Source organism: Apostichopus japonicus, chromosome 21 (genome assembly GCF_037975245.1).
Source record: "Apostichopus japonicus isolate 1M-3 chromosome 21, ASM3797524v1, whole genome shotgun sequence".
In the NCBI taxonomy this organism is placed as follows: domain Eukaryota; kingdom Metazoa; phylum Echinodermata; class Holothuroidea; order Aspidochirotida; family Stichopodidae; genus Apostichopus; species Apostichopus japonicus.
The window spans coordinates 20,082,609-20,326,397 of record NC_092581.1 but is presented as its reverse complement, the minus strand read 5'-3'; the positions used below and the strand labels follow the sequence as shown (position 1 = coordinate 20,326,397).

Below are 243,789 nucleotides of genomic sequence, written 5' to 3'. Positions count from 1 at the left end.
ATTCCCTAGTTTCGATCCATGAAACTGAAATAAACCATTAACTGCTCAATAAAATATGATTGCCAAACAATTTATTCCTAACCTCCATGTTACTCATGTATTGATCCATTAAAGTATTTAAGGGGAAGTGCTTATGATAATCTGCAAAGTATGAGGTGAAACAGTTAATGTAATTTAACAATTGAAACTGCACATTTTCTTCTTTCCTTCTTTTTAACTTTAGCTTTAATTTCATTTTCTTTCTTATTTTATTTCTATGAATCACATTTTTACCAACTATTCCCACTCTTGCCATATAATAGAACTAAGTATGAGGAGGGACTTCCATTTTATATTTAACTCTCTCCAATTGTTATATGTTTTACTTCTGATGACCTTCCACATTTTTTTTCTTTTTTTAATTGTATGAAAACTTTAGCTTTGTATTCATCAAAGCCTGATAAGTAAATACCTGATAGAGATTAGCTGTAATGACTTCAGAATTCTTTTTAATTTATGCAGTTCTATAAATCACTTTTCTTGCCTATTCCTAATTTTGACAAATATTTCATTAGAAAACAATGTGTGCTCTTCAATTTTTACCTTCAATTTCCCATTAGTCTTGAGATATGCTAACATAGTACAGGAATAGTATATGAGTCAGCACCATAAATACAGCAACTAGTGGTAACCTTTGTAGTATAGTACTCGCATGTAAGAATAAACACATTAGCAGTAATAACAGTCAAGTGGAACTTTTAATGAATTTTGAGATATGCTAACATAGTATAGGAATAGTATATGAGTCAGCACCATAAATACAGCAACTATTGGTAACCTTTGTAATATAGTACATACTCGCATGTAAGAATAAACACATTAGCAGTAATAACAGTCAAGTGGAACTTTTAATGAATTTTGAGATATGCTAACATAGTATAGGAATAGTATATGAGTCAGCACCATAAATACAGCAACTATTGGTAACCTTTGTAATATAGTACATACTCGCATGTAAGATTAAACACATTAGCAGTAATAACAGTCAAGTGGAACTGTTCATGAATTTTGAGATATGCTAACATAATAGAGCAATAGTATCTGAGTCAGCACCATAAATACAGCAACTAGTGGTAACCTTTGTAATATAGTACATACTCACATGTAAGAATAAACACATTAGCAGTAATAACAGTCAAGTGGAACTGTTCATGAATTTTGAGATATGCTAACATAATAGAGGAATAGTATATGAGTCAGCACCATAAATACAGCAACTATTGGTAACCTTTGTAATATAGTACATACTCGCATGTAAGAATAAACACATTAGCAGTAATAACAGTCAAGTGGAACTTTTAATGAATTTTGAGATATGCTAACATAGTACAGGAATAGTATATGAGTCAGCACCATAAATACAGCAACTAGTGGTAACCTTTGTAGTATAGTACTCGCATGTAAGAATAAACACATTAGCAGTAATAACAGTCAAGTGGAACTTTTAATGAATTTTGAGATATGCTAACATAGTATAGGAATAGTATATGAGTCAGCACCATAAATACAGCAACTATTGGTAACCTTTGTAATATAGTACATACTCGCATGTAAGAATAAACACATTAGCAGTAATAACAGTCAAGTGGAACTTATAATGAATTTTGAGATATGCTAACATAGTACAGGAATAGTATATGAGTCAGCACCATAAATACAGCAACTATTGGTAACCTTTGTAATATAGTACATACTCGCAAATAAGAATAAACACATTAGCAGTAATATCAGTCAAGTGGAATTGTTAATGAATTTTGTATATTTACCTTATATAAACAATAACTTTCATTAAAAACTCTTCAAAAGTAGCATTTTTCAGTAGGATTAAATCATCTTAATTGTTCTTTCAGCATTGCAACCAAAGTACATTACAGGGACATTTTGCACCTGTTTTATAGTTACATCTGCTGTACTAACAAAAGCAGTTAATACTTTATTTGAAGTAACATTTTAAAATTAAACCTATTCTTTTATTTGATTTTTTCCCCCAACATTTCAGCTGTAAAGTAAGTTTTATCCCTTGTTTCTTTCAATTTTTGCCTGTTATTTATCTATTCTTTCTATGCAATTTATTGTTCCTTTAAACGTTGAAACAAAATTTTGTGAAAATCGATTCTTGTGCTAAAATCATGCAGTGTGGTATTTGTTTTCCCGTGTAATTGTATTTGATATAATAGAGATTGAGTATAAAAATAATCTATGGCAGCCATGCTGAGGAAACTCCATAGCTTTGGGGCAAGACAAACAATTTGCATTGTCAGCTTTTGTCCTGGAAGGAAAAGAAAAAAATCAGGAATCGAGAAAAGACATGAAAACGGCTGTTGAAAGTTTACCTCTCAAAGTCCTGATTAGCAGATGCAGTACACATCAACCTACATTACCTAAGAGATTGGTAGTCAAGCAGAGCTGATAGAACCAGCTGGATCTATAATTGTTTTGACCAGGATTTAATATATATAACCAAATAAACCGTGACTATACAGGGAGCGGATTAAGGAGCAAATAACGGATTGCATATGTTTGTAGAACTGATAGTTGTTAAGGGGTCCCAAATCTTTGTTGAGGCCGGTGATGTTTGATGATACGAAAGCCGGTGATACGAAAGATCCAATCGATTTTTCTTTACGTTTACGTTAAGTAGCAGATTTGAAGTTCGAGTCAATTAAAATACATTTTAGGTTTTTTAAAGAATGACTGAAGATTGAAATGTTCGGAAACTGGGAATCCTGCAAAATACACCAAGAATAGATCTTTTTTGTGATTATGAAAACGTATACAAAACCGGGAGTCTGTTTCATTTACACAATTGCCGTCTTTGCAAACTGCACAATATAAAATGTAAATAACATTAATATAATCACAAGAGAGGGAAGGGGGTCTTAGACTATAGTCAACATTGGGAATTCTTAACTCGGTGCCTGGGGTAATATGGGGGCATATTTGACATGGAGGTTTGTCGCAACAGAAATTGCCTGCGGAGGTGGAAACTGAGTAAGGAAGTCTTGAGGAAGTAAATAGAAATATAAGGTTGGGGGTTGACGAAATGCTAGCATGGGGGTACCTTTAACGATTTTTCTAAAGGCTGATCGTCTTGGAATGCAGCAAATTCCTGTTTCGTAGAGCTCATAAAGGATTTGGTGAGGGGATTGTAACTGGTAACAAACGGAATGCGTGTGTTAGGACTTTTAGACTTGTATTTTAATAAGTCCTCACGGCTCAACTTGTCGGCTTTGGAAATACCCTTATTAAGTGAAGGGGGGTATCCGACGTTCAAGAAATAACCAGTTAAAGTGGATACCTGATGTTGAAAATCACGTGGGTGGGAGCAAATGCGTTTAAGTCTAAGGCATTGGCTGAAAACAGTAGAACTCTTCAGATTATGTGGGTGAAAACTATTAAAGTGTTATAACATATGAATATCAGTGGGCTTATAATAGACCGAAGTGGTTAAGGAATTGCCATCCAACTTGACCAGAACATCTAGAAATGATATTTGGTGTTGAGAATCTTTAATGCTGTCATGAAAAGAATTAACAATTCAAAGAAAGACTTAAGAGATCCTTCACCATGTGGCCAGACAAAAAATATATCGTCAATGTATCAATAATAATGTGATGGCTTTAGAGGAGAAGTGGATAGCATTTCGCGTGCATGCGTCTCGGCTCTTGAAAAAAACTAATATGATTGTAGTACTGAATGGAGTATAATTACGTACATTCTATTGTGTGCTATTGCAACAACAAAAAGGAAACCTTTTCTAAAAGTACTTTAACTTAAAACTGTTGCAATATTCACCAAAAACTAAACAAAGTGTTCATCGGTAACTGAAATCTTAAACTGTAAGTTTACAAACAGAAAAGTGGACAATGATTTCATACTTTGATAATAGCAGCATTAACGAGTTTATTGAACAGTACAAAAATCTGTTTGCATCAACAACAAAAAATTAATCTTGATTGAACCAGACTTTTGCATCACTGCAGATATCATTTCACAGCAGTGGTAAAAGAAAAATAATAGAAATGATGATAATTATGAACATTGATAAAACTTACATCTTCTCTTCAATATTTCATTTGTAATGGAAAATACTGTACCCTGCATAGACATCTTTATTGAAGGTCAAGATATGACATTTGTGTAGGAAGGTAGATTGTGGTCTCCTGGGTTCTGGTCATACATATTCAATGAAGTCAGTTGATGTCGCTCTGCGACAGTTGCTGCTGTTTCTTGCTGGAGTGCTGCACCCTTATTCACATCCTTACATAGTAGCTGTAACTAATGATCAAGGTGACACCGATTGATGCAACCAAACCTTCAATTGGGATCATCTAGAAAAACGTAACAAAATGTAGAGACATAAATCATTGAGCAGTACCAACTAAATTTGATTAGGTACAAAACTTCAAGCTTATTTATTGATTTTGGTTGCTTCTTTTTTTTTTACTTTTTTTTTCCAACATAGCACTGTTTTTATCATAACCATCCCTTTTAATGCAAAATACATTATTTGTCTCTCTGAACTTAATATTGGAGCATCCTGTTGAACCTGTAGAAGCAGTCTTAATGAATGTATTACCAGTGTTTACATTTTGGCATCCATGTTATACATGAGGTGTCAGATCACTAAAAGATGCACCACTTATTAAGATGCCATACAAACACCAGACCAGCAAAGGGTCAAACACCAGTATATATGCACCAAACAAATATCAATTTCAATGCACCTCAACTTCATTTTGTAATTAATCACACACTACATGAATGTTGAGTTCACCAATATTGTAGGCGTCACATTTAGGGTTGTAAGTATAGTAGTTATTTGTTTCATTAATAATCTGATTACTTCTTTCATGACTTGCGCGATAAATTGGGGTCCTTGATCTGTCAGAATTTCATTGGGAAACCCTAATCTCGAATATATGTTGAGTATTTGTTCCGCCACACTTTCTGACTCTATTGTTTTCATTGGGACTGCTTCTGGATAACGTGTTGCATAGTCCACGACAACTAGAATGTATCTGTGGCCACGTTCTGAAGCAGGGTAAATCGAACCTTCATGGGACTCTAGTAACTCTTCCTTTCGGCATTTTACGCTGACAGATATCTCAAGACTGACAAAATCGGATTGTAAACCAGGCAAAAAGAAACTTGACATGAAACGGTCTGCAATTCTAAGCGACACTAAATGTCCAGCTAAAATTGACTCGTGAGCAAAGCTGATCACATCATGTCTAAATTAAGTGTGTACAACAACTTGGGAAGTTACTCCCATTTACTCACTGGAAAGGCTCTACTTATACTTATAAGTAAGGCTTACTTATAGTACCCTTCATCTAGTAGAAGCAAATTGACTATGGAAAGTTAAATTAGCATTACTCAAACGCTTCAATCTTAACCCCACAGGCTATAAAAATCGGTTTAAAACTGCCAGGCCTGGCAGTAGTGAAACTAGTGCCTAATATGGTTTAATGCTGACGAATTATTTTGATAGATGGATAGATACCTCTGTGGTCAAACATGATTTCAATGCGCTTAGGGATCATTTAATATTAGACCAATTTTTACAACATGTGCTGAAGAAATTAGCCATTTTTGTGAAAGAAAGGAAACCTAAAGATCTCCAGGCTGCAATGGAAATATCAGATGAGACTTCAAGGCACATGGTTGGGTAGAATGTCAAATGTCGATAACTCTAAGAATAGTATATTTACGCCGAGATTGGATGCAGTAAAACGAGATAATCCCAACAGAAAAGATAATCCTGTTCAAACGAAGAATGTTTGTTATTACTGTAGGAAACCAGCTCATTTTTGGAAGCAGTATAGGTTAGCCCCGGAGTCTTTTGTTCCAACTATGGCAAAGTTAGTTGATATATTTAGAGAAAGTTGTAGCATAGACGAAGACTGGAGTTCCCAAAATGACCGTTCCAATATGGACGTAAACTATAATTCTGACCAGGTCCCGCAAGAGCACAATGAATCCATGACTTACCTGTCGACAAATCAAGACTCCCCAACAGTTCACTAAAGTCTCTAACCCAGTACGTGGTGTTATCTAAAACGATAAATTTGAATTCAAGTGTGGTCACCGTATTCCCATTATAAGTGCAATTAGTAAAGAGATCAAATCAAATATGCCGATTGCTGAAGGGTTTGTGTGTAAAAGAAAATTATGGTTCTGCGCGATACTGGCTATAATGGCGTCGTTGACAAGAGAAACCTTGTTCCAACAGAAGAATTCACGGGAGAGTATATTCCATGCGTATTAGCTGACCAAACCATTCGTTATGTTCCAGTGTCTACGATATATATTGACTCCTCTTTTTTTTTGGCACTACATATGTAGCTTGTGTAGAAAACCTCACATGTGACGTACTTATAGGTAATATTTCAGGAGCCAAACTATCAAGGCAACCTGATCCAAAATGGAAACCTCAAAATGTGACAACCGCTCCAAATGGAATTCTTGAAACCGTAGCAACCCCTCCAAATGAAATGGTTGAAATTGTAGAGAACCTGCCAAATCGAGTGATTGAGAACGCAATAGCCATGTCCAGTCAACATATTGAAAAAGAAAAAACCGCAATTGCTATAATGCAGTTGATAGGCGTAGTCATTTAAAGAAAGATAAAGCATTTAAGCCTCTAAGAATTAAGGATCCTCTACCTGGTATCGTAACTCCAGAAGTTCTAAAAGAACAACAGCAAACCGATCCAACATTGGCGAAATCCGTACAAAATTAGGTATGACAGTACACTATAAAATGGTAGCTCTTCCAGATACAAAGTAAAGAATGACATTATTTTTTAGAGAATTCCGAAAGGCAGGAGCTTCCCAAGTTGTTGTACCCACTAAATTTAGACATGATGTGATCAGCATTGCTCACGAGTCAATTTTAGCTGGACATTTAGGGTCGCAAAAACATTGCAGACCGGGTTTCGTTTGGCCTGTATTATAATCCGATGTGAAAATATTTTGTCAGTCTTGAGATATCTGTCAGAGTACAATGCCGAAAGGAAGAATTACTAGAGTCCCATGAGGTGTAACTTCTATTATTGAAGTACCTTTTTAAAGAATCGCAGCTGATATTGTAGGTTCAATTTATCCCGCTTCAGAGCGTGGCCAAAGATACATTCTAGTTGTCGTGGACTATGCGACACGTTACAATACAGTCAGAAAGCGTGGCGGAACAACTACTGAACATATTTTCGAGATTAGGGCTTCCCAACAAAATTCTGACAGATCAAGGACCCCAATTTATCGCGCAAGTCATGAAAGAAGTAAGCAGATTATTATCAATGAAACAAATAACTACTATACTTACAACCCTAAAGTGACACCTACAATATTGGTGAATTCAACATTCATGTAGTGTGTGATTAATTACAAAATGAAGTTGAGGTGCATTGAAATTGATATTTGTTTGGTGCATATATACTGGTGTTTGACCCTTTGCTGGTCTGGTGTTTGTATGGCATCTTAATAAGTGGTGCAGCTTTTACCGATCTGACACATCATGTATACAATATGGATGACAAAATGTAAACACTGGTATTACATTCATTAAGACTCCTCCTACAGGTTCAACAGGATGCTCCAATATTTAGTTCAGAGCGACAATTAATGTATATTGCATTAAAAAGGAATGGTTATGGTAAAAACAGTGCAATGTTGAAAAACAAAATGTAAAAAAAAGAAGCAACCAAAATCAATAAATAAGCTTGAATTTGTGTACCTAACCAATTTTATTGATACTGTTCAATGATTTATATCTCTACTTTTTGTGTAGTTTTTCTAGATCATCCTCACTTAATATATTTTGCATTAAAAAGGGATAGTTATGGTAAAACCAGTGCAATGTTGAAAAATCAATAAATAAGCTTGAAGTTTTGTACCCTAACCAAATTTCGTTGCTACTGCTCAATCATTTATGTCTTTACGTTTTGTTTAGTTTTTCTAGATAATCCCCATTGAAGATCGGTTGCATCAATCGTTGTCACCTTGATCATTAGTTACATCTTCTCAATATGGATGTGAATAAGGGTGCAGCACCCCAGCAAGAAACACCAGCAACTGTTGCAGAGCGACATCAACTGACTTCATTATAATTGTCTGACCAGATCCCAGGAGAACACGATCTACCTTCCTACACAAATGTCATATCTTGACCTTCAATGTATCCTCCACCAATGCTTCAAAATACCATATCATAGCAAACCCCCCACAAACCTACCCTACTCATCAAGTGCTCTGTACCCACAGCAACCAGCTGTCACTCTATATCCGCAACAGGGATTTGTTCCTCCATACATTCAAGCAGTTGTAGCTCCATGTCTACCATTCAATTCATGCTCCCACCCATTGTAGTCCAACTTCTCAACCAACTGCTACCCTCCATATCCACCATTCAGTTTATGCTCCCACCCAGTGTAGTAAAGCTGTTCCACCTGATTGGAACCCTCCTCAGAGTAACCACCAGAGCTGTAACCACCACAAATTAATCCGACGGTGCCACAGAATGAAAGAACAGTGAACATTGTAACACCCTCAGAAAGATCAATGGAGACTCATAGAGACAGTACATCAATTGAATCGACTGGTACCGCTTAACAAGTTCCCAATGATGGTGGTCCGTCCCTCTGATGAATTTCTACTATCCCTGTTGTCAAATTCCAGGCCCTTACCAGAGCCTCCATTTTCCTAAAACCAACCTAATTATCAAAGGGTAGAAGTTCATTGCAAGTATAACATCTCTGTATGAACATGTATTTAAGTAACTATATTTGAAACATTTGTGAAGTTATGAGGGAGGCGAGAAATGTGAACAACATTACACCCACAGCACCAGTGATGTGACCCCAATTGGTAAACCTTGGTGTGTGACTTTCATTACAATGGTAACAAGTACTAAACACTATTTGCTGTTTACCAATTGCTGATATGATTTTTACTCATTCATTTTGGTAATATCCATATGCGTGATAAAAATGTTGCTAGTTCTTTTCTTTCTCTTCCTATTCTTTTTTTCACTATCATGCAAGGATTATAATGTTCTTTTTGTGTAAAATATTTTAATCATTTATGTATTATCATTATATATTTTGGTTCAGTCATCATAAGGAGACTAGCAACCGGAACAGCTTTTCAGAGTATAAATCTGTGTAGGTGCTTTTACAACCATTTTAAAGTATTTTCTGGTGGCTAAAATTGATTGCTGAACAACATTGATGAATTTTTTCTGAATCTAATTGTAACCACATCCTCGTAGCATTCTGCATTGCAAAGATATGACTTTATATAATTTAATGATATTTGGTAATGCATCTGCAGAATGGATGATATCATCAGGGCACTTCAGTTGAAAATGTTTTTTTCTTAATCATACATACTCAAGCAATAGAATATTTCTACAATAAAGATACATTTTGATGATTTCTAAGCACAGAACATTGACAGCTATGCAAACATTCCAAATGTATCAGGTTACAAAGATAAATCAACAAAAAGATTATCATAGCAGAAGTAAAAGCTTCCAAAGAGCATTTTCCCATATGACGTCACAGACCCCCGACGGTGATTTAACTTCCTGGAATAGTTGAAGGTGCAGCAACTCAAAATAGGTTACATTCATTCAACCATATCTCCAGGTTGTAGCAGTGTTCATAGTTAATGTTGGAACATTATACATTAACAGGGTTCTTGAATTTCATGGTCTTGTTACTCAAACTTTAATGTGAATGGGGTCCCTTCTTGATGTCTTGATGTTTTGTTTCAGTATATTTTTGAAAATGATTATACTATATAGCATTATACTTCATGTAATACATATATAGCTGGGCTCCCATAAGATCACAATATTAAAGTACTTTTAGAAAAGGTTTCTTTTTTGCAATAACACACAAGTATGTACAAGTATGTAGTATGTACGTAATTATACTCCATTCAGTATTACAATCATATTTTTTCAAGATCAGGGACGCCTGCGAGCGAAAATGCTATCCACTTCTCCTCTAAAGCCATCACATTATTATAGATACATTGAAGATATATTTTTTTGTCTGGCCACATGGTGAAGAATCTCTTAAGTCTTTCTTTGAACATGTTAATTCTTTTCATGACAGCATTAAAAATTATAAACACCAAATATCATTTCTAGGTGTTCTGGTCAAGTTGGATGGCAATTCCTTAACCACTTCGGTCTATTATAAGCCCACTGATATTCATATGTTATAACCCTTTACTAGTTTTCAGCCCAAGGGCGGCGGAAGCACTTTTAATCTGGGGGGGCACCGACATCAAAGGGCACTTTGCAGAAATTCGATTGGACTGATGCAGCCTTATATTTAGGACCCTTTGTAACTCTTATTGTATTATCTTATTTGTGTATACACATCACTCCATCAACGCCCCCCCCCCTCCCCCCCCCCTAAAGGAAAATATGCATACTAGCACTGCAATATCCAATGTGCAAATTGGGAAACAAGGAACAAGTTTTCTTTTGAGACAAAATGAGGTGAAATCATGCTAGTTGCTAATGTAGGAATCTTCCGAATTAGAGTTTATTTCTTGTTAATATCTTAACAAATTTTTACCATTCGAAATAGCTTTGAGTTTGATCCACAGAAATTCATTAAAAGTCACGGGCGTAGCCAACATTGGCAAAGTTGTATGCACGACTATCTGAGCGGAGCGCCATCATCGGTTGGCGCGGAGCGTACTAGAAAATTTTTGGTTCTACAAACCCCTCAGATGGCCAGAAACGGCCCTTCCCGAGTGTTCATTCTGGTTCCCTGGCGTCTTGCTAACTTGAGACACCTCAATTTTTATGTAGAAAAAGGGCACATTTTTAACCTGAGGAAAAGTGGGGGGGCACGTGCCCCCTGTGCCCCCCCCCGGTTCCGCCGCCCTTGTTTCAGCCACATAATCTCAAGATTTCTATTGTTTACAGCCAATGCCTTGGACTTAAACGCATTTGCTCCAATCCACGTGATTTTAAACACCAGGTATCCATTTTAACTGGTTATTTCTTGAACGTCGGATACCCCCTTCACTTAATAAGGGTATTTCCAGAGCCGAAAAGTTGAGCCGTGAGGACTTATTAAAGTCTAATGTCCTAACTCACGCATTCCGGTTGTTACCAGTTACAATCCCCTCACCAAATCCTTTATGAGCTCTATCAAACAGGAATTTGCTGTATTCCAAGACGATCAGCCTGTAGAAGAATCTTTTAATTTACCCCCCCCCCCCCCATGCTAGCATTTCGTCAACCCCCAACCTTATATTTCTACTTACTTCCTCAAGACTTCCTTACTCAGTTTCCACCTCCGCAGGCAATTTCTGTTGCGACAAACCTCCATGTCAAATATGCCCCCATATTACCCCAGGCACCGAGTTAAGAATTCCCAATGTTGACTATAGTCGAAGACCCCCTTCCCTGTCTTTTGATTTTATTAATGTTATTTACATTTCCTACTGTGTACAGTACTTGCAAAGAGGGCAATTGTGTAGGTGAAACAGGCTCCCGGTTCCGCTTACGTTTTAATAATCACAGAAAAGATCTATTCTTGGTGTATTTTGCAGCATTCCCAGTTTCCGAATATTTCAATCTTCAGTCATTCTTTAATAAACCTTAAATGTATTTTAATTGACTCGAACTTCAAATCCGCTACTGAACGTAAACGTAAAGAAATTGATCGGATCTTTCGTTTTAAGTCAAACATCACCGACGTCAACAAAGACTTGGGACCCCTTAACAACTATCAGTTCTCCAAACATATATAATCCGTTATTTGCTCCTTAATCCGCTCCCTGTATAGTCATGGTTTATTTGGTTATATATATTAAATCCTGGTCAAAACAATTATAGATCCAGCTGGTTCTATCTGCTCTGCTTGACTACCAATGTGTTAGGTAATGTAGGTTGATGTACACTTCATCTGTTAATCAGGACTTAGAGAGGTAAACTTTCAACAGTCGTTTTCTTGTCTTTTCTCGATTCCTGATTTTTTTTCTTTTCACTCCAGGGCACAAGCTGACAATGCAAATTGTTTGTCTTGCTACAAATCTATGGAGTTGCCACAACATGGCTGCCAAAGATTATTTTTATACTCAATCTCTATTATATCAAATGCAATTACACAGGAAAACAAATACCACACTGTATGATTTCTGGATTATAGCACAAGAATCTATTTTCAAAACAACAAATCTTAGTTTCTACGTTTTAAGGAACAATAAATTGCATAGAAAACATTGATAAATAACAGGCAAAGCTTGAAGGATACAAAGGATAAAACTTACTTTACAGCTGAAATGTTGGGGGAAAAATCCAATAAAAGAATAGGTTTAATTTGAAATGTTACTTCAAATAAAGTATTAACTGCTTTTGTTAGTACGGCAGATGTAACTATAAAAAAGATGCAAAATGTCCCTGTAATGTACTTTGGTTGCAATGCTGAAAGAACAATTAATATGATTTAATCCTACTGAAAAATGTTACTTTTGAAGAGCTTTTAATTAAAGTTATTGTTTATATAAGGTAAATATACAAAATTCATTAACAGTTCCACTTGACTGTTATTACTGCTAATGTGTTTATTCTTACATGCGAGTATGTAACATATTACAAAGGTTACCACTAGTTGCTGTATTTATGGTGCTAACTCATATACTATTCCTGTGCTATGTTAGCATATCTCAAAATTCATTAACAGTTCCACTTGACTGTTATTACTGCTAATGTGTTTATTCTTACATGCGAGTACTATACTACAAATGTTACCAATAGTTGCTGTATTTATGGTGCTGACTCATATACTATTCCTGTACTATGTTAGCATATTTCAAAATTCATTAATAGTTCCACTTGACTGTTATTACTGCTAATGTGTTTATTCTTACATGCGAGTACTATATTACAAATGTTACCAATAGTTGCTGTATTTATGGTGCTGACTCATCTACTATTCCTCTATTATGTTAGCATATCTCAAAATTCATTAACAGTTCCACTTGACTGTTATTGCTGCTAATGTGTTTATTCTTACATGCGAGTACTATATTACAAATGTTACCAATAGTTGCTGTATTTATGGTGCTGACTCATATACTATTCCTGTACTATGTTAGCATATCTCAAAATTCATTAACAGTTCCACTTGACTGTTATTACTGCTAATGTGTTTATTCTTACATGCGAGTACTATATTACAAAGGTTACCAATAGTTGCTGTATTTATGGTGCTGACACATATACTATTCCTGTACTATGTCAAAATTAGGAATCATAGGCAACAAAAGTGATTTATAGAACTGCATAAACTAAAATGAATTCTGAAGTCATTACAGCTAATCCCTATCAGCTATTTACTTTTATCAGGCTTTGATGAATACAAAGCTAAAGTTTTCATACAATTAAATCAACAACAAAAAACTGTGGAAGGTCATCAGAAGTAGTCTAAAATTTAGGTAACATGAGGCGGCTTTAAGTTTTCTAAAATAATCTCATCAAGGTCTCTGACCATCTAAACGTCTTCCCCAGGCATTGATAAGAGTCCAATGAGACAATTAACTGTGTCAATAAGATAAGACTGTGTCAATAAGAACATTTTGAGGGTGACGATTATACTACTGTCTAAACAGAAAAAAATTGCAGGGATTGGAAGTCCTTCATTGTACTTAGTCAAATTATATGGCAAGAGTGAAAACAGTTGGAAAAACTGTGATCCATAGAAATAAAATAAGAACGAAAGTGAAATTAAAGCTAAAGTTAAAAAGAAGGAAAGAAGAAAATGTGCAGTTTCAATTGTTAAAATTACATCAACTGTTTCACCTCATACTTTGCAGATTATCATAAGCACTTCACCAAAATGCAGAATAGATATGAGGGTAAATTCCTTCATAACAAACATTAAACATAGCATTAAGGTTAAGGAATTCTTAGGAACAAAGTATAGTGACTCAGCCCGTGGATCTATATTCTTGCCATAAAATACCCAGTTAATAGAAATCGAAAATAGCATTATGATGAAGGAATTCTTAGGAATAAGGTAATATACTGTAAATGACTCAGCCTGTTGATAAATAATCTTGCAGTATTATAAATTACCCAGTAAATACCCAGTTAATAGGCATCAAACATAGCATTAACATGAAGGTATTCTTAGGAATAAGGTTATATAACTGACTCAGGCTGTTAATAAATATTCTTCCCAAAACATGAGAGGTCTAAATTTACACGCTCAAATATAGCATTGCATGTAAACACCAATATTTAATTACCAAAAGCACTTCTTTTAAAAACTCAAATGAAAATAAGCCTATTTCTACATTCCTATAAAGCTGCATTTAGTACAAAATGTATAGTCAAAACACAGGTATCTCAATGAAACTCAATATTAAGAAATTTCCTGTAGAAATATGCCCACTGTTTTAACTAAGCGTGGTGCAAGAAAAGTTCTGTCACACATAAACAGAAACTTTGTCATATGTTACTTACAACATGTTATTGATTTAAAAGTTGTTATCGAAATATTCTTTGTCTCCAGATTATGAAGCAGCATCCATTAAATATAAAGCGGAAACGAAAGGGAGTAATTTTAAAAGGAAATCACATATTGCCAGACTTTAGTTGGTTCAGAAAATTAATACAGAACATTTCCCTATCAATCTCCTTGACACTCACAACATTCTGCATAACAAATGTTCATATCAGCCTCCAAAATATCTAACGAAAACATGCAAATAGCACCAAAAAGACCTGTCCATTTCTTGAACAGGTATAGCATTTCTGTAATCTAATAGATTTAAAGAAATCCATACTACAAAACTGAAAAAATTAATAATGTGAAATAATTAAAGACACCAACATCACCAAGATGACACTTAACCAAAAGAGTCAACATCACAAACTTGATTCAAATATTTAGTACAGCCATACCCTGCAAAGATTAAAAACATTAATTATATTGTAAGGAAAGGAACACACTAATATTTCCCAGCACTTCCCCCCCCCCCCCCCTCTCTGGAGCAAGAAGTTAATTTGTGACTGGTTCTAAAAATTGTATTACTGATACCAGGGTATTAGAGGCTTCTAAACATCTGTAAACTTCAAAAGGTCAGACTAAAACTCGGTTTACGTGTAGATATTGTACCTAAAAGAGGTAAGGGCTACACTTAATTGCATCTATATGTGACACAGTGTTCATAAAATAGTATTAAGTTTTTAATGGATTGATTGAACTACTTTTCCAATTAGTTCATCTGCTAATGATAGCAGGCCACCATTTACATGTTACTTATTCACACTGAGCAGAGAGGGGATAATCTTTAACTAGACACATCGGATCTTTGATGATCAACATGTACATATGAATCTGTTATCATCGTGGGTCAGGGGACTTAATACAACAAAAAGAAGATAACACATTTTTTGATATTTTTAATCAGAAAGGATTGTTTGTAAAACAATATCGTTAATATTAAGCAAGATGATGAGTTGCAAAAACAGAAGGCAGGCACACTAAACATTGGAAACAAATTAAAACTCTTTTGTAGTACAATATGTAATAACCGCAATGATAACTTGACTCGAGAAAACTGACAAATCTATTCAACTTCAATTGTTTTGATGTTTCCAGTGTTGCAAAGATGAATACTGGCGTTGCAAATTATGTATGATCAGCTATTGAAAGTGCACAGGAAATTCAAATCAGGATTATTAAGCCGAGAAATGATTTAAGGGTATAAGCAAGATGTAACTTCAAATCAGTCTTCTAGCGGTCACAAACTTAAGGCCAGTGACCCAGGATCCACATGACCCCCCCCCCCCCACCCACACACACAGAACAACTAAACAACACTACACAACTAAAAAAAAGTGAAAATACCTCCGTCTGTAAGCTCCAAGACTCTCATTCAATTTGTCAATGTCTGAAAAATGAAATGAAATCAACCCACTTAAATATTCTTGTTAACCCAACTTTGGGTCATGCCCATAGTTTGTGGAATGTTTGAATGACAACATTTATGAAGAGACTGGTACTAAGAACAGATGTTATATACAATTAGGTTGTACATGAACCTAGATGTTACCAGAAGTAACTTAATGGTAAATGTTATGTATAATTAGGTTGTACAATAACCTAGACGTCACCAGAAGTAACTTCATGGGGTTTTGATTAGTTACTTGTTATACCAGGTCTTCTACCTGCTTGATAAAGATGTCTGGTTTACAAATATTTTTACAAAGCATAGAATGTTACAGAGAGTATGGTATCCTAAAATAACTTGTTGGCAAGAATCAGTGTAACCAAGGGAACATTAACATATATCTAGATAGAGGAGCTTGGTTTATTTTAGCTTTAGATATTAGGCCTGCTGGGGCAAACTAAATGTCAGGCTTGCCATCATCAGGTGGCGGTTACTGGACTACTCGACACTCTGTGAGTTCACAAAACTCTAATGCTGGTACTGTGGGTATCGTGTTGCTTAAACCTGCTCATTCTCTGACCCCTGTGGATGATAACCCTGTTGTGGATATAAGTCTTTGCCAGTAAGCTGATGGGGGTGGACGTCAGGTTTAGGACCAGGATGATGTGGCTGGTGTGGGGCGATGGCGGGCTGTGGTGTGTATGAAGAAGCAGAACTCGATTGTGTTGGGTATGGAACATTTGCAGAAGTAGAAAGATCTGGTTGAAGTGGGTACGTAAAGACGACTGGTTGTGTAGCATAAGGTTGCTGAGGGTAGTTCTGTTGGGGGTATACTGGGGTAATTTGAGCACTTGAACGTGCATACATCATAGAAGGGCTAGACATGACCAGGCTGGATGCTGGTGGGTTGGGATCTCCAATAATCTGACTTGTCACACCAGATGGTATGGCTGCTGGCACTCTGTTCATTTGATAAAGTCTTATAGCAACAGCTCCTGATCTTTGCCTGGTGCCTGATCTCGTACATGCACAGAAACAGCAAATGAAGCAGCTAACAATGCCAATTCTCACGATGACGATCACGATCACGATGATCACAGGAAAGAACACGATAACACCTACGATAGATATAATCAAGGAATTTTAAAGTTTGAGAAATTCAAAAGATACTAGCCAAGTGGCTCGATACTATTTCTCAAGTTTCATAATTTCCCCCCATCTGCAAATGCTTTGAACACGACCAACAATTTAAAGAGAGTTAAGAGGCAGGCGTGATATTGTTGCAACCATTCCTGCTTCCACACTGGTGACAATGATGTTAACTTATATTGAAGAAAAATGTATTTCACACTGTTAGTTGAAAACCTCATCTCAATATCTTGTACCTAACTCGATATATAGTTGATTGAATGTAAAATATTTTGACTGGCTAAAGTTTCCACTACTCCAGGAAGTTGGATCACAGAAGGGGGCCGGGATGTCATCTGGGCATATGCTCTTCAACAGCTTTACTTAGGCTATGATAATCTCCTTGTTGATATATACTTGATCCTGATAAATTTGGAATATTTGTTAAGGTAGCTGTCAAAGTTCTCTGTACTAAAAAATTCCTAAAAATGTATCTTTCTTGTAGAAATATTTTCTTCTCTGGATTAATGACTGACAAATTAAAAGGAACTGTGGGAAACCGCTTCCATGGGTTACCTGTATCTAAATGCATAACAGTTATGCATCAAAAGAGAAGTTTGCCCTAATATTCCTCCAAATCCTGCACCAAATAAACTACAATTATGATGATCCATATCTCTACTGTAGCCAACCTGGTCGCAGATCGCCTGACTCTCCTAAATAACTATCATCACAGATAATTAAAAAATCAAACCAATCATTACTTATGGCAGTATCTGCCTCCTTAGCTGTAATAAATCCCAAATTTCTCAATTAAACATAATTAATATTAAACCCCTTAGAATTTGCCTTAATATCCCTAGCTATATCGCCACTAGAAAGCTCCTTGAAGCAGCAAACTCTTTACCAATTTTTGAACAGCTAATTATTTGCAAACAACAAAATCCTTGAGAAACACCCTTCTTCTTGATCCTCTAATCCACCACCTCTTATATAAATAAATAGTGCATAAAATTAACGTTAACAATAATCTTAAAAGTTCCTAGATACTTAAGATTTTTTAAACTAGGAGGAGGCTTCAGCCCTAGCAGAGGGAGGGGGCCCCTTGTTTAGGAACCCGGTGGCTAGAGGACTTGTGAGTAAAACCCCATTGGAATTGTCCTCCTCTGTGGAATAGTCCAGTCACCGGGAACTAATGTTTTATTTTTACAATTTTTTTCTTAGCTTAAGGGTACATCTCGGCAGGGTGGGGGCAACCACCCAAAATTTTGTACTGCTTGTCTTCAACTTTATTTGTTACTTTACATTGCTCAATTGTCTGTTTTTCATCATCTATAAAAGTTCCAAATTACCTGCAAGAGCCGTGCCTTGCACGGCTCGAACAGGTCTGTCACTCTGACCATGCACAAATGAGGCGTCATATCACATAATAAGGATTCAAGTGTTTCTGTATGTAGATTCCCTACAGAATCAAGCAAAATCAAATCAAACTTACTTCTGTTTGTTGTGAATCCATCAACTACACCAGCAGACCCTGAAATGAATACATGGAATAGAGAGAGGAGTAAACCATATAGAATAGCTGTTACGAAATGGATCAATTAAAGGGTCTCCATGTCCCTATGACAATGTGCTAACACTCATATTGAGGAAAGAAATATTTCACAGCTATGACAGTCAAGGATCCCCTTCTCAATACCTTCTCCCTAACTACAGATATGGTGGACTGAATGTAACATAATAATTTGCAAAGCTAAACTTGCACTTCATACAGGAGATGCATGACAGTAGTTGGTAGTAGATGCATCACAGTAAGTGGCAGGAGATACATGACAGTTGGTGGTAGTAGATGCATGACAGGCGGTAGGAGATACATGACAGTAGGTGATAGGAGGTGCATGACAGTAATGGTAGGAGGTGCATTACAGCAGGTTGTAGTAGATGCATAACAGTAGGTGGAAGTGGATGCATGGTAGAAGGTGCTAGTAGATGCAAAACAGTAGGTGGTTGTAGAAGCATGTCAGTAGGTGGTAGTAGATGCTTGTCATGTGATAGGAGATGCATGAAAGTAGGTGGTAGAAGATGCATGACAGTAGGTGGTAGTAGATGCACGACATGTGGTAGGAGATGCATGACAGGAGATGGTAGGAGATACATGACAGTAGGTGGTAGTAGATGCATCACAGTTAGTGGTAGGAGATCCATGACAGTATGTGGTAGTAGATGCATGACAGGTGGTAGGGGATGCATCACAGTAAGTGGTAGGAGGTGCATGACAGTAGTTGGTAGTAGATGTATGACAGTAGGTGGTAGGAGATACATGACAGTAGGTGGTAGTAGATGCATCACAGTAAGTGGTAGGAGGTGCATGACACTAGGTGGTAGTAGATGTATGACAGGTGGTAGGAGAAACATGACAGTAGGTGGTAGTAGTTGCATGACAGTAGGTGGTAGGAGATGCATGTCAGTAGGTGGAAGGAGATACATGACAGTAGGTGGTAGTAGGTGCATGACAGTAAGTGGTAGTAGATGTTTGACAGGTGTTAGGAGATGCATGACAGTAGGTGATAGGAGATGCATGACAGTAGGTGGTAGTAGATGCATGACAGTAGGTGGTAGTAGATGCATCACAGTAGGTGGTAGGAGATCCATGACAGTAGGTGGTAGTAGATGTATGACAGGTGTTAGGAGATGCATGACAGTAGGTGATAGGAGATGCATGACAGTAGGTGGTAGTAGATGCATGACAGTAGGTGGTAGTAGATGCATCACAGTAGGTGGTAGGAGATCCATGACAGTAGGTGGTAGTAGATGCATCACAGGTGTTAGGAGATACATAACAGTAGGTGGTAGTAGTTGCATGTCAGTAGGTGGTAGGAGATGCATCACAGTAGGTGGTAGGAGATGCATGTCAGGTGGTAGGAGATACATGGCAGTATGTGGTAGTAGTTGCATGGCAGTAGGTGGTAGGAGATGCATCACAGTAGGTGGTAGGAGATGCATGGCAGTAGGTGGTAGGAGATACATGACAGTAGGTGGTAGTAGATGCATCACAGGTGTTAGGAGATACATAACAGTAGGTGGTAGTAGTTGCATGTCAGTAGGTGGTAGGAGATGCATCACAGTAGGTGGTAGGAGATGCATGTCAGGTGGTAGGAGATACATGGCAGTATGTGGTAGTAGTTGCATGGCAGTAGGTGGTAGGAGATGCATCACAGTAGGTGGTAGGAGATGCATGGCAGTAGGTGGTAGGAGATACATGACATTAGGTGGTAGTAGATGCATCACAGTAATTGGTAGGAGGTGCATGACAGCAGGTGGTAGTAGATGTGTGACAGGTGGTAGGAGATGCATGACAGTAGGTGGTAGTAGTTGCATGACAGTAGGTGGTAGGAGATGCATGGCAGTAGGTGGTAGGAGATACATGACAGTAGGTGGTAGTAGATGCATCACAGTAAGTGGTAGGAGGTGCATGACAGTACGTGGTAGTAGATGTATGACAGGTGGTAGGAGATGCATGACAGTAGGTGATAGGAGATGCATGACAGTAGGTGATAGGAGATGCATGACAGTAGGTGGTTTGTCATATCATCCTGGTAGAATTGTTCTGCAAAGGCGTCCTTTCCACATGATAATTTTATTTTGATTTATTCGTGGGATGTGTTACATTTTGGATGTTTGTTTACCATTTCTTTGCGTTTAGCATTTTTTTATGTTCCTCCTTGGATAAATGATTTAGATATGACAAAGGAAACCAAAATCCTCTACAGCTCAAGTGCCCAGATAAAATTCTTCTCTCTACTGTTGGCAGATGCATTCACGAAAAAAACACACAGTATAAAAACCTTACAATATGCGATGTGGTTTTGACATGAAGACGCAGAAAGTTTCCAGCAAGTTTGCTAAACAGTCAAACTTACAGAATGGAACATACCTTTAAAGAGGTATAATATGAAGCAAATAGATCGAATGATCCTTCGTGGTTCCCTATGGTGACAACATGGTGACTGAGATACCCAATTTGCTTAGCTTATATACATATGGTAACATTGGAACAACAGGTTCCTTCAAAGTTTAACGAATATCACAGAAATACCTGCATATTTCACAAACTTCTGTCAGAGACATGCTTCAAGGCATGTTGTCACTTTTCATGAATTGATTGTGGCTCTTTCAAAATGATGTGTAAGACTATATCATACGACATTAGCATATGGTCATCTTCACAAACAGTGTTGTAACTTTCAGTATTGGCACTTATTGCTTTCTTCATTTCAAATTTAAAGTTAACTTTTCCGTTAGCTTTTACATTGATTAAGAATGCAAGAGCGATTGAATGAAACCCCAGAAAAGAGGATTATTCTTAACACTGCACGCGTACTAGAAGTATGAGTACGGGAGTTTTAACACCAAGGGAATTAATCGCCCTTGCGGACTTGAAGTACGGGTGCATTCTTAAGTGTGAACAAGGTCATCGTGGCCAAGTTGCTGTTAAATGTTTTTAGACAGGAATGTGAACCCATCATTTTATGCAGTTTTTGACAAGTGTTAACCTAACGTTGCAATAAAACTTTGATAAACTGTGGTTAGGTCATGTTAATGATGTGTTTTGTTTCAAAATATTAGACTGAATGTGCTCTACAAGTTTGTAAAAGGTTACAGGAATGTGCCAGTTAGTTTCACTGCCAAAAGTGTTACCAACATAAATGATAATGTAACTTGCCGTCAGAATGGCTAATGGTTACACAATGTTAATCATTTCTTTGTGGTATAATATTTCATATGTAATTGGCCGAAGCAGTGTGAATTTAACCAAATGATAGTCATAGTTCCAGTATCATGAATGCCATTAAAATATTATCAACATCTCCTACTAATGTTTTTCATACTTTCCAAGGTAAATTCTATGTGTTTTACTATAAATCAAGCCTTCTGGGTTTTTTGAACGTTAAGCGACACCTCCGAAAAAAAGAGACTGAAGGTATATACAATATGTTTTATGTGAAATAATCATATGCAATGAGAGTGATATAGTAAGAGACTTCAACCCAATGTTTATAATTTCTTTTTTAATGCCCACATTTGCTTTACCGGACTTTTATAACATATAACTATTGTATTCTTTGTTCTGTATTCATTCACTTGTTTCACTAGTTGTGCGGGTCGTTGAGGTACATTCTCTGCTACTTGGCATAAATGTTTTTATTTAAATCAGTGTTTGATTAAAGATGTTATGTATATACATTGAGAGTAAGTGTTTACTTCTTTGTTATTAGCAAAAAAAGCCTTTTCAACAACTTGTGAACATTTTTGTCGCCTCCGAAACACACGTAAAATGTTAACGTCACCTCCAAAACGCCTAAGTGGGAATTTTCCAACTTTTGGAAAAATGCATGGAAATTTGGGCAACTCACATTGGATATTAGCCCTCCGTGAGAAGACTTTATTTAGAGTGTTTGACGTGACCTAATATTTTTCTAAAATAGATTATATTTAAAATTAAGAAAAAATGCTTTTCTAACAAATTGTTTAATGAACATGGAAATATCTAAAATCAATTTCATTTTTAAGTTACATATATTCATAGTTAACTTAAAATTGACTACAACCAGAGTACTGTTTTAAATTGTGTAAATATGGTTGCTTAAAAAAAAACATCTAGAATGCTACAGTCACCGAAAAATTACATCCATAAACGTATATATATGTTTAAGCTTCGAAAAGTTGAAATTCCAAAAATTGTTAGTAAAATTTCAATATATATTGTGTTTGAAATTTTGAGCCTTAGTGTACAAAAGTAACACCACTGATTCTGAAAATGACCATATATATGCAATGTTACACACAGAAGCCCACTGAACCTTTTGAATTAAGAAAAAGGTACAAATTGAGAGCTCAAAACTATGGATAAAGAATATCATCTCATACAATACGATCAAATACTGACAGAGCTAGGATATACTATACAGCAGCCCAAAAGCTTAGATATTAATTATAAATTTCTTTTCTTTTCTTGTTTACATTATATTGGTTTTTAGTTTGCAAATATTATTGTTTACAATTGGCGACACCCACTAATTCTGCCTTATTTAATTAAACTGGCTTCAACTATAAACTGCCAAGCAAAGAGCAAAAAAAACAGTTACACTGAAAGATTTCTATGTTGTGTATTTTCTCCATCTTCACTTAATCCTGCCTTGACTTGATAGGAAGACATCAACATCCTAACTATATAGATAACTAGTTATTTCTCTTAAAACTCTCACCCACTGAAATTTGGACAAATCTCATCCATGCCTATAATGTTCCATCCCACCTCCCAAAAGTGCTACGGTGGGTGGTTAATGCATCCATATGAAATGTAAATTTTTTACCTGCACTGCAGCGTACACCAGCATCTTCATTATGGCCACAATTATGAACTCCCCATCCACTGTGAAAACAACTGTCTAAACGGCTTTCTGTACCAAAGCAACGGACATCATCCAGCCAGATTTCTCCAGTGCCTTCACCAAATGGAGGAGTGTCTTTAGCATCTCCTAGTCCAAGCTGACGACAGACAACGTTTGCATCATCTATACTCCAACTGTCATCACAAACAGATCCCCAGCTACCATTGTAGTATATTTCAACTCTACCCTCGTTTTTTGTAGAGCCACCTGCCAGTCTTACATCACCACGACCTTAAAGAAGTAGAATGATGAGTTTATGTACAGTAAGTCCGATTGTATTACCGTTTCAATTTCATATATATTACTTAATCTTTTTACTTTATCCTTAGAAACAAACTTCCTGTAAAATGGATGATACACGCTAATGAAATATTTCAGTGCACTTAAAATTACATGGTAGAAGTACAGAATGTATCCTTGTTTGCACATTTTTAAGGGAGGGGGGGGGTGGAAGAGGAGAGCATCTCACTTCTAGAATCCACTCTACACTCTACTTAAGCCAATAATGCAGAAATCATGTAACAATTACTTCTTTATAAAATATGCGCTGTTGATAGTGTGAAACAGTTATTGGAAGAAGTATACATCATTCATATATATATATATAAATATATATATATATATATTTATATATACATATATATATATATATTCATATATCAACAAAAATTTGACCCACAATCATATCTTACAAATGTGACAGTCCGACCAAACTATAAGAATAATCTGGATGAGCCACCAGCTGCAGTCGGTTCAAATTGCAGCACCAACATTAAGGTTGTAATTATGACATAGGGCAGCTTCAACTGTGATCAATGGCTTACAGAACATTAACTGTACCTTTTTTTCTTTGTACAATCTGCGAAACTGAAATAAAGAGACTCACCTCAGCTGCTGGTTCCACAGTCCTGTAATCTTTAACGTTATAGTAATTACAGTAGCTTCAATGAGCAAACACCGTTAATTTATATTTTACAGACTATCAAGTCATCTCACTCACCCTGACCAGACGAAGAGCCCAACATACAGATGAGGAGTATAAACTTCACATACTCATCTTTCTTGCTTATTATTCCGAATTCCATTTGCTACTCCTGCACTGTAAATAATAAACAAAGAATTGTAGAAAAAATAGCTGCTTTGATATCTTCAACAAAATATAGTTTTGTGTACAGCAATATTGTGCGTTCTTATATTGAGATCATATTGCTTTATAAGCTTATGTAGCTGCGTGCACTGATAGACACTGAGGTAAACACTTTTATTAGTATTTACATTTACAGTTTTACTTCATATACCTTACGGTAAACAGCTAGACAGGAACGTTTCACCGTTTTGATTCTTCACGGGCTCCAAGAAAGGAAATTCCTTTTTAAGCCCTCCCAACTTCAGCACAAAACAAATAGAAAAGTTCACAAACAACAAAAATATACAAACAGCACTGCACACTAATGATACATTGTACAACTCCAATTGCGTTAAAAATACTATATACAGTTCCTTATCATTTAGATTCCAGTGGTTGTCCAATTTTGCCTTGGAAGTCATTCAATGAAATTTCAGAGACCAAAACCTCAGAAAGAGTGTTCCAAGTATTAACAACTCGATAGCAAAAAGAGTTGTGACGTGTATTAATTTGCAATGCATTTTGGAAATCTTGTAGCTATGCCCTCTGTTTTGGGCACTGTTCCAATATAAACAATTTGCTACACTCAACATCCCCAAACCAGGAACAATTTTATAAGTTTGAATTAGATCACTTTTCTTTCTGCGGCATACTAATGTAGGTAACTTGAGTGCACGTAATCTGTCACAATACTCATAGTTATCCAGACCAGGCACAAGATGTGTATTTCTGCGTTGAACGCTCTCAATACTGTTTATGTCCTTTCTTAGATGTGGGAACCAATAACATTACAATATTCCAGATATTCAAGTGCTTTGTATAAGGTGATAACTAAAGTAGCATCTAAAGCTTGAAAAGACCTATTAATGAAATCCAACATGCTGTTTGCTTTGTTCATCTTGTTAGAAATGTGCTTGCTAAAATTTAAGGAATTCTGGAATAACACCCCAGGATTTCTCTTCACTTCCGCTATCTAATATATGGTTTTAAGTGTCATTATCACCCTGATAAAAGTATTGATGTTTAAGATTGTTCAGTCCAAAACTATGCATAACATTGAATTGCTCACCATGTATACTGGTGCCTATGTGATTAATGATGTCATAGGTTCTGCCTATCAACATGTACGAAAAAGTCATTAAACCACACGATATGTTGAGAATAATCAGACGAGTTTCGAAATTGGAAAGATTTAGGTGTTCATGGTCAAAGGTCAAACATCAAAATGGTTTATATTGTGCGAAAAGTGTGTCGCTATCTCCATTTAGACCGTACGTCTGATCAAATACAAACCTGGAAGGTGCCTGACCATGTTAATTCGTACCTGCGTAATTTATGTCATAGGTAAAAGGTCAAGAAATGTAACATGTTCCTGCATGTTGGAAAAGGGCAATAAATTTCATGCTATGTAGAGAATGATAAGACATATTTAAGTGCTTAGGTTTGGGTCAAAGGTCAATTGCGCTAAAATTTGTCTAAATTGTACGAAAAGTGTGTTGTGAACTCCTAGACTGTAAGTCGAATCAAATTCAAACTTGGTAGGTGCCTGACAATGTAACTCATGATTGGGTGATTGATAACGTCATTCGTCAAAGGTCAAGCTATCTAAGAATTGGTTTTTAGCCATTTCTGCATGCCACGTGATATATAGAGAATGATGAATAAACTTTAAAAAACACAGACTTAGGGTCAGGGTCAACTGATTTAAAAGGTATAAACTGGTTTAAATTGTGTGAAAAGTGTTTCGCGAACTCCTCGTAGAGCGTAAGTCCAATCACGTTTAAACTTGGTGGGTAGGTTCCGACCATGCACTGTAAATTCGTGCCTGGGTGATTGGTGATGTCATAGGTCAAGGAACCTAAAAATTGCATTTTAGCCATATTGTGCTTGTCAACATATATAGAAAAAAAAATCATTAAAAGTAATGATATGTAGAGAATGGTGTGAAAGTTTATATTATAGGACAGATTTAACTGTTTATGGTCTGGTTCACATGGAGAAAACACAGTTTAATTTAACCCTTTTTGTACGATGGTGGTGAGTTCAGCACAACACAAATCATTTCTAAAAGTTGGACAAAAGTGTGACAATTAATATATTTTGCATTAAAAAGGGATAGTTATGGTAAAACCAGTGCAATGTTGAAAAATCAATAAATAAGCTTGAAGTTTTGTACCCTAACCAAATTTCGTTGCTACTGCTCAATCATTTATGTCTTTACGTTTTGTTTAGTTTTTCTAGATAATCCCCATTGAAGATCGGTTGCATCAATCGTTGTCACCTTGATCGTTAGTTACATCTTCTCAATATGGATGTGAATAAGGGTGCAGCACCCCAGCAAGAAACACCAGCAACTGTTGCAGAGCGACATCAACTGACTTCATTATAATTGTCTGACCAGATCCCAGGAGAACACGATCTACCTTCCTACATAAATGTCATATCTTGACCTTTAATGTTTCCTTCACCAGTGTTTCAAAATACCATATCCTCCTAGCATACCCCCCACAAAACTACCCCACTCATCAAGCCAATGTTCCCTATCCACAAGGGTCAACCAGTAGTCCATACCCACAGCAAACAGCTGTCACTCCATATCAACAACAGGAAACTGTTCCTCCATACATACATACAAGCAGCTGTAGGTCCATATCTACCATTCAATCCATTCTCCCACCCAGTGTAGTCCAACTGCTCAACCAACTGCTACCCTCCATATCCACTATTCAAGTCATGCTCCCACCAGTGTAGTTCAGCAGCTCCACCAGAGACAGTACATTAAGTGAATCGACTGATACCATTTAACAAGTTCCCAAATGATGGTGGTCCGTCCCTCTTATGAATTTCTACTAACCCTGTTGTCAAATTCCAGGCCCTTACCAGAGTCTCCATTTTTTTATAACCAACCTCATTAGCAAAGATAGAAATTAATGGCAAGTATAACATTTCTGTATAAACATGTATTAAAGTAACTATATTTGAAACATCTGTGAACTTGTGAACTAATAGGGATGGGAAATGTGAACAGCATTACACTCACAGCACCAGTGATGTGACCCAAATTGGTCAACCTTGGTGTGTGACTTTCATTTCAATGGTAACAAGTACTACACACTATTTGCTGTATACCAATTGCTACTGTGATATTTACTCATTCATTTTGGTAATATCCATGTGTGTGTGATAAAATGTTGCTTGTTCTTTCTTTCTCTTCCTTATTCTTCTTTTCACTATCATGCAACGATTATCATGTTCTTTCTTCGGGAAGGAAAGTAACGTAACCTCTGGTTATACGATTTCCAGGTAAATATTCAGTAAAGTACTAGTGTCATTAACTACATTGTTTGACTCTGTTTGTTACATCCTGCAATTATAATATAACAATGAAGATGTCTAATGCAGGGTACAGTATTTTCCATTACAAATGAAATATTGGAGAAGAACATGTAAGTTTAATCAATGGTGATAATAAGTTTTTGTTTATATAAAAAATATATATATTTTTTAGGATATCTGCAGTGATGCAAAAGTCTGCCCCAATCAAGGTTAAATATTTATGAAGTTTTAAAATTTAATGATATTTGGTAATGCATCTGCAGAATGGATGATGTCATCAGGGCACTTCAGTTGGAAATGTCTTTTTCTTAATCTTTCATACACAAGCAAAAGAATATTTCTACAAAAAAGATACATTTGATGATATTCTAAGTACAGGGAACTTTGACACCTATGCAAGCATTCCAAATGTATCAGGTTTTAAGGATACATCAACAAAAAAATTTATAATAGCAGAAGTAAAAGCTTCCAAAGAGCATTTGCCCATATGACGACACAGACTCCCGACGGAGATTTAACTTCCTGGAATAGTTGAAGGTGCAGTAACTCAAAATAGGTTACATTCAATCAACCATATCTCCAGGTTGTAGCAGTGGTCAGAGTTTAAGTTGGAACATTACACATTAGCAGGGTTCTTGTATTCCATGGCCTTGTTACTCAAACTTTAATGTGAATGGGGTCCCTATTTGATGTCTTGATGTTTTGTTTCAATATATTTTTGAAAATGATTATACTATATAGCATTATACTTCATCTAATATATATCTGGGCTCCCATAATATCACAAAAATCAATGTTCTTTTAGAAAAGGTTACTTATTTGATAGTTTTTCAAGAGCAAAGTATTCAGTATTATGAGGACATTATATTCCAACAGGCTTGCCATTTCATAATTGTGTCCATATTTACTACATTTTACAATCATTGTTAATACTTCCAAAGAAGGCTTTTCACACATTTTAAACCAGTAGTATGAATGATGTAAGTTATATCATGTTAATAAGATCTATATATGTTAATATTTGCCTTTTGAACTAGTAATTATTTAAAGTTGGTAATATATATATATATATATATATATATATATATATATATATATATAAATAAATGAAAATCGTAATGAGTTGGAAAATAAAGAACAGTGAAAAAACTTCCAGCCTCCACCGGGATTCGAACCCGGGCCTCCCGCTTTGTACACGGGCACCCTAACCAACTAGGCTATGGACACTGATGGTATGTCCAGAGGTTCTAAACCGGTAAGGAAGGTCGTAATGCCACTGTAGGCATTTGTCACCTGTATCGAACAATACTAGTTATGTTCTGGTGACATTTTTTCCTTACTTTAGAGATCAAACATGATGCTAACCAACTCGAAAATCATTTGTGATTCCTAAAGCCGGATCTCGAAAGAGATATTTTGAACAGACTTTATGTTAATGAAATGGAGGTAAACGGCAAAGTCAACTGAGTATACATAAATGAAAATCGTAATGAGTTGGAAAATCAAGAACAGTGAAAAACCATCCAGCCTCCACAGGGATTCGAACCCGGGCCTCCCGCTTTGTACGCGGACACCCTAACCAACTAGGCCATGGCCGCTGATTGTATGTCCAGAGGTTCTAAACCGGTACGGAAGGTCGTAATTACACTGTAGGCGTTCCAAGTCTGCCAGTGCCTGTTCATATCCACGTACCTCAGAAAACTTAATAAAATGTATACAGAAATGTATAACATGTAGAAAAGCATGTACCATGGTCATTTCTTAAATCGCTTCGTTTTCATTACTTCCTTAATATTCCCAGCTCAATTGATTAAACAGGCATTTCCATATTTAACGACAAAAAAAAATTATATTTTTGTAATATTATTTTAGGAGACGCCTTTACCTCTGTCATAATCGATAAAACATAACACTTGTTGAATAAAAAGTAATAATTAGATTCTCATATGAGGAAATGGACGGAAATGGAAAGCAGAAACTTTGAAATGAAGGGAAAACCACAAATCATCGACAAACACTTCATATTTTTTAAGCATTTTAACACACCAATTTAGCAAACAAGTCCCCTTAAATTATTTGCTTTGCTTTGGATGACAAGATAAGATGACATTGTAACCACTTTAGATGCGATAAATATAGAGAGTAAATTTAAATTAGTCAACAATGGATGTCGTGAGTCTTATTGCAATCACTTAATAAACAATAGCAACTTTAAAATGTGGTCAGACTACCTAAAACATATCAGGATAACGGCTTTATTGTATTCACCTTAACTTCATGCATGGGTAAATATATTCAAGGAACTTCTTTCAATTGAAAATACATTCGGTGAAAAGTATTGGCAGTGATCGAATGGATTAAACGTAGAAATCGCATGGGCGTTTTTGATTTGATCAATATTTGTAGTTATGTTTTGACAATCCGCCCTGGCATGTGTTGATTTAGCTTTGACAACTTTAAGTGATTCTATACGATTCCGAAATAGAAAAGATATAAATGTAGATGAAGCCCGGATTATGGATTACCACTTTAACAAATTAACTCATTACGGAATCTAACACTAAAACTTAGGTAACATAACATAACAGGTTAATGGCAAAGAAAGGAATATGCCTCATGGAAAGCCCGATCATTGAAAACCCCAGCACAGGAATACACAGACACAAAACATATAAATCAAATAATAAATAAAAATGCACCCCAGCACCGGACAGGAATACACACACACAAGAAACCCCTGCACATGAATAAAAAAATATATTTACATATATAAATAAAACACAAAGGAATGAAAAAGTCCACTCTTAACCCCATTAAATACGACCACTCTTAGTAGTAGGCCTTTGTATGTGTTACACTGGTGACACGTACGTTGCTGTTTAGTGTTGCATATTCATTACTTACCGCAGAACTAAGCGTGGTCTCGATCTTATAATGTGAGTCGTTTTTTCATAAATACTTTCAAAGTTGTACCGTTTTTAAATCCGTTTTCTTTTGGATTTTAACAGCTATCACTGTCATATTCAGTCATCAAATATATTACCTTCGCCAGACATTGCAACTTGGGGGAAAAGGGGGGCACAACACTTTTATTCACGTGCTATAACAGGTTTGGGTGATGAGCAGAAAAACTGGCTTTGACGTGGAGGTTAAATAGACGGTACTATAAATAATTTGTATTCTATTTCTTTTTAGTTATTTGAAGTGATTCACTGTGCCCCATCATCCACTGTGCCCCACCTCACACTATATGACTAAACGCACGGTCGTAACAGTAACTGCTTTGAATTATTGTGTGATATTGAAAGGGAAGAGTAGTGTACAACTCCGCACCCCATAGGATCCTATCGGGGTCACAGGAAACATTTAATATTTAGAAATAGCCGCAACTTTAATGGTCCATTTGTTTTCTTACATTTTGGTTAGTACTTTTTACAGGTATAATCTCTATTGGCACATTGCACTTAAAATAAAATTCCAAACTTCTAAACGTCACAAGTTATAATGAGTCAGCTAGTTAGTTATACAATAGGAATAAAATAAGTCCAACGTGGGTAATTGGTAATTGTTGGTACACCTGTGATGATAGGAATATAAGTAAATTGTGTAATAGCATTCGGGGTTGAGATCCAGAACTGGTATCAAAATTATACGTAGAACGTGTTATTAAGTACAGGCCAGTTTTCCCTGTTGGTGCGAAATATTGTTACTGTTAGTTTGACTACCTTCCAAAGCTTTAGATAGACACGTCTGTCATAGGGGAAGCAGTAGGATCTTTTAAAATTATACTGTAACTGTGATAAACCCGTATATGTGTAAATGACACGTGGATGACGCATCTTTCTTGGAAAGCAGTCCAACGCCTGTGTCCTGGACACCGTAAGCCATCTTGTATGGTAAGATTTCATTCTTTAATTTAAAACTTACATGTTAATGTGATAATATTCCAATATTGGAATACTACTAGAAGTGTAGTTACATGAACGTCTTCAGGCGCGTATCCAAGGGGGTGTGTTGGGGGCGCGCGTACCCAGGGTACGAAAAAGAGGAGAGAAAAAAAGGAGAATAAAAAAGAGAAAAGGTGGGAGAGAAGGATGGAGAGGAAGGAAGGGAAAAGAAAAAGAAGAAATAGAAATAGAGAAAAAGAAGATAAGGAGGGGGTAGAAGTAAACGTCAAGAAACCGAGAAGAGAAGTGGAACAGTCATAATTACAGTGCTGATCACTTTTATATACACAGGGTAGCTATCTTTCAAAATCGATCAAGATAGGCATCTGGATCGTCCTTTTCATTGAAACAAGGTAATATTGGGGGTTTTGCTCTATTTGAACTTTCTGTGGGATTTTGCTGGTTACCCTTATTAAAATTTTCCTTTCTTATGGTTTTTATTTCTGTTTCTCTTTCAATCTTCTCTATCTTCCGTTCTTTATCTTCCCTCCTAGTTTTACGTTCTTCCTCACGTTCCCGTTTATTCCGTTCTCTTTCCTTTTCAACATAATCATATAATTGATCAGCCTTATAGCCAAAAGCCTTTCCTATAGTCATAAGTGCGTCAATTTCTAAATCCCCTATATATGTGAGACATTGCGGAGGGCTGTATGTATGGGGGAAACAGTAAATAAAATAAGAATCAGACTTACAATACACCAAAGTTTTAGCTCTATAAAAGACTTAGGCAACAAACTCCTCGGAAAGCCAGTCTACACCCGTCTCCTGAACAATGTAAAATACGACACCATCAATACAGAATATTACAACACCAAAATAAAGTACATCCGTACGTATTTTCAATATGCATATGTAACTTTCACAATAATTTGATACTTTCTGAAAATCTTTTCACTTTCCCGGACAGGCCCCCATTATCACGGCTATATGCAGGGACATGTGTGTTCAGAGAATTTCTTACAAATACTGGTGTGTTTAAAATACCACAATCAACAAATGACAATAACACGCTGTTGAAGTTAATAAACAACTATTGGACGTCTTATTGAACTAATTTTATTATCGAACTACTTAACATCAACATGAATAATGAACTTATAATTAAATATTGAGTTTTATTTTGCACGCTACGTTATATTGCATCCTCTTTTAGACTGCCCCTCTTGTGTCAGTTTACTATACCTGGAATGTTCAACCATAATCTTCATACTATCGGTATGAATATAATATAATAATGTTCTATTAAAGTTCAAAAACTCAAAGTATTCAAATACGTCGCATATGGTAACTCAATGTCCTTCCGGGGTCCATCACTTACATGGGGCCACGTTCGGGTCTGTTCCCGGTAGGTATTCAGGCCAAGACAGGAATCCCTGATTAGATGCCTTGAAGTTTCAATATAATAAATTGGGTACTAGTTGCATTCAACTAACAAAATCATACGTTTCCTAATATTAATATAGCTAATAGCAAGATTATACTGTTACTTCCAATTAATAGCAATGCATCACTCCGATTGTAATTGCTTCAGTTGTAATATATTAATATCATGTTAATTTCTCTACTCAATGCATTCCACTACTCCATTTAATATGTTTTATTCACGACTGTAAGACGGTCATGTAACTACACTTCTAGTAGTATTTCAATATCGAAATATTATCACAGTAACATGTAAGGTTTAAATTAAAGAATGAAATTTTACCATACAAGATGACTAACGGTGTCCAGGACACAGGCGTTGGACTGCTTTCCAAGAAAGATGCGTCATCCACGTTTCATTTACACATATAAGGGTTTATCACAGTTACGGTATAATTTTAAAAGATCCTACTGCTTCCCCTATGATATACGCCACGTGTTTATCTATAGCTTTGGAAGGTAGTCAAACTAACAGTAACAACAGGGAAAACTGGCCTGTACTTAATAACACATTCTACGTATAATTTTGATACCAGTTCTGGATCTCAACCCCGAATGATATTACAAAATTCCCTTATATACCTATCATCACAGGTGTATCAACAATACCCAAACATGTTGGACTTATTTTATTCCTATTGTATAACTAACTAGCTGACTCATTATAACTTGTGACGTTAAGAAGTTTTGGAATTTTATTTCATTGGCAATGTGCCAGTAGGGACTAAACCTGTAAAATTTCCTAACCAAAATGACCTACTAACCTTCGGCTAGATATATGCTAATGTAGCCTATGAACTAACTAAATATAAGGAAAACAAAATGGACCATTAAGATTGCACCTATTTCTAAATATTAAATGTTTCCTGTGACCCCAATAGGACTCCAGGGGTGCGGAGAAGAACACTACTCTCCCCTTTCAACCCCACACAATAATTCAAAGCAGTTACTGTTACGACCGTGCGTTTAGTCATATAGTGGGAGGTCGGGCACAGTGGATCATGGGGCACAGTGAATCACTTCAAATAACTTTAAAAAATAGAATACAAATTATTTATAGTGCCATCTAATTTACTCTCACATCAAAGCCAATAACCCACAGACAAATTACCAGAGTAGCTGCAGTACCAGCAAAATTGGGAAGCATTATTGTTTTTCATTGTCTTATGTAAATTTTTGCTGCTCATAATCCAAGCCTGTTATACCACAAGTTGAAATGGGGGCCGTTAGTTATACCATAATTTAATAGAGTATTTGGTAACAAATTTGAAACCATGTGAAACCATGGTTAGCCTAGTTTTACAATTTGATGGCAATGAATGTGCAAAACCATGGTGAGGCACAGTGGACCGGGGCACAGTGGATCATCGCGACCACTCATGCACTGTTTCCCTGTTGATCTTTCGATTTATGCAAATCATTTGAGGTAGAAATTGAATAAAATGTAAGCATTAAACGTAGGCTATGGTCTTAATGTATTGATGCTAGGTATTTATTGTTGAGTTTAAGTGTGCTTACTACTGACAATTGCCATTTTATCCATGTAAAACTGTAATTATATATATCAAGTAGAGAAGGATAAGTGTCACCTCAAATATCCGATCACCTGTGCCTCGTCTCTCCCTACCCCTTATTTGAAGTTTAAATTGCGCCAGTCAGACTTTCTTGACGTATTCAAAAATGCTGCAGTGCAGAGATATGCTAAGGATAAATACTTCTACGGTCTGCAGCCAGTGCGCTGGGAATTAACATTTTTCTTTAACCGTGCTGCGAAACAGGGCAAAACTAGGAAGTGGAAAAGACTTTCTATGAGTAACGAAATTTATGCTGTGTTTTTAGAATTTAGTATTTTATATTTCAGTACTAAAGAAAAAGTATAATAAAAAACAATTTAACCTTACAGTGATTGCGTGCGTATCGAAAAAGGAATTAGGCCTACATAATGTTTGATCTCTTGCTTTTCCTTATTTTTCAATGGAGGGGCCTACCACCTGTATTGTTCATGACTGAAATATGTCATTTGATCAGTGCCGTCGCCAGGGGTTTTCCCGGGGGAGGCACGTGCCCACCTAAAAAAATCGTGCCCCACGTGCCTACCAGATGCGATTTGTAGTCTTACAAAAATACTCAAACAAGTTTTTTACATAGGACGAAACGTATTATGTTCATCAGTAAAACTTCTTCCACCGACCATCGCAATAACCGTTATTTTCTCACTAGCAGATCACATAGGACCCAGGGTGAACCGCTATGCTCAAAATTTACTACTACCCTGCATGATTTTAAATGTTCAACAATTTTCTTCACTTTGTAAACTTTTCCCAAACCCTCTTGAGATGAAGGGGCTGAAATATGCTTCCGCTCCAACTATTCAAGAGGAAAACATCTTTTTGATCTCCCATAATGGATAATCAACAGATATCACTGTAGTTATTTCACCGAATGTATTTTCAATTGAAAGAGGTTCCTTGAATATATTTACCCATGCATGAAGTTAAGGTGAATACAATAAAGCCGTTATCCTGATATGTTTTAGGTAGTCTGACCACATTTTAAAGTTGCTATTGTTTATTAAGTGATTGCAATAAGACTCACGACACCCACTGTTGACTAATTTAAATTTACTCTCTATATTTATCGCATCTAAAGTGGTTACATTGTCAGCTTATTATCTTGTCATCCAAAGCAAAGCAAATAATTTAAGGGGACTTGTTTGCTAAATGGGTGTATTAAAATGTTTAACAAATCAAGTATTTGTAAAGGATTTGGGGTTTTCCCTTCATTTCAAAGTCACTGCTTTCCATTTCCGTACATTTCCTCATATGAGAATCTAAATATTACTTTCTATTCAACAAGTGTTATGTTTTATCGTTTATGACAGAGGTACAAGCGTCTCCTAAAATAATATTACATATAATTGTTGGCTGTAATTAAATATGGAAATGCCTGTATAGACAAGTGAGCTGGGAATGTTAAGGAAGTAATGAAAACGGAGCGATTTAATAAATGACTATGGTACATGCTTTCTACATATTACAAATTTCTGTAGATACTTTATTGAGTTTTCTGTGTTGAGCCCCAGTTTCAGAGTCAATAAAGGGACCTGGGGAAATCTGGTGTGCCCTGTGATATATGCGATAAAGGATAGAATGTTCTCATTTTCATAAAGTTTCAACCTGGCTGTCTTCGCCATGGGCACAAGGAATGTTTAACAGGACGATTGACCAAAATGTTAGTATGTAAAGCGCATTATTTGTGGAGCACTGGTTCGATTCTTGTTCTAGCTATTCCAATTAGTTTATTTTAGCTTAATGTAGTGCATTATATACTGGTATCGTAAAACTTCAAGTGCTTTGTGTTCATTTGAGTACATTTTGATGTATTAGTGTCTCATAATTAAATTCCATAACAAACTGTTGTGCACTCTGGCGTCCGGGACACGAAATCTTTACAGAATCGGAAGAATTATAATTAACTATACTTGATATTAAGATTGATAACTAACACTCTACATTTAATAAATATCGATATGTATGAAAGATTAAGAAAAAGGCATTTCCAACTGAAGTGCCCTGATGACATCATCCATTCTACAGATGCATTTACAAAATATCACTAAATTATAAAACTTCATAAATATTTAACTTTGATTGAACCAGACTTTTTCATCACTGCAGATATCCTTTCACAGCAGTGGTAAAATAAATATATATAAACAAAAACTAATTATCAACATTGATTAAACTTACATCTTCTTCTTCAATATTTCAAATGTATCAAACAGAGTCAAACATTGTAATTAATGACACTAGTAATTTACTGAATATTTACCTGGATATCGTATAACCAGAGGTTACGTTACTTTCCTTCCAGAAAAAAAGAATATTATAATCCTTGCATGATAGTGAAAAGAAGAATGGGGAAGAGAAAGAAAGAACTAGCAACATTTTTATAACACACATGGATATTACCAAAATGAATGAATAAATATCACAGTAGCAATTGGTATACAACAAATAGTGTTTAGTACTTGTTACCGTTGGAATCTAAGTCACACACCAAGGTTGAAAAATTGGGGGTTACATCACTGGTGCTGTGGGTGTAATGCTGTTAATATTTCCCCTTCCCTATTAATAGTCATATATTGACTTTTTCTTATTATTCTTACTGTCTTATTGTACAATATACACATTGTGATCTCATTGTGATACACAGATTGTGATCTCCTGGGATCTGGTCAGACAATTATAATGAAGTCAGTTGATGTCGCTCTGAAACAGTTGCTGGTGTTTCTTGCTGGGGTGCTGCACCCTTATTCACATCCTTACATAGTAGCTGTAACTAATGATAAAGGTGACAACGATTGATGCAACTAAACCTTCAATGGGGATTATCTAGAAACAAAAATAAACAAAAGTAAAGACATGAAATATTGAGCAGTATCAACGAAATTTCGTTAGGTGCAAAACTTCAAGCTTATTTACTAATTTTTCAATATAGCACTGTTTTTACCATAACTATCCCTTTTCAATGCAAAATATATTAGTTGTCACATTTTCGTCCAACTTTTAGAAATGATTTGATATACTTGTTAAGATATACACTATATATGCACCCAAAAAAATCAATTTGAATGCACCTCAACTTCATTTTGTAATTAATCACACAAGACATGGATGTTGGAGTATGATAAATTCACCAACATTGTAAGAACAAGAATACCTGCTTAAATCCATCTAAAACAAGTTCCTGCCTGATACTAAAATAGTTGTGCTATGCTGAACTCACCACCATCGTACAAAAAGGTTAAATTAAACTGTGTTTTCTCCATGTGAACCAGACCATAAACAGTTAAATCTGTCCTATAATATAAACTTTCTCACCATTCTCTACATATCATGTGATTTAATGACTTTTTTCTATATATGTTGACAAGCAGGAAATGGCCAAAATGCAATTTTTAGGTTTCTTGACATATGACATCACCAATCACCCAGGCACGAACTTACAGTGCATGGTCGGCACCTACCCACCAAGTTTAAACGTGATTGGAACTTACGCTCTACGAGGAGTTCGCAAAACACGTTCACACAACTTAACCCAGTTTATACTTTTTAACTTAGTTGACCCTGACCCTAAATCTGTGTTTTTTAAAGTTTATTCATCATTCTCTATATATCACGTGGCATGTAGAAATGGCTAAAAACCATTTCTTAGATAGTTTAACCTTTGACGTATGACGTTATCAATCACCCAATCATGGTTTTACATTGTCAGGCACCTACCAATTGGACTTACAGTCTAGGAGTTCACAACACACTTTTGTCACATTTTAGACAAATTTTAGCGTTGAGCTCAATTGACCTTTTGACCGCAACCCTAAACACCTAATTTGTCTTATCATTCACTACATATCATGAGGTTTATTGCCTTTTCCAACTTGCAGGAATGGTTAAAAACCAATTTTTACATTTCTTGACCATTTGCCTATGACATAAATTACGCAGGTACGAATTAACATGGTCAAGCACCTAGGTTTGTATTTGATCAGACGTACGGTCTAAATGGAGATAGCGACACACTTTTTTTCGCACAATTTAAACCATTTTGATGTTTGACCTTTGACCCACAACATATCGTGTGCTTTAATGACTTTTTCGTACATGTTGATAGGCAGAACCTATGACATCATTAATCACATAGGCACCAGTATACATGGTGAGGCAATTCAATGTTATGCATAGTTTTGGACTGAACAATCCTAAACATCAATTCTTTTATCAGGGTGATAATGACAATAAATACCATCTATTGCATAGCGGAAGTGAATAGAAATTCTGGGGTGTTATTTCAGAATTCCTTAAATTTTAGCAAGCACATTTCTAACAAGATGAACAAAGCAAACAGCATGTTGGATTTCATTAATAGGTCTTTTCAAGCTTCACATGCTACTTTAGTTATCACCTTGTACAAAGCACTTGAATATCTGGAATATTGTAGTGTTATTGGTTGGTGTTATTGGTATAAACAGTATTGAGAGCGTTCAACGCAGAAATACACATTGTCTTGTGCCTGGTCTGTATAACTATGAGTATTGTGACTGATTACGTGCACTCAAGTTACCTACATTAGCATGCCGCAGAAGGAGTGGTGATCTAACTTATAAGATTGTTCCTGGTTTGAAGGATGTTGAGTGTGGCAAATTGTTTATATTGGAACAGTGCCCAAAACAGAGGGCATAGCTACAAGATTGCCAAAATGCATTGCAAATCAATACACGTCTCAACTATTTTTGTTTTCGAGTTGTTAATACTTGGAGCTCTCTTCTTGAGGTTGTGGTCTCTGTAATTTCATTGAATGACTCCCAAGACAAAATTGGACTTCCACTGGAATCTAAATGACAAGGAACTGTTTACAGTAGTTTAAAGGCAATTAGAGTTGTACAATGTATCATTAGTGTACAGTGCTGTTTGTATATTTTTGTTGTTTGTGAACTTTTCTATTTGTTTTGTGCTGAAGTTGGGAGGGTTTAAACAGGAATTTCCTTTCTTGGAGCCCGTCAAGAATCAAAACGGTGAAACGTTCCTGTCTATTGCATGTTTCATGTTTGCTGTCTTCCTTGAGGCCTTTGAAGTAAAACTGTAAATATAAATACTAATAAAAGTGGTTACCTCAGTGTCTATCAGTGCATTTCAGCTAATCAGTATAAAAAGCAATATGATCTTAGAACACACAAAACTGCTGTACACAAATCTATATTTTGTTCAAGATATCAAAGCAGCTAGATTTTTTTCTACCATTCTTTATTTATTATTTACAGTGAATTACACAAATGGAATTCGGACTTATAAGCAAGAAAGATGCGTATATGAAGTTTATACTCCTCACCTGTGTGTTGGGCTCTTCGTCTGGTCAGGGTGAGTGAGATGGCTAAATAGTCTGTAAAATACAAATTAATGCTACTGTAGTTACTATAACGTTAAAGATTACAGGACTGTGGAACCAACAGCTGAGGTGAGTCCCTTTTTTCAGTTTTGCAGAGTTTACAAAGAACAAAAGGTACAATTGAAGTTCTGCACGCCATTGATCACATTTGCAGCTGACCTGTGTCATAATTACAACCTTGATGTTGGTGCTACAATTTGAACCGACAGCTGGTGGCTCATCCAGATTATTCTGATAGTTTGGTCGGATTGTAAAATTTGTAAGATACGATTGTAGGTCTACTATAATAATGCAAAAATCATGTAACATATACGTATCATATATATATATATATATATATATATATATATATATATATATATATATATATATATATATATATATATATATATATATATATATATATATATATATATATAAATATATGCGTATATATATATGTATATATATATGCGTATATATATATGTATATATATATATATATATACGTGAATGATGTATACTTTTTCCAATACCTGTTTCACACTATCAACAGTGCATATTTTAAAAGAAGTAATTGTTACATGATTTCTGCATTATTGGCTAAAGTAGAGTGGACTCTAGAAGTGAGATGCTCTCCTCTCTCCCTCTCCCCGTCCCCCCCCCCCCTCTTTTAAAAATGTGAAAACAAGGATACATACTTTACTTCCACCGTGTAATTTTAAATACACTGAAATATTTCATTGGCGTGTATGTCATCCATTTTACATGAAGTTTGATTCTAAGGATAAAGTAAAAAGATTAAATAATATATATGAAATTGAAACGGTAATACAACCGAACTTACAGTTCATAAACTAATCTTTGTACTTCTTTCAGGTTATGGCGATGTAAGACTGGCAGGTGGGTCTACATTATACGAGGGTAGAGTTGAAATATACTACTATGGTAGCTGGGGAACTGTTTGTGATGACAGTTGGAGTATAGTTGATGCAGACGTTGTCTGTCGTCAGCTTGGACTAGGAGATGCTGAAGACACTCGTCAGTTTGGTCGAGGCACTGGACGAATCTGGCTGGATGATGTTCGTTGCCTTGGTACAGAAAGCCGCTTAGACAGTTGTTCTCACAGAGGATGGGGAGTTCATAATTGTGACCATTATGATGATGCTGGTGTACGCTGCAGTGCAGGTAAAGTATTTACATTTCATATGGATGCATCAACCACCCACCATAGCACTTTTGGGAGGTGGGATGGAACATTATAGGCATAGATGAGATTTGTCCAAATTTCAGTGGGTGACAGTTTTAAGAGAAATAAGTAGTTATCTATTTAGTTAGGATGTTGATGTCTTCATATCAAGTCAATGCAGGATTAAGTGAAGATGGAGAAAATACACAACAAAGAAACCTTTCAGTGTAACTGTTTTTTAGCTCTTTGGCTTGACAGTTTTTTCATTAAAACACCAGCTTAATTAGAAAAGGCAGAATTAGTGGGTGTCGCCAATTGTAAACAATAATTTTTGTGTTTCGGAGGTGACAAAAATGTTCAAAAAAGTGACAAAAAGTAACAAAAATGTGACAAAAAAAGTTGTTGTATAGGCTTTTTGTGCTAATAACAACTCAATGTATATACATAACATCTTTAATCAAACACTGATTTAAATTAAAAAAAATATTTATGCCAAGTAGCAGAGAATGTACGTCAACGACCCGCACAACTGGTGGAACAAGTGAATGAATACAGGACACAGAATACAATAGTGTTATGTTATAAAAGATAGGTAAATGTCAGGCAAAGCAAATATGATATATATATATATATATATATATATAAAATTTTAAAAGCAATTGTAAACATTGGGTTGAAGTCTGTAGCATTACTGATTGCAAATGATTATCTCATATAAAATATATTGTATATACTTTCAGTCTCTTTTGTTTCGGAGGTGACGCTTAACGTTCACAAAACCCAGAAGGCTTGATTTATAGTAAAACACATAGAACTTACCTTGGAAAGTAGGAAAAGCATTAGTAGGAGATGTTGATAATATTTTAATGGCATTCATGATACTGGAACTATAACTATCATTTATGTATATATATGTTGTATCCTCCTGCAAGCAGGAACTCGCGAAGAAGCCTCATTGGCTTATCAGAGCCGCAAGCTGACCGAAGTCAGTCTCTTAGATTCATATTTAACGTCCATGATTATGAATTGTTAATTGTCAACAACTCTGTCACTTGAAGACATACATTAATCTGGGAGTGAATCGAACCGGGACCTTATGATTGAAAGGCACCGGGGTTAACCACTGATCTAATACTCCACATCATTTGGTTATATTCACACTGTTTTGGCTAATTACATATGAAATATTATACCACAAAGAAATGATTAACATTGTGTAACCATTAGCCATTCTGACTGATAGTTACATTATCATTTATGTTGGTTACACTTTTGGCAGTAAAACTTACTGTCACCTGTTGTTCCAATGTTACCATGTGTATACCAGCAATGCAAATTGGGTATCTCAGTCACCATTTTGTCACCATAAGGAACTACGAAAGATCATTCTATCTATCTGCTTCATATTATACCTCTTTAAAGATATGATCCATTGTGTAAGTTTGACCTTTTTGCAAAATTGCTGGAAACTATCTGCGTCTTCATTTCAAAACCACATTGCATATTGTAAGGTTTTTATACTGTCTGATTTTTTTCGTGAATGCATCTGGCAACAGTAGAGAGAAGAATTTTATTTTGGCACTTGAGCTGTGGAGGATTTTGGTTTCCTTTGTCATATCTAAAACATTTATCCATTTACGCAAATAAATGGTAAACAAATATCCAAAATGTAACACATCTCACGAAAAAATCAAAGTAAAATTATCATGTGGAAGGGACGCCTTTGCAGAACAATTCTACCAACTACTGCCATGCAACTCTTACCACCTACTGTGATGTAACTCCAAACACCTTCTGTCATGAATCTCCTACCACCTACTGCCATGCATCTCCTATCAACTACTGCCATGCATCTACTACCACCTACTGTCATGCATCTGCTATCACCTACTGTCATGTATCTCCTACCACCTGTCATTCTTCTCCTAACACCTACTGTCATGGATCTACTATCGCCTACTGTCATGTATCTACTACCACCTGTCACACATCTACACCACCTACTATAATGCATCTACTACCACCTACTGTCATGCATCTCCTATCACCTACTGCCATGCATCAACTACCACCTACTGCAATGCATCTCCTATCACCTACTGTGATGCAACTCCTAACACTTTCTGTCATGCATCTACTAACACCTACTGTCATGCATCTACTACCACCTACTGTCATGCACCTCCTATCACCTACTGTCATGCATCTACTACCACCTACTGTCATGCATCTGCTACCACCTACTGTCATGCAACTCTTAACAACTTCTGTCATGCATCACCTACCACCTACTGTGATGCATCTACTACCACCTACTGTCATGCATCTCCTACCACCTACTGTCATGCAACTCTTAACACCTCCTGTCATGCATCACCTACCACCTACTGTGATGCATCTACTACCACTTACTGTCATGCATCTACTACCACCTACTGCCATGCATCTCCTACCACCTACTGTCATGCACCTCCTGTCACCTACTGTCATGTATCTCCTACCAAGTGTCATTCATCTTCTACCACCTACTGTCATGCATCTCCTGAATGAAGGGAAACCTTTGCCTTGCAAAGTATTATGTTACATTCAGTCCACCATATCTTTGAGAAGGGGATACTTGACTGTCATAGCTGTGAAATATTTCTTTCCTCAATATGAGTGTTAGTACATTGTCATAGGGACATGGAGCCCCTTTAATTGATCCATTTGGTAACAGTTATTCCATATGGTTTACTCCTCTCTCTTTTCCAAGTATTCATTCCAGGGTCTTCTGATGTATTTGATGGATACACAACAAACAGAAGTAAGTTTGATTTGATTTTGCTTGATTCTGTAGGGAATCTACATACAGAAACACTTTAATCCTTATTATGCAGAGGAGGACAATTCCAATGGGGTTTTACTCACAAGTCCTCTAGCCACCGGGTTCCTAAACAAGGGCCCCATCCCTCTGCCAGGGCTGAAGCCTCCTCCCAGTTTAAAAAATCTTAAGTATCTGGGGAACTTTTCAGGTTATTTTTATCGTTAATTTTATGGACTATTTATTTATTTAAGAGGTCGTGGATTAGGGGATCAAGAAGGAGGGTGTTGTTTAAGGATTTTTTGTTTGCAATAATTAGCTGTTCAAAAAGTGGTACAGAGTTTGCTGCTTCAAGGAGCTTTCTAGTGGCTATATAGCTAGGGATATTAAGGTAAATTCTAAGGGCTTTAATATTAATTATGTTTAATTGAGAAACTTGGGATTTATTACAGCTAAGGAGGCAAATACTGCCATAATTAATGATTGGTTTGATTTTTTAATTATCTGTGATGATAGTTTTAGCTATTGAGGAGAGTCAGGCGATCTGCGACCAGGTTGGCTACAGTGGAGATATGGATTCTCATAATTGTAGTTTATTTGGTGGAGAATTTGGAGGAATCTTGAGGCAAACTTCTCCTTTGCTGCATAACTGTTATGCATTTAGATACAAGTAACCGATGGAAGGGGTTTATCTTATAATTTTTCAGTCATTAATCCAGAGAGGAAAAAAATATTTCTACAAGAAAGATACATTTTTAGGATTTTTTTAGTACAGAGAACTTTTACAGCTACCTAAGCAAATATTTCTATCAGGATCAAGTATATATCAACAAGGAGATTGTCATAGCCTAAGTAAAACTGTTGAAGAGCATATGCCCAGATGACATCTCGGCTCCCTACTGTGATCCAACTTGGCTGGAGTAGTAGAAAGTTTAGCCAGTCAAAATATTTTACATTCAATCAACTATATATCGAGTTAGGTACAAGATATTGAGATGAGGTTTTCAACTAGCAGTGTAAAATACATTTCTCTTCGATATAAGTTCACATTATTGTCACCAGTGTGGAAGTAAGAATGTTTGCAACAATATCACGCCTGCCTCTTAACTCTCTATAGATTGTTGAGGGGAAAAATTATGAAACTTAAGAAATAGCATCGAGCTACCTGACTAGTATCTTTTGAATTTCTCAAACTTTAAAATTCCTTGATTATATCTATCGTAGGTGTTTTCGTATTCCCCCTTGTGATAAGGATAGTCATCGTGATCGTGATCGTCATCGTGATAATTGGCATTATTAGCTGTTTCATTTGCTGTATCTGTGCATGTACGAGATCAGGCACCAGGCAAAGATCAGGAGCCGCTGCTATGAGAACTCATCAAATGATCAGAGTACCAGCAGCGATACCATCTGGTGTGACAAGTCAGACTATTGAAGATCCCAACCCACCAGCATCCAGCCTTGTCATGTCTAGCCCTCCTACGATGTATGCACCTTCCAATGCTCAAATTAACCCAGCATACCCCCAACAGAACAACCCTCAGCAGCCTTAAGCTACACAATCAGCCGTCGTTTCATACCCACTTCAACCAGCTCTTTCTACTTCTGTAAATAATCGAGTTCTGCTCCTTCATAGATAGATGTTAAAGTTTCCTTGGTTACACTGATTCTTGCCAACAAGTTATTTTAAGATACCATGCTCTCTTTAACATGATATGCTTTGTAAAAATGCTTGCAAACCTGGTATTACAAGACTATATTCATAACCCCATTAAGTTAACTCTGGTGACATCTAGGTTCATGTACAACCTAATTATATATAACATTTGTTCTCAGTACCAGCCTCTTCATAAATGTTGTCATTCAAACATTCCACAAACTATGGGGCATGACCCAAAGGTGAGTTCAGAAGAATTTTTTAAGTGGGCTCATTGACACATTTTTCAGACTTTGACAAATTGAATGAGAGTCTTGGAGCTTACAGACGGAGGTATTTTCACTTATTGTTTTACAAACAATCCTTTCTGATTGAAAATATCAAAAAATGTGTTATCTTCTTTTTGTTGCATTAAGTCCCCTGACCCACGATGACTAACATATTTATATGTAAATGTTGATAATCAAAGATCCGATGTGTCTTGTTAAAGATTATCCCCTCTCTGCTCAGTGTGAATAAGTAACATGTGAATGGTGGCCTGCTATCATTAGCAGATGCATTAATTGGAAAAGTAGTTCAATCAATCGATTAAAACTTTATAGTATTATATAAACACTGTGTCACACATAGATGCAATGGAGTGTAGCCCTTCCCTCATTTAGGTACAATATTTACAAGTAAATCTGAGTGTTTGTCTGACCTTTTGAAATTTACAGATGTTTATAAGCTTCTAATACCCTGGTATCAGTAATGCAGTATTTCGGACCAGTCACAAATTGACCTCTTGCTCCAAAAAGGGGGAAATGTGCTGGGAATTTGTAGTGTGTTCCTTTCTGTACAATATAATTGATGTTTTTAATTTTTGGCGAGTATGGACGTATTAAATATTTGAATCAATTTTGTGATGTTGACCATTTTGGTTAAGTGGCATCTTGGTGATGTTGGTGTCTTTAATTATTTCACATTATTCATTTTTCAGTTTTGTAATTTGGAATTTGGAAGGTTTTTAAAACTGTTAGATTACAGAAATGCTATACCAGTTTAAGAAATGAACTGGACTTTTTGGTGCCATTTATATGTTTCCTTTAGATATTTTGGAGGCTGATATGAACATTTGTTATGCAGAATGTTTTGATTTTCAAGGAGAGTGATAAGCAAATGTTTCTGTATTAAATTTCTGAACCAACAAAAGTCTGGCAATATGTGATTTTCCTTTTAAATTACTCCCTTTCGTTTCCTCTTTATACTAAATGGATGCTGCTCCATAATCTGGAGACCAAGAATATTTCGATAACTATTTTTAAATCAATAACATGTTGCAAGTAAGTTATGACAAAGTTTCTGTTTATGTGGGACTACAATTGATTTGCACCACGCATAGTTAAAACAGTAAGCATATTTCTACAGGGAAATTCTTAATATTGAGTTTTATTGATATACCTGTGTTTTGACTATACATTTTGTACAGAATGCAGCTTTATAGGAATGTAAATTAGGCTGATTTTCATTTGATTTTCTAAAAAGAAGTGTTTTTGGTATTGAAATATTGGTGTTTACATGCAATGCTATATTTGAGCGTGTAAATTTAGACCTCTAATGTTTGGGTAGAATATTTATAAACAGGCTGAGTCATTTATATGACCTTATTCCTAAGAACAGCTTCATCATAATGCTATGTTCGATGCCTATTAACTGGGTATTTACTGAGTAATTTATAATACGGAAAGATTATTTATTAACAGGCTGAGACAGTTATATAACCTTATTCCTAAGAATACATTTATGTTAATTCTATGTTCGATGCCTATTAACTGGGTATTTACTGTGTAATTTATAATACTGCAAGATTATTTAACTGAGTTAGTTACAGTATATTACCTTAATCTTAAGAATGCCTACATCATAATGCTATTTTTGATGTCTATTAACTGGGTATTTTATTGCAAGAATATGGATCCACAGGCTGAGTCACTTTATACTTTGTTCCTAAGAATGCCTTCATCTTAATGCTATGTTTAATGTTTGTTATGAAGGAATTTACACTCACATCTATTCTGCATTTTGGTAAAGTGCTTATGATAATCTGCAAAGTATGAGGTGAAACAGTTAATGTAATTTAACAATTGAAACTGCACATTTTCTTCTTTCCTTCTTTTTAACTTTAGCTTTAATTTCATTTTCGTTCTTATTATATGGATCACAGTTTTACCAATTATTCCCAATCTTGCCATATAATTTGACTAAGTACAAAGAGGGACTTCCAATCCCTGCAAATGCTTTCCGTTTAGACAGTAGTATAATGGTCACTCATCAATTTTCAAGAAGGACACCCTCAAAATATTCTTATTGACACAGCCTTATCTTATTGACTCAGTTAATTGTCCCATTGGACTCTTATCAATGCCTGGGGAAGAAGTTTAGATGGTCAGAGACCTTGATGAGATTATTTTAGAAAACTTAAAGCCGCCTCATTTAACCTAAATTTTAGACTACTTCTGACGATCTTCCACATTTTTTTTCTCTTTTTAATTGTATGAAAACTTCAGCTTCGTATGCATCAAAGCCTGATAAAAGTAAATAGCTGATAGGGATTAGCTGTGTAATGACTTCAGATTTTTTTTTAGTTTATGCAGTTCTATAAATCACTTTTGTTGCCTATGATTCCTAATTTTGACAAATATTTCATTAGAAAACAATGTGTGCTCTTCGATTTTTACCTTCAATTTCCCATTAGTTTTGAGATATGCTAACATAGTATAGGAATAGAATATGAGTCAGCACCATAAATACAGCAACTATTGGTAACCTTTGTAATATAGTACATACTCGCATGTAAGAATAAACACCTTAGCAGTAAAAACAGACAAGTGGAACTGTTAATGAATTTTGAGATATGCTAACATAGTACAGGAATAGTATATGAGTCAGCACCATAACTATAGTAACTATTGGTAACCTTTGTAATATAGTGCATACTCGCATGTAAGAATAAACACATTAGCAGTTAGAACAGTCAGGTGGAATTTTTAATGAATTTTGTATATTTACCTTGACTAGCATTAAAAGCTCTTCAAAGGCAGCATTTTTTCAGTAGGATTAATTCACATTAATTGTTTCAGCATTGCAACCAAAGTACATTACAGGGTCATTTTGCATGTTTTATAGTTACATCTGCCGTACTAGCAAAACAGTAAATACTTTATTCGGAGTAACATTTTAAAATTAAACCTATTCTCATATTGGATTTTTTTCCCAACATTTCAGCTGTAAAGTAAGTTTTATTACTGTTCCTTTAAACGTTGAAACTAATTTTTTTTTTTTTTTTGGAAAATAGATTCTTGTGCTATAATCCAGAAATCATACAGTGTGGTATTTTTTTCGCTGTTTAATCGTTTTTGATATAATAGAGATTAAGTATAAAATGATCTTTGGCAGCCATGATGAGGCAACTTCAAAGCTTTGTAGCAAGACAAACAATTTGCTTTGTCAGCTTGTGCCCTGGAGTGAAAAGAAAAAAATCAGGAACCGAGAAAAGACATGAAAACGACTTGAAAGTTTACGTCTCTGATTAGCAGATGCAGTGTACATCAACCTACATTACCTAACTAAGACATTGGTAGCCAAGCAGAGCAGATAGGACCAGCTGGACCTATAACTGTTTTGAACAGAATTTTATATATATATATATATATATATATATATATATATATATATATATATATATAAAATTGAAATCTTAATGAGTTGGAAAATCAGAAACAGTGAAAAAACTTCTAGCCTACGCATTATATACAAGTATAAACTAGTGAAATTGACATACAAGCTTAAGCTATGACAATAATACACATAATCGGAGTATATGGAGATAAACAATATGATAAATTGCGGTGGGTCTTTGAGCAGAGGACATTCTATTCATGACATATTGTAAAATCAGTATTCTTCCTGAGTTGACAACTATGAAGTCAGTTTCTACGAAATCTACATCTTAATCTTTGTAAAGATACTTCACGAAAGTGAGGGTGATTTATTCCATAAATAAATGGATTTAGCATATTGTTCATTGAGACAACTACCCTAGTGCACGCTTGAAGAGGACAATTCGTGGGATGGCAAATAGCATGCGGAGTCAGACAAAGGAAGAAGGCTAGAAAAATGTAACACATATTCTTCGTGATTCTCATCTGTAAAAACAAACAGGAAATAATAAGCATCATCTTTACACACACAAAAAAGCAACCCGCTTAATGGGAATTACCGTCATTTCTTGGGCAGATTTCCTAGTTCAAATGATCTTAGTGCGGCAAATCTTTTGAAATAAAACCCATTTTAATCGGCTGTGTCGCAAGTTGCAAATGAGGGAAGTTGTGGCAGAAAGAGTCAATAAGGTACCGTAAGTTTAATAACACAAACAAGTTTTCAACTTAACTAGTAACAACTTTCAAATGAAAGAGGAAGTTATAAAGTTGTAAAATAAATGTAAATACATCCAAGTTGTGGTGCACGCACAACTTACCGCACCTTGTATTCCCGAGCACTCGAGAGACTAGTCGGTACCTGCAGGGACAATTATCTTCCAGGTACCCTTTTTTTGGAAAGGCCTAATTTATCATTAAGTCTATGATGTATCCATATCTTCCCTGCCCCCTAAATGACCCAGGCGCTATACTCCGTGACCCCTTCATATCTCGTTAGGCCTGCCTATATGACCCCATTAATTTACCGTTTTGCTTTTGGCATTTGCAAGAAATTGGACTCGTTCCGATAAGTCAGTATGTAAGCATATTCCACCAGGCGGTGGTAATCGATAACTTAACGTAGTTATCTGCGTCTATAACATGCATACCGAACATTTGAAGATAGTATATACCTACCCCGGAGAAGAGGGTTGAAAATTTGCCGCCGTTTCGTGATTGCGCATGCGTTGATTATGTCGCAAAACCTTAACGTAAATGGTTACAAATGAAGTCGTTATGATCACCAAGGGTATCGGATAAAATCCATAGATAAGTAATCGATCATATTGTTGAGAAGTATGATAGTCGGATTTTGGTCGACAAATATGAAAATCCACATCAAATGATAACTTGCCAACGTCAAAGACAACTGGAGGAAACACCGCGATGAGCAAAGCACATGTCCATATCGCGATTATCCAGAAGCAATAAATTTTTCTTTGAAAAATTCTTGGGTAATAGTTCATCGGACTAAGAATGAGTACAAGTCGATTTAGTGCGATTGATCCTAACGTGTAAATACTGGCACCTACCATGGTATGAACAACAGCTAATGCGAAAAAAACATAACCTGTCAAGATACGGGCGGTACATAGCAAACCGTGAAAACGATCCTAATTGATCCTAACGTGTAAATACTGGCACCTACCATGGTATGAACAACAGCTAATGCGAAAAAACATATCCTGTCAAGATACGGGCGGTACATAGCAAACCGTGAAAACGATCCTAATTGATCCTAACGTGTAAATACTGGCACCTACCATGGTATGAACAACAGCTAATGCGAAACAACATAACCTGTCAAGATACGGGCGGTACATAGCAAACCGTGAAAACGATCCTAATTGATCCTAACGTGTAAATACTGGCACCTACCATGGTATGAACAACAGCTAATGCGAAAAAAACATATCCTGTCAAGATACGGGCGGTACATAGCAAACCGTGAAAACGATCCTAATTGATCCTAACGTGTAAATACTGGCACCTACCATGGTATGAACAACAGGTAATGCGAAAAAAACATATCCTGTCAAGATACGGGCGGTACATAGCAAACCGTGAAAACGATCCTAATTGATCCTAACGTGTAAATACTGGCACCTACCATGGTATGAACAACAGCTAATGTGAAACAACATATCCTGTCAAGATACGGGCGGTACATAGCAAACCGTGAAAACGATCCTAATTGATCCTAACGTGTAAATACTGGCACCTACCATGGTATGAACAACAGCTAATGCGAAACAACATAACCTGTCAAGATACGGGCGGTACATAGCAAACCGTGAAAACGATCCTAATTGATCCTAACGTGTACATACTGGCACCTACCATGGTATGAACAACAGCTAATGCGAAAAAAACATATCCTGTCAAGATACGGGCGGTACATAGCAAACCGTGAAAACGATCCTAATTGATCCTAACGTGTACATACTGGCACCTACCATGGTATGAACAACAGCTAATGCGAAACAACATAACCTGTCAAGATACGGGCGGTACATAGCAAACCTTGAAAACGATCCTAATTGATCCTAACGTGTACATACTGGCACCTACCATGGTATGAACAACAGCTAATGCGAAAAAAACATATCCTGTCAAGATACGGGCGGTACATAGCAAACCGTGAAAACGATCCTAATTGATCCTAACGTGTACATACTGGCACCTACCATGGTATGAACAAAAGCTAATGCGAAAAAAACATATCCTGTCAAGATACGGGCGGTACATAGCAAACCGTGAAAACGATCCTAATTGATCCTAACGTGTAAATACTGGCACCTACCATGGTATGAACAACAGCTAATGCGAAAAAACATACCCTGTCAAGATACGGGCGGTACATAGCAAACCGTGAAAACGATCCTAATTGATCCTAACGTGTAAATACTGGCACCTACCATGGTATGAACAACAGCTAATGCGAAACAACATATCCTGTCAAGATACGGGCGGTACATAGCAAACCGTGAAAACGATCCTAATTGATCCTAACGTGTACATACTGGCACCTACCATGGTATGAACAACAGCTAATGCGAAAAAACATACCCTGTCAAGATACGGGCGGTACATAGCAAACCGTGAAAACGATCCTAATTGATCCTAACGTGTAAATACTGGCACCTACCATGGTATGAACAACAGCTAATGCGAAAAAACATATCCTGTCAAGATACGGGCGGTACATAGCAAACCGTGAAAACGCAACCAAAGAAAATGTTATGCAAGTAATTAAATCGGCAATTGCTAAATTGACATTGAAAACCGATGAAGAAGTTTGAAGCATCCGTGAAATAGCTACAGCAAAGAGAACAAGAGCGTTACCGATAGTACCGAATAAAACTATTACAATATAACCGATACCGACTAACACCGCACCGAAATAGAGACCTGGCGGTATATCGGTGTTATTGGAACTATTTCTCAGTGGCTCCATGACACAACCAGTCAATGCTTTTCCTTTGTGGTTTTTTTTTTTCAAAATCGTCAGCTCTTTCAGGTGCAATGTAAATAGTAGGTCATTCTTGTTGAGATAGAGATGGACCGATCTGTTTGTATGAAGGTCGCCATTCCAACAAAATAACATCAACTCAGTCTGTGGCAGAATTATATGATACAAGTTAAGTACATTTGTCGATGATTTACCCGGTGTTGTTTATGTATGTTTCTCAGTATAAGGGTATATATTTATATATACACCTGTATGAAACCGTAACTGGCAGTTTTATTATTTCTAAAGTGAATTTGTATGAAAGCACAACCTAGTAATTCTACGAAGTCATTTGTTAACATATTTTCACTTTCAACCCAATACCTTAAATGTGTAGTATTAGGTAGAAGAGGTGTGTATTGTTTAATATTTGTATTTGTAACGTCGTCGTATATGGATAACCGAAGTCCGAAGATATAAGATCAAAACGTGACCCAGGTTTTCTCGAGTAAACATGTTCTACTTGATACAAGATTTGGTCAAAATGTCCATATAACAGCTTATACCCAGTGGAAGGCCAGACAACTCTTTCACATCACCCGCTGAACTCATGATACATATATATAATAGAAAGTCAAGACCAATGTATTGGGAAGAAGATGACTTATAAAGTTTGTCATTTATTTCTCAAAATTTATTTTACCATAAATAAACGTCTAGACAGCATATGTAGTGTATCATGGTGATCCCTTTAACTTATCGCGCTTGTAAGGATCTGGTCAGGTACAATTTAGTCCTTGACTCATGATGACTGTTGTAATAATAAAATATTAATAAAAAAATTTAAAACGATTTAATTGTTTAATCACCGATCAATCAACGTCAAAACCAGGGATATGAAGTCTCATGTACTTAAATTTTTTTTAGTGTGGTTATTAATTAACCTCTATCTGCTTTTCAAAATGCTACTTCACTATATAGCTTTAAATTATTCCTTTGTGTAGTGTGTGTGTAGTGTGTGTAGTGTGTGTGTAGTGTGTGTAGTGTGTGTGTAGTGTGTGTGTGGGTGTTTGTTTGTTCTGTTTTGCTTTTGTTTTAGTACTTTTTATAGTAAACATCATTAAATGTCTTTTAAGTGCATACTTCGTACCAAAGAGAAAACGTTGGCAGCAATTGGGTGGGGAAGGGGTGCGGGGGGACGGGTTATAGAACTAGATATATATTATGTATTATATCTGCTGAGCCTCATTCCACTTTCAATGATCTCGCTTCACTCACATTGCAGCTGTATTCATTTGTAATTACTCCAATATATCTTCATATTGGCAAAATACCTCAGTATTTCCGCAGTGTAGTATGTCTGCCTTACAAGTTAAAATGTATAGGACTATATGGTTACATACAGCGGGGAGCTATTCCTTAATAGCGCCACTCTTTAAATCAGTTACGATTATTGTGTTTACTCATAGTGTTAACTTTCGCTTCACGCATTGATTAATAGTTAATATTTATCCAAGTTATAGTGAACCAGGTGAAGCCTACAACTCTGTTATGAAAGAAAACTTTTCTTGGTAATGGTTCGCTGTCAGTACTCAAGGATGTCTAATATATAATGACTGGAGAATAGCCCATCAGTGTTACGAGGAATGGTCCACACTATGAGGCAACGATATAATGACCGGAGAATATAGCACATCAGTTGTTACGAGGAATGGTCTACACTATGAAGCAACGATATAATGACCGGAGAATATAGCCCATCAGTGTTACGAGGAATGATCCACACTATGAAGCAACGATATAATAAAGGGGGGATATAGCACATCAGTTCCTTCTAGGAATGGTTTACACTATGAGACAATGATGGAGGCAATGATGGATCTGTTATTATAGATCTTTTTCGCGCTTCGCATAGGCAGTGCCATCCGTTCTGTTCCTATTCATTTGCAAAGAATGTTCCAGTTACCTACCTTCCACACTTCGCTACGAATGTTTAGGTGATGACAACAGAAAAAACCCCATTGCTAACGATTGATTTTCGGCAGGATTTAGTTTAGGCCGTATTTGTCTGTGTATTAAACTGAGTAGTCCAGTCCCTTCAATTGACACGCCTCACACGTTGAAATGTCCATTTCTCACAATTTTAAAAGTCGTGTATAAACTTGGACTAACCGTCAAGAACATATCAAACAATTTGGGCCAACGTCATCCTTTATTAGACGACATGCAAATATCGTCCCTTGGGGCTGTTTACAATCATTCTAAATAACCACATCTATAGTTTATGATGTGTATCGACCCAATCTTTCAGGTTTTATTTGGTACTGTGCAGTATATTTACATGCCACATACAATTCCATTTGAACTTGTTCGGAAAGCCTTTGTGAAAAACTTAGAATGTCAGACGTGTATATTATATTATATCAGTATCAAAAGAACAAAAAAAGGTTATTCCTAGTATAGAATGCTTTTCTTAAAATAAACGAGTAATGGCATGAAAAATATCAGCAAACAACTACAAAGTCTTTAGACCATATACAGATTGGTTTCCCTGGCTTCAGATATATTTACTCAGTTATTGCGCGTGGTTCGGAGATGAATCACAAAGCGGCATAGTGTATTAAATGGAAGAGAAATAAATATGCAAATTATCATGGATCAACATAGTTTTAAAGGCACCATACTTATATATATATCAAGGATACATACCGTTGTGTGTATGGTACCTACAAATGGTATGTACATGAATTTTAAAGCATAATGCAAGCTTTGTAATTCTAATTCTAATTCCTCTACTTCTAATTCCTCGTGTATACTGTAAAAACTATCGATTAAAATAAGCAATGAATGAATATGAAGGCAGAGTGGAAATCTTCCACAGATAATCTTGGGGAACCATTTTTCGGATACGCACAGGTGGTATGTTCACAGCTTGGATTCGGTGACGTCATTAACAGCGAGTCTACATTTCGTGCCGGTAAGGACCAATCATGGGCTCTGTTAACTGCCAAACAGGGGCGTATCCAGGGGGGCGCAACAGGCGCGCGCCCCCCTATTGGCCGTCACCAACAAAAAAAAAAGTTTAGCAAAAAAAAAAAAAATTGATGACGACCTTTATGTGAGATGTCGGTGATCGCTCAACCCACCCCCCCCCCTCCCGTATGCTTTATTTTTTGTTTGCCAAAAAAAGGTTTTGGCGAAGTTCGGCGGCATAATAGTTTTAGAAACATAGATGGTAATTGTGTTTGTATTATCACTATAAACACTAAGTGACATGCCAGCCATACTAAATTGTGCATTTTGTGTCCATATTTACTGGAAATGTTGCTTATTATTAAGGTCGAAAAATGGATCACATATGGCCATGGGCGGCGATCCTGGGTGGAGGGGGGATATATCCCCCCATGAAAATGGGTGGAGGGGATGTAATGCACCATATCCCCCCCCCCCCACCAAATGCCAGGGATAAGAATATTTTCATGCCTACATTTATGCATCTTCGTTAATGTACGGCTCTTTTTTAGCTCCATTTCTCGCCTACCATAAACGCAGTGCGATCTTTTCAAATAAAGCGTCTTTATAAAGCAAAAATAGTTGACTGTAGGCTTCATTGGCCCTATACCAACAAAATGTATTATTGCGCCCACGGTATTGATATAGTACATATATGCACCCTCATAGTATTCATATAGGCCCTATAGTAGGCCTACACACGTACATGTTCCCTCGAACAGCTGAGAATCTCATGTAACCAGGGTAATGCTTAATACACGTTTCACCTGGATGCCCTAGCAATCGGTACCTAGGAATGTAACTATGTGTAATTGTGTATTGCATGTGTATAGGCCTATAATAGCCTGCATGAGGCCATTTTCTTCATCGAATAATATAAAAGAGCTCTCGAACATTCTAACGTTGCGCCTGAAACAAGATTGACAGGGGCAATTTTCCCAAAATAACACCCGAAATTAAAAAAAAAGTATTTTGGATCCTGATTATGAGATATTTCGGACATGACATCCCTATTTTAAAGTTGGGTATATGCCGCTTGGAAACCTCGGGAAGTGCCGTTTCCGGCCATCTAGAGGGTTTGTTAATCCCAAAATTTTCTTATACGCTTCGCGCCAACTCATGGTGGCGCTACGCTTAGATAGTCAACAAGGTCATATCCCCCCCCCCCCGCCCCCACTCGGAAGTACGGATCGCCGCCCATGCATATGACACCATTTTGCATTTCAGCCCTTCTTCGAAAGCAAAAATTGTACACCCCTCCCCTTAGACCCATCCCCCAGGACGGCGATCATTCATGCCTAACGCCCCCCCCCCCCCCTATTGGAAAATCCTGGATACGCCCCTGCTGCCAAGGTACTGAACCAAAGCTGTCGTTCTGTTTTATGTCGTTGTGGAATACCGGCGATAAATGCCAACACGTTAACGATGTCGGTATTTGATGTTACCCTCCACCAGGATATGGTATTCTGTTTCTCAGCAGTTAAAGCAAATTATATATTACCATATGCGAATTCGAAGTGGGTTTTTCCTTTTCCCAATGATACAGGCGCCTTATCGCTTCCACCTGCAATAACTTGGCAACCACAAGTTGGAGTTTCTTCAAACTTGGTATGGATATTTTGGTTGACCACCTATACATGCTGATGTGTCTTGCAATTAATATCATGCATATTTATGAGGCGGGGCTGAGCGTTATTTTCGTAACAGAAGTTTGTATGCATTATAACTCAACAAGGGAATGATTGATCAATGCCATATACTTGGTGGGTGCGTGGTCCATAATGAATTGATGATCCTAAATATTTTGGAGCTCATATCATGAATATTAATGAGGCCACAGGGTCAAATACAATCTTTAAATTGCAATAACTTGGCAACCACAAGTTGGAGTTTCTTCAAACTTGGTATGGATATTTTGGTTGACCACCTATACATGCTGATGTGTCTTGCAATTAATATCATGCATATTTATGAGGCGGGGCTGAGCGTTATTTTCGTAACAGGAGTTTGCATGCACTATAACTCAACAAGGGAATGATTGAACAATACCAATACTTGGTGGGTAGGTGCTCAATAATGAGTTGATGAACCTATTGATTTTGGTGCTCATATCATGAATATTAAAGAGGTCACAGGGTCAAACGTCAACATCTTTAAATTGCAATTACTTGGCAACCACAATTTTGAGTTTCTACAAACAAGGTATAGTGATATTGGTATATGCTATGAGAGGCGGGGCTGAGCGTTATTTTTGTAAAAAGACTTTCTAAGCACAATAACTAGACAAGCTAGCTAAGGAATGGTTGATCAATAACATACTTGGTGGGTCGGGGGTCCCTATTGATTTCGGTGCTCATATCATGAATATTAATGAGGTCACATGGTCAAAAATCAAATTGTCAAATTGCAATAACTAGACAATCATAAGTCACAGTTTCATCAAACTTGAGTGTGTTATTGGTAGGTAGCTTACACAAGGAAAACTAGAATGAACACCGGGTGTATTCACCATTGGGAAAGCCTATACTCATCTTAGTCTAGCACATGGCTCCCGGATCTCCACAACGATTGTGATATTGTAATGTGTTTATCTAAACTTATCCTCTCTATGATTCTTTTTGTCTTATTCCCATATATTCGTAGAGAGGAGAGCTCTTGGTTGCGTTAGTTCTAATCTTCGTTTTCAGGTGAGCTATATTTCGCACAATAGCGGATCAGTCGTTTGATAGTTTGGTTTTCGTGCCCAGGTTCTTTCCTGGGTGACTATTTCTTAAAAAGTATATTTCGCAAAAAAACATTTAAAAGTATCGCAGTATTATGATTATGATTGTGATTATGATTGTGATTATGATTATGATTACGATTATGATAATGATTATTATTATGATTACGATTATGATAATGATTATTATTATGATTATGACGATGATGGTAATGATTAACATTTTTATTATCATTATTAATATCATTATAATTAAAATTTTCTTTATCATTACAGGTTTCAAATTGTAGGACGAAACCGAGCTACTGGCGTGAGTAGTGATGACAACCTAACAACTTATGTTAACGACGGTTTCAATCTTTTTATACCTACAGAACACGGGCACCAAGTCGCCATGGTGCATCTTTATGCATTTAGAACAACAACCTCCTGCGTACGACGCAGTCTTCAATAATCACGAAAATACAATGCCAGGCAACAGACCTGAGAATATCAATATAAAACGAGAGATTCCTCCCAGTACCCGAGCAGGAGGAGATGGAAACACCATAGCCACTAAGCAATATGGATTCACTAACCTTATAGTCGGTTATCGTGCTTGAGCAAACACTTCTTCACCTGTTTGCAGAGACCTTCTTTGTGCACCCTTCAATTTCCCTTTAAGGAATATTCAAAAAGTTTCTCAAATTAAGGATAGGTAGCCAATAACCCCCCCCCCCACACACACACACACACACACACACACATACACCCACGCACACCCCAAAAAAAACACTTTACCACAGCATACACATATCTGATTTTACAGCTTTACAGTGCTAGTGCTATTTTGAATCTGATCAGAAACTCTCAAAAGGAAATAATAATGCATTATTCATTGTCCAACAATGTTCGGAGGCAATCATTGACCGCCGTTCACGCCCTCAGTCCCTTCTCAGTATTTCTTCTGATCCAGCAAGATATATAGTGACATGATGAGCCTTTTCATTTAACGTGCACAATCATTAAATTTTAAGACAGTTTCCCTTATTTTAGGGGTTAAAAGTCTTACCTGCATTCAATTAATTTAAATAGTTTCATTTTGAATAAATCATTTGTTGCTGGTCCCAACAATCTCGTTATGGTAGGCTATATATATCCGTGTAGGGTTTATTCTTAATTAAAAATTACACGGTTGTCGTCTAATGTTAGGTATTTATTCGTTATATGTTAGTATTTATTCGCGGTGTTATTTCTATGGAGTACTAAAGTGGTATAGGAAATGTGATCTGTTCAAATTGGTATTTTAGTTTCCTTGACGCTCTCGGAAGACGACAGATATCTGCCAAAACCTGGATATAACCAAAGGTGAAACATACAAGTGAATAAACTTCAGAAATAGGTAAATGCATTCTCCTCCGCTTATATTGTCATTAATCACGGAAGACAGTTCTCTAACTGGTTTAAATTAAATTTGCTTATATCATGTTAACTGTTTGTGCTGTAGTTTAATTATTCCCAAAATGGTATTTGACAAAATGGCGATATTTTATGCACGGTATAAAATTAAAACTCGTAAGCTAATTCCAAGCAAAGAAATAACGTTGCATTGATGTACATGAGTATATAATCAAATTTTCTCGTATATATGTTCTTAAAACAAATTTTTGAATATGTTGGAAATTATTTCGTGGACATGCATGCGTTATTTCTATACAAGTAAATAACATGTTTTTTATCAGGTTCTTACCTGTAATATGTGATGTATACGACAAATGCAGTATGGTGTTTAGTGGAACAATCTTGTGAAAAGGGTAATTTAAAATAGTGCAATATTAAATCACTATGGGTGTTGAACTGATGTTAGATGGGTGAATGGCCCGTAATGGGTGAGGGGTTGAGGTGAAGTCGGGATTTAAGAGCGTAACCTAATAACATGGGATGAGATTACAACTTCTTACTACATTATATTAACATGTAAGTCAGATACTGCAGAGTGAAAGTTAATACTATAATTGGTGGAGTGATCCAGACGGCTTCAAAATATCCTTTTCCAAAAGATTAGTGAGATACACTGTTACATCATGTGCCATAACACTAATAACCATCGTTCACATAATATATCCATACCCGGTCTGAGAAGACCCTTCAAACACTCCATCGAGGCACTATTCCGAATCAAGTATGACCTGACACTAACATCACTGTCCTATTTTCGATGTGGACTTGTAGCTCATTGGATCATCATCTTATACGTTCACTTTATAGTGTGATATTGTAATTTATTTCACTAATGCATTTCTTTGAAATTGTACATATATTTTACTATTTTCATTAGTTAGTATTATAAATCATTATCATTTGGTTGTAGTCCCAACAATTATTATCTCGCCATGCTATCTTTGTCCATAATCTATTGAGTTTTGTTCTTAAATGAAAGTTAAGCTTAATTTTAATTGCCGTTTTCTCGAATTCAATTTGTGTGAACCATCATCACAGAAACAATCATAACATTTACAAAATAAATTGGACTTAGTATTTTTCAGAGCAAAAGCTAGTAAATTAATTGCAATAATATTATTTGCCATATTTTGTTTTCTGGTGATATAGAACACACTTACTGATATGGTTTACGCCCTATATTTGATGTATGATTTGACTGATTAGGGCCAGTGGTATTCTTCATGGAAAGATTTTGTCTCAGATATTTGCTGATAATTAAATGTTCACATATTAATAACGTAATTTGCATATTGTTTTCAATAGAACTGTTTTATTTGAGAGTCCTGTCATATTATGGACCAAAGTATAAGTGATTTTTACTTGAATATGTTATCTCCTTATTTAATAGCATAGAAGCACTTTAATTATATACGCCGTGAGCACTACTACAATTCCAAAATGGCCCCCAGTATGGCTATGAATACATAATAAAGATTATGACAACTAATCGAGTACGAACCCATTACAAGTAGTCTAATGTGATAACTTGCAGTGAACGTTTCAGATACGCCGGGTATAGTTTTTATTCATTCCAAACATTATTCTTGAAAAGCTGGTAGCATAATAATGCACGAAGACACACAAATGCATGCAGAAGATTGATTCATTTTCCTATTCACTTTACAGATATAAGTTCGGCAAAAAGAAACATGTCGCCAAATTATCACCAAGTTACAACCTTCATCGTCCGATCATGTTTGTCTTTTTTCGAGCTCGGTTCATTTAAGACCTACGGTGTTTTAATACAAGAGTTGACCAAGCGAGCGGATCTCTCCTTTACACAATTGGGTCTAATACTTGCTATGCAAAGAGTCTTGTCGTATTTATTAGGTAGGTATGTACATGGAGTCTCTTCTAACTCCATGGTATGTATATATGATATCCAAAAGGCAATTGGAAGCCTTTGTGAAAGTAAAACTTGTCTAGAATGTCCCTAGCTTTGCTTATTAGTGTTGTTTTCATATATTGGAATGTGAAAGATATTTGTAGGCAACCAAATTACACAATGTGTTGTAACGATAGTGATAAAATTCTGAAACCTTGCATAGATCTACAATGTTAGAGGCAGAAGAAAACGTTATTCTAGCTATGTAGGCTATTGCAGTACGGTAAACTGAAATTAACGAACTAGTTTAGTTGTCATCAAGCATAATTTGGCACATTAACTTCTTATTAACAATGGCTATATCTCACTGATTAAGCATAATTATATCATCTGACCCGTCTATCTTCGAATATATCTATCTTCGAATATATATATATATATATATGTATATGTATATATATATATATATAAATATATATATATACACGAGTCTTTGTTACTGTTCATGAATATGAACAACACCGTTGTAATTCCGTACTTTTAACATGTATTTTTCTGTGTTACTATTTAAGACATCACTTTTAATGATCGGAGTTGCTGATTTCTAATTTGACAGCTCCCTTAGGGTACCTCCTGTACAACATTATTGGACCGAGGGCAGCCATCGTCTTCGGCGGTTTACTAGTTGGCTTAGGGTATGTAGGTAATGGTATACTTCCATGGAACGCTCTATGGCTGACCTTGTGCTGTTCATTAATAGGTAAGTATCATTCAAAGTTCCCCGGTAAGAAAAGACTAATGGTTGTAATCTTCTACGACCCCGGTAGTTTCTGTCTCAGCTATTGAATTGCCAGATATATGGGATGGATGTGTGGATACTATTCTTTGATTGTTTGCCTTTCTTAGCTCTATTAAGGTTGCCATAACATGAAGGGACTCTGCTTGAAAATTATATATAGTTATATAGATATATATGAACAGTTACTACGTGTGGTCGTTATTTAGATATATTAAGAATTTATATTTCTTCTCTACTAAGCCATGGACGGTATTGCCTATTTGTGTATTTTGTGACAGAAAATCGATGTAAAGCTGTTAATGATGTTACGCAATTACGAGTTTTTATCAAGTCACTGCATTAACTGTCGTTAAATTAATGGCAAAACAATTAATATCATGTTTTTTTTTCACTTTCATGAAATATCAGGTATTGGGTTTGGATCAGCCTGGACGTCGTCTATTGTTATTCTTAGAAATGCTTTTAGCGATGATGCCACATTTGGGATTATCCAGACACTAACCGATCAATCATCTTTCATCGGAATGATGATCTTACCAGTCTTATTCGAGAGGTTACAAGAGCTATATGGCACCCGGGGAGCTTTACTTTTGTTTGGGGCTTTGAATCTCCATATCATTGTGGCCAGTATTACTTTAAGGCCAGAGAGAGGTCAGCAAGTCCTCCAAGAAGACCGCCATAACAGCGACGCCGCACTCTCTAAAGTTATGCCACTGATTTCTGTCCACTGGAAGGTCTTTGTTTCAAATTTATCTGTTCCATTTCTCATGATAATTGCATGTCTTTTCACATTTAACCTTGTCGGTTGGGCCCTTTTTGCCGTCACTCTCGGAATAGAGAAAGGTTTATCAAAATCCCAAGCGGTGTTTCTCTCAAGTTTTGCTGGAGTCGGAGCAATATTCGGTCGCCTTTGGTGCATATTGCTATATTATTTGAAAATAACTACTCCTTTCCACTTCATATGTATTCCAGCGCTATTAGAATGCATAACGTTTATCATTCTGATGTTACCGGACGACAATTACGTAATGCTTTTAACCGTCTCATTCGTTGTTGGAATAACGTTTGGACTGATAGGAGCGGCAATGGGCGGGTTATGTTCCATGAAGGTTCCAGTAGAAGATTTCAATCCAGCAGTGGTTTTATTTTTTATCTCAGTAGCCATGGGTAATGCAACAGGGGGAGGACTAAGCGGTAAGTATTGCTAATAAGTATTGACAGACTTTACGTATAAACACCAAGCCTTAAATTTCCTTCTTTTATTTTATTTTTTATTTTTGGGGGGTGGGGGCAAGGGTATTATAAAATAAGAACCTCTGTCTGTTGTTGTCAAACTCGGACGGACATGATGGGTCGGACGGACGGACGGACGGACGGACGGACGACTGGTGAAGTCTACGTATATTACACAGAGGAGACTTCTATCGATATCCTCGTCATAACTAGCAATTTGAGTATATTTCAAAGCTTTGAAAAGTTATTCCTATAAGTCGGTGATATACGTTGGATATTACTATTACATTTGTAATTACAGGTTAACAGAAAGTGTAGGGGCTAATGTGTGGAGACTATCTAAGCGGAGCGCCACCATCGGTTGGCGCGGAGCGTACAAGAAAATTTTCGGTTTTTCAAACCCCCAGATGGCCGGAAACGGCACTTCCCGAGTGTTTTATGCTGCGAATACCTAGCCCTGAAATATGGGTCTCAAGTCTGCATTTTCTCAGATTGCACGTAAAAATCTGTAAAAACATTGTAATCTGTATATTCGATGGTGTTTTAAGAGAGTAGCTATTACTCGTAGTGTACTCGCAAAGACGTTTTTGACTGTAGTAAATTACTACTTGCAATTAAATGAAATAATTAAATAAATGTCATAAGAAAAAACAGAAAGCATTTCTTAATGTCAACAAATGGGTAATTCCAAAACCATGTGCAGTTGCCAACAAATTTCTATGAACCAAGCACTGTCACGAATGCATCTTTATACAGTACAGGTGAAATGCTAATATTGTGTTTTTGTTCGTTTAATAATTGATTGCGTTTAAACATAGAGCCATGTTCCACGCCTTGCGTGTACTCGTAGTGTAAACGCAAATTTTGATGAGTGTAGCGTTTAGCTTATTACACTCTTATTTAAAACACTAAAATTCGATGAGGTATGATACAGACAATCAATTATCAGCAGTCCCCCCCCCCCCAGCATTTACTAAATTATTACACCTATATAGTATACGTGTGCATCGGAAAGATCGACAAGACATATGCATTAAAACATGGGCAGATGCACGTTTCGGAGCCTTGGTAAATATTGGGGGGCTTATCATGCATTTGCCCCCTCAACTTTTTCATTGAGGGGGCTGAGCCCCCCCCCCCCAGCCCCCCCCCCGGTTCCGCCGCCACTGGCGCAGCGCCAACCCGTGGTGGCGCTCCGCTTAGATAGTCATCACCTGCTTACGGGCCCCGAAAAAAATTATTTTCGCACGACGCCCCTGGTACTAAAACAACACGCACTCAGTGGAATGTAAAACCAAAATACACTCTCTCGGTATCCTCAACAAGTTAACTCGTTTGGAAAATTCTTCGACCAGTTAGGAGGATGGGCTACTTAACTGATTTCTTAAACATGGTTTCTCATCGCTGCGTGTACTCTTTCTGTGGTATCAAAACTATGACAATAAATTAAGTTTGTTGGCTTAATGTGCACTAAACAAATACAATGGTCGTAGGAACTGCGGGGCTGTGAAAAATATGGAGGGGCGGAAGTATCATTCCCCCCCCCCCCACGCTTTGCAAGTCAGAAAACCCCTTTTTCATTTCCAAATGAGAAAAAAAATCTCATTTAGAGCACCAAATTGCATCTATGGCCAGGTGAAAATGCAAATTTATTTACAAAATGGAGTGGGTGTTGAAGTGTGCTATATTGCACCAAATCGCATCTGAGACCACCTGGAAATGCAAAAAGATTCCAAAAGGGGAGGGGGACACCCCATTCCCTTAGACCCCTTCCCCAGGCCGGCCATCAGTCTTCAGCCCCCCCCCCCCACTCAAAAGTACCTTCCTACGCCACTGCAATGTTGCATTTAAGTGTTATTGGCGTATCAAGCAACCAAGGCTCATAAAGTAACTAATGTTTGTAGAAACTCTTTAGTTGCTTTCTAATAATTATGAATCTGAAGCTTTTATCAATAATCGTCTTTCATTTCTTTTCCTCAGGTGCTGCGTACGATATTTTTGGATCCACGCAAATCGTGTTTCTTGAAATGGCAATCGCAAGTTTTCTGGTATTTCTATTAGCATTCTGTTGGTCTATTATCGAGTACATCAAAAATGATTAATCATATGCAAAGGAATTCCAAGTCAGATAGCATGCGTATCATCATAGGGAACCAAAAAAAACACCCGTCAAATTTAAAACTTCAACGGTATGTAAATAAACTAATCAATAATAAATTTGTGGTAAAAGCTTCAACAGTTAATAGAAAAGGTCAGACACTGGTAATGCTGCATTTCTTTACAAAGCAGACACCGTTATTTTCCTAGGTTGCTTAATTATGACGCAAGCAATCTGGCACCTGGCTGTTTGTTCGCGGAAACGAGATCTCTAGTCCCCGGAATTCCATTTACCGCCCAACTCGGGCATGGTGCTATTTGATTTGTCAATTTTATCGTATTTTAGATGAATTTACCGACTGCAGGTGATATTGGAGATTTTCCTTCTTAATGTAAGTTGGTGATAGATCGAATTTAGTTTCAATTGATTTCATCAAAAATGTGATGACCCCTTTCCATTTTCAATGATAAGATTCGCCACCCGATATACACAGAGAACATAGTTACTACTGGAAATCTTAAATTTGTGTACCAAAGTAAAAACTGGATCGTGCTATAAATCAGTAGCATGTGCTATTAGTATTACAGTAAGAACTGAGAATATGTGTAATTCCAACAACTCCAGTTGTTGGGATATGTTGGGATTACACATATCCTCAGTTCTTACTGTAATCCTAATAGAACTTGCTACCGAATTATCAGATTTGTCAGCACAATCCAGCATTTACTGTGGTAACAAACCTTAAGATTTACAGTAATAACTGTAATCTCTGTGCAAATCGGCTGCATTCGCCTACTGTTTGCATGAATAAAACACTGTTAGAATATGTTAATGGTTGTAAGTATTACATAAATTAAGCATCTTTGAGTTTAGTGGCTGTATCATTAAATTATCTTCGATGATTTAAAAATACAATAGCTTACACCTTCTTTTATGCAAAAGGAGGCTTTTATATGTTATCGTGGCCTGGTTTCTTTTGATCCAAAAGAAAAATAAAAATGTAGAAGGCTATATTCTACTTCTATGTATATATTCTCTATAGCCCAAGATATTCTCTTGTGAAAATAATTTTCTTTGGAAATGCTATCTTCTACAAGGGGACTCCGAAGATAAACAGAGATCTGGGCTTTTTAAGTCTAATGAAATATGCCAAAAATACATTGTAAGTATCCAAGCTAATACTTATAATCTTATATCTAATATGATTAATATAGTTAATATTTGGCGCCTATTCATGCCAAGAGACAAGAACATATATTCAGAACAACTACTGTTCGTTATTGTCTGTAAACTTGTCTTGTACTTGTTAACACACCTTTTACCTGGTAAGAGTGGTGCGACAGTAAGTCTCTGCATGGCTTGCGAGTCACTTCGCCCAACAACCATTTCGCCCAACTGCCATTTCGCCCAACCAGCCTGGTCATTTCGCCCAACCGCGTTGGTCATTTCGCCCAACCAGCATGGTCAGTTCGCCCAACCGTGTTGGTCATTTCGCCCAACCGTGTTGGTCATTTCGCCCAACCGTGTTGGTCATTTCGCCCAACCTTATTTTTACTAATATTCAGTCAGAATAATATTACTTTTTCTATTCCACCAGTTCAATTTGATTTATTTTGGGTAAGGTTACTTCGTAATAGGTAAATAAAGTGAGGTCCGCTCGATATCGATCGGAGTCAGTTATTTCGGGTATAATGGGAGGATTACACTACTTTAGGCGTTTACGCATACAGTGGGAGTTATATTATTATACAAACACAGGGGAATCGGTCTTCATAAAAACCTATCAAACCTAACCCCTAAAATACTGGTTCATCCTACTGACTAACAATTCCGGAACGTTAAGTGAAAAACAATATATATATAAAACCCGTCCGTAATATTTATCAATGTAACCACATATGTAATCACATATGTAGGCCTAATCAATTTAACCACGACTTCAAGTTTCCTTAATACTCGGTTCGTATCCTGTTACTTTAACAATTCCCGAACGTTTATTTTTCAAGTATCATAGTTAATCAAGGTTGGGCGAAATGACCAGGCTGGTTGGGCGAAATGACCAGGCTGGTTGGGCGAAATGACCAGGCTGGTTGGGCGAAATGACCAGGCTGGTTGGGCGAAATGACCAGGCTGGTTGGGCGAAATGACCAGGCTGGTTGGGCGAAATGACCAGGCTGGTTGGGCGAAATGACCAGGCTGGTTGGGCGAAATGACCAGGCTGGTTGGGCGAAATGGTAAGGTTGGGCGAAATGGCAGTTGGGCGAAATGGTTGTTGGGCGAAGTGTCCTGCTTCCTCTGCATGTACGTATTATGCCAACACTACGTCTTTCCATGGTGATAAAGATGCTTAAGCCGATTTGACTTTATACTTCGGGCAGGATGAACATGCGCCCTCTGTATCCCTAGGGTAGCATACTTCATATTATTGCCTCATTGACTTACACACTATACCGTAAACGATATGGGATCTTTAAGTCATTATAGATGTTCTCACTGGTAAACCCTACCCATTACTGGATACAGCTGACACGTTGGCCATTCATGGCAACATCAGTTTTCCGTATAATAACCGCGAAGATCATTTTTCTATGAGAGCCTGGAGTTTTCGTCACTTATGTAAACACACCTCATACTCAGTGATTATTCACAAAATTTTCGTATGCTGACCTTGGAAGGCTTAAGTGGTCTAAAATCGCCTAAATTGACCCAAATTTCGCACAATGTTCATAATATGTTCATAATATACTGGTTATGTTCTTCTTTTACCTTCAAAATAACACTACAACACTACAAGCTACTTATCATATGTGTCCTGACCATTACTGGACAAACGTTATATGCAAGAAACGGTTTAGAGACCATAAACAGGTTGACACAATGCAACCAACTGTCGGAATACTTAATATGATGTGTGTAGTTTTGCAATAAAATGTCAAATTACAAACTTCTATTACAGGGAACCGATAGAATACTTCATTTTGCAGAAAATTGTTTGATTACAAGGTTTTTGCCAAGGGAGTAAAACAAAATTGCCATTAAATTGGATGAAACATGTGATCTGTTTTCTTTTCTATTTTTCTTTTTATTTCGTTGAGATAAAACTCAGCAATTATATATATTGCAGAAAATTGTTTACCAAACTAAATGCTCATGTTAACATTTCGATGGCATATCAACATTTCCATAATTAATGTATATTCTGGCGTAAACATATTCGTTACAATGATCTTGGAGCAGTATACTGGCAATTTAAGAACTGTACTATTATGGACCTTATCGACATGTGATTTGTGGTGTCTCGCGTTTTTAGTAAAACCAAATCAGCAAAATGGTGTTAACAATAACATGGTCAAGACAGACATAATTCTACCAGATGAATTATATATGTGTTCGTCAACAAACGAACACAACACGTTGCTAAAGTTGCACATACCATTTACTTTACCTAGAATACATCGAATCAATGTTATAATTATGTTATGTTCCGTGCTTTGACTGTCAATCACAATATTAATCGATCGGGGGCATTATAGATCAAAGATATTTGCATTAATTAATATACAAGACTAAGCGTTGCAAACAGCGTGAACAGTTATTGATTATGCAACTTACGCGCTATATACGATAACTGAAAAGGCAAATAATTACCAGATCTCAATCAAGTCGTGGCATATCTCTCACATACCAAGGTGGGCTGCTTGTTATTCTAACACCTGTTGTTATTTACACTTTTATCGTTAAAAAAATAGAATGATGTGAAATGAGAATATCGCAGTAGAAAGAAATAGTTTTTCAAAGACAGACGTTGTGCAACATCGCAGCATCATTCATCCACGGATGTGTTCGCTGAAACAGATTTATTGTATCTCAACTCTGCATCGCCGTATTTATATTTTTTTTAAAAACATCAAATTATGGTAAGTTAAATAACGGAAATATAAAGGCTGTAGCATGATAACGTATCTCGTGTTTCATTTGTACAATCCCTATAATATTTAGTATTTATATAATAGTGTACAATATTGTACACTGCGATATAGAATAACAAAATAATAATTTGTTCCAAGTAATTTCTGTTTATATTCAATGAAATGAATAAAATGTTAAATTTTCCAAAGAATTTCGTAGTTTGATCATTATAATTGCGAAATTATCCCACTCCTGACCATATTACCAATGCCACTTGTTGTAAAGTTGTGCGCTCGTTGGAAGTGGACTACCATACCATTTCACGAGGTGTTGCTGATAAAGATTCATAGTTACAAGAAACACATCATATAATTAATTACCTACTAAGCGACATTCATTCGTGGAAGACAATCAATAGGAAGGTCATTCCATTAGGTTGCATGTTCTTGTTTTTGTTCTTAGTATTCTGGTTCCTCCACCCCCCCCCCCCTCACCTTGATTTCAATAAAGTGTTCCTTCTGGTGTTCATTATTGCTCTCTGTGGCATTGTACTCGGTGTAATTTTTCCTTCTTGTTCCCAGCTTGCTGTTGTTCTCATTATTATAATTCCCAGTGTCCTAACACTTCAATCGTTTGTTCTCAGTGTTGTTGTTCTCAGGGAAGCAGGACACTTTGCCCAACAACCATTTCGCCCAACTGCCATTTCGCCCAACTGCCATTTCGCCCAACCTTACCATTTCGCCCAACCAGCCTGGTCATTTCGCCCAACCAGCCCGGTCATTTCGCCCAACCAGCCTGGTCATTTCGCCCAACAGCCTGGTCATTTCGCCCAACCAGTCTGGTCATTTCGCCCAACCTTGATTAAATATGATATTTCAAAAGGAAACGTTCGGGAATTGTTAACGTTACAGGATACGAACCGAATATTAAGGAAACTTGAGGATTGATCAGTGTGTTAGGGGTTAGGTTTGATAGTAAACGTTCGAATATTAAGGGATATTAAGGAAACTTGAAGTCCTTTACTTTGTATAACTTCAGTAAGGAAACGTTCGGGAATTGTTAACGTTACAGGATACGAACCGAATATTAAGGAAACTTGAGGATTGATCAGTGTGTTAGGGGTTAGGTTTGATAGTAAACGTTCGAATATTAAGGAATATTAAGGAAACTTGAAGTCCTTTACTTTGTATAACTTCAGTAAGGAAACGTTCGGGAATTGTTAACGTTACAGGATACGAACCGAATATTAAGGAAACTTGAGGATTGATCAGTGTGTTAGGTTTGATAGTAAACGTTCGAATATTAAGGAAACTTGAAGTCCTTTACTTTGCATAACTTTAGTAAGGTAACGTTCGGGAATTTTTTACGTTACAGGATACGAACCGAATATTAAGGAATCTTGACGATGGATCATGGTTTTAGGGGTTAGGTTTGATATAGTAAACGTTCGGGAATTGTTAACGTTACGGGATACGAACCGAGTATTAAGGAAACTTGAAGTCGTGGTTAAATTGATTACATACCGGTATGTGATTACATATGTGGTTACATTTATAAAGTGGTTACATTGATTAAATATAGTAATTCAATATAACGGACGGGTTTTATTTTTATTTTTTTCAATTTAATAAGGAAACGTTCGGGACTTGTTAGTCAGTAGGATGGATCAGTGTTTTAGGGGTTAGGTTTGATAGGTTTTTATGAAGACCGATTCCCCTGTGTTTGTATAATAATATAACTTCCATTGTATGCGTAAACGCCTAAAGTAGTGTAATCCTCCCATTATACCCGAAATAACTGCTCAGACTCCGATCGATATCGAGCGGACCTCACTTTTTCATTTACCTATGACGAAGTAACCTAACCCAAAATAAATCAAATTGAACTAGTGGAATAAAAAAGTAATATTTTTCTGACTGAATATTAGTAAAAATATATAGGTTGGGCGAAATGACTATGATGGTTGGGCGAAATGACCATGCTGGTTGGGTGAGATGACCAGGCTGGTTGGGCGAAATGACCAGGCTGGTTGGGCGAAATGGCAGTTGGGCGAAATGGTTGTTGGGCGAAGTGACTAGAAAGCGTTCTCATCATCATGATTCCCAGTGTCCTAACACTTCAGTTGTTTTGTTCTCATCGTGTTGTTGCTCTCAGCAGTATGATTCCCAGTGTCCTAACACTTCAGTCGTTTGTTCTCAGTGTTGTTGTTATTCTCAGCATCATTACTCCCAGTGTCCTAACACTTCAATCGTTTGTTCTCAGTGTTGTTGCTCTCAGCATCATTACTCCCAGTGTACTAACACTTCAGCCGTTTTGTTCTCAGCGTGTTGTTGTTCTCATCATTATTATAATTCCCAGTGTCCTAACACTTCAGTCGTTTGTTCTCAGTGTTGTTGTTATTCTCAGCATCATTACTTCCAGTGTCCTAACACTTCAGTTGTTTTGTTCTCATCGTGTTGTTGCTCTCAGCAGTATGATTCCCAGTGTCCTAACACTTCAGTCGTTTGTTCTCAGTGTTGTTGTTATTCTCAGCATCATTACTTCCAGTGTCCTAACACTTCAGTTGTTTTGTTCTCATCGTGTTGTTGCTCTCAACAGTATGATTCCCAGTGTCCTAACACTTCCGTCGTTTTTTCTCAGTGTTGTTGTTATTCTCAGCATCATTACTTCCAGTGTCCTAACACTTCAGTTGTTTTGTTCTCATCGTGTTGTTGCTCTCAGCAGTATGATTCCCAGTGTCCTAACACTTCAGTCGTTTGTTCTCAGTGTTGTTGTTATTCTCAACATCATTACTCCCAGTGTCCTATAACTTTAGTTGTTTTGTTCTCATCGTGTTGTTGCTCTCAGCCGTATGATTCCCAGTGTCCTAACACTTCAGTCGTTTGTTCTCAGTGTTGTTGTTCTCATCATTATTATAATTCCCAGTGTCCTAACACTTCAGTCGTTTGTTCTCAGTGTTGTTGTTATTCTCAGCATCATTACTCCCAGTGTCCTAACACTTCAGCCGTTTTGTTCTCAGCGTGTTGTTGTTCTCATCATTATTATAATTCCCAGTGTCCTAACACTTCAGTCGTTTGTTCTCAGTGTTGTTGTTATTCTCAGCATCATTACTTCCAGTGCCCTAACACTTAAGTTGTTTTGTTCTCATCGTGTTGTTGCTCTCAGCAGTATGATTCCCAGTGTCCTAACACTTCAGCCGTTTTGTTCTCAGCGTGTTGTTGTCCTCGCTGTTCTTTTCTTAGCGTCTTAGAGTTCTCAACGTCATTGTTTTTAACGACCTACCTCCTTTTTCGTTTATTTTTTGAGTTCATCGCTCCTATAGGGAGAATGTTGTAGTTCTTTTGCCAATAGGGCCATATACAGCTATGTCCATTGCCATATCAACAGTTGCCATAGTAATTCATTTTCCTGGGTAGTACACTCGGGGGGGGGGGGCAACCCATGACGGTGAACCCGAAGGTGACCGGAAGTCAATGATCGAGGGAGGGGTAAAAACGTGTGTGTGGGTGGGCGTGTGTTTGTCATTGTATGCGTGTGTCAATGCGTGTGTGCCCAATTTTGTGTCAAAAGCTCCTCCTAAACGACTGAGCCGAGTTTTTTTAAACTTGATGGGAAGGTACCCAAGGTGAAACCTTGTGACTCGCAAAACCCCCGAAACCTAAGGTCAGAGATCAAAGGTCAAAGTTAGTTAAATCGACGTTTTGCTATAAATCCAAGGCAAAACATTGAATCGACATGGAACATTCACCGGTAGAATGGAAAGTTCGAGTACTATGTAACCTACCTCATTTGTCGTTTATTTTGTTATCTTTTTTGGTATCAATAGCTCCTCTTTATCGATTTAATCGCGATGAGATATGCAACTCCGTGAATTGCCCTCTTGTTCAAATTGCTTTGTTTTCTCATCGTCATTGGTTTCATGTAACGTCCTTACCCTTATATCTTTCTGTTCCTAGTGTTTCCGCTGTTTTTATACTCAGCGTCATTGTTAACCCTGTCTTTACCCAACAGTCTCTTTGTACTCGTTGTTTGTTTCGTTTGTTTCAGTTTTCTCAACGTTCTTCCTTCAGTTGCTATTGTTCTCATCATGTGCCATTGGTCTCAATATTCTGTATTCTGATTGTTACTATTGTTCACAATGTTATCGTTTTACAGTACTTTTGTTCTTATTAGGCTAGTGTAGCCTACTCAGTATCCCTGTTTCTGTTGTTCTCAAAGTTCTTCTTTCAGTTGCTATTGTTCTCATCATGTGCTATTGGTCTCAATATTCTGTATTCTGATTGTTCCTGTTGTTTTTAATTTTATCATTTTACAGTACTTTTGTTCTCGTTAGGCTAGTGTGGCCTATGCGGTATCCCTGTTTTCAATCGTTCTTGTACTCATTGTTCATCTTCATTGTTCTCCATTTATATATTTACATTAACAGAAACTCATCGCAATCGCTGTCTATGAACCGTTTATCATTTACTTGCAGATCCTAACACATGATGGTTTTGAAAAGAAAATGGATGATTCTGCTTATATTTATCGGCGCTTTGATGGTAACTTCCTATTTTACCTTTCTTCGACATCTTTCGAGTAAAGTAGATCCTGTCGATCGCGGATCATCTCAATTCTACGTTACGAACGTGACCAATACCAGGGTAAACAACAGCAAAGGTTTACAAAAGGTTGAACAAACAATATATCCTTCTGGCAACGATGGAAATGAGAGCAGCCCGAAAATACCTTCCAAATTGAATCAAAGTATCCCTTATTTTCCATTTGCACCAGCAATGAAAGCCAACAACACACACAACTTTGGAATAATACACAGACCTGCTGATTTTCGTTTTGACAATCAAGATGGACTATATCTTCTGGTTTTAATGTTATCGAGAGCGTCTAATATAATGCAAAGAAAAGCACAACGAGAATCGTGTCTAAGTATGAAAGTAGTAAGAGGAAGAAATGTTCGCAGCGTTTTCCTTCTGGGAAAACCGCAAGAAGAGAAATTATTAGCAGATATCAAAGCAGAACAGGAACAATATCAAGATATTTTAATGGAGGATTTCGACGAAACTTACAATAACTTGACTTTAAAAGTTTTAATGGGAATGAAATGGGCTGATGAATATTACAGCAATGCATCATGGGTAATGAAGGTCGATGATGACGTATATGTGGATCTAAGTAATGCGGTTAGGCTTCTAGAAGGATTAAACACCACAGTGAAGTTAATGATCGGACTGCTATACCACAACGCAGTGCCATTCCGTAACACCAACAGCAAATGGTTCGTCTCGAAAGAGCAATATATCGCCCCCGTATACCCCGATTATATGTGTGGTTTAGGTTATATCATGTCAGGCGATCTACCGCGATTGTTTTATGAGGAATCCATGTCTTTGCCATATTTTTTCCTTGAGGACGTTTTCATTGGTATATTAGCTAAACGTATCGGTGTGACCATGCACCCCAGCTGGAAATTCATATTCAATGATGGAAAATATGATAGATCTTCAATATCGCAAGCGGTGGCCGTTCATCTTTCAAAGCCTGATCTAGTGACTTCATTTTACAAATTGCAAATGCAAGGAGACTAAAATTGTGACGCCACGGGGCATCAGAGATAATATAAGGCTGATATTGTTTATGGGAAGTAGCCTTCAATTTGCGTGGAAGTTTATACGCATGGTTATCCGCTTTCTTGATGACTTTAATTTACGTCTTAGGTACAATGGAAGACAATAATTTAAAGTTATGAAAAGGAAATTAATTTATTGTCGATGCTTCGATGAATCTGTCTAGAAAATGCTCACATCAAAAGATGAAACTTGATTCCCCTTATCAATTCAAGTAGAATATTTAGTTTGTTGTAAGGATGAATGTTCTTCATTAGTAGACATTGTGTTATCCGAATGCATTTTTAGAAGGCGACCATTTCGTTATGTTTTCACTTTCAGATCATTTTCAGAAAAATCAGTCGATCGAAAACGAACATGCAATTGCCTCGGCGGACACTGTGACACTGATTTGGAATAGAAACACATTGTACTAAATTCAATGCCATGCTTCTAACTCTATTGATACGGTTGTTTAATTTAATGGGGGTTAGGTATGTCATTACGGGAGATGCTCTTTTCTTATGCTTTTTGTTCACTATATAATTACTATGATGCCCTCACTATACTGACCCAGTTGTGGCCAGAAACACGTATCAACTGCTATATATAATTCCATGGACTAAGAGAAATACCAATTACGAGCTATTTTATTGTTGGCGTATCAACAAGGTGTGATTTCTTTGAAATGTCTTATGTTGACCTCATGTTTTAAGATACCATCTGTTGTAAAACAGGAGAAAGTGGCAACATAACATCGTATTAAGATCATCAATAAAACATAGGATTAAGGTTTCATTTGGAAGCATATAGGTTATAGAGAACACTATACCAGTTATCAATACTACCATGGTACTTCATTATCTTTTCTTATATAAACGAATTTATTTAGTTTCCACACACTACTGCGTGTTCAGCAGCACTCCCACATACTTGTTCTGGCTCATATGAGGTGATGGCTTAACTATTTAATAATATTTATACACTAAATCCACCTCTAAAGTCTTCATTTTGTATTTATACCATTTTCATTGACTTTATATATATATATATATATATATATATATATATATATATAGAGTAGGTTGGCGTCTATCTTGGCGCAGAGTGCTCTATGTCCATTGGACAGAGCGGAATATATGGAACCAGTTGTCTGAAGATCGCTATAAAGCGTGAAACTCCGAGTTACAACTACTAGTGTTCCACTAGTCTCATCTAGTATCAACACATATATATATATATATATATATATATATATATATATATATATATATATATGTATATGTATATATATATATATATCTATATATATACATATACATATACATATATATATATATACATATATATATATATACATATATATATATACATATACATATACATATACATATATATATATATATATATGTAAGGAAGAAGTGGAAATGGTGGCCGGTCAAACCTCATTGCCGTTGCCCGACATCGGCACTTAACGACCGGTTAACATATATATATATATATATATATATATATATAAACGAAGATGAGTAAGTAGAAGAAACTTCAATAAGCTACATTGAATATGACTCTAGTCCGCGCACTGCAGGATTTGCTATTGGTGCTTTTACAGAAGGTATGGGCCTTTTTCATTGAACACGTCCTATGCGGGGTGGGGGGTTGGTTGCATACATGCTAAGATACAAAATGATTGTATATTTTCACCTTTTGCTGGAAACAATGTTAACATTATCAGGCGGATCCATAAAATATAGGGGGAAGGGGATGCGTAAGCACGCGTCACAATACTTGTCTACGGGCCGACCCCTAACATCCCACGTAACGGGTAAAATAGTGTTGGACGTTGCGGTACATTAAAAATGGATCCTGATACTGTGACCTATTCACAAAAAGTCAATTTAAAAACAATTACCAACAAAGAACCGCGTTTCTAGGTACAAGCCTTTGCCCTGTATACATGCCTTAACTAGTCTTCTCAATTACGTTATCACATGTCAGAAAAGCAAACGTATTACAGACCATATCTTACAGTGTTGACAGCATTGCCAGAATAGGCCTACCCTAACCAACATGTTAGGCTTTTGGCATTTCAAATTGTTCAGTCTTAACGTTCTGATCAAATAAAGCTTGGTTCAATCATCTAAGCTGGCTGAGATCAATAAATAAATGTCTATCGGTGACTAATTTTCGATTAACGTCATATTTTATGACGAGCTTATTTTTTCCACCCATTTCTTCCAAATGGCATGCCATAAAACATGTTCACAAACGCTTCAATATCAAATATATAGGTAAACTGCTTTGGTTACGATCGGATTATACATCAACGAACCAAAATTGTAACAAAAACAATTTTGAAGACACAAAGGACAAACCTATGTAAGAAATCGGCCAACAGTATATCGTGCGATTTTCACTCCATATAGTGAAATCACAACTGGCACCACATATATGGAACGCCTAAAGTGCTAGAAGTCCTGAATTAACTGACATGCCAAATTCATTCGATATATATCGATCTGTTTTACACGTGAGAGTTATTTCCAATCAAATCGTGCTGGAATGAAATATGACAGCTAGAGTCCTCCAATTAGAGTACGAGAAGTTGACATATGACAATAAATTTCGACATATGTGGATTTTAAGACATATGGCATGTCAGCGCACCCTTCACCTAAATGGTCATAGAGAAACAAAGTCAACACATCTATTCCTCTCTCTCTCTATCTCTCTCTCTCACTTCGTATGTTTTAATTCTATCAATGGTAAGACACGTGGTTTCTTAATATCGACGCAATTTGATTAGATTCAGATAGATTTGTGTCTTAACAGTATAAATAGAGGAATTTTATTCCTTAAACGGTGACAACTGATAAGAACTTTAATGGTTTATTTATACATGTTCGCATAAAGGTTATTGCCATGTAACTTGCACTTGGCAAAGACATACCACCCTCTAGCGTGTTACCATACAAGGTCACAATACCGGAAGCAGGACACTTCGCCCAACAACCATTTCGCCCAACTGCCATTTCGCCCAACCTTACCATTTCGCCCAACCAGCCTGGTCATTTCGCCCAACCAGCCTGGTCATTTCGCCCAACCAGCCTGGTCATTTCGCCCAACCAGCCTGGTCATTTCGCCCAACCAGTCTGGTCATTTCGCCCAACCTTGATTAAATATGATATTTCAAAAGGAAACGTTCGGGAATATACGAACCGAATATTAAGGAAACTTGAGGATTGATCAGTGTGTTAGGGGTTAGGTTTGATAGTAAACGTTCGAATATTAAGGAATATTAAGGAAACTTGAAGTCCTTTACTTTGTATAACTTTAGTAAGGAAACGTTCGGGAATTTTTAACGTTACAGGATACGAACCGAATATTAAGGAATCTTGAGGATGGATCAGTGTTTTAGGGGTTAGGTTTGATATAGAAAACGTTCGGGAATTGTTAACGTTACGGGATACGAACCGAGTATTAAGGAAACTTGAAGTCGTGGTTAAACTGATTACATATGTGATTACATATGTGGTTACATTGATTAAATATAGTAATTCAATATTACGGACGGGTTTTATATATATTTTTTTCAATTTAATAAGGAAACGTTCGGGAATTGTTAGTCAGTAGGATGGATCAGTGTTTTAGGGGTTAGGTTGATAGGTTTTTATGAAGACCGATTCCCCTGTGTTTGTATAATAATATAACTTCCATTGTATGCGTAAACGCCTAAAGTAGTGTAATCCTCCCATTATACCCGAAATAACTGCTCAGACTCCGATTGATATCGAGCGGACCTCACCTTTTAATTTACCTATTACGAAGTAACCTAACCCAAAATAAATCAAATTGAACTAGTGGAATAGAAAAAGTAATATTATTCTGACTGAATATTAGAAAAAAATAAGGTTGGGCGAAATGACTATGATGGTTGGGCGAAAAGACCATGCTGGTTGGGCGAAATGACTGTGATGGTTGGGCGAAATGACCATGCTGGTTGGGCGAAATGACCAGGCTGGTTGGGCGAAATGACCAGGCTGGTTGGGCGAAATGGCAGTTGGGCGAAATGGTTGTTGGGCGAAGTGACTAGAAAAACCAATACCTTGCTATACCATCAACCATTTGTTACCATTGCTACCATGCAAGGTCACAGTACCTTGCTCTACCGTCAACCATTATGAACCATGCAAAGTCACAGTATCTTGTTACACCATCAACCATTTGCTACCATGCCAGGTCACAGCACCTTGCTATACCACCAACCATATGTTACCATGCAAGGTCACCGTACCTTGCTTTACCATCAACCATATGTTACCATGCAAGGTCACAGTACCTTACTATATCATCAACCAGTTGTTTCCATACAAGGCCATAGTACCTTGCTATGCCATCAACCATTTGTAACCATGTAAGGTCACAATATCTTGCTCTACCATCAACCATTTGTTACCATGCAAGGTCACAATATCTTGTTATACCATCAACCATTTGCTACAATGCCAGGTCACAGCACCTTGCTCTACCATCAACCATATGTTACCATGCAAGGTCACAGTACCTTGCTCCACCATCAACCATATGTTTCCATACAAGGCCATAGTACCTTGCTATACCATCAACCATTTGTAACCATGCAAGGTCACAATATCTTGCTCTACCATCAACCAATTGTTACCATGCAACGTCACAGTACCTTGCTCTACCATCAACCATATGTTACCATGCAAGGTCACAGTACCTTGCTCTACCATCAACCATATGTTACCATGCAAGGTCACAGTACCTTGCTCTACCATCAACCATATGTTACCATGCAAGGTCACAGTACCTTGCTCCACCATCAACCATATGTTTCCATACAAGGCCATAGTACCTTGCTATACCATCAACCATTTGTAACCATGCAAGGTCACAATATCTTGCTCTACCATCAACCAATTGTTACCATGCAACGTCACAGTACCTTGCTCTACCATCAACCATTTGTTACCATACAAGGTCACAGGGTATATTTGGTCTCCCTTAACGAGAGTTTCCATATCCACCCAATGGGGATGTTGCACTTCTGCTGGGAATATACTATAACCCTAAAACCAGTAACGCGTTATCTGAAAAAGTATTTCAGACACACAGTTTGAAAAGGTTTATTAACCGTTACTAGTATACCAATTGCGTACAATCTGGATTTCGAAAGCATTTACCACCAATTAGCTAGACATTAAGTAAACACACGTATGCGTATAAACACTCCAAATACACCCACCTTAAATAATTTAGTTGTAATTATAATAAAGTTATCAACTGTTATCTTCTAAAAACAGGAATAACAAAAAGGTTAAGCTGACAAAACTTCTCTGAGGTCTTTGATAACCTTTGATATAAGTTCTACTATTGACTTTTCTTTAATTATTTATTATAAATTGTTCAATGTAAATGAACGGTCCTTGTCCGTACCGTTTATATTTTTAAGACCTGATAAAACAGAACCGTTAACAACCATCAGGACAGAAGACTGACGAAGATAAGGCTGTTACTGCCGTTCTGTCTTCCCCCTTTCATGTAAGTTTTTCTTACTTTATTTTTATAATACATATAATAAAGTTTATTGTAAATTATGCGATATTTATTCGCTATATTTCTAATTCAATTCAGTGGCTGAGGTTCTAGACTACAGGTATGTGTGTTGCACTTTTACAACTGTAAATAGACTTTTCATTGGTATATGTGTTGTCATATTCGGCGGTGGAAGAGTGTTCAATCAATCTAGGTGACAGGGGAACAAACTTCGAGGGGTGGCGAGGCAAACGAGACTGATCTGAGAGCAAACAGGCTTACTTTAAAACTTCTCGACAGAATGATCCTCTTTGCATTCTATAACACAAATTCCAATGTTCTTCAACAGTAGTGCACTTTAAAATGACATTTTTATGTTTTCTTTCAATAAAAAAGGACCCTTTCTATTGTGTTTTAATTTCTCAACAACAGTAACTATACAAAATTGGACAATTGTACTTTTCATAAACAAATAGGATAACTTATAATTAATTATCGCACTGAAGATCATAAAACGCTCCAGTGTCGATGAAACAATCCATGAAACTTTATATATATATATTCAAATGAACAATACAACATATACTATGAAAACTTTCCAGTCCCTCCCCGCCCCCCCCCCCCCTCCCCTCCCCCTCCCCTTCCACTGCAGAAAAGGAAGCAGCAAGTTACCAGAAATGAGTCAGCATGTGCTGTTTAGAACTACTGTTTCCAAATCGCAATAAGAAGCTAATCCGCAGGCCACCTCCCCCCCCCCCACCCCACACCGATCTCTACATTGAAAGTTAACCAATGCCTGCTGAGGATTAATGATAGTTAACTTAAGATTAACTGCAGATTTTAATACTTACTTCAGCTTCATTGATTTAACCTAAAGTTCAATTTCCTTCGATTTGTAGATATAGGCTTAAACGCCTCTGAAGTGTGATATCCTTGAAAGATATGGAGCCTCTCATTGCGTCGTTATTGCTGGTAGCATTTTGCGGATTAGTCTGTGGTCAAGGTGAGTACAGTGTTGCGGGGGTCCAAGTAGAAGCTTCTTAGTACAAAGTACACGATATGTCGCAGGGACTCTCGATGGTTCATGCACAGAATATATATATATATATATATATATATATATATATATATATATATATATATATATATATATATATATATATATATGTTTTTCATATCTTCTAATGTATAATTCGGAGTGTCGTGAAAAATCTCCTTGCACCCAGTGTCTAGTTTTACAATCAATAGTCATAAGCCAAATTGGCCCCTTGAACTCCTTGAAGATTATACACATTATGAGGTTCAATTGGTTTAAGTTTTCAATCCAACGCATATGCGGACGGCCTGGTTTGCGTTTAAAGCGGTTCGGTAAGCCATACAGTACAGCCGCAGTTGGACCTTCACACCGCACAACGTATTCGCACCACTTTGCTATACCTTGAAGAACATTTTCAGAAGAGAACAGCCAATGTCATGAAATCTTTGTGTTCAACACATCATTTGACACGTTATCGTTCCAAGTTAGGCCTAGCAAACGGCGCCATATTTCAGCCACTTTCATGGTCCAAATGCTAGTGTCTACTCTTATCAAATTTAATCTTATTTTGAGCAATAATTGGTAGTAGTTTTAGTTTAAAGAATCCTAGCTGACGCAAGAACATCAGGTCGGAAAGCACAAATGGGAACCACGATTGCTGTTCACTCTCCCCTGATGTCACTTTATCATATTGAATAGCTTGTATTATTCCAGTAGACCTTTACAAGACAAAGAGCATAATATCCATATTGGACTTAACAAGTATTTATTTGAGATGTTGCATAAGCCTTGGGTGGAGCGCCAATTCGTGAGCATGACATATCTTCATTTCACCATATATTCCTTATATTCCTTTCCTTTGTTTTGTTTTTTCTTGGCAGACTATTGGATTCAAGAAGACCATGGAAGCATGCCTGATTATCCATTTAGAGGAGGTTCCGAACCTGGTAAATCGCTTTATATCTGCCAATCAAATTTCCATGGGGAAACTTGCGTTGGCAAGATAGGGTACGGTTATGGAAGCTGCAGGGTACCGTGGGGAGACAAAGAAAACAGCGATTACTATTACTCGGTCCTCGTTGCACCCCCATGGGCACTCTACACTTTCCAATGGAAAACTGGCTACGACAAAGGAAATGTTCCATCCGGAGCTGTACGCGTCGACAGCGGAATATACGTTGGACGCCACAAAAGGGATGGCTATTACATACCTGGTAAGGTTGTCTCGAAGCACAAAGCTTTATTTTATGGTTACAATGGGAAAGAGTATGACGTGAGAAAGAACTATGACGTATTAGTAAAAGTACCTCGTGGCGTGAAAAAATATGAACTATACGACGTTACATACGATTTAGCTAATGCCGTAGAAACCATGCCGGGAGACTACAAGGCGGTTGGGGCCAAACAGCGAGTGACCAATAACAGCCCATTCAGAGCCGAAACGGAGGTAACCCTACACTACGAGAGTACGGTTTCACGTTCGTGGTCTGAAGTAGAGGAGTTCGAGGTTGTCCGTGGCAGGAGCACGAAAGTTACTGCGGGTATACCGAGTGTAATAGGAGGGACGGCGGAATGGGGCGTGACCAAAACTCATACTTATACATATTCATACGGCGAGACTGCCACTCATACAGTGAACGGCTCACACACAGTCAGAGTGAAACTGCCTCCGAAATCTGAGGTTGTCGTCTATATGGTTGCAAAGCAAGCTGAAGTCGATGTACCATTTGAGGGAAACTTGAGGATCTTTTTCGATGACGGAGTGCAACGTGTTGTTCAAATCCATGGTGTATATGCTGACATGCACATGGCGTCATTTGAGTCACGCATTGACGAAGAAACCTCTTCTGAAGAGGAGTAATCTTAGATTCATATAGCCATAAGGAGAGGGGAAATGTCTGAAGGGGACACGAGGAGTCTCACCAATAGTAGGCTACAAAATACACAGAAACCTCTGAAGTATCAAGGTGGACACCAGTATCCTAGTTTTAGCAGTTTTCCTCTAATCTTAGGCATGGGTGGGGGGTCCTATCTTACAACTAACAAATTCAGATGTCACTTTACATAAGCAATCGTCATAACTATATATCCTTGCATACTCTCGTTATAAGAAAAAAATCTCAGTAATGGTAAGTTAATAGTGCCCAGTATTATGATCACGTGATAAGGATGACAACATCATCTACAAATTAGGTTGTAGGTAATTCTTATTTCAAAATAATTAAGATGTAGTTTAATTACCTCATACTTCGTTTTTTCTTTCAACGATCGCAATTCAATGTGAAGTCAACATTTTGTTCTCTCTCTGTCTCCACCTCTCCCGCAACCTCCCCCACCCCATCCCTAACCCCCATCCCCACCCACCCTCTCTCTCCACCTCGCTGTACCTCTCTCTTTCTCATCATTTGTGGGTAGTGCTGATGCAATAAATTAGGTATACATGACGTATGTATGCGTGATTATTTGTATGTATGTATGTCTTACGTTAAACAAAAGTCGCAAGAAAGATCCTGAGCACGAAACCAAACGAGTTCCCTGCACTGATTCATTCTCAGTCATAATCCCCTTACTGTACATTCCCCTTACTGTACACAGATCCTGAGCACGAAACCAAACGAGTTCCCTGTACTGATTCATTCTCAGTCATAATCCCCTTACTGTACATTCTTCTTATTGTACAAAGATCCTGCAGCATGCACGAAAACCAAACGAGTTCCCTGTACTGATTCATTCTCAGTCATAATCCCCTTACTGTACATTCCCCTTATTGTACAAAGATCCTCAGCACGAAACCAAACGACGAGTTCCCTGCACTGATTCATTCTAAGCCATAATCCCCTTACTGTACATTCCCCTTACTGTACAAAGATCCTCAGCACGAAACCAAACGACGAGTTCCCTGCACTGATTCATTCTCGGTCATATTCCCGTTACTGTGCATTCCCCTTACTGTACATAGATCCTCAGCACGAAACCAAACGAGTTCCCTGCACTGATTCATTCTCGGTCATATTCCCGTTACTGTACATTCCCCTTATGGTACAAAGGTCCTGAGCACGAAACCAAACGAGTTCCCTGCACTGGTTCATTCTCAGTCATAATCCCCTCACTGTACGGTGGAACTGTGCTCGTGTGATTATGACGCTGTTACGCCCACATACACAGCATAAACATTTCCATGAATAGGCAACAGATACCAGGATTGAAGCCTGTTGAGTACAACAGTATGAAAACGAGTACAAGTATGATTCACCTTGTTGTGAGAGCCAGTTAAAGGATCTAAGCGCAATTACTAGTACAAAGACTTGTACTAATATCTATATTATAGAAATCCAAAATATTCCTCGTACGAGTTAAACTCACGAGGGAGATGGCAAGTATACAGGAACTATGCTTGAATATGATTATGTACTAACTACATATCTGCATGACAGATATAAGATAGGAGATTAGAAAAAAAAGACATCTGAATATGTTGGTGATCAAGATGGAACTTACGGGATATAATGTTTATAAAGTACGAGCAGAGAGGTGTTACACACTGCAGTCACCAATATCATACATACTCCACGTGAGATATGATATGACTAAGTGTATTAGCAAAGTTAAATATTGAAGGGGTGCTAGTTTATTGTGGTAAACTCCTATTAGAGTCTACATCGATCCGCCCGATTGTCTTCCCATCTCAGACAAAAGCGCAAAAAGCAGCAGGAGAACATCTTTTTTGTTTATGTTATAGACCAGGGTCTGGTTTGTTGTTGCTTGCATGTTGAAGAGCACGACAGGGAGTAGCCTACATGTGATTTCAGGCAGTAACGAATTCCAAATAGCGACCTCTTCTAACTAGGCCCGATGTTTACGATGACGCACCCTTTGTGGTAGCATACGCCCATTAAAAGCCCCATTGACTTACACACTAAATCACAAAAGTAATGTGGTCTCTAAGTCTAGATAGAAGTTTTCACTAGCTAAACGCTACCCATCACCGGATAGCTGACAAGTTGGCCTTTCATGGCACCATCAATTTTCCGTATCATGACCGTGTAGATTTTTTGCTATCCGAGCCGGAAGTTTTCGTCACTTGTAAACAAGCCTCTTCACTCAGTGGTAAACAAATTTCCTACGCTGCTCCCGGGAGGCCTAAAGGGGTCTAAAATTGCCTCAATTGACCCACATGACTCACCATATGTACTTCCATTCATGCTCTTCAACATGCAAGCCACAAAAAACTAGATTATGATTGATAACAGGTCACAAAAGATGTTCTCCCGCTGCTTTTTGGCACTTTTCCTGAAGGAGGACAATCGAGCGGATTGATATAGACTCTAATAGGAGTATGCCACCTTGTATCTTGTTAAATTGAAGAATATATGTAAAGATCTCATACACAGCTTTTGTTTCAATTCTATAGAAACAAATGTATAAATTTCAAGGTTTAATATTCGCTTTCATTAGTGAGTTATTTATTGCAAGATTAAATATATCTTTCATTCTTACCGTACAATGGAATTCACATATTAAGTTCTAAATGTATCAGTCCGTTTCAAGTTACAACCGGAGCAATAATGAGTGATATAGTAAAACGATACCGTAAGGTTTGCTTGTATATGGGCACATCATTGGAAAGCAGCATTTCTTGTTATACTGTAAATCACTGATATTTAACTCACAAGTTATTCGATATGTTTGTTTATTAATTGTGACCCGATTTTCTTGGCCTTAAATGACCAATTTCTGGTCCACCGAACTTAGTTGCTATCCACCACCATATGTATGTTGTATGTCTGTTTGTTTGCTTGCTTTCGTGTGTATCCTTTTTCGCCTGTTACATTTGGTGAGTTCCATAATTATTTAGCTAATCCGTGACTGGTGTTAACATAAGATAACACAATTTAAAATGTGTAAATTTAGATGAAAGATCTTTACTAAGTCAGAATATTAGAAGCAGATTTTGGAATAAAGCTAAGTTAAAAACACAAAGCGAAGAACCTTGACAGATCACAACAAGATAAAATACTTTTCCTGCATACTGACTAAACAGAGATTTGAACACGAAGCGTCAGTAAGGTCATTTTGTTCTACTCATTAGGACAAACCCATTAGAGGCTAATCGCCTATAGTTCGCATATTTTGTATATGATTCGTGGCAATTAGCTCTTGAACAACAGAGCACATTATGTCCTCTTCTTTACAATATAATATACTAGGTTTATTAGTCATTTGTTAGTCACTTTCAATTTAAATTTCCAAATAGAGGATAAATGTGCGTAAAGTAATAAATGGCCCATTTATATTTGCATTAGTTTGTGGTTTTCTGACTAAAAGGATAGTGAACAAAAAAACGACAGAAACTGTGGATTGCAATTATATGACGAACGTCTTTATTAAAAATGAATTCTGAACCCTGTTTTAGTGAACTGATGAATTAATTATTGGTTTCAAAGAAATGAATAATCTTTATTATGTACACGGGCTCCTTTTTTATAGTTTCTATATCCGTTTTAGGGAAATATTATATGCAGCAAATTTCACAATGACTCTGTCATATATATATATATATATATATATATATATATATATATATATATATATATATATATATATATATATATATGTATATATATATATATATCCATACAGTTATACGCTAATATATATATACATATATATATATATATATTTATATATATATATATATATATATATATGTATATATACATACATACACATATATATATGCATATGCATACATCTGATAATTTGTAGATATAGTTGTAGAATATCTAGATATGTACTCACCGCTTAAGCCTCCTACAATATTTCCCATGGCTATAGATAAAAACACCACTAAGAAAAGAGCAATCCACGGAGTTGCATATCTCATTGCCAGCAAACACTGATTTCAAATGAACAAATTTGTTATTAGCTACGCAATCTGGCAATACCGTTTTTGAAGTTAACATGACTACATTCTTTTGCGAACCATACACTGAACAAAACTTGGTTTGGAGCCCTAACTCCAGAATCATACTTTTAACAGTAATAAACTTATTGTGAAATTTCCCCTTGTTTTTGTCCATATCATACTAACTTTTGACACTCGGAGGATTACGACTCATTGTCAATCAGTGAAACTCAAATGCCGCGCTGAATGTAATTATACATATAGACTAGGCCAACTTTGTCCTCTTACAGATATACTTGTCCGCTTACATATATATTAATCATTCGTTACCGTTGGTTTTTATTTACGTATATGGCTCTTTTCATAAACCATTAAAAAATAACCGAGCTTTCTTGTCATGACATTTAATGCCATCAGTGACGGCGAGTTTAGGCTCACCGCGAGAAAATTCAACTATGCTGTGATACAAGAACGAGGACAAAGCCACTACAATTCTACGGTTGGAATCTTAATTCCATACTGTAAATATATAGTCCGTTTCTTTATGGAAGTAGTTGGTATTTGCTATGAGCAACGTACGGCTACTTCCATATACTGCCATGCCAACTTCCGGCTTTCTGGCTACAATTAGTGTATATTCGTAGCCTGTATGACTAACACGAATAAGCATTATATTTGTGCAGGCAATTTTATGGTTACTCAAGGTCAAAAATCGTATCGTTTTCCTTCCCATTTCTATAAGCTATTGTTTACATTGTTGATTGCATAGCTTTCCATTGTAGAAATGTCGCACGTCACTGACATGTCACGGGGTATTGCACTCATCAAACTATTCGAAAAGAAATATAAGCTATTTCAAGAAGAAGTCACTTTTTTACGTTTAGTTGATTCAATTCATAAATCTGCTCTGTCACTACAGTTTTGCAAGGATATCCCCCAGTTGCCGAAGTTCATTACGTGAACAAATTAGTTTTATCTTTAGGTCAAAGCAACCTCCTCAAAGCATTTTATATCGAAGAGATACTATCATTTGTATAAGTTATATTAATACATCTGACAACAACATGGGTTAACGACGTTATCATAGCTAAAGTCATTTTCTTTCTTTATAATTTACACATAATTTATTTAGGCTACTGTGGTAAAAGTTGCATGTTGGTGAATGTCGAACAAAAGAGAATAAAAAACTGAGAAAGAAGCAATTATTCTATGAGGATTACAATTAGAATGTTTTAGTTATATATCGTTTATATAACTATTTTTTGAAAATACGCTTAAGTGGAAGTATTGAAAATGGAATCAAATTAATTTATTGATTCACTGAATGATCTTCATTTGGTGAAGAACATGGAATGGCATATCTTAATTTGATTAACTGCTATTTCACTGCCGATACATATGTTAAGATTGTCGACAAAACTGTAAAAGCTGTTTTGAAATGTAAACTTCGTGACTTGACAAAAGCCTAAATTACTCGTATTTTATAAGAGAAACAAACTATTCATTTTTTTCCGATAAATCCACACGTTTTCTTTTTGCTATTTGTCATAACTTACTCACGTTCGTTTCACAATCATCCATTATTTGTTCTTTGTAGAATCTTATACATCCGTTGATAATAATACGTGTTCTATCAAGTTAGGCACGCTGTCGCCTTGATCACGTGACACGGAATGCACTAATGGAGCCTTTAATGTATTCTTCAACTTTGAATTCTCAATTAAACGCTCTCGATATATTTCTGGGAATAATCTAGCAGATTACTTTTGTAAACTTTTTAGCAAGCTCAGGCATGCTTAATCTGGGAGCAGTAACGATGACGTTGTTCCCTTATCTCATTGTTGCGCCCTCCACTCTGAAATACGCTGCGGTATTCCCCGTTACCTCCACACTAAACCCTTCAACCCATCATAGATCCCCTCTTTTCGTTTCTCAGTGTTCCACCCTCTCCTCTCCAGTGGTGTGGATATCCTTATTTTGCTACCTCTTATCCTCGCTTTTACCCCTCTCCATAACACCCCCCCCCCCCACACTACCTCCCTCTCCAACACTGTTAAACACAATTCAAGTGATTTTAGCTGATACCACGTCTGTATGTCTTTACCCTAAGCTTTTACAATGTTTATATCATGCTTAAAAGTGAAAAAAAAAATGAAATGTTACCTATATTTGTGTTGGGATCGGCACGGTGGGCACGGTAGGTATAACATCACTGTTTGTTTGATTTGATTAAGATTGCCTTAAAATACAGTGGCATTGTAATATAGTCAAACATGAACTATGAAATTGCAATATTAAAACATATCGCTAAATAACTATAGTAAACTAAAAACAATTCATTATGATTTCAGTTTCAGTTCCATGTCAAAGGAGTTCGTATTACGAAAGATTTAATCAGCAACCGTATCCTGGGGTTCCAGCTTAACCAATCCTACCACTCTCCACCTCCGCCAATAGGTAATAACGTATTATACTATTGACAATTACAGTTCCCCATATTGGTTTGATGATCCCATCGAGCCTCCTCGTTCCCTTTCCACTCCCCTTCTATCACCATACGCCACTCGCCCCCCCCCCCACACCCAGTCCCTCGCCATATCCCCTTGAAAATGTAATCAAAAGTATGGTACCACTTTTGTCATAGTTTGGTATCAAAATAGTTACATATCCTTTTTGATTTTGTCTATTGTAACGGAGTCATCAATAGTGTTATTTTAATATCGGATTAGAGGACTAACTTCAGCTATAACTCTCTATTCAGAAGAGAACTTTTATAGGCTGCGGACTAGATCGTCACGCCGCGTTCTTAGTGACTGAATGTGTTTAGTCATCCGTAAGACCGTATACACTGCAGTTACAATGTATGGATATTTTCAGCCTCAGATTTAATACTGGCAATAGTAAAAGTAGTGTCCGTCCGACAGGTTGTTTAGAAGCACCTATACTTACTTACACACATTGAGGTTACAGAGGTACTAAGAGGTACTACTACTGCATATACTGTGGACAATTAACAGCGATTTCGATATTCTTGATAAAGTAAGAAATATCTTAATCTACCAGTTTCTTATTTATTCTAAACGGAAAGTGAAATCAATTTGTGACAAGAGAAAGTATCTGTTGTAGAGCAAATATCACCATGTGGGAGTATATACGGACTAGATCGATAGTGTGGACAATTTTAGTTTTGTTTACATGTTCAAAAGTGGTGACTCAGGATGAAGGCGTGAGTCGACCATCTCGTAAGTAGACATTACCCTGATTTTGTTTATTTATTCATTTATTGGTATTATTATTATTTTTAAGATCAATGGGTAACTGCAGTCACGCGTTTTCCAGGTTGCAAACAGAGGCCGTGCAACAGCTTCTGAACCTGGGGTCAAATAGGACCAAGGAGATCAGATGAAATGTGGAACACAGAAAAAATAAATAATCATTATATATTATATATATATATATATATATATATATATATATATATATATATGTGTGTGTGTGTGTGGGTGTGTGTGCGTGTGTATACCGGTCACTCATGATATATAGACTAAGACAAGGAAGGTCAATATTTCGACAAGAGGAAGTAATAATGGAATATATCAGCCTTCATTTTCTATTAGTTCATACTCTTGTGCAGAAGGATATGGTTGTGTAGGCCTACCAGTAGATCATTAAAATCATGGTCATGACAATCACTATATCATGGGTATAGTTCACGTACAAGACAAAGGCCAAGTACCCATTTAAATATCACTTAAAAACTATGTGTTTCCTTTGATTGTGACCACTTAAGTTTACAGTTGACCTGACAACGGCACTTACTATATCGCACGTAAACAAATCCGTTTGTCCATACAGCATGGATTAAAATGAAACCACTGGTCGCTTTATAAAGAGTTGCGTGCGCAGGGATGGGGGGGGGGGTGTGGCCTTCCACACTCATCGTCATTAAAGGGACTTTTTACCTTTAGGCATTTAACAATAATTAGTCCCTGCCATTCTCTTTCATTTCCTCATTTCTACCTTTTTCTATGTTATATGTAGCCTGTCATATTATTAGGCAATGCATCTTTTGGACATTAGGAGCAGGCTGTAATAAATTTTAACTTATCATTATATATGTGACTTTGCTTTAAAAGTTCAATTTCTCTGTATTCTTTAACAGTTGTGTTGCAAACGATTAGCCCTGAAAGTGAGAGTTTTAATGTCATTCCTCTCTGTTTGGAAACTTTTGAAGACATTACATTGTCCGTGAATCACTTCTTAACGGTGGATACTATCTACTTTGAGCGTCCCGTTGCCCCTTTGGCCTCAGAGGTCAATAGGACATTCCAATGCAACTGGACAGGTAAAGTGAACGATACTATAATGATTAATATATCACAATATATTGTTAAATCTTAAGGAAGGATTAAGCATACATTCATAAGTCTGATACCTTCAGGGCTTTTAAATGAAATAAAAAAACCAGTACATTACATTACGCTATACTACACATGACATCGTACAAAACATTACATTTTTTATTTCATTACGTAACATTAAATGATCTCACGTTTGGTTACATAACATTGTTCATCACATTATGCATTACATAATGCATAACATAACAGTCACGTTATGCATTACATTACATTTTGTATTTCATTACGTTACGCTAAATAACCTCATATTTAGTTCCATAATATTAAACATCGCATTATACATTACATAATGCATAACATTATAATCACATTATGCATTACATTCGCCAGTATGCATTACATAACAATTACGTTACCTTTCAGTTACGTAACATTGTAAGTTACGTTAAACTACTTTATACTTTGCATACATATTGAATAAAATTACATTAAACTACCTTGAAATACAATATATGACATTCAATTAATTTAAATTACCTTGTTTTTTGTTACATCATTACACATCCTATACATTATTACACTTGATTACGTTCCATTACGTTATATTATATCATATTTAATGAAATTATACATTACATTAACCATATGTCGTCCATATTACTAAAAGATTAATAACTCGCTGAATCAGGAAAAGCCATTTTTTTTGTAACTAGAAATCACAGTCTCTTAATAAGAATGAGCATTATTCTATAAAATATTTCATTAATTTTTCAAAACGACACAAGTTACAGCCAATCGTTTAATACAGTTTCAATTTAAGATTAGGTTGAATACATTGTTATTACGTTATCGATCTTTATCTTCACAATTACCTCCCATTCCTTACCTTTAGCGGAGCGATACTTTTATCACAGTTTGGTGGGTTTTGGCGAAAAGTTAGACCTAGTTATTCCTTGTCCTCCCGTCCGCCCCCAACCCCCCCCCCCCCTCTACCCTCCCCAACTACTCCATCCTTCAATCTCTGTCAGTATTACTCGATGACAAAAACCGGATTCATTATTTTATAATCTACAAAACGTAACATGAGGAAAGTATGTATGATTGTTAATTTAATGAAGTCACTTTCCTTCCAAACATTAATTAAGTTTCTTTAAAGTGTTGCTTTGTATGATTCAAATTTGTTTAGGTATATTAAGGGAAAGCCTGGACATCTTTGCCATGGGGAAATTGGTACGATACGGTTTTACTACTGGATATTCGACATCAAAGATTTGAACCATAAAGTCGCACATGAAAAAAAGGCAAACAAGGTTATTATGCAATGCATTTATATTCTTGAAATTAAAGTGATTTCTTCTGCTCCTCTTCTTTTTACCCTTTCTTCTAATTTATTAGGCATTTTTCACAACCCGTCTCCGGATCATTTAATAGAAGTCACAATTGAATATTTAGATGGTTTGGATCAAGGAATTAATTTTATAACTCTCGGAGATGGCGATGATTTCTCTAATAACTCGAGCATTGTCTTCAGGAGAACCGGTCATCATGAGGCTCGGGGGTACCAATTTTCGCTGAAAAAAGTATTTTTGCGCAATGCATTTTGGGTCAAGTTCGAAACCGCAACAAAAGATCTGAAGATTACTCTGGGGATAAATTTGGTTAGAAATGGTAAGTGGCATCTGGATTGTTTTTTTGTTTTTTTTTTAATTATATAGTTCTTCATTTGATTCATAAGTATATTCAAACACGAACATAATAAAATCATTTTTGAAATATTAGTTGAAGGACTAAAATTACCAAACTAGTAATGTATGTGCTGACTGGAGTTTCCTTAATTCAATATTACTTGCATGCACTGCTAGGGGTGCAAGGCAGGGCTCCAAGGGGTGCGAGGCAGGGCTCCAATGGGTACGAGGCAGGGCTCCAGGGAGTGCAAAGCTATAGGACGCATAGCACGATTAAGTTCTTGAACTCTTGGTTATGTAAGGTGTGATACTGATGCATGTGGGCCATATTTTCCAGTCTCCGATCTCTACCTAATTTGTGCTGGCTACCATGGGCATGGCCCCTGGATCCCACCCCAGACCCCAGAATTTGCAAGTCTTTCGTCCGCAGCTGGTAAATTGACTGCAAAGTTTACATGACTGCTAATGGGTGCGCGTTGTTGGAAAGGTTACACTGTTTTATTAACTTTTTTTTGAACAGTTCTGTTATTGTACTATAGAATAAATTGCTATGCACGTGGTTAAACGTTTAGGAACTTGCTAGCTCCATCCTATCAACGTGTATGCTAAATATAATATCTTCATATGAAAAGGAACTAAAAGTATTCCAGACTCCCTTTTCCTTTTATTATAAGTACAATTTGCACTTAGATGTTGAATGATATAAATATACAAAGAAAAATGGTACTACGAAAAACAGATAAATTACTTAATGAGTTTTACATATTATTCCTTCTATCTCTTCTATCAAATTTATGTTAAACCTGTTGTGTTATTGACAAAATGAACAGCGAAAAGTATACAGATCTCTAATAAATCTATAAAAAGAGTGGTGGGCACTATGCAATAACAAATATAAAAATATAATATGGCGAGGTCGTCAGGTTTCAAAATCACAACACCCGAGTACAAGGCCGTGAACTCAGGTATAAGTCAAGCCTCATGTGCGTCAATACTGGTTATGACATGACGTCAGTGTATAATACCAGGTTGGTTTCGGTTAACTGGAATTCGAGCAAAATTCGTTACGGTTCACGGCATTAGTTTATAGTTGGGAATTATTCACGGACAAAAAGATAATAACGATAACACAAAAATATTTTCAAAAACTCAACCTTATAATAATAATAATAATATTTTAGAATCATAAATTATAAATGCCCCTTTTAGTGGTAATAAAACGAACATGTTTTTCCATTTGCTTACGAATACTTTTGTTACTTAAAAAGTGCCCATTTATTGCAAAAAACAAAACAATACTAATTGAAATTCAAAAAGTAGCCTACCCTAGCTGTCTTTTAAAAAATTTAGAGTAGAAAAGCATGTATATGTGCTCCCCCTCCCCCCCCCCCCCAAAAAAAAGAGGGGAAAACATTCGAACATTGTAATTTATTGTACAGAATGCAGGTGTGGTTCCATTCCAAAATTATATGACCCACTGCCCCTCGGTGTGTGTGCCCCTCAAGAATGCACCCTATTCCGTCGCCCCTGCATGATGGACCCTACAGCCTATCCCACTCAGGTGAAGTAATTGAAGGGTGGCAGTCCCTCAACTGAAAAGGCATACCGAATGCAGGCCTTGAACTCACCAAGGAGCTTTTCAATGTACTGTAATGGTGAACAAATATCATTTATCTGAATGGACATCAATCTCTTGCATCAACGTGAAGTTATTCGTAGCGTCCACTAGACTGACCCAGTTTCTTTACAATGCTGATTTATGTCCTGGTTAGTTTAACCCATATATCTCCAATGTGAAGCCCATGTTTATTTTGGTGGCTAATAAAGCGTGGAAAAAACAAACAGACAGCCGCGGCACCAAATTCAATATCATGCAATATATATGCATCATACTAATAACGCACCATATACACGACAACGCGCATGAGCATGTAGGTCACCTGGCATACAGTCTAACATGTATAAATAGCCTCTGAAGAAGATCCTGCCTCTGAAGAAGATCCTGCCTCTGAATAAAGATCCTGCTAGGATCGAATGTCAGGCCAACTTACTTTTACACATTCTCTTACACATGCTCTCTAGTGGATAAGCAGTTTGCTAACAGTTTTATTTTATTTTTATGTAATTAAATGACTAGTATACCAATTAGAAGATGGTTGCTACACGTTTGGCTTAATTAGTTTAATACACCAGTACATGTTCTGGAGTGCAGAAATATTACGTACATATGGCATTAATGTTGTTATGGGTGATGTGTGATAAAATGCCGGCATACACAACTATTTATGACATAGTAGGACTACAATAGGCCACTGCAATTTTAGCATTCTCATGATTGAAGTTGAAGTTTTCACGACTTTAAGGAGGGTGTGGGTCCAATGAAGCTGAGTCGTGGTGCGTGGGCCCAAACTCCGAAGAACAGTGGAACATGTGTGACCTTCGAATTGAGGAAGCAAACCGCAAAATTACACCTCAAAATGGCCCCTCTGTGCATTTTGTGCTACAAATTCCACATAGTCGAATGTTCAACAACTTTTCTGTTTAAAAGGGGCCCTTTCCTTGCTCTAAATGTTCCATCAAACGGACGCTTAATTTTTCATATATCAGAATAGAAGAAGAAAAAACTTACTTCTCAACTACTTTCACAAAACTGGGGATGAGTGACCCCTCCTTTCTCCACAGCTCCGCCTGCCTGGGATTCACCAAATAGAACTCATATTATTGCTTTAACTAGATTTCTTTCATTTCTCAGCATTTTGTGACGAGATATATTTTCAGTGTGATGACGGAAGTTGCATTCATGCATCTGGTAAACTGAATGGTTATCCGGACTGCCCGGATGGCTCTGATGAAAGCCCTGCACGTAAGTATTATTCTTATCTCATAGGCCTATATATGGCATAAAGGATACTGAATCGTCGAGTTCATCGCGTTAATTGATGTATCATGACCGTCGATTCACTGTATATTTATTTTATTAAATCTTTAGTGAACATCTATAGATGACTCAGCTGTTAGGCCATGGCTATACTTTCTAATCGGTAATTATTTCAAAGCTGAACTCGGCAATTGACTATAGTTTATGAGGGAACATATGTGGTAAAATTGTGGTGAAAGTCGCATAAAATGGCTCAGTGGGTAAAGCCACGCAGTGGGAGCTGAAAGTGACCTAGCGCCCATATAAATACATGTCAGGCCCCACATAAATTGTCATTTAGATTAGAAAATAGGTCATGCATCCCCCCCCCCCCGGAAATGCGTACGTCCCCTTCCCCCTAAGAACCGAAGTCTCGCTTCGCCCCTGAATGGCCTATTGACATATTATCAAGAACCAGAGAACGTTTTAATTCATACTCCTTGGCAAAACGGATGTTTCAGTCTCTTGTTTTCTTTTTTCAACTCGCATTTCAAACGGCAGGCCAACGGCCGTAACAGTTTGTTACCTGTGTCCAAGCCATAGCCACTTGTAGGATTTCTATGGTCCAAGCATTATAAAGCATATTCATTCCATAGTCCGGTCAAACATTCCAGCAACGGGCCTGACTTTACAATCCGTACCCTATGAATGAGAAAGCTTACTTCGAATCGGCAGAATAACAACTGTACAACGTGTATAATCCGGCTGAACGTGTGTGCTCGCATCGGCTGTTTTCTGTCAACGTCCGCAAGTTGAAAGCTTGATGGACGATCGGCTAGGTGGTACTGGTAGTTAAAATCTCTGAATGCAATGCCGGTGATGTTCTCAAACCACTAAACGAGCAATCTTTTCTTGCAGTTGGTTACCGAGACTGTGTGTATGATTTTATTTACACCGGAAACCAAACCGACGACAGGTGTACCCCTTGGGAGGATGGACCATATAGTGATCGAGGTGCGTAATAATTGGAGCATTATGTATTTGTAAGGCATGTGCCTAAGCTAACCTTACTGTTCGAGGCCTAGGCAAACACATGTGAGCGTGTTTCATACAGCATAGATAGGCCTAGCCTATATGCACAATGTTAATATGGCTTTTTTTGCACAGGGGTATGTGGGTGGATCAAGTTGGTAACAAAATTGAGGTATCAAAGGCACAACTGAACTAACATTAATTAATTAGTGAAAGTCCAAATGTAATGGCATCCGAAGATGGCCTAGGCCCTATAGCCTAAACAGCCTGGCTACAACCATACAGTGGTTAACTATGTCAGTATATCGTCGATGCATGTTCAGTTTAATTTATAAGTCAAGTCACAGAGTCCCACACATACTGCACCATTTGCCAGATATGCTGGCCAAGAGTACTAGTAGTATTGGTAAAATCTATATCAGAACAAATGGGAGGGTTTACAGTACATGCAAGAACCTGCACCTTTGATGTGCATCACTGGAAAATCCTCCTAAAACAACTTGTATGTATGATGATTGTAAAGTTACTTTCAGTAAATAGGTCTGCAAACTCGGATATATGCTTTATGATATCAGTTGTACTTTTACCCTGAGTTGTAGCCATGGTGTCAGACCTGGCCATGATAAGTGTAAGATTTAAAGTAGCCTACTACAGTACTATATCAATGCAAATTCAAAGGGGTTTGCCTATATTGCTTGTTCCCCAAGAATGTACATGCCACAGATAAACAACACATTAACTGTTTGAGAAATGATCATGAACATTATATAACGTACCATTATAGCTAAATATAAATGTTTGATATGGTTTACAGGTCTATCAGGTAAACTCTGTAGAAGTCTACCAGATTATTTCATACAATGGCCGGGATGTTGGAGTGAGTCAAACCAGGAGTGGATCAGATGTCAGATACCTGTTTGTAACAGTAAGTGGCTAAATTCTGTTAACTGCTAATGGAGAACATTAAAAAATATATCTGTTGAGTATTTTTTATCTATTTCCTGCCCCTGTTTGATAATATAATCCATGCAACTATATGTAGCTGTTAGCTTGACTATAGTCCATTCCAATTCAAAAAGTTGTGCTACATAGTTGAAATATTTAGTATTCTAAAGTGTTTTCATCTGTGATGAAAAATCATCGGTATTGTTCCCAAGTTGCTAGAAAGTCAAATAATGGTCCGCAATTTTCAAATTTTACTTTTACTTCCAAAATTTGGGACAAATTGTGACTGCCTTTAATACTAGTATGGCAAGTGTCTTTGCTATAGAATTTTGAAAGGAGAAAAGAGTACTTGCTTATATTAACCTTCCTTTGGTCAAGAAATATTGTTTAAGGTAGCTTGCAGTGTATTTGGAAATTTTGTTGACCAAACTCCATTTTAAATGTACTTTTATAATGTACACAATTTAGCATACAGTAGTTCTACTGAGTGGACCAGACTGTACCAAGCTGTAAGCACTTTGTGTTGACTTGCAAAGATTATATGGAATTACAGGAAAAACTTGGTGAATAAATTTGTTTTCTTCTTTGATCTTCCTATTAAGCCCTGTGATGAAATTGGTAAATATTGCAGAGTTTTGCTTGCTTCAGTGTACTTGCATGGTATTTGGTATATATACTATTGCAGTGTCCGCACAGTAATTTTGAACATAAGGTATCATTTTTACATCCCTCAAACTAACAAAAAATTAGAATTGATAGTGTATAAATGTAATATTTTTCTTTATCTTTTTTCTTTTTATACAGTACGATCAGGTTGTTACAACGGATCAGGGGAGGACTACAGGGACATAGGACATCACACAGATAATGGCTATGTTTGTATTGACTGGAGTGATGTGCCCCCTGATGTGTTGGATGTGCAGATATATTCTGATGCAGGTAATACTGACTAAAGGACTGCTGCAATGTTCCTCGTCTTCCTGGCCCCATCCCCAACCCCACCCCACCCCAACCTATGCAACAACAACAACAAAAAGTTTATCTGAGTATAGGTAAGACCAGATGTTTACAGACAGTCAAATCAAATGCCTACCTTTGTGTGTCCAGCGTAGTATTTTGTTCCCTTTTCGATATTTGTTTGTTAAGGTTTCTATCCAGAATTCCTGTAACTCAGCTATTCTTTGTCTAAATGCATGAATCTCTCAGTACTATTAATTTGTGTTCAATGATTACAGCAGTAGAGTTTTTGAGTTACATTTCAGTGATTTACAAGTTTTATGTTTCAGTATATATACCAAAGTAGATCTAATAATTAAAAAAGGACCAATAATTGTGTAGACGTTAGATTTATCTCCAGATTTGTCAGTACAAAAATGTTGTTGTTTTTCTCAAAACCACTCTTTTGTTGTCTTCCTTGTCTCTCCAATTAGATCTCTCAAACAATTATTGTAGAAACCCCACTGGCAGTGAAAAACCTTGGTGTTTCTATCAAGATGGGAACAACGATATGCAGCAAGGATTCTGCCAAATTGATATTTGTGAGTAGAAGAACACATTCTTTAATAACTTCCTGTGAAATCATATCTTGTGTATTGTATTTATTTGTTTTATAGGGAATTTTAAATGGCACACAATAGTTAGAAACACTATCGAAGGTTGGATGTTTCTTGACAAAGTACCTATCAACTAGTATTCAAATATTTTTTTACTGCGTTCCTAGCAAACGACGGTATAGTTTTTTTTGGCAAAAAACAGTGCAGTTTACAAATTTAGGCTACAAGAAAGAAAACAGCACACACACACGATTACAAAAGGAACAAGAGTTGCATATCTCATCATGGTTTGTTACTTTGTTATTCTCAAGAACTAAGTTAAAACACAGTCAATCTGTGTGCACACAAACTGATATCTCTGAGTTTATGAAGATAGATATCTGCTGATTTCGTTAAAGAATCATGATAGTAAGAAGTAAGTCTGAAGTATTGGATATGTTTTTTTCCATTGAAGTAGTAAAAATATGAAACCAAAGCAAGCTACTGCAATTTACTTAGATAGTTAGCAACTTAGTCATATAAGTTTGGTTGGTCTTGATTTTTATTTGATAATGCTTGTGGACAAGAAAAGACGATATTTACATCACTCATTCAGTTAGATTATCCATTTATACCAAACACCAACTGTTTTTCATCAAATATTTGCGTGACAGCTGCACACCCAACTTTATCTAGGCGATTGGTAAGTGCACAGGTCATTAACATAGCAACAGTGGACAAACAAAACTCTTGTTGTTGACAAAATCCTGCCAAAGTTATTTTGACTCTTCATTCCACAAACACAATTATATTTGATTGAAATCTGCATATTAGGTTTGGAATCCAGTATATATATAACCACTGCATGCAATGCTTTGAAGCAAATCTCTTGTATTTAAATTCATTCTCTGCTAGCGTACAGTTGCATTTGTCACAAACATTCTACACATTGTACAAGTATCAAAGAATATTGATAAAACTATTAAAGACAATTTCAAAATTTCTACAGTACTCAAATATTGCCAAATAATTTGCTAAAACAAAAGGCAGTAACAATTTAATTTGATTCAAGGCCATTCATCATCTAGACACTTCTGTGACTGTTATTGATTATCATCCATCCAAGCAAACAGTGATTGAAAGTATCCAACAAAATTGTAAATTATTTTGACAAAATGATCTCCAAAAATTTGAGCTAATTTGGTACAGTACGTAATAAAGGTAGTGAATGTTGTACCAAAGTTCTTACGTCTTTAGAATGAAACAGTATGTTGCTTGAACCTGTGTGTGTTGACCATATTATGCAAAAGATAAACTTTTCTGCAGACGCAGTCGAATTCCAAAAACCAAGAAAGCTTTCGTGCAGACAAAGCCATATTGATAAAAAAACAAGAAACAATTTTCTGCGGACGTTACCAAACATGAAAACAACCTTTTCCGCAGACGCGGCGTACTTTCAGGCATCTCTTTGTGTTCATAGTCTCCAAGTATTACCCAGGGTGAAATTTCCATTACTAGTGAACTTTCTTCGACATAGTATTATTTAACAAGCTAAGCCATTCTGTAAGGGTGGGTTTTGTCAGACAACCAGTAATTGCAAAAGAAATTTATGAAAGATCTAGATTAGAATTGCAACATTCACTGATTTTAATTTAAGCTTGTCTTTGCAGTGCCGAGTTCATTGTGTGGTTTGTTCATACAAAGATGGTGCACTACCGTGCAGTTGAACCCATGACGTGTAAAAAAATAACTCTGCTGGTATATCCCCCAGGGTCTGAGGCCCTAGAGAGCAAAGAAAAATTATGGCTAGAAGAGGATTTCAACCTATAACCTCTGGGTTTCGAGTCCAGCGCTTTACCAACTAAGTTGTCCAGCCAGCCATTACTTGTTGGCCATACCTATAGAGCCATTTCTTTGCTGGGGTGGGGGGAAGGGTTGAACCTATCTACCTTTTTAGTTGTCTGGACATCAAAGTTGGTTGTCCAATAAGAATAATATGTAGCCGAAGGTATGTCTTACTTTTACTTTTACTGTCCAAAAACGGATCCAGTTCTTCTTCAGACAATAGCAAAAGTAGTTTTTTGTCCGACAACAATTTAGTTGTCTCTGACCAAAATCAAACAGTTGAAAAGAATCGGCTGTGGAACAGATGAGAGACAGAACAAAGACAAACTCAAATAGCAAATCAGTAGGACACAAGGACCCTGCATAGATCATTTATTGTAGTACCAGTGTATGTCTATCAGTGTATGTCTATATGTATCAGTGTATGTCTATATGCTGATGATACTATCTGTCACAACTTCCGTGGAATAATACAAAATGGCACCCTCTAGCGCCCCCTCTGTTGCGACCCCTGGTTTTTCCTTTGGCCTTCAAAGCCGATAAAAATAAAATTTTAGATAGATTCAGGGAAGTAAACTCAGAGGACCAAAAGACTACTGAGAGGTTTCTGAAAGTTAACAAAATCGATATATTTACAATGATACGATTTCTACTGATTTGTACAAGGATTATTGGTACTAGAAATTTGGAATATTACAGACAGATTTTACAATATAATACGGCCGTTAAATTTTTAAAAGATTACTTAACTTATCTTACGCGGCGCGTGCCGGCTCTCGGTTCCTTTCGTAGCTGTTCTGACCTCCTTGCGTCACCAACAACGATGTCGGGATTCTCCCTCGTAGGCTGGTATCTCGTGACTTGGTCAGGAGCAAAACCGTTCCCCGCTGGTCCAATTCGACTCAACGTTTGTATCCCAAGGATGGCTTCCTCCTGGGTGAACTCCGAAAAACTCTGCCGAAGTCACGCCTGTCCCGGTTAAACGACGCACCATTCTAATAAACAAACAGTCCACCGGTTCCTCCGTCCGTCCCCTCGATTAATCTTTTATCTCAGATGAATTTCTTTTCACAATAGATCGGAAAACTCTGAACTAAACTCCTCATCACCGAAAATATCTCTGCTTATATATAGCCGGGTTTAATCTCTCGAAAGTTCTTTTCCAGGAATCCTGACGGAAAAACATCGAGAATCATCCATGTCTCGAAGATACGACTGATAGTTCAACGTTCATTGGTCGACGATATCCGGTTACCTGCTAAAAATTACTTCCCGTATGTTCTGGAAATTTGTACTCGCTAATACCGAATAGCGCCATCATTTCTCGTAGCTTCCAGAAAAAACGCACAAGTTGTCAGTCACGACTAGTGACCTACTTATCACCCTGACCAGCATATACTGAATACACGTACAATGAATAAAGTCGTTCGTGACACTATCCTTCAGTACTTCACGTAAAATTTTTATAGTTCTTCTTCTTTCAAGCAATCCATACTCCCGTATAATAAAAGTTAACAATTTTTTTCTCACTTTCAGGTTTGTCGCAAGACTTGGGCAAGTTTCATCGCCTTCCTAAAGTCACCTTTGACATAAGCTCATTTGAGCATAGTGACCTGCAGAATCTTTACTTGGATAGATTCACTGAAGAAGACTGTGCGTCCTACTGTCTCTTTGACATGAGTTTTACTTGTCGTTCATTCATGTATGTATTCATTGTTGGTTAATTATCTTGAGAAGTTGTATGATTAAACAGCTGGCCTAAACTATTTACAAACAATGTAACAGCTCATCAGTTTAGCCATACCCTCTCATTCCTACTTTGTCAAGACCCATCCCTGCTAAGTTACATAATATTGTCAGATATTAATCCTAACTTCCAAAAACAAATATGCCAGCCAGCAATTGCCATAGTAGTAAGAAAATTACTATCGTGACTTAGCCAGCCGAACACTACCCGAACTGTCGGCTGTCAGGACCCAATTTTCAATAGTCACCCAGACCTATCGTCGTACAGCAGATCCCTTCAGACTGAACAAGTTTTTTCTGTTATTAACTACCAATACAAAATCACCACCACCTGAAGATGTATTTTTCCTTGAATTACTTACATTTCTTCAGACTGAGCAGTGGTAGTCGTGGCAAAATTGCAAACTGCCAGTCAGAACTTGTATCAGTTGAGTTATCCCAACTCAAATTGACACGACTCAGAACTAGCTAATTCGTAATCAGTCGGCAATTAGCCTGCATCCAAAATTGAATGAGTTAATAGCGCCATATCTGTTGGGTTCTTGACATACAATTGGTGCTACTTTCTTTAAGATTTCTCTTCAAAGTTAGATTGCAGTGATAGCCAAGAGTTTGTCTTGGATAATATAATTCATGGAATGTTTCAATTTTCTTTTCTATTCTTCTTTTTCTTTCTCAGTGCATTAAATATTCACTTTTCAACCCTTAATATATTAAGTGCTTCTTTTGATCGAAACCTCATCATGCCAACTTTTTTTTTCTTCTCAAAACATTGGAACTTCTCTCCTTAGACCCTCCCTCTGCCATTCCCCAGCTTATTACAGTCTGGTATCCACCAAAGATACCAATGGTCCTTGCTTGTGGGCACCGCAGCGTTTTTACTTTGATGCAATTTTCTAATGTTAGATATATACTGAAAGTTGAGCATGAGGACAGCAGCAGCTACCCTATAAATGATTCTTTAGGGAATGTATGTGTAATTAAGTCTCGTAATTTAATCGTACAGTCGTTGACACGGTTATCGTTGTAAGGCAGCTTTGTTCCAAGGTGAAATCACTTGTGACTGGAGATCAACAAAGTGCCAGAATACCAATGGTATGAAATTCATGGGCATTGGGCATCAAGTTCAAGATCTAAGCATGTATTTAGGTACCACTGATGGTAATATCAGTTCAGTGTGGGTTTTAATCTGATGTTATGAGTTGTCGATGTGAATAATATCGGTCAGCTACAATTTCATCATTAAATTTTTTTTTTGAAATTAATAATCAGCCCCATTGTTAGACTCATGAGGTATTCAGGCCCTTAAAAGCCCATGACTTGCTCACCCTTCCAGCCTAGTCAGCTCTTACATTGTGCATTTTCGGATAAATTGAGATTTTGGTTCTCTTTAGCCTTTTGCCTCCTACCAATTGTCTATCTGGCCCTCTTAGACACCTTATAGAAAACCCTTGTCATACACACTTGGTTTCTAAACAGACAACTGTTCTAACCGATAAGAATCAATTACTTTGTGGATGCATGTACTGTAACACCTCTGCTTTTTTGAAAGATGCATAAAATTATGATTTATTTATTATTTTCATTTCCAGCATCTCTCATTATGAATTTCATCTTCATGAAGCATTAAAAATTAATTTTGCTGTTTTAAGATATTTGTGTAAGGGGTTCTTGGGAGGGGGGGTGGCTGGGGGAGGGAGGAAAAAACAATTTCGCTATCTACATCTTGAAATAAATTCTTGTCTTCTTTCTTTGGTAATTCATAGTTACAGATATGAAGGTACAGAATATTTTTCTTCTTTGAGTTGCATGTGGTCCAGCGTGGCTCCTACCTCTGTCGAAGGAGACCTGCTGGAGTTTCACGAGGAAATAGATGTCTTTATTAGGACTGAAACGGGTAACTACTCTACTTTTCTTTAAGTATACAGATGCCAGTTCTTTTCTAAACAGAAGCGGTCAAATATATATCCATTGACAAGTGAAGAAAACAAACTTTGACTAAAAATGATAAGAGGTCACAATTTGAATTAAATTAATATTACTGTTTTTCATGTTGTTTTTGTTTTTGTTCCTTTTTTTGCTTTTTTCTAACTTTTTCTCCCGAGTTCAGTGGAGAATGCCGTAAAACGGAAACGCTCTGTCTTAGGTATGTGTGGAATAATTTGTTTGACATGCCGTAGAGAAAAGCACTTTATGTTACCAACTGTTTTGCATGTTGTGATGAAGTTAGCTTTAAAGACTGCACTACATATTATACCATTAGTTATACTTGCAACCGTTGTTTGACTTTTCTGATGGTGAAGGTAACGGTGGTGGTAGATTATAAATCTATTCAAACATATTTCACATCATCCTGCACATAACTTTCAATGCTACATTCTTGAAATGACATAGTCATGTACAGTAAATAATGACCAACAGTTCTTACGCATGAATTACTATAAAGTTAATTAAAACACACAGGGAGTAATTAGAATATATATATTAAGAGTATAAATCTATTTAAACATATTTCACATCATCCTGCACATAACTTTCAATGCTACATTCTGCAATGAAATATACTGTTTTGTACAGTCAATAATGAACAACAGTTCTTACGCATGAATTACTATAAAGTTAATTAAAACACACAGGGAGTAATTAGACAGGGCGTAATTAGCATATTCAAATTTTGTGTATCAGTTTTGAAGACTTTGAATTTTGTCTCTTGTAAATTACTATGATTCCTGCACAAAACTACTATTTGATTGATAGCAATTTACCCATATCATACAGCATTTCCAGATGTGCACATTACTGGATTAGTTATTCCCTGACATAGTATGAACATTTGAATATATAAGTATAAGAACATTTAGGTGGTCTGATAGATGCTACTGTATGGCTGTAGTACTGGGTGAAGGGAATGTTATATGATGAGAATGTACTCGGTGATTACAAATAGTAATCTACAACAACCGGCTGTGACTAATTTTGTATATGCGCTAGACTGTCCCGTCACACTTCAAAGCATGAAATGAGAAAACAGTAGTGAGTAGTGTTTGCATTATAAGAATTAGATAAAGGTTAGGAACTGTTCATACTGTCAGTACGAGTGCTTTGATGCATGATATGAGAGAACAGTATAGAGTGGTGTCAGCATTAGAAGCAGAAAAGGTTAGGAACTGTTCATACTGTCAGTATGAGTGCTTTGAAGCATGATATGAGAGGACAGTATAAAGTGGTGTTAGCATTGGAATCAGATAAAGGTTAGGAACTGTTCATACTGTCAGTACGAGTGCTTTTGAGCATGATATGAGGGGACAGTATGTAGTGGTGTTAGCATTGGAATATTGTCCCAACTGGCTGTCAACATGTGCATTAATAATAGGCATACTGTGATGTTACTAATTTCAGCATTCTTGAGCTATTGCTAGCATAATTTGGTTCTTAATTCTCAGTACTCCACAAAGATTTGTTGCAAATGAAAACTCAATCAGTACCAGTGTCGTTAATTTCTTGGGGCACAAAACTTTCTGTACGTTCAACTAAGCAGTTAACAGCTTACCAGTCAGGAGCTACAGTCAAAGTGTATCTATTAACTTATATAAATAGTAAATGACTTGATTGAAGTAATGCAATGTTATTTCCAAAAGGAAAATAAGGCTCTAATAGATCTGTGAAAGGAATATGTCTGTTTTTAAGAGAATAAATTTGGGGATAAAACTCACATTCGTATTCAAATGCAAAGAGAGTATCCAACTAAAATTTGACCAAATAATTTATTGAAGATACTGGTAAAGCATTGAAGTTAGTTCAACTTGAATCCACGTTGGAAGTGATTTGAAGAGCAAGTCACAACAAGACAAGGTGCGAAAAAAGCCAGTAGGGTTTAGACTTATCAGCTCAAGAAATTCAAGCAAATATTAAGAACAGAACTGTCCCAAGACAGCAAGACCTTAAATCTATCCATATGAACAATACTGTATTTTTTAAAAGAAATGGTCAAGCTTTTGGAAGGTAAAGCTTACCCAAATAGAATAAAAATTTAACCTAAAATGATATTACTTCTCTCCATGTCTTACTTTGTTCAAGCTTCCCAACCCTCATAACTACCCAATGAGAGGCACTTTAGAGATCATCACCCCCCCCCCCCCCTTTCCCATTGGTAGTAAATTTAAGTACACCATAGTCAAGGTCTTCCAGAGCTAATAGCTCCTTCAGACTCCACAAGTTTTGCTGTAATTGTATTGAAAGATTTTAAAGAACCTCACAGAGTGGGACCACTCCATATTCCAATAACATCAATGCACAGATATGTTAATTTATGCGACACACAAAATGCTACCTTCTAACTCTCTGTTCATTGAAATTGTCATTCCTAGATCTCATCAAGATATGAATATTCCTCTTTTTTTGGATGAGGAATGTTCATACCATACTCAACGACTCTTTAAGTTGTTTTATTAATTTTGTAAGCTCTCATATAAAGCCATTTCATGCTTTCAACTGTGCTGTTTGTTTTTATAAGAAACACACACACATGAATCACCATATAGTTCATAAAGTAGTCCAATCTAGAATCAAAATGGAAGCACTAAAAACCAAATAGTTGTGTAGTTTCTTTGATGATGAGTGGTGGGCTCATCTGAATAAACTGATATGTTTTATATATTATCAATTATATGAGAAAATGGCAATTTAGTATAAGTTTAATACCATATTACAAGAATAGGAATGAGTTAGTCAACCTTATAAACCCTAGAGAAGATATTTTTTAAAAGTAAATTCTTGGACAAAGCAGAAAGCTGACTGGGAAATGGGAAGTAAACTTTACAAGAGCAAAGACATTTCTGGCTGGAATGGGATTTGAACCAGTGACCTCAGAGTTATGTATGTGAATAATATTATAGGCAGACTTATTTTCTATAATAATATGTTTTGAATTTCATTAACTTTTTTAATACAGAATCATAAAAACTTACATTGATTTATTTGTTTTGTACAAAAACTACGGCAATACGTCTTTTATTTAACTGGTTGCCAGTTTTGCATGTAGCCATTTTTGTATGCTATACCAGTTCTTTAACTGTTGTAAGATTTCTGAAGGGTACCAGTACATTTGTGGTTAGTTTCATCTAGGTATATGGTTTCAATCGTTTATTAGCCTTATTAGAATTCATGAAACACCCAGGTTACTGTATCTGAGGTTTAGTATAGTCAGCTTTATTCACATCACTAATCACTCTATTGTACTTCTGTGTTATTGTATCATATAGGAAGCAAAATCAAGAATTATAACAACCTTATATATGGATTGTAACATATCTATAGACTTAACTGGTGTTGTGGTCAAGTGGATAAAGGCAATGGCATTTGAAGCAATGAGGCTTAGCAATCGGAAGGTTTGGGGTTTGATTCCCAGCGGGGTCATAGTAAGGTGGGTTTTTATCCAAGAGCAATCTACGCTTTCCCATCTGAAATGACTTTCTAAATTGAAAAGATTCCAAATTTGGTTGAAAATATTGAATTGAAAGCCACCCGATCCGTAAGTTGTAATCCATAAGCCCTTGCGGGTTTCTCACACATTTTTGGTCGCTTAAGCGTCGTAAAAATAGCTGCTGATTATTATTATTATTATTATATATATATCTATAGATAGTATTTATTGCATCAGTACGAAATCATAGGTGTTGATGTCTAATTAAACAGGGTCGGTAACATGCTACATAATTGTGGATCCAAGGGGTGTGGGGTGTACAGGTCCCCTTTCAACCTCACACAAAATACAAATTTAATTATTAGCACAATGTTGGGTTTAGCCCTAATTAAAGATCTAATTTATAGTCTTAAAATGACTTAGCATGCACCTGTTACATTTTATCTGGGACTCACAGTCCCCTCCTTTACCTGGGATTTGGCTTCAGCCACACCAGGGTCACACCCCATCCTCTTTAAAGTCCTGAATACGAGAGAATGTTGTGTGGGCTTGTGATCTAAGGATTGCAGGTTTGAGTCCTGGCCAGATCATTACATTGTGTCCTTGGGCGAGGCACTTTATCTCCATTGCCTGTCTTCACCCAGGTGTATAAATGGGGACCTGTAAGATAAAAGTGTCAGTTTGGCCCTCCATGTGGAGGGATTTTCTCTATGTTTGAAAGGTTATCGTAGACCAGGGTAATATTTTGATGCGCCATTAGCACTGTTATCGGTGGATATTCCTGCGCTTTATAAATCTCCAATAGTATTATGATTACGACGCCCCTGTTGGTGATACAGCAAGATTGGTTAGTTAGTGTAAATTATTTACAATTTTACTGTACATAGTTTCAAGGTCTAAAACATTGTTTATTTTTTTTTTTTTTTTTATATTCATACACTATTATTGTACATCATCAGGGTGTCTGTTGTAGTTAGTTTAGCGTAGGGGTTTAGTGTTCTGGACCTTTATACCAAATATAATAGTATAATTGTAGATGTCAGACAACAGAAAGCTACTATGTATGTAATCCTAAACATCCATTCTACAGGTGAGTGGTGCATACTGAAATATATCATAAACATCCATATTATTTAAGTACAATATTCTTTTTGTCTTAAACTTAACAACTTATTTATACTGATGAACTCTCACTGGACTAAACTTTTACCCATTTATCTACTCGTTTATACTACACACTCTGAAAGGAAACCGTAACACCACAGAGAAGATAAAATTGCTCCTTCCTAATTTTAAAGGGTGGCTTTAGGCATAATTTTACTCTCTATATTTTAAAGTCCATCACAAAAGAATCTTCTGCAAGTGATGATTTGTTAGCTTTTCCAACTATCCAGTTATTCTCCTGTAAACTATGTTAAAGGCATTGAAGACTCGCCCCAAACCATGTGTCGCCCTCTGAAATAGTTAACTTTCCTTGCTTGCAAGTGAAGTTTTCTGCTTGTCACTACAAAGTGCAGACAGTAAAACTTGATACCTTGTTATTATAAGCTGGACCTGAGATGTCCATCGTTTGTACACTGTGCTTGTATCATTTGTACACTGTGCTGTGGATATTGATCGCAGCTGTACAGTATGTACTGACTGTACACTAGTGTCTAATTACCAAAGGTAGCAAGCTGTGAGTGTGTATTTTCTGGGATCGATGGTGGTGGTCTAACACTTCTGTTACACCTCATTTGAAAATAGGTCAGATTACCGACATGAGACGTTTCTCTTTGCGCGAGTCTTCACACCCTTTAATCTCTGGAAGGATCCTTTAAGCCTAGACTAATCTGCCTCTTCAGTCTAAGCTTAAAAGTTAATGTTAATCCATTCTTTAATAATTCAAATAACTCGACCAATAGGAGTTCTTATAACTTCATATCAACAAGAGAGCACCCTTGGGTAATATTCAAAGCCATTTGTCCTCGACAAAACTTTGGAATACATTGTAAACATGTCATTTGAGGCCATTATAACAGCCATAGATGTTTTTCTCAATCGAAATTTGCTGCATTGCGTCCGAGGAACTGACTTAACAGTCTGTGTTCTGTACTAAGTACAGAAATCATTGATATTAATCATATTTGACTTTCCATACTTTGATACTTCATTCTGATTATTCCTCTTTGATTAGAATGCGACTTTTTTCTCGTGGATCATCTACCAGGTAAGCAATATGATATTTCTATAAAATAGAGAGCTCATTTACATAAGAAAAGGATATTAGAAATTCTACCTTTTTAGAACCATTCAAATATTTTCTCATTCAACTTTGTTTTGGTTTTTTGGGTTTTTTTTATGTTAGGATGGCAAATGAATAATCCAACAAAAGGAGGAATATGTAAATGAGTGAATGAATATGTATAGTTAATACAATGAGGAGGAACTGGGCCAAGTTAGCAAAGCTGTTGTTAGATCCCAGTTTCTCCAATATTAAACATTTTCATTTATTAAAATATTGATGAAATCTAAATATCTCATGATAATATTTGTTGTTTTTTGGTAAGTTTTTTTCCTCTGAATTACAACTCTGATATTGCTTGTACACTATTGTAAGCACACTATTGTGTACTATACAATGGATGAACAGAATGTGTGTTCAGCCTCAACCTCATCTTGCGATGTGAAAACCTCCACATTGTCACCTCTGCAGAATACTGTCCATTGCCTCTGGGTTTGAAAGAGGATTTCTACGATCGAGGGCGCAGGAGGAGAGGGCAACCTGGCATACAGGATAGAGCTATATCTGCCTCTAGTTACTCAGACGAGAGTTTTCACCCTCGGTTTGTCCGCTACGACAGCAGATCATGTTGGAAGAATAGCAGCGATGATAGCGAGCCCTGGATTCAGGTGGATTTTGAAGACCTCCACATCATCACTGGGATCGTTTTGCAAGCGTGTGTTGAGACTGGATGGGTCGAGGAGTTTACGATTCAATCGAAGAGAGCTGTAAATGCTTATATCACTCACAGAGACAGAACAACAGGGAGAAGGGTGAGCACAAAAACAAAAAATATATATATAATCAGCGTCCATAGCCTAGTGGTTAGGGTGTCCGCATATAAAGCGGGAGGCCCGGGTTTGAATCCCGGTGGAGGCTGGAAGTTTTTTCACTGTTCTGGATTTTACAACTCATTACGATTTCATTTATATATATCTGTCACCCAAATTGATTTAGACTGCTTACCATCTTTGAATAGTGCTGTCAACATACCAACAAATAATAAATAACTAGATGTAATAAACATAATTATTATGTTTTACTCATTTTTTCCATTTCCCTTTCAAGATAAATGGGAGCTTCTTATTTTTCAGACAAGTTGATGTTAAACATCTTTGCCCTTTTATTTTATGCAGGTCTTCTCTGGTAACGTCAACTCCCATTGTGCGAGGGTCATCGCATTTGATCCGTGGATCTACGCAGAATCTATTCGTGTTATACCTATCTCCTGGAATACAGAAGTTGGTTTGAGATTTGAACTACTTGGCTGTCAAGAAGGTGTGTTTCAATGTCAAGTTAATCTTTACAGATATTGGCAGATTTGAGCAGGAAGTGCTTGAAACTTATTATTGATTAAAAGTATCTTTGTAACAATATATTGTGTAATCTTTGGGCTGTAATAGAAGGAATTGGGTGGGGGGGAGGGGGGTGACTAGAGAAAATTCTAGGCAATACTATACGTCTGTGGCATGGCTATATAGTGCCATCTGAAGTGGATACAAGTTGGCTGAATATTTCACCCGAGAATGAAAAACATGGAAAGTCTTTTAATTTCATTTATAGAGAGAATTATTTGTGAGTTGTGTTAATGAGTTGTATCGATAATGTTGAAACTGGAAGAAACTTTAAGTACAGTGAGAAGCAAAATTACAGAGTGAGATTTTGGAAAAGAATGTCCCATACTGTACTCACCAAGTAAAAGGCCACATGGAGTTGTGCCATTGTTTTACAATTGTGAGAGAAACCTTGCTTGAATTACCAATTTGGAAAGCAACAACATAATATGACCGTAGCTTTAATTTGCTCATTTCCACAGACTGTGACTTCGCATTAGGGCTTACAGACCTTAGTATCTTCGATGCTGCCATTACCGCCTCCAGCTTATTGGATGACCTGCATCCTCCGAGAAGTGCACGCATCCAACCTCTGGGTCTTCAGTTTGAGAGCAGATTAGGCTGGAGTCCTGATCTTGAGGCTGATGGTGGAGTACCTTCATGGATACAGGTAAAGAAGATTTCATCGTTTTGATTGTTTGGTAGAAGACAACTACTTCCTCTCCTTAAAGTTAGATGGTAATACTGTAGAAGCATTCTTCATTTCAGAACATAATAAGAGCTATACAAAAAATAAAAAAATTGTTAACATCAGCTTTAACATCTACTGTAAATTCCTTTGTAGGCAAATAAATATAACTTTGAGGGCCTGTTTCATTTCCTTGTAGGATCTAATTCAAAGGCAAAGGTTTGTAGAATATCCTGCTAGGTTAAATGTCAGGCCAATCAACATTTATACAAACATGTTCACCCTAGTAGAAAACTTTCATGTAAGTACTCTGTTATTTCATCCGTCCTGAAAGGTGCCAGGAACTGACAATTAGCCGTAAAAGTTGGGCCTGTAGGTATATCAGCTGTTGAAGTGCTGTAGGTCTCCTGGTTGTGTAGATCACTGTGTGGAAAGTACAAAATGCAAGCAGGTACTGTTACTTCGTAGTCAAGACTTTTCTTTTCTTTGGTTATTCCTACAGGTCAACTTTCCTTATATTCAGGTCATGAAAGCTGTTATTACACAAGGATGTAAAGAATCAAATTCTTATTTGGAGACTTTCACCATGGATTATACCGTTGCAGCAGATGCAGACGACGCCGATGATATTCATCCTTACACACGACCAGGGTCTGATGAATATCTGGTAACTCTAGTCAATTTTAAAATAAAGGAATCTACTAACTCTTCTTAGTTTTGATAACAATATTCATCCTTACACACCACCAGGGTCTGATGAATATCTGGTAACTTTAGTCAATGTTAAAATAAAGGAATCTACTAACTCTTCTTAGTTTTGATAACAATATTCATCCTTACACACCACCAGGGTCTGATGAATATCTGGTAACTTTAGTCAATGTTAAAATAAAGGAATCTACTAACTCTTCTTAGTTTTGATAACAATATTCATCCTTACACAGGACCAGGGTCTGATGAATATCTGGTAACATACTGTATGTAACTTTAGTCAATATTAAAATAAAGGAATCTACTAATTCTCGTTATTAACTTGATCAATGTTGTCTACAAGGTTGTCTACATGTAACAAACATATATCTATTTATGTTTATCTATGATTCAATGTCAGCCTTACAGATTAATGACCTTGAGACTCTTGCAGTACTAACCATACCTCACATGGAAGCTGACCTTGTAAAATATCCCAAGGCAAAGCTAGTGAAAGAAGATGACAGAGTGAGGATGATCAAACGAAGTAGTTAATCATAACTGACCAAGGAATTACTCACTTGACTCGACAAATATGGAAGATTCTGTACTAATACGACAGGTACATCTAGGCTGCAACTAACTGACAGATTCCACCTTCGTGGACTAGACGGTTCAGAGTGCTGTATCCAGTCTTTTATGACTTGTATGAAATAATATCTTACATCCAGATGACACAATAGGCAAGAAACTGTACTAATAAGACAGAAGTAACGTACCTGTAAGCCTGCAAGTGACTGACAGATTCCTTCGTGGACTAGACGGTTCAGAGCGTTGTATCCAATCTTTTATGACTTGATTGGAATTATTTCTTACATCCAGATGACACAATAGGCTGATTTTCGTAATAGGAACTTCACATTTAAAGAAAGTAAAAGACAGCTTTCTACGGTTCTTAGATTATGATATTATTCATGAATGTAGTCACAGAATGTTGAGGACAGGGTTCATGCCCAGCACTATTTTCATCTAAAATCCTGACATTCCTAACAATATTTTCAACATAAATTGAAAAAAAAAAAATCAAAAATGTAAATTGTTAGCAAAACTAGTACTTGTGTATGTGCTTAAAAAGCTACACAAGTGCCAGCATTTGGCATCTGAGCACCTTCAAAAGTCGCAAAATTTCTTTAAGGGGGGACACCCCTTCCCCCTTAGACCCATCCCCCAGGACGGCGATCAGTATACCCGGCACTCAGGAAATCCTGGGCACATCCCTGCATGATGGTGTACAGTTGTGGGGCAATGCTAAAGAGGAATTTTGGTGAATTTTAAACAAAATGATTGTAATGATTCTCTATGATTTTGATCGGTGGTGCTGTTCAGTTTCCTTCTGCAACGTGATATTACAAATTTTTGCTAATTATTTCACCAAAATGATGTATCTATCGTTAGAATTCCTCAGTAACAATGCAGTATTTTAAAAAAAAACAGTAAACTTCCACTTCACAGAATCTGTTTAAAAATATGCCAGAAAAGTTCTATGGAAAAAAAATGTTGTAACAGATTCGATCGTAGAAAATACAAAAATACGAACTGATATGCGACCACGAGCCTCAAGTTACATAAGCCGTTTCACAAAGGTTATGGTCCGGTTAGCATAGCTATGCTAAAATATCATGGCTGATTGATTAAATTTATATCAACATGGTAGCTCTATTTCAATTCATATGATGTTTCTTGTTTATTTATTTTTAACATTTTAACCATCTTCTTTATCAATATAGATTTTTCATGCCAACACTGACTCGGAAACTTTAGTCCGGAATGATCTACCTTTTCAAGTCCGCGCACAGTTCGTTCGTGTCAACGCCATCAGTTGGGGAGGATCTGGGCCGCCATGCATGAAGTTTGAAATTATTGGATGTGCATATGAAAGTATGCATTCTTTCTACTCTTAATCTTTTGGAAAGATTTGGTTTGAATTTGAAAAAGTAGGACACTTTAAACGATCACAATTTATGCAAAAATCGTTCACATTTTATTAGTGTAATCATGTGTACACTATCCAATAAACAGAATGATTTTAATGATGACTTGATCACTTTTGAAATAGTTATGTTGTCTCAGGTTAGTATCGTTTCAATTCTTAGCATTATTACTCGTTTTGGTAGGGCTATGTAAGCTGGATAGACAGACAGACAGACAGGACTCTCGGCTTGTGTGTGAGTGAATCAGGAATTTTATTCTATTTTTTTTACTACTTTTTTCTTTGCAGTTTGTGGACAATCACTAGGCATTGGAAAAGGTACATTGGGGGAAACCATATCAACTTCTTCTAGTGGAGCATGCAGCCCTGAAACCTACAAGTTGCACGGAAACAACACATTTTCCTTTAGTAATGTGTTTTCTACCACGGAGAGAATAATAGAGGGGACCCTTGAAATCACTCTACCAGAAGAATATTCCATCACTGGTATTGTCACCCAAGGAGCCTTGCTGCTCGACAACAGTGAGGCTTCTACTTGGGCCACAAAATATAGACTCTTGTATTCCAGGGGTGTTGGTGATGGCAACGACTTTAGGGATCGGCCATACGTCTCTATTAGTGGAGCACAAAAGGTTAGAAGAACAATTAGGTATTGTGTCATTAGCGAAAGTTAAAATATTCATGCAATAGTCGCAGTTTAGTTCTACTAGCTTCCAGTAGACGTAGTTTTTAACCATTTTTTTTTTCAATTCATTTCAAGGTGTTTATCTGCAGTTATCATGACATTAAAAGATTTTGTTCCATGACAATAAATATTCTTACTTGAGCTTTAAAATAAAACTTGTTAGCATACTGCATTCCATTGGCATATACATCTGTAATGGTTATCACTTTGTAAAGTTCTATAAAATATGGCCGTTGCTTTTTTCATCCATGTTATTGGACATTACAGATAATGCAGTTATAAACTGTAGTTTTAAGCAGTAAAGTTTGTCCACATTTCGTGAAGTTATTAAGCCCATGCTAACATTAAATTTAAAATGGTACGTTGGGAAATAAGTATAACACAGTTTAGATATTTGGAAGCTGGTCTCTTCTCTGTATCTTCATTTCTCTTAAACTGTTCAATATTCTATAAAAATAATTATATATCCGTTTAGTCATAATCTCTTCAATAATATCACGAGGATAAATAAATTAAAGATTTGTTATTTTTGGAGATTTCAAAGATTATGTAGCGACATCTTCTGCTCAAATGCTTTATCTCCTTAACTTACAAGAGGCAAGGTCTACTAATCTCCCACGGATGTCTGTGGCATTTGAGAGCTTCAATACCCAAATCTACCTTTATTAATTTACTATTACTCTTGATAGCTTTACTGTTGACTAATTCTTGGGGATCAAAATTGTTATCACATATTTACTTTTTCTTTCAAAATTAGGAATTTGATGCCAATTATGACAGCATTACACCGGTTTTCAATGAACTGGATAGACCAATAGCTGCCACTTCACTGAAGCTTATAATTTACAACCATGAAGTTGTCTCACTGAATTATCCCTGTATTAGATTCGATCTCATCGGATGTAAAGTATCAGGTATGGTTCTTCCTGCTTTCTCATTCTCAATTCATGTTGAATAATTATTATTATTTTACCAGATTTATGTAGCACTTGGCCGATCTTCAATGTTCTGTTAGGCTTGTACACAGTAAGCATATATCAGTACGGTATAGAGGTGCTTGAAAATGAATGGATTTATATGCATGTACTAAATTTCTTTGCATTCTGCCCAACAATTTAGCATGCAACAATATCTAAACACCTTGAGCAGTAAATGTACAGTAAAAAATATTGGTCATTTGATTAGGAAAGGTCAAGACTGGAGGTTGCCTGGTTATGAACCCAGATTAGGATATCCCTTCTCTTAAACTTTTGTAGCGTGGTTTGATATTGTAGTGGACAGATAGAATAGGTCTGTGTGTTCTATTTATGTGTAACACAGTTTTGTGATGTGCTTCAGCAGATCTAACCCGTCTGTATGGGTGTACGTATGTGTGCATGTACGTTTGTGTGTCTACGTTTGTGTGTGTCTACGTTTGTGTTTGTACCATTTTCTTTCTGTCAAAGTATGTTCCTAAACCTAAAATGTGCTTATTGACCTTACATAATAGAGAACAATATCATAAGGAACTGTTGCTATATCAGATTTGGATAATCCTAATCCAGGCATCAGATAATCCAGATTCTACTTAACGATTCTTCATAGCGGATCTCTCCACCCAGACAGTCGCATCGGAGTGGTATGTAACGTATTGAAAGGCCCATTAGATATGACAATGTTCTGTAGGCTATTTCGATGTGCTAAACTGTTATGTTCCTGTTATTGGTTGTTCACTGATTATATATGTGACTCATGTTAACTATGCGTGATGCTGTTGGTCACAAATTAGAGTTGAAATTATAATTTAATGTAAATGTAAAATGTTGTGTAAAATTAAAATCAAGAGTTTTAAAATGAAGATTTTGCTGTTGTAAAAGTGTTCATTAATTGTATCAGCTTAAAGTGATAATTGACATCATACCAGTATACCTAATTCCAATGAAAGAAAAGAAAAAAGGTCCAATAATGACACCACTTACCTGCAAGACCCTCTGATGATGTGTGAACAATGGAAGTGGGGTAGGGGGGTGGGGGTGGGGGTGTGGTTAAGAATGAAATATTACTTGGTGTTGATAGATATGTCCTTCAACAGATTCAAGAGAGAATCTTCCTAGGTGGTCTGTGATGTCATCCCTTCAACTTCACAGCTGTTGTTTTGCCTGATAATTGTTTTGTTTAAATTTAACCTTGATAGGTGATAACATCTTGAATAGCTTACAGTTTCATCCTGCATTGAATTCACCCTGTGAAAATAGAACTATTTTGTCTTTGAAACATGACTAGTAATAGCTCTGTGTGAAGAAGGGAAAAAACAGTGCCTGCAGATTGACAAAACTCAATTTTCAAGGAGCTCTATTGGGGGTAGAACTGTGTAGTCATGATATCCTTGTATATGTGATCTATCTATTGATTCTGAGGATGTGAAACAGTCACGGGGCACTTAACTCAATAGTAAAGCGGTTAAGATATTCTCTTCAAAATAAAATAAAAGTGATAGCTAACTGCTTATCCACTAGAGAGCCTGTGTAAGAGAATGTGTAAAAGTAAGTTGGCCTGACGTTTCGATCCTAGCAGGATCTTCTTCAAAGGCTAAATGACAAGTAACAGATTCTCTTGGCAGTGCCAGCTGTAATACAAAATAACCCAAGAAAAGAAAATGAATGAATCTTTAACTATAACAACTGAAATACATTTGAAATTTTGAATGCTGGTTCCAGTTAAACAACTCTACACTTTAACTTAACTTCTGCAAATTTGCCACCCTGCCTCACCCCCCCCCCCCCTCCTCAAAAAAAAGAAACAATGAGAGGAATTACATTGTCTCAAGTGATCAGAGAAGTTGTCTCAAACTCAACTTCAGACAGGCATAGATTTGAATGACTTTTGTTCTGTTAGATTGGGCATGGCTAGAGTGTTATCACAGTGAAAAGCTTGTAAACACCATATCACTAGACCAACAAGTTGAGTCAATGTCATACTGCGTAGGTAGATGTCATACTGGGTAGGTAGATGCCCAATGATGTGTAGATGTGCCCTGTTGTTTGTGGTTCCCATATCATGGATATTAATGAGTGGGCCATGATTAACATAAATTCTTAAAATGGCAATATCTCTTCAACAGTATGTTTGAATAAGTTCATACTTGGTATGGTAATGTAACTATATAGTTAGTATATGCTCTTTGCAACAACAACTTTGACATCATTAATATTCATGAGTTAGTGGTGCTTAACGGGAAATAGTAAAAAAACAGCTTGTAAACATGATATCTCATCAACCAGAAGTTGAATCAATGTCATTCTTGGTAGATAGATGCCCCATGAGTGAAATTGTTGGAGGTCAAAAGAGGTTAACAGGTGTTAAAGTCTGAAAACGTTTCAAACATAACTGCAAAATTGAAGCTACAATAAATCTGTCAATTCGCCAATTACCTGATTTCCTTTGGTGAACATATTATGGTCAAATTCAGTACAGTAAAGTTTTGTGAACCGCCTCTATAAGTCTTTAACAGAACATACAGTCATACAGGAAAGTTTAAGGAAAGTAGATAATAGTATTGCTTCAAGCACACTCAAGTAGCCATCATCTAGTTTCACCCTCTGAGCTTTTCAGGGGCCAACAGATTATCTCAAATGGTGGAAAATTGGCTCATGGGATCAATAGGTACCTCAATTGGTCTCCAATTGATAATATGTTTGATGAGTTATACCAGACGAAAATATCAAAATTGAAAAAATCTTTCCCTGTGCATTTAAACAATCTCACCTAGCCCTCTTTGTCTACAATAACAAATCTTAAAAGTAACTTGCATTAGAAATTGGATTACAAAGACTATACTATAAAATCCTTACCAGTGAATTAAATGGTTGAAGCTTTGTCAACATGATAGCTGATTCCTGATACCTTTCTTTATATGTTGCAGCATTAGTCAATAGATAATCCTCTTTATTTTGGTGTGCATAAGTTCATATATATAAACATGTATAGCTTACCACACTATGAATATGTTTTGTCATCGTAACCACTAACTGTTTTGTTGTCTGTTTCTGGGTGTAATGTAATGTCTTTCTTATTGTTATATTTCAAGATGCAATTTTTATTTTCTATTTTTCATTTTCCATCCAGAGAGAGGTTTTCCTTGTGGCAGTTCTGCTCAAGAACTCGGTGGTTACTGCATGGGTTCAGTGGAGGGGGGTACAGCGGACCCTTGCGTAAACATATTTCACTCAAGCAGCCATGAAGCTATTTTAAGCCAACCTAACACTATGGCTGACGTTATCAGCAATTTCCTGCAACTCCTCCTACCCGGTTACACTCATTACCTCATAGGGCTGATTCATGTAACCAGCCGGCCCTTCAATTCATCCCTGGCACCATTTGTCTGGCTGGATGGAACCCCTCTTCTTGAAATTTCTGAATTTGACCCCGACATTGACTACCAGAATAGTACGGAGCAACTCTGTGTCACCATAGATCTCACAGACCAACTGAGCTGGAAAGCTCTCCCTTGTGATTCTGCAGCCATTGTACCGGCTTCCTTATGTCAGTTTGGTAAGTCCAAATGATGTATCTGGAATTATGAGTAAATCTATACATCTTAAAATTTAACATGTTTGACAGATGATATTTGGCAGTTGTCAATTTGGCTAGTTTCGCTAATGATAAAGTAACCCCTTCCAGGTATAACTCAAACCTAATCCATCTATTGTCTTTATCAAACTGATAACAATTCTCATATATCATCAAATGGTCTTATTGCTATGCAAAATGGTCATATTGCTATGCAAAATGGACATATTGCTATGCAAAATGGTCATATTGCTATGCAAAAAAATTTGAACACTAAATGTCATATTGCTATACAAAATGGTCATATTGCTATGCAAAATGGACATATTGCTATACAAAATGGACATATTGCTATGCAAAAAAAATTGAACACTAAATGTCATATTGCTATACAAAATGGTCATATTGCTATGCAAAATGGTCATATTGCTATGCAAAATGGACATATTGCTATGCAAAATGGACATATTGCTATGCAAAATGGACATATTGCTATGCAAAAAAAATTGAACACTAAATGTCATATTGCTATACAAAATGGTCATATTGCTATGCAAAATGGTCATATTGCTATGCAAAATGGACATATTGCTATGCAAAAAAATTTGAACACTAAATTATTCCCTTGATATAGGTCAAATCCCCATTGTAAAAGATTTACAGTAAAGCAGGAAAATATATGATCAAATTAAAACTGACAAGATTTATGTACAAATAAGTGTTAATCATTGACGTATACTACACCAGGTACAAAGTTTCTAATATTGTGAGTCACAAAACTGCAAACTTTTTTACGATGATTTCTCGCATTTCAGATATTGATGAATGTTTACAAGACACGTACGTCTGCAGTCATGGTTGCATCAATTATCCCGGTGGATATCAGTGTTCCTGTCCAGAAGGAATGTATTTAGAGCCTGGACCAGGCCAAGAGTCTTGTCGCTGTGAGTAAATATTCATGTGTATTATCCACTTTTAATTTTTCTTTAAAAAAACAGGCATAAATAAAAAAGGCAGTCAAATGTGAGCTAGTTGCATGATAAATTATCAAGAGTTCTTTTGTACTATAAACATGTTTAGTATTAACGGAGAATCTAACTTGCCCAATACTATGGAGTCTGTGTGATAGAGATATATAACTGTGAAGTTCCCCCAAACACTCGCATTTTAATGTTTGTCTTTATAGCTAATATGACCTTGCAATGGCATTGGGCTCAGTGTCTGCAGTTGTGTTTACATTCACCATGAAAGTATGAAAATGATGAAATAAGGAAAAGGTAAAAGACATCACCTCCAAGCGACATTTATATCACGTCATATCACACCGTTGACAAGTTGCATGGTAGCCTGGTGACACATTTTGATAATAACCCAAATATCTCCCAAACAGAGCAGGAGTTCTCTTCATATTGTGCTAGATATGAGTTCCACCACAAAGGCAGAGTAGCTAGAGTTCAACAAACTTGTTTTCCAAACCCTTGAAAGAACAGTACACGACTCCAGTCACCAATTCACAAAACTAGACGTACCAAATCTTAAGAAGAGCCTGCTAAGCAGACACTGCAAAGCAGCCATCTTGAATCTGTCAAATAAATATGGCTCCTGTTAGAGTCTTATCAGACAAATCTAAACTGCTATACTACGCCTTCGCAAAATCAAAATTAACGCATATTTTCATTACCATGATGAAGTGATTATTACATAGAAAGTCCCATAATTGCAGTTTTTATGTAATATGTCATCATTTCCTACATTTCAATACCTTTTTTTTATTCTTGAATATTTGTTCAGCTATCTGTGAAGTTCTTGGCTTATCATTGTCGTCAAGTCTGCCGGATTCATGCATAGAATTTCATTCTGGCAGTGACTTCGAGACGGCTAATCGTGATTGTCAACTCACCGGCAAACGGCTGATGACTGCTAACGAGTTATTATCTGTAACTAGTGAATGGATAGTAAGTAGAAATGCTACAGATATTACTTCAACTTCAAATATTTTTATCCAAAGGATTTAGATTATATTTACTTTGTGTCTTTTTTTGGGGGGAGGGGGTGGTGGGACATGGTGCAACTACATCAATTCAATATTAAATTTTAACACAAATTAATGTACATCTAAATGTTTATTTTACATTCTTATTTTCTTTGGCATTTTTATTTTTCATACGGTTGTATTCTCTCCAGACCATGAGATTGTTTAAACTTAAAAGTGTATTTACATGTCTTCTTTGGCCTTTGTTTATTAAATTAAGGTATATTTCCTTTGTCTAGTATTTTAATTGGCCCATCAGATCATTTAGACACGGATTAATATTTGGGGGAGGGGGAAAAGGAGAGGGGAGAGAATACAGATGAATTTAATCATTTAAACACAATTAAATATATACCTTTTTTACATACTTGCTATGGATGTTATTGTTCTTCTTTTTGCCAGGGTGTATTTCCTCTGTCTAGTATTTGGGTTAGCCCAACAGATCGTTTAGACACAGATTGTTATGTGGCAGATTTGGGTGTAAGTCTGGGAGAGGTGCAAGTACTAAACACACCATGCAGGTCAAATGTTACATTCATTTGTGTTCAAGGTTTGTGGTTTCTTATTATATACTTTTAACTATTCTTTGATTAGTAGCTTCCTCTGCCAGTTTTCCTGAAATATTTTGGATCTTTTATCATTTTCGGAAATCATAGCAGGATTCCCAGATCATAAAAAAGTCTAAGCCAACAGGACGTGCATGAGGTCACTGCTGAACAAGAAACAAATTAAATTTGTTATGATGCATCCAAAAAAATTCTTTTAAGCATGGTTGCATATTGATTGAAACAAGACTACCACTGGTCCCCTTCTCTGAATTTCTGCTGAAAAGTTACCTGTAACAAAAATTTGGCCAATGTTTCCTTTTCCACCTCTACAGTACTTCAGTAGTAAACATGGCATCTACTGATACTTGTCTCCTGTGTCCACTCTTCAATGACACCCTGGATCAGCCAATGCTTATGTTTTACTCTGCATTCTCTGCTATTGAGAGAGCTTAATTTTCTTTCTTCATTTTCTTTTTGTTTGTTTTTGTAACTTTTGTAGATGACCTTCCGCCGACCTTTGAACTGGTCACATCGTACAATACCACAAACTATACAGTTAGTGATAACTCACTTTACATCATATGGACAGGTTTTGCTCCTTGGTTTGGGACTCTGACATCAGCTAATTTAGACATCAGAGTGGAAGAACATTTGATCCTAAGGTAAGCATATAAGGTAAACAGATAGTTTCTCAGTCAGCTAATTTAGACATCAGATTGGAAGAATATTTGATCCTAAGATAGGCATATAAGGTAAATATAGTTTCTCGGTCAGTTAATTTAGACATCAGAGTGGAAGAACATTTAATCCTAAGGTAAGCATATACTGTAAGGTAAAAACATAGTTTCTTGGTCAGCTAATTTAGACATCAGTGTGGAAGAACATTTGATTCTAAGGTAAGCATATAAGGTAAAAACATAGTTTCTCTGTCAGCTAATTTAGACATCAGAGTGGAAGAACATTTGATCCTAAGGTAAGCATATAAGGTAAAAACATAGTTTGTCAGTGCATTTCTTTCGTTTGTAATTTTGATTTATTATATTTTGCAAAAACAAAGACTATTTCTTGGTAAGTTTGCTTTGACAACATTCCTACATTAAGTTTTCTAATTTATGCCTCATTGTGATAATTAAGAGACCACATGTAGGACAACAAAAATTTGCTGGATGAGCTTGAATGCTCACAATATGTCAGCAAACTTTTTAGAAAAACATAAAGGATCGTCTTTGGCAACTTTGGAACATTTATTGTGATAGAATGAGATTTAGATGATAGTCAAACATTCTAGCATTGCTATAGATACATAAACTGAGCCAAACAACCCATTTTCTGAACTGATCGTATAGTATTTCAGTTTTGTCCTTCTTTAGGTTTTCTCCTATTTTCTCTTCCTACCCACTGTTATATTATTACCTTCTATTCATATCCATCCGTAGGGTTTACTTTGTGTATTCCAATCTTCGGCGTCAACCGTTCCCTGGATCAGGTTGTCTAGATAGGTTGGTTCTCTGGGAAAACCTCCCAAACAGCAGAAGGAGAAGACAAGGCGAATACTGTAGTGAACTGTCAGATTTCAATCTGGAATCGACTACGAACCACATCACTCTGTCCTTGATGGTAGACTACTTTGTACCAAATATGCCAAATTATATCACACTCCAGCTGCTGTATGAATCCAGAGGTCAGACATTTCATCTGATTCTTATAATCTTCAGAACTCATTGGTGGTTTTTGACAGTCACTGAGTTTTAGATCCCAAAATTTTCTTTAAGCATAAATGCTAAAGTGTTGAATACTCTCTATTTCTGACAGTCATTGAAAAGCTTAGATGGAAGGAAGGAAGGGAAGAAGGGTCTAAAAATCCTTATTTTAATGTTTAATAATGAGTCTCCACTTAGCTGTCTTTTCTAGCAAAAGATAAGGACAGTTTAGGTTATCTTTAGACTGTATGAAATGGATAGTCCAGGAGAAAATTTATTTTGACTTATGGAAAAAGGACTAAATTCTAGTTATTTATTCTGGTCAATATGCATGTATTTTCCTACATAGTATATGTGAGATATTCACCGTTGAAATTGTCACAATTTTTTCCAGATATAAAACTTGAAATTGAGATATTTTGTTTTGAAGCAAACATTTTGTAATGTTATAGATATAGTAATACGATATTTAGTCGGTAAATATATGAATTGTTTGTGAATATTCAGGTTTATTCACTTTCTTTTGAGCTGAAATTAATTTCTAATCCAATTTTTTTTTTTTTCCTCATCAGATTGTAGCATACAGGAGTGTAACATATACTGCGCATCAGCTGACCAGAATTACACTGCTTCACAAGGCCAACTGCAGACGTTTAACTTTCCAGAAATCCTTCCACCTTACTATTCTTGCTCCTGGACAATTTGGCTGGAGCCTGGTTCATTCATTCGTCTCCAGTTTTTGGAGGTAAACATCGCCTGTTCCGAGAGACATCGTGTCAACATCTTTTCACGACGTATACCCGGTAAAAATCGTCTGGACATGAAGCACCCAGCAATTCTGTGCCAACAGACAGAGGCGATAACCATATCAGAGAGAAATTCGCTGGTGATCACCTACGACACAGGCCTGACTCAGAGATCTGGCGGATTTCAAGCTGTGTATGAAACATCAGGTATTAAAATCCAAAGATTTAAATTGTATGCAATAATGAAAAATATTATATATCAATATATATTGAATATTATGTAAATAAATCAAATAATATTAAAATCTTGTCTCATTATCACTCAAGTGACCTGCTGATGATTCCAAGCATTATTATTTCCTTCTGCTTTGACTCAACTGTGAGGGAATAAAAATCAAATTGTCTGTGGTATGTTTGTTTGCAGTTCATGTTCTGTTCACATTAGTCCATGTTTTCTTTGGGTTTTCTTCCTTCTGTTTTGTTCATTTCTTTGTCTGTCCTTTCTTCGTTTTGCAGTCCACATTCTGTTAATTTTAATCCATGTTTTGTTCATTTTTACACCAGATTTATTTCTCTTATTCCATTTATAGACATACCAGGCTGCAGATTAGATCCTAAAGAAGACATTGTCCAGGGCTGTTCAGAAACTAGGTGCAAGTTCCCCCGAGCTTACATAGCCAGTCCAAATTTTCCGTCGCCGTATGGAGAACCATTCATCTGCCATTGGATAATAACCACTGCGCCTGGAACCTTCATCTCTCTGAGGTTTCTAGAATTTGACATCCCGGACGATATCTCTTGTGTGAGAGAATACATCGCAGTTGAAGACAGTGAACAGGTCAAGAGATTCTGTAATGCCAACACCACCAATGAACCAATCCCTGCCTACCACTCCAGTCGCAACGAAGTTCTAATTCGTTTCTCCTCCGTAGGGAGATTTCTGGCATTATATGAACAAATGTACTTTACATCTTCCACTCCGCTGGTCTTGGCAAGTGACAATGGTAAGTTGATTTTGGTGGCTTCTTCTTTCTCTCCTCCATTTCCTCCTCCTCCTTCTCCCCCTCCTCCTCCCCTCCCCTCCTTCTTCTTCTTCTTCTTCTTCTTCTTCTTCTTCTTCTCCTTCTTCTCCTTCTTCTTCTTCTTCTCCTCCTTCTCCTCCTTCTCCTCCTTCTCCTCCTCCTTCTCCTTCTCCTTCTCCTTCTCCTTCTCCTTCTCCTTCTCCTTCTCCTTCTCCTTCTCCTTCTCCTTCTCCTTCTCCTTCTCCTTCTCCTTCTCCTTCTCCTTCTCCTTCTCATCCTCCTTCTCATCATCATCATCATCATCATCATCATCATCATCATCATCATCATCATCATCACCATCATCATCATCATCATCCTCATCTTGCTATTTATTTCTTTGACCTCTTTTTGCTTGTTTATCTTTATTCATAACTATAGGCTTTTAAAACAAATGATCAATCCATCAAGTATTTCTGTAACAATAAACTTAACGTTGTGAAATGAATGAATGCAGCTGCAACAAGATCACTTTTTAATTACCATGATATCAACATGCAAAAGTCTTGAAACTTAGAAGGTGCCATCATCAGATTTGGTTAATCCTTGGTAATGTTCACATGACAGATATGATTGAATACAGTACCAGTTCTGGTCTCTACAATGAAGCAGGCCTTGTTGTCAATTTACCTGTAATTGAAGGGGATGGTCCGATAATGTGTTGTACAGTATTACATGTAAAGCAACAACGCACTGAACATCTTTATTGCAGATGTATTTCATAGGATTATATCTATCGTGCATTCGGTCATCCAAGTTTGCCAGTATCTAAATTAATAATTACAACCATCATTAAAATTACTTTCAACCCAGCTGTTATTTGTTGCAGTTTTGAATGTTATATCTTTTGCCTAAATAATGCATAGATTTGACTTCTGTGTAAGTTATAGAACCCAACGTTGGCTGTCAGCAAATTACGTTAAGTTTATTACCAACAGTTTTTGATATGCTACCAGACTCGAGAAGTCTGGTTTTTCCAGGGTAGCTGTTAAAGATTCCTTTATCCTGCACCTGTATCTGCTGTATAGTATATCTCTGCTTCTCAAAGCATATTTCTGACAGTATGATATTAATTAGCAATGTTGAATACATTGGTTTGATAACAATTGATCATATTTTGTCATAAAATTATGCTATTCTTCTCCATATTTTGGGTCCGATCACTTAGATTACTACTGTCCCAATGGTTGGTATCTTTACAACAAACGATGTTTCTCAATTGAAAACTCCAACATTGAAATCCGCTGGACAGAAGCTGTCTCTCTTTGCTCCAGAAAGAACAACAGAACCCAAGCAGTCTCCATCAGAAATGTCGGAGAAGCAAACTTTATTCATGATCTCATTCTGAACAAAGTGTCAAAATCATTAATATTCTATATTGGTGAGTCATCAGTGATTAATTACTGACCTACAGTGGCGTAGGGAGGTACTTTTGAGTGGTGGAGCTGAAGACTGAATGCCGGCCTGGGGGAGGGGTCTAAGGGGAGGGGGTGCATTTCCAGGTGGCCTCAGGTGCAATTTGGTGCAATATAGCACACTTCAACACCCACTCCATTTTGTAAATAATTTTGCATTTTCACCTGGCCTAAGATGCAATTTGGTGCTCCAAATGAGATTTTTATCATTTAATGAGAAATGAATAAGGGGTTTGCTGACTTGCGAAGCGGGGGGGGGGGACGGGCGGAATGATACTTCCGCCCCATGTTTTTCACTGGGAATCATTAAGCCAATGAACTTTCTGGTCTTAAGTTTGCATCATTTGAATTTGTTAATGCAATAACAAGGATTTCCTCACCTTATGTACACTCCTAGAAACAAGTGATGAAAATTAATACATGTAGTCTAGAAGAGTACATCAGGGTCGTCTAGTCATGGAAAAATCTGCCTGTCTCACACCCCAATACTCTCCCCTTCTCCAAAAGAAGAGGGGGTAAAATCATCCATTGGGGGGGGGGGGCATATATGTGTAAAATAACTTACCATGTAACTTTCACTCAACATTGTAATTACTTTATCATATCATAATTTTGAAATCAAATTAATTTTGGTTTCTGATTTCATAGGACTATTTAAAAGTGAAGACAGGTTTCGATGGACAGATGACAGCCCATTGAGTTACACAGACTGGTACCAGAGAGAATAGTAAGTAGTTATTTTCCCTTAAAAGCAGCTTTTTTTTTTGACAGCTATTTTACTAACAGTATTAGTATTCAAGACTTCGAAGCCCACAGAAGCATAGGACAATAGTGAGGCTCATTAACTTTCACTTCCTTAGCAAAAAAAAGAATCAAAACTTTCCCATTTTTTGCCTACATGTGGTTACTAGTATTTTGGAAAAATTAGGAAATTTGAAGCTAATTGTACAAATATCCCTAACTTCTGCTGACTTAGTCTGAGAGCTCGGTTTAACTTTATTCATTGCAAGCTTGTTTTGAGTAATATGGTAGGTGTATTCAAATTTACCTAAAATAAATTATCAATTGTAAACAACTGCTTTAGAAAGAATATTAGGTGTGATGGTGTGAATGTTGATGTCTTGGTTTAATGTAGTACCTCTCAGGAAGTCTTCAAGCCTTGTGAGGGCGTTGTGGTTAAGGCAGTGGACTTGTGATCTAAGGATTACAGTTCGAGTCCTGGCCAGATCATTGCCTTGTGTCCTTGGGCAAGGCACTTTATCTCCATTGCCTCTCTTCACCCAGGTGTATAAATGGGGACTAGCGAGGTAACTTGTAAATATAGTTGCGTGCGCCGGTTTGTGGCTGCACCCTATGGGAAGTCCCCCGGAGGACACGCGGTTGTGGTGCACTGTGGTGTCCCAGGAGAGATTGATTGGTGTGACAAGGTGTAACAAGTTACCAATGACCAGGGTTAAGTTATAAAGTCGTGTGAGGGGGCCTTGGCCCTGAACAAGACTGTAAACCTAAATATAAATAAGTGTGCATGTATATCTTAGGTAGTGTTTTGTATTACTGGTGCAAGAGATGCATTGATGTCTTGAGGAGGAGGAGGAGGAGGAGGAGGCGGCTAGTGAAAATGGAAACAAGGTTTACCACGGACAGCAGATGTATCTCTCCTTTCCATACTTTGCATATAGGAGTCAGGGCTGAATCCTTCATTTTCACCAAGTGTTGGGGATTGATAGCTTTTGGTTGGAGATCACCAGAAATTTTTTTTGGATTACCTACTACCTCTTACCTAGAGTTCAGACACACTGCCAAATATTGATGATACCTATTCCTACCTGATTCATTATAGATTCATCAGTAACCATTGAGGATAACTTACTACCTTATTTATAGAGTTTTTATATACTCAACCAGTAAATATTAAGGATAACTTACTACCTTCAACAGCTCTTCCTTTAATACTCTTTTAATATCCACATAATTTTTATTTTCCAGTAATTACGATGAGATCCAGCCAGATGGGGGACAAATCGAGGCATGTTCAGCAATCTATCTTAGGAACTTTGGCAGGAGTGATAACTGGTTTGATGTTCCATGTGCAGCTAGAAGCACAAATTATTACATATGTGCCAGACCTGCCATTACTGACAGTGAGTACATACATGTATGGGGGTCTCAATACATTACATGGCTTTAAAAGGTGTGAAGACTCGCGCACAAAGAAACGTCTTATGCCGGTAATCTGACCTAGTTTCGAATGAGAAGTGTGAGACACCACCATCGATCCTAGAAAATACACACACAGCTTGCTACCATCGGTAATTAGACACTAGTGTACAGTAAGTACATACAGCTGTGGTCAATGCCCACAACACAGTGTACATAGCAGCGAAGGACATCTCAGGTCTAGATAAAATATAACAAGGTATCACGTTTCATTACTGTCTGCAGTTTCTAGCGAAGAGATAACGTCATTTGCAAGCAATGGAAAGGTAACTTTTACAGAGGGCGGCACGTGGTTTGTTGCACGTCTTCAATGCCTTTAAGCTGGGGCAGGTTTGACATGTGTAGTGTGTGTAAACATAATAATGGCACAGATGGGGTTGGGGTACAGTAGCCTGCAAGGTCAGAACACAGCCAATAATAATAACAAAGTCACACCTTAGCAGATGCTGATTCAATAAACACCAGTCACACAGGACTTGAACATTAAAAGCTTTCAAGCTGCAACGTAATGAGAATCTGTCATGAAAAATACCCTCCTTCAACAGAGAATACTAATTAATAGCCCATGCAAAATTGTATCTTTTAACTGTGATTTAGTCGTTTTCCATTCTTTTTTTACCACAGGTCCACAAGACCGGATGAAAAGAATCTCTTTTCACACAGAAGGTACAGTTTCATCATATCAAGTGTTAATGATGGTGTTGTCTTTTCTCATCTTTTTGCAATTTTTGAGGAGGGGTGTGGGAGGGGTTACAAACGTTAAATGCCTGTATGTGATATTTTCAGAATCAAAATGGCATGTATCATCAAACTGCAAGTCTTCATTACCACAGGTATGTGAAATTCCTGACAGCTGGCTGATAGCACATATCATTGTATCTTTGACCATGTCAGCGCTGAACTCTTGCATTGTGAATTTGTCCAATGGTGAGAGGGGGAGCGGGAAAGTGGAACTTTTTGTAAAGTTTCATAGTTGAAAAATATATATGTGAGTTCTGGGGAGAGCAATACAGTGTTTAAAAAGTGTTGTGAATAAATGTTGGTGGGGGTCCACAGGTTCCTCCTGTGGGGGTCCACAGGTTAATCCCCTTCACCTGCCCCATCCTATTTCACCTTCATCATCAATTGTGGGCAAAATCTTTATAGTTTTTGTTTGTTTGTTTCAATAAATTAGGGAAAAAATAAAACCACTCCTCCAATCCCAGAACTCCTCTTCTATTAAGGTTTTATGTTCCTCTCTGTATCAGTTTTGGAGAATTCATAATTCCTTCCTTCCTTACCCAGTAATCCTTCCCCACCCACCCACCCACCCACCACCTTTGAAGGCCTGTGAAAGTCTCTGACTTTGAAGCTGGTGTGCTGATAAGAGCCCTTACAGCCAACTCAACCGCTTGCTATTAATCCTCATGCATAAAGTTAGTCTAGGAAATTTAATATTACTTTCCATTAATAATCCACATGGGTTTTGTAACTTAATATTGAACAACTTTAACGTGTATTTACTCACACAAGTGAAGACAAGACTAAACTATTATAAAATATTCAAAACTTAATACAAGTAACTTGTGCTCTATCTCCTTTTTTCGTTTCAGATTGTAGAGGAGGTTACTTCCGCATATCACAGAGATGTTTGAGACTCATTTCTACAAATAATAGTTCCAGATCTTCTGATTCTGGCGACCTCTGCCCAGGAGCCTCCTCAGCTGTGCCCAAGCAGTTTGTCCTCTCCAACCTGATGAGCATCCAGTTTCATCTAAATTACATCTGGAGTATTCCTGACGGGGAGATAGAGATACAGACGATGAGGCCAAACAACTTTGAACTTACATGCTTCCAAAAAGGCCCAGTCAGAGGGTTTGAACTAAAAACTGGTAGCTGCAATGCTTCGCAAACTTTTGGCCTCTGCAGCCTGGCAACGACAGGTACGTTTTAGGCATCATTGGGTATGAAGGGTGAGGCAAAAAAAAACATCTCAACATATGACCTCTGATTGACCTGTGTAGATTTTAGAAACTTTGATAAAAGTCTGCATTGACCTGACACAAACATCTTTGTATAAAATATTGTAACATTTTGGGAAATGTCTGTAGGAACAACTAACTGAACCTCCTCAAAACAAATTAAAGCTTCTATTTCAACCAGCGTCTTGGTGTAACAGCTTTCCCGCAGTAATTCAGTATTTCCCTCTCATCAGGCCCCAGATTATCACCATTTATTTGTGTGTGTGTAGTTCAGTCTAGCTAGCAACTGAGGCATTCACACAGTTTTGCCAAATTAGCAATATTTCAGTACAACACCATACATGCTTCATAAATTGATTAGAAGGTCGGTATGATATCCTGTTGTCACTGGATAGAAAAGTAAACTGCACAAAGAGAAAGAATAACCCTCCTTGTTTGTGTCATATTCAGTAATATGAGGTGTAACTTTTCTACTTGCATGATCTCCTTAATTCTCTTCAGACATTGTGCAAGTCTGTGCGGACAATCAGTTCAGGTGCGATACAGGAGAATGCATCAACACTGTCTTCGTCTGCGATTTTATTTCCGATTGCTCAGATGGCAGTGATGAATCGTCTTGTGTTCAAGGTGACAGCCTAGGTAAATACAGAGGAGGCCTTATTTCATTTGTCATTGACAAGAGCCAAAGAAGATTATGGGAAGCTGTTTTAAGGTCACTTTAAGAGGGGACAAAATACAGTTTTGCAGATTTCAAAACAAGGAAAGGATGAAACTTTAAGATCAGATGTTCAGTTACTTTCAAATTAAATGATAAAAATCCTAAAGGCTTGCAGTGTTTTTCTCCTTTTCATTTTTATATTTTTATGCTTTTCAGGTGATTTGCCAAACCCTTTCCCTCAAATTCCTTCACAGATAAACTTTGCTGTTCATTAATCATCTTAATTTCATTTTGTGTCCTTCCAATGATTATACTGTTACTTTATGTGGTGGTCTTCTCTTCAATACTTGTTGTCAGGTCTGGAAGCGACATGTGGACCATCCCAATTTAAGTGTCGGGACAATATCTGTATCCAGACCTCTTTTCTGTGCGATTTTAAGAGTGACTGTCCTGACGGGAGTGATGAAGACAATTGTGGTAAGGTTTAAACATTTATACATTCTTCATGCTAGTACAGTTATCACCCAAACAAGAAGACTGTATCCACATGGAAATGTTTGTCACTGTCAGAACTGCAGGACCCAAGATGGTTTAAACTTGGTCCATGTTTCTTTATTCTCCTTCCTTCTTGATTGGTCTATTAGTTTATCATTCGACCAGTTTGGATCTCTCTAGTGTACAGGACGAGCTTCAAGGTTCACTGTGATGGATGTGGTGGTAAAATGGACCAATGGTAATACTGTATCTGTATCATTTGTCAGAAACAGATGTCAGAAACAGAATAAATTCATGGTGGTTCATGTAAACATTAAATAACATAGCCATGTTTCTTGGTATGAATGCATCATTACTGATTAATCTACATAACGCTGATGTTAATTTACATTTTGTTTTCTCTCCACATCACAGTCTATCCAGACTGCCTTGATGATGAGTTTCTGTGTGACAACAAACAATGTATTCCATTGAGTGGCTATTGTAACCTCATTGAGGATTGTGTCGATGGTTCTGATGAGGTATTCTGTGGTAAGTATTAGTTGTGAAAGCAACCTCAATGGGGATTGTTTCAATGGTTCTGATGAGGTATACTGTGGTCTTAGTTGTGAAAGCCACCTCACTGGGGATTGTGTCAGTGGTTCTGATGAGGTATTCTGTGGTAAGTATTAGTTGTGAAAGCAACCTCAATGGGGATTGTTTCAATGGTTCTGATGAGGTATACTGTGGTCTTAGTTGTGAAAGCCACCTCACTGGGGATTGTGTCAGTGGTTCTGATGAGGTATTTTGTGGTAAGTTTTAGTTGTGAAGTGATCAATTGATAAAATTTTTGAGCACACACACCCTTAAAGTATTATTTGTAAGAAGTGTCAGACCTCATTATACCTCATTCATGAGGTGTCTAATGCAGATGAGATATTCTGTTGTAATTACCATTTATCAAAGCAAATGATCAATTGATATAAGTTTTGAACACACCCATAAAGTATTATTTGTAAGAAGTGTCAGACCTCATTGTACCTCATTCATCAGGTGACTAATTCAGATGAGATATTCTTTTGTGAAAGCAAATGATCAATTGGAATTATTAGTGAGCACACCCTAAAGTATTGTTGGAAGAAATGTGAGACCTCATTCTACCTCATTCATGAGGGGAAATAGTTTGGATGAGATATTCTGTTGTAATTACCAGTTAAGAAAATGATCAATTGAAATAATTTGTGAAGACACCTCAGTGATAAGCCTCAGTGATAAGCCACTTAAACAAGATTCCTGGTTTATTTTGGCTATTTGGAAATTTCCATCCTGCAACATGATAACAAAATAATTTTAACAAAGTTGTGAGTTTCCTGCTTAAAACCTTACCTATTTTGTTCTTATGATCTGTACAATAGTGACAGCAGAGGGCAATTTCCAGTGTTACTCTAGTGTTTGGCTTCCTCGTATTGCATACTGTGATGGTCATCGGGACTGCGTAGGTCAGGGATATGAAGATGAGCCTCGAGACTGCGGTAGGTGTAACTTCACAAAGAGAATACTGTAAGATCAAAAATATGTTCATCATGTAAATGAAAGTTGTGTTTGAATGGAAAATTCCTTTCTTAATGTTGTGCCACTTCGGCACATAGTAACATGTATGTCATGTTAAAGTATGTTCAGATGTCTTATTTAAAGGGACATAGTAACATGTCTGTCATGTTCAAATATATCCAGATGTCTTATTTAAAGGGACATAGTAACATGTCTGTCATGTTCAAATATGTCCAGATGTCTTATTTAAAGGGACATAGTAACATGTCTGTCATGTTCAAATATGTCCAGATGTCTTATTTAAAGGGACATAGTAACATGTCTGTCATGTTCAAATATGTCCAGATGTTTTATTTAAAGGGACATAGTAACATGTCTGTCATGTTCAAATATGTCCAGATGTCTTATTTAAAGGGACATAGTAACATGTCTGTCATGGTAAATTATTTCCATTTGTCCTATTTAAAGGGACATAGTAACATGTCTGTCATGGTAAATTATGTCCAGATGTCTTATTTAAAGGGACATAGTAACATGTCTGTCATGTTAAATTATGTCCAGATGTCTTATTTATAGGGATATTCCAGTGGCAGACAATATAAAGCTTATCTTGAAAGAGAAAATATTCCACACTGTTAGGGGAAACCCCATCTCAATATCTTGTCCAGAACTGGAGATATGTTTGAGTGGTTACAACCTTGATACATCTGAAGTAAATTATGAAATGCATTATTTTTTTATTTCCTCTGACCAGCTAATTAACCCCCGGTCCCAGGGGTTTTACCCCCCCTTCCATCCCTCTACCCTCCTGCTATTCTGGATATATATATAGATATATGATATATGTGTGTCATAGTCATATCATTTCCTTTTAGACTACTTTGGGTCTGGCTTTAGCTGTAATTCCACAAACGATGTGACCTGCAAGAGCGGAGCTTGTACGAGAAAAAGAAATCTCTGTCTAATGGAGGAAAATGAATACGGTTTCATGAATGGATGCCGAGATCTGACCCACCTGCAGAATTGTGGTAAGTACCACTGGGGGGGGGGGGTAGTGTGCCTTAAAGAAACAGGTGACGACAGAAGCAAAAGAAATGAATCGGTCAGCAATGATGTTTCCAATGGTATCTGACGGTAATCTTCCTCCCTGCCATGCATTGGTTTGTTATCGATATTAGAGTGTTGATGATTACTAACTTTCAGCTAATTTTGCAATCAAATCAGGCAGTATACAGTTTAATCATCAAATACCAGTAAAAATATACATGTGGTGAGTTAAGGCCTCAGAAATTTATGGCTCCTGAAGAGCCTACTAGGGAAATCGCAACATCTGTTTACTGGCAAAACATAGTGGAGAGCATGAGAGGAACAGAAGACAACATACTCTGAGATCAATGACAGACAGTTTGGGTACAAATTTAGTTACATGCATTTTCTTCCATTCCAAAACGGATCTAGTGGTTAAGGCAGTGGACTGGTGATCTAAGGATTACAGGTTCGAGCCCTGGCCAGATCATTGCGTTGTGTCCTTGGGCAAGGCACTTTATCTCCATTGCCTCTCTTCACCCAGGTCTATAAATGGGGACCTGCGAGGTAACTTGTAAATATAGTTGCGTGCACCGGTTTGTGGCTGCACCCTATGGGAAGTCCCCGGGGTTGTGGTGCACTGTGGTGCCCAGGAGAGATTGATTGAATTGCGCACACTTTGGTGTGTAGGTGTGACAAGTTACCAATGACCAAGGCTAAGTTGTCAAAGCGCTACGATCTCGATGTAGCAGCGCTATATAAAAGTCTAATATCTATATATGTATGTAGAGCGTAAGTTAATTTTGGAGACTCTATTTTAATTTATTCTTCCTCTCTCAAGCTCCCTCCCTCCTCCCTTCATTTCTTTCGTTCCTTCTCTCTTGCACTTGTTTTATGTATTTTCTATGTTTTATCTTATTTGCAGAACGGTTTGAATGTACAGGGCTGACTTATAAGTGTCCAGATTCGTATTGCATTCCCCAACATTACAGATGCAACGATATACCAGACTGCCCTGGCAAGGAAGACGAGCTGAACTGTAGTGAGCTGAACATTCACATTTGTCAATCTATGAGATTAGAATTGAAAGGGAGGCTTGTGTATTAGGAGTTGGAGGAATGGCACCTATGATAATCACAAACAGTTCCTTTAGACCCCTGAGAAAATATACCTAGATCTGTTTTTAACTTTGAATTGCACCAAATTAACCACACTTAGGTCTACTATTTCTGAAAGAGCAAAAATAAAACAGCAAAAGTAAATTGTCCATGTCCAGGAGAATAAAATTTAGATAAGAAAATCCCAAATGGCCCCATTGGTACCCTGAAGTGGCCCATGGGCTTTTAATTAATTAAATGATTATTTTAATACATTTTATTTTAAATTATTATTTTAAGGAAGATTTTTTTGCATTATTCAAAACTAAACTGGAATGCTATATACAGTAATAAGACCCAGGTATGAAGGTAAGAATATCATTGTTCATACTCATGTATATTTTGTATATTAAAGTTGTGTTGAATTTCCAAGACGTTTGTTCATTTCTTTTGTATTTACTACAATAATCCTGCTCTCATTTAACATGTATTTCCCAATCAGAGATTAACACTGTCGTTACTAACATATAGTCCTCTTTTTAATTCAGTTTCATCTCATTCTACCATATCTTGTAACAGAGAATTACATATGCGAAGGAGCATACAGATGCCGAGATTCACCTTCCTGTCTTGCTCAGCAGTTTGTCTGTGATGGAATCAAACAGTGTCCTAATGGTGATGATGAGCTTTTTTGTGGTGAGAACCTTTCCCAAACATCCTGTATTCCTCTAGCCCAAACCCTACATTAGTCACTTTTCACCTCTTTTTTTTAATGTAGATTTTTGCAAAGTTCTTAGAGGAAGTGTTTCCAACTTTGAAATAATATTATTCATAAATTGGTAGTCAAACAGAGGAATTAGAAATAAATTCAAACTTACAACAAAATATTAATAAAACAATTTTATGTCATTTTGAATGAAACGATAATGTTTCTGTCATGTTTCGAATAAAACCTTCCGGTGAAATCTTTAATTGTTCTACATCAGTTTTAAGCAAAAATCCAAGAGTGTCATTATTGCAGATTTGTTCTTTAATTTTTTCTTTAATTTAGATTAGGTTTTCTTGAATTCATACTTTTTCTTCAATTTATCTAAGGGGGGAATATTAGTTACTTTTGTAACTTGAGCGTGTTACTTCTTGTCAGCAACTTTCATGAAAATGAGGGTAGAATTGTCGACCGTTATAAACCAAGATATTCATCATTTTTTTTGCATTTGATCAGTCAATAGTTTGGTACAAGAAGTGCTCTCAGTGTAAAGTTAAAGAGTGGTAAAATTGATGTTGAATTTGTTTTGTTTATAAAAGAAATCATTTTTAACCTTTTCTCTCCTTCTCACAGAAATTGATTGCCCAGATAATTGTACTTGCTCTGGACTGACTTATTTTTGCTTGAATGTGATCTGGAGTGCGGAACATGTTGCTGGGATACCTAGAAACATTAAACAGTTGTAAGTATTATCTCTGCGGTTCTTGTAGTAGAACGAAAAATACACCACTTGGCAGGAAAATATGTTCTCAACAATTGGGAAAATACATTTCTTTTGGGAGAAATATGGGGAGAGGGCTCTTACTGCTCCCCTTCCTACCCCCTGTCTAATAAACCTTACCCAGGTTTTTAATGTCCTCCCTCTCTGTAATGGGTAGCTGCTTGATAGATAGTTCCAATCAAATCTTGGAATTGTTAAGCAGAAACTAAAGTCACCTAGAAGGTCTATTTAATTTAATTATTTATGGTTCTCTTTTCATCCTCGTACATATTTACGCAAACAGTATAGTATTTTGAAGTAAACATTTCAGAGATGATATCCTGGGTAACTTCCAGGTTCGTAACACAGAGATGTGTACATCATTAACAAAATCCAGCTGTATATATATATATATATATATATACATTGTAAAATGGCTTGCCCGAAAGTACTTTTTTCCCATTCCCCATCCCACATATATTTACTTTTTTGAAACAATATGTTAAAATCTTTATGAGGTTATAACTGTATCTCAAAGTTATAGTAAACAGATCCTGTCGAAATATGAATGATGTGAAGATGTATGCAGGCATGAGCTTTTTCGCGAATTCGCGGAATATCCGTGATTTCTTTTCTACCTCGGTGACAAAAACTATTATCCTAACACACTGTAGCATATGCAAACTGGAGCCTATACCGCAACTTTGGCAAAGTTCCGTGATTTTTTTTTTTCCCAGGCTCATCCCTGTGTATGCCACAGTTTTCAAGACTCAATTTGAATCCATTACTTTTGTTCGTTCACAGATCGCTTACAAATCTCCAGCTATCTGGGAGAAGTAAGAGACAGGCCATAGATGGAGCGGTCACCATTCTTGATGCAACATTCTTGAATATTCCTGAGTTTTCTTTACTGTACTCTTTGTAAGTCTTAATTATGTCGTTATACATACACTCATGATTAAGTTGATGATCATCAATTTTTTTTTTTTTTTTGAATAGAGGGAGTCCTAACGTTGTATAAACACGCATTGATTTATTAATTTTTTTAATAATTTATCATTTATAATTGTAAAATATATAATTTATATTTTCCTAACATAGTGGGTTAACTTTACTTTCACATTTAAGGGATCTCTCATCAAACGGAATAACACATCTCGGCAACGGGACCTTCACATCCAGTCTTAACTTACAAATCCTGTAAGTGAACACTTTGTACTTGATGTAGAAATTTCATACATCCTTTCCTCAGTAATTTTCAGTTTCGTAGGACAGTCGAGTAAGAATCACTTAAAAAGAGGCCTGCAAAAACTTAAAGCCACAACCAGCAATACCATATCTGATATTGCAATGATTGAAATATTGGAAAAGATGTTAAAATATCAAAGAAAATCAATGCAGGATTTTACGATTGGAATCACAACCCTTAAATGTGCCATAATAAAATTGGAATCGCAACCCTTAAATGTGCAATTTATACAATTGTGTTGCTTCAGCAACCAAACTTTTACTAAGAATTTTAAGCTTGCACTGATAATTGTTTTGATTTTTTGTCGTGGCTGGTATTCCTCTCTGTTAGTATGTTAAGAATCAATTCCTAGCTAAATTCTTACTGAGCACTCTTCTAGTTTAACTAGATGTGCTCATTAGTGTTATCATCTATTACTTATGCTTGTAACAGCTGGCAGTGTATGTTTTTATCATCTTCCAATTAAAATTGTCCAAGCCCTTTGATCGTCTATTACAGTAACTACAACAACAACAACAACAAATAGCTACAGAATGTATGTACACTCTCTTTTTCCTTGTTTTATATTTTTCACAGAAATTTGTCATTTAATGCTATAACAGACCTCAACTCAATGACATTCCTTGGACTGGAAAATTTAAAAGAGCTGTAAGTTACTTCTCTGCTTTTTATTTCAGCCGTATGTCATGTGGCTATGACCTATAACCTGGCTATGACCTTTAACCTGGCTAGACCTATAACCTAGCTATGTGGCTATGACCTGTTATGAACCACAGTATACAGAGTTGTGTCTTTTACAACCCAGTCCAAGTCCTGAAAGATTTCTTGTAAATCTTACCTTTTGGTATCCGGGTCAAAGTCCTCGGTATCCGGGTCCAAGCCCTTGGTATCCGGGTCCAAGTCCTTGGTATCCATTGAAATATAAGTAATATGTCCTTAACATAGAGATGGTATTCTACAAGAACTTGGTTGTAAAATGTAGTTGGAATTTCAAGGGCACTGACAGCATGCCTTGTTCATCTTATGCCAATGAGAAATGAACTATTAATACTGCTATGCCTTCATCTTATCTTTACAGAGATTTACAAGGCAATCCATTGACTGACGTTACTGGCTCACCATTTCAGAATCTTGGAATATTGACTTTCTTGTATGTATTAATGGCTCAGCCTTACTAATCATTTATCAATTATACCATTTATCGATTATTTAATTGTTAATAATTGAAGCTGATTGTTCCAATTGGCAAGTTATGTATTAATGACTTGAAGAGATTATATTTGATAAGATAAATGGAATTTCATTTTATCTCGGTCACCAAAAGCTTAACTTCCCCAATAAATTTTTCTTTGGATACCAACAAAATTGACACAAGAATGACTCCACCATATTTACATTTATTACATTCCTTTTCTATAATTTAACATTTTCACACAGAAACAGAGACATTTTCTCATAAGCTGGAGATTGCATATAATGGTCTCTTCATCATCTGCTTCCTTACCATGCACCTGTATGTGGGAGTAGGGTCTTTCCCTTCCTTGTGTTTCCTTTTATTCAATGTCTGATCCATGTTGTTATTTGGGGGGGGGGGGGGGGGTTGGAGGGATGGAGGAGGATTTTTGTTTCTAGTTTGAAGAGACCTAATTGTTATATTTCTTTTTTCCAAATATAGATCCATCCAGAGTTCAGAGGTCATCGTCTCGTCCAGTAGCTTTGTAACAGGTCTTGACAGTATTGAAATCTTGTAAGTAGAGGGAATTTGGTAAGGCTATATCCCTCTCAATGTGCTCTGTATGGGCAAGAATCTCAATAAAGTAATATCAATCCACTTTTTATTTGTCACCCTGTTTGTAGCTGTTTTTTTTCTCAAGGATGTTCTGGGAATTTGGTGCCAGTTATTTGCCTTACTAAAATTCATTTAAGGAATTTTTGTCAGTGTTCAGTGGTTAACATTTATAAGGAAAGATATGATCATCGATAAAAATCCAAATAACGAAAAAAACTCTGCAACTGACAAATGGAGTTTTCTTTCCTCTAAAAAATGAATCCTTTTCCAGGAAGCATTCATAGGCTGTAATGAATATTGAGGTAAATATAATATAAAACAAAATTACTGGATATTTTATGTTAGTCAGGTATGACCTAAATCAAGTCATTTAGTAGTTCATGTCAAATATTGGAGGGAAAAATGCTGGATTATAGAAGGTTTTCTTTCTTTCCTTCTCTCGCCTCCAGCCGCTCGGAGAGATTCTACTACTGTTGTCTACTGGAGGATTCCACCACCTTACAAGAATGTCTCCCTCAGCCTGACGAGTTTTCCAGCTGCACGGACCTGATCCGTTCGACCTTACAACGAATCGTTATATGGCTCATGGCTCTCAGTTCGCTCTCCGGTAACATCATCGTCATCCTCCTCCGACTCTTTAAGAGGAAGAAACCCGCAACGAGACGAGGGAACACGGCCCAGCCTCTCTTCATCATGAATCTAGCTATTGCAGATCTCCTGATGGGGTGTTACCTGTTAATGATCACCGTCGCGGACATCAGCTACAGGGGCAGGTACGGACTCTTCTCCGACATATGGCAGAACAGTTTCTTCTGTCGACTGGCGGGATTTCTCTCCACGATCAGCAGTGTGACATCTGTCATATTCCTCACCGTGATAAGCATAGACAGATACCAGAGCGTGCTGTATCCTCTGTCCCCTCGTCGTCTCCGTGCCAAATCGGCCACGGTCGTCTGCCTCTCCGTGTGGTCGGTGATGGTATTCATGAGTGCTCTGCCTGCTGTCATCTTTGCCGGGGACTACTATGGTCGATCCAGCGTCTGCATCGCTCTACCCATCACCGCCGATCGGCCCAGCGGTTGGCTTTACTCCTTCCTTCTCTACATCGTCTTCAATCTCCTCCTCTTTCTCATCATGCTGGTCTGCTACATCGGTATCTTCATCATCGCCAAGCGCTCGGCCAAATTTTCAACGTCGCTCAGCAAAAGTGAACTGCAACTGAAAGAAGAACAGTTGCAAATCGCTGTCAAGGTTTTCATGCTGGTGGGATCGGACTTCCTGTGCTGGATGCCGATCATCATTATGGGGTTCGTAGCGCTCACCCCAGCTGCGGTATCCGGAGATGTCTATGCCTGGACTGCCATATTCATCCTTCCGATCAACTCTGCTGTTAACCCTCACTTGTACACTTTTATCATCGAAAAATCTCAAAGGAAGGAGACCAAAGCGGGGACGTCTCGTGACACCGACAATACCGGGCTGGTCACCCCCGACTCTTCTCCGGCCATTCAGAGATTAAGAATACCAAAGACAGGAACTGGAGGTGTGCTGGAACAAGGTTAGCACTCTGTCTCCTTCTCACTTCTGTCATATCGAAATTCCACAAAATTTACAAGAAGATACATTTTTGGGGAAATCAGTTTTTTTCAGCAAATTTTTGAAAAAAAAATTAGGAAAATTTTTGGGAATGTGAATTATTCAGAAATGATTCATTGCACCCTTTATAGTAAGAAACTTTAGTTCTATTTCCATCGCTTTACCTTTTTTTTCTGGGGAGGGGGGATGGGGTGGAGTTGGGAAGATGTGGGTGTTGGAAGCATTGAAGTTGCGGATAAGATGGAAATATTAGAGATGAATGTCAAGAAAAGGAATATACATGTGTGGTGCTAAGAAAAGCTCTCTAAATAGTTAATTCTGTGAGTAGTAGGAATATTTCAATTACACCATGTGGATCTGCCATTGATGTAGTAGCAATATGTCATCCATACATTATATCAACAGATGAAAGTGTTGTAATGAAGTTAGTCCTGTCTTCCATGCGGAGTAACAGAGTCCTAGCGCCATCCAGTAAGGAGCGTTATCAGAAACATCAGCTGTCAACTTTGAAGTCCTCCCCAAACTTCCAGTTGACAAAGGAAGAGAAGGAAGACATCATCGCAGACGTAGGCAAAGCATTAAAGCACTTACACACTGTTGGGGTCACCCACGGCAACGTCAACGAAGATTATGTCATCGTTGATGAGGTACGCCAGTTTGTCCTTTGATAATGCATACATTTATACACTGTATTTACTTTATTCTGTGTGCAAAGATGATTATCATAGGTATCACTTTGTGATCAACTTTTGGAAGCACTAATGATTAAAGAACAACTAACTAACTCATTAACAGGCCTCCACATTCTGGGTTTATTTTTAATTGCTTAATTCCAGAGTATTCTGTCGTTTACTGGTAATAAACATGGCCTTGGTACGTTTCTGCCAGTGAATATAGTAGATATAATATAGTAGGTATAAATATAGAAGATATATGAATATAGTAGATACAAATATAGTAGATATAAAAATAGTAGATATGAATAATGGTAGATATAAATATAGTAGATAGAATTATGTTAGATAGAAATACAGCAGATATAGATATGGTACATACAAATATAGAAGGTACAAATGTGGTAGATATAAATATAGTAGATATGAATATAGTAGATATAAATATAGTAGATAGAAATATGTTAGATCGATATACAGTAGGTATAAATATAGTACATAAATATACAGTTGGTACAAATATGGTAGATATAAATATAGTAGATACAAATATAGTAGATACAAATATAGTAGGTAAAAATGCGTTAGATAGAAATACAGTAGATATAAATATAGTACATACAAATATGGAAGGTACAAATATGGTAGATATAAGTATGGTAGATATAAATATAGTAGATATGAATATAGTAGATATAAATATAGTAGATACAAATATGGTAGATACAAATATAGTAGGTACAAATATAGTAGATAGAAATATGTTAGATCGATATACAGTAGATATAAATATAGTACATAAATATACAGTTGGTACAAATATGGTAGATATAAATATAGTAGATACAAATATAGTAGATACAAATATAGTAGATAGAAATGCGTTAAATAGAAATACAATAGATATAAATATAGTACATACAACTATGTTAGGTACAAATATGGTAGATATAAGTATGGTAGATATAAATATAGTAGATATAAATATAGTAGATACAAATATAGTAGATAGAAATATGTTAGATAGAAATACAGCAGATATAGATATTGTACATACAAATACAGTTGGTACAAATATGGTAGATATAAATATGATAGATATGAATACAGTAGATATAAATATAGTGCATACAAATAAAGTAGGTACAAATATGGTAGGTACAAATACAGTAGATATGAATATAGTAGATATAAATATAGTAGATATAAATAAAAAGAACATACACAGATGATAAGTCAGTTATCAATCGTCAGCCAAAGAATCAGAAACTTCTCCCTACCTTATAATATAAATCCCAAAGTTACTGCTTATTATCAGCAAAGAACTATTAGGCTGTTTGACAAAGCCTGTTCAGTAACTTATGTGTGTTCTAAAATAGGACAATGACAGTGACAACGTGATGTTAGCCTGCTAGAATTCTTCTAAGTAGTCACAGTTATTTAGCAAGTCGCTAATATTGTGAACTTGTAGGCCTGCTTAAATACATAAATGAATAATAAAACTTCAATAGAGCATCTAATTGTGTTTATAATGTTTACCAATCCAATAGGTATCCTGTAATACTTACTATTTAATTTTCTGTCTCCACAGTTACACCATGGAAATAAACGAGCCTACCTGCTAATGTTCAGCAGTCCTAAAGAGAAGTCAGACTCAAAACAGGAGGAAAATTCAGCAGATCATAATGAGTTAGAGCTGTTGGAGGTTAAACTCAGCAAAACAAAAGATGGATTTGCTGAAGACCTGAAGCAACTGGAGATGTTCAGCTTAAGACTAAAAGCTGAGGAATAGGGTTTCATGCAAGGGTACATGAGCCCCTACAAGGGGTAACATGAGCCCCCTGCAAGGGTATATTAGCACCCTAAAAGGGTATGGGACCACTGTAAGGCTATATGTGCCCCCTACAAGGGTACAAGGGATCCCTGTAAGGGTACATGAACCCCCTGCAAGGGTACATGAGCCCCTACAATGGTACATAGGACCCTTGTAAGGTTATGTGGATCCACTGCAAGGGTACATGAGCCCCCTTCAAGGGTACATGGCCCCCGTCAAGGGTACAAGTGTCCCTACAAGGGTACATAGGACCCCTGTAAGGCCACATGGATTCCCTGCAAGGGTACATGAACCCCCTGCAAGGGTACATGAGCCCCTGCAAGGGTACATTTGACCCCTGTAAGGCTACATGGATCCCCTGCAAGGGTACATGAGCCCCCTGCAAGGGTACATGAGCCCCTATAAGGGTACATGGGACCCCTGAAAGGCTATATGGATCCCCTGCAAGGGTACATGAGCCCCCTGCAAGGGTACATTAGCCCCTATAAGGGTACATGGGACCCCTGAAAGGCTATATGGATCCACTGCAAGGGTACATGATCCCCCTACAAGGACATGTGTAACCCTACAAGGGTACATTGGACCAATACAAGGGTAAATAAGATCCCTGCATGGCTACATGGGACCCGGCAAGGGTACATGGGAACACCCTTCAAGTTTGCACACAGACCCCTGCAAGAGTAGATGAGACTCCTGTAAAGGTCCCTGCCTCTTTGACAATATTTCAGTTTGAGGTAATTGTCACAAGCTGCTGTTTAAGTTAAGCCCAATCTTCTGAGAATTTCAGCTTTCTAAATGGAAAGCACAGCTAACCTCCCTAGTACCCTTCCCGCCCCCCCCCACCACCCCATGCAGACTAATACGCCCCATTCTGATATGCCAAAACTGACAATATAGTTGTGCTTCGCAATATTTTATCAACAATAATACAGGTACAATACCATGATGATGGTGCTGTCCATATACAAACAAGTGTACAAGCACACACTCTCTTATATTATGAACTATGATTCATAGCCTTTATAATGATAGATCTGGTAGCTTGCCAAACAGTGATACAACATATAGATTTGTTTCATTGCAAGTTACCGGACACACATATTGTGTGCCTTCCTAACATATTAGTTCTCTGTCCTGCCTTAACTTTTGGTGCTGCCTCCCTCAGCCCCCACCTGGAGCCCCCACCAATAAAAAAGAGAAGAAGAAGGCAATTAATTCTTCTACGCAGAGCTTGAACTTGTCTGATTCGCGTTTGTAAGTGTTCGATTCCTTTTACTATCTCCCAGCTTATAGTTTGGCTAATTCCCCTTATTTTCCGGTTCCATAAGTACCTTGGCATTTCTGTTTCATTTTGGTAATTTTTCGTGCTTGAGAGATTTTGTGTGGTTGTTGGAAAGCTGCTTGAAGGGTCCTCCTGAAATGTTTATGTACTGCTTATATTCTGTGTCCGATGTGACTTGACTGCTCTATTGAGCAGGTTGAACATTTCCTTTGTAGGAATCGAACACATACAAACGCAAATCAGGCCAGTGCAACCTCTGCGTTGAAGAAAAGCTGGCAATATTACAAACAAAAGGACAGAATTAACAACAGACTGAGCTCATCTCAAAGTCTCACCGAGGTAACACACTGCCCAGCCCTGCTAGGAAGAAATAATGAACACAATTGTTTGCGCACAGGCATGAAACTCGAGTAACAACATGCTGTAGGTTACCATATAAGTAAACTATATTATGTACTTGCTCTAGCTACTTCTATGTATTCAGGCGCGTAGCCAAGGGGGGGGCGAAGGGGGCGGCCGCCCCCCCTTGAGCATATTTTTTACAAAATTTTTTAAGGTTTTTATGATATCGCTAGTATTTTCAAAAGAGAAAATGCTAAGATGCAACTAACAAGGCATGGGAAGTGCCATTTCCGGCGATCTGGGGGGCATTTACAGCCAAAATTTTCTTGTACGCTTCGCGCCAACCGTGGTGGCGCTACGCTTAGATAGTCTGCAATACCGAATCTACAGTTTCGCCCCTCCCTTGGCAAATTCCTGGCTACGCGCCTGTATGTATTGAGCTCTGGAATGACAACTGAATCTTTGTAATATATATATATATATATATATATAGATATATATATATATATATGTATATGTAAATATATATATATATATATACATGTTTATATGTACAGTTAGTACTTAAATGATATGTGTATTTGCTTTAACCCTTAAAACTGGCTATATAACCGTAAGATTTCTGGTAGTGAGCAAGCCACCTTTGAGATATTGTTAAATATTTATAATGATCAATATATTAAAAAGACAGATTATAGAGTTATATATTTTTTTATGGTTAATTACTGGTGCCAATTGTAAGTGTAGTTACTGGGTAGTTACTATGTGTGATAATATTTAAAAAGATATTTGACAACAAAGTTTTAAAATATCAATTTATTGTATTCTATTCTCTTTTAACAGTTTGTCTCAATTTTGTTTGAATTGAAACAATTCCCAGATGTGAAAAATGTTACTCTTCACTAGTCAGAAGGGCCTGGGTTATCAGGATAAATCAGTTTTACCGTGAATCATGCACCTAAAGACTACCCCACCCTTAATCCCCTCCCTATCCATTGTTAACATGAATCAAAACCAGCCAACCATGAAAGGAATGTTAATGAAGAAACATTTTGTACTCCAAAAATAAAATGCAAGTTAACCAGCAAAGAAATATTTAGTTAAATGTATTCAGCAGAGATCATCCACAAAATGATTTCGTACCACACTGTTCTCTGTTACATACGGCGATGGACCACATATATTCCATGGTATCATTGTGGACCATCAACTGTCCAAGGATAAACACTTTCATATTTTAGAAGTGAAATGGTGCATTCGAATGCATACTGCGGATAAAAAAAGGGGATGAGCAAACCATCCCCTCCCCACACCGAGATCCACGCCTGTTACACCGACCCCACTCCCTCAAAGTACCGTAAGTTTTGTAGGCACAGTGTTTTATTTATTTATTTTATCACCAATTGTGTACAATGGGGAAGACAGTGTCAAGATAAAAAGTTCGTATGTTTTATTTGGAGGTGTTCACAGAGGTCTTGAGGTCCTATAGACAGGGGGACGAAGCTTTATTTTTCCATCTTCGGCAGGACGAAGTTTAGGTAACGGATCAGCCAAATAAAGCCTACGCTTTTCAAACTGTTATATGCAAATATGGATTAACTGTTATATGCAAATAAGGATTCGCGTGATGAACGCTCAAAGGGGGCGTGACTTGTTGTATGTATTATTTTGCTAGCTAGTCCCCGGGAACACCAGGTTTTAGCCCACTGAATGTCTAGTATTCACAGAGACATTTGAAAAGTCAGGAACAGATTATTTATGCTATTGTGAGTTTATATGAGATTGCACACGTACATTGTTTATAACTTATTCGCATACGTTTGCACACGGACCTGTAAAAGACGAGGTCAGCGTGTGCAGCCATGTGTACTAAAAATAGTGCTGTTTATGTTCACTGTATTCACTGTATATTAGTGATACTAGCCTATACTACTACTAATAATAGTATAGCTGAACTGTTTGTGTAGCTAGCTACTGCGAAGACATTCACTTAACCGACCAAACTATCCTCTCAAAATCCTTGACGAGTTTTGAAGCAATTGAAATATGTCTCTACAAGCCGTTTGCGTTTTACAAGGGCAGACTGTGTCGGGCACTATTACCTTCACTCAAGAGGTAAGAACATCGCACTGTTTTGAATTCATATTGTCCCTAATTGCTTGATAAATCTAAGACTGAATAGGATAACATTATCATTAGGCCTACACGCAATTACCAACTACAATTTTAATTTTACTGTTTTAAGGACAGTTGAGTAAGGCTATGATAGGCTGGTCAAACATTTAAGAGAGTGAAAATGGAAGCTTAAGAAGTAGAAGTAGTTAAAGGCAAAAAACGGTTTGCAATTAATAAAAACACAGCATAACTTTAGAATCCGTACCATATGAATAGGAAAGCTTACTTCGAATCGGCAGAATCTGGTGAAGGAGTAGGGTTAGGAATTAGGGAGTAGGGTTAGGAAGTAGGGAATAGGGTTAGGAAGTAGGGAATAGGGTTAGGGGTTTGGAAGTAGGGTCGAATGGTACGGATTCTAAATTAGTACCAAAACACATAAGTTTGTAGACGTAAATCAAAGTGTTATGTGGAAGTCCATCCTAGGCCTAGCCTAGGTCTGACTTGCATTTAGGCCGGGCAGATACAGCATGTAGGCTTAGGGGTCCTAGGCAATAGTTCACAGCATGACAAAGGGAAGGTCGGCCCAACAAAGTGTCATGCTAGCGTCAGGCTTGACCTGGACAAATACTTTGAACTGTGATTCAGCAGCATTTCCTCAAGTGTTATGTAACTTGCAACCTAGTAATACTCATTTTTGGCCCATAAGTTTTGTTTGTAATATAAGCCAGGTAATATAGGCCTAGGCCCTTGGTGCTTTGTTTGCAATCATACTTGATAGACGGTAAGTTCGTGATAAAGTTCGCGATATTAGAATTGACTGCTAGCTGTCTATAAGAGGGATTTTTTTTAAAAAAGGCCAAGACTGCGTTTTTCTTGTCAGAGAGGATCTCATACAGTATGAGTATGATATGCCCCAGCCTCAGCAATGTAGGTTGTTATCTGCTGTGGCTGGATGCATATGATCTGTATAATTGTCAGGCCTCGAAATTCAGGCTATTTACTGGCTAAATATCAGTGGATTTCCCTGGCAGTATTTGCCAGAAGACAGTTACCAATTCTCTGCCAGTATTGACACATGTTGTTTTTGTATTAATGAAAGGGAAATGCCAGTGGAAATTTGATTTTAGTCAGTAGATTCATTTATGCACCAGTGACATTGTTAAGGAAATGGCTAAAACTTGCAATATTCTAGGCCTGATAATGAGCATGAACCATACTTAAGATGCATAGCTGAATCTAGAAATAATACATGAACCATACTTAAAATACATAGCTGAATCTAGAAATAATACATGAACCATACTTAAAATACATAGCTGAATCTAGAAATAATACATGAACCATACTTAAGATACATAGCTGAATCTAGAACTAATACATGAACAATACTTACAGTAAGATACATAGCTGAATCTAGAAATAATACATGAACCATACTTAAAATACATAGCTGAATCTACAACTAATACATGAACCATACTTAAGGTACATAGCTGAATCTAGAACTAATACATGAACCATATCTTAAGATACATAGCTGAATCTAGAAATAATACATGAACAATACTTAAGATACATAGCTGAATCTAGAAATAATACATGAACCATACTTAAGATACATAGCTGAATCTAGAAATAATACATGAACCATACTTAAGATACATAGCTGAATCTAGAACTAATACATGAACCATACTTAAGATACATAGCTGAATCTAGAACTAATACATGAACCATACTTAAGATACATAGCTGAATCTAGAACTAATACATGAACCATATCTTAAGATACATAGCTGAATCTAGAAATAATACATGAACCATACTTAAGATACATAGCTGAATCTACAACTAATACATGAACCATACTTAAGATACATAGCTGAATCTAGAAATAATACATGAACAATACTTAAGATACATAGCTGAATCTAGAACTAATACATGAACCATACTTAAGATACATAGCTGAATCTAGAAATAATACATGAACCATACTTAAAATACATAGCTGAATCTAGAAATAATACATGAACCATACTTAAGATACATAGCTGAATCTAGAACTAATACATGAACCATACTTAAGATACATAGCTGAATCTAGAACTAATACATGAACCATACTTAAGATACATAGCTGAATCTAGAAATAATACATGAACCATACTTAAAATACATAGCTGAATCTAGAAATAATACATGAACCATACTTAAGATACATAGCTGAATCTAGAACTAATACATGAACCATACTTAAGATACATAGCTGAATCTAGAACTAATACATGAACCATATCTTAAGATACATAGCTGAATCTAGAAATAATACATGAACAATACTTAAGATACATAGCTGAATCTAGAACTAATACATGAACCATACTTAAGATACATAGCTGAATCTAGAAATAATACATGAACCATACTTAATATGAATAGTTGAATCTAGAAATAATACATGAACCATACTTAAGATACATAGCTGAATCTAGAAATAATACATGAACAATACTTAAGATACATTATCTAGAAATAATACATGAACCATACTTAATATGAATAGTTGAATCTAGAAATAATATAAAATAGACAAGAGATAGGCTTAATAGACAAAAAAAATATACAAAGACTTGATAGACAAAGATATATTTTAGACAAAGAAAGACAATTAAGACGTCATAGACAAAGATATGACAAGAAAGATAATTAAGATTTTATAGACAAAATACAGTATACTGGAAATAGACTCTGGTATATTCAGACAAGTAGAGAGGAGGGCCAGGGAAGGGTCTTCAAATCCCCAACCATTTAGTCTCATAGTGCAAACAGCTTAAACACACAGATATGTATACATTAAGTCTAATACACTAGTAATACTCGTTTTACTATGAGCCTAGGTCTAATACACTAGTAATACTCTGTTTACTATGAGCCTAGGTCTATATGGACATACAGTGATACTGTAGGCAGACTTGTTTGTTTGTAACATGTGTCTTATATCCAATGTAGGTGCTTAATCAGACCTGCAGAATACTACCCTGTGGCTATCTCGGGTCTCATTGTGAAACAGTCTTAGGTTTACCATGTACATGTGGTAGAATTGCTTCCGTTGTCTGATAGATAACAGGGTACCAGCAGTTTATACTATATCAAGAGAAAAAAAGAGGATCTTGTCATATGCTTACAATGCAGCTGATTAATGTGGGGAATATTTGAGGATAATTACCTGGAGGTTTTCCGGTAGAGTGAGAAAGATGGTTCAATAATGATTAAAACCTTTACTCAATTATCATCAATACCACATACAGTACAGCTGTTTGTCAGATATTCATTTGTATTTTTTTATCCCCGTTGTCTGACCTTGGATGGTTCACAATGAAGTGTCTGGGATGGAGTGAATTATTCAAAATATAGGACTAAAGGAAAGATCTAAATGGACTAAATACTTCTGGGAGGGGGGGTTGGGTTCTAGAAGCCTCAAGAATTATTGCACCATAAGTTCAATTGGACTTATGGTGCAATAATTCTTGAGGCTTCTAGAAAATGGAATTGTTTTTGGTGTTTAAGAAATTTTGCTGCCAGTACTGTAACTCTGTAGCAAGCCTCACACCTCCTTTAAAGTTGGCAAAGAGTTAAAGGTTTTCACTACCATCCCAGGAAGTAACAGTAAGCAATTTTACTACGTCCCCAACACGATGGTCTGCCTCAAAATCCAGTGGACGATTAAGAATTAAAGATTAATCTGGTTCATGCAAGAAGGTTGTTCCATTCAATGGCATCTCACATGATAAATTCATGATTAATATTGTTAATATATGTTTGAAATTCTCGACCTGTTTCAGGGGAATTCTGTGACAGTCACTGGTGAAGTGAGGGGACTTACAAGAGGACTACACGGCTTTCACATCCACCAATTCGGTGACAATACAAATGGTGATTATATAGAATAATGCTGCGCTGCATTTCTTAAATATTTGATGATCAATTGATGGATACTGCTTCACTAATGCACATAAAGCCTGCAATATTGTAGACTTTTTCCATCACACATTCCTAAAAAATGGTCATTTGAGAAGTAAATGTGCATGTGAAAATGAACAGTCTGGATTTGCAATAGGATTTGGAGACTTTAGTACATAAATTTACAATTTGGGACTCGGGACGCAAAGTGCACTATTTCTGAAACTTGTACGCGACGTAATACTTGTTGGGAAAAATTGGTCAAAGTAATCAACAAACTCGTTTGCCTAATCGCTTCAAGCTTGCTGCTACCAAACACTTCAGACCTCTTCTGTATTTATATGCCATAGAGTATAGACCCACAACAAGTACGGCTCCACCCTGAGTCCACCTGAAACTGTACTGCCTATGACCAGTGAAACGGCATTCACTTCAGTTCTGTGCCAGCAAGTGTACCCTACAGCACATATTGAGCACTGTTGTTACTAAGTGTCAATCTTTTGTTGAACAGTATTCAGTCCGGTATTCAACTACGGCCCGACTTTTGATGATAATTGTTTGGCAATGTTAGAAGCCCTACAGAGAGGGTATTTTTTTTTTATCATGATCATTATTATTATTATTACTATTATTAATATTTCATTCCAACAATACATCTAATTAGAGTCCCTATCAATTTTCATTGTGAACTTTGAACTAAAGAGGTACTGTAATTGAATAACTTGGAAAAGCTTCAAATGAAATTGTTACAAACTCTAAATGAATCTCAATTGAATAAATTGTCAAGCAAAACTATGGACACAGTAAAATTAATGCTGTAGAAAAATAATATCTGAAGCCTAGGCCAGCTAGATGGTGATATATGTGCCCTGAACCCTCACATGTTGTGCCAGTTTTCATACATGTACCTAAAGAGAGACATTGCAAGACGTGACAATGATTGCCTTGATCAGTTTTTACTTGAGAGAATAATAGATCTTACTTCCTTATGATACTCTATGCTCTATAGCCTCAATAAACATAATACAATATCACAAATTATTTGTCTTGGCAACTCTAACGCTATTATAATACTTTCCCGCCAGACTTCATTCTAAGCAGCCGAGCGTCGTTGTTTCTTGTTTTTTATGTGTCTATATTTGTATAATATTTCTAATTATAAGAGAAAGTCAATGATTAATAAGCATTAATTATATGATGTCTTGGAGGGTTATCAAACTGGTTGCTGTAACATCCTGAATTGTATCATGTTCATGCCATGATATTTAGTATAATTTGTTTCATTTAACAGGATGCACTTCAGCAGGGGGACATTTCAACCCTATGGGCAAGACCATGTTCTTGCCATGATATTTAGTACAATTTGTTTCATTTAACAGGATGCACTTCAGCAGGGGGACATTTCAACCCTACTGGCAAGACTCACGGTGGACCAGCAGATGAAGAAAGGTATGTGGGATTCATTGAGGTCTAATCCCTTATAAACATTTCTCGCAAGATTCTCACAAGATCTCATGAGAATTATGTGAGATCTCATGAGAATTTGTTGGAGACTTCGTGAGACAAGCCAAAGACCACACGAGAATGAACAGAGCAACTCTGTTGTAAAATTGCAGTGCTTCATGTTGGTCCTTTAAAATGGATAGATCATCCGGAAATAAAATACCTCTGGAGTCCAAAATGTTGAGGTTCAATCATATAGTCATAATTTGATGTAATCGCCATGGGAATTTTATGCATTCAGTTTGTTCACTGGTGTAACGCCGCAATACAAACGCCACATCCGTGAATGTCCGATATCGTCCGACGCACCGTTGGTGGAGGGGGAGGGGTCGATGTTCTGACAGCCCATTTCGTGAAGAAAAGTTACACTCTGAGGATATTACGATCTTCGCTGCCTGTAGCAAATACTACCTCGAGTCCCCTGTTTGTGGCCAAAAACAGAGGAGATGAATATCTACCCGAGTTGGTAATGCTAGCCAAACTGAACACTCCTCTGCAAAAATTCATGATTAAACCCACAGTGTACCATTACAGTGGTCAAGCCAAATTTGTCTTCACACAGGAAAGTATTGCCGGCCATAAGACCACTTGTGTTTACAATCATACGGTGGCTGGTCAATTAAAATAGATGCGCTCAAGAATGAATCCTAATGGCAGTATTGGGTTAGTTTATGCTTTTTTCTATAGACAGGCTTGCCATCATGGTGAAAGTGGAGAATTGAGTTTCCATTTAATACAGTAGAAATGGCCTGAATCCCATGATCACGGTAGAATATATTGAAATTTGATTGGATCAGTTGAGATCAGTGTACATATATACTGTATGACTAATTTACAAAGCCACAGCGCTATCAAGTTTATGAAAGTGGATGCCAGTTAGAATTGGCCAAGAGGAGGTTATTCAGTAATGGTAGTTTATCATCAGTGGTATACGCACAGCTGATATTTCTATCAAGTTGATGCACTTTATTTTTTTCTCTCCGACAGACATGTAGGTGATCTAGGCAATGTGGAAGCCGATGATAATGGTGTGGCTAGTGTTAACATAACTGATACAATCATATCGCTATCCGGCCCTCATTCCATCATTGGACGATCTCTTGTGGTAAGAAAATACCTAAACAGTATTCATTACTGTAGACCATGAAGAGTTATTACTCTTTCCCTCCATTTATATCTCCCCCCCCCCCCAGTCATCTTTAGTAAAGCAAAACTACATCCCCTCTGCCTCTTAATTTTGCCTGCCATATGCACTTCCAAAATATTTGCTTGCCCACCGTGACCCTGAATGTATTACCAAAATGTGGGCCTTTGACTATCATTCTTGAAAGATGACACCACCAAACATTGAGATCTCAAACTCTGACCCTTCACTTAAAGCTTAAAGTGTAGGTACTGCCCCTTAATGTCAACATGATGTCCTCGGATACTTCTGAACAAAAGTATGGTCACCCTAACCCAACTAACCCCACCACCCTCCCCTTCGCCCCTGCTTTGTAAACATCAAATCTAAAAGAGAACTGTCAGTTTCTTGTCCTGTCAAGCCTTGATACATCATTGTGACAGTTGTGTTGAGATCCAAATTCTTTTGGACTCTCAGTGAATAACTGTACAATGTTAATTAGAACCAAAGTACTCTCAATGCATTCTTTGTAACAATATGCTAAAATGTCATGGTTGCCATTGTGGCTGTAATTTTTAAATGTATTGTGTATAGGGTCAGTACCACGATAAATCTAAACTACAGTATGAAATGTGTCCCGAAAGATAATGAGGGCAGTATTAAAGAACTTAGCATGCATAGACTATAGATGTGTGACCTGATTAATTCACTTTGGCTTTGCAACCTTTGGTGCCCCTCACAATCTTGCAAGGTTGGTAAGAGTAACTCCATAGTTTTCCCTTTTCCAGGAAAACAAAAAAGCAGAAAAAAATGTGCATGTGAAGAAATGTTAAACTCATTGTCTAATTGTTATAAGTATCATGCAGTTTAGAGTGCCAAGTTCTTTTGATTAGCAAGAATAAACATTGTTCTGCTGTCTGTTATTTATTTACGCAGGTCCACGAAGGAGTTGATGATTTAGGGAGAGGTGGCCATGAACAGAGCAAAACAACTGGCAACGCTGGAGGGCGTGCGGCGTGTGGTGTCATTGGTATCAAACAGGTCTAGATGGTGGTGATTCATAAAAACCATCACTCTTCTGTTCTTTTCATCAGTAATCTTGTACGGCCCGGGCCATTTGAGGGCACTTTATTTGTGTTTTGGACTATTTCCTTATTATGTATCATTCAGAATTGTTTCCTTTTAAGTTTACATGTATACCTTAATGATATTTTTCATCACAATTGAAATTTTTTCTACCGGCAGGTTTGTCGGCACAGTAATAACAGCACTTTGCAGTGATCCAAAGTAACCCTGGCAATTCCTAGTGTGTCTGTCGAATCAATTTGCAATTGTACAATTTTTAAGAACTTTGTTTTATGTTAGGGTTTTTCCAAGACAGGAGTAACATGTTCAAGGGTTATTCTTAGGTCCAGATTTCTTCAGAGATAGCTTCTCTATCTTATGTAAGCATCTATCTTATGTAAGCATCTGGGTGAGTTTTCAAAATATTGAAGAATGTCTGGATGTCAGGTAGTGTCAACAAATACCTTTTACCTGACAGTGGGTTGGGACATGTGTAGCTACTCTAATTTGAGCACAGAAAGGCAACTTCTGAGTAGAAACAGTCCTAATAATAGTCATCATGCTACATATTTTTTTTTTTCGTTGGGAGCAGTGCAGGAATTTTCATTTTAATGGAGGTGATCAGTATTCTGTAAGGTAGAAACATTAATAAATGTCCAAATTTATCCTTGATTTTCACTCATTTTGCTGATTTATGATTAATTGGTCAAAAAGTTGAATACTCATTGGCAGGGGGGGTATGTTCAGTACCTATTAATGGCAGAAAGTCGTTGACTTTGATATTTCCATCTATGTTATATGTTTTGTAATTAATCAAGAAAAGAGATTAATGGAAATAAAATCTTGAGAAAGGTGATTATTTAACTGTTTCACTTTTGCTATTTGATAGTTCTATGCTTTTAATGGAAGTTCATAAATAATCTGTAAAAGTACAAAGTTCTGCAGTGTTGTAGCAATGATCTTTTACCAGTGCATGAATATGGTGTGTGAATTGAACCACACCAACTATTTATCAGTATTGAAAGTTATTCTATTAGGGTGCTTGAAGCAGTTGACTACATATGGCAGCAATTATGTTAAACTAAGATATGTTTTATTCAGTTATTTCTGCCTTTTATCACCTGCATATTTCCCTTCTTTTGCGGGGTCAGTCATAGAGCTTTATCCCAATATATTAAAGTCTACTCTCTCCTAGCAATGGCACTGGAAAAAAAGGCACATCAAGCTAGTTCACAAATGTCCTCAACGATGCAGGCTTTTGTCACGGATACATCACTGACCTTATCTCTGGGTCTGGAATGAAAAGTATATTTGGGGGGGGGGGGAATTCTGCTATTGGATTATTCTGTCTGCACATTGTGCAACTCAAGTATACCATATGCTGATGGAATGCAAACTGCTACTACATCTTTAACATGACATGAGGTGTAACCCAACCGATCTGGCCATTGAAATCATCAAAGACAGAGAGTAGTAGAAAAAAAAGAGGTAATTTTAGCAAGCTGATTAATAAACACCGTGAAAAGAACAATCCTACCTTTACAGCTGTTTGAAAGAAAAGTGCAAGGAAAGAAATTAAATCATAGTCTGAGGGGGAAAACAGACTTTCAAAAGCATTTCACAAACTCGAGGAAAAGTCCTCAATATATCCAATCATTAGAGCAGTTGAAAATCTGTTCATAACCAATACACCGTTTCATTAACTTGTGCATATTGAGAGCAACTTGGGTTAATGACAATCCAAATGATCCATAGTGCTGGCACTATTATCTGTACATGAACTTTTCAAAATAATTATCGAACTTCATTATCAACCATTAAAATCATGTCAAACACACTTGTTTAAAAGTTGGAGACACTACAAGATCAAAATCATGGAGTCATTGCCAATACTTTTCCTGAAAGAACTTGAGGAACCGTTTCAAACTTTATTATTCAAGTTATGGCCTGGATGGAGCCATGTTGCCTTGCATGTTAGTTGATTTGGTAACCCTGAATGTAGTTTCTCTATTTAATCATCTCCATGGTAACCCTGAATGTAGTTTCTCTATTTAATCATCTCCATGGCAACCCTGAAGGTAGTTTCTCCATTTATTTATCTCCATTCTACAATAAAGTCCCACACAAGTTAGTAAAACAGTGTATTGGCTGGTAACACCAGGTGTCGCTACTGCAGTCAACATGTCAAAAGTTGTTACAAAGGGAGGGGGTCGGGCTAAATTAGCAATGTGGTAAACAAGTTATCAAAACAAATCACCTGATTAAAACTTCAGCATGCAAAATTGGATCATAATTTACCTTTAGAAAGTGTCCAACAAGTTAACTGTGATGCATGCAGGGAATAATACTATGTACATGATTTATCAACCATCAAAGTAAAAGAAAATAAAGTTGTTCTTTTCTGCACTTCCAAAGAATTTAAAACATTTTTACCCTTTCATATCCTGCATACATATCCCTTCATTTGTGGATTTACTCAAAACTTATATCTACATTTCTTTAAAGGCATAACAATCAAGAAATAGGCTATGGTCACTCGATGAGGATGACATCGTAATCTTCCAAAGCTCGAAAAATTAATTTGGTCATAAGTTCTGCCATGTGAACCTTTAATAAGCATATATAACATGAAAAATATTAAAAAGTCTGTACACACTTGACACACCATGAAGTGTCGTAGAGACTGGTGAGTATTCTTCAGTCTCAGTTTGAGACACTGGTCTGTGTTCTTCAGTCTCAGTTTGAGACACTGGTCTGTGTTCTTCAGTCTCAGTTTGAGACACTGGTCTGTGTTCTTCAGTCTCAGTTTGAGACACTGGTCTGTGTTCTTCAGTCTCAGTTTGAGACACTGGTCTGTGTTCTTCAGTCTCAGTTTGAGACACTGGCCTGTGTTCTTCAGTCTCAGTTTGAGACACTGGTCTGTGTTCTTCAGTCTCAGTTTGAGACACTGGTCTGTGTTCTTCAGTCTCAGTTTGAGACCCAGTGTTCTTTTGCTCCTGTATGGTACAAATCTCTTAAAGGGATGACCAAAACTGACAAATTCTTAAACCATTCAGTTCAATGGATAATATCTGTACAACAAAGTAAACCCATCACTGCTTCAAAACGAAGTTTCACACATAGTCACTGATGCATTTTGTATCAACAATAGTTTCATTTTGTTCAACCCCTTACATTTAAGACAGGCAACTTTTGTGATGTTTTGATTTTTTGCGATAGAGTGAGAGAAACATTCCCAAGGGATAAATTGGATATACTACCACCATGAATGAAGGTAATTTCTAATTATGTACACTTTTCCTTTTCAATTTCTTGCTTCTGTTCAGAACCTAGCAGTGCCAGACTAAAGAACAACAAACTCCTATATAAAACTGCTTGGTTCAGAAACTACACAGACTACTAGCCATTCCACAGTGACCTAATCAGGAAGAAGGCTAAACCATCACGTGAATAAAACAAAAATGCTACTTGGTTTCAATTTTCAACTTATCTCTCCTGTTTATTGAAAGATGTTTTTCTCTCCTTTTTTGTAATTTTAAAATTTCTTGTTTTTATATCATTGTTGTATAAAAATGAGTTTACTCAACCGTTTCTTTTGTAAAAAAAAAAAAAAAGGTCCATGAAATCTGTTTATTCACAAAAAGAATGGGTCACTATAAAAGGGCATCTAGTCCATAAAAAGCACTCATGCCTTCTCCGAGGCATCGTTTTCACTAACTTTTTCACCATCTCCCTTAGGAGCCCCTTCTGTCTCTAAAGCAGTTTCTTTTTCATTCACAGTTTCTTTTTCATTCACAACTTCTGTTTCATTACTTTCAATATTTGTCGGTTCTGCTTGACTTATTTCAACCTTTGGTATAGGTATCTCTTCTTCTGCCTTGGTTTCAGTGGGAGCAACTACTTCTGTGCTAGCCGAGTCGGTGATAGCTATAGCTTGCTCGCTCTTATCTTTATCAGCAGAAACGGCCTCTACCACTGGTGTTACCTCGATGGATGGAGGGGCAGGAGGGACTACAGGTTTCTCATCCAGCAATGGTGAGGGATTTGGCAGCTGTTTTAACTTACTCATCAATGGAGGTATAACAATGTCCAACAGAGGCTTAGGTGCTTCCTCGTTTATAACGGGAGCCCATCTGGATTTTCGCCTCGACTTTTCTGGGTCATTAGATTGTTCGCTTTTGCCAGCAGGTTTATCCTTGGAAGATGATTTTGTGCCATCTTCCTTCCTATCTCTGCTTCTCTCCGATTCTCTATCTCTGACACGATAGTCATGATCCCGGTCTCTGCGATGATCCCTGTCTCGGTCTCGATCAAAGTTTCTATCCCTCTCACGGTCTCTGTCCCAATCACGATCTCTATCTCTTCTGTGGTCAAAGTCTCTTCTGGGTTCCCGCCCGAACCCCCTGTCTTCACGGTCTTGCCCATCGGGAAAGAAACCCCTGTCCCTTCCCCTTTCCCATGGTCGAGGTCCAGAGGACCTCCAGTCCTTGTCTTCTCTTGGTCCGGGAAAATCTGGATCAACTGGTGGTGGTGGTCCGCGCCTCCAATCTTGATCGTGACCCCATCCGTCTGGACCAAATGCTTCTCTTGGTGGAGGGCCTCTCAACGAAGGAGGCCCACCTGGTGGAAGGCCTCTTGGTGGCATTCCCCTTGGTGGGGGACCTCTGAATGGTGGTCCCCATGGCCGTGGACCTCTCTGAAATTCAGCCATCAGCGGTGGTGGTCCTCTGGGGCCAAAGTCTGGCATTCCACGAGGGGGTAGGGGCCAAGAATCCCTTAGATCTCTATCTTTCCTGAAGTCTTCATCTTCTTTGGGCTTTTCAGGAGCAGGTCCATTACCAAACATACCATCCACTTCCTCTCCTTGGAATGGCGAGCTGGCGTTGTAATCTGGTATGATCCGGTCATCGACGTCCTTGGGTTTATCACCCTTCTCCTCTGGTGTCTCAATGGTTGGGATGGGAGGGTTTGCTCTTATCATGTTCATGATCTCTTGTGGTACGGCGGGGAGCATCCCTGGTTGTAAACCCCTCGGCAGTCCAGAAGGAGGTGGCGGCAGCATACCAGGGGGGGCCAGCCTCAGCCCTCCCAGACTGACTGGAATACCTTGTCCTTGTAATCGAACCATGCCACCAGGAACAACCATTCTGGGGATTTGCATGAGTCCAGGAACCATACCCTGTGGTAGCATGGCCTGCCCCAAGGTAGGTCGGACCATTCTAAGGGCTGCGCCAGCAAACTGACTGATATCACCCATCAGAGAGACAGGAGGTGGACCCAGCGGTGGGCCAGTAAGCTCTATTTTATCTGCATCCATGTGAGAGTTCATGTCATCTTTCTTGTCCCCTAGTCCATCCATCTCGTCATTCTTCATAGCATTTTCCAGTTGAAGGTCTGTAGGCAGGCGTATAGTTGCAGGGTTTAACATGCCTCCCATTAGAGATCTAGTAGGAAGCCCTGGGGGGTTCCCAAGTAAGCCCTTTGGTTCCTGAGATAACTCTGAATGTAGCTTTGGATCAACTCCCGGTCTGATACTCTGAGGAAGAGTTAAACCAGCTATTCTTGGTGGCAGTAGTCGCATCAATCGATTTGGCATCTGACCCAGTAGTTGTTGTGTAGCCTGAGTCACTGCTATGCTTCTGGGTGTTGGCAAACCCTCCATACTCCTAGGTCCAGCTGTTAGCGGTCCTCCAGGTCTAAGGAGAGCGCTAAATGGAGAGGGAGATGAGATAGCAGTTGAAGTATGCGTCACCAGTGAGGTTTCCATGCTACTCTGTGGACTTGGAGTGCTGTGAGGGATGGGGGGCAGTCCGGGCCCAGCAAGCACTCCTCCTGGTTGGGGGATACCACCTCCTATAGGCTGGCCAGGAACAAACCCTGCAGGCAGTCTTACACCAACAGGAGGCATACCCATGAAAGGTGAGAGAACCCCCGATGGCATTATGGGCATACGCATGACCTGAGGAGCTGCTGGGGGCATCCTTGGTGGTGGGAGTCCTGCATGCAACAACTGGGGAGGTGGTGGAACCTCTGGTCCAACTTCACTGGCCGTCGACACCATCGGTGAGGGAATGGGTGCAGATAACGAGGGATGGGGCAGTGGCGGGAGGGAAGTACCCATCACTGGAAGGATTGGAATAGCATTTTCTTGCACCTGGTCCACATCAGGCTCACTAGGTGTTTCCTCAGTGGGTTGCACTTGTCTTACTGTTGGGTATAGAAAGAAAAACAGAAAATGTAATACACCATATTAATTTAAATCTTCTAATTTAATCTCAACTCAGCGAAAGAACTAAGGAAAGAAAAATATTGCAAAGTCACTGATATCCTGCGTGACTCCTCTCAAGTGCGGTGGAAATGAGTTTCAAACAGAACTATAGCAACTTTTGTAGATGGTGTAAGTGCTTGTTGAGCGAGCATAGATCATCCCATGGCCTGTCACTAACAGTTCATAAGAGTGGGTTCAACATGTACACATAGTTAAGTGGCCAATTAATAATACAAAAATAACTGTGGTAAAAGCAGATTGCAACGTTGTGGCTAAGGGAAAACTAGCTTAATTCTTCTTAGAAATGGGAAAAAAGAAATGTCCCTAATTTTTGCAATTTTTCTGACTATATATTTAAGTACTGTTTGCCTGACTCAGAGCTTTAACATGACAGCTAAACTTACTCCCTAAGTTCAAACTGATAAGTGGTCAAGGGTTGAAAAATCTTTTGAAATACAAACTCTGTTGTAAAATACTAAAGTGTCACTAAAAAAGTGGACAACGATAACTTGAACAAAAGTCTCTTAATTATAACTTACATTTTTTCAAATCTTCAGGAAGACTATCAATATCAAATACACTGCCCTCCTCCAACTGCTCCAGTTTGACAGGGTTTGTTGGGAAGGAGTCCCAGGGTATGTAGCTGACCCCTCGGTCAACGTCCCAGTAGTCCTTGTACTTCTTGTCTTTGACTCCGACACCTGGGGCCCAGTCAATCTGTCAAAACAAAGAGATTAAGACAACTGAGGACTCTGTTCTATATCTTCAACAAACAAACTGTTAAAAAACAAAACAAAGGACAAATTGCACCAAAATCGTTTACGTTCTGTCATATCCCTAAAATAGAATCATTTTTCGTTGACCGCTCACCCAGAAAGCCAAGAGGCTAAGGGCTTCTGTGCTCCAAGCCCAACACATTTCTACAGTTAGGCAAGAACTGAAGGTATATCCAACAAACCCAATGCATTTCCCATGAAAAAAATGGATGCATTTCCTTTCACAAACATCCTTCATCAAAACAATGACATTTCCTATGAATATTTGGCAAGCCAAGATGTTGATGGTTGTATGCCAATACAAGTCACAGCCATCAACATCAACTACCAAGCACTGTACACTGATAAGGAGTAACCGTTACATCACTGACGAGGCACTCAAGTTCCAGTCATTTGAAATAGGGGGGGAGGGTGTTGACTCATCATGCCTTCAGCACTTCATAGAGGAATCATGATTGTATTCATGGATCATCATATTTTGTGGATTAGTCATCATCAGGCATGGAGTCAACACGGTGCAGTTGTCGGTCAAATACATTACCAACAACTTGTTCCTACTTCCTGGAGAGGTAAATGCGAGCCTTTCTATTCTAGTTACATAACGTCACAAGGATGAGCCTACCTAAACTCTCACATCACTTTGACAGATACGGTTTTGACAGATAGGTATGAAAATACTAAAAGTACTTGCAACATTCTTTCGACCCACAATAGAAACATATAACAGATGAGGAAAGACATCAACATAATGATACTTAATACAAAATTGTTGATCAACTAGACAGACTTGAGACTGACTGTTGATCAACTTCAAAAAAATAATTGTTGCAGATAAAAAAAGATGTATATATGGAAGTTTGAGGGCCTGCCATTGCACAGAAATTTGCATTTAACACTGCAAACTAGTTATCTAATACTGTATAAACATTGTACCTTTCTAAAGTTCTTACCTTTAGGTTGGTTCCGTGCAACTTTGCATACTTCAGATTATCAAGAATCTTGGCTGCATCAGCTCTATCTGCCATGAGAACATAAGCACATCCCCTGGCAGAAACAATCTGTCACAAAATAATAAAACAGAGAAATAAAATTCAGTTATTATAAACATACAATATAATAACTAAGATTGAAGGAGACACAAACCCAACCATCACTACTGAATCCATATAATAGAGATAACTGTCGTGAACAACAGTAAGTTTCTTGTACTCAATGTGGTACTTCTACACACTAAATATGACATTTTTCTGACCTACTCTTCTTGAGATATTGTGTTTACAAGCTGGGCATCACAAACGCACTCACACACACACATACACACGCACACATACACCATTATGAATGCAAAGGTTACGATTATCATCGAAACCAAAAGCCTTATTCCATTTGGGAGGTATGTCCTTTCACACACAAGGCTGAAGACTTGATTAAGTCCAGATACTTTTTCTATTGTTTTTATTCACTGTTTCAATGTTTTTATTCACTGTTTACAGTGTTTACTTTTTGGAGATGGAATTTACAAATGCTGAATCTAAAATGTTCAAACTAGTAACATGAGCTAATGGTGAGCTAATTAGTCCAAATGTCAGCACTATTTAAACATTCTAACTTGTAGATATGAAAGCAATAGGTTTCAGATCCTGGTGGCACTATGACATCACTATGACATCACAAATTTACAAAATGACAGTTCCCATAAACGACTTTCTAACTTTGATATCTGCCAAACGGAGCGAGATTTTTCTTAACCGTTTGAGTGAATCCTTATGCTAAAGATGATGGTTGGGTTTTGTGTTTCATACTTTGCAAAAAGAAAATATCACTAAAACTAATGAACATTTTGGTGCATGTCATTTTAATGACAGAAGTCATGCTGGGAAGGTACTTAAGTAAAATGACTCAAATTTCAATTAATGGAAATTAATACCATTCCTTTTTATGGTGCATTTCATCATTGTCAGGAAGAAATCATATGATCTTGAATTAATATAGTCTAATATTTGCATGTTTTCCTTTGTACAAGTCCTTGAAGTGGTAAAATATATCAATTGTTCTGACCAAAGGGGAAAAAATACTAACACCGATCAGAAAATGGTGACACAGGCAAACTACAGTTGGGTCCCACACACAACATGTTAATTCATGGTTATATGGCTTTCCACTTCATAATAATAATAATAATAATATATGTATATATATATTTATATATATTTATACATATGTATATATATATATATATATATATAATTGAAATCGTAGTGAGTTGGAAAATCCAGAACAGTGAAAAAACTTCCAGCCTCCACAGGGATTCGTACCCGGGCCTCCCGCTCTGAACGCAGACACCCTAACCAACTAGGCTATGGACGCTGATTGTATGTCCAGAGGTTCGAAACCGTTAAGGAAGGTTGTAATTCCACTCTTGGCATTTGTCACCTGTATCGAACAATACTAGTTCTGTGTTTGGTGACATATTTGGCTTACTCTAGAGATCAAACATGATGCTAACCAACTCGAAATCATTTGTGATTCCTAAAGCCGGATCTCGAAAGAAATATATATATATCTATATAGAGTTGGTTGGTTGGAGTCTATCTTGGCGCAGAGTGCTCTATGTCCAGTGGACAGAGCGGAATATATGTTGATACTAGTTGAGACTAGTGGAACACTAGTAGTAGTAACTCGGAGTTTAACGCGTTTTAGCGATCGTCAGACAACTCACGTGAAACTCCGAGTTACTACCACTAGTGTTCCACTAGTCTCAACTAGTATCAACATATATATATATATATATATATATATATAAACATATATATATATAAACATATATATATATAAACATATATATATATTTTGATATAGCACTTACATGTACTGTTCGAACTTCCCCTCCACCATGCTCTTCCACAAGACGTCGAATCTCATTTTCTGTCACTGACTTTGGTAACCGTCCGAGCCAAATGGTCAAACTGCAAACTAGAAACCGGAAGAGAAGATTGACAGAGTTGAAACGTGTGATTAGTAAACATATGTCTCTCTGTTGATCAATTGACGATATTATCATTTTGCTCTATAACTGGTGCAGACATGTATGTTAGATATGACTCACCATCATCCTCTGTTATCATTTCTCATTCAACTGCAACATCGACAGAGTTTGTTGTTCAGGCCATCAAGGCTGATGCAATGTGCCACTAGTTCACAGCAGTGTCATAACTCCTTAAAATAGTTGCTGATGTTCTATTGAAGCCAAACTTTGCAATTTAATCTAAACATACAGGGCTTTTAATGTGCCCTTTTTTGACACTCTACTTCTGGGCACTCTCTCTGTCCCTATCTTAACCTCCTGATTTACATCAAAATGATCAAGATTTAAACTAACCACTAGCCTTCCTATCTTTGACAGAAGGGAAGCCTCTCTTTCTCTCTCTGTCGTCGTCTCTCTTCCGGTCACCTTCTTTGTCACGCCTCCTGGACCTATCCCTGGACCGTGACCGGGACCGTCTGCTGCGGGACCTGTCTCTGTCCCTGGACCTTGATCTGTGGCGTCGCTTGGACCTGTGCCTTCCCCTTGCATGTGGACTCTTGGATCTACTCCTCGATCTTGTCCTTGAACGTTTCTTTCTGGGTGATTTTGATCTGTAAATATTTGTGGCAAAATTATCCAAAATGACTGCTAGATCTAAATCATTCAACCGAAAGGAAAAACACAGAGCAAGAAATATTCTCTCTTTTTATGCTTGTTTTATACCTTCACAATTATACCGTTTAGACAGAAACGGAGCATAGGTAAAGAGAATCAGTGAAACAGCACAAATGACAGTATTTTGACAACATATTTTATTCAAGCTATGAATAACAGTGAAACAGTTGTCACCAACATGAAACTCCATAAGCACACACACACTAATGTGTGTGAGCTAAGGGCTTCTGTGCTCCAAGCCTAACTCATTTTCACAGTTAGGCAAGAACTGAAGGTATATCCAACAAACCCAATGCATTTCCCATGAAAGATGTTGATGGTTGTATGCCAATACTAGTCACAGCCATCAACATCAACTACCAAGCACTGTACACTCATATGGAGTAACTGTTACATCACTGCAGAGGCACTCAAGTTCCAGTCATTTGAATAGAGGGGGGGGAGGGTGTTGACTCGTCATGCCTTCAGCACTTCATAGAGGGATCATGATTGTATTCATGGATCATCATATTTTGTGGATTAGTCATCATCAGGCATGGAGTCAACAAAGCTATGAACTTTTTTTTTGCATGTTTTATACGTTCACAATTATACCAATATTGAAAGGAGCGGGATTCTGCATAGCTGATTTTTTATATGGTGCCTTACATAGCATGAATACTACCCAAAGAGGAAATCATTTGGGGATGGATGCAAAGATGTTTTGGCAGATTTTCCTCACAGAACCTTAATATCTCCAGTATGAAAAAATCTCCAACATGAGTGAACCTCTTAAAGTTCTACAATATGTAAATGGTGCATCACACCCCGACAATACGCCTTGTCAAAAATACAATGGTCGTTATGGGCCACCGTCTGATCAGGTTACGCAAAGGACCTGATAGATACGAGGTAACGAACCAGACAAAAACTGGAGCATAGGTCAAGAAAATCAGTGAAATGGTACAAATGAGAGTACTTTGACAACATATTTTAGTCACTTGTGTGTCAGTCAGTTCAGGTCTTCTTACCTGCTTCTACCGTCATCTTTTGGTGGCGATTCTTCGATGAGGACAATCGGAAGATCGTCAGAGACCGTGGTAACGGGTGTTGATACCATCTGGTTTGGAACATCATCCGAAGGATATTCCTTCCACAAAATGAAAAGAAAAGAAGAAATAAAGATTTCACGTTTCACCAAGAAGAGGACACCCATCAGTTAGGCAAGCACTGAAGGCATATCCAACAAACCCAATGCATTTCCCATGAAAAAATGGATGCATTTCCTTCGCAAACATCCTTCGTCAAAACAATGACATTTCCTATGAATATTTGGCAAGCCAAGATGTTGATGGTTGTATGCCAATACAAATCACAGCCATCAACATCAACAACCAAGCACTGTACATCAAAACAATGACATTTCCTATGAATATTTGGCAAGCCAAGATGTTGATGGTTGTATGCCAATACAAGTCACAGCCATCAACATCAACTACCAAGCACTGTACACTGATAAGGAGTAACTGTTACATCACTGCCAAGGCACTCAAGTTCCAGTCTTTTGAAATAGGGGGGGGGGAGGGTGTTGACTCATCATGCCTTCAGCACTTCATAGAGGGATCATGATTGTATTCATGGATCATCATATTTTGTGGATTAGTCATCATCAGGCATGGAGTCAACAAAGCTATGAATAACAGTGAAACATTTGTCACCATCATGAAACTCCATAAGCACACACACACTAATGTGTGTGAACTAAACGGGGAACCAACTGACAAGATATTTCACACTGTCAGTCAAAACAAGCCCATCTCTGTATCCTGTATTACACTCAAGTACATGGTTTGACTTCATCCAACCTATTGTGACTAGCTAAACTCTCCCTCACACTAGGAAATGTATCTGTAATATCATCACTCAGCTATTCTGGTGATAGCATTGCTTAGCAGTTAATAATCCATCAAAAAGTATTTGGGTTTTCCTCTGTTGATAAATGATTCAAATATATAGTAAGAGGAACCCATTGAGAGCTAAGTTGCTATGAAGGCGTCTTTAATTCTGCTGGACATTGCCATATGCAATTCACAAAATATTACCAAATTTGAAACAAAAATCATCTCTTTGGCACATAAAATACTATACAAATCAGCTTTCAACAATATGTAGATGCAAGAGAAAATCTCCAATAAAGTTTCTTCACCATAATGCAGTATAGTAGACAGCTGCACTTGTACGTTGTGTATAGATATATATTTTTTGTTTTTGTTTTTTTGTACACTAACATTTAGATTTTTGTGTTTTGTTTTTTTTTGTTTTTTTTCCCCCCCTCCTTCTTGTTACATACTCACTTTTGATGTCCTGTTTATAAATATTTATACTGGAAATAAATAAATGAAAATGGAAAATATTATCTGCATCAAAAGGTATACAGATACTTACAGGTTGATACTGTTCAGCTGCTGGCATGGGGATTGGTGGCTGCGGTTGAAACGGCGGGGGCAGAGGAAACGTTGGTCTCTGATGGAAAAAGTTTGGCATCGGGGGAGGATGCCCCGGGGGCATTTGTGGAGGGAGTCCCATGGGCATCTGTGGAGGAAGCCCTGGGGGCATCTGTGGAGGCATTTGTTGACGTATCTGTTGGTCTGTGTGATGCATAAACTGCTGAATCTGCTCCTGCTGACTCTGAGCTTGGCTCAGTTCGTGGGTCAATTTCTGAACGGCTTCCAAGCTAGCCTGGATATTGGGCACCCTGTGACGGAAAGAAACACACAGTCATTCTTCATCAACGACCTAAGTCTCTTGATTTAAGAGGTCATCACATTTGCATATATATATATATATATATATATATATATATATATATAGATGTATAGATAATATAGATAAAGATATACTGTATATATAGAGATGTATAGTTATATATATATATATTGATATGTGTTAAGAACTCTGTATTCAAACTGGATCTCCACACTTTCATTCACGGTCAAACACTGGGTGTTAACAATTCTATCTTGTACACAAGTCCATTTCCATCAATTAGAAGATGACAAACGAAAAGAGAAGCACAAGTAGGGATGTATGAACTGTTAAGTTTGGAACTGTTAAGTAAGAAATATTTCATATATTTTATACTGTTGCCTAAGTGAAATTTTGTTGGGAAAGAAATGGAATTGTATATAATTTTATATAAACAAACTGGTAATAACTCAGCCTAAATTTCTTTCACATTCCATCAATAAAGACATACAACGATTTGAAGAGAACCTGCAATATATAACACTGTAACGTTTTGAAGTAGAGAAGGGATACCACAGAATTATTTCGTGCTCAAACTTTCTGTAGTCACCACGGAATAATTTAGTGTTCAAAGTTGGTGTAGCACTTTCAAAGGCCTGGATTTTTTTCTCTCATCGAATATCATATACAGTAGTTCTTGTGTAAAAAACCTCTATACAACTTTACACTTGCATAGCAACTTGCCCATTTTGTATAGCATTTTACGATGCTATAGTGGATAAATTGATAGCTCACAAATTTTGATTCTCACAAACAGGCAAAATAATATCATTCTGGTTTTAAAAACAGCTATACATCACCACATTTGCATAGCAATTCGTTCATACTTTGCACAGCATGTTGCTATGCGGTACCGAATAATTTATTCTCTGGAGCCTACAAGCTGTTCCAGTATGACATAGTCGTAGTTACCAGAGTGATCAAAGGGCAAATTAAAAAAAAAAGAAATGGATATGTAAAATTTTAGTACCAAACTGCCAGCAAATCCTTAAATTCTTTATAAATGAAGAACCAGCAAAGAAAGGTTTTAATTTAGACTTTGTTAGTGTTCCAGCTTTGATATATAACTTACATTGGATCTGGTGGAACTTCAGAGTGTTTCTCCATAGAGTGTGTCATTAGTGAGGGAACATGAGGAGAGGCTTGTGGTGGGGCCTGAGGAGGTGCATGGGGAGGCATCTGAGGGGGTAAGGGTGGCTTCTTTTCAGAGGCAGGTGCCATCTTAGGTGGCGGTTCCTTCTTCATTTCCTCTTCTTCCTCTTCATCGCCATAATCAAACTCTAAGAGGGCCTAAAAAGAGGCAAATAAAGGGATGGATTATTTCAAGTTATATACAACTCAGTTGGTTACATATAGATGCTATTCAAGCTCTCCAATTTTCAATGCTGAGGTCAGATATCTCGACACATAATATGCAAGGCCTAACATCAACAGCATGGGACCAAATTTGAAGTGATAAGATTGGTAAAATGTAGAAACAAGAAAAACAGACATTGAATTAATTTAAATCATTAAATTTATTTCTAATTCTTCTATAACAATAAAAACCTGATCCATGGACTACCCAGTACCTATTCTGCTAACCTCTTGACCACATTCAGTACTTCTAGGTAGTCTTGTTATTTACATTCTATCCATGTGGTACTTTCCTCAACAATATTTCTTCTCTTAATAATTTTTGTTTAATTAAATACCAAAAAATACCAAAATTTCCAAAACATTGCACACAGTTCAAACCAACAGGTTTGAGAACATTACCAGCCTGGTCCTATCTCTAGATGATATAATTATCATTTGCTTATCTGACTTACCGAATTAAAACTGGTTTCAGACGTCTCCTGGGGTAGGGGAGGGGGTTGTTCTTCCACACGGGTGGGGGGAGGTGAGCTAGACTCTGCTTGGTCCTCCTCTGTCACTCCTCCCTGATTCGCAAGTGAAGTAAGTTGCTGGGTGAGGTTCTGTATCTGATGCAGGACTGCCTCGTCGAGTTTAATAGTCTCTTTACTCGAGGTACGGGTCTGCTGCAGTTTGGTCTGTCTCTGTATCGTCTCCTGTATGAGCTGTAACTGCTGAAGCTGCTGGTGCTCCTGTCAAAACAGACAATTCACAGTAACCTCACTTTGACCTGTACTCTCTCCACCAAGAAACTGTTCACAGACTACTTGGTAAGATATTTTAGTTTTAAAGGGTGTGAAGACTCGCACAAAAAGAAATGTCTTATACCGGTAATCTGACCTAGTTTCGAATGAGGTGTAACAGAAGTGTTAGACACCACCATCGATCCCAGAAAATACACACACAGCTTGCTACAGTGGGTAATTAGACATTAGTGTACAGTCAGTACATACAGCTGCGGTCAATACCCACAGCACAGTGTACAAACGATACAGGGATGGACATCTCAGGTCCAGCTAAAGATAACAAGGTATCACGTATCATTACTATCTGCATTTTTCAGCGACACGAACAAAACGTCACTTGCAAGCAACAGAAAGTTAACTTTTTCAGATGGCCGCACGCGGTTTGGGGCGAGTCTTCAATGCCTTTAATGGACACACACACACACACGCACACAAACACTATGTGACTATTGACACATATCTGACTTTTGACTAGAATTTGCTTGTTGTAAAATCATATCAAACCATTAAACCTTACTAAACCTTTCGCTTACAACTAGCTACTTTGTGATACTCGACTGAAAGTATGGATACATGGACAATGTACAGGAGTATAACTTTTAACTGTCCAAATCTTCAGAACATTTAGGATAATAAAAGGCTTTCAATAAATTGACGGTGTCACATCATCGACGATCCACTTTCAGGTTCAACAGAATCACTTTCCACACAAAGCAGAACTCAAGAGTAAAATCCGATCTTGTTATTTCTGTTTGCAACTGAGACTGAACTACAAAACATAGCTTGTCGACTTGGGAATTGCCAAACTGAATCTTACACGGTTTGATGAACTAAATCCAACCATCTCCATGATGTACAACAAGTTTCGTGACATTACAAATCTGTAGAAACCACAAGCTTCCATTCAAGTAAGATTAACCTCATTTAAATATTTATAATCCTTCATCAGTTAGCTCTGCCTTAATATAAATTCCTTCCTACCCCTTCCTCCTAACAACCATCACCTCAACCCCCCCCCCCCCCCTGACGCACCCACAAAGCACCTTCTTTCCCTGTCATCAAAATAAAACTAGTAGAAAAATAGTAGAATTGACCCAATCCTGATAAAGTTGACTTACAGAGGAGCCTTCCTGTGCCTGCTGTAGGAGATTAGAGACCAGAGCTAGAGTTTTGTCCTCTGGATTGGAATGTTTGTGTGATCGTGACTTCTTCTGAGGTGATACCGTGGATTTCTTGGACTGCTCAGCGCCTGCCTGAGCTGCTTGCTCCTTCAGCCAATCGGGCTCGATTCTCTTCTTGTCCGCTTTCTCTTGTACCACCGGGAGTGCATCTCCTGTTGTTTAAACAATATCAACACCTTTCCTAAGTCTGACATGACAATTTACAAATATTTGAGGTTCTGTTTATTTTTGCTATTTTTTATTTTTATAAGTTAGGCCCTGTGTGTAACGTTTTGCTAAATAATTCAAGATAAAAAGTAAAACTTTCAGGTAAAGATTGCAAGGATACTTTTTTCTTTTTCTTACTGGAAATTAAGGAGGGTTTATTGATTTTTTTTCCAAGTAATTTTAGAAATTCAACAAACTTAAGATAAGATTTTGCACTGTACTAAAAACAGCTCATTCCAGCTCATGTTTCCACTGACTTCAAAACAAAACTAAGACAGAATCAACTGTATATTTATCATCTTTGGAAACTTCGTAATTCACAAACAAAAAATTCTACACGAAGAGTGTTGAACTTTATCAATTAAGGTGAAAATTTAGGAAAGATTTAGAGCAGCTGTTTGCTGCAGACTTGACCAATTAAAGCTCATAATAAAGAACCAAGAAATAACTTGATAGAATCCAGCTATCATTTTGAATTGTGATTGAAAAGCGACAAACCAAAGTCATTGAGTTAGCTAAAGAAATGGTTGCCGTCCTTTAACGATTAAAGTTAAACCTAGAGTACGATCCCTAAATCTCATCACTGGAAAGCTTATTCTGACTAAATGTTCATCATAACTGTAGATTCAGATCTGCCCGTTACTGTTACAAAGACGTTATTATTATTATTATTATTATTATTACACGAGATTTATATAGCGCCTTATTCAATTAAAAAATTGCACTAAAGCGCTTTACAGCAAAAGATAAAAAATTCGTTAAAAGTACAAAAAGTTAAAAAGGATGTAAAAGTTAAGATTGTATAGAAAAATAGAAATATTAAAACATAAATAGAAAAATAAATAGAAAAATTATGACTAAAATACAATAATAACACCTAAAATAAGTATGTACAGCAAGTATAAAATAAGTACATTAATCTGTGTTGGCAGCTCTGAAAAACAGTGTTTTAAGTAATTTCTTGAATTGCGTTAAGTCTATATTAATATTGCATATGTCCTGGGGTAAGTTATTCCATAATGTGGCAGCAGTATAATCAAAACGTTTAAATTCATATGTTGATGATCGGGTAGAAGGCACACTAAGTAAATTTTTATTCATTGAGCGTAAGGATCTAGGCGGAATATAAGGTATGGTCTCATTGGTGATGTAACTAGGGGTCAAGTGATTAAGAGCCTTAAAGGTAAGTAAAAGAATCTTAAATTTTGATCTAAAACGTACAGGTAACCAATGTAGTTCATACATTGCTTTGAAGGATTCACCGTTGCTTTGAAGCTACGAAAGACCTTTCCCTACAAACGATCAAATCGCTGCTGAAGCTATATAAAATTGAAGAAGATACTTGTCAAGGTAAACTCTGTATTTTGTGACTAACCGGCTTTATCTGGGTTAGCTAGATCCAGCAGGGGTTGGATTATCTCAGCAGAAAACACGGCGTTCTTCTGCCAGAGATTCAGCACTCGGACTATCTTTGCCTTTTCTTCTGAAGGACACTTGAAGAGGTGCGCGAAGGTATTGTTTATATTCTTGGCAAACCTCGGAGCAAACACATCTTTATCTTGACTGAACTATAGGAGAGAAAGTTTTTTAGGACATATCAAATCAATGGCATGAATTAATGCAGACTACGTATTTAGATAACTGGATTCTATTAACAAGAGACAAACCGGGATCCATCAAAGAAATTGTTAAAAATAGATTGCCACCAATCAAAGTCCTGAAGGGATAAGAAGAAGAAGATAGAGCAGAGGGACTAGATTTATTCTTGCATAGACTGGTTCAAATCCAATTCTAGCCAATCATATCTCTATACACTGTACTTCTTAGTCAGTTTTCTATCGTTGATTTGACTATAAACACTACAGGAGTCAAATTTGTTATCGAAACAGATGATGGTCATGAAATAGCAGGTGTACCCTTGTTTGCATCTGGTATCCACAAACTACCAGTTGCAGAATGTATTCAACCTCTACTGGTGAATCCTTTCAGTCAGTTTATTTACACTTCAAAGCCAAAAAGCCCTTTAGCATCAAGAACTGACATTACATTATTCCACATTTTAATATCAGCTATATGAAACAGCAATAAAGTCAAAGTAACAAACGGGCATCTTCCAAGTGGTTTTGGTTGAAGTCTCCTGTAATGTAAACTAGTCTTACAGAATGATATTTCATAATAGAACACTTCCTCTCCTCATCTCCCCCTTCCAATTCCTTGCAACATAAATTGAGAATACTGAAAATATCAGTGGCTTATAGTTTCTCAATTTTATCACTTCTCCTCCCAATACAAGAGAAGATATCCATTCTGGTTTTGTACAAATTCGCTCAATGTTTTTGATGGCAGCATTCACAAACAAGTACCTTACCTGATGACGTGATTGTCTCACAATAGAATCTATTACATAAAGACCAGGGACTTTGTATTCAGGACGACACTAGTAGAAAAGGAAGAAAATAACAGTATTTAGTACAAACAGGTCTTAAAATTAAGGAAAAGGTCTCAGCACCCAAATGACTCCTGAAGTTGGTCAGGATAAAGATGACTGGTAGCAGGCAAGTCTTTCCCTTTAAACTGTTAGGTATACAGTATGGTAAAACAGGCTCTAAAGACACCAGCTACTTTAGTTGGCCAAACTGAACTGTAATTTGTCTGACGATAAGTAAGAATGAATCTTACTGTCAATGAAATGGGCCTAGCTTATCGCATCGTACTAGTGAGCAAATCACATGGATTCATGCTCACATCTGCTGGCTCTACAGATGTAATGGATTGAAGGGGGAGGGGAGGGGAGGGGTGGCTATAACCAACCTGAGAATGTGTGGTATGTTAGCTGTTACTTCATGATGTACCACGCACTGACTGTACATTCATGATCTACCCATCAGACAATCAAGACTAGTTATTCCTAGTGTTGCACCGCTATCGCCAAATATTGGTTCTGGCCGACATCCGATATAACAATCCCAATATCGGTCCAATACCGATATTTTCAAACAGTCAGAACGAACTTCGATCAACTTCATTCAACACAGTGGGCTGCTAGTCTTATACGAACTGTCTCAAATGGAATTCGCTAAGAATTTTGACTACCCTTTTGTTTACCGGAACCAAACGAAAAGTGATACGCTTAATTGATTTCCAAAAACAATCTTTACATTAGTCACTCATGGTTTAAAGGAATCAAATTGCATCCAGGATATTCTCTGCAGTTTTTTAGAAAGATATACAATTTTTGAGTGATTTTGTAGAGGTTTTCTGCCTGAGCCTCTCCAAGAATTTGTGCAAGCCTAACCATTTGTCAGCGTTTATGTTCAAGTTTTAATTATGTTGTATTCACTTGTAATGTACAGCGCTAGACATGCGGCGAAGACAGTGCTATGTATGTAACCACTGGTCTGTTTACAGATCGTTTATCGGTCAATATTTTTCTGAACTTGAGTCTTGTTTCTATGCTGATCGGCAAATTAACTAATTGCTATGAATCAAAATCAAAACTGAGGCTAAAGAAATGGGTTTAGGACAGATTACTAAATCATTGCAAGTAACAAGAGGTAGGGGTAGCTTGTTGTGACAAGTCAAAAATCAATATCGCTCTTCAGCAATGAGGCTAAATTTTACCGATACAGATATGCCACAGATACTAATATCGCAAACGATTATCGGCACAACACTAGTTGTTCCATTACTTCATCTTAAGCTGAATGGACTCAGAGCACACTCAAGCATCTTACAGTAAATATTCATAATATGTGTATGACATAAGGACTCTCGACAGTATCATCTCACCTTTTGAATAAATTTCTCGACACTTTGAACAACATGCTTGTAGAGTTTTATGGCTTTGATAGCTAACTTAGTCAGCTGTGTCATCTTAGCCCGAGAAATTGGAGGCTTGCACTCATACAAGCTCGAGAGCTGGAAAGAAAACAATAAAAACATGAGTAATGTTAAATTCTGTCAACAACTATTTCTTGACTTTATTAGAAAGGTCTAAGCTATTATTGTACAAGGTTAGCTAAGGCATACAGGATAGGTATTGTTCTGTCTCTGTTTCACATACCACATGTTGTTTGCAAGTTTGATTTTGACTTGATGAAGGAAACATTCAACAAACATGGTCTTTAAGTCATAAAAGGATAACTTAAGGTAGAATTTTAGTCGCGATATATCATAGTCGAAGAAAAACAAAAAATTTGAGTTCTCAAATTGTATTAAAACAGCTGTTCCAATTTTCAAACTATATACACCACCTTTAAATAATCAAATCTCCATTCAGGCTAAATGCAGGATGACTTAGCCTCTTCTTTGTAAGCCAATACACTAATATTATATAAATTCTCTTTGTGCTTAAGAAATTTCTAATGCATTGTAGACATGATACTTGAGGCCATAAAAAAGCTTACGTGTTCCTACATTGAGCTTTGGTTTGCATCTGAGGAACTGACTTGTGTTAGACTACAGACACTTTTATTGATGAGCCTCAGTCATTTTAAAAACTTAAAATTTCTCTGCATAATGGCCAAAATGTTGGCAAATAGCATGATTGTGAGATGATGTGACAATGAGCTAGTAGTACTACACAATATAGTACAGACAAAAATCAGAGGGTTAGATCGTGCTTAAAATGAAAGGCATTGATTGACTTATAAGGATTAGGATTTTGGGTACAGCTTTGAAAGCTCATTAAAAGTTCAGGATTAAGCCCAATCTTTTTCATGTAGGTATATCTTACCAATGTTCAAATCATTAATTAAGATAGTCCGACTGGTTGGATTTTGATCAAAATTTCAGCAGCTGTGATAGGCTAGCCTAGGCATATGTGTTCTACTGTAATCATTAATATGCAAAGTCCCTAGCATATTTCATCCTGATGTGCTGATTCTGATTAAAGTTTCCTTAATATTCGGTTGGTATTCCGTAACATTAACAATTCCCAAACGTTTCACCAAACCCATTAGAAGTATCCCCGTCCGTTATATTGAAGTATCATATTTAATCAATGTTGGTCAAAATAACCAGCAAGGTTGGGCGAAATGACCATGCTGGTTGGGCGAAATGACCAACAAGGTTGGGCGAAATGATAAGGTTGATCAAAATGGCAGTTGGGCGAATGGTTGTTGGGCGAAGTGACCAGCTTCCGTCTGGATAATGAATAAAATAGTGGCAAGTTCATGCCATTAATTTAATTAAAAGAAATATTAAATTAGGTTTTTCCTGACCTCAAAAGTATATCAAACCCTGGAACTTAAAGTTTACTGAAGTTATACTGATAATTTTGACAATTAAATCAGAGGAGTGTGTCACTTCTCTAGTCTAAGTTGCCAGTGCAATTGGCCATAGGATTAGGAGAAATGGCCATACTAATTTATGGTATCCTTATGCCAGATACTGAACAAGAGAGCTTTATTGGCTACATTATTGTCTAACTGAATTACATTATATGACCTATTTTCAGTCATTTTGTCAAATATACATTGGGGTAGCCTAGGCCTACTGCACTGCAGTAGGCCTTACCAGTGTTTGAATTTGAAATACCATTTATCATTTTAATCACAAAATGTGAGTTTGTCAAGTAGCCTAGCCTATGTCAATTTCTTGTTTCACATGTGACATTAAATATTGAGCTGTTTTAGGCGTTCGACCATCAGTCAACAGCTTTTGAATCTTGGAAAATATGGCTTAGTTTAATGGAGCTTGGTTTTGTTTCCCTTTGTACGTATATCAAAATGGAAATGCCTAGATTAGGCCTAGGCCCCTACGCGTAAAACTATAGGCCTAACAGTTAGGCATGCGTTGTTTGATCTAAGCCTAACTCACCTCTTGGTTAAAAACTTTAACAGCGTCCATGGCTCCAACTGTGGCAGTCAGTATATTTATGAGCTATATGAATATTCTCTAAGCGCTATATATTCCCCTTTTCCATTTCCTCGTTACAATATGTCCACATTTCGTCGCAGAAGTATATGTGCTGCGACAAAGATGCTACCGCTTACTGCGCTAGCCTACCATATAGGACTGTGTACAATTTTACAGCACTATTACCGCAAATACAGCAACAAGAACTACAAGCATGCACAATGATCCTATACGTTACGTTACACACAAGAGGCGGCTCGCATTCACGGATCTGACGGTGATGCAAAAGGCGTGCAGCGTGAAACTAGAACTGCAGTAAGCGCTTGTTAAGAAGAAGATAAAACAGTAGCAGTCATTGGTCTATAGCCACAAAAATGGTGATCAATAACCAATCAGAAGGCAGATTCCAAAAACGACAATGTAAGTGGGAGGGCGCTAGCATTGGTAAACAGAAGTTCAGAACGAAAATCGAGATCAACGCAACGGGTGCACCTCATAGAAATTCTGTGTTGCACCTGTGCACTTTGACCTGTTAATACCGGCCATAATTGCCAGCTTGGCGTTTTAAACGCCAAACATGACAATTTGGCGCTTTTCAATTTGGTCGTAGAAAAATAGATGGTCCAGTTTTAAATTCCCCAAGCAATATTTCATGTGTTAAACAAACCCATGCTGCTCAGTGTTGCATATAGGAAAACGCACCGGTAAAAATGTTGACAATTTTTCACGTTAACTAATTTTCTTTCAGCTGAGGCAAGCACCCTTAGTTTCAACGAACTGCCAATTTGCCGACAAATATACATCCCCACTTGTAACAGGGTCAATTGTCATAAAATAACAAATCTTCTTTTTTTCAACCGATTTGGCTGCAATTTGGTCGGTTGCGTCACAGACAAAAATGGCAACCTTGAAACATGTCATGAATTAAAGGGTGTGAAGACTCGCGCAAAAAGAAACTTCTAATGCCGGTAATCTGACCTACTTTCGAATGAGGTGTAACAGAAGTGTTAGACACCACCATCGATACCAGAAAATATGCACACAGCTTGCTACCTTCGGTAATTAGACACTAGTGTACAGTCAGAAGTACATACAGCTGCGGTCAATACCCACAGCACAGTGTACACACGATACAGCGATGGACATCTCAGGTCCAGCTAAAGATAACAAGGTATCACGTTTCATTACTCTCTGCATTTTTTAGCGACAAGCAGAAAACTTCACTTGCAAGCAACGGAACGCGGCACGCGGTTTGGGGCGAGTCTTCAATGCCTTTAAGATTGTGTGTAGCCTACTATAAAAGGGTGGAGGATTCTTTCTTTTAAACTGTTTTTCGAAGGAACACGGCTATAGTCCAATAAAATGTTCCGCCTCCGGAGTTGATCTTGAATGAACGCAAGCTCGTGTACTTTAATCTTTTGTTTCAAGTTTCAACACATTTGGATTTGACCCATTCAGCCGATCCTTCCCGGAGGAGGACCCTGTCCATAGTATCATAATGTTGGGGATATTAATTCAGGAAAGTGTCACAAGCGAAAATATATATTTGAAGGCGAAGTGGTCAAGTTGGGCAACGTATAGGACGTAGCATTTGAATGTAAATCCTAGTTTCGTCCAGATTGATCCTGCAAGTGTACATGCGCCACGTGACACTTTCAGATATGTTATATCAACATACTAGCTTTTTCTTTTTTAATTTCGACTTGCTCCTCCAACTTGTTACTTTTTATGACAAAATTTCCACATAAATGGCGATTTTTTTTTGGGGGGGGGGGGCAAATTGTACATCGAAATTTCAGCATAAAGAAAGGGTCACAGATTCAAATTTCATTGAGGATATGGAACGAAAGGTTCATCATTTGACTACCTGCATATGATCGATCCAGAAATAACACGAATTGGATCTCTAGTTAGAAAAGTGGGGAAAGAAATTTAAAATAGTCCTACCTCACGTCACTTTTCAAGCAGCTGCCCCTCTGCCATCACCACACCCGTCCCTAGCTCACGTACAGTATACCCTGACCCTAAAGGCTACGCCCATGCAATTTATTAAAACTCTTTCTGTATATTTCACGTTCAAATAACTCGGAACTTTTTTCTATTCTTTTTTTTCATATTAATTTCTTTATCGTTTATCCAGCCATATCTGTAACATAGTGGTTCTCACCATCGAAATATACAGTTTAAATATAAGTCGATGGTTGTCACATTTAGAGGATTTCTTTATTATGTTTATTATTGTAACAGGTGGAAAATTCAAAGAGTAGACTAAGACACCATCTGTGGTACTGTGTGTTCTTTATTGTGAATCTTGATGTGTTTGTTACCAAACAAACTCCCCTCTTCAAACTCCTTACATTAGCTTATCCAGTCTTCCTGAACATACATGAAATCTACATGAAAATCTACCCTGAGACCTGCAGGATTGGCTGATAACTAAAGATAAAGTATGGCATGTACATCGACAATAACAAGAATGATGCATCTGTCACCATAACACTCGTGGTTGAAGTTCCAAAAAGTTCAGCAACACATTTAACTCAGTGTTATAGAGGACAGTATTCACAATTACATCCCAGAGCCGTATCTAAATATACGGCTCTGTTACATCCCAGAGCCATATATATCTCTATATATGGCTCTGATTACTATGGCGCGAGAAAGCGGAATATATTACGTACAAATATATATATGCTGTACTTGCGAAATAAATACATTTTAGACATATTTATATATATGTTTACACATATATATTCCCTGAAAATTATATTTATTCCTTTAAATTATATATTTATATATTCTCCAGGCATACAGAAATTATTTTCATAATAACAAATATGTATTCTGTGCAAAAATATATATTCTCTTACAGTAAATATTCTGTCAAAAATATATATTCTCTAACACAAAAAACATTTTTTTCTGTGCCAAGAATATATTTATTCTCTAAGAGAATAAAAATGTATTCTATAAAGAAATATATATATCCCTTTCAAAAAGTATGTCAATTCTGTGACCGAAAAATATCTTTCTCTAACAAAATATATAAATTATATGACAGAAAATATATATATTCTGTAGAAAAAGTTTTTGTCTGTACAAAAATAATTTTTTATTCTTTGTAGGAAATTGTTAGAACCTTATCTAACAACAAAGTTCTATTTTGTTCAAAATATATATTCTGTAATAAAAATATATGTGCTAAACAAAGTACGGTGCTCTGTAAGTGCCAACTGAGATTTTTTGTTGTTCAGTAACTTCAGTGACCAGCTTATTCATTTTATTGCTGTTTTCTTCACATCCACTTTCTTTCCGTTGATGTATAGAGTCCTTGCAGAAGTGCAACAAATTATTGAAAGACTGTGGTTAGAGAAGAGCAAATAGTGGAATATAAGTAATAAGTATGCTGTTAAGAGTAGTCTAACGTTAACATCACACAACTATCCTACTAACGCGCTATATATCTGGACGCCATGATTGCAGTACTGCTGCTATACGTATGTTACCTATGTTATACCAGGGAGCTGCTACTCTAACAGCTCCCTGGTTATACGATATGTTAATGGGCCTGTTAAGCCGGCTAGAAACAGTAGGCTATGCTGTCGATCGTATCGTCGTAATATCATGTGCAATGTGATGTCGCAAAACCACTAACTTTGAACTGCATTTCGGTTCTGAGCAAGGAAGTTCATTGTACTTGCACACTTATGGCCAATATAATGAATAAGCTGTTCACTGAAGTTACTGAAACACCAACATCTCAGTTGGCACTTACAAAGCTCCGTACTTTGTATAGCATATATATTTTTCGTACAGAATATATTTTTCGTACAGAATATATTTTTCGCACCGAATAGAGCTTGAATGTTAGAGAATATATATATTTTCCGTACACACAATAAAAATATATTTTTGCATAGAATATAATTTATTCTGCAATATATATAATTTCTGTAACATAATTTATATATTTTGTTAGAGAGAAATATTTTTTCTGTACCAGAATTTCAACACTTGAAAATACGCCCTGTAGTAAACCTGCCGTTCATTTTGGCCACTGCTCACTTCTTCACATTTCAAGGTTATTAGTTTGGAACTTTAGCCGGTGTCTTACGTAAGCAATTTGCCATGCCTTGCAAAGGAAACGAACGTGGGAAAGTCACTTGCACAGCTTAAATTTCCTGCGATCTACCGCGAGTGCCTATTAAAATCTCCAAGGCAGGTAAACTGTTACGTCAGTGGTGCAGGGCGCATTTTCACTCGAATGTATATATTTTTTTAGAGAATATATATATTTTTTCTCTTAGAGAATATATTTTTTCTCTTAGAGAATATATTTTTTTCTCTTAGAGAATAAATATATTCTTGGCATAGAAAAATATAATTTTTGTGTTAGTATATATATCTTTACAGAATATTTATTGTAAGATAATATATATTTTTCTATTAGAGAATAAATATAAAATGGCCTCAGAAAATTAAAAATTTGTGTTAGAGAATATATATTTTTTACAGAATATTTGCTGTAAGAGAATATATATTTTTGTACAGAATGCATATTAGTTATAAAGAAAATAATTTATGTACGCCTGGAGAATATATAAATATATACTTTAAAGGAATAAATATAATTTTCAGGGAATATTTATGTGTAAACATATATATAAATATGTTTAAAATGTATTTTTGAAGTTAACCATTTATGTATTTCGCTCGTACAGCATATATATATTTGTACGTAATATATTCCGCTTTCTCGCGCCATAGATTACATCTGAATGTGCCTGTCACATTATTATTACTACGTAACACCATACCACGGCTGACGAAACAAAACAGATAATTAGCGGTGTGATCAGCCGTATCATGATTTTTTATTATTTTTTTTTTATTATTCGTAACCAGGGATCCTGCCACTGGTGAACCAGTGTTCTCCCGAGGATCCCTGCACATATAAAACATACAAAATATAACAAACAGAACACATAAATAAATATATATAAATGGAAGGCATACACACCTAAAATGTAAAAACATACTCTCCGAACTAAGATCTAAAATCGATTTCAAAGATTCCAAAAAGCCAGGCCATTTCTATATAATTGCACATTTTAATTTAGATTTAAAGGTATCAGTGTTATTGCACATACGAATATGCCGAGGCAGCGCATTTCATTGATTAACCCCATGGTAAGTTTGCTACTTGACAATTAATCAAGCAATCAAGCATTGCAACTTGACAATCACACAACGGAAATTACTAGAAAGACGATTAATACGACGTCCCCCTCCCCTTTGGATTTTTTTTTGCATTTCCAGGTGGCCTCAGATGCAATTTGATGCAATACAGAACACTTCAATACCCACTCCATTTTGTAAACTTAATTTTGTATTTTCACCTGGCCTTAGATGCAATTTGGTGCTCCAAATGAGATTTTTTTCTCATTTGGAAATGAAAAAGGGGTTTTCTGACTTGCGAAGCGGGGGGCGGAATGATACTTCCACATACCTCCACATTTTTCACTGGGGGGCTGGCGCCCCCAGCCCCCCGGTTCCTACGCCCTTGCATCTAGTTCTTTGGCATTGACGTCACGGCGAGCCTAGCAGTTGCTGCATTAACTAACAAATGTCACATGGTTATGATAACGATAACACACAAGGATTTTATTTATTAAAAAACATTACTCATCTAGAATTGTATAAAAGTACGTTGACCTGACGGTTTCTTGCCAGGAAGAATGACTAGGAGATTATATCGACCGCATATTTAGAAACATGTTTTCCAAACAACTTGAAATTTCTAGCCGTTGGTTGTCCTCTCAGTGTAAATGTCCGTGTATGTGTGACAGTATGATCGTCGCGCATTCAGTACATGCCTTGGCCTGGCACTTGTGTTCCTAATATGACGTCATCGTTATCTTGTTTTGAAATCACATTTTCCAGAGTTCTGTTTTCGGATGCGAATATTGAAACGTTAATTTCTGATTAGTTCTTGAGGTTTTGAAGGTGATGAGAATATTTTGAACATATATTTTCTAGAGTTGTATATAATGGCGCGCAAAGGCATGGGCAAAGCTTGGCGTTGAATGTACTAGCCAATCACATTCCACTTAAGTGGATTAGACTAGCCAATCACATTCCACTTAAGTGAAATAGACTATCTAATCACATTTCATTTAAGTGGAATGCATTTCCACTTAAGTGGAATTGTATTCTTCTTAAGTGAAATAGACAGGACATTCCACTTAAGTGGAATTGTATTCCACTTAAGTAGAATACAATTCGACTCAAGTAGAATACAATTCGACTTAAGTGAAATGCATTTCCACTTAAGTGAAATACAATTTCACTTAAGTGGAATGCAATTCCACTTAGGTGAAATAGAATTTAGCTTAAGTAAAATGCAGTGACAAGTTGATGAATTCAGCTTAAGTAAAATACAATTAAGCTTAAGTGGAATGGTATTCCACTTAAGTGAAATAGAATTCCACTTAAGTTAAATAGTATTCTGCTTAAGTGAAAGTGAATTCCACTTAAGTGAAATGTATTCGACTTAAGTCGAATTGCGAGGTAAATGTTAAAACGCCTTGCCATACGCATCAGCGCACCCCGATGCTGGGAAGAGTTAATGAATAGCCCTGTACTCTGTAAAGGTACGTACCTGGACTCCTACACGCTAAGAACTGTTGGGCGAATTTAGTTGGGTAATAATTTTTTTGGCAAAAATTGCCCAACTCCTAAGAGTCAATTACTATGTTTGTAAGCAAAATGTTGCTTCATGCACTTAGCAAAGGGTTTGTGCCAAATAGTTGAGCACAAAGAGTGTTGCGTGCAACAAATTCGTTGGCCTTCATTGTTCTGCACTGCAATCGCGCCATACCGTACCTGTGCGCAGTCTCAAGCTCCAAAAAGCGAACGGTGATTTGTTGTAATACTTGCTCTATGGCCGTAATTCATCATGTCAGAGCCTGAAGTCAAATCAATTCTCACCAGATGGGGAATGGATGAGCTAATAGAGACTTTTGAAGGTAGTTATTTGTAATTTCCTTCGCCAAAACCGTAAAATTATGCATGTGCGGCATACACGATTTTAACTTCCGTCCGTTGGCCTAACGCGAGGCTAGGTCGCCGTTACTATTTGTTGTAGGTATATACGTTAGCCTAGAAGTAGTAACAGTAACGTTTTAAATTTTAGCTTAGCAAGTAGGTATTATTAGTGTTAAGATGTAATGTGAAGTCTTATGTTATGAATATGATAATGGGCTAGGCTAGTACACAGAAACTGTGGTCACGCTCCACCGAAAGTATGCACCAAGGGCCTAGTCTTGGCCAGACATTTCGTACTCATTCTTTGTGATAGTGATGATTTGGTGAGCCTAACACCATGATTAGCCTAGGCCTAGTTACAGAGTTTTTACCAGTTGAAATGTTGCTTAGGCCTAGGTTGCAATTGAGACCTGTAATAGGCTAGCTATGCTGGATTACTGGAGGTCCAACATAGGACCAGGCCTTAGCCCAGCCTACCGCAAGTATGCTATATCACCACTCAGTTATGGTTTAGTTATTTTCCTCTAGTCTTATTGGGAAGTTGCTGCCACTGGGGGAGGGGGTGTCCCATGCATGACCACTTTGTAAAGCTCAAGCCTGTATAACATTTGACCTAGGCCGACTTTGTGTGAATGAAAAGGACAATTACCCGTTCTTCGAGTTCTTTAAGAAATATCTGTAAGTTTAAGAATAAATCATGTACTTATTTGAAAACCGTTAAGTATTGTGAGTTGCTACAGTATTTCAATTCCCAATCCGTTTTCATCCTGTATGGCCTAGTCTGTTCCTCGATTTGATGTAAACATTTCTTTATTAAACCATCTAATTAGCAGCACAAATATAGTGTTTAGATTACATTGATAAATTGTCAAAATCAGTCAAAATCCAAACCTACTATGTACAGCAGTTTCGCTGTTGTACATCTACCCTCAAAAGCGCAGCGCACGTACAATAGGTATAGTGTAATCAAATAGAACTTGCATATTAAACTGAGACTGCTCTGTTTCATTGTTATGGATCTGCTGTGCGGCAAATAGTAACACGTACAATACTACAATAGCTGTAGGTTGGTTACGCGCAAAGTATGTTGGCGATTGTAGGCCTATGTAGGCTAACTATATGAACCGATGCATTATGAAAGTTTGTTATTGTAGTTTGCATGACTATCATGATAATAAGATTGGTTTTTGGAAAAATATAAGAAACTATTAAAAGTAGAATTTTGAATTTTCTATCAGGAATAGGCCTCTACGGTAGAGATTTGCCCACACCAAGTAGATATAAAGCGCCGGGCGGGATTTTTTAATTATTGCCAGGCGGAAATTCCTAGGGCTGGGTGGAACCGCCCGACAGGGGCACATCTCTGGAAGAAAAATGGACAGCTGACAAGTTTGCTTGTTTTGATTTTTTATTCAGGAGTTGGCTTGTGCTATGTTAGTATTTACAGGAATGGTGGTCTATGTTTTCTTTAATTTGCATTCAGTTGGTCTTTTAAAGCCACCTAGGTTACCAATTTCAAACATTGGTCAGTAGTTTTTTCAAATTGTTTTGATCACATTATTCACATAGATATGAATAGGTTTTAAAGTAATAATGTTTTCTTTCTTGTTTGTTGTTTCTTTCATACAATGAGATAGACCTTGAATCATTCAAACTTCTTGATGAAACTTCACTGAAAGAGCTGATTCCAAAAGTTGGGCTCCGTGTCAAGTTTGCCTACAGATTGAAAAGCTATGTTAGTATTATGACCACTGTTTCTGCATACTTTACTTTACTACTTATAGTTACTATCATATTATTAGTATGCTTCAAGTGTCTGGCTACATTACAAGAGGCAAGTGTAGAAGCTCTTCTTGGTCATTTAAAATACATACATGGCATTCATTCCGGAACTGGAACAAAATTAGTGTGAGGAGGCCAATGGATGTGTGTGGATGGGGGGGGGGGGTTATTATCTACTTATAAGCCAGAGTGACACTATCTGTTGGTGCATATTGTACCCCCTGTGCTGGATTTGCCACAGGAAATATCCAAATAGACTCAAATTTTGCACCAAATGTGGGCATACTTACAAAACATCAAGTAATATTTGATAACCAGTGTCAAGTAAAAAGGGCATTATTGTAGTAAACACATTATTGCAGATATGTTTAACTTTTTGAAGGGATTGGGATAATTAATTGTGAAATTGGTGGTATTTCATTTCGCAGGAGGCATTTTACACTAAAGGCACCAGTGGGAGACCAGCGAGCGGTTGGTTGGAAGAGCATCTTAAATACAGTAGAAAACGAGTGAAGAAATACAGCACTACTGAAGAAGCAACATCACCAGAAGGCAATCATGATACTGATGAAGACACTGGTGAGTGTGAAACACTTGAGTAACTTAGTCAACACTGAATTGAAGGGCCCCTCACCAGTGAAAGGTAGTGGTGGGGGGAATAAAGAAAGAACCTTGATAAGAAAGCATTATTGTACTGCAAACTTGGGATGTTCCATAGGTTTATGAAAGGTTTTGATCCCCTTGGGTTATAGGAGCTGTTAGGGAGTGTAGAGAATGAGAAAATTCACCCGCACTAGGCAGTTGAACAATTTCTAAATGTTTTTTTTATTCTCTTGGTAGATGGAAAGGGGTCCCAATTGGCTGGTCAATTTTTAGTGAACATGTTGATATGTAAGGAAAGATTCATCGTGCTGCAAGGATAATGTTTCACACTAACACAGTTTTTAATCCTGATGTTGATGTGAATGGGGGGGGGGGACGGGTTCAAGGTGGACTTGGGGATTTGAATCTTGGCACTCCATTAATATCTGGAAAAAGCCTGGATGGATGAGCAAATAGGAGTAACCTGGTAGTGGGGTGTTAATATAAGAAAAATTTGTGCATTGAATTTCACTACATTCAGATCACATTGCTGTCTTCAAAAAGTAGTGTTACAATAAGAAATGCTTTCCTCAACCAATAGTATCTGTCTATTTCGGTGCTAACATTAAGTTTCATCACAACTTATTTTTATGGTTTCAATGTAAAGAGAATCATATGCATTCATAGTGGCTTATGTGTGGGTGTGTGTGTATGCGTGTGTACAGTGCGTGGGTATATGCATGTGTGTATGTGCTCAAGACTAGAAGCTTAGTAAAATCTCATATTTAGTCAGATCTCATATTTAGTTGTAGGTGGACCATAGAACCCTATTATTACCTAATTAAAACCGCTATGCATTTTTGCATTCTGATTTCAGATGATTCTGTGTCTGAGGAGGACACCCAAAAGATGAAGACGTGGCTTCAACATAATGAGCAGCCACGTGCTACTATGGAAGAGTACATGCTAAAGACAGCAAAGAGAAGACAGATACTGATCAAATCAAAAGGCTTCAAAGAAGCTCTTGTGGAGTATCCAAAGATACTACTTCCAGGCATGGTAAGTATTGAAAAACCAGCATATTGTAAATGCTATTAGGATGAATGGGTTTGTTCATTAATTTCTACCTCTGCAGCTTATCTTTTGTGATGCTTTATGGAAGTAGCTGTTTCCCTAAGTCACAGCTGTTGAGAATGGGAGGGTTCTTATGTCTCAATGACAGTGCTCTTGAATTAATTGTGCTTGGAGCATAGAAAGAATGCAACTTTAACATAACTTTTAAGAATATTGTGCTGAACAGTGATTGACTCAGAACATTCCTTGATAATAGCTGTTTGACCAATTTTGTAAGGATTGTAGATGTTTCCAACATCTTGGAGCATTGATGACCTGATACCAGGTTTGTGCTATTAATTCACAAATGGTAATGGTTGAGTTTGGAAGACAAATATATGTCTTATTGTAATACTTTACATTTTGGCTGCCCTTGCAAATTCATTCAGGCTTCATGCACATCATTACAGGGGTGGTAAATGAAGGATTAGATATAGGCCTACAGATATATGCAGTGTGACAAGCTGAAATAAGACTAACCGGTATTCTCCAAAAAGATGAATACACAGTTTTGCTGAGTCAAAGCTGAAAGATTAAATGCACCAGTTTTGTGTGATTGACATTGCACTAACCTCAGCATTACGTCAGTGCAATCAGTGGTTTACCAAATTATTTCCCATTCCATTCTCCAAATGCTCTCCTTTAGTGAATAGTTTTCTTTACTCTCCCATCTTAATGTATATACAGATTGAACAAGATTTCCAAGTACTTCAACCAGAATCAGCAGAAAAATTGTATGAGAAGTGGCCAGCTGTCTGCAAGGTCATTTTATCATATACGGAAAAGAACTTTCCAGGATGGATGAAAGAACTTCCTTGGGACTGCACACTTTGTAAGTTGGATTAAGCATCACAAACCAGTAAAAAAGTTTTGTGTAATGTTACCAAAGGAGAAAAATTTAGACAAACAGCTTTTGACTAATAGTATGAAGTATGTGTGTGTTTGTGTGTGAAAAGAAGGATGTAATTGTCTATATTACCAATTGTAAAACCTTGGTAAATTCAAGGTTCATATGACACACACAGGAGACACACACATTGAGCAATTCCCTTAATCAACTGCCTTTGACTTATGTTTTAGCATATATTTTTCACCCCTAAAAATTTGGGCATCCCATCCCTGCAGTAAAATGGAAATGGCAACCCATGATTAAGGGCAGTGCACTCATGAGGGGTTTATGCAACTATTTATAAAATCCTGCAAGTTCGTATAACAGTCTATATGTACATTTTTATTTTCTGCGTTTTGACAGTGACAGAAGAGGAACTTGGATTTTTTGCTCTGCCATATGTATTTCAGAGTCGGCACAAGAGAAAGAAGGGCAGAGGATCTATGTCAGTTTCTGCCGGTGTAAAGGCATTCATAGACATCCGATCTGTAAGTATTGAATATTCATTCAGTTCATAGATGATGTAGGCTGGATATTTATGCAAATCTGCTGGCACCCTATGACCATGTGAAGCTACACTTGTGATATGCCACAAAATGCTGTTAAACCAAGATTTATTCACAATATTTGTAGCATTATTTGTTATGACACAGTTAGTAGATATTGATACTTCAAGGTATCACAAGCTTTTTCATATCTTTGATGGTATCATCGGTCAACAGGGGATATCATGAATTTTGGTGTCACAAAATGTTTAGTATTGTCAATGTTTTTCATTACAGTGATGTCTACTCAGTTGAAAGTTTCAGTAAGCCATTTGTCTGATATGCATTCATTTATGCTAATAACAAAACTTTATTATGGTTATCGTGAAATAAATTATTGGCCTACACTTTTTCCATCATTATATCTGCCATTAGTCTGTTGTCTGTCTGTCTGTTGGTCAGCTGTGTCTCACTTTCAGTCAGCATTTATGTGAATGGTTTATACATCCTTTATCATTACAGAACGTGACAAACATCAAGTCCTTTTGTGGAGATATAGATGAAACGGTACATCCACAGCCATTTACTGTAGTTCTTTGGGACTTAAAGCAGAAGTCTCGTCAATTTTTTGTGCTGATTGAGAGAAAGGCTCTACCTGCAACCTCACTGTTGAAAGCCATTGACAGATGCTTCAAGATGCACTTTGTGTTCGATATTGAGTATCAGCCTGACTGTGAGGCATCATGGCAATTTCTGCAAAGCATTATTTATGAGTTGAACACAGCTATCACAAAGGAAATAAGCTCTGTGAAGGCTTTCCGTGCCTATTACAACTCAATGTAAAGTATTATACCACCAGCTGCTATACGTGTAACTGCCTGCATTGATAACCCTGTTCTACTGTGTTGGTTTGTAACTTTTCTGTTGTAAGTTCTATAATGGACTTTGTTTGCTGGAATGATTAAGTTCGCTTTTCATGAGTATTATGTTAGTTTATCACTTTCATTCAACATGACTTGACTAGTTTGATGGTTAAGATTGAATTGTTTACCTGAATAGTATTATTAATATAGCAGTTGATTATGATTGAATAGCTTGATTGTGATATTATGTATCATTGTTTATGACTGATTGGTTTGGTTACCATTGCCATGTTGGTACTGATTTATTATGTAAGCTACATGACTGACTAGTTTGACATCACAAATAGTATGATAGTTAATTACAATTAATTAGCTTGATCGACAGTCAGCATAAAGATATTTCATGGGTTATACATTGTAAGTTTGATCAACATAACATGTAATTACCATATAATGATTTATTAGTCCAACTACATGAATGATTCAAGTCTCTGACCATCAGGAATATGGTGGGTTTTGTTGGTCAACATTGTTGTTTAATTGATTGGTTTCTTAATTAGTATCGTGTGAAATCATATTGTTGTTGGGTTTTTTGAAGTCCTCAGATAGAGTGGTATTGATAAACCTGTTATTTTGATGAATTCTTTATTTAGGCATAGATACTTAATATGAGGTATGAAGTATATCATAAGTTGACATCAGCAGAGGCTATAAAAACTTAGGTACTCTGCCTGCACATGCAGGGATTGCAAAGTCAAGAAGCATTTGGATATATATAGCTCAATTTCAAAAGCCCTCCATGTATTGTGTTCCAGGCCCTGAGATTTTCCTGACCTAGCATTGCAATGAAAACTTAATTGTTAGATATGTTTGTTAAAACTGTCACTTAACATCTACCACCTCCTGAAAAACAAACAGTTATAATAATAACAACAACAACGATATTAGGGTTTATATTACATTTTTCAATTAAATAGAGTAGTGAAAAGGATGACCCCACTATGAAAAGGAATTTCATTAACATCATCAAACTCTTGCCATGTTAGTCAAAGATTTCAGGCCTGGTTTACTTGCAAACTCTACAAAATTTACAGGCTACATTTTACAGTGAATGATAACAATTTTTAATTTTTTGGTATCACATTTTTGCTTGTTCAATTTAAACCCAAGTGATAAATTCTTTTGGGGAATGTTTATGTATTCGTATTATATATGTGCAGATACACTTAAAACTTATATCACAAGATAAAAAAACAAAAGAATAAGTAACTGCAAGAGAAATTGTATAAATTGCAAAATGTTGCTTAAGAGAAAGTGAAAAATAAAGCAGTTTGCGAATCAGAAACTTACTTTGGTCCATTCTGTGATTTGATTTGCATGTTTGTAATTGCTGTATAATCTAAAAATCAACTGTAGCAAAAAGTGACCAACATTGGAGAATATAATAGTGCTAGAAATTGGGGAAACATAGCACGTAAGAATTATTAGCACTTTTTGCTGAACTGTGTTTAGCACAGGTTTTTCCTAAACTTTTTGGTAAAAATTTTCATAAATATTGGGTAAATGTGACATTGCCCATAGTTTAGCAACTCAAGTTTTGCCCAATTTTTAAGAAAAATGTTACCCAAAAGTTTAGGAAAAACCTGTGCTAAACACAGTTAAGCAAAAAATGCTAAAAAAGTTTCACGTGCTATGTTTCCCCAATTTCTAGTAATTATATTCTTCAATGTTGGGCAATTTTTGCTACATCGTTCTTAGCGTGTACGAAAGCGCATATTTCCAGTGTGGTTTTTGTATGCTTTTATGATTCAGTTGTTGTATATAACCAGGCGCGTATCCAGGATTTTCTAACCCGGGGGGCGCGAATTACTATCTAAGCGGAGCGCCACCATCGGTTGGCGCGGAGCGTACAAGAAAATTTCTGGTTTTGATACCCCCCCCCCCCCAGATCACCGGAAATGGCACTTCTCGGGCTTGAAATTGACCAACCAGATTTGCACTTTTGCCTGAGAATCAAGTATTTCCCAAAAGTTTTTTTCCATCCATAACCTTTTTGAAGATTGTCACCAGTCACACATCATGTTCGACCTCATCGCATGTCCTATGGATCATTGCTTTTGTAGGTAATTCTACGTCACGGGCCACAATATCCGAAAGCCCCACTTTTCAAGGTTTTAAGCCCATTATTTGTTGAGAATTTGAAAATTCACATTTCTCGTGAATAACATCACTTTTAAACATACCCATAATGTTGCACAAAATTCAATCTATGGACAACCAATATAGAAAAACCTCCTGGAACCCCTAACAGACAGGTCAAAATTGCACGAGTAGAGGAAAGTATGATGAAGAATGTTGGTGAGGAAATTGTCGAAAATTCCGACACAGTTAATTTATTGATGTACAAATATTAAAACCTCTTATAATGGCTATTATAAAACTTGGTTGAAGGAAATGAAAAATAGCAGATATTTCCGATATCAGGTATATCGAACCGAACACTACACACATAGGCGTAGGTCCCGTAGGAGGTGGGGGCTGCAACCCCCCCCCCCCCCGCAACCATTTTTTTTCGGGCACCTATATGAAAGAAAAATAAATAGCAATGAATAGCTTTAAAATGATCTCCTTGGTAATTAAAATAAAGTTGTAAGCTTGGCCGACATTACTACTGTAAAAGAGAGTTTTGACATAAATGGATCTGTATGGTTTTTCTCCATCTACATAAGACATTTGGTTGTTTACATTAGCATCCGGCGGTATACTGTGCAACTTTTGGGGACCGTATGGTAAACGATGCCATGCAATGTAATGACCCATGCTTGCTTATATGATATTGGCATCGATATGTTGAACGCGCGCAAAGCGCGCGAAAAATTTTGGCTTTTTTTCTGGCAAGTCATTACAGTCCCCAAATCCAATTGGGCTCCTACACCTTTGACTACACACAAAGACAGTTTTTGAGGCTGTTCATCGTGGAACATGCATTCAATGCTCACTGATATGATGTTATATCTGCTCTTTGCTTTACAAATTCGAACAGGCGTGTAGCGAGTAATTGCCAAGAGAGGGGCGAAGCCTGTAGGCAAACTATCTAAGCGAAGCGCCACCATGTGTTGGCGCGAAGCGTTCAATAAAAATTTTGGCCGAAAATGCCTCCCAGATCGCTGGAAATGACACTTCCCAGGCCTTGTAAGTTGCATCTAAGGATTGTATATTTTGAAATTACTAGCGATGTCATAAAGAAAATTTGCTCGGGGGGGGCGGTCGCCCCCTTCCCGAAATGCGTCATGTTCCCCGACGACTCGGTCGAGTTCAAGACCAGCCACAGTTGGTTCCATAGGGCACAATTGTACAATTGTTTAAGGGGTCCATACACACACACGCGTTATGATAGACCATATATAGTATTTATATAGATACATTAGTGAGAGAGGAAAAATGGAAACGTCAAAAATGGAGTTGTCGGTGTAAGGGGTAGGGTGAGGCGCAAACCCCCTCCGTAATCCTCGATCTGTCACTGGCTACCATGTGTATATAATAGGGATCAGCGCTTTAACTATGACTGTTCCTCTTTCTCTTCCCGAGGTCTTGGCTATTTTCTACTCCCTCCTTTTCTCCTTTTTCTCTCTTTTTTCTTTTTCTTTTCCCTTCCTTCCTTTCCTCCTTTTCTTTTTTCCCCTCCTTTTCCCTTTTTTCTTCTCTTTTTTCTCTCCTCTTTTCCTTACCCGGGGGGCGCGCGCCCCCAACGCCCCCCCCCCCTGGATACGCACCTGATAACTCATAAGCTATTCTACTTTTAACAATTCTTATGTCACCCTGACCAGCATATACTGAATACACGTACAATGAATAAAGTCGTTCGTGACAGCGCCCCCCCCCCTATTGGAAAATCCTGGATACGCCACTGAATGAGCCTATAGAAGTTGCAATATCAACAAGCATATAACAAACGATATGACACAAGGACATTTTAATTCCTAACGAAAATGATACATGTAGAATACTTGTTATTTAGCCTTTGGAGAAGATCCGGCTAGAATGGAAAGGTACCTGAATTCCTACGCCATTTTCCATGATCTTTCCAGTGTGGTTTTTGTAGTCGTTTTTCAATGGTTCAGTGGTTTTAGCTAACTCATAAGCTATTCTACAGCCTACAGAGTTTGCAATGTCAACAAACATATAGAAATGATTTTTTAATTGTATAGAAAATTTTTCATCTAGAATACTTGTAATTTAGCCTTTGAAGAAGATGCTGCGAGGATCGAAACGTTAGGCCAACTTACTTTTACACAATCTAGAATACTACTTACCATATGAAAACCGTACACCGGAAAAAAAATTAGCTCAAAACTTGGAATTTAATATGTGCAACGACAGTGAACGATATCGAGCCTGCCCGATGGACTAAAAATGCATTCATGGGATGAATTTCGAAGGAAGCACGTGTATGTTGCGCAAGAAACCGAACGCAACAATACATTTTGGCGAGATTTGGCACGAGTTCGTCTGCGAAGGCAGTACGGAAAATTTCGACCAAAACAGACCTTCATCCGTGTCAGTAACCTATATGACGTCATTAATGGCTGCAGAGGTGCTCAAAGAACTCCGAGGAGTAACATATTCAGAAGTAACGCTCAGTTTGACTTGATCCACATGATTTGGAATGGTCAAACTTACAAAGTCCACTACCTAAACCTTAAGTATATCTACGTCACCCTCAGCGACGGACGCCCGACTCATTTTCACTCATATGGTTAGAAATTTTTGAAGATAAGAAGAGCTGTATTGAAAAGTATTTGGAACACCGAAAAGTGAAACATGGCGGAATCAATGACAGAGCCCGAAGGGTCTAAGGACTACGATTTTGAATATTACTAATACTACTATTGTACTAGTGCTCGGCCGCGTTTCCTCATAAGGATACTTTTTAAGAAAAAGTCGCACAGGAAAGAACCTGGGCACGAAAACCAAACTACTGAACGACTGATCCGCTTCTAACCCCAGTCCCCTTGCATCGGAACTGTGTGATCCTCCAAAGGATCGTCACTTGTCTCACTGGAGGTTTCCTATTCCCCGATCTGGTCTTCGGTGGGTTACTTGCCAGGAAGAACGACTCGATTATATCGATCGGATGCGAGTTTTGTATGCAGGTAGGTGTGTATATTAAATAGCCAATCACAGCCAAGTTCATTTTGACGTGCAATCCTGACGTGCTAGCCTGATGCAACAACAATGTATGTATGTATGTATACGTGTATGTGTGTGTGTATGTATGCAACGAGGTAAATGAATCTGGAGGATTCATGTCAATTGGGTGCGCGCGTACCATGTATGGAGGGTCATGTGATGTGTTCCAGGGTGGTACTATACTGATATTTCTCTGTAGCAGTTCGAGAACAGTGTTAGTGACTTCGTGAAAGATTGGTCGGTTCGGACATGGGAACCAGTGGCGTAGCTACGGGGGGGGGCCTGGGGGGGCCGAGGCCCCCCATGAAATCGGCTGCCCCCCCACTGGCCCCCCCCACTGGCCCCCCACTGGCCCCCCTACTGGCCCCCCACTGGGAATGTTGTAAAAAAAAATGTTGTAAAAAAATAAAAAAATATTTTTTTTTTTCTCAATAATTTGGGAAATAGAGTTACACAATTTTCCCGTCTGCATCTGGCAGAAGAAGAATAATACAATATCTGTAGTAATCATGAGAATGGTCACACAGCATGACATGGCAATGGTCGATGCGACGATTGCGACCATACACCACGAACCTTGTTGTGCTGCGCGATATCGATATCTGCTGACAATATGTTCAGTGCTTCCACCTAGCGCAACAATCTATCAAAAGGTTGGCTCCGTTTGTACTGGGCCGAGGTATCAGGTATTCATATATTGCCTCGAGTCAAATGAATATATGCAGGCGCGGATCCAGGGGGTCCGGACCCCCCCTGCTCTTGGCCAAAAAAAAAAAGAGAAAAAAAAGAGAGAGAAAAAAATAGTTAAATTAAACGCCATGTAGGACGTCAGAAAAGCGGTTATCCTCACAAGTTATCCAGGTGTGTCTTTTCCGTCGAATGAACTATAGTGTGCACGCGTGCTACACGTGCCAAAAATGCCTAACAATCTCAATTTTCAGACGGTGGTGTTCGAATTTTTTTGGGCGGTGAGGTTACAGAGCGGTAGGCTGCTAGGATGCGCTAACGAATTTTTCATGAGCAAACCCCTCACCCTTCCAAAATCCTGGATCCGGCCCTGCATCAAACAGTGGTGACGGAACGGGAGGGGATTGGGGGCTAAAGGCATTATGATTTTTGTATCATCTCAACTCATCTGATATGTAATACCATATTTCATAGATTGTTTTTTTCTCATCAATTGAGAAATTGCAGACATGAGATCCATATTTTCAGGCTAGGTACATGCAGCTTAGAATACTCGGGAAGTGCCGTTTCCGGCCATCTGGGGGGTTTGTAAAGCCAAAAATTTGCTTGTACGCTCCGCGCCAACCGATGATGGCGCTTCGCTTAGATAGTCTTACGTTCAGGCGCGGCTGGACCAGTCAGACCCCCCTGTCACAAATCCTGCATCCGCCCCTGATATGTCATTGAATATTCCACAAAACAACCTTTTTATGCCCACGAAACTGTCGAAACATGATTTTCCACTACTGGTAGAGATATAAAAATTGGGAATTCTGAAATTCCTGCAAACATGCGGCTGTGCCTGTTCACTACTCACTACTGTATCGCCTTAAAAAATGATGAGTGGAAATTGTTTCTCCAGGACCGTATCGTATCGTGTGGGTATCGAGTGCGTCTGATATACGAACGTACGTAGTACGTACGTACGTCTATGATGATATGCACTGTACTGCACTGATAAAAACATAGGTGAATTTCACTCCATGGGAGTGATCACTGAGCACCTTCCGGTATAAGAGTGAATTTCCACTCCATTGGAGTAAATCTTAACTCCTAATAGAGTTATATTCACTCATATTAGGAGTGAGGGTTAACTCCAATAGAGTTAAATTTCACTCTTAATTTGAAGTGCGCCGAGCGATCACTCCAATGGAATGAAATCCACTCATTTGTTTAAGAGTGTTGCTAGATGTGTGAAGAAGAAATTTACATACCAATACATGTTATCGCTCATCGATTGGCACAAAAACCCAGATTCTGATGACAGCTGCCTCAAGAAACCCAATAAATGGCCTAATTAGCACCGAGCCACCAATGTGGACCATTACCGAAACATCGATAGACTTCCATCCCCTTCCTCTAATGCTATTTAAGTCCACATGTGGGCATATCCTGCAAACCTACTACCGGTAGCCCACAGGGGTTTGAGTTGGGAGAAAGGCCTTGACACCTTGAAACGACAAATGATGCCAACTTCCCTCAAGTTAAAAGTCTGGCTGAGTTGGCAAGGCCAGTCAGCATGAAAGAGAAAAAACTTTTTTTGCATTTCTGTCACCAAAGTTGCACATCTTTTTGGTTGCTATTTTGCCTCACAGGTGCCATCTCCTGCGATCTGGGGGGTGCTGAAATCTCAAATTTTCTCTGTACGCTCCGCGCCAACCAAGGTGGCGCTCCGCTTAGATAGTAACCTCCGCCCCCCCCCCCACAAGAAAGAACAGCCCCCCATGGCCCCCCCCCCACTCAAAAAATCCTAGCTACGCCACTGATGGGAACTAACGGCATAAGAAGGTACTGGTACTTCAGGCCTACGAAATACTGCTAATATGCTAACGTTCAACCTTATTCTCTTGAATGAAGGCAGGCTTCCTACATAATCTTACTTATTAATACAGCTCTAGGGGAAGCTTTGTCTCATATGGCCTAACGTTATTACTACATGCTATAAGTGAATGTAGAAATGGGAAATGTGGGGAAATGTTTAGTTCAGTGCAACCACGGAATTCTCCATGGAACAGAGCCTAATGCTGCTCGACGGGAAGCGAGATTTTTTTTCCCAGCGCGGTAAAGGCCATCATTTGCATACCTCGCTTCTCATTGGCTGCAGTCTTGCACTGTTGATGCTGGGAAGTTCTTGCTTACGCTATGCGTGTGTGTATGTACATGAACATACACGTGCAAGCAGTGGATCGTGATTCGCATACACGTACTGTATGAACTGGCCACTGTGTTGAGACAACGTTGTTAAAAAATTTGTTAAAATGTTTTTTCTTTGCTTTTGCGCGGACTTGTTTGTGTACATTCACATCCATAAGTTCGTAAAACAATACTGCGACCATGGACTGTGAGTGTACACGTCTCATTGTAGATGACTGTCCTTCTTTGAAGGTAATGATTACTTAGGTTGATGATCCAAAACTGAAAAGCCAATATATCGAATTAGTTAGTATTGACGAGGGTGAAGCTTCGAAGTGATGGTGGAACTTGCTGTACAGAGTACTGCGATGGCAATGTACGCAGATAAGTACCAGGCGTTTGATTGCTTCAAAACTGTTTAAAAACATTGGACAGCTTGACCGTTTCTGGTTGACTATTAACTTGGGATGCTTTTAATCTTTAAACTGATAGACTCTTAATTCTGAGCATAGACATTGATTTGAATTTCAAATTCATGACCCTTTGAAACGGTTTATTATGACCCTTTGGCACGGTTTTCAGATAATATACTACGAAATCTAGGCCTAGTATTTATTCATGCATGTTAGTAGTACCACTGCCACTGTGGATTATAGTTATTGAACACAGAAATTGTCTTACGTTTATATCATATGGTGCTTTTTTTTGTATCATCTTCAAACTGTTCCGGTTTGATTTAACTTCTTTCAATTTACAGCAACAGAGTTGTGCGATACATAACCACAGACCCTCTACACCCGTGGCATAAGACACCGACAAATAAATTAACTATATACTCAAACGCGTACCATTGTACATTCTGCTGCTAGACTGTTTTCTTTTTTGAGTGTAGCAAAGTGGCCTTGTGAAATGTGGTATGTGATGAACGATTCAATGCATCAGCTGCTAGTTGATATTGCAATGAATCTTATGTATACGGACCCCAGCCAATGAGAAGCGAGGTATGCAAATGATGGCCTTTACCGCGCTGGGAAAAAAAATCTCGCCGACGGGAATATAGCTATCACGTTAGGCTACAGGCACGGTTATTGCTAGGTAACGGGTGTCGTCTGCTGCTCTAAGCACGCAAACACATTTACGTACTAGTTGGGTGAAATCATCATGCGTTATAGGGAGAGTAGTATATTAGTACCACCCTGAAACACATCACATGACCCTCCATACATGGTACGCGCGTACACGCGTATTTACTGTGTGATAGTTTCTCCAGATTCATTTACCTCGTTGTATGTATACGTGTATGTATGTATGTATATGTGATCTTCCCGCAAGCAGGAACTCGCGAAAGGAACAATGCTGCAGTGTAGTCTATCGAAGCTATTCCTTTAGCTTTAGCCATACACCTAAATTTTTAGTTCTTATATGAAATCTGTGTTCCTTCCAAAATTTTGGAAACCTGGTAAGAATTCTTTGCCACAAATTTCCAATCTTAGTGATCTTCTTAACGAATCTTTGTGCATATGAATTGTTCAGGGAATCAGGGAGTAGTTTTGCGAAATTTGCAGTTGACACAAAGTATTATTAATTAGACAGTCCTTGAAATAATAAGAACAGACCTACAAATTGTATAATTAAAAGCTGCAAGGTTAGGCCTAATAATCATTATTCTAAGTTTTTCCTTCACAGCTTCAGTGACACACATTTACAAAAGATCTAGCATTTATCTAAGAAAGAATCAAAGGAACATTTTTTCTTGTATGTGATGTGTTGAAGACAATACTCTATTCTGTATTGAGTTCACAGTAAAGGTTGCACTTGGGAAGTAATAAAAATGAGAAGAAATGAAATAGATTTCTGAACAAAAAGTGCTTGGTATGGGAGATAAATAAAAGATAAGGAGTAATTATAGAATACAGGGCCACTCGATGATACTATCTGAGCATCCGGATGCGCGGATGCTCAGTCTCACCCCAGTACGTATGTGAGTAGAAAATGTCAAAGTCCCAGTTCTTTCTTTTTGAGTGGATGTGCGGATGCGTGGATGCGGAGTCAAAAATTTCCTAAGTCCTTTGCTAGTACTTCTGTGTTGGAATTTTAGAGGGCGTCACACATGTACGGATGCCTTTTAAGAACGACACACTATTGATGTGGAATATCTTCATACATACGTGACTTTCAGTATTGGAAATACGTGATGGTATATGTCAAAACTTTTTCGAAAATTATATAAGTCCATTCCTAGTACTCCCGGGGTGGATGCGCGGATGCGGAGTCAAAATCAAATACGTGATGGAAATTAGAGGGAGTCAAAATGAAATACATGATGGTATATGGGGAAACTTTCGAAAATTATTTAAGTCCATTCCTAGTACTCCCGGGGTGGATGCGCGGATGCGCGGATGAGGAGTCAAAATGAAATACGTGATGGAATTTAGAGGGCGTCATACGTGTACGGACATGTACAGACACACCGCGCATCCGGATGCTGGGAAGAGTTAATGAATGGCCCTGTATTCTATAATTGTACCAAAGATAAAAATGAACAACAAAAATTTTCGGCAGATGTGAGATTCGAACTCACAATGCTCATACTGCATCAGATTGACATCAGGCGCGTATCCAGGGGGGGGCATTGGGGGCGCGCCCCCCCCCGGGTAAGAAAAAGAGGAGAGAAAAAAAGGAGAAGAAAAAAGAGGGGAAAAAGAGAGGAAAAAGAGGAGGAGAGGAAGGAAGGGAAAAGAAAAAGGAGAAAAGGAGGGAGTAGGAGATAAACACCAAGACACTGGGAAGAGAAAGAGGAACAGTGACACCATTACAATGCTGAACCCTATAATATACACATGGCCGGGTAGCCAGTGACGGATTTCGGAAGGGGCGTGTGCCTCACCCTACCCCTTACATCGACAACTCCATTTTTGACGTTTCCATTTTTCCTATCTCACTAATGTATAGATATAAACTATATGGTCTATCATAACGTCTGTGTGTGTATGGAGGCCTTAAACAATTGTGCTATGAAACCAACTGTGGCTGGTCTCCAACTCGAGTTGTCGGGAAACATGACGCATTTTGGGAATTGGGCGACTGCCGCCCCCCCCACCCCTGAGCATATTTTTTTTATGATATCGCTAGTAAATTCGAAATAGAAAATGCTTAGATGCAACTTACAAGGCATGGGAAGTGTCATTTCCAGCGATCTGGGAGGCATTTTCGGCCAAAATTTTCTTGTACGCTTCGCGCCAACACGTCGTGGCACTACGCTTAGTTAGTTTGCCTACAGGCTTTGCCCCTCCCTTGGCAAATTATTCGCTACGCGCCTGTTCGAATTTGTAAAGCAAACAGCAGATATCACATCATATCAGTGAGCATGAAATGGCGTTCCAGGATGAACAGCCTCAAAACTGTCTATGTGTGTATTCAAAGGCGAAGGGGCCCAATTGGATTTGGGGAGCTGTAACGACTTGCCCGAAAAATATAACCAACATTTTCGCGCGCTCCGCGCACGTTCATCATGTTAATGTCTATATCATATAAGCAAGCATCGGGTATTACATCGCATGCCATAATGTACCGTACGGTCACTGAAAGTTGCGCAGTATAAAGTGGGATGCATATATAAACAACGAATTGTCCTATGTAGATGGAGGAAAGCATGGAGGTCCAATTATGTCAAAACTCTCTTTTACATTAGTAATTGCAAATTAGTTGGCCAAGCTTAGAACTTTATTTTAATTACCAAGGAGATAAGTTTTAAACTATTCATTTCCTTTAGCTACATCATTGCAATGTATTTTTCTTTCAGTATAGGTGCTCGAAAAATTCTCAGCATATTGCCCGAATTTTCAGACAGAAATATTTTGTTAGGCCCCCCCCCCCACCCCGCCACCTTGACCTATGTGTGTAGTGTTCGGTTTCGGATATATCTGGTATTTTATGCATTTCCTTCAAGAAAGTTTTATAATAGCCGTTATAGGAGGTATCAATATTTGTACACCAATAAATTAACTGTGTCTGAATTTTCGATAATTTCCTGACCAACATTCTTCATCATACTTCCCTCTACTTGTGCAATTTTGACCTGTCTGTTAGGGGTTGAAGGAGGTTTCTCTATATTGGTTGTCTATAGATGAATTTTTTGCAACATTATGGGTATGTTTTGAAGTGAGTTTAATCACGAGAAATGTGAATTTTGAAATTTTGAACAAAAAATGGGCTACCCTTCAAAAGTGGGCTGTCCGGTAGGCTCAATTGACTCAATTTCCTCACCACATGTACTTCCATTCATCACGGTCAGAAAAAATGTTTTTTTCCCGGGAACATAAATCCGACGAAGTCGGACTTCCCGCCGCGGAACGCAGTGTAGGGGGTGTCTGAAGCTTTTGAAAATTTAAGACCCAATTGACGCGATTTGGTGGACCATTTTTACAGTGATTGCCAGTGTACTACAAATGTGTTAAACCATGTTACGGTAGCACATGAGTCGTTTTGTTGCAACATGAAATCCCGGTATCGTAACTACAACCGGTATTTTCCTCAACTTTCATCTATGGTTCAAAGCACTTAGTTCCGAGACTGTCAATGCCATACATTCAATATGCATAGCCTAGGCTACAGTATGTACATACTCTTACACGCACGGTTATAAAAAAAAATATAAAAAATAACACGCTATATTAGGGCCTTTGTTTTTTATCATACACTTCCAAAAGAAAAGCACAAACCTTGGAAAAAAGCAACCGACACCATCCTTCTTCCATACTCGACGTACGATATTAGATTATCACGTTCGCACATGGATTAAACTAGTAATCCGTTCTAGGGATCAAACGATTATGCATAACAGAAAATATCAATTATTTTTTCATAATCGTACCGATTCCGATTATTTCAAAAAGAGAAAATATCCCGTTTATACGAAATCAGCAATAAAATATGTGATAGAAAAAATTATTGTTGTGATTTTCCTGTTTCCTTTTGCTTTCGTTGTAATACAAAGGCTCTTAGTTATCCTTTTGTTTGTATCAAACAACCTCTGGAGTTTCTCGGGATTTTTTTTTTTTTTTACAAATTTCCAAAATACGAAAATATGACATCCTACCTAGTCAGCACTGTGCTCAGCGAATGGCCTAACTACCTCGACGTGTATGTCACCTATTAATGGCTTGAAATGGGCTAAGAATAGTTACTCAAAATATCCATCTCAAAAAGCACCTCAGACAAACCATCCATCTTCAGTCTTTACCAAAGTGTAAATTTTATTTACATATTGGCTACATTCCGACTTTATTTTGTACTTATTTTCAGTATTATACCGTTTATGAACAAATAGAAATGTTACAAACTTGAAGTTAAACATACCTATTCGTTACCTATTTAACTCCGTTCGAGTTCGATTAGAAAATGTATGCTCAGGCCAATCAACTGAAAAGCAAATTGTACCATCGTAACTTGTTTAAAATTACTCTAGAATGTTACCAGATTGATGTAAAGAAATAATAACAACTAGAAACTACTCCAATATAAAATACAATTTTCCCTATTTAAGACATAGCACATACCTTCCAAACAAATGCCGATTTCCAGCAAATTGAAAGTTGTAAACTAAGCTACGCATTTTTTTTTTTTTTTTGCAAACCAATGGTTAGGCTACATTTCCCATTGACTTAGTGTGGTTGTTAGGCTAACATGCTTGTTGCAGTATTTCATGGATATTTTAGTTTTAGCTAACTGCGTCACAATTTCAGCGAATAAAGAGATGCTAAGGCTAGATTTTCCCGTTGACTACGTGTGGTGTTCGGGTACCATGCGCGACGATAGCAGCCTGGAAAGTATGTAAAAAAGCTACGCAAAGTATTGTTGTTTTTTTGGCGAAACGATCGTTGGGCTACATTTCCCATTGACTTAGTGTGGTTGTTAGGCTAACATGTGGTCGAAGATTGCAGTTTCCATGTATATTATTATATATTAAAATATTTTTTATTTACGACACAACTAGAGCGAATAAACAGATCGCTAGGTTAGATTTCCACGTTGACTTAGTGTGAAGTAAGGCTACCATGTGGTCGGAGATTTGTGTGGATGTTAGGTTATTGTCGCTGGTACTGAAATTGCTTCGTGGAAGCCGTAATTTGCCAGTGACTTTGCGGGAAGTTCCCGGTAATTGTGCTCGACCCTCCCGAACTGCTTCAAATTTGATGCGAGATTGTGAGAACTTATCGCGCTGCTAAAGCAAACGCATGTCACTATTAATTTTACACAGACACCTGATATAACGAGGGCGATTTTTTTTTTTTTTTTTTTTTTTTTATAGTTCTCTGTTTTTGCTGTCTTGTTTTTTTTCATTTTTTTTTTATCTCTGCTCCAAAATTTCCCGCGAGTGACTAAAATTTCCCGGGAACCAGGTTCCCGTGTTACCTCTTTTTTCCTGGCCTGCCATTCATGCTGTTCAACATTCAAGCCACAAAAAAAAGAGATTATGATTGATAACTGTAACAAAAGATGTTCTCCTGCTGCTTTTTGGCACTTTTCCTGAAGGATAACAATCGAGCAATCGAGCGGATGGATATAGACTCTAATAGGAGTATCCCACCTTACAAATCTTACATCTTTAGAGCGAGTGACACGTGCATATTTGATGCAAAGAAATGAACTTGGCTGTGATTGGCTATTCAATATACACAATGGTACAAACCTTCCTGCCAGGCTGGGAAAAAGGAGGTAACACAGGAACCTCGTTCCAGAGAAATTTTAGTCACAGGAAATTTTGGAGCAGAGATAAATGTTACTATTTGAAATAAAGAAAGAAAACACGTTTATTTCTGTGTTCTTAGTTTGAATAATATCTGATCAATTTACGTACTGGCCTAGACCTATATATTAACGAATCAACTTTTCATGTAGTAATTTTGACCTAGGCTACACCAAATATCTAACGCTACTTGGGCTCAGCATGTTACGGGACTTATTCTGAAGTTATTCTGAAATTTTCGTTATCTATTTTTCCTTCAAGTTACGATGATTGTGAAGATTCCCATGAACAAAATCTTACCCTTATGCATTTCACCTCATTTTGTTAAAATAATTATAACGATTTCATCAATTTTGAGCCAAAACCGCAGGGAGTATATCCAGTTTAAATCCATCTTCGCACGGGACTGTATATTATTATTGCCTAGGGTACGGTACTGGTACACACTGCTGTGTGGTACTTGAGAGTTAATGCTGTAATGAAATGGATTCGTTTAATAATGCGGGGGGTTCCACGATGTCATTTATAGTTATCTTTCGCCACTTTTTTAATTTTTAAGATTTATCATACAAAAGATTGATATCGTATGTATTGAAAGTATATTTTCTGGAGTAAACAACAGCCGATTAACGACATGAATAAATCTGTACTATTCTTATGTATGTAGTTTATAATCCGGTATTTACGTAGCCCCTATGTTACATTCTTATTGTCTGATGTTCCAAACACGTGGTGACTTGTTGATAGTTAAAAACTTTTCATTGTGAAATTTTGAACTTGAAGGGGTTGCCCTAATTCCAATATCATGGATTAGTGGGGAACCCCCAATTTCTTTTTGTGTACAGATTACTAGTTTAATCCATGTGCAAATGTGATAATCTAAAATCGTACGTCGAGTATGAACGAAGGATGGTGAGGGTTGCTTTTTGGTTCCTTGCTTTTTGCAAAGCAAGGAACCTATGCGTTCAACTTGGCGTGTGTGTGTGTGTGTGTATGTGACGCTTGGCTTGTGTACACGATATCTCAATAAGGAAATGGTGTATCATGATGAAACTTATTGGGTGGATAGCCCATAGTAAGAGGAAGATCCCTATTGTTTTTGGTGCCCGCAAAGGTCACCAAAGGTCAGTTAGATGCCAAAAACCAATATATTAAAAACAGCAATAACTCCCATTGACAGGGTCCGACATGGTTGATATTTTGGGAGTAGTTGTGAATGGGGTAAGGCATCGTTTCCAAACATAACGGTAATGTGATCGAAGGTCAACAAAGGTCAATTAATGATAAAAAAACTAGTATTTTTGCGATAACTTGAGAACGAAATGTCCGTTAGGGTTGGGAGTTGCTTCAATGTAATCCAATTGTCGACCCGCATCTGGGTGACCCTTGACCTCAATTTGACCTCTGGTGACCTTTTCGTGTTTTGGGGGATTTTTACAGTTTTGATGCTATTTTCAGATGTCAAAGGTACCTTCTGAACATAAATGTCAATAGGTTGACCCCGTGTGACCTTTATGTGCGAAGTTATATGGGGTCAAAGTTTTTCGGTCGGAGTTAGGATGGTTGAACAGACTTCTCGTTTTGTTTTTTGGAATCAGGAGATTAAACTACATCTGAAACCAAGGTCAAAAGGTCAAAGGTCACATTAGAAAAAATGTGCTTATTTTGGGAGGAAACAAGCAAAAAAGAAAATGTTTGGTTTTGATGCTAGATTTGGATACCAAAGGTAACTTCCGATCAAAAATGTCAATGGGTTGACACCCGTGTGACCTTTGTGTGCGAAGTTATACGAGGTCAAAGTTAATTTTCAGACATTTAATGCAATAACTCCCAGTTCCAAGGTGTGATGTGGTTGATATTTTTGGACAAGTTGCAAATGGTACAGGGGAATATTTTCAAACTTAACGGTCATGTGATCCGAGGTCACCAAAGGTCAATTAATGTTAAAAAACTAGTATTTTGGGGGGAGAAAATGGGCAAAGAATAAAATGTTTGAATTTGTATAGATTGATGCTCTATTAAGGTCTCACCGATCAAAAATGTCAATAAGTTGACCCAAGGTGACCTTTGTATGTTAAGTTATATGAGGTCAAAGTTAATTTTCAGAAAGTTAGTGTAATAACTCCCAGTGCCAAGGTATAACACGGTTGATATTTTGGGACAAGTTGCAAATGGTATAGGGTAATATTTTCAAACTTAACGGTCATGTGATCCGAGGTCACTAAAGGTCAATTAATGATAAAAAACTAGTGTTTTTGCGATAACTTGAAAACAAATTGTCCGTTAGGGTTGGGAGTTGCTTCACTGTAATCCAATTGTCGACCTGCATCTGGGTGACCCTTGACCTCAATTTGACCTCTGGTGACCTTTTTCTGTTTTGTGGATTTTTACAGTTTCGATGCTATTTTCAGATGTTAAAGGTACCTTCTGATCATAAATGTCAATAGGTTGACCCCTGTGTGACCTTTGTGTGCGAAGTTATATGAGGTCAAAGTTAATTTTCAGACATTTAATGCAATAACTCCCAGTTCCAAGGTGTGACACGGTTGATATTTTTGGAGTAGTTGCAAATGGTATAGGGGAATATTTTCAAACTTAACGTTCATGTGATCCGAGGTCACTAAAGGTCAATTAATGATAAAAAAGTAGTATTTTTGCGATAACTTGAAAACAAATTGTCCGTTACGGTTGGGAGTTGCTTCAATGTAATCCAATTGTCGACCTGCATCTGGGTGACCCTTGACCTCAATTTGACCTCTGGTGACCTCTGGTGACCTTTTTCTGTTTTGTGGATTTTTACAGTTTCGATGCTATTTTCAGATGTTAAAGGTACCTTCTGATCATAAATGTCAATGGGTTGACCCCTGTGTGACCTTTGTGTGCGAAGTTATATGAGGTCAAGGTTAATTTTCAGACATTTAATGCAATAACTCCCAGTTCCAAGGTGTGACACGGTTGATATTTTTGGAGTAGTTGCAAATGGTATAGGGGAATATTTTCAAACTTAACGTTCATGTGATCCGAGGTCACTAAAGGTCAATTAATGATAAAAAACTAGTATTTTTGCGATAACTTGAGAACAAATTGTCCGTTACGGTTGGGAGTTGTTTCAATGTAATCCAATTGTCGACCCACATCTGGGTGACCCTTGAACTCAATTTGACCTCTGGTGACCTTTTTCTGTTTTGTGGATTTTTACAGTTTCGATGCTATTTTCAGATGTTAAAGGTACCTTCTGATCATAAATGTCAATGGGTTGACCCCTGTGTGACCTTTGTGTGCGAAGTTATACGAGGTCAAAGTTAATTTTCAGACATTTAATGCAATAACTCCCAGTTCCAAGGTGTGACACGGTTGATATTTTTGGAGTAGTTGCAAATGGTATAGGGGAATATTTTCAAACTTAACGGTCATGTGATCCGAGGTCACTAAAGGTCAATTAATGATAAAAAAGTAGTATTTTTGCGATAACTTGAGAACAAATTGTCCGTTACGGTTGGGAGTTGCTTCAATGTAATCCAATTGTCGACCCACATCTGGGTGACCCTTGACCTCAATTTGACCTCTGGTGACCTTTTCGTGTTTTGTAGCTTTTTACAGTTTCGATGCTATTTTCAGATGTTAAAGGTACCTTCTGATCATAAATGTCAATAGGTTGACCCCTGGATGAGCTTTGTGTGTGAAGTTATAGGAGGTCAAAGTTAATTTTCAGACATTTAATGCAATAACTCCCAGTGACAAGGTTGATTTTTTTGGACAAGTTGCGAATGGTATAGGGGAATATTTTCAAACTTAACAGTCATGTGATCCAAGGTCACCAAAGGTCAGCTAATGTTAAAAAACTAGTATTTTAGGGGGAGAAAATGGGCAAAGAAAAAATGTTTGAATTTTTACAGTTTTGATGCTCTATTTGGGTCTCACCGATCAAAAATGTCAATTGGTTGACCTACTGTACGGGTGACCTTTGTGTGTGAAGTTATGTATACAAGTATTTTCAGATGTTAAAGGTACCTTCTGATCATAAATGTCAATAGGTTGACCCCTGGATGAGCTTTGTGTGTGAAGTTATAGGAGGTCAAAGTTAATTTTTAGACATTTAATGCAATTAAATCCCAATGCCAAGGTGTGACACGGTTGATAATTTGGGACAAGTTGTGAATGGGGTGGTGGAACATTTTCAAACTTAAAGGTCATGTCATCTGTTATCATATCTGTTGACCCGCTTGTAGGTGACCTTATATTTCTTACATTTTCGACGCCATATTTAGATCTCAAAAGTGCCTTTTGATCAAAAATCCGATCACATTTTGTGATCACAAAAGTGTTGGCTATAGTGTTGGTTACTTTATGGGTACATGTAGGACCACAATTACTTGGACTATTTGAGCCCAATCTTGCTTGATAATATTATGTGTATTGTCATATACCCCAAGCAAGGAACCACAGTGCCCTTGGGCTCTTGTTTTCCAAGGTTTGTGTTTTTCTTTTGGAAGTGTATGTTAAAAAACAAAGGCCCTAATTTAGCGTGTAATTTTTTATATTTTTTATAACCGTGCGTGTAAGAGTATGTGCATACTGTAGCCTAGGCTATGCATATTGAATGTATGACATTGACAGTCTCGTAACTAAGTGCTTTGAACCATAGATGAAAGTTGAGGAAAATACCGGTTGTAGTTACGATACTGGGATTCATGTTGCAACACTACCGGTTTTGTGAAATCTGACTACCGCACAACGCTAGCGATTGTTAGTGACCACTATTTTCAAAATTTTTATGTTAAAAAAGTGCACGTAGGCCTATAAAGACCCGCAGATAGCGACGATATAAATAATAGAGTTTAATGCCAATCCTTTTTCATGGGGTCTTTGTAAAAAAAATAAGTAGAAAAAAACAAAGAATAAACAACTATGACAGGCATCTCGCCGCATCTGTAACATGCGCTGTGGTTTTTCAGTACTATTCAATTGTTTTATATCAATCTAGAAATAACCAAAGGAACAAAAAGGCGATCGCTGTCTTAGCTAATTCCCGGGCTGGGATACTGCAAATTCAGGGGCTTAGGAGTAGGTACGGCAGGTCCGGCGAAAGCGGGACCAATATTCACCGCGCCAAAAAAAATAAGGAAAAAAAAGTAGGACTAAGAAGAAAAAAATGGCAAAGAATAAAGAACCGAAATGAAACATACTTCAAAAATGTGTTTCAGAAGATTAATCGGGTACAAAAACAGACAAGGGAGAATCTTGTTTTCTATATGGCACATCTGAACTGCTATTTTATGCAATCTGGGAGGTATGTTTTTCAATAATTTTCAATAATGATGACGGCAAGTAGGCTAAATGTGACTACTCTGGCATTACAGGGGTCTTGTTTTCAAGCTCGGGAAGTGCCATTTCCTGCAATCTGGGAGGCCTTTTTTTTCAAAATTTTCTCTGTTACGCTACACGCCAACCATGGTGGCGTGTAGCGTAGTTTGACCTGCCAATTTGGTAACGCCCCCGTGCCATCGTGGGCATTGACGAAATATCGTTCTCTGATTGGTCAATTGCGGCGATGCTGAAGCAGCCTGGTCTTGCATGATACACAGCGAATTTTAACATGGCGTGGTGTGGCTGATCGGACTAACCGCGACGGCTTTACCAGGCGCGTATCCAGGGGGGGGGGGCGATGGGGGCGCGCTCCCCCCGGGTAAGGAAAAGAGAGGAAAAAAGAGAAGAAAAAAGGGAAAAGGAGGGGGGAAAAAGAAAAGGAGGAGAGGAAGGAAGGGAAAAGAAAAAGAAGAGAAAAGGGAGAAAAGGAGGGAGTAGAAGATAGCCAAGACCTCGGAAAGAGGAACAGTCATAGTTAAAGCGCTGATCCCTACTATATACACAGGGTAGCCAGTGACAGATCAAGGATTACGGAGGGGGTGTGCGCCTTACCCTACCCCTTACACCGACAACTCCATTTTTGACGTTTCCATTTTTCCTCTCTCACTAATGTATCTATGTAAAATACTATATATTGTCTATCATAACGCGTGTGTGTGTATGGACGCCTTAAACAATTGTACAATTGTGCTATATGGAACCAACTGTGGCTGGTCTTGAACTCGACAGAGTCGTCGGGGAACATGACGCATTTTGGGAAGGGGCGACCGCCCCCCCCCCAAGCAAATTTTCTTTATGACATCGCTAGTAATTTCAAAATAGACAATGCTTAGATGCAACTTACAAGGCCTGGGAAGTGTCATTTCCAGCGATCTGGGAGGCATTTTCGGCCAAAAATTTTATTGTACGCTTCGCGCCAACTCATGGTGGCGCTTCGCTTAGATAGTTTGCCTACAGGCTTCGCCCCTCCCTTGGTAATTACTCGCTACACGCCTTTTCGAATTTGTAAAGCAAAGAGCAGATATCACATCATATCAGTGAGCATTGAAATGCATGTTCCAGGATGAACAGCCCCAAAAACTCTATGTCTATGTGTGTAGTCAAAGGCGTAGGAGCCCAATTGGATTTGGGGGCTGTAATGACTTGCCCGAAAAAAAAGCCAAAATTTTTCCCGCGCAAAGCGCGCGTTCAACATATCAATGCCAATATCATATAAGCAAGCATCGGTCATTACATCGCATGCCATCGTTTACCGTACGGTCCGTCAAAGTTGCACAGTATACCGCCGGATGCTAATGTCAACAACCAAATGTCTTATGTAGATGGAGAAAAAGCATACAGATCCATTTATGTCAAAACTCTCTTTTACAGTAGTAATATCGGTCAAGCTTAAAACTTTATTTTAATTACCAAGGAGATCATTTTTAAGCTATTCATTGCTATTTATTTTTCTTTCAGTAGGTGCCAGAAAAAAATGGGGAAAATTTGGTTGCGGGGAGGGGGGGGGCTGCAGCCCCCGCCTCCTACGTGACCTACGCCTATGTGTGTAGTGTTTGGTTTCGATATACCTCATATCGGAAATATCTGCTATTTTTCATTTCCTTCAACGCAGTTTTATAATAGCCATTATAAGAGGTTTGAATATTTGTACACCAATAAAATTAACTGTGTCGGAATTTTCGACAATTTCCTCACCAACATTCTTCATCATACTTTCCTCTACTCGTGCAATTTTGACCTGTCTGTTAGGGGTTGAAGGAGGTTTTTCTATATTGCTTGTCCATAGATTGAATTTTGTGCAACCTTATGGGTATGTTCTGAAGTGATTTTATTCACGAGAAATGTGAATTTTCAAATTCTCAACAAATAATGGGCTTAAAACCTTGAAAAGTGGGGCTTTCGGATATTGTGGGCCGTGACGTAGAATCATCTACAAAAGCAATGATCCATAGGACATGCAATGAGGTGGAACATGATGTGTGACTGGTGACAATCTTCAAAAAGGTTATGGATGGAAAAAAACTTTTGGGAAATACTGCGGTTCTCAGGCAAAAGTGTACATCTGGTTGCTCATTTTCAAGCCCGAGAAGTGCCATTTCCGGTGATCTGGGGGGTATCAAAACCAGAAATTTTCTTGTACGCTCCGCGCCAACCGATGGTGGCGCTCCGCTTAGATAGTAATTCGCGCCCCCCGGGTTAGAAAATCCTGGATACGCGCCTGTTTACTGTAGTACTACTGTACAGCATACAAAAATGAACTTGTTGAGGTCCCAGAGATATGAAATCCTAGTGGGAAAATTGCAATTACTTAGAAAATATATCAAGTGAATGTGAAATTTTAAAAAGTAGGGAACTTGCTGAAATTTTATACAGGATAAAAACGACTCATGTGCTACCGTAACATGGTTTAACACATGTGTAGTACACTGGCAATCACTGTAAAAATGGGCCACCAAATTGCGTCAATTGGGTCTTCAATTTTCAAAAAGCTTCAGCTTCTGAGGGGGCACATTCCCCATCAGACACCCCCTACACTGCGTTCCGCGGCGGGAAAACTGACGAAGTTGGATTTATGTTCCTGGGGAAAAAAACATTTTTTTCTGACCGTGCTAGTACCTGTACCTGCATAAAAAAAAACTTGCCAACCTGATAGATTCAGAGGAAGTTACTCTCGATTAGTTGGATATTTTATCTCATGGCCTCTTTAAATTAGCTTATCCAGTCATCCTGAATATACATGAAATTTACATGAAATCCTACCCTGAGAACTGCAGGATTGGCTGATAACTAAAGATCAAGTACAGTATGACTTGCACATCTACAATAGCAAAGAATGATGCATCTGTCACGTCTCATGCTGCATGAAACCCCTGAGAGACGTGTTGGACGTCTCATGCAGAATGCACTATCTTGTTGCTAGGTCTTTAGTTGGAACTTAAGAATTTTTTTTCAAATTTCAAGGACCGTTTTAAGTTGCGAAGATGGAAAAGCCACGTTATGAAATATATATTCTTTACCTTTTAAATTTGGGGTATTTTCCTCCATTTTCCTATGGCCATAGTCAGTGTCCAGTACTACGGTCAGACGGTAGGCCTAGGCTAGTTGTCGGTTATAAGACGGGAATTTATCGTGGGGGTGTGTCTTCCAACAGTCCTGAATTGTGGGCGTACTAACTCTTCGATTTGGGGCTGAGCGGTCCAAAACTGCATGATAACCCCAGCATGTAGTGAGTCACCTATGATTATATCGCATTGACAATCTGACAACAGGAATTACTAGAAAAACGATTAATACCAAAAAGATTCTAAATGAGCCGGAAACTCTACAGAAACATCAGTAATCACGATAACACATGAAACTAAGGACGGTTTGGCACAACAAGCTGTTGGCCTAACGCCGGTTTATGTTCTTTTGATATATTTTTGTATAGTTCTAGTATAAAATGGGGTAGTTACGCGAAAAACATGTGTCTGCTATGGCAATTGGCATGAGTTTTCATGTTACACATATTCTTAAGTTAAGCACAGAAGTAAAGTAACAGTCTTACTAGATTTTTAATTCACGTTTTAAGACATGAATACTGCTCAGGAAATGTCTGGTGTTTAGATGATGTATAGAAGATTTGTGGTTTATGAATTTCTGTTGGCATAAGCTGTGCAGCAAATGCTATTCACAATAGACATTCTAGGTTCAGTTAAAAATGTCATTTCTATTCAGCTGTGAGTCAAGGGTGGAGCTATTGGAAATAGGAAATTACACATTCACTGATTGCCTAACAAAGCACCAGGTTAATAAAGAATGCATCATGTTATTCCCTCTTTCAAAACCGTTCAGAATCGTTGATTTTCAATTAATTTCACAGGCAATGTGTTGTGTTTGATAGAATTGTTTGAATTTGCATTGTGGGATTCTTCGAATGGCTAATATACATTACATGCTATTTTACATGGTGTGCTGAATTTAATATAATGACAAATAAGAACAGAATAATGTATGCCTCTTTGCATTAGTGCTGAAAATAAATTAATACATGAGATGTATTCATGAGCTACTTCTGTGCTTGATGCATAACTTATCAAATTTCAAATTCAGCAGTATATGTATATACTTTAAGTTCCCCCTCATTTTGTAAAAACCCTCGTTGATTTTCGGATTAATGTTCAATATTGACTCAGTGTGTTTCTGTATCTTTTCATTGTTCCACCTCTCCGAATTCAGGAAACTTACTGTGAATTAAAAATGAATTTGATATTCAGAAGACCATTACTAAGACCTCTAAAGAGTTATGCACTCAACCTCAGAGGCATGTCTGATTTAAATGTGTGCTGCCCCAGTTTACTGTTAAAGCGCAACGTAGGCCTACTTTACCCAGTAGAAAGCTGTCAGCTACCACACGATAGGGCAGTTAGTTTCTTTGCTTTCTCTGGGAAAGAACCGTGGAAGAAAGCAGTATCACAAGCAGAGAGGATTGTGGGATACCCTACATCGTTCATGAGTCTCAGGTGTCTGTTAAGCGATGAGCTGGCAAGCGTTGCCCTTCACCTTCGCAAGCTGGTAGGGACCAAACATCCTCTTTTACAAACAGCAAAGTGAGTCATTCCATGAAACAAATCTTGATATGAACAATTAATTCACAAAGATGTGATAAAACTGCATCTATAATGTCTCATCATATTTTAAATCTTTTAGTAATAGCCACAGATTTATGATAAAAATTGACAAATTACATGGAATAAGTGAATACATGGAATTTCCCACTATTCATTTCCTTATAATTTATGTAATCAGTTTTTCTTTATTCATTTATTTATTAAAGTGTATGGGTCTGTTCACGTTCAAGCGCACAATTTAATTGCCGCGATCATATTTGTATCTCTAGAATCTCTAAGTATTTTGTTACAATGCTCCAAATGCCATTTATGCTAATATGGGCGCTTTAACGTGAACAGACCCATATGTAAAAAGCCAAATGTCTCTTGAAATCCTTTCCCTGTTGCTTTCTGGGTTGTGTGGAATAAAACTGGGTGTGATACCTGATTACATTGGTGTGCAAGATACTGTGGCTTTCAGACTGGTTGGAATCTGGTTCTAGCCATTAATATCTTTGCTCTTACAATAAAATCTAGACAAATATCTGAGATATGACCTCCATCAAGGTTTTCCAGAATTGCTGAAGATTGATGTGGATTGACTCAAATGAGGTATTACAGACGCAACCAGTCTCTCTTGGCCACATCACCATAATAAGGAAATCACCATCTTTGTCATAGAACTTGACATACCAAGAACTATGATAGTGTGGAAATTATAATTGCTGGAGTGCTGGGATATTTTCCAAATAGCAAGTAAAGATAGCACTGAGTCAACTGATATCTTTGCATTGAAACCTTTTTGCCAGACCTATATTGATTCTCAATCTGTTGTTGCTAGGGAACTCAGATAGACAAAGATAGTACTTTGGATACATTATGTGATAACTTATCAGAGAATCGACAGATTCTGTATCCTAAATTCTTAGTAATACTATTTATTGATTCTCGTCTTTTACATTGAGTGTTTTTTTTCCTTTTCCATTATGAAATAGAAACTTCCTCAATGATGGGAGTCACAGTATTCAAATGAGAGGTTTGGTGGTGTTACTGGTAGCAAAGGCAGCTGGACCTTCCTCATCTGTGATGGACCCAAAGGTCCCATTTGTTAGTGGTATACATCCAAGGTGAGTCATCACCAACGACAGCTGACTTTTAGGTCGACACAGATCTGTACCGATGGTAATCTTACTCCACAGTCACTGAATAAATATAAGATCACCTGGAAAATGTCAACTTTTACTCTTTGAGTCCACTAATTTTGCACTAGAAAAGGATAAAAGTAGGGACAACATTTCAAAGATGTGGATGCTAATTTAAATAAGCCTCCTGAAGGACACTCACTATTGGCATGACCATAGTTACTAAACAATTATATACACCAGAAGAAGTTATTTGCGTAAGGCCACCATCTTAATAGTGCAGCATTTGAAATGTAATATATCTTATCTTGTCCTAGTACCAATATGCATTGTCAAACCTTGTCTGCTTCTTCCTCCAGAAATTGAGAACAAATCTTTATAAATAATTACAGTGGTTTGTTAACTTTTACATTCCCTGGTTTTCCTTGTTCTCTTTCCTAACTTACAGTAGTTCTAACTTTGTTAGCTTCTTCCTTTATCTGTTCACACACAGCCCTGCTCAGTCTCTGCTTTCCTCTCTTACAGCCAGAGAACCTTAGCGGAAATTACCGAGATGATCTACACAGCATTTCTAGTTCATCGTGGAGTCTTTGACTTGAGTAATATCTTACCCTCGGATGGTCCTCTCAAGGATATTGAATTTGGAAACAAAATGGCTGTTCTTAGTGGAGACTTTTTACTTGCCAGTTCATCGTCGGCGTTGGCCAATCTCAGAAACACTCTCGTCGTTGATTTAATTTCTCAGTCCATTGATCACATGACACAAGCTGCATTCGATGCAATGAACTATGAAAAGCTAAATCATGAGCCATCCGTCAAAAGCTTCGATGAGTGGAAGGACTATGTGTTTCATTCAGCAGGAAGCTTGATTGGTCACAGCTGTAAGTCAGCTCTGCTATTGACCAATCAGAGACAAGAGTTTATAGATTCAGCATTTGAATTTGGCAAGAATCTTGCATGGGCTCAACAGGTGAGTGTAACTCTTTGGAGACTTGTCACATGGACATGTTTATGGATTTTGAGAGTAAAGTTTATTCAAAATTTACCTGTTTATAGAAAAATGAGAAATGGGTTTTGCCTCTGGTTATCAAACTTTCTCTGTAGTAAAGTCATTGAAGACTCGCCCCAAAACGTGTGCCGCCCTCTGAAAAAGTGAACTTTCCGTTGCTTGCAAGTGAAGTTTTTTTCTTCTTGTCGCTACAAAATGCAGACAGTAGCGAAACATGATACCTTGTTATCTTTTATCTGGACCTGAGCTGTCCATTGTGTTGTGGGTATTGACTGTAGCTGCATGTATTGACTGTGCACTAGTGTCTAATTACCGACAGTAGCAAGCCTGTACAAGTCATTGGTCTAGGTTTTTAACAAATTCTCAAACTACATACATAATAGACATTTTGAATTCATTTCAATAACGATCTTGATTATTTCTAGTGACGGTGGGGTTGGGGGGGGTGACTTTTCTTTACTTTGCCTCAAGATGGAATTATGATGTCAAAAGCTAGTAATTAGAGTACACAATGGACTCCATATTTATTTATTTCCTCTAGTTACATCAAGATCTCATCCAGATAAGAAAAGAACCAGTAGATGGATATAATTATTTAATGTCCAGTCCAGTCATACTACAGAATGAGGTTTCACCCGTTAAAGGTCTCTCACATTCAGAGGTAAGAAAGTAGAGAGAAATTCTTTCAAAAATTGTTATCAGATGATTTCTGTCATTTGTAAAGTTGGAAAGCATTTATTCAAATAACTACAGTTATAAACAGCTATAAATAACATAATCAACCGATGTGTAAATTTGTAGAATATATCATTGTTACCAGAGTGAGAATAGGAGAATATTCAGGCAGACTGTTGTTCTCGTCATGGTAACCAGTGTTGAAGTCAGTGTACCATCAATGTAACAGGAACCACTAAGAATTGTTTCTGAGACAAATAGTTAATTATTTTAGATGAAATTAACTCTGGATCAATATTTCATGTAGATCAGGGGTTCCCTAATTGGGGTGCATGAACCACCAGGGGGTGCGTGAGTCCATCCCAGGGGGTTCGTGACACTTTTCTGAAAGTCAAAACTAGAGTAGTTGTTTTTGAACTAAAATGTGATTGATCATATAATTTAGCAATGTACAAACGCTTTTTGCGTTCCATACGCATATGTTGCCATAGTAGTACATACTACTATGGCAATTATTTATCACATGCACGGTACCGTACCGTGCATGTGATAAATAACTGAATTATGAAACAGAAACAGGCAGTTATGCGTATTATAGTATAATAATGACTCAGATTGTGTGTCGAAAAGTTGGGGGTTCGTGGACAACTCTGACATCCACAGGGGGTTTGTGGGGGGATAAAGTTAGGGGAACCCTGATGTAGATGGAAGATGAAAATTTTTGCATGGCTTATTTTATCAGAGGTGCCAAAACTTCAAACCCCTCAACCCTCCTCCCTCCCCTCCCCCTCCCCTCCCCTCCCCCAAAGAATAAATTCAAATGGGAACAGTCAGCCTCCCCACCAGCAGACAAAAATGCCAATGCATAATACAACAAAATTAGTGTGCGCTGCAACCTAAACAGTTGAAACTTGTTCAACATTATTACAAAATTTACCACCATTCTTGCATCTACACACCTCTCATTTTACAAAAACATTCTCAAAGGGTGGGGGGGAACCGCTCTCCTTTAACCTCTGCCATGGCCTATATACATCTAAGCCCTTCCCCATACCCCTCCCCCTTCCTCCCCAGTAAACAAAAGTTGGTTGTGCCTCTGGTTCTTATAGCTGTGGATTTCGGTACCATTTCATAAACAAGCTGTTCTCGAAAATGGATCATAACAAGATTGTTGAAACATTCCATTTACGATTTCAATGAAACAAAAATGGAAGGTGAAAAACAGGTTATGATGTAAATTTTGTACACCTTCTTGGAAAGAAAAGTGATATACTACTAGGCTGGTTCAGGGCTTTTCAGTCCATCCAGTGGGATGGATTTCTATATTCAATAAAGTGTAGGTTATCCATAAGATTCCTCTAAAAATGAGCTGTCTTTTGTTTTCATCTTTGCTTTTGACTCATTAATCACTTTCTTCTCACCATGTAGTTAAAGTTGAATGGTTTTTCCTTGTCCATCCATCTGTCTCTCTGTATGTCGGTCCACCTTGTCCTGCTGCCTCAATGCTGAATGATTGAAATACTCAGAATCATACCTTTTCTTTTTACAGATTTTGCAAGCTTTGAAAGGAGGGTCAGCTATTGAAAAGGCTAAAGATCTCTGCCACCATTATGTTGGTACTGCAAAAGAAGCTATCAAGGAATTCCCTAACCAAGAAGCAAAGGGGGCCTTGAACAATCTCTTACATGCCCTGACATCTTTCAGATGAAACACAATCACAAGTTAAAAGCTATATAGTGCATTTGATTGTTCAGTTTGCAGCCGTTTCTATCATAAACTTACAGTGTATTGATCCAGAAATGATAGTCAGTGTTTGAGCTAAGACACCAGTCTTATCTGTGTCTTTTCACTCAAAGATTATTAGCTTACTAAGTGCATGCTTATAATGATTCAATTGAACTCTTGAGAAGTTTCAGCACAGATTTTATATTTTTTAATTACTAATAATATTAATATTTTGCTAAGGATAAAGAAGTACTCGAGAAGGTTCTGAGGAGGGCTACTAGGATGATTAGTTCCTTAAAGAGGGTTCCTTATTATAGGCGGTTACAACTGTTGAATCTCACCACACTGGAGCTTAGGAGGTTACGTGGGGACTTGATCTAGGTTTTCAAGATTGTGTATGGTTTCGACAATTTATCCTTCACTGACTTTTTCATGTTTGCTAAGAGGTCATTGTCTTAAACTCCAAAAGTTACAAAGTAGGATTAATATTCGGCATAATGTTTTTTCTAATAGTGTTGTGAATGAGTGGAATGGTTTGCCTGAGAAATTTGTACTTGCAAGTAGTGTGAATGGGTTTAAGAATGCTTTGGACAAGCACTATAAGCATTGTAATCAGGTCTGAGTGTTTGTGTCTTCAGTTTTTTTTCTCCTATAGGGTCCTTGATGGGGACTTGAGTGTCCCTCCTGATCCTTTTTTTTCTACCGTGCCCAAGTGAACACTGCTTCAGATAATTAGAAATATTTGGAAACTTTGAAAGAATACAGTGGGCTATAATAAGCTCCATGTTATTGGCATTATTAGAATAGCTATATTTAGTATTTGGTCGGCAATTTTACCAAACCAGCAGAGTTTCAATCAAAATCGCTACAGATACTCAATTGTGCCTAATTCTATCCATATATTTAATTGTTTCTTATTTGTAGGACTTGCTGTAAATATGTTTGTATTACTGTATATGTATAGCTTACTTATACTATTGCTTTTCTTCTTTTTCTTCGTTTACGACCTGTGTAAGCCGAATTTCAAATTGTGGACAATAAATTCAATTCAATTCAAAATTGGACAGCGATGTTACCAAAGTAAAACACCATCTAAGGTGTTTAACCAAATTAGCTAGCAGTTTTGAAATATCTTAACTAATTTATTATCTTATCCCATTCTCAATGTGTCATATCTTAGACATTATTTTATATTAATATCAATCACATGTAATACACAGATTTTAAAAATTAAAAAAATTCGACTTTTGATTCAATATTTGAAATCATTTTAGACTAGTTACGCTAGTGAATATGATTGCTATGTGAGTTGTTTCTTGTGGAAATAGAATCACAAAATTTATCAACATCCACTCAGGGAATTGCTTGAAGACTTAAAACACCATATTTGAATTTGACTTGAGTTGTGTAATTGTAGCTCTACATAAGAAACTATAGGTAAACAAAAAATATATGTATAGCAGGAGGCCAACCACCAATATGTCATCCTTAAGATGGGTATAAAAATATTAAAAAAGTTTGGTAAAATGGAGGTTGCTAAAATGTAAACATGTTGCTGTATTTGCAACTTAGAAAGCCAGCTGAAGGATTTTCAACTGTTTAGGTTGTGGTGTGCATACAATTTATATTATTTACATACAGTACACCAGGAATCTCTTTGTAATATCCTGTACGTCAGTTGGTAGGGGTGTAGGAGGGGGGTTGAGCCCCTGCTGCATAGAAGGATAAATTTACTTGTGCTTACAAAAGTTAAGCTTGAGACAGCTGCCTATCAATATTTTAATATGAATTTTATTTGCTAATTGAACTTCTTTGCTTTGATCTTTTTTCTTCTTGTTTTCAATTTTAAGTTTGATAAAGCTTAGAAACAAGAAACATTCAAATGTAACAAGTAGACATGTAAGAGGACAGTTTAGTCAGAGTATATCCACAAGCAGTCAGTCCAAGACTTCATTTAACATTTCTTGTTTAAAATAATCAAATATTTTTAATATTTTGTATTTATTGCTGTTCTTTGACAACTTGTTAGATTATTGCTCCTCCCATTAAATTGAGATGATTAATATATAGAACCACATTTGCTATCACGTTTTCCACTTTGTCTCTTCCATCCTTAATCTCTTCATTCCTATTACCACCCCCCCCCTTCACCCCCCCCCCCACATCTTTGCAATGTATCTTCGTAATGCACGCCTTTCTCCCAACCACACCAGATTTATCAGGGAATGATCTACAAGCAGTGTAGGGAAACAATGTACCACTCTACCCCCATCCCCTCATCCTTCCCCAAACTCTCCTCTCAAACATTTTTGGGAATGGAGCAAAGGAGATGTTCGATAGCCATAATTCAGGTGCGGCGATTGGAAGACTGCCATAGGTCCCCTTCTTGCGTAGTCTTTGGTCAAGACGTTCGTTCTATGTAAATATCGTCGAATTATAATACTAACCGAGAGCGCCCTTTTACAAATCTGCTTGTCAGGGGAATTAGCTTTAGTACGAACTGTTTTTGACAAATTTTCGAAAGAGTAGAAATCCTTATGTAGAGTTACGTTATACTGAGTAAAAGGAACTTTAATACTGAGGATGTTAGGGCGCGCTCACATTAATTGTACAGGCAAGGTAAAAGCTAAGACAACTTCTTGCGTGCCTCAAGCAATATATTTGCACTAGCGCCATCAGCCCAATATATTTGATTTGTACAAGCGCCATCAGACCAAAATATTTGTACAAGCGCAATAAGCCCAATATATTTGCAATAGCGCCATCAGCTCAATTTATTTGTACTAGCGCCATCAGCAAGGAACAAAATGAAGGAACCCGGAAGTTCTTTTGAGCCTGAAATTTTACACCCTGACATTTTACATCCTGAAATACTAAGCAAAGAAACCATACTAAAACTGTTAAGAGACGTAAGAATCAATAGCTTTTGCTTCAGGTAGTTGTTTGTTGCTGTCGATCGCAAATCTGCCATTGATCGTTGTTACTTCGATTTCGAATACTAACTTGGTTATAACGTTAGGCTCATGTTAGGTCTACTCTAAGTAACTACTGTAGCCTAGTTTAGTTTAGTTTAGTAGAAAAAGGGATCAGGAGGGACACTTAAGTCCCCATCAAGGACCCTATAAAGAGAGGGAAAAAACTGAAGACACAAACACTCAGACCCGATTACAATGCTGAAAGTGCTTGTCCAAAGCATTCTTAAACCCATTGACACTACTTGCAAGTACAACTTTCTCAGGCAAACTATTCCACTCATTCACAACCCTATAAGCAAAAAAGTTATGCCGAATATTAATGCTACTATGCGACTTTTGAAGTTTAAGACAATGACCTCTAGTACAACTACTGTTTGCAAACATGAAAAAGTCGGTAAAGGATAAATTGTCGAAACCATACACAATCTTGAAAACCTGGATCAAGTCCCCACGTAACCTCCTAAGCTCCAGTGTGGTGAGATTCAACAGTTGTAACCGCCTATAATAAGGAACCCTCTTTAAGGAACTAATCATCCTAGTAGCTCTCCTCTGGACCTTTTCAAGTACTTCCTTATCCTTAGCAAAATAAGGGTTCCAAGCCTGCACAGCATACTCCAGATAAGGCCTAACCAACTGCTTAAAAAGCCTAACTACGATGTCCTCTTTCAGAAAACTGAAGTTCCTCTTGATCACACCTAAAACCCTATTACCTCTTATAGCAGCTTCAAGACAATGTTTGGAAGGTTGCAGAGACGAGTCAATGTAGATACCTAGGTCTCTTTCAACAGAGACCTCCTGTAACTCCACACCATTTAGAATGTATGTAAACTTTTGGTTACTACTACCAATGTGCATTACCTTACATTTATCAATATTAAAAAGCATTTGCCACCCCTGAGACCAGGAAAAAATCTTATCTAAATCCGCTTGAAATTTCTCAGAATCGCTTTTGGAAGAGACCTCAGAATACAATTTGGTGTCATCAGCAAACTTCTTAGCTGTACACAAAATATCTCTGTCCTATACCATAGCCTAGCCGAGAACTAACATTCGGATGGGAAATTGTGTGAACGTGAAGTTGCTTTGATGCAAAATAGTGCTATATTTTGAAGCAATATTTCATAATTTTCGACTACAAGTTGCACCAACTTTTTAACTGTATGTTATAGGTTTATGTCTGTAGGCGTACTTTTGCAATGTTAACAAATTGTCAGTGGGGTGGTGGGGGGAAGGTGGTGGTTGATCCCCCTGATTTTTCTGGCGGTCGAGGTCTCAAATAGTATACATGGTTGCACCCCTGCCAGGGTATACAATTGACAACTGTGCTACAAATACTACAGCCCATGATCGTATATTTCTAAGGAGGAGGGGGCACTCTCCCATTCCCTTATGTGGAAGTTGTTAGTGGTAATTCTATAAAGTTGCTGTTTACATTTATAGGTATTAATGTAAACACAGCAATTTAGGTAATTTCACAAGAAGAGATTGAACTTATCCTAGTGTTATATATTCAGAGACAAGTAAAAGTTGACAATGAAGATGGAGCTGATATGAGCTTTCTGGTGGAACTGTTTCAACGGACATTGATGCCTCTCCCACAGAGGGTTCCCCGGAACAACAGGAGAGGAAGGAGAACAAATGCCTTGATAAAGAGAATAGATTCACAAAAGCCTGAACTAGAAGAGAAGGCTGTAGAGTATCAAAACCTTAAAAGGTGAGTTTCTGCGACATGTTGGAATATTTGTTTGTTAACTGATCATTAGCTAACATTCTGGGAATGTCATTTAAAGCAACTATTTGTTCTTGGTTACAATATCCTAGCACATGTACCAAAGTAGATGAACCATTACTCAAAGTTAACAATTGGAAAAAACCAAGACCATCCTAACATTTCAGCTTTTCTTTTACTTTCTGAATGAAAGGTCGTAAAAAGTTGTTAAACTTCTTTGTTTGTGTTCCTTTGTATATGATTAACACTACAATGTAAAAATGTAGGTGTTGATTTCAAAGTTTAAATGGAACCATTTACATACTCATTGATAACTTTAATTAGGTGAATAAATCAAGAATCAAAACTATGATCACAGATCCCTTCAATCTCTTTATAGTGCAAACATTGTATTATTTATGGAATAATTTACCTTAAATTTTATAGCAAATTTATATCAGAAACTAGTAACTGCATCAATCTCAAAACTGCCATGGGAAAAAATATGTCTGGTGTTATAACATAATTTTTTTTCCATCTCTCATTTTAGAACCAACCCACCAAAGAAAGGATTACACATCTCTTCTGACCTTTATCTTACCCCTGAGAGCAGAATTACCTTCTCTGATTCTTCTCCAACCACAAAGAAACGGGTCAGTCCAAAGAAGCAAAAGAGAAGCTACATTACTCTTAATGAGGACAAAAATTCTAAGCCCAAGTCATCTGAGTCGGGATCATCAAAACGATCAATATCCACAGCGGGGATGGATGCCGTCCGAAAGGCTCTGGGAACTTCTACTGAAGGGAAGAGGAAAGAGATGGTAAAGAAAGAAAAGTCTGCTCTGAAGAGGAATGCTGTTGGTTCAGCAATATTTGTTTTATTTTGTTTAGCTTTTGTTTTGTTTGTTTGTTCTGTGGTTTTTTGGTTTTGATTTTGAAGTGTGACAATGTAGAGCAAAGTCACATATTAACTTATCTCGTGAAATTTCATCAAATTCTCCCTGGTGGCGGCTATTTTCTTGTAAACTGATATTGGGAACTTTCAGCTGATTATTTAGAACATTTCCAATCATGAATTTAAAGAAATCTGCAAACACGAAGAAGACGCATATTGAGACCAGAAGATGTCAGTCGTTGGAGGACACTCCACCTTCTCTCAGGCCTAAGCTTAACAGGCCAGATGCTAAACCACTTGATACTGAGGAAAATGGCAGAGATTATCGTAGAAAACTCTGAGGAATTATGTGAAAGGCTCACTTCCAGCCATAGCCAAAGCAATAAAGGAGAAACTTCCATGAAATTGAGGATCTATTTAAAACAGACCTGGAAACCAAGCAAGTACAGATACATAATGTCGTTGAAGACCTAAACTCATTGAAAAGTGCAAAAAACTTAACTAATACCAAGATATGATGGACACTGAATGCCTCTGCTAGAGCTGAGTTTATGAGACTGGCCAGAAAAACTTCATGATGATGAGAATCACTCCTTGCTTGCCTCCCTAAGGAGTTATCACGTGCAATGTACATGTGCAATCAAACAGAAAGCTAAGTAATCCTAATATTTTGCCAAAGTAGCCTTCATAGTACAGTTGTTTAAGATTTTCTTGTATACAGAGCTGCCATTTTTATTCAATCGAAAAACTTAGAATATCAATTGATATAGATTTTATATATTTTGTATGAACAAACATTTTGTATGTATTGTTTGAATATTGTATTTTATTACTGTTTTGATAAATATATTTATACTAGATGAATTGAATAAATTGTATTGTATTGAACAAATTATATTGAATGAAGGCTATGCTGAATGACCATAGGAGCAGTATTCTGGGAGAAACTGTTTGAGAATATGTGGATTGAATGAGACAGATGGTGAGTGTACAGAAGAACTACTAGTAAAATTAGCAAATGAATATCAATCTGCAAACTCAGCCATCTTGATAGATCTCACCATATAGCCCCAAATCCAGAACACTGACACACCAAAAGCCATGAGCAAAATTAGTCAAGTTTGCAACCTACAAGATCCTGTATTCAGCTGAAAGGTTCTGGAATCTACATCAATGAGGATCTTAGCTCGGCCAAGTCAGAGACCACACGTGAAACGCGAATGGGAAAATATTCAACATCACTGCGAAAGACCTAAAATGTCAGTAAAATGAAACAGCCACCACTTTTGTTTACTTTTTAAACTGCAACACTGAACACAGGTATCAATACTGGCTACTACACCATTGAAAACCTTCATATTTGTATGTAGGATTACTGTAAGTGTGCCTCATGTTTATTCAGTGTGTGAGGTCATGCCCTCTGTTTGGTCGTTCCTGCATGTGGCATGGAAAGATCCAGGGACCTCACTTGCATTGTAGATGTGCGTAGGGTCGGTTGTGTGACCAGATACTTTATATATATATACCTTATACTATACGTGTAACTTGTGCCAGGGTGTGGCAGCCAGTGCAATCCATGCCGATACTGTGTGACATTGTCACGGGATTTGCGTTTATATAAGAGTAAAGGATACTAAAGAGGTACGTTCTAACTATTGCGGTTTATGGAGTTTTTAATGTGTAATTGTAGAAACTATTTGAGTTGCATATTTGAGGTTTGCGTTGTATTTCCTAGTCTTTACGTGCTGCTTGTATGTTTTGTGATGCTTGCGATTTACTGATTATTTTGTAATATATTTGTACGTTAATAGAGAATTTATATATATTTTTTTTTTGTAGTTTTCACGGATTGAATAGATGCAATATCCAGTAGAAGCCTTGGTGTCCTCCTTACTCATCTATATCTCTACACCACGGCTACAATTACTGTGTACTTTGTATTTTGTCTTAATCTTGGACATACCAAGTGGTTTTTAATTTCCTGTTTTAGTTACATTCTTGTGCAAAAGTGAGTGGGCCTGACGTTTCGATTCTAGCAGGATCTTCTCAGAGGCCGAATGACAAGTGACAGAAAATACAAGGGACAAAATACAAGCACAGAATACAGATAGGTTAACGAGCAGGGTGCACACAAAAGAAATTATCGTGAGAGGATTAGTTGACAATGGCTGGAGAGAAGAAAAGGAACCAACAGGGGGAAGAGGAGATATAAACTGAAGAGGGACAAGCAGAAGATTATGGGAAGAGGGAATGGAATACGCTGCAGAAGGACAAAGACAGAAAGCGTGGAGAAAAGAGGTGGAAGATAGCAAGGAGAACAAGGGTGACAAGGGAAGCAGAAGAAAGGTTAATAATGTCCTGCGCGAATGTTAAGCCCATGAGGTTGAATGGTGCGAAGGCGTTAATCCACAGTCTCTGCTGTTTCATACTAGGTCAGGACAGCTACCTAAGGATTCAATCCCTTGTAGGGACATGCCGTTAATGGTGTGGTTTGGAAGGTTAAAGTGTTCTCCAACTGGGGTCTCAGTCTTCATGGTGTTAACTGTGGATCTGTGACCATAGAACCGCTTCTTGAGTGGTTTTTGTTTCACCAACATACAGCCGCAAACTATACAAGATATCAGATGGATGATATTAGAGGTTGTGCAAGTGATGTGACCCTGAGTCTTGTGTGTGAGTTGGATGCTGTATGTCTGGTGATGGAATTGGATTCAACAATGTGGTGGCTGCAGACGATGCATCTCGAAGCACGATCACATTTGAGAGTACCACGGAGAAGGGTTGGAGCACGCACAAGAAGGTTGCGTGGTCGTCTATAGGCAACGATGTTTTTTTTTCAAGGCCAGCTCGTTAGAGTCTATTTGAAGTAAGGAGAATGTTGTGGTTGTTTGTAGTAATTTGCCGAAGAGGAGGAATATTTGAGGTGGAAAGTAACAACCAGGGGGAGTTTGTCGTCGCAATCTCTTCCCTGTTTGACCTTCACTGCCAATGTAGATGAATTGATATGGAGCGGACTTTCTCCACGAATGAAAGAGGAATTGCTAGAGAAAATACGACGAAGCCGAAGAACTTGACTGTAGGCAATTCCGGACTTGCAGTGGCGGGAATGGCAGCTAGAAGAATGTAGATACCGGTGTGTGTCTGTGGACTTGGTGTATAAGTCAGTGGAGGGAGCAGTGTTCCTTGCGAAAAGTCACAGAGCAAGTTAACCTGTTGGTGAGTGTAATCAGAGGTGAATTTACTGGTGCTGTGGAAAGAATCTATGTCATTGATGAAGGTGAGCAGGTTATCTTCATCAATGCTCCGAACGAAGAAGACGTCATTAATGTAGCGCCACCAGATAAGAGGACGGCAGGGAGCTGCATGGAGCATGCACTCTTCAAGGCTAGACTTAAACAGGCAAGCAAAGACAGGCACCATCCTGGTTAACATGGTAGTCCCGTGTCTTTGGAGGTAATGCTTGTCCAAGAACATGAAGTTGATTTTGGTGAGAACCTGATGCATGAAAATTTTGAGGTCAGAGATGGGTGGACAAGGTTGGCCATCATTCATGGCATGGCTGCACAGGTAGCTACAATACCTTTAGCATGAGGGATGTTAGTGTAAAGAGAAGTGACGTCGAAAGTATCGATGATGACTGCAGGCCTACTGGGGATTTGGTTCTTGATATCTTCAATCAAGGGCGTAGGAACCGGGGGGCGCCAGCCCCCCCCCCCCAGTGAAAAATATGGGGGCGGAAGCATCATTCCGCCCCCCCCCCCACGCTCAGCAAGTCAGAAAACCCCTTTTTCATTTCCAAATCAGAAAAAAATCTCATTTGGAGCACCAAAATTGCATCTAAGGCCAGGTGAAAATGCAAAATTACTTACAAAATGGAGTGGGTGTTGAAGTGTGCTATATTGCACCAAATTGCATCTGAGGCCACCTGGAAATGCCAAAAAAATCCAAAGGGGAGGGGGCACCCCCTCCCCTTAGACCCCTCCCCCAGGCCGGCCATCAGTCTTCAGCCCCCCACTCAAAAGTACCTTCCTACGCCACTGTCTTCAATATTCCTGAGGAAACCTGGAGTTTCATGGATGTAAGAATTAATCTGAGGAACAAGAGGTTTGATGAAGTGGTCCACAAACAAGGAGAATCTTAAGTTCTCGTTGGAGGATCCATTGCCTGACGGATGATAGGCCTACCAGGTTTGTGGAACTTGGGCAGAAGATAAAACCTGGCTACCTTACAGTCTGACAGTCTGTGGGAGAATGGAAAGAAAGAGCCTTCTTAGAGATCTGGTTCCGCTGGTACATATCAGTGATGGTCTGTTTTATCTGCTGGGAGAAAATATATGTGGGATCAGAATCAGAGTGTAATTATCGCTGCTGGAGAGATGACGCATGGCTTCCTTGAGGTAATCCTGTCGATCCTAGATGACAACTGCACAACCTTTGTCGGCTGGCTTGATGATAATGTCACTGCGATACATCAGTGAGGAGCAGGCGCGGTTCTACGGGGAGGGGGCTAGGGGGAGCTAAGCCCTCCCAAAATTATTTCTAGCCCCCCCCCCGCCCCCCCCCCCCCCCAAAGGAATTCCGCACAATATATATATAATTTAGTAGCTATAAAAACTCTCCATGGCACTATATCCGGTTCAACGGGATAATTGTTTTACCGCATTACAAAATATAATACTAGAGTGAGAGCCATGTATTTACCGGAGTACAACCGCTGCTTTTACAAGTTGTGTAAAAGTAAGTTGGCCTGACGTTTCGATCCTAGCAGGATCTTCTTCAAAGGCTGAATGACAAGTAACAGTAACAGAAGGGACAAAAACACGTACAAAATACAGACAGGTTAATGAGCATGGTGAACACAAAGAGATGGATAAAAGGGGATTAGTAGACAAAGGATGGAGAGAAGAAAGAAAGAAATCAACAGGGGAAGAGGAAAGGTAGGAGATAAACAGTGGAGGGACAACTAAAAAAAATTACAACTTTTACTAGTTGTAATTTTTCTTGCTCTGATCATCATCTGATGTGTCAATCAAACATCTGATAACAGATGTGAAGCAGCTGAAGCGCGTGGTCTGTTCATCCAGCTTAGATCGTTCCAAGCTATTTTCACTTTGAATCTCCTATACGACTTGTTACGGAAATCTAATTCTCTTTCATTGACACTCCAAGATAAGACTTTGACCATGGCAAATGCCTCCAAGTTGACAGAAGCTACAATTTCAGCCATAGAGATGATGAGATCAGATGAGGCCTTTGAAGAAATCATGGGACTTTCTAAAGTGGCTGAAGGTGCTGGTATTGCGATCCGAGATGAGCCCACTAGAGGAAGAGTTAAGACGCGCCCTCGCCATCTAGAGGACTTCCTCATCACGGAATCGGTGGTGGTGACACAAGCAGCTAGAGATGAACGAATTTCACGATGTACCGCAAAAATGCAACTTGAAACGCCCAGGATGTGTCTTTTCCGACGATCTAGGAGTATTTCTTTGCCAAACAATCCGTGCTACGCTCCGCCAACCGCGATGGTGGCGCTCCGTTTAGATAGTATCAAGAAGTGTGTTCTCCCCTATGACCTACTGATTCCCACCCTCCCCCCCCCCCACCCTTGTGAACATTTCTGCAGCGCCCTTGCTTGGACTTAATAGGGGGCCCGCCGGGACCCCCGGGCTCATTATTACACCACTGGCTTGTTGCACGATGATGATCATCTTTTAACATCTTCAACGGCTTATAACCCCCCCCCCCCCCAAATGTCCCTAGAACTGCGCCTGGAGGAGAGTGCTGTGCGTTCATCTCTTGGAAGGTTTCGTGTGTTCTATTCTGCGGAGAGGATATTTTGATCGGTTAGTCTCAGAGCTAATGACTTCGGTGTGAGCAACTAAAACAGGGACAACTAAAACTAGCCTAGTCTATGGTTACACCTTAAACTTTGACTGTCACTATTTCAGGAATTGAAACTATATTTTGTTGTCATAGCCAGGGAGAAAACATGCATTTGGCATGTATTTCCTTAATTTTATCAGGGAATGACCTACAAAGCAGTAAATGAGTAGTGTAGGGGGGGGGGGGGTGGAACGTGCCGCTCCGCCTTCCCCTCCTACTTCCTTATACTCTCGCCATTCAAACATTTTTGGAATGGATTCAGGTGCGGCGTTGGGGCGACTGCCACACGTGCATCTAGCAATAAATCTGCACTAGCGCCACCATTTTCAAACAAAATGGAATCCCCCGTGGAGGAACCCGAACGTTCTTTTGAGCCTGATATTTTACACCCTGAATTATTAAGCAAGGAAAAGATATTAAAATTGTTAAGAGATGTAAGGATCAATAGCTCTTGCTACACGTAGTTCTTTGTCCCTGTTGTAAATCTGCAATTTGATCGTTGTTACTATAGTACTAATACTGTCTTGGTTTTAACGTTAGGCTCACGTTACATCTAACCAGTAATTGCAGGCTAGGCCGACAGGCCCTAGCCTAGGTCTAACTTAGCGAGGGCTAAGGTTAAGTAAGGAAATTTTGTGACCTGAAGGAGCTAAGATGCAAAGCGGTGCTATATTTTGCGATTTTTGAAACTTTTTTGAAGAATTTCCGACCGTACATGTTGCACCGCATATGTTTATGTTGTGTATGTTGGAAATGTTTGCAATATTTGGTCTGTCAGTGGAGGGAGGGGGGGGGGTGGGGAGGAGGTGCCGAGCTCCCCCTGATTTTCCTGCAGGTTGAAGTCATCAACAGGTTTGGGATATATTGGAGGTGGGGCATGAAATTCAGCGTATGTAGTCCATTTCAAGAACATTTGTGTAGTAAGACTTTAGATCTTGCAAATGTATGCTGTGTGACTGTACAAGCTGTGTTACAATATTTGATGCAAACACTACAGCCGTGATCAAATATTTTTGTGGGGGGGGGGACTCTCCCCTACCCCTCTGCTAACATTACTAAGGTGAAAGTTGTTACCGATTATTCCATTAAATTGCAGTTTACATCTAGGCATTCATGTAACCATATCATTGATCAGCAATTAAAGTAATTCACCAGAACAGATTGAATTTTTCCTAAATATTGTTATTTATGCAGAGACAAGTCAAAGTTGACAATGAAGATGGAGCTGAAATGAGCTTTCTGGTGGATCTATTTCGACGGACATTGATGCCTCTCCCACAGAGGGTTCCCAGGAACAACCGAAGAGGAACGAGAACAAAAGCTTTGATAAAGAGACTAGATGCACAAAAGCCAAGACTAGAAGAGAAGGCTGTAGAGTATCAAAACCCAAAAAGGTGAGTTTCTGCGACATGTTGGAATATTTTTGGGTTGGTCATTAGCTAACATTCTGGGAATTTTGTGTTATTTTCAGTAGCTGTATGTGCTTGGTTACAATTTCCTAGCAAATGAACCAAAGTTGATGTACTCATTACTCAAAGTTACCAATCGGGAAAAAAACAAGACCTCCTAACTAAAGAAAAGGTGGTAAACAACTTTTTTAATTATTGGTTTGTGTTCCTTTGTATATTTGATTAAAACTGCAATGAAAAAATGATTAGGCGATGATTTAAATGGAACCATTTACATACTCACTGATAACTTTAATCAGGTGAAGAAATCAAGAATCTAAGCTATGATCACAGATCCCTTCAATCTCTTCATAGTGCAAACATTGTAATATTATAGTATTAGAAAACTTACTTCATCAACCTCAAAACTGCTATTGGAAAATACTGCCTGATGTTAAAACGTATATTTTTTTTTCTATCTCTCATTTAAGAACCGCCCCACCAAAGAAAGGATTACTCATCTCGTCCGACCTTAATCTAACCCCTGGGAGCAGACTTAAACCCCCTCCCATTGTTATAAACAAGAAAAGAACACTCCTCAAATTGGGCTTATCTCCAAATGGAAACAAGGCAGGAGATAATAAAATTACTAATACAAGAACAGGTTTAACAAAAGTCCAGTTGGCTTCTTCATCATCTCAAGGATTAAAAGACGATAAAACGAAAACTGATATTCAGAATTCTCAGGACTCTGCAAAACCTGGCAGGACTAAAATTACCTTCTCAGATTCTTCTCCAGCCGCAAAAAAACGGGTCAGTCCAGAGACACAAAAGGGTGGTTTGTTAATATCGTTGAAAAATGCCAAAGTTATTTCATCTCCTAAGAAAAGTGGTTCGGTAACTCCTGAATCTAATAAGCCAAACAGAAGCTACATTACTCTTAATGAGGACACAAATTCTAAGCCCAAGTCATCTGAGTCGGGATCGTCAAAAAGATCAATATCCACAGTGGGAATGGATGCCGTCAGAAAGGCTCTGGGAACTTCTACTGAAGGGAAGAGGAAAAAGATAGAAAAGAAAGAAAAACCTGCTCTGAAGAGGAGTGCTGTTGGTTCAGCAATAGAGGTAAGCTGTCTCCTTCCTTATTGATTTTTTGTTTTATTATTTCCAAACTCCAAGTTGAGTCAATTCACTTGATCAGATGTGGTATTAGAAGAGTTGCATGTAGTTAATATCGTCCAGACTCATGGTACAAGAATTGCCATTGCAAGAAGGGCACATCTAGAACAGCACATTTAGAGTTTTAGGTGTAAAACTTGTGAGCTTCTCTGTCGTTCCGTCTGCAAGGATCATCTCTGTTAAAGGAAGATTCATAATTGGCTATGTATAAAACTTTATGGACTTTGAAAAACATGCTCTTGCTTTGATTGAAATGCCATGTTTGTGAATCCGTTTTCAAAATGAATTGAAAAAAACAAAGCATTTTATTTGAATACTACAAGCAGTACTTATCCTTGTGTCTTGCATGAACGGTTGGATTGCCCTTTGACCATTCAGATTTAATTTTTTTTTCATTTGAATTTTCCCTTAACCAATTTGCAGCATGATTATGAACTCTCTCACACCCTGTCTGTCTTCTGTGTCTCATTTGTAAGTTCTTGAGGGGGAAAGAAGCAGTAAAATCAGGTTTTTGTTTTGTTTCAGAACCCAAATGTTTCTGACAAGAAAAAGAGAAAGATAACATGGCCCTGACATCGGAGCAGCCTCTGAGCAGTAGATTCGTAATGACAACGTGACAATGTGTTGAGTACAACAGTATGAGTACAAGTATGATGGTATGAGTACGAGTACAACAGTATGAGTACAAGTAAAATGGTGTGAGTACACAGTATGAGTACAAGTACGATGGTATGAGTACAACAGTATGAGTACAACAGTACAACTACGAGTACAACAGTATCAGTACAACAGTATCAGTACAACAGTATGAGTATGAGTACAACAGTATGAGTACAACAGTATCACTGTATCAGTACAACAGTATCAGTACAACAGTATCACTGTATCAGTACAACAGTATGAGTATGAGTACAACAGTATGAGTACAACAGTAAGTCTCCATGCTGTTATTACGAGCTCTAACTACGAGTACTTAATTTTGTACCAGTACTGATGGTACCCTTCCACATGCCGATAATGAGTACAAGTAACTATTCTACAATACGAGTACAAGGAAGGACACACTACTGCGGAGAAGAGAATGAAATAGGCTCCTCCTTAGTCTGTCACTGATGTGGTCACAAAATCTGACAAAGTGTGGCTTGTTGCAGAGTACCTTTTTGTTTGCGGGTGATTTGACCAGCCATATCAAAAAGAGACTTGATCTCTTCCTGCTCTCAAAATAAAAGGTGCATATTTTGTTTAGAAATATGTCATTTTGTGGTAATATTTCTATATGCACAGTTCTACGTTTGAATAGTACATCTCCTTTGCCAAGATTGACTGAGCATTACGCACGCCATCATTTAATATATATTGGTTTGTCTTGCTAAAATGTAAAAAGAGAATCTGAGAGTGCTTAGTCTTGTTTTCTACTCCAGCGCTAAATTTGGAAACTTTTCAAGATATTTTAACCATTTTTGGAGAACATGTAGATGGCAAATAATATTTATTTATACATTCATTCATGCAGGAGAGAGATGGCAGCTCATATATGAAAAATATGATATTCTATATATTTATTTGTTTTCAAACATAACAATTTTAAGGAAGTGCCTCATTTTTTTTGCCCATTTTGATAAACTGCAAGCGAAAACTCCAAATCATTGCCAGCTGAGAAACCTTTTCAACTGGAAGACTTTTTATATATATATTTTATTTATTTCATATATAAATTGTTGATGCCATTTTTCGGTCCCCCCCCTTAACTTAGTAGATATCTGGGGTGGGGACAGGGGGCTAAGGGAGTGCATACAACTTCCTTCTGCTTTTCCCCTTACCTAACTTTCTTTCTCTGGCAACACAATTTTCATTTTGCCTTTTGCTGGAAAAATTAATTTAATTGATGACAAAGATAACATTCAAGCATAATTACAGTTTGTGCCATGACGGAATAATTTAATAGTCATTTCTAGGTACATGGGGTGCCGCAAAAAAGACAACAAAAATTAAGAAAATCTTCATATGGGTAAACTTCTTTCCAAGAAAAGTCATTACTTTAAAAAGAATCTGGTCACAGTGACTCCTAGCCCCATTGTCAGGTAAATGAAAAGTTGAGACAATTGTAATCTAAGACTTCACTCTTTCTATTTGAGAAGAAACAGGTGCACATGAGGGCTTCGGTAATGCAACAGAATGGGGACCTTTAAATTAAAAATAATATGATTGTGATGATTTGAATGAAGATTGTTTCCCCTATTCTTTTCTTTTGTTTGCCTGTTGTTGTTTTTCGGGTGGGGGGTGGGGTGGGGTCTTTTAGTTTTAATTTTAAGGTTTTAATTTCAGTAACAAAGAAGTGATATGATGGATTCTATCAGTGTTGTAACTGTTCATTTACATCATGAACGGGACTGGAGTGCAATTTATTTTAAGAAGGGCGACAATTGTCAAATGATTTCATTTCGTCCGAGATTTTAATTTTTCTAGAGTTTGGCATAATAGCTCTTGCACTGCTAAGTGACAATTATGTTTCTAATTGATCATGTTTTGAAGTGTAAATTTGGGGAAATTTAATAATATCTGAATATGTATTAGTTAATATGAAGATTAATATATCAGGCTCTATTCTATGACACATTCACGTTATTTTGACTTTGTTTCGCCATTTTTTCGCTGTTCATTCTTGTTTATTCTGCTATGGTCGAGGTTTCGGGGGTAGACACCCTGTAGGACAAAGATACTGTTGAAAGTTCAGTGGAGGTTGATTCAATCTATTGCAACAAGTAAAATGATAGAGAGAATAGAATTGGGAATATCCAACATATCCTTTGTTGGTAATATTCTCAAGCAATATGCACATAATCTGTGATGGTATATGGATAGGAGAATGCCAATACCAAAGAACATTCAGTTTAGGTATCAGTGCTAGCTGTTAGATGTTTATCTCTCAAATGAACTGTGACCTGTAGTCTCATCATCCCAAATGACCCATGACATGTCATGTCATTGGCCCAAACGACCTGTGATATCGTTGTCCCACATGACCTGTGGCATGGAAGCTTATTCAAACTTTTCTGTGACATGTATTGTAATCTCCTCACCTGAGTTTTCGTCATAGTTCCTTACTATTTGAAATTCTCTACTTCTGGAATCACTACGTGTAAACGGTTTTGGTTACGATGATAATCTTATCCTTTGCATTCATGTTGGCGTATGTATGTCTGTGCGTTTGTGACACCCAGCTTGTAAACACGACAACTGAAGAAAGGAAGGTCAGACCAAAATTCATATTTGCTGTGTACCACATTGAGTACAAGAAGCTTATTGTTTTCTTGAGGAGGTCAAAGGTCATTTGGGGTCACCAGAGGTCAAATTGTGAACGCCTTGTAAACATGATATCTCAAGAACGTATGCTTGGGCATATCTCATATTTAATATTTATGTATACCACATTAAGTGCAAAAAGCAATGCTCATTTGGGGTCATCAGAGGTCAAATTGTGAAATTGCAAGAAGGGTAGGTTGGACAGATCTCATTTTGTTTGTATATGAACCATATCAAGTTTAAAGAGCCTATTGTTGCTATTAGTGGAGGTTAAAGTTTATTTGAAGTCAACAGGTCAAATTGTGAAAACCTTGTAAACATGATATTGCAAGAAGGGAACCTTAGACAGATCTCATATTTGGTTTGTCAATGTACCCTATCAAAATTTAAGGAGCCTATTATTGCTTTTGGTGGAGGTCAAAGGTCTCAAATGCCAAACATTTACTTCCGTCCCCCTCTTACCTGTCTCTCCACACTAACACATCTTCGTAAACATTACATCGCAATTGAAGTTTTGACAGATTAAATATTTGATATGTAATTGTACCACATTGAGTACAAGAAGCAAAATGTTGCGGGGGGAGGTCGATGGTCTTTTGAGTTCACCAGGGGTCAAAATGTGAAACCATGTTTTAAACAATACTTCAACAAGGACAGGTGTCATATTTAGTATGTTGATGTATACACATTCAGAACAATAAGCCATTTGTTTAAGTCAATGCATTCAGGACAGCCTGTGTCATTGTCAACTTATTGTTTGTCATATCACACTGCTTTTCACTGTATTACTAAAATCAAGTATGTTGTACACCCTCAATAAACATTACGTCAGAACCAGGAAGAAAACTGCTCATATTACATCATCGAAACCACAATGCATTTTTGCATTCTAGTTATATAGAATAGATCCAACTCCTTGTGCAAGGAGAAGGATTTACCATTTCCAAACAAGGCTTGTATATTAAACTGGATCGTCCACAAGAAAGTCTTCCATTCTTACAGAAGAGGCAACTGCCAAATTTGATTTTAATTACTACAGGTGCTTTGTTGAACCAACCCTCCCTCCCCCTCTGCCACATCTCATCTAGATGTATGGAACAATAGGCATATTTTAAAGTGAGTTGATGGTCTTGCCTACGGTGACTTCCCCTCCCCCCCCCCCCCCAAATGCCGAAAATTTCCTCATACATAGAATTTTGTGTGTTGAACTCAATAAACATGTAGTTTGTTTGGTGATCTGACTACACTCCCAAAAGGACCATGTCTTCCCTTCTAAGCCGACCCACTTCTGCAACCAGAACCGGGTCATTATATATCATGTTTTACAGAATTTATTGCCATTCGTGTAACTACCAAAAACCAAAGAATGACTGGAAATGTTTGGATATGCCAAACATACTGAAGTGATGTAATACAAGTTCTCACGTATTGCTAAAGGTCATGTTCAATACATTACGCTTTCTGCCAAAATTTGCAGGATTTTATGACCGCCGGGTGAGATCCAGCGTCACCAAATTAGGTGTTATGCATGCATCATGCACCACGCGTGGAGAGATTTTCTTTGTTCCAAAACCTCCAAAAGAGTAAACAAAGGTCTCAATCTGCACATCTGCTCGTTTGCAAAGTTAACCTATAGGCCCTATTGATTAAATGTGTGCACGTCTATTCACAGGTCGACGCTGAAGTAATTAGAAGAAATCTCTTGATTATGTTGTAACTGTCGATGTTATTAAATTCGTCGAGGGCAAGATTTATAGTTGTTTGTGGACTTCTCACACCCCGTGGGCTCAATTGTAATAAAGAAAATGCTTCATCCGCGAGTAAACTTTCTTCCATTCACAAGTCCATAATCGGAGGATTGTGGCTGTTCCTTTCAGAAAACTTACATATTTTCTTTTACGGGTTCTGTTGGAAACCGTGAACAGTTGCATGCAAAATGTGAAAAGTTACGAAACAGTGAAAGTACTTCTAGCATGACGAACTTAAATACATTGCGGAATGAGTCACTGGCGGTCTCTTTGGTGCCAAACTGTTGAAAAAAATGTGTGAACTTTACCAATCACGAGAAGTTTGTGTAGAAAGACGAGGCAAATTATTTTGTTCTTTATTGTCAAAACAAACCAAAACTGTTAGCAAACTGCTTATCCATGCAGTAAAGAGCCTGTGTAAGAGAATGTGTAAATGTAAGTGGGCCTGACGTTTCGATCATAGCAGGATTTTCTTCAGAGGCTGCATGACAAGTAGCAGTAACAGAAGGGACAAATACAAGCACAGAATACAGACAGAAGACAGAATTAACAGTGGCGGCACCAGCAGAGTTTAGGCAATTGGATGGCAAGGGGGGGGGGGGGGAGATTTGGATGTGCAAAACGTACCTGATAAAGTGCATATCACAGCAGTCTTAGGGGGCAGATTGTGGCAATTTCTCCACACTACCCATCCCCCCTCCCCAAGAGAGTAAACACAATACTTCATCGGTGAACACAATATTAACTCATTAAAATTTGAATTTTTATATCACTAATAATGACAACGTGAATCTTATATAACTTTGAAAATGGAGCAGATCGTAACACCGGGCCTGTGTATATTTACTAAAACCTTTACAAACCTAAGATTACCGTTTTTCGCTCAGTTTTCTTGTTACTCCTTCCATACAAAAATTCATACATCCTCAGCCCTGCACACACTAAAAGCCAATGGCTTCTACTTGACGCCAACGTGTCATGCTGTTACTAGGAGATTTCACTCGAGTTTAAAGGATAAAAGTAAACTACGAAGCACCATGATTTAGATACTGCCAGGCTGGTACAGTAAGGAAGTACTAGAGAATTCCAGAGGAGGGCTACTAGGATGATTAGTTCCGTAAAGGGCGTTCCTTGTTATAGGCCATTTCTGCTGTTGGTTCTCACCACATTGGAGCTTAGGAGGTTACGTGGTGACTTGTTTCAGGGTTTTAAGATAGTGTATGGTTTTGACAATTTATCCTTCACTGACTTTTTGATGTTAGCTATAATAGTAGTTGTACCAGAGGTCATTGTCTTA

At 37.5% G+C, this 243,789-nt stretch overlaps 12 protein-coding genes across 19 annotated transcripts; 10 read left to right on the top strand and 2 right to left on the bottom strand.

Moving 5' to 3' along the window:
* Nucleotides 1-12,215: 12,215 nt before the first annotated feature.
* Nucleotides 12,216-25,151, bottom strand: LOC139963252 (scavenger receptor cysteine-rich domain-containing group B protein-like). Of its 2 annotated transcripts, none has more exons than XM_071963882.1 (5): nt 24,850-25,151; nt 24,552-24,650; nt 23,474-23,782; nt 18,595-18,633; nt 12,216-17,089 (listed from the first exon to the last, which is right to left on the bottom strand). In XM_071963882.1, the coding sequence occupies exons 2-5, from the start codon at nt 24,634-24,636 to the stop codon at nt 16,530-16,532; spliced, it is 993 nt and encodes a 330-aa protein (XP_071819983.1). In that variant the 5' UTR covers nt 24,637-24,650; nt 24,850-25,151; the 3' UTR covers nt 12,216-16,529. The 2 variants fall into 2 exon arrangements, with proteins under 2 accessions (XP_071819983.1, XP_071819984.1); XM_071963883.1 differs by having other exon boundaries at nt 12,216-15,971.
* A 14,241-nt stretch (nt 25,152-39,392) lies between these two features.
* Nucleotides 39,393-49,245, top strand: LOC139963253 (scavenger receptor cysteine-rich domain-containing protein DMBT1-like). Of its 3 annotated transcripts, none has more exons than XM_071963885.1 (5): nt 39,393-39,840; nt 40,203-40,299; nt 41,186-41,494; nt 44,248-44,298; nt 45,520-49,245. In XM_071963885.1, the coding sequence occupies exons 2-5, from the start codon at nt 40,215-40,217 to the stop codon at nt 45,846-45,848; spliced, it is 774 nt and encodes a 257-aa protein (XP_071819986.1). In that variant the 5' UTR covers nt 39,393-39,840; nt 40,203-40,214; the 3' UTR covers nt 45,849-49,245. The 3 variants fall into 3 exon arrangements, with proteins under 3 accessions (XP_071819986.1, XP_071819985.1, XP_071819987.1); XM_071963884.1 differs by having other exon boundaries at nt 39,395-39,810; XM_071963886.1 differs by lacking the exon at nt 44,248-44,298 and having other exon boundaries at nt 39,399-39,810.
* Nucleotides 49,246-60,110: 10,865 nt separating this feature from the next.
* On the top strand, nt 60,111-66,841 carry LOC139963240 (monocarboxylate transporter 4-like). 2 transcript variants are annotated; one of them, XM_071963860.1, is made up of 5 exons: nt 60,111-60,255; nt 61,983-62,186; nt 62,798-62,941; nt 63,389-64,174; nt 66,194-66,841. In XM_071963860.1, the coding sequence occupies exons 2-5, from the start codon at nt 62,006-62,008 to the stop codon at nt 66,313-66,315; spliced, it is 1,233 nt and encodes a 410-aa protein (XP_071819961.1). In that variant the 5' UTR covers nt 60,111-60,255; nt 61,983-62,005; the 3' UTR covers nt 66,316-66,841. The 2 variants fall into 2 exon arrangements, with proteins under 2 accessions (XP_071819961.1, XP_071819962.1); XM_071963861.1 differs by lacking the exon at nt 60,111-60,255 and having other exon boundaries at nt 61,756-62,186.
* Nucleotides 66,842-69,839: 2,998 nt separating this feature from the next.
* LOC139963245 (beta-1,3-galactosyltransferase 5-like) lies at nt 69,840-76,829 on the top strand. The gene is made up of 2 exons (XM_071963869.1): nt 69,840-70,228; nt 74,695-76,829. Exon 2 carries the CDS (start codon nt 74,705-74,707, stop codon nt 75,803-75,805), a length of 1,101 nt encoding a protein of 366 aa, XP_071819970.1. The 5' UTR covers nt 69,840-70,228; nt 74,695-74,704; the 3' UTR covers nt 75,806-76,829.
* A 4,404-nt stretch (nt 76,830-81,233) lies between these two features.
* Nucleotides 81,234-84,862, top strand: LOC139963249 (natterin-3-like). Its single transcript, XM_071963879.1, has 3 exons — nt 81,234-81,388; nt 82,282-82,385; nt 83,300-84,862. The coding sequence occupies exons 2-3, from the start codon at nt 82,325-82,327 to the stop codon at nt 84,277-84,279; spliced, it is 1,041 nt and encodes a 346-aa protein (XP_071819980.1). The 5' UTR covers nt 81,234-81,388; nt 82,282-82,324; the 3' UTR covers nt 84,280-84,862.
* A 5,815-nt stretch (nt 84,863-90,677) lies between these two features.
* Nucleotides 90,678-148,921, top strand: LOC139963225 (uncharacterized). 2 transcript variants are annotated; one of them, XM_071963808.1, is made up of 47 exons: nt 90,678-90,780; nt 92,486-92,668; nt 94,080-94,352; nt 97,122-97,232; nt 98,145-98,240; nt 99,073-99,183; nt 100,008-100,142; nt 100,634-100,741; nt 104,117-104,282; nt 106,093-106,223; nt 111,925-111,957; nt 112,444-112,784; nt 113,148-113,289; nt 113,828-114,015; nt 114,536-114,700; nt 116,511-116,661; nt 117,002-117,345; nt 118,156-118,312; nt 121,503-121,928; nt 122,762-122,890; nt 123,738-123,901; nt 124,381-124,528; nt 125,026-125,188; nt 125,963-126,207; nt 126,799-127,179; nt 127,563-127,976; nt 129,202-129,414; nt 130,097-130,175; nt 131,435-131,589; nt 132,290-132,331; nt 133,258-133,587; nt 134,128-134,265; nt 134,642-134,761; nt 135,194-135,310; nt 136,174-136,290; nt 137,185-137,337; nt 138,261-138,377; nt 139,012-139,128; nt 139,772-139,880; nt 140,703-140,819; nt 141,027-141,098; nt 141,724-141,795; nt 142,226-142,297; nt 142,823-142,894; nt 143,386-144,494; nt 144,938-145,179; nt 146,798-148,921. In XM_071963808.1, the coding sequence occupies exons 8-47, from the start codon at nt 100,711-100,713 to the stop codon at nt 146,996-146,998; spliced, it is 7,683 nt and encodes a 2,560-aa protein (XP_071819909.1). In that variant the 5' UTR covers nt 90,678-90,780; nt 92,486-92,668; nt 94,080-94,352; nt 97,122-97,232; nt 98,145-98,240; nt 99,073-99,183; nt 100,008-100,142; nt 100,634-100,710; the 3' UTR covers nt 146,999-148,921. The 2 variants fall into 2 exon arrangements, with proteins under 2 accessions (XP_071819909.1, XP_071819908.1); XM_071963807.1 differs by lacking the exon at nt 90,678-90,780 and adding an exon at nt 91,214-91,565.
* Nucleotides 148,922-150,489: 1,568 nt separating this feature from the next.
* LOC139963221 (superoxide dismutase [Cu-Zn]-like) lies at nt 150,490-159,289 on the top strand. Its single transcript, XM_071963802.1, has 5 exons — nt 150,490-150,779; nt 154,625-154,715; nt 156,122-156,191; nt 157,233-157,350; nt 158,305-159,289. The coding sequence occupies exons 1-5, from the start codon at nt 150,711-150,713 to the stop codon at nt 158,413-158,415; spliced, it is 459 nt and encodes a 152-aa protein (XP_071819903.1). The 5' UTR covers nt 150,490-150,710; the 3' UTR covers nt 158,416-159,289.
* A 2,616-nt stretch (nt 159,290-161,905) lies between these two features.
* LOC139963220 (uncharacterized) lies at nt 161,906-181,633 on the bottom strand. Its single transcript, XM_071963801.1, has 14 exons — nt 181,311-181,633; nt 179,280-179,408; nt 177,859-177,927; nt 176,866-177,058; nt 175,221-175,435; nt 173,773-174,048; nt 173,034-173,251; nt 171,602-171,911; nt 170,188-170,306; nt 168,857-169,113; nt 168,344-168,450; nt 166,428-166,535; nt 165,241-165,418; nt 161,906-164,640 (listed from the first exon to the last, which is right to left on the bottom strand). Exons 1-14 carry the CDS (start codon nt 181,338-181,340, stop codon nt 162,119-162,121), a joined length of 4,731 nt encoding a protein of 1,576 aa, XP_071819902.1. The 5' UTR covers nt 181,341-181,633; the 3' UTR covers nt 161,906-162,118.
* Nucleotides 181,634-188,223: 6,590 nt separating this feature from the next.
* Nucleotides 188,224-195,840, top strand: LOC139963018 (uncharacterized). The gene is made up of 7 exons (XM_071963475.1): nt 188,224-188,377; nt 190,034-190,131; nt 190,607-190,757; nt 191,638-191,819; nt 192,561-192,705; nt 193,126-193,250; nt 193,770-195,840. The coding sequence occupies exons 1-7, from the start codon at nt 188,308-188,310 to the stop codon at nt 194,088-194,090; spliced, it is 1,092 nt and encodes a 363-aa protein (XP_071819576.1). The 5' UTR covers nt 188,224-188,307; the 3' UTR covers nt 194,091-195,840.
* A 7,621-nt stretch (nt 195,841-203,461) lies between these two features.
* Nucleotides 203,462-225,440, top strand: LOC139962890 (all trans-polyprenyl-diphosphate synthase PDSS2-like). The gene is made up of 6 exons (XM_071963278.1): nt 203,462-203,618; nt 218,493-218,863; nt 219,859-219,990; nt 220,531-220,975; nt 221,556-221,675; nt 223,239-225,440. The coding sequence occupies exons 2-6, from the start codon at nt 218,514-218,516 to the stop codon at nt 223,395-223,397; spliced, it is 1,206 nt and encodes a 401-aa protein (XP_071819379.1). The 5' UTR covers nt 203,462-203,618; nt 218,493-218,513; the 3' UTR covers nt 223,398-225,440.
* A 769-nt stretch (nt 225,441-226,209) lies between these two features.
* Nucleotides 226,210-230,872, top strand: LOC139962763 (uncharacterized). Of its 3 annotated transcripts, none has more exons than XM_071963074.1 (3): nt 226,210-226,323; nt 227,904-228,103; nt 228,648-230,872. In XM_071963074.1, the coding sequence occupies exons 1-3, from the start codon at nt 226,222-226,224 to the stop codon at nt 229,027-229,029; spliced, it is 684 nt and encodes a 227-aa protein (XP_071819175.1). In that variant the 5' UTR covers nt 226,210-226,221; the 3' UTR covers nt 229,030-230,872. The 3 variants fall into 3 exon arrangements, with proteins under 3 accessions (XP_071819175.1, XP_071819176.1, XP_071819177.1); XM_071963075.1 differs by having other exon boundaries at nt 227,890-228,103; XM_071963076.1 differs by having other exon boundaries at nt 226,230-226,349.
* Nucleotides 230,873-235,155: 4,283 nt separating this feature from the next.
* Nucleotides 235,156-240,066, top strand: LOC139962762 (uncharacterized). Its single transcript, XM_071963073.1, has 4 exons — nt 235,156-235,308; nt 236,069-236,268; nt 236,754-237,387; nt 237,967-240,066. The coding sequence occupies exons 1-4, from the start codon at nt 235,210-235,212 to the stop codon at nt 238,012-238,014; spliced, it is 981 nt and encodes a 326-aa protein (XP_071819174.1). The 5' UTR covers nt 235,156-235,209; the 3' UTR covers nt 238,015-240,066.
* Nucleotides 240,067-243,789: the final 3,723 nt, after the last annotated feature.

Excerpts from the sequence above, each read along its gene's own strand:
- LOC139963240 (XM_071963860.1), top strand. The coding sequence starts at position 62,006 with ATGTCGCCAAATTATCACCAAGTTACAACCTTCATCGTCCGATCATGT. Across the intron at positions 62,187-62,797 it reads AGTCTTGTCGTATTTATTAG|CTCCCTTAGGGTACCTCCTG; the intron begins GTAGGTATGTAC and ends CTAATTTGACAG. Across the intron at positions 62,942-63,388 it reads CTTGTGCTGTTCATTAATAG|GTATTGGGTTTGGATCAGCC; the intron begins GTAAGTATCATT and ends ATGAAATATCAG.
- LOC139963220 (XM_071963801.1), bottom strand. The coding sequence starts at position 181,340 with ATGGACGCTGTTAAAGTTTTTAACCAAGAG. Across the intron at positions 173,252-173,772 it reads CTGAAACCAGTTTTAATTCG|GCCCTCTTAGAGTTTGATTA; the intron begins GTAAGTCAGATA and ends GCCTCTTTTTAG. Across the intron at positions 166,536-168,343 it reads GGGAAGTTCGAACAGTACAT|ATTGTTTCTGCCAGGGGATG; the intron begins GTAAGTGCTATA and ends ATTTTGTGACAG.
- LOC139963225 (XM_071963807.1), top strand. The coding sequence starts at position 91,463 with ATGTGGGAGTATATACGGACTAGATCGATAGTGTGGACAATTTTAGTT. Across the intron at positions 114,701-116,510 it reads CAGGGTCTGATGAATATCTG|ATTTTTCATGCCAACACTGA; the intron begins GTAACTCTAGTC and ends TTATCAATATAG. Across the intron at positions 121,929-122,761 it reads GGCTTCCTTATGTCAGTTTG|ATATTGATGAATGTTTACAA; the intron begins GTAAGTCCAAAT and ends CTCGCATTTCAG.
- LOC139963252 (XM_071963882.1), bottom strand. The coding sequence starts at position 24,636 with ATGGAATTCGGAATAATAAGCAAGAAAGATGAGTATGTGAAGTTTATA. Across the intron at positions 23,783-24,551 it reads GGGCTCTTCGTCTGGTCAGG|GTCGTGGTGATGTAAGACTG; the intron begins GTGAGTGAGATG and ends TACTTCTTTAAG. Across the intron at positions 18,634-23,473 it reads TGGTGTACGCTGCAGTGCAG|GGTCTGCTGGTGTAGTTGAT; the intron begins GTAAAAAATTTA and ends TATTCATTTCAG.
- LOC139962763 (XM_071963074.1), top strand. The coding sequence starts at position 226,222 with ATGAAGGAACCCGGAAGTTCTTTTGAGCCTGAAATTTTACACCCTGAC. Across the intron at positions 226,324-227,903 it reads TACTAAAACTGTTAAGAGAC|AGACAAGTAAAAGTTGACAA; the intron begins GTAAGAATCAAT and ends TTATATATTCAG. Across the intron at positions 228,104-228,647 it reads GAGTATCAAAACCTTAAAAG|AACCAACCCACCAAAGAAAG; the intron begins GTGAGTTTCTGC and ends CTCTCATTTTAG.
- LOC139962890 (XM_071963278.1), top strand. The coding sequence starts at position 218,514 with ATGAATTTGATATTCAGAAGACCATTACTAAGACCTCTAAAGAGTTAT. Across the intron at positions 218,864-219,858 it reads CCTCTTTTACAAACAGCAAA|AAACTTCCTCAATGATGGGA; the intron begins GTGAGTCATTCC and ends ATTATGAAATAG. Across the intron at positions 220,976-221,555 it reads ATCTTGCATGGGCTCAACAG|TTACATCAAGATCTCATCCA; the intron begins GTGAGTGTAACT and ends TATTTCCTCTAG.
- LOC139963245 (XM_071963869.1), top strand. The coding sequence starts at position 74,705 with ATGATGGTTTTGAAAAGAAAATGGATGATTCTGCTTATATTTATCGGC.
- LOC139963018 (XM_071963475.1), top strand. The coding sequence starts at position 188,308 with ATGTCAGAGCCTGAAGTCAAATCAATTCTCACCAGATGGGGAATGGAT. Across the intron at positions 190,758-191,637 it reads TGATACTGATGAAGACACTG|ATGATTCTGTGTCTGAGGAG; the intron begins GTGAGTGTGAAA and ends TTCTGATTTCAG. Across the intron at positions 191,820-192,560 it reads AGATACTACTTCCAGGCATG|ATTGAACAAGATTTCCAAGT; the intron begins GTAAGTATTGAA and ends ATGTATATACAG.
- LOC139963253 (XM_071963885.1), top strand. The coding sequence starts at position 40,215 with ATGGAATTCGGACTTATAAGCAAGAAAGATGCGTATATGAAGTTTATA. Across the intron at positions 41,495-44,247 it reads TGGTGTACGCTGCAGTGCAG|TATTCATTCCAGGGTCTTCT; the intron begins GTAAAGTATTTA and ends CTCTTTTCCAAG. Across the intron at positions 44,299-45,519 it reads TGGATACACAACAAACAGAA|GTGTTTTCGTATTCCCCCTT; the intron begins GTAAGTTTGATT and ends TATCTATCGTAG.
- LOC139962762 (XM_071963073.1), top strand. The coding sequence starts at position 235,210 with ATGGAATCCCCCGTGGAGGAACCCGAACGTTCTTTTGAGCCTGATATT. Across the intron at positions 235,309-236,068 it reads TATTAAAATTGTTAAGAGAT|AGACAAGTCAAAGTTGACAA; the intron begins GTAAGGATCAAT and ends TTATTTATGCAG. Across the intron at positions 236,269-236,753 it reads GAGTATCAAAACCCAAAAAG|AACCGCCCCACCAAAGAAAG; the intron begins GTGAGTTTCTGC and ends CTCTCATTTAAG.
- LOC139963221 (XM_071963802.1), top strand. The coding sequence starts at position 150,711 with ATGTCTCTACAAGCCGTTTGCGTTTTACAAGGGCAGACTGTGTCGGGC. Across the intron at positions 154,716-156,121 it reads ATTCGGTGACAATACAAATG|GATGCACTTCAGCAGGGGGA; the intron begins GTGATTATATAG and ends TTCATTTAACAG. Across the intron at positions 157,351-158,304 it reads TCATTGGACGATCTCTTGTG|GTCCACGAAGGAGTTGATGA; the intron begins GTAAGAAAATAC and ends TTATTTACGCAG.
- LOC139963249 (XM_071963879.1), top strand. The coding sequence starts at position 82,325 with ATGGAGCCTCTCATTGCGTCGTTATTGCTGGTAGCATTTTGCGGATTA. Across the intron at positions 82,386-83,299 it reads CGGATTAGTCTGTGGTCAAG|ACTATTGGATTCAAGAAGAC; the intron begins GTGAGTACAGTG and ends TTTTCTTGGCAG.